At 42.8% G+C, this 288358-nt stretch overlaps 1 protein-coding gene and 1 pseudogene across 8 annotated transcripts; both read left to right on the forward strand.

Moving 5' to 3' along the window:
- Positions 1–2478: 2478 nt before the first annotated feature.
- Positions 2479–241602, forward strand: MCTP2 (multiple C2 and transmembrane domain containing 2). 8 transcript variants are annotated; one of them, XM_047862403.1, is made up of 23 exons: positions 2479–2622; positions 55199–55734; positions 70870–70932; positions 72409–72517; positions 97128–97270; positions 98062–98138; positions 98657–98768; positions 102816–102851; positions 114417–114581; positions 116787–116917; positions 127775–127961; positions 130572–130665; positions 145279–145381; positions 147725–147827; positions 163944–164045; positions 166695–166769; positions 168840–168959; positions 205410–205532; positions 209085–209126; positions 223761–223870; positions 231877–231986; positions 237881–237978; positions 240169–241602. In XM_047862403.1, the coding sequence occupies exons 2-23, from the start codon at positions 55267–55269 to the stop codon at positions 240235–240237; spliced, it is 2640 nt and encodes an 879-aa protein (XP_047718359.1). In that variant the 5' UTR covers positions 2479–2622; positions 55199–55266; the 3' UTR covers positions 240238–241602. The 8 variants fall into 8 exon arrangements, with proteins under 8 accessions (XP_047718359.1, XP_047718362.1, XP_047718360.1 ...); XM_047862404.1 differs by lacking the exon at positions 2479–2622 and adding an exon at positions 14107–14184; XM_047862405.1 differs by lacking the exon at positions 2479–2622 and adding an exon at positions 48853–48944.
- LOC125167431 (60S ribosomal protein L7-like) lies at positions 171056–197707 on the forward strand (annotated as a pseudogene).
- Positions 241603–288358: the final 46756 nt, after the last annotated feature.

A 288358-nucleotide genomic window follows, 5' to 3' on the forward strand; every position in this document is an offset into this window, starting at 1 on the left:
CTTCTCCTGTTTAAGGCTCTTTCCCTGCTTCCTTTATTTTTTCCTTTCCTTTCTACCCTTTATTTTCCCTCCGGAACCTTCCCTCGCTAAGGCTGGTGATGCATCTGCAGGGAGGCCACAGGGGGAAAATCCCAGATTTTCTATAGGTCCCAGGTGACTTTTCTCTGACTCTGCTGGTAACTTGTCTCATACCTTCAGCCCAGGGATTTCATGGTTCTGAGGCTAATTCTCCCCATTTTAAACTAGGGATATTATGAACTGCTTCACAGGTTTGTGAAAATTAAATGTGAACCTGTGTTGTATGCCAAGCCCAGAAAGTGGTGAGTGATTCTGTTCATCACCAGTAGCTGCTACTGTAAGTATTCTTTTTTTTTTTTTAATTTTTATTTATTTAAAAACAATTTTGGGGCACCTAGGTAGCTCAGTCAGTTAAGAATCTGACTCTTGGTTTCGGCTCAGGTCATGATCTCACGTGTGTGAGTTCGAGCCCCGCGTGGGACTTGGTGCTGACAGCACAGAGCCTGCTTGGGATTCTCTCTCTCTCCCTCTCTCTATCTGCCCCTCCCCCACTCATCCCTCCCTTACTCTCTCTGTCTCTCTCTCAAAAATAAATAAACAAAACTTAAAAAAATTCTTTTAAATCTAAAAAAATAAAAACAAATTTTTTAATGTTTATTTTTGAGAGAGAGAGAGAGAGAGAGAGAGAGAGAGAGAGAGCGCACGAGTAGGGAAGGGACAGAGAGAGAGGGAGACAGAATTGGAGACAGGCTCCAGGCTCTGAGCTGTCAGGACAGAGCCCAACTTGGGGCTCAAACTCACGAACTGTGAGATCATGACCTGAGCTGAAGTCAGATGCTTAACCGACTGAGCCACCCAGGCGCCTCAAGTATTCTTTTCATGAAGGGGGTGGCTCTGTTTCTGCCCAAGGGCTCATGCGTTTTAAATATTTTTCTTCCTGGCCCCCTCCATGTCTGACCATACTATTATCATCATTAGCCAACCTTTATTAATTTTTTTACTGTTCATTTATTTATTTGAGAGAGAGAGGAGAGAGAGTGTGTGAGCCCAAGCAGGGAGGGCAGAGAGAGAGAGAGAGAGAGAGAGAGAGAGAGAGAGAGAGAGGATCCCAAGCAGGCTCCAGGATGTCAACACAGAGCCCCAAGCTGGACTCTAACCCACAAACCCTGAGAACGTGACCTGAACGAAATTAAGAGTTGGAAGCTTAATCGACTGAGACACCCAGGCGCCCCTCCTCAGTAGCCAACCTTCGATAAGTGCCTATTAAGGACACTGCGGTAAGTACTTTACGAAAAGCATTTAATTATTTCTCAGAATCTATACAACAGCTATTATTCGAATCCCAGTTTATTAACGAGAAAGTAGACATTCAGAGGCATTAAGTGAACTGGCGGGTTTATAGCATCTGTTGCCAAGACAGGATTTGATGAGGTCTTTTTGCTTAACCACCAATGACACCAATTAAACTCTCCAGCTCACGGCCACCCACTCCCCACAACCACCTGTGGGACGCAGGGTCTGTCCCACACCCAGGTTAGCTCCTAAACCTCTGTTGTAGCTGATTTCTGATACGGGGGCGGGGGGGGGGGGGGGTGGTGGTGGGTGGTGAGGGGTGTGCGGTTCTGGCCTCTCGGGAGGCGGTGGGGGCGGGGGTTCCTATCCTTCCTTATCTCCTCCTCAGCCACGTGCAAGACGGACTCGGTACCCAGTAGACAGGGGCTCCTTAATCGAAGGGGAAAGAAACTGACCAGGCAGACATTAAGAGTAAACAGAAGAAGAGTTTAGCGTGAAGGGGAGAGGAAGGAAGAAAAATAATTCAAGGGAAAGGACCAAAGGGCAAATATTTGCTGAACTCCTTCGCGCCAGTCATCGGACCCAGCCGGCTTAAAGGGTCCCTGCATACGAGTTCTCAGCGCACTGGGCACGGAGATGGGCCTAATGTTTACAGATGAGGAACCAAGGTTCAGAGAACAAAGAGCTCAGCGCATCTGGGTGGCCGCTTTGCACCCACAGTCGCGCCCACGTGGCACGGGCTGGATGTGGTGCCTGGTATCTCCTGCCAGGGTCAGGGTGGTAAACACGGAGGTTGCGCCCTCCCCACCGATCCCTTAGGGAGCGGTGGCACCCTGGGGCACTCCTCTGCGTATCCGCGAAGACACGGTACTCTGCGATGACAAGTTCGCAAGTCACAGCTGTCTCCTTGCCTCACTTCGCACTAAAACGCGGGTGAACTCCGCGCCCAGTCACCGCCACGCTGCTGGGACGCATCTTCGTTTTCTTGGCAGCCGGGCCAGACGAGGCAGCTCAGCGTGATCTCTTCCTCTTCGCCCCGCGGGTGCCCAGAGGCAGCAGCCGCCAGAGCCACCAGGGGCCGCGCCCGCGCTTAGGTGGGAGGTGGCTCCAAGGTGACGCGCGGCCACCTCCGCCCCCTGGAGGCGGGGCTGGCGGGCGGGGGCCAAGGAAGTCGCACGGCCCCGGAGGTGCCCTCGCCCCCGCCGCGTCCCGGCTGCTCTTGCGCCTGCGAGTGGCAGCCGCGGCGGGTCCCGGCAAGCGAGGGGCGCGCCTTGACCCCTCGGCAGCCCCCGGGGACGCAACCTCGGACAGGTGAGGGGCGGTGCGGGGCGCACCTGGCAGCGCGCGCGGGAGGGGCGCGGGGGCGCCGCCTGCTCTCTCCCGGGGTGGGCGTCTGTGCTCCCCACCGAGGTGAGAGGGGCTGGGGACCCTGAGGGCTCAGGATGGGAATCCAGGGAAACTCCTTCCCGGGACCCAGAAGGTGTGGCAAGGACGGGAGGCAGCAATCCGCGGCGGCTAGTCCTGGAGAGCGCACGAGGGGCGGGCAGCCTGCCTCGGGAATTCTTGGCTTCTGAAAAGGCACACCTTTGGCCCCCTTTGGGCGCAGTGGAGTCGGTCACCGCCACCTCCCGGGCTCTTTCTGCAGAGGTCAGCCCCTCATTTGGGTGGGGTTTGACGCGCTCCCTCCGTGGAGACCTGGAGGTTCTGCTTTGGTGCCTAGCGCAGCTGCACGACAGCTGAAAGCTTTAGAAGACTTCTCTGGGTTACAGAGGGGTCTCTCGCACGTTAAAAAAAAAAAATAAAATACGGTGATGGTGAACTTGAGAGGCGATTGCTTCAGCAGTTAGTTCCCCAGCGCTCTGTCCATTTGTTAGGCAAATTGGGGGCGCTGATGGCTTTTAGAGATGGTTGCGTTTCCTTACAGGGGTGAAAACATCTTAACGAACTTGTGTGCGGTGTCTGAGGGTTTCGGCGGCGTGTGGGTCCTTACGTTGAGTGTGCGCTGGAAGTTACCTCGGCAAGGGCCACTTACGGCTACCAGACAGCTTCCAGGTGAACCCTAGAACTTTACAAAACCTGCTTCCCGAGAAGCGGAACTTCAGGCAGACAGGTCTATGGATTATGGTTTCCATTAGCGTTCATTTTTTGTTTGGGTCAGCAGCATTTGAATTCAATAAGTATTTGTTGTCTGCCTGTTAAGGGCGAACCTCTGCGGGAGCCAGGTTGGTGTGCTTTTGCTAGCACGGGTATTGGGACGAAGGGGGCATTTTAGGGCACTCGTTCCTCACAGGTGGGTGTTTAGAAAGGGCAATGGCACAGGGACGCCTCTTTAATCTCTGCTAATAAGCATTTAAGTGCAGGGAGAATGCAAATCTCTGAAGACTGTCATTAGCCTGGCCTGCCACCCACCCGACAGGGACAATCAAACCTGTTCTTTAAAATAAGATTGTTAAGGATGCATTCTGCGCCATGCACCATGCTGGGCACTTTATCTTGCTGCATAAAATACACACCATAGGTATTCTTCCCCCCCCCCCCCCCCCCCCCCAGTACAGGCAGGGAAGAATTCAGCAGTTTGTTTAAGGTTGTTAGAGCACCTGAGAGTGGCAGGTAACTATGTCCGAGGGCAAAACGCCTACTTTTTCAGTACTCCACAGTGCTGTGAGGCCAACAGTGTAAATCTGGCAGATTGAATGGAATGGAAAATAACTCAAATTTATATTCGTAGAACAATCCACATCCTGGGACTGAAGGTCACTGTCGTGTATGAGTGTTGCTTTTATTCTCTTTGTGTGGTTGAACCATGGTCAGTCTGGGACAAGAAGATGAACAGCTTCTTTCTTTTTTTTTTTTTTTTTAATACAGAATTTATTATGTGTCTTCCTTAACATATTTTTAAGGACCCAACATATCCGACTGGGACAAGTCAGTAAAACTTTGTAGGCATTCCTTGTGTATTACGCGTTGAGGTGACAGCCAGTTTTCATATTATTCATAGCTTTTAACATTTTTGCAGCTGGATTTCATATCTTACAGATGAATGGAATCCATCGTCGTCACCTAGAAAGGACTTTGTGTGTATAAATCTATAATCATACATGAATATACATAACATTTACTTTATTTTATTTTATTTTTTTATTAAAAAAAATTTTTTTTTCAACGTTTATTTATTTTTGGGACAGAGAGAGACAGAGCATGAACGGGGGAGGGGCAGAGAGAGAGGGAGACACAGAACCGGAAACAGGCTCCAGGCTCCGAGCCATCAGCCCAGAGCCCGACGCGGGGCTCGAACTCACGGACCGCGAGATCGTGACCTGGCTGAAGTCGGACGCTTAACCGACTGCGCCACCCAGGCGCCCCGACATTTACTTTAAAAGATGTACCCATTTTTCCTTAAATCTCTGTAAGTGTAGAGTACTGCAGTGTGCTTGTTTGGGAAGAAATCCTAATATCCCAAGTTTAGCCTTTGAGTAAGAATGATCCATAACAGCTCATAATTTCTTTAAGTTCCTGTAAACCACAAAAGTGATTTTCAAACTGCAGTTATACTGTAGAGGATGAGAATGACAATAGGCCTTTGAATTTTAAGTAATATTTCAAAACTTGCTTTCTTAAAACCTTCCTTTTGATTGTGAGTAATTACACACAGAAATTGAGGGGTTTCGTGTTTAAATTATCTAAAGGTGTTGAAAATAAAGTAGTGGGTTTTGTTGTTGTTGTTGTTGTTGTTGTTGTTGTTGTTGTTGTGTGGGTATGTGTGTGTGTTTAAGAGAGGCTTTTTGCCTGTGTTGAGACAGTCAGGTGGGATCTTCTGCCTGGGTTGTGCCTGGCACAGTTTTTATTTTCTCTATCTTCATTTGACAGTGAAACTGATAGGCTGACAGCACACCTTGAAGTCCTCTTTAGGAGTATTTGAAATCCTGCCTAGAATGTGTTTGTAGAATTTAGGAGTATTTGAAATCCTGCCTAGAATGTGTGCGTGGCTTGGTGAGATGCTCTAATGAAGAGGCAGAGAGTGTTGAATTAGAGAAATTGCCAGAAAAGCCAAAGAGCCCAGGAGCAGAGTCTGCATGAGATGTGAAATGGGCAGATCTCAATTTTCGATCTGGGGATGCTTTTTAGGAAGAATAATGCAAAACTTGTTAGGAAAGTGGATGCTTATTTAGAATGGAAAAAGAAATGATAACCATTTGCTGGAGGTTCCTGTCTTCGCTGAGATCTCTCCAATTTTCCACTTCCTCTCCAGCTGCTTTTGGGGAGGGGCACTTTTCCCTATTCTCCGCCCCCCCATCCCCAGTCTCCATCCTCTCTCCGCGCACAAAAGCAGATCCCTACCCTCTGTGGCTCCTCGCTCCCCAAATTCACCTCTCCGCGCTGTGTACCTGCTGAATTTTGTGGTTCATATTGTGCAGATTGTTGTATAAATCCTCCAATCAGTGTTCTAGGTGTGTAGGATGGTTTAGTGTTGGTCTGGCTGTATTTCATGGACACGAGACACACAAAAAACTTCCATGCTGTTCCGCCATCTTGGCTCCCATCTCTCTGCTGAGATCTTTTTGGGCAGTTTACCAGAAATACTTATGCAAAAATGCTTCCTGATTGCAACCCTCTCTCCCTGAGAACACTTAGCATCTCCTAGCAGCTCGTAGCCCTCATAGGGGCCAGTAAGAGGCAGGAAGTTGAAACTTCACTACCTTCATAGAGTAAGAGACCAAGTTGTGGTTGGAGGGAGGCAAAGGACTCATGGTTGGCTGAGTGGAGTTGAGGCCGGTGGCTGGGGTGGGAGGGATACTGGGCTTATCGGGGACTCGGCATTTCATACCTAGTGATCAGTCCCAAGAGGAAGGCCCAGAGCTGGACTCCAAGACCTTTCAGTTTGCTTGGCTCTCCCAGTCACCATTTACTGAGGGTTTTCTCTGTCCCAAGCACTGACTCTGGTGAGGTCCTATTTGTCACCGAGCTCCTGGTGTCATGGAGCTGGTTTCATTATGACAGCACAGTGTCGTGGGTGCTGGCCTAGAGCCTGGAGGGCTCCTGATTGCTTGAACTGAGTTTGGAATTGTTGGTGGAGTTAGTGAGATGAAAGGGTCCAGGGTGGAAGGCTGTAGAAGGCCTGGAGGTTTGGACCTACACGCTTCCTCCATGGTTGCCGTGAGGCCCCCTTGGTTAGTGCTTCTCAACGTGTCCTTCCCGACCAGCTGAACGCACCCGCTGGGATTAACTTCTTAGAAATGCATATCCTCAGGCCCCATCCCGGGCCCCCCTGAATCAGAAACTCTATGTCTGGAGCATAGCAGTCTGCCCTCCTGATGATTCTGGTCTATGCCAAAGTTTGAGAACCACCGCTCTTCGTATTTACGAGCACTGTTAGGGCATAGACGGAATAAGGGGAGCATATAAGCTCATATATTAGGATTGGCATAGAGGTATCATTTATAGTATGATCACTGACATTTATTGAGCACCTAGATTGTACTCAGGCGTTGTGCTAAGAAATACGAACTCTTTTAATCCTGAATACAACCCCACAAAGCGGGCCTGTTGACACTTCCATTTAATTTGAGAAAACCGAGGCCCAGAGACACCAGGGTAATGTCCCAGGGCACACAGCTGGAAGGCGGTTCAGCCAGGATTCAGGCGCCTTCCCTCTCTTCCTGCCCGGGAGAGTTTGCATCCGTGTCCTTGCTGTGGGCGGGCATTGTCGGAGAGGCTGGAAGGCTACCTGGAATGGCCCTGTTTAACAACCCACGGTGATTTGCTCATCACTTGGGGTCAACAGGCTTTTCTTTAGGGACACATTGCCGGAGGACAGAGGAAGAATTGTGTCAGTCCCTCCTAGTGTGAATTTCTAAGGTTTCCTAAGCAAGTGGGCACGATTGCATATATACGACGAGTAACACGGAAGATGCCTCTTTCCCTGGCATGATTATGGGCTCATATGGATTTCTCCTGTGGGTGACTGTGGAAGGTGGCCTTGTTTTGGAATGTGAGCTTCATCTATTAGCACGGAGGCCTTTCTTCCAAAGGCCAGTTCCCTGCCCAGGACACAGAGGGCTTAAAGATGATGGTGTGTTTGTCCATCATGTCCTGGAAGGCATCTAGAAAACCTATGCTTGCTTTGCAAGGTCACGGTTGTTTGTTTGGTTGGTTTTTTTCCTGAAAACAATTATTCCCCATAATTTTGTACATTTTTTAAAAAGTTTATTTAATTGGAGAGAGAGAACGAGCGAGCGTGAGCAGGGGAGGGGCAGAGAGAGAGAGAGAGAGAGAGAGGGAGAATCCCAAGCAGGCCCTGCACTGTCAGCACAGAGCCTGATGCAGGGCTTGAACCCATGAACCGAACCGTGAGATCGTGACCCGAGGAGAAATCAAGAGTTGGATGCTTAACTGACTGACCCACCCAGGCGCACCTGCAATTTTGTGCCTCTTATCATGGAATACCTCCATCATTTCAGGCAGCATGAAAAAAACCAAACAAACCACACAGCTATAGATGTGAGTCCATGTGTGAGTGTATCGAACGATGGTTTGCCTTTGGGTGCGGACCTCAGGTTACCGTGTGTTCGGTTCCCGTCCGGAGACAAATGCGTAGACCAATGTTAACTTGAGTCTATGGCAGGCCATCTCAGCCATGCATTCGTTCATTCACATGGTCATTTGCTGCCTGCCTCGTTGCGCTAAGTGTTGATATCAGGCACTGGAAGGAAATACGATGGTCGCTGGACAGGTGTGATCCCCACAGAGGGATAGGGACAAACTCGCTGTGCAGTACCTTGGCTGAATGGAGTCAGCTGCCCTAATTCTGGCAGTGAGTCAGTGCGAATGGAGTTAAGAAGTTATATTAGTTCAGGAGAGAGATTGCAGGGCTTGGCTGAAGGCAATAGGGAAGCAGGGGTGTTTGAAGGCTGGGGAGGTATCTTGGACGTGGCAGAGGTGACCAGGTGGATGTGGGTGATGGGAGAAAGGGAGTATGGGGGCTGAGGTTTGTGCCTTGGGCCCCTAGGTTGGTGCCAGCGTCGCGAGTCAGGACTAGATTGTTTTCAAAGAATAATAATGAGTTTTGTGGACACTGTGAGTTTGAAATGTCTGGCTGACTCCAGGGTAGAGGTTTGAGTGCATTGAATAATGCAGCTGATATAACAACTGAATAATTCAAGGGGCTGAGTAATATCAACAATTGAATAACGCCGTCTCTCCCAAGGAGAGGGCATAAGCGAGAAGCAGGTCGCAAAGGAAACGTGGACATTTCTCCTGGCAAACGCAGGATAGGAACAAATTCCAGTTCCTTGGATGGGAAAGGTGAAAAAGGTTTACTTCCGCTCCTTCTTTAGAGGGTGGAGATAAATTCTCTGCTCACTTTGGCCTTTCACGTGTTTGACAGCCTGGCCCGTGGGAGGAGGGCTGTGGGGTGGAACAGCAAACAAGGGCAGGAGAGTGACAAGGGGCTTGCTGAAAAGCTTGCTTTCAGAATTTGAGTCCATGTAATTGTCATAAGGTAAAATGCTTACCATCTATCCCCTTAGTTATTTTCTCTTGTTAAAAGCACTCATCTATCACATATATATATATATCATGTTTATTACAGATTAACTCATTGTATCATTTGCTAGGTCATACAGGTTGGCCAATGCTGTTTGGTAGATGCTGCTGATGCCAATATTATACGATTAATGTCTGTGCAGAATATCAGGTGGGATTAGGTGGTCAGAGTGGAGCCAAAGGCTTGTTTAAAGCATGTGTTCCAAAGTGGTTGACATGAATAAGTATGTGTTCTTTTTATCCAAAGGCTAGTAGTTGAGCCTATATTACAGGCAGTATGTGCTAAGGTTTTTGTTGTGAATCAGACAACAGGCCAGGTAGCTCCCTGGCCCCTGAGAGTTTACAAAGATGCAAAGTCGGATAGCTTAGCAAGTGACTACAGTAAAGCGTGCTGTTTGCACAAGGTGCTAGCCAAGTACTGAGGGGCGGCCTCCAGAGATAGGGCTGTTTACACTTAGCAGGAATGGTCAGCTGGCGTTAGCCAGTGGCGGGCAGAGATCCCTCTGGGCCGGGGCCCCAGCCTGGAGCCAAGTTTGGAAAGAACAAAGAGGTTGTTTTCAGAAGTTGCTGGATGAATGCTTTTGAGGAACTGCAAGGTTACGAGCAACTGTGTCCATTAAAAGTCAGAAATCTTCACGGGAGGTTGTGACCTGATCAGGAAAACTAGAAAAAGAAAGTATCGAACCTACCTGTGTGACTGTCACCGTGTTGGGATCCAAGATGCGAGCAAGGTGGCGCTACATAAATAAAACAAAAACCAGACCGAACAAAAATAATGATTGCGGTGATAATGTAATAATTTGGGTTTTATTTATTTATTTTTTGGTGGTGGTCGGAAGGGGACTATTTTAGACATTATGAAAGATGTTGGGGTCTAGTCTGAGAACTTAGTATATCAGAAAAGGTCTCTAGGGGCGCCTGAGTGACTCAGTCGGGTAAGTGTCCAACTTTGACTCAGGTCACAATCTCAAGATTCGTGAGTTCGAGCCCCGCATCGGGCTCTCTGCTGTCACCACAGAGCCTGCTTAGGATCCTCTCTCTCCCTCTCTCTGCCCCTCTTCCTCTCTCTCTCTTTTTCTCTCTCTCTCTCTCTCTCTCTCTCTCTCTCTCTCAAAAATAAACATTAAAAAGGAAAAAAGAAAAGAAAAGAAAAGGACTCTATATTACCGAGACCACAGTAACCAACATCATTGCTCTCACTGTCTTGACTAATGTAAAACATTCCATAATTATTGTACATGCGGGTTCCTAGGTTTCTAGTCTGAAAATGGCCTTTGGGATCAGTCTTCCACCTCCTGTTGCTTCCTCCTGAGTAAGGCGGGGCCCAGAGGTCCTGCAGGCTTGCGTACCTTCCCTGTCTGTCTCTCTGGCAGACCTGTCTGTCTTTGTTTGTCATCCCACTGACAGGCTTCACTTGGACAGGGATTCTTGTCTGTTGCTGGAAGAGGCCCTATCGTGAACTGTCTCCATCCTTTCTCGAAGTCTTTGTGCTGCTCTCCATCCGTATTTCCTCTTTGGTATGTTTGCCGTGCACTTTCTTCCAACATAGTTGAGTGTTGGTGATTCTTGGAGGAATCTTGGGAGGAAGTCGCTTTCAGCACTTTCAGGCCTGTCTAAACAGGCAGAATTTCTCTGGTATTTCTTTCATTCTCTTAGGTCTGTTTGAGCTGGCACAGAAACATTTAGCTTTTTTTTTTTTTTTAATTTTATTTATTCATTTTGAGAGACACAGAGACAGTGTGAGTGGGGAGAGGGAAAGAGAGAGAGAGAGAGAGAGAGAGAGGGAGAGGGAATCCCAAGCAGGCTCTGCACTGTCAGTACAGAACCCTGCGAGGGGCTCAAACTCTCAAACTGTGAGATCATGACCTGAGCCACAACCAAGAGTCGGATGCTTAACTGACTGAGCCACCCAGGCGCCCCCAAAACACGTAGCTTTAGGAAGGAAGGAGAAAGAAGGTTCTCAGGAAGTTTCTTCTGTTAATATTTGAACCAGAAGACATGGCAGAACGGAGAAGGTACATGATGAATTGTTTCTAAACATCGTGAACTATTTATGTGATTAAACAAAAAGAGTTTGAACATGTAGGTGCGGCCCTGGTCATTAATAACAGATTGGTATATGGTTGTTTTATTAACTACTTCCTTTCTGACTTTCCGCTTTGTATCAATTTCTGCCTTTATCACCATGAACTTAAGATTATAAGTCAATGCGTGGGGCGCCTGGGTGGCCCAGTCGGTTAGGCATCTGACTCTTGGGTTCGGCCCAGGTCATGATCTCATGGTTTGTGGGATCGAGCCCTGCATCAGGCTCTGTACTATTCGTGTGGAGCCTGCTTGGGATTCTCTCTCTCCCTCTCTCTCTCTTCCTCTCCCCGATTATCTCTGCCCCTCTCCCACTCACACTCTCTCTGTCTCTCTCCAAATAGATACACTTAAGAAAAAAGATTGTAAGTCAATAATTGATGGCTTCGTTTTTGTGTTCATTGCCAATATGTGCCTTTTCATCGATGTTTTCTCTTTTAGTGGAAGTTTTTCGTTTTCCCTGGTTTATAGAACATTCCAACAAGTGCCAGCTACCTGACACGCTGAGCTGCTGGGTGACAGCATCATATCTCATTCTCAGGAACCCTGCTGGCTAGGAGACGTCCCCATTATATAGATGAGAACACTGACAATCAGAGAGTAAGTTGTATAGGGTCACCTCGTTGGTTGGAAATTTAGTTTTTTCCCGCTACTATTCCATCCCAAGAGCCAGGGCTATTTTAACCATTCCACTCTGACTTAGTTTCCGGCGAAATTGTTTCACCCCAAAACTAGAGAGTCTCCAAGACCCAAGACATCTACCATTCCAGGTATTTCTGTGTGTTGTGGGTTTGGAAGCAACTGCTTTGTGCTTTCCCAGGCTGAGTGCAGAGTTGCAATGCTTCGCCCCAGAGGCTGCTTTAAAAGCCACATCGATAAAGCTTTGGAATCCTGCTAAACCCTGTTCTGGAGACGGATTTGGCAGGATCTTGATAAATGAGACACTTTAGAGCAATTTCCTGCCAGGAGATTGTGCATACACGAAGCTAGACACCGTGGAAAGGTCTCTCTCTTTCATCTGACCCAAGTGATGCCTTAAACACATCATTGTTTTAGTAAATTTGTGTAGCAAAGCAAGCAGTCCCTTACGTGTAAACCCTACGGTTAATTCCACATGAGAACAAACCCCTGAGAATGACTTCACTGTGTTTTATGTTTTTGAATTGATGTCAGCTTTTAAATATATACAGATGTTGACATTTTAAAGCCCAGATAAAATTCTTGCGGTGCTGTTGATTGGACCTGGGTGCTTTTCTGCTAGTGGTTCATGTGTCAGCATTAGGCCCCAATGAGATCTTTCAGGGGTCCACGGTGCACAGACGCGGTTGATATTCTGGTTGATGGGGGCTTGCAGGAGCTAGAGTTACTCTTGCTGAATAGTCTGCCTGTCCCCATGGGGACTTCTGAGATACCTCTTAGGAACCTTCCTTTAATCTAGATAGTCTGTGTTCTCTTGGAACACAGAAGGAAGTAGAAAAATAACATATTTCAGGCTCTGTTCATTATACTTCCTTTAGGGCTGTATTTTGCCTTTCCGCTAAAGCTGCAGGGCATAACCAAAGTTGCCCAGCACCTGTACCCTCCTGTCCCACCCACAGCCTCACGCACCTTTGAGTAAAGCACTCATCAGTGTTGTCTGTATCCATTCCAATTCGAAGTCAGTCATTTCATGATATGCAATGCATGATGAGCTGTTTTTGTTGTTGTTAAACTATGTTTTTAATGTTTATTTTTGAGAGAGAGAGAGAGGGACAGAGCATGAGCAGGAGAAGGGCAAAGAAAGAGAGAGGGAGACACAGACTCTGAAGCAGGCTCCAGGCTCTGAACTGTCAGCACAGAGCCCGATGCGGGGCTCGAACCCACGAACCGTGATCGTGACCTGAGCCAAAGCTAGACGCTAACTGACTGAGCCACCCAGGTGCCCCCTAAACTATTTTTTGATATAAATTTTGCTGAGCAGTGCTGGGTGTCTTGTTGGTATGATTTTGGTGGTTTCTCTGGTTTGTAGTAACATCCTGAATCTGGCCAGATAGAAGACCAGCCCCCGGTTATGAAATTTTCTGTTGTTTTGTTGTTGTTGTTTTTTGCTAGTGGCTGTGGGTTAAAGTTAACTGTCTTAGTGCTTATAAATCTTTGGTTTTATTGCTGCTTTTAACATTTCTTGATAAGGCATGTATGAAATACTATAGAGCAAAACTGCTTTTACGTCCATATGTATATTTGCACTATGTGCTGGTCTATGAATATTTTTTTTTTTTCCTGGAAATCAGCATTAGAAACTTACTAGTTGTTCCCTTATGAAGATGGTCTAGTCTAGGCTGGGTCACTTTTCATTGTGTGCCTCTGAACAATTACAGTTTCCTAAAGGCATACCTTGAGACAGATCTTGCCAGGGTTAATTGGATGGTGCAATTACAGGCCTTTTTCTTTGGTCCCTAAAATGTCACTTAAAAAAGCTCATCCTTGGCCATGAGAATACTAAAAATACTTGTAATCGGCTTAACTTGTTAAAGCTTTTAAAAAACTCTTGGTATTTAGTTTCAGGTGTTATGAGCCAAGCATCTTCTCCATTTGGGATCAGAACTAGCCCTACAATGCATGCTGCTTGAAGGGATACCAGAGAAGAGGGGCGCCTGGGTGGCTCGGTTGGTTAAGCGTCTGACTTTGGCCCAGGTCGTGATCTCATGGTTCGTGAGTTCGAGCCCCCATGTCAGGTTCTTTGCTGACAGCTCAGATTCCGTGTCCCCTGCTCTCTCTCTGCCTCTCCCCCTTCTCGCACTCTGTCTCTGTCTCTTTCTCTCAAAAATAAACATTAAAAAAATTAAAAACAAATCAATGATAACCGAGAGGAAAGTGTCCAAGTTCTTCTCTCCACTCAGTAAGCCTCCCTGGAGACCATTGCGGGTGTGGGTAGGCAAGGGGTGGGACCACTTAAGAAGCTCCCACCCCAGTACAGCAATGATGGAGTTTCACACTATGACTCCCTTGACTCACCGTGACTCAGTTATTGGGAAGGGCCCCGATTTTGGACTCAGACACATCCCAGGCTCAGATATCAGCTCTGCCATTTTTAGGACGTCAAGTGTCTCCAGAGCTCTGGTTTCTCACTTGTAAAATGGAGTTGCACGCACGTCAGTGGGGGTGATGTGAGTATGAGTAACGGTCCCTGAAGCGTGCCTTGTATATAACGGATCGTAAATACATTCCTATTCTTCAAGGAAAAGGAGGAGGCTGGCTACTTGGCCATAGGTAAGCCTGCAGCAGACATTTGGATAAGCGAGTGCCTCCAGTGTGACGGCAGCTTTTGCCCAGAGATCAGACCTCTCTGTGCTGTTGCTGTTTGGTTCTATGCTGCCTTCTGTCCAGAAGAATGAGAAAAGATAGGACAGACAGCATGCATAGGAGCTGGTAGTAAATTGCAGCATTTCGGAAATTAACTGGAGACACATTCCAGGGAGCAAGAAAGCTGACCTCTCGGTCCGGTCCGTTTTACTCAACCTGAGGCTGTTATTTTTAGAGTTGAGACGCTACCCCCTCCTTTTTCTTTTTTCTTTTCTTAACTTTAGATTTTTACTTTCACTTTTAAGGCGTTCTTCCCTTTTGCATTTTAAAGTAAATCTTGACGTGAGAAAGCTGGTCTTGGGCATGCACGCATTGATTGCATTTTCTTGGTGATTCCAGTATCATTCGATGAGAGCCCCGCCGCTCCTTGGGGAAACCAGACCGTGTTTCCTAAGTATATGTGGATGAATTAATACCTCGGAAGGTTGACTTTGGAAGGTGACACCTAATCAATGGCTTCGTTGGGTTCATAGCCTACGTTTCTGATTGCTTAAAAAGAGAGGGGAAAAAAAAGTATTGATTAGCCAGGATTTCGTGTTTCGATGGAGCCATAGAGAAAACAAAAGCAGTTCCTGCTTTCAAAAAAGTATAGCTCCGTGGAGAGTCGAGATAGATCTTTCTGAAAAGATTATTAGAGGCTCCCTCTTGGGAGCAGAGAGGGTTTTAAAGTGGGAGGGCGAGTTCTGTTTGGACTGAGAAGCGGAGGGAAAATGTGGCTTGGGTCTGGGGAGGAAGTGACCCTCAAAGTCAGGCTGAGGTCGCTGGGGAGAGAAGGGCACTGTTTATGTCTGTTCCGCCCACACCCCCTGGCCTCCTGGAATTTTGCCGGCAGGCCCTTTACTGTGCTGCCCCTTTTAGGAACGACGTCTGTGAAGCAGGAAGCTGGGTGACAGAGACCGAGGGAGGGACAAGGTGGCATAAAGAATGACAACGTAAAGTTGGGCTGCTAGGCCTGCGCGTGGCTCTGGTACCTGTGAACCGTGTGACGTTGGGCAAGTCACTTAAGCTTCCTGTGCCTCAGTTTGCCCATCTGTGAAATAAAGCTTCTGATAGTATCTACCTGATAGGGTAATGAGGATTCAGCGACAACATACCCGCAGTTTGATAGGTGACGCCCCGCCTGCTGTTGTTTTGGTAAACCTCGATGGCGGGAGGCTCGTGTTAGCTCTAAAGAACTAAGACGTGTCATGTTTGCTGACCCTAACGATTGCCCCGTATTTAAAAACGCACTTGCAGGGGCGCCTGGGTGGCGCAGTCGGTTAAGCGTCCGACTTCAGCCAGGTCACGATCTCGCGGTCCGGGAGTTCGAGCCCCGCGTCGGGCTCTGGGCTGATGGCTCAGAGCCTGGAGCCTGTTTCCGATTCTGTGTCTCCCTCTCTCTCTGACCCTCCCCCGTTCATGCTCTGTCTCTCTCTGTCCCAAAAATAAATAAACGTTGAAAAAAAAAAATTTTTAAAAACGCACTTGCATCATTTTAGCTCCACGGGGAGGTTTGTTTCGGATGTTTCTGATCGCTCCACGCCTTTTTCTGGCTGGTAGTCTATGAAATGAGCTGCCAAGTGCACGCCATGAGAGACCCCAGACCGTTGGGTGAGTTCATTTGGGAGCTATCCATCGAAGCTGTGCTGAGACAGGGTATGCTTCATCGAGCTGGCGCTGACATTGACGGGATCCAAGACGTGGGGGAAAAAGAAATCGATACAACCTTTTTAAAAGATAGATGGTTTTAATATGGATAATAGTGTGCTTTACCTTTTCATTTGAGAGATGCGGCTGTAATGGAATGCCATATAAACGCTAATGCGCGCTGACTACTTCCTGATAGTGGGTAACCCCTTTGGGCATTGAGATAAAAAGTTCAGTGATCTGGGCACATGTCACTTTGATGTGTCATAACAGGTTGAGAGACATCGTCTTCAAATGAACCATTAATGAACCTTTAATCTGTGTTTAAAAAAAAACCAAAACTTTCTTAACACACAGGCTTGGTTGTGTGTATATATACGATTCGTTTTATTTCACTCACGGCAGTTTTCCACATTTGCTTTAGACATTTGAATTAGTTTGCAGGTGATGGAATACACGTAAATCGTTGCTTGTGCATATGTCTTGAAGGTCTCCGCTGTTGTCTTTTCTTCTCTTGGGGACGCTAGCTGTCTCAGGACCAAAAGCGATCTCAGCTTACTGAAATCCAAATGTTGATGGGAGGAGGGAACAGTAGCTGGCCTTGTAGACCTGCAGTCATGCCCAGTTTGGGAGCCCTGGAGCCCTTGGTGGATAGTTTCAGCGATCAGTTTATGCGGGCTCCTTTCTTTGCTGGAGTTGACGGGCTTCGTTGTCAACTTGCCGATCGCAGTTTCGTAAAGGTGATACGAGTCGATCGTTCCATTATGAAATGACTGGGGGAAACCCAGATGGGAGGGTGCAGGCAGATAAAATGTGCCCCATCCTCAGCAGGAGGAGCCTCTAAAGAGGGCCTCTAACAAGGCTGTGTCAGGACTGGCTGCCATTACTGATTTAATGGTCTGTACCCAGTGCCTGGAAGCTGCCCGCACAACTTATCACAGAGCAATAAATACGTTACCCAACATCAGTTGATAATGAAACATTTATTAAAAAGCTTAATACAAGTGGAGCTTTTTGGGTTGATGGAATATACCGGTCTCTGTGCAGGCTTGGAGTTCTGGTAAATATCCTGTCACGAGAGTAGTAGAAGGAATCGCCCTCCGAATGAATTCGTTCATTCCCATTCCCTCCAGACTTAACTGCTGTGTGCCAGGTACTGTTCTAGGCGCTGAAGATGCAGGGCTGAACGAGGCAAACACAGTCTCATCCCCTCAAAGGACTTCATTATTATGGGGGGGGGGTGGGAGTGGATGGGGGAAGACCAAATCAATTAATCAGCTAAGTTGGAGGCCATGATGAATGTCAGGTGTGATAAGAGATTATGGCACAGAAGTGCAGTTTCATACTAGAGGGCCAAGGTCAGGGCAAGGTTGAGGATTCAGGTTAGGGTTAAGGTAAGGCTCCCTAAAGAGGCGATGGTTGGTCTAGACCTGAAAGGGCTAAGTGTTTGATCCCTGGGAGAGCAGATGATGTCACTGACAGGTCTGAACCAACAAAACAACATCCCTAGACTTTTACCCCAAATGTTTGCTGCACCCGTTTCCCCCTCGTTGGGGGCTGCTACTTTCTCCTTCGTGCAGGTGTTACTGTCAGACCCGGTACGACTGAACATCATGGAAAGGATGACCACTCCTGGGCGGGGTCTTCACTGTGGGTTCAGTGAGTTATCCTCCTTGCTCACAGCCCACGGTGACAGAACTTTGCATCCGACAAGAGGTCCTTCTCTTTTTACTTGCCCATCACATGGGCTGGTAGGGTGAGCCCAGGGCTGTGGCGAGGTCTGCTCTAGCTTGCCTTTCATGGCTAAAACATACGTAATTTCACATGATGCTGTTAGCTTTTTGGAAATGACACACTGTCCTATTCTCACTCGGTCAAGATTTTACCCACTTGGGCGGCGCCTGGGCGGCTTAGTCGGTTAAGCGTCCGAGTTTGGCTCAGGCCACGATCTCATGGTTTGTGATTTCGAGCCCCATAGCAGGCTCCGTGCTGGCAGTGCAGAGCCTGGTTGGGATTCTCACTCTCTTCCTCTCTTTCTGCTCCTCCCTCCTCGTGCTTTCTCTCTCTCTCTCTCAAAATAAGTCAATATGAAAAGAAGAAATAAAATAAATACAAAAAAGATTCCGTCAACTGTGTCAAGATATGTGCTGGAAATTAGAGCTTCATCTTCTTTCAGAGTGACTCTTTTCCACTATGGATTATTTGTAGCCTTTTTTCTGTCAATTATGAAACTTTGAATTGTATTGGGTATTTACAGAAAATGAACCAAAGCAGCCAGAGCAGCTTTGCGATGGTGAGTGTCTGACTCAAAATCCTTTATGCTCTGGAAACTCGACCCTGCCACAGGGGCCTCAGTTGGTTCTCTGTTGATTAACTCTAAGTACAGAGCAGTGTATTTTGTCTCCTTCAGGACAGAAAATACTGGTAATACAGAATTAAAACTTTATAGGAAGGCAACAATTTACAAAATATTAAACCCAAACCCAGATGCCATTCAAACACTTGTGTAGATAGATATTTATACAGGTTGTTTTCCCTCTGGAAGTTTCTGTTCTGTATGAGATAGTGAACATGAAAACAGGTAATGGCAAATAAATAGGAACTCTAACAGCCTAATAACAGAACAGATTAGCTAAATGTCTGTCGTAATTCCCTGATGCATCTGCACCAGGTGAATGAAGTGACTGCATTCATTTTTAAGAATTTATTTCTAGAACATTCTAAAGCTGTATGCCTGGATTTTACTCTCTTGCCTGTTGGAGCAGAACTAATTAGCTCTGTCGTGTTTTGAGTTGCCAAGGCCTCTTGAGTTGATCATTCTGAGGAAAGTCTTAGAATACTCTTGATTCTTAGATAGGATTTACGTTTTTGATATTAGTGCCGAGAGACAGATGGCAGTTCACTGGCATAGAGCCACTGCTCCCTTTTCTGAAGCCCGGGGCAGATACTCATGCTGATGACTTTGTGTTTCCCGTTGAGTCTCAGAATCATTTGCCATAATCGTTCATCAGGCCACTACCATCAGTTGATCTGGGTTGGCCATCAGAAATGTGGTTGTCATCTAAGATGATTTTGGACTGAACTTTCCCTTTCTGTTGGAGGAAAGTGCACAAACACAGAGCGTGAGTGGGGGAGGGGCAGAGAGAGAGAGAGAGAGAGAGAGAGAGAGAGGGAGACACAGACTCCGAAGCAGGCTTCAGGGTCCAAGCTGTCAGCACAGAGCCCGACACGGGGCTTGAACTCACAAACCGTGAGATCATGACCTGAGCTAAAGTCAGATGCTCAAGCGACTGAGCCACCCGGGCACTCCAGCATGGATTTTCTTTAATATACTTGAAGTCTAAAAGTACATTAAGGCAAATCACTGGGCTCTCCAAAGAACTAACACCATGGAATAGCCTTGAAAACAAATTTATCTAAGTGGATTTATACCTTACAATGGGGGAACTGAGAGTTGTGTAGTTTTCCTTTTATTAACTCAGTGAGGGTCTGAACTCATGCAGACATGAACTCTGCAAGGTGAAATCACTGAGAGAACAGTCATAAAGTTAAGAGAAAACTGGCCTGAAATAATATATTTTGATTTTTTTTTGCTTATTTATAGAATTCAGCGTGAAGGGACCAAGGTAGCACAATCGACACACAGCATAGCCCAACAACTTTGGTACAGAACTGATCCATTTTGGGGGAAAAGCTGTCTCCATTGTGTTATTTTAAGTTTATTTATTTATTGAGACAGAGAGAGAGAGAGAGAGAGAGAGAGAGAGAGAGAGAGAGAGAATCCCAAGCAGGCTCCAGGCTCTGAGCTATCAATGCAGAGCCCGGGGTGGGGCTCGACCCCACAAACTGTGAGATCATGAACGGAGCTGAAATAAAGAGTCAGACGCTTAACCAACCCAGCCCCCAGGCACCCCTCCATTGTGTTATTAAATGTGCATTGATGTTGAGTGTTTATACAGTGAGAGGCAGTAGAAAATGTCCTCATAGTCAAGTTTTAGGAAATATTTTATCCAAATGAGAAGCAATATGTTGATATTTATATAATGACATAAGAAGCGTGGCTAGGGAAAATGATTTGAAAGCAGTGGCCCTTTGATTGCCAGTGGATAATACGGTGGAAATTTCACGTACATATGTAGGCTAGAAGCGTCTCTTGAAAACATCGGGCCACCTCTAGCCCTGTGCTGTCTCTGTCTTTCCTCGGTCTCCACCACCACTCAGCCTGCATGTATTTTTTTTCCTTTTCGGGCACCCGTGGTCCCCTGGGGTACGGACCCTGCTGTAGGAACATATGTCTTATTATTTCACCTAATGAACCTCTTAAACCTCTTAAACGTACCGCTTTACGGATCTGTGTATTCACTCCGGCCTCATCACTTAAGGGATAAAACTTAATGTAGATTTTGTTTCAAATGCTGGTAAACTAAAGTTTACCATCTTAACCATTTTCTGAGCACACAATTCAGTCCTTAAGTCCATTCACATTCTTGGGCAAGTATCTCTACCCTCCGTCTCCAGAACTGTTTTCATCTTGCAAAACTGAAACTCTGTACCCATGAAACCACCATTTCCCATCTTTCCCTCCCCGCAACCCCCACCCCCCAGCCCCTGGCAACCACCGGTCTGCTTTTTGTCTCCACGAATGTGACTATCATGTGGTAGAGTCCTTAGTGTTTGTCCTTTTGTGACAGCCTTATTTCACTTAGTATAATGTCGTCGCGGTTCATCCATGTTGTAGCAGGTGTCAGAACTGTCTTCCTTATAAGGTAGAATAATACTCTGTTCTATGTATGTACTACCTTTTGCTTCTCCATTCATCCAATGATGGACTTGGGTTTTTTCATCTTTGGCTATTGTGAAGAATGGTGCTATGAAGATGGGGTGGTACAGAGAGCTCATCAAGTCCCTGCTTTCACTTCTTTTGGGAATATAACCAGAAGGAGAATTGCTGGAGCATATTATAAGCCTGTTTCATTTTTGGAGGAGCCAGTATCCTGGTTTCTTTCTTTTTATGTTTTTAATTTACATTCAAGTTGGTTAGCATATATTGCAACAATGATTTCAGGAGTAGATTCCTTAGTGCCCCTGACCCATGTAGCCCATCCCCCTTCACACAACCCCTCCAGTAACCCTCTGTTTGTTCTCCGTATTTAAGAATCTCTTATGTTTTGTCCCCCTCCCTGTTTTTATATTATTTTTGCTTCCCTGCTCTTATGGTCATCTGTTTTGTCTCTGAAAGTCCTCATATGAGCGAAGTCATATGATGTTTGTCTTTCTCTGACTAATTTCACTTAGCATAATACCCTCCAGTTCCATCCACGTAGTTGCAAATGGCAAGATTTCATTCTTTTTGATTGCCGAGTAATACTCCATTATGTATATATACCACATCTTCTTTATCCATTCATCCCTCGAGGGACGTTTGGGCTCTTTCCATACTTTGACTATTGTCGATAGTGCTGCTGTAAACATGGGGGTGCGTGTTATCCCTTCAAAACGGCACACCTGTATCCCTTGGATAAATGCCTAGTAGTGCACTTGCTGGGTCACGGGTAGTTCTATTTCTTAGTTTTTTGAGCAACCTCCATACTGTTTTCCAGAGTGGCTGCCCCAGTTCGCATTCCCACCAGCAGTGCAAGAGAGATCCTCTTTCTCCGCATCCTCGCCAACATCTGTTGTTGCCTGAGTTGTTAACGTGAGCCATTCTGGTATCTCATTGTGGCTTTGATTCATTATCCTGTTTTCTGTAGAGGCTATAGCATTTCACATTCCCACTAATCGTACCTAAGGATTCCAATTTGTCTAGGTCCTCACCAACACTTGTTATTTCTGTTTTTCTTAATAGTAGCCCCCTCGATGGATGTGCGGTGGTATTTTCTTGTGGTGTTGATTTGCATTTCTCTAATGATTAATGATGCTGCATATAACTTCTTTTTAAAAAGTGTACTGAAGGTGCCAGGCATAACCTTTTGAATTGTCATTGAAAGAAAATTACTCGGAGAGTCAAGAGATCTGGATTCTAGCCATATCTCTATGCTAATTAGCCGGTTGACCTTCCGTTCCGCTTAACAAATGTTAATTAGGCCTCTGCCAAGTGCTGATAACCACACTGCAGTGCCAGAGAGAGAAGAAAATTTAACCGTAATTTTTCCATTCATGTCTCTGGTTTATAGTTTTTGTTGTGTGTGAAAATGCAACAGCTTAAGTCTTCTCTAGGTTTTTAACACGCAATTTAGGTTGTAAGTATAACTCAGACTCTCTTTAGAGGAGATAGGGTTGCCTTCCATAAAAATAAGGCACGAAAACTGTAACTTAGAGGCGCCCCTAATTAGCCTTTGTAATTTTCTGTGCTGTTTTCCCACGCCAATGCACCAATAATTATAATGGCCACAGTGTCTCTTTGGATTCCTTAATTCTTTTTAATTTAGATTTATGACTGATTTACCCAGAAGAGAGAGCTGGTGATCCCTAGTTAGGGACGGCAATGCAGTCTGTAGGTACAAGCACGGATTTTGTGGTTAGGGAGAAACTGGTTCTAGTCTTTACATGGCCGAGTATCAGTGGAAAAATTGCTTAATCTTTATAATCCTTGGTCTTTCTCTCATGTTTCATGGAGTAATTTTACCCACCTTTGTTATGGTTGTGAGGATTCAGAAAACTCAGACAAAAAGAGTTCAATTCAGTGCGTGCCTGCAGTCACCACACAACAAAGGGTCCCAAGTTCTCACCTACCAACGAATTACCCACTGGATTTGGAAATTTAACAAATGTGGCCGGTGTGTGATTTCTGGAGGTAATTGATTCATATTTGGGTGACGTTGAGATCAACACAACTCACCTTTGCAAATGTTAAGAAAACAGATTTTTCTATTCTGCTAAGGACTAAGTTACAGATATATTTGTTGAATGGATGAATGAATTTAAGCCGTCATACTTGCCCTTATGAGAGTAAACATTGGTTTGCCATTGGTCACAATCTTAAATGTCGGAAGACTCTTCATTTAGAAATGAAGGACTTTACCAGAGAGAATTTCCAAACTCTGTCATATTGCTGTCACATTAAACAAGCGTTGCTGTACTCTTTCTCTAAAGCTTGAAGTTCTCAGATGGGTTTAACCTGACCTTTTTAAAAAAGGTGTGTTAGGCTTGGGAAGGGCCAATGAATATGCTGTCAGGCTTGGCAAAACTGGGATTTATGTACGTTTTACTTTTTAGAAATTTCTGATTGGGACGTCAGACACATTGTCCCCCTTTTTCCCCCCTAAAGACATTTGGTAGGTCATATTGATCCGTATTTTCCAAAATAGTTCTGAACATTTAAAAACAATTTTTTTTAACGTTTATTTATTATTGAGATACAGAGAGACACAGAGCGTGTGCAGGGGAGGGGCAGAGAGAGAGGAAGACACAGAATCTGAGGCAGGCTCCAAGCTGTCAGCACAGAGCCTGACGTGGGGCTCGAACTCACAAACTGTGAGATCGTGACCTGAGCCGAAGTCGGACACTTAACCGACTGAGCCACCCAGGCGCCCCAATAGTTCCTAACATTTTGACCTTTATAGCTACACACTAATTTTCTTGGTGAGATGATCAGTCTAGTCAGGGCTGTTGACAGAAATGATTTCAAATATACCTTTAGGGAAGATAGCTAAATTTCAAGTTTGGTCAGGCAGGTACTTTGGAGACCTAAGACCGAAACGGGATTAGAAGATCTCTTTAGAACTGGTACCATTTTTAGTAGAGAGCTGGCTTTCTTCTCTCCATCTGAGATCTTTGGTAATAGTATCAATTTAGATATGGAGGGCTAGAAAGTTAATTTTTTTTTTAGCAGTTTTATTTTTGACAAAGCACTCCTCACCATCTGATGTAATAAATATTTTAAAGATTATTTATTTGTACCTGTTTTCACCAAATAGTGATACATCCTATTTAGATAAAGAACTCCAAGCATGGAGTGTTCCCCATGGGGAGTCCTTGGGGTGATTTGGTGGGAAGCAGTGGAGAAGGGCTCTGGGCTTATGCAGGACAGTTTTTTTTTTAAATTTTTTTTTTTTTACGTGTATTTATTTTTGAGAAACAGAGTGAGACAAAGCATGAGCGGGGGAGGGGCAGAGAGAGACAGAGACACAGAATCGGAAGCAGGCTCCAGGTTCTCAGCTGTCAGCACAGAGCCCAACGCGGGGCTCGAACCCACGAACTGTGAGATCATGACCTGAGCTAAAGTCGGATGCTCCCAACCAGCTGAGTCACCCAGACGCCCCTGCATGACATTGTTTAGGGTGGCAGGCTATTATTTATTGAGTCACTGGCAAGGATCAGGAAGGGAAAAACTGTCTCAGGGATTGGGGTCTTTTCTGTGAGTGGGATTCTCAGCAGAGCAAAGGACCTTTTCCAAAGGAAGCGTGACCTTCCCGTTTTCTTATTTCCTGAATGGAGGCAGTGGGCGGTGGGTAATGTAAGCTGTGGTGTAGCCTTTGGCATTTCCAGCCGTGGGATGGATCCACTGTTACGGAATTCTGAATAACCAGAAGGCTAAGAAGGAAAAAGCAAATACCAAACAAAAGACCCTTTGATCCTTCACCTGAGCTGGTCCCCCTCAACTCCTGCCGTGGCTTCTTCGCAGCTCACTTAAAACCTAAAGCCTTGGGGCGCCTGGGTGGCTCAGTCGGCTAAGCGTCCGACTTCGGCTCAGGTCATGATCTCCTAGTTCATGAGTTCGAGCCCCACATCGGGCTCTGGGGTGACAGCTCGGAGCCTGGAGACTGCTTCAAATTCTATGTCTCCCTCTCTCTCTGCTCCTCCCCTGCTCATGCTCGGTCTCTCTCTCCTTCAAAAATAAATAAAAACATTTAAAAAGAAAATTAAAAAAAAAAAAACCTAAAGCCGTTGCTGGCCCCACAACTATCTCTGACATCACCTCCTCCCACCACCTGCTAGATCATGCAGGTCTGACTGTATTGACCACTCTGCTATTCCTACGCTAGAGGGGAGCACGCTTCTGGCTGTGGGGCATTGCGTGGACTCTTCTGTGTGTCTGGAATCATCTTCTCCAAATAGCCAGGTTATTCCTTTCTGTCACTGAAGTGTCTGCTCGTGTGTCACCACTTCTCTGAAATGACTCCCATCTTCCCCTCCACACGTACATGTCCCCCCCAGGAACACAAGCTTCCAGGGAGCCGGTCCCCTGTCTGCCTTCGCTGTTGAACCGTGGAATAAATAAGAGGTCAAGTCAGACTTGGAAAGCTGATCCTGGGAGTTCATTCAAAAGAGGGACTTGCAGAGTTCACAATGGATCAGATCGAATTCAACCTTATCCTGCATACGTGTTGTACCCGCAATAGTGGTGTGTGAATTTACTGCAGTGACCTGGGAGATTACAAAGAAAAGTCATTTTGTTTTGGGGAACTTCACCATTTAAAGGATATTTATGGGGGTGCCTGGGTGACTCGGTCTGTTAAGTGTCCAACTGTTGACATTTCCTTGGGCTCCAGGGTCACGAGGGCTTCTAACTCCTGCATGTTATTACATGAATACTATTACATGAACATAATACATGTTATTACACTGCTAAATCCAGGCTTTAATTGACCAGATTTCTCTAACCCTGCCTTATGGTAAATGGATTTATTTTAATGTTACGAGTTTTACTTTCTGCTCTAATTATGAGCGACTTCTCTCACGGAGGAAATGCATATCTTTTTTTTTTTTTTCCCTACCTCTTCCGCATCACCTGGGTCCACAGAAAGGCACCTGTCTACCTGTGAATATGCAAATGATGTGAATGGTCCGAAGGAAGCAGTGCATAACGTACTTTGTAAATATTACAGTGAACTTGAGACAAATGAGATCATTTGTTGAAACTGATGCTTAATGAGTTTCCCTAGAGAAACTTCCTGTAACAGGTGACAGTGGTATTTATCAAACACCCTGTTTAAATCGCTCTTACCTTTTTCTTTTTTAATGAGCATTTTGCGTGTTTCACCTTGTCTAGTTTATGTTCATTACTTGAGCCTTTTTTTCTGAAAGAAGAGACACTGTTCCAAAAATAGTCATTGCCTAAAGGGGAAAAGCAAATTCTTTTCTTAGTATTGTAGTTTTTGTTTTTTTTTTTTTCAGCAGATTAAAGGATTTGATTGTTCAGGTGCTCTAGAAACGTTCTCTCCATGCTCTTTTGATCATACAGCCTGTGAGCAGATACTTTTCGGCCAGGCACACCCAATATAAGTTTATATATTTGCTTATAAATTATGTACGTATATTGTGGTACTGATATTGCATGTATTATTGAACACTCACAAAAATAGAAATTAAACGGACCTTGGAGATCCGTCTGAATGGAAGTTCCAGTGTTTTCTTTGCATGCCCCAGGTTGTGCTGGACACTTCCTGGGGTGTGCTCAGTCTGCTCTGGCAGATGCCCCTCCCCCCCACCACAGCCTAGAGCACTTCATGGCGTTTGCAGGACCTCAATAAAAATGCAGTGTGAAAAGATGCCCAAAATCTGCATTAGGGAGGCTAGAAGGAGAATAATTTGCTGAAGATTCTGATATAAACTCATTGGACCCTTTTTTTTAAAGTTTATTTACTTATTTTGAGAGAGAGAGAGAGAGAGAGAGAGAGAGCCAGCATGATCAGGGAGAGGAAGAGAGATTTATATAGAGAGAGAATCCCAATCCACACTGTCAGTGTGGAGCCCGATGTGGGGCCCGATCTCAAGAACCACGACATGAGGAACATAGTATGTGCTCAGTAAATGTGGCTGTTTCTTTGCCCCCACCCCACCACTATGAGCTATTTGCGCATGGTCTGACTTTGTGAGATCCAGGCATATGAAGATGATTCTTCTGGAACTCCAAATAGTGTTTCTGTGAATGGATGTGGATAATGTTGGTTAGATCATGTTAATGAAAGGGAATAGTTTTTCTAACCATATCCAACGCTATCCAATAAAATCCTTGCTTGACTGGTAGATCTTTCTGGAATGAATGTATGCCATAGTTTAAAACTAGTGATGTTTATTTCCCATTATAAGCAACTTTGAACGGGACATCCTATCTAAGCCAGTATGGTCAGTGTGAGGTTGCATTTATTGGAAATGATATTTTTTTCAGGACTTTAAAAAAAATATTTATTTTTGAGAGAGAGAGAACCTGTGTGTGCGTGAGCAGGGTAGGGACAGAGGATCCAAAGCGGGCTCTGTGCTGACAGCAGAGAGCCCGGATGTGGGGCTCGAACACACGAACCATGTGATCATGACTTGAGCTGAAGTCAGATGCTCAACCGACCATGCCACCCAGGCACCTTTATTTCAGAACTTTGAAAAATATTATAATGATGTTACGTTATGTCCGTTTCTTGTATATGCCAATTAATCTAATTAGGCACATGTTTAATTACTTTTGGGAAACTTATAAATCAGTGTTTTATTTCCTTCCCCTCTAGTTACGGTCATACATTTAAAAAAATTATTTTGAGAGAGAAAGAATGCTGTGCATGTATTCAGGGGAAGGCCAGAGAGAGGGGGAGAGAATCTCAAGCAGGCTCCACTCAGTGTGGAGCCCAACGTGGGGCTCGATCTCACAACTGTGAGATCATGATCTGGATGAAATCAAGAGTCAGATGCTTAACTGACTGAGCCACATAGGCGCCCCTGTGATTATATATTTTATTTTGCCAATATAATCTATATTCTTTTATTCCAAATAATGTTGCTTATTTTAAAAGTGAAAAAAATAAATTATCCTTAAAAGGCTTTTTAGTTGCAGTGACATAAATAATTACAGTATTATTAAGGACCATTTAGTGAAACTTTGTAATATTCTTATTGTACAATTATCATTAAATACATTAATCCATGGTACCACTTAACATGTATATCTGCTAACTGAGCTTCATTTGAAAAGAATTGTTGGAAAATTACAGTTTTAATTAGTGTGCCTCGTGTGTGTGTGTGTGTGTGTGTGTGTATGTGTGTGTGTGTGTTCCTACTCTTTCAGCAACTTTTCACATGAACTGTTGTTTTGGGAGATCACTAGGAAACTGCTGGATTCATGCTGGCTTATCATCACTTATTAAGACCAATGGTGTCTAAACTCACTCTTAATTTTAACTTTAATTGTGAATGCAAATTCAACAACGACTGTAAGATTTATGGAAGTCCTAGCTGCAGTGTTTATGTGTTTGATTTCGTCTACCCTTAAAATATTTATTGCTCTTCAAAGCATATTATTATTGGGGCACCTGGGTGACTCAGTCGGTTGGGTGCCTGACTTTGCTCAGGTCATGAGCTCATGGTTTGTGGGTTCAAGCCCTGCGTCGGGCTCTGTGCTGACAGCTCGGAGCCTGGAGCCTGCTTCACATTCTGTGTCTCCCTCTGTCTCTGCCCCTCCCCTGCTCATGTTCTGTCTCTCTCTCTCTCTCAAAAATAAATTTAATTTTTTAAAAAAAATTAAAAAAAAAACATATTATTACTTTAGTTGTCAGATGAATTAGGCGTACAACTCCTTGATGGAAAAAAAAATTAGATTATTTCATCTTTATAGTGCAAAATAGACTCTTGACGTAAATCTTTGTGACCAGAACCCTGTTTCTTAAGCAGGGCGGGACCCATGATGCGCTTGGATTTCTGGCTGAATTCTGTCTGGACAAAATGCCTATCAAAAGAGGAACAGAATTGATTGCTCTTGTCCCCAGTAGTTACGTTTCACGAAGTTAGCAGTAGCACTGAACCCGTGCTGCTAAAGGAAATACGGAGTTGGGTTCCGTGAACGTCCGGTCACCTTTTTGTCAACCTATTAATACATAACTTTGTTTTATGTGCGTTTCTGTTTAAAGGCCCCATATTAAATATATATCCCTGGTTCATTGACATCGAACTCACAACCAGTAGCGAACTGTAGCGTCACAACTGTGACGCTTGAATGAAGCTTATGTAACGTAAGTATTTTCTTCCTAACCCACATCACAGCCTTCTTGCACTGAAGGAACATCAGACAGTGCTTCAGCACTGTGTGTGTGTGTGGGGGGGGGGGGGACGGGGGTGCATTTAAAAATTTTTTTTTTTCAACGTTTATTTATTTTTGGGACAGAGAGAGACAGAGCACGAACGGGGAAGGGGCAGAGAGAGAGGGAGACACAGAATCGGAAACAGGCTCCAGGCTCTGAGCCATCAGCCCAGAGCCTGACGCGGGGCTTGAACTCACGGACCGCGAGATCGTGACCTGGCTGAAGTCGGACGCTTAACCGACTGCGCCACCCAGGCGCCCCTCTTTGAAAAGGGGGGTGCATTTTAAACAACAAAATTAACACACACAAAAAAAAACTCCAAAAAAAAAGTGACATCGGATCTCGAGAAAGACGTTGGTTGACAGAATGAGAGGTGAAAAAGAAGGCGGAGCATTGCCCTGTCCACCCTCAGCTGGGAATGTGCACACTGGGCCAGTCACGTTTTTGGCCGCTTTGCGCGCGTTCGTGAGTGACCACAGAAGTGTTGCGGGGGTTGCAGATACGTTTTTGGGAGTAGGCTGATTCACAAACGTGGGCTATGTGAACACACGAGGATTGGCCGTTGGTAGAAGAGAGTCATTTCGAGGCCATGTGTGCCTTGAGTTGTCAGTTCAGCAGTTAACCTCTTCCTTCTCAAGAGCTGAATCTGGGGGGGAGTGATGGTGGGGGGGAGCCCCCTACCTGGAAGGGCTGGATCCTCTTACCTGGTGGCAACACCGGGGACCTCTTAGATGTTTCTGAACTCTTTGAGGTCACGGTCCCTGATTCCACTTGCACAACAAATGTGTCTCCTTTGCCGCCTTCCTACGATCCTGCAGTTAGCGTACCCATCCTGCCTCGTGCTCTGAGTTGGGAGACGTTATAAAGAGAGCGATCACTGAGAAAGCACCCTGTGGAGTCGGTTGGCCTGGGTTCAAATCCCGGCTCTCCTCCTTACTGGCTGTCTGTCCTGGGGTAGGCTGTTCAAACTTGCGCGTTATTAACTCATCTATCAGATGGGTGTAACACCAATGCCTGCCTTGTCGTGTTAGTAATTGATGAGAAAATACGTATTCAAGGTATGTCAGGTACTTAAGACAGGTTGATATTAGTCCTCAGATGAGAGCTCTTCATGAGCTATTAATCCACTCAGTTATCCATACTCAACTTTCCTTTCTGTTTTCCTCAAGGATGTGATTATGCATCACCAACAAAGACAAAACCAAAAAAACTAAGGAAAAGAATTAAGGTGAAAGACACTCCAGTATGCAAAGGTGATGCCGAGATGATGTAAAAAACAAACCATTAAGTTAGGGAGAGAGAAACTTTCAGGTTGGGCCTGTTCTGACCAGTTGCACAGAAGAAAGGGCTTGAGGGGTGCCTGGCTGGTTCAGTGGGTAGAGCCTACGACCTTTGATCTCCAGATTGTGAGTTTGACCTCGCGCTGGGTGTGGAGATTTAAAAATATATATAAAATCTTAAAAAATAAAAAAATAAAAAGACCGAGTCTCACTGTTTTTTAGAGAAAAGCAATCGTTCAGGAAGTGCACAGCTGATTTTGGAATGGAGTAATTTTTTATCGGTTCTTCGCGATACACCTTGATATTCACATGCCTGTTCCGCCGATTTGTAACTCGCGTGTACGCATGTGTGTTTCATTCACGCTGGAATCTTGGAGGTTGGGGGTCAACTTCCTGAACTTTAGGTCTTCAGGCCTAACCTCCAGACACTGTCTGTGCTGAGGATATCCTCCTTCTGATGAAGCGATTGCCAAACTGCTTGTTTGCTCTTCCTGTAATCTTATCATGAGCCGCAGAGACACGACTCTAAGTGCAGAAAAAGGCATTGAGTATTGGAGAAAGATAGGGAAAGCTCAAGAGAGACAGATAAAGGAACCGACTCCAGTGGGGCTTCTACAAGGGGTCACGTAGTCTTGGGGGACATTGTGATGCGGGGCCCTAAAGCCAGAGTCTCCATGCTTTTGGTTCATAACACTTTTATTTTTTTTTTTTTAATTTTTTTTTTCAACGTTTATTTATTTTTGGGACAGAGAGAGACAGAGCATGAACGGGGGAGGGGCAGAGAGAGAGGGAGACACAGAATCGGAAACAGGCTCCAGGCTCTGAGCCATCAGCCCAGAGCCCGACGCGGGGCTCGAACTCATGGACCGCGAGATCGTGACCTGGCTGAAGTCGGACGCTTAACCGACTGTGCCACCCAGGTGCCCCCCTTTTTTTTTTAATTGTTTTTAAAAGGTTCATAACACTTTTAAAAAAAAATTAACGTTTATTCATTTTTGAGAGACAGAGAGAGACAGAGCATGAGAGGGGAAGGGGTGGAGAGAGAGGGAGACACAGAATCTGAAGCAGGCCCCAGGCTCCGAGCCGTCAGCACAGAGCCCGACGCGGGGCTCGATCCCATGAACCGTGAGACCGTGACCTGAGCCAAAGTTGGACACTCAACCCACTGAGCCACCCAGGTGCCCCAGATTATGCCTCTCTTTTAGCAAATAGTTTTAAACACATACCCCATGTATATGCATTTATTTACTTGTAGATTGCGTATACTTAGCTCAGAACTACTCTAATATTTATGTTGTAATTTGCATTAAAAGACATATTGAGGGGTGTCTGGGTGGCTCAGTTGGCTGAGTGTCTAACTCTTGACTTTGGCTCAGGTCATGATCTCATGGTTCACTGCGATTGAGCCCTGTGTGGGATTTTGTGCTGATGGCATAGAACATGCTTGGGATTCTCTTCTCTTCCCCTCCCCTGCTCTCTCTCTCTCTCTTTCTCTTAAAATACATAAATAAACATTAAAAAAAGATCTATTATTTACCCAAGGGTTACAGGTATGCTGTTTTGAAGGAGCACATGCATCCCAATGTTTATAGCAGCACTGTCAACCATAGCCAAAGTATGGAAAGAGCTGAAATGTCCATTGGTGGATGAATGGATAACGAGGATGTACATCATACATACATACATACACATGCATACACATACACCCAATGGAGTATTACTCAGCGATCAAAAAGAATGAAATCATGCCATTTGCAACTACGTGGATGGAACTAGAGGGTATCATGCTAAGCGAAATTAGAGAAAGACAAATATCATGACTTCGCTCTATGAGGACTTTAAGATACAAAACAGATGAACATCAGGGAAGGGAAGCAAAAATAACATAAAAACCGGGACGGGGAAAACATGAGACTCTTAAATATGGAGAACAAACAGAGGGTTTCTGGAGGGGTTGTGGGAGGGGGGATGGGCTAAGTGGGTAAGGGACATTAAGGAATCTACTCCTGAAATCATTGTTGCCCTATATGCTAACTAACTTGGATGCAAATTAAAATAAATACATACATACATAGATACGTACCTATCGTAAATGAAGGATGATTGTCCTAAAAGTAGATTGTGGTGATGGCTGTACAACTCAGAAAGTTTACTAAATATTATTCAATTTACACACATACAGTGGGTAAATTTTATTATATATAAATTATGCCTTTAAAAGTCGTTTAAGAAGGGAAAGATGAGATGAAGACGAAATTAGCAGCATCTAAACATTTAGAACCTATAAGTATAAAAAAGCTTTTATTCTCACCCAACTGATTAGCAATTAAATACTCATTTTTACAAACAGCAATATGATGAAACGTATCATTATTAACAGTTTTAACCACCTCATGGGGTGATTTTTACAAAAAGCTCATTCTTGGAGTGTAATTGGCTGCTCTTTAATACTTTTCCCTGTGCTTCATCATTAGCTTTATCTTTAGCCCTGGGGCACCTGGGTGGCGCAGTTAGTTAAGTGGCCAGCTCTTGATGACGGCTCAGGTCACGATCTCATGGATCATGTGTTCGAGCCCTGCATTGGGCTCTGTGCTGTCAGGGTGGAGCCTACTTGGGATTCTCTCTCTCTCTTTGCCTCTCTTGGCCCCTCCTCCCTTGCTCTCCCTCTCTCTCTCTCAAAGTAAATAAAAAGGATTATTGGGGTGCCTGGGTGGCTCAGTCGGTTAAGCGTCTGACTTTGACTCAGGTCACGATCTCGCGGTCCGTGAGTTCGAGCCCCGCGTCGGGCTCTGGGCTGATGGCTTGGAGCCTGGAGCCTGCTTCCGATTCTGTGTCTCCCTCTCTCTGCCCCTCCCCCGTTCACGCTCTGTCTCTCTCTGTCTCAAAAATAAATAAACGTTAAAAAAAATAAAAAAAGGCTTATCTTCAGTCCATAGTTTCTTTGCAAGGATCTTTTTCAGTAACGAGGTAATAGAGATATAAATCTATATGCACACATGTGGACACACACTTTACAGTCTCTCAAGAGCTCACCGGATGATCCTGGAGCACATGACCTGCGATCCATCTATACAGTGAAACCTACATTTTTCCCTCCGAGCAGCTCTGAATGGCTTGTGATTAGCTGATCTATGGATTAGGTTTCTTCCTGGCTTTATGTTTCTTCATTACCACCTTTCACAGTGGGGATTGCCTGCGTATGTCTTTAAATATGTGCTTTTGGTATTATGGTTTCTTACCTGTCTCCCCTAGGATTTGTGCTGTCCGATGGCAGGGACATTGTTTTTGTTCACTGTGGCATCCCCAGCACATTGACTGATTCTTGGCACGGATTCTTGGCTCAGTAAATATTGTCGAACAGGTATATCGATCTATGTGCTAAATTTTAGCGACAATTTTTCTCAGTTTTAAAGTTAAGATCAATATGTGGAAGTTCTGTTATTCAGTCTCTGCCTACATGGAGGTACGCATACCCCACTGCCTGGTGGTGGGCAGAGTGAGAACTGCAGAGAAGGATTTGGAAAGTGGGGAGGCAAGCTGGTAGAGAATGCGTTTCGCCGCAAGAGACCAGATTCCCTCCTTTGGCATCTGACATTTGGGACAGAGCCGCCTTGCCTGTCTTCCCTTATAAAAGGATAGGAATAAAGTAATTTAATTGGAAAACAAAACAGGGAAGTGTAATACATTTCCAGCACAGTGGAAGGAAGGCATCTTGGAAATAGAGTGCAAAAGCAGTTGCTGGTGATGTTTCAGGGATTTGTAAGATTTGAAGGGTTGCGTTGTGACATGGGACTTTTCCACAGGGGCGGGGCTCACAAGGACCAGGAAGTCCGCAGGTGAATTGCATCATTTTGGTTTGTTTTGAATAACTGCTTTGTAACTTGATTGAAATCCAGTTGGTTCAGTTATTTTTTTTTCCTAAGATCAGATTTCCTTTTTTTTTTAATGTTTATTTATTTATTTTGAGAGAGAGAGAGAGAGCTTATAAGCAGAGGAGGGGCAGAGAGAGAGGAAGAGAGACAGAATCCCAAGCAGGCTCCACACTGTCAATTCAGAACCCCACGTGGGGCTCCATCTCACAAACCATGAGATCATGACCTGAGCCAAAATCAAGAGTCAGACGCTTAATGGACTGAGCCACCCAGGAGCCCCCAAGATCAGGTTTCTTGAGTTATAATTTACGTTCTGTAGAATTTATCTGTGTGGGTATATAGTTGTCTGAATTTGAGACATAGACACGTAACCACCACCATAATCATGATATAGAAGGATTCTTTAAAAAAATTTTTATTGTTAGCATTTATTTATTTTTGAGAGAGAGAGAGAGAGCCTGAGCTGGGGAGGGGCAGGAAGAGAGGGGGACACAGAATCCGAAGCAGGCTCCGGGCTCTGAGCTGTCAGCACAGAGCCCGGCGAGGGGCTCGAACTCACAAACCACGAGATCATGACCTGAGCTGAAGTTGGACGCCTAATCGACCGAGCCACCCAGGCGCCCCTACCGGCAATTATCCAGGAGCGTTCCAGTTGCTCCAAATCTTCGCTGGCACTTTGTGTTGTCAGCTTTTTCGTTTGCATATTTGCTTTTTGTCATTCCAGAGGAGCTCTGGTTTAGTTTGAGGGTGACGGGATGGATATGGTCTTAATTTTAGTTTGCTGTCATTATTCTTTTCCTTGCGGGGGCCTCCCCGCCTTGCCTTTTCCCTTCACTGGCTCCATTTGTGTAGACAGTAGGGTTGAGACCTCATTAAAATAGTCACCAGTTTTACGTCTGCCTCTTCATAGGGTGTGTTATCTTGCTTTGCTCTTCCCTTATCATTAGGTTGTAAACTTCTGGAGGGCAGGTTGATGAGAAGCTGATAAGAACCAGTAGACAAGCACAGAGCACTTCTATATTGATTTTTAGGGGATAAGAAAGCATAGAGTCAACCCTGAAAGACATCATTTTATTTTTAAACCCTCCTCTGTTTATATCCTAAAATTTCCTTTAATGCTTATTTTTGAAAGGAGAGAAAGAGAGACAGACAGACAGAGTACAAGTGGGGGAGGGCCTGAGAGACAGAAAGACACGGAATTTGAAGCAGGCTCCAGGCTGAGCTGTCAGCCCAGAGGCCCGACGCGGGGCTCGATCCACGAACCCTGCGATCATGACCTGAGCCGGGGTTGGACGCTTAACTCACTGAGACACCCCAGGTGCCCCTATGTCTTTTTATATATAAGATGTTACTGGTGGGTTTTTTTTTTTTTTTTTTTTAGGACTTCAGAGAAACATTTGCCAGATTTCCAGTTCTGGACTGAGGCTCAAATTTATTATTAATATTATTGTTTCAGTTAATAGTATAAGGACTTTGTAATTGCTCTGGCTCTAATAGTGGGTCTTCTTCCCTGAGGATCAAGTACTATTTCGAAAGCGCCCATTGAAATGTCTTCTATTGAAGCAATTGGGCTTGGTTGGGCTTGATTTCAAATTCTGCCAATTTTCAAGCTCCCTTCAAATTCAGCTGTAAGCATAGTGAATGTTTTGGACACATAATAATATAGATTTATCCCCGCAACTTTGGTTGTCTGAGTCACATCGTTTCACTGATTGCATTAGGAAGATTTAGGCCTGGTTTCAAATCCTGCTGATGTTCAAGCTCTGATCACATTCATTTGTGAGCGTAATTAATATCTTCGATAATAACATGGATTTATCTCTACAACTTTGAGGACCGTGAGTCGTAGCTTTTTCAATGGCTGCCTTAGGAAGACTTATTGAAACCCGATGTCTCAGCATTAATTTTCAGTGTTTATGTAAGCAATAGCATAGGGATATAGCAGCTCTAAAAGGATGGAATTGATCAGACTCACGCATATGTGATTATGCATCGCTGTAGACAGTTTCCTAGTAGTTCTCACTAATTTTTCCTTTAAACACATTTTAATATACATAGGAAGACAGGTTTCTCACCTGAGTATTTTGCACAGAGCCTGTTATAACCCCAGATCCACAGACAATTGTTTTATTACTCCAATGTCTCTCAAGCCCAACTCCGTACCTCGAGAAGATCATATTCTCTGGCCTGGACGATTGAGTTCTGTGATATTTGACAGTAATATTGTTTCAGAATTTGAAATCGAGGAGGATGTTTATAAGAAGTGGTTTCAACGGAGAAAATAGCCCACCTTTATTATATATATTTTTTAATGTGTATTGGAGAAAGAGAGGCAGAGAGTGGGATACAGAGAATCTCAAGCGGGCTCCGCGCTGTCAGCACAGAGCTCGATGCAGGGCTTGATCCCGTGAACTGTGAGATCATGACCTGAGCCGAAATCAAGAGTCAGATGCTCAACCAACTGAGCCACCCAGGTGCCACGAAAATAGTCCAACTTTAAAATGTTTTATTCATCCACATGTCTTTTTTTTTTTTTTTTTTGAAGTTTTTAACGCATCCATCCGTCTTTCTTACGGGTTTTGTTGCACTTGCTGGTTTTCAGGTAGGAGGATAGCAAAGGCAGGGGGAGCAAGGTGGTGGAGACAGCAGGGGCCGCACAGTGTTTCTAGCTGGTGGCAGTGGTGTTCCTGTTGGAGACTTTTGAGAATGCGTCTGATGTTTTTGAGGGTCACAATGGCAAAGGGCATTGGTGGCATCTGGGAGGTAGAGGCTGGGGGATTGATAACTGTCCTCCCACAACGCACAGGACAGTCCCATACAACAAAGAACTGTTGTACTCCAAAGGCCAGTCATGCCTCCAGTTGAGGAACGCTGAGATCCATCTGGGTTTCAATTCACAGCTCTGTGAACCCGAACACGTTGCGTTTTCCTCATCTGTAAGGTTGGGGTGAAAATACATATTTGCGAGGTCATCGTGAACATTGCTGATGAGGTATGCAAATCAGTGAATACAGGGCCAGATGTGTGGTGGGAGCTCATGAAGAATGATTGGCACACTTTTTACCATCCCCCCCCCCTCCAGTGGCTTCTCAACCCACTCAGTAAAACCCACAGTGGCACCCAAGGACTTGGGTGTCCTCACAGTGGCACCCAAGGACCTGCCTGATCTGACTTCCTGCTTCCCTCTGAACTCATTTCCTATCAGTGTCTCCCCTCCTGTGCTCTAGTCACACCGTCTGCCTTCCTGCTTCTCAGTCTCCCTGAGACATTTGCCCTACTCTTGACCTTCTGTACTTGATCTGTCTTCTGTGTGGAAGGTGCTTCCCCTGAGGGCATGCACTTGGCTGCCCCTCTCATGTCTTTCATTTCCTGCTCACCACGTCCAATGGGGGCTTTCCTGGTGCGTGACACAAACATGGCAGCCGGGCTGTCTGCAGCTACCCCTTCCCGTCCGTTCTTGTCCTTTCCCCTTGCCGTCACCCAACACGTCACATATGCTTTGGCCTGCCGTCTGTCTCTTCCAAGTAAAACAGAAGTTTCTCGAAAGCAAGGACTCCCATTTTGTCACGGATGTATCCCCACGTGACTGTAACACCACCTAGTGCCTCGGTGCCACCAAATATTTATTGACTAAACGACTTATAAAAATAGCAAAGGCAAAGAGTATGTTGGAGTTGGTAATGCCCTGTGTATACATCTGCTGTTTGTGTTTACAACAGTTATATTTTCTGCTAGTTCAGTGGTTTTTAATCCAGATGATGGAATTGATTGTTTCCTGGAATCGCCCTACCTAAACGATTTTGACGGACGTTACAAGAGATAACGGACATCGGGTTGTCTACGAATCCGATTTCTCTATTCTCCTCTGTCACTTTGAATTGAGGAAAGCATGAAACTTTTATTTTTATATAAGATGGGCTTCAGAGCATAATGATATGCTTTCCTTTGAGCAGATATTTTTAAATTGGTTGCAGATCTATAGAAGTCACCGATAAAGTTGTCCGTAGTGTATTAGAATTATCGAGCTGTCTTCTTGGGGGAGGTTTAATTGTTCTCTGGAGAGACAAGAGGGGTTTGCTGCTTCTGTTGATGTAGGCTTGGCTTGGGCCTGGGGAATGCTTTGAAAAGTTATATTATAAAAGAAACTACTGGCTCGGTATTTTACAAGTGGGGGAATGATAAACTGTGCGTGGTGTTGATTTAAAAGGTAAATATTTGCGTGTGAAAGTTTCTTCTTGCTTTTGACAGGTGCAGCCATATTTCTGAAAGACTGTGCTGTGTATTCTGAAAAATTTATATTGATTTGGTGGCTGATGGGTATACACAATTTATTAAACATGCTCTCTTTCAGTCCAGAAATGGCGTAGAAAGATATGTGTAAGGCTTCCTCTGTTCTAAATTACGATCTGTCTTTAGGCTTACCTTTCAGTCACATTTTCTACTCCAAATATTTTTTCAATGTTTATTTATTTTTGAGAGAGAGAGAGAGAGAGAGAGAGAGAGAGAGAGAGAGAGAATCCAAAGCAGGCTGCAGCCTCTGACCTGTCAGCACAGAGCCCGATGCGGGGCTCGAACCCACGAACTGCGAGATCGGGACCTGAGACACAGTCAGAAGCTTAACTGACTCAGTCACCCAGGTGCCCCCACATTTTCTATCCTGAGATGGCTTCTACAATGTGTAGTTTACTCAGGTGGATTACGATTTTAACTGGACATTAATATCTTCCCCTAATTCTCTCCGTCTGCCAGTACTGTCCTAAAGATAACTTCCGGCATTCTGCTTCTGCAGGTAATTTTAAACCCTTAAATGTGATAGTGCTGTTACGCGGCACATTTGAGGTTTGGCAGTTGTTTTGTTATGTAGGTCCTGCATAAGAGATCAGCGTGTGTGGTTTAATGTGAGGCCATCAAGCTCAAGTGCATGAAGAAGTGAATTACTTTCTCTTACGCCCGGTGTGTATTATTCAGACTGTGCACTTGTTTCATGGGCAGTGCTTGATTTTTCACAATTCAGGTCTGTGGCTCCACGGCAGAGAAGAGATATTCTGGTAAGGGAATCAAGAAAATTGTGTGTGTGTGCGTGCCCGCACACACATGCACTGGCAGGTGGTGGGCAGTGGTTTTGTCAAGAGGTGATTGTTGATTGAACACGGTAGCGAGAGAAGCACGTACTTTTAGCCAAGAGTATTCTATCCATCCGTCTCTAACCATGATCAAGGGTCCTCAGCTTGACCCACATCCTAGGCCCTTCAGCCTCATTTTATGAAAGTCATTTCATCTGTTGCCTTTGGCTTTTCCTTTCCTACCCCCTTTGGAACCTTCCCCACTCGGGCTTTCTTTCCCCTCATGCCCCCATGAGTCATACCGAGATTACCGGTAATCTCCATTGCGCCACATGGAGGCTTGTCGGGTTATCTCATCTGCAAGCGGCTCTTGATGCTCCGGACCACTTCCTCTGTACAACACCCTTCCTTTGTCTTCTCTGTTTTAGTTTCTAGTTGTCATAAGGTGACACCACACTTTTTTTCATCCTCTCTGGCTGTATCGTTTTAGTGTCCTTGGCCAAGTTTGTCCTGCTCGAACACTGCTTGGTGCTGGAGTTCCTTAAGGCTCATCCCGTCTTTCCATCTCATGCGCTTCATGGCAAGCCCATCCATCACCAGGCCTGCAGTCACCGTCTGCATGCCGGTCTCCCCAGACTCTGTCTCTAGACCCGATCTCTCAGCTCTGTGGTCATGTATTCCACTGCCAATATGGCTTCTCTGGGTGAACTTGTGAAACACAGAGAAACCAAGTCTGAGCCCCAAATCTGCACTTGGGAGTGAATGGCCTAGGGTTTTTTAATTGGACTGGACTCAGTCCGGATTTCCCCTCCCTCTCATTCCTTTTGTTGGGTCCCATCAACTCCGTGTCATCACTGTTGCTCAGTCCCTCCCCTCTTTACTGAGACAACAAGGAGACAGAAGAATCTTTAGACATTGATCTACAGAACATTGATGTAAGCAACGCAGTCAACCGGTTTCAACCAACTGACATATATAGAACCCAAGAACTGCAGAATTGACCATAAGTTGGGCCATAAAGGAAGCCTCCATTTGCAAAGGATTGAAAAGATATGGATTCTTCTTTTAGACTTAAATCTTAGGAAGTAAGCCAGAAATCAATAACATGAAGATAACCAAACAATCCCAATTCTTTTTCAGAATTAAGCACTATACCTCTAAAACCTCCCTATGTATCATGTAGATGAACTTAAGGTGGAAGTGAGTATTTTGAATAAATGGCCAGGAAGATACGACCTATCAAAACTCATTTGATGCAGCTCACTCAGCACATAGAGGGAAATTTTTAGCATTCAATGCATTAATAGAGAGAATAGTATAGCCTAAAAATTGGTATCTAATTTTCTATGTCAAGAATTAAAAAAAAAAAAAAAAGCAAATCAAACCAAAAGGGTATAGAAAAAAATCCATGGGTAAAAATAAGAACAGGACCCAATAAATAAAATCAACAAAGAAAAGTAAGCTTTAGAAAAGTGAGTAAGCCATTTGATACGGATCAGGTAAAACAGTGTTGGATATATTACCAACATCCTGTTACCTATTGAATTGGAAGCTCTGAAAAATATTTTAGAGAAAGGAAAAGAAAATATTTTAGAAAAGACAAAACAAAATTGTCATTATTTGATCTTTTTAGAAAAAAATTTTACTGTTTATTTTTGAGAGAGACAGAGAGAGAGAGAGAGAGCGCGCGAGGGAGAGCACATGAGCGGGAGAGGGGAAGAGAGGAGGAAACACAGAATCCGAAGCAGACTCCAGGCTCTGAGCCATCAGCACAGACCCTGACGTAGGGCTCAAACTCGTGAACAGCAAGATCCTCACCCGAGCTAAAGTTGGATGCTTAACCAACTGAGCCACCCAGGTGCCCCGAAATTGTCATCATTTGAAAATAATTTAATAGTCTACATTGAAAACCAGAATTAATTGTCATTTACAGACAAATTTTAGCGTTAATAAATGACCTCCACAAGATGGTAGGAATTAGAATCCACGTATAGAAGTCACTTGTTTCCCTCTGTGCACAAATGTTTACAATAACTTTACTCATAATTGCCAAAATTTTGAAGCAACCAAAATGCCCTTCAGCGGGCAAATGGATAAATAAACTGTGATACATCCATACCATGGAATGTTATTTAGTAAAAATAAATGAGCTGTCTATTAAGCCACAAACAGGCATGGAGGAGATGTAAATAAATATTACTAAGTGAAAAAGTAAAAAGTGTGAAAAGTCTGTGTGATGTGTGTTTCCAACTATATGACATTCTGGAAAAGGCAAAACTGTAGAGATGGCAAAAAGATCAGTGTTTGCCAGGGACAGCGAGAAGGGAGGGGGGGTTTGAGTAGGAGGAGCAGAGGAAAGATTTTAAAGCAGCGAAACTCTTCTGTATGATCCTGTAATGGCGGACTCATGGCAGTATACATTTGTCCAACCTCAGAAATGCACAATACAAAGGGTGAGCCCCAGGGTAAATTGTGGACGTTAGTTAATAATAAGGCATCAATAACCCTTCATCACTTGTAACAAATATGGCACCTAATTGTAACAAATAGACCACATTAATGATAGATGGCAAGCTCGGAAAAATTGTGTGTGGGGGCAGGACGAGGGGATATATGGGAACTGTCACACTTTTGTGCAGTTATTCTATATAATACTACTCTAAACAAGCCTATTACAAAAAAGAAAAAAGACATAGAAAGTAGCCATATTCATGACGAGGAAGATAATATCTTGAGGTGGTCCTCAGATTAATTTGTAAAGCAACTGCCAACCAAAATGTTCACCACTTTTATTTTGGGAGTGGGGGTATTAGAGAAATAAATGGGTCTAAAATTTACATGGAAGAGCAGAGAAAAAAAGAAACCCATCTGAAGAACCATGGCAGGGTGTGCCTTACCCGGCTAGATATCAAGAGTTGCTACAAACCTATTGTAATTAATGATGTGATATGGGCACAGGTATCAATAACCAGGTACAGACGTTATATGTGGAAATTATACTTGATAGAGATGGTCTTGTACATCATTGGGAGGTAGGGTTGGTATTTTTTTTTAATTTTTTTTAATGTCTATTTTTGAGAGAGACAGAGTGCGAGTGGGGGGTGGGCAGAAAGAGAGCAGGAGACACAGAATTGGAAGCCGGCTCCAGGCTCTGAGCTGTCAGCAAAGAGCCCGACGCAGGGCTCGAACTCACGGACCGTGAGATCATGACCTGAGCTGAAGTTGGCCACCCAACCGACTGAGCCACCCAGGTGCCCCAGTCTTTTTTTTTTTCTTTTAATGTTTGTATTTATTTTGAGAGACAGTGCAAGTGGAGGAGGGGCAGAGAGAGAGAGAGAGAGAGAGCAGAGCGCAGAGCTGAACACAAGGCTTGATCTCATGACCCATGAAATCATGACCTGAGCTGAAATCAAGAATCAGATGCCCAACTGACTGAGCCACCCAGGTGCCACCGGGAGGGAGGGTAGGTCTTTCTAATTTAAAGGTTCTTTGAACTTTGGTTATGTACGTACATAAAAAATAGTCTCTCTCCCCCATCCCAAACCATAAGTAAACAATGTAACATAGGGCAAATGACCGTGAAAAGCAAAACTTCAGAGCTTTATCAAGAAAAGATATGAAAATATATTTGTGATCCTGAGGATTTAGAAACCACAGCCGCCACTCTCGTGCCATGCACACAAACACAACATGCCAAGAAAAATATTGATAAATTCAACTCATCAAATGTTTTTCAAATGTGAATCTTGGCACCACATACACATTTTTAAGAACTACATTTTGGGTGGAGAGTTTTGCAGCCGAAAGTAGCAAGAAAGCATTATTATAAAAAGGAATTCTTTTATGTTTATTTATTTATTTTGAGAGAGAGAGGCAAGCCTGAGCCTGGGAGGGGCCGAGAGAGAGGAAGAGAGAATCTCAGGCAGGCTCTGTGCTCTGTACTGAGCCCCATGTGGGGCTCAAACTCGCAAACCGTGGAATCATGACTTGAGTCGAAATCAAGAGTCAGTTGCTTAACCGACTGAACCACCCAGATGCCCCGGGTGTCATCATTTTGAAAGTACGTTTCCAAATAAGAAAAAAGAAAGCCATCAACCCAATAATGGGTTGCCTTTCACAATTTCAGATTGGCAAATACTAAAAAAAAAAAAATCTTGTAGCGGTAGGTGCAGGCAAAGACATTGCACGGTAGAAACTGATTGGCTGCTGTTGGGCATATTAATTAATATATCTACTTTGGAAAACGGTTTGGCAATACCTACGTAATCAAGTTTCGGATACACATACCCCACAAGTCAACACTTCAACTCTGAGATAGGGTGTTTCTCAGTGAGGCCTTCTTGGTAATTTGGGCAGGACAAGTCTGTCTTGTTACCTTTCATAACCCTGATCTGTGCCCACTGTGTGTGGGTTATGCCTCCTACCATGGCCGTGAAAACAACCGAACATTCTTGACACATTTCTAACCACTTCTAGTGGGGGCAGTCCAGAGCTGATTGAAAAACCCTGGGAGAGGGGCGCCTGGGTGGCTCAGTCAGTTGGGCGTCCGACTTTGGCTCAGGTCATGATCTCGCGGTTCATGGGTTCGAGCCCCACATCGGGCTCTGTGCTGACAGCTCAGAGCCTGGAGCCTGCTTTGGGTTCTGTCTCTCCCTCTCTCTCTGCCCCTTCCCTGCTCGCGCTCTGTCTCTGTCTTCCAAAGTAAATAAACATTAAAAACATTAAAAAAAAAAAAAGAAAGAAAAACCCTGGGAGAAACTAACATAAACCCCAGAAGACAAGTCTAAGAATATTCTTTAAAGTCTGTTTAATTCTGTTTTTAATAATAAAATAGAGTGAGCATCTTAAGTAGCCAGAAAAATTAATCAATAAATTACAACATCCTCTAAAAACAGAATATTAGGGACGCCTGGGTGGCTCAGTTGGTTAAGCATCCGACTTTAGCTCAGGTATGATCTCACGGTTTGTGGGTTCAAGCCCCAGTTTGGGCTCTGTGCTGACAGCTCGGAGCCTGGAGCCTGCTTTGGATTCTGTGTCTCCCTCTCTCTCTGCCCCTCCTCCACTCACGCTCTGTCTCTCTCAAAAATAAATAAACATTAAAAAATAAATAAATAAAAACAGAATTATATGCTTCTTAAAATGACTTTAACAAAGCTACATTTATCATTGCGGATACAGTTCCTGAAGGTAACGTTGATTGAAAAGCATGGAACAATATACTACTTACATAAAATGTATAATCAGTAAAGTTTATGATCATGATAAATAGTATTATGTTTATCCTTGAATGTTATGGAACAAAATATATGGAAACAATAAATACAGTTTTCAACTACTGATTACTTCCAGCAGGGCATGATGGGAAAGTCACACACAAAATGTACTTAAATTTTTATTCCGTAAGGTATGTCACTAGTACGTTCATGATCTACACTTTTCTATACACCACTGAAGAAATCTAAGTATAAAAGAACAGCAATGAGAGTGGATATGGGAATACATAACTAAGGCTGAGAATGTTTGGATAGAACTAATAGGTCCAGAGATCTGAAAATGATTGGGGACTGAGGTGGATAAAAAATGTCAGGCAGGGGGCGCCTGGGTGGCTCAGTCGGTTAAGCCTCTGACTTCAGCTCAGGTCACGATCTCGCGGTCTGTGAGTTCGAGCCCCGCATCAGGCTCTGGGGTGATGGCTCAGAGCCTGGAGCCTGCTTCCGATTCTGTCCCTCTCTCTCTGCCCCTCCCCCGTTCATGCTCTGTCTCTCTCTGTCTCAAAAATAAATAAACGTTAAAAAAAATTAAAAAAAAATGTCAGGAAGGATGACATGGAAGATCAAAGGCCTTTACAACTATTTAGAACAAGAAAACCCAGGAAAGATTAGAGATCTCCCTTAGGGCAAAATATAGTGATTAAGCGTTGAAGCCCCCTATTTGTTAGTATTTATGTCATGTTTGCAAAGCACTTTCATGGCCATGATCTCCCTGGGTCCTACCAAGTGATATGGCAATAAAACAAGAGATATAAAGTAGGAAAAGAAGTCTATGGTACCTGACATGGGGGTAAGTCACTTCCTAGCTTTTTAAGTTGACATCATTTCTTTAGGTGCAGTTAAAGTGAAATATAGTGTGCTGAAGAAGTTTGCATTTATCATCTCCAAGAGCCAGTGTTTCTACTCTGGGATGGGTGTAGACAATTAGAAAGCTTCTAGAATTCTAGACTGAGATCATTAGCTAAAGAGATACGGTAGAGAGCATTTGGAGGGATAATGGCCCCCCTGGTCTCTATGTTTCCTGATGACATTGAGATGTCCTGCAAAGTGTCCAACACAAAACTGGCTCAGTTTTGCTGCCAGAGCACCACTTTCCCCCAGAAAATTGGGTTATTCCTTCTCTGCTGTTGGGTTTTTTTTTTTTTTTCATTTTTTTTTTTCAACGTTTTTTATTTATTTTTGGGACAGAGAGAGACAGAGCATGAACGGGGGAGGGGCAGAGAGAGAGGGAGACACAGAATCGGAAACAGGCTCCAGGCTCCGAGCCATCAGCCCAGAGCCCGACGCGGGGCTCGAACTCACGGACTGCGAGATCGTGACCTGGCTGAAGTCGGACGCTTAACCGACTGCGCCACCCAGGCGCCCCTGCTGTTGGGTTTTTGGTTCCTCTTGAATGTTTCTGTATGTTGCTCATGGTTAAGCATGGCGCATAGACTCCCACAGATTTGATCAATTGTTTCCCATCTTGCCTTCTTTCTACCTCCCTTGAAGACCCATCAGTTTCTTCTTCTTTTTTAATGTTTATTTATTTTTGAGACAGAGAGAGACAGAGCATGAACGGGGGAGGGTCAGAGAGGGAGGGAGGCACAGAATCCGAAGCAGGCTCCAGGCTCTGAGCTGTCAGCACAGAGCCCGACGTGGGGCCTCGAACTCACGGACCGCAAGATCATGACCTGAGCCGAAGTCGGACGCTCAACCGACTGAGCCACCCAGGCGCCCCTCATCTGTTTATTCTTTAAATTGAGCTTCCTGTCTTCTCTTGCTTGCGTTTGTAAAATTTCAGTGCTGTAATAAGATTTTGCTCTCCTGCTCCTCCTCCTTCCCTGGTTTGTTTTATTTCACTCTTGGTAAGAAAGGAATCAGAACAATTTAGAATATTTCCACGTCTTCCACATCTGTCCATTTTGGCAACTTATGCTAAGGCATTGACGTTCCACTGAATATTTCTGTGTTGGGGGTCCCTAAGGCCACCCCCCAGGTTTGGTGGCTCTTTAGGAGGACTTACAGAACTCAGTATTTGGTCTGAAAGCGATGATTTGCTCTGGGAAAGGATGGATGCAAAACAAAACCAGCAAAGAGAAGAGTGCCCAGGAAGTCTGGAGGAAACCAGGCACAATCTGCCCAGTGGGATCAACTAGGGCATATTTAATTCCTCTGGGAAGGAGTTGCGGCAACATGTATGATACGTTGCCTACCGGGGATGCCCGTTAGAGACAACTTTTTATTGGGTTTTAATCGGGAACCGGTCGCATAGATCCTCTCTGCCTAGCATGTACTAAAATTCCAGACTCTTAGAAGGAAAGCAGGGATTCGGCATAAGCCAAATCGTTTGCACGTACAGTGGGGGCACAATGAGCCACTCTGGTCAGAGTGATTGGAAACCTTGCAAAATCTTAGGTTCCCAGACACCAGCTCAGGACCAACCTGGAGAGCGGGAGTAAGAGGTCAGCAATCTCAGACCTGCTAGTTGTGCTCTTTTGCACTGATTACTTTATTCTTTTGTTGAATGGAATGTTCACTGGTGCAGACTCATTTAAAAAATCACGTGTCCCTTTTGCTAAACTCCTTTCAGGGAGAGGTGCTAATTGTGGGTATGCTGGTAGAGATTGGAATAAGAGTGACAGCACAGGTATCTGAGGGCTGCAGAAACTCCAGCCCCTTCCCCTTTCCTTCAATCCTCTCCAGACAGAGTATGAATTAGGAATGACTGATAAAGAGAGAGGAGTGATTCTGGGACCTTCTTCTACAGGTGAGATTTTAAAGAGAGTAGCGGTGGGGCAGAGTATGGCGTCAGCCAGAGAAGACAGGAACTGCTTTCAGTTAGTGTATTTTGTTTCTTTCCAAGAACATAGGTAGTGGGACTGAAAAAGGCATCCAGTCCTTTTGGTTGGTCTTCCTCTTGGAGGGGATTCTGTCCCCGTGATTAAAAAAAAACATTTTTTTTGTAATGTTTATTTATTTTTGAGAGAGAGGGCATGAGCAGGGGAGGGGAAGAGAGAGAGGGAGACACAGAATCCCAAGCAGGCTCCGGGCTCTGAGCTGCCAGCACAGAGCCCGATGCGGGGCTCGAACCCATGAGCCGTGAGATCATGACCTGAGCTGAAGTCGGGCACTCAACTGACTGAGCCACCCGGGCGCCCCTATCCCCATGATTTTTTAAATAATATATCTAACATGTAGAATGATCTTTTCTACCTCAATTGGATTACAAATTTAGTAGCAATTTGACTGATTGATTGGGAAGCTGCATTTTAGGGGGGGAGGGAAGCCAAATTTATTTTAAAAGCGGTTGCATTTTCTGTTTCTTATATAAGAGTGATTTGCAGGGACTTCTCTATTAAGGATAGTCTCCTTTATTATTTTTCTAAATTTTTTTTTAATGTTTATATATTTTTGAGAGAGAGAGAGAGAGAGAGAGAGAGAGCGAGCACGAGTGGAAGAGGGGCAGAGAGAGAGGGAGACACAGAATCCGAAGCAGGCTCCAGGCTCTGAGCTGTCAGCACATGGCCCGATGCGGGGCTCGAACCCGCTAACTGTGAGATCATGACCTGAGCCAAAGTCGGATGCTTAACTGACTGAGCCACCCAGGCACCCCAAGGATAGTCTCCTTTAGATAGCATTTCTGTGGTGGGGAAGTTGTTTCTTATAACCAGCTCGATTAAATAGAGTCAAATGTAGAGCCTCTTATCCCTGTTTTATCAGAGTTCAAAATAATCCTTTCACAGACTAGAATTTGCCTTTATCCTTTCCCACAGGAGGAAACGGATACCACAGGAGGAGTGTATATCATCAGATTTTCACCTTTATTGAATCTAGTTTAAATTCTGCTTTTTCCTCCCATTTTAACAGGGTGCGATATGAAATTTCCTTTCTGCCGGTGATAAAAATATCTTAATGTTTCTCTAAAAAGCTAGTAATGACACATTCTGACTAGTAATAACTACTTGCGGCTCTGTCATTTGAGTTGATACGTAGATTGTGAAAATAAACCCTTTTCATCATATTTACGCTAAAGGGGAACGTCGAGAAGCACAGTCTGAGCCAGGGTGACTGAATAATGTGCCGAGTAATCAATTATGCTGTTGTCATTCTCGGACCCATCTCTCCTTTGTGTTTCTTGTTCACACCGTGGATGTGGTGCAGGTTCAATCAGATACTTTGGGGCCGGCATTTAAAAGGTTTGTTGTTCTCTTTTTCCATTTGGCCAATTGTTCGCAGCCAGCTGGGGAGGATGTCTGGGTTAAAACCGTAATAAATGAAACTTCCATTAGGCCTCTGGGCTTGGGGCCATTTCCTGCGAAGACCTTATCCTGCCGTTAGTGGTTTGAAGAAGCAGAAGGCTTCTTTCCGTTCAATAAATGAAGGCTGCGTGTTACCAGGTTGGGCACCACAGGTATCTCGTTGGGCGAAGCTTCTAGCGCTGATGGTTTGCAGAGTGCGGGCTACATTGTCACTTGCAGCTCTTTGGATCTTATGATGATAACCTGGGAACTTCTCTCATGCTAGACGATGGAGCCGATATGTTTCAGTTTGTTTGTAAATCTCCTCTGAGGTGAGGAAAGCTGACGATCCAGATAGTTGGATTTGTCTCACCGGCTTTTGTCTTCAAGTCTAACTGTTCCTTGAATTTATTCTTGTGTTAGACTTTCCATCTTCATGCACTGTCGGTTGGAGGGGTAATGTTTTCAGGCGTCGAAGTGACTGCGGTCTAGTGGTATATTCGCTTTATGTACACCTTTAAGAACACCTCTTCTTGGAGGGGCCTGTATTTTAATAGTTATACGTTTGTAGTTCTGGACCTCTGGTTCTGTGCTACTTACACACATGCGGAAATTTTGGTCAGAAGGATTTTGCAAAACTTACTTTTTTTAAAAAAAAATTTAATGTTTATTTTTGAGAGAGAGAGAGAGAGCGAGCGAGTGGGGGAGGGACAGAGAGAGAGGGAGACACAGAATCCGACAGGAGCCAAAACAATGATGAGGGGGATGTCCTTCCTACTTCATGATGCTGTAGTTTTGAGAACAGGGCTAAATCATTGCTTTCTTTCCTTTTCTTTTTCCTCCCTCCCTCCCTCCCTCCCTCCATCTTTCTTTCTTTCCTTTTCTTTCTTTCTTTCTTTCTTTCTTTCTTTCTTTCTTTCTTTCCTTTTCTTTCTTTCTTTCTTTCTTTCTTTCTTTCTTTCTTTCTTTCTTTCTTTTGTTTTAATCTCTATCAATCCTCCCACTACTCTGGTGGGATCACAGTAGTGGGTTGTTTCTGATCAGAGGATTGAAAAGGGGAGGTCCAAGGGTGCCTGGGTGGCTCAGTTGGTCAAGCGTGTGACTCTTGGTTTTGGCTCAGGTCCTGATCTCACGGTTCGTGGGTTCGAGCCCCTCATTGGGCTCTGTGCTGACAGTGTGGAGCCTGCTTGGCATTCTCTCCCTCCTCTGCCCCTCCCCTGTGCACTCTCTCTCTCTCTCTCTCTCTGTCACTTTGAAAATAAATAAGTAAACTTACAAAATTAAAAATAAAATGAAGAAAAGGGGACTTCCAGGGTATCAGAGAGTATCAGGGGAGGCAGCTGAGAAGAGGGGCTCAGGAAATGATTCCATAAAGCTTGTGAATTCCTGAACTGACCACAACCTGCACATTCATGCATCTGATCATGATTAGCATGCCATCTACTTTGAGAATGTAGTTAATGAATAGAGCTCTATGCAAGTCTCACAGTGACCTCTATATGGTGCGTACCCAGGACAGATTGCAATGGCCCTTCATGGCTTTTGAGAACAACACTGACCTCAGCCCACAAAATGTGGGTTGGAATTTGTGGCTGGAAGCTAATCAGATGCCTGTCAAAACAATAACGTCAGCATTCTCCATAGATTTAAATAAGGCTCGAGATTTTATAAGAACATTCAGAATGTCTAGGATATGATCCATGTTGGCCTATGAAGGACTACAAAAATCTCAAATCGCATGGAAAAGACAATGGATGACAAATAAAATATGACTTTAAAGCAGCTATTATAAAAATGCTTAAGTGAATAATCGTGAATTCTGAAGTAAAAGGTAAATTGGAATGTATCCATAATGAAATAGGAGATATGAAGTAGAACCAAATGGAAATTTTAGAACTGAAAAATACAATAGTCTCCCCACCTTGCCCTCTCCTACCCCACCCCCAGATTTCCTCACTATGTACATTCAGTAACAAAATGGAGATGAGAGAGGAAAGAACCAGTAAATCTGAACGTAGATCAATAGAAACTATACAGTATGAACAAAGGAGAGAAAGATTGAAAAATATTGAACAGAGATGCTGAGACTGTTGGACAATAACAACAGGCATAATGTTTGCATTATTGGAGTCCCAGAAGGAAAGGAGAAAGAATGTGGCTAAAAGTATCCCAAGAAATAATGGCTGCAAACTTTCCAAGTTTGACAAAAGACATAACCTTATAGATTCAAGAAGCGAAGCTACCCCAAACAAGATAAACTCAAAGAAACACACACCCACGCATATCATAACTGCTGTAAACTAAAGACAAAATTTTGAAAGCAGTCAGAGAAAAAGTGACACCTTCTCTGTAGGAGAACAGTGATTCAAATGACTCAGATTTCTCAGTGGAAATCATGGAAGCCAGAGGAAAGGTCATACCATTTTTAAAGTGCTGAAAGAAAAGTGTTGAATCTGGGATTCTAAGAAAATATCTTTGAAGATGAAATGAAGATATTCTTATATGAGGTAAAATCTAAAGAATTTGGAGTCGACAGACTTGCAATAAAATAACCAGTTAAGGAAATTTCTTATACTATTGGGAACTGATACCAAAAATTTGAAAATCAGGAATGGAGAAAATGGTAAATATGATAGACTGTTCTTCTCTTCTTGAATTATTCCAAATACCGTTCATGATTGAAATCAAAGTAAAAGCTTGTCTGATAGGAATTTGCAATGTATTTAGATGTAATATAGAAGACAACTTTTCAAGGGGCGAGGAAGAGGATACCTATATCATTATATGGTAGGCAGAATAATCTCCTGCCCTACAGAATCCCACATCCTAATCCTCAGATGCTGTGAATATGTTACATTAAGTGGGAAAAGGATTTTGCAGATGTGATTAAGACTGTAGACCTTGAGATAATGAGAATATGCTGTATTATCCTGGTGGGCCCAACTGAATCACATTGAGTCCTTAAAAGTTGAAGAGGACAACAGAAAGGTGGATCAGAGAGATGATTCTAAGGAGAGTGTGAAAGGTTAATTATGCATGTTGTAACTTCTAGAGCAACCACTAAAATTTTATTAAAAGAAATGTGGTCAAAGTCATAATTGATGTATTAAGTGGAACACTAAAAAATAGTGTTAACCTTGAAAAAAGCAAGGAAGAGAAACAAAAGAATAAAAAACAATGGAAACAAACAAAACACATAGGTTGGGAACCCTTAATACAAACTTATCAATTATTACATTAAATGTAAATGGTCTAAACAAACCAATTAAAAGAGATTGTCAGATTGGATTTAAACAGTAAGAAGATATACCAATTGTAAACATGTATTCAACTAACAGCCCTTCAAAATACAGAAGCAAAACCTGACATAGTGAAAGGAGAAATAGACAAATTCATAATTATAATTGAGTAACCCAGCACACCTCTCTAGGTAAGACTAGTAGACCGAAACTGAGCAAGAGTATAGAAGAACTGAATCATTAACCCACTAGATCTAATAAACATTTATATAACATTCAACCAAATGCTAATTGACTAAAATATTTCTAAATGAAGATAAAAACAATCCTTTTTAGCATATTTGCAAGTTAAATTATGAGTTGTGAAATAAGGTATTTGTGTCTTACTAATGCGAAATAGAAGTTTATATTTAGAGCAACATTTTAAAAAGCAGCAAAAAGTGTAAAATATTTTATGCTTTCAAAGCTAGAATGACTCAGTGTGCAATAATTGAAATTATAATAATTTAAAAACCAGTTAACATTGTCTTAAATATTTACTCTGTGCCAAGCAGTGTTCTAAACACCTTATATAGACTAATTCATTCAGTCTTCACAAGAGGCCAATGAGGTAGTTATGGTTAAGCTCTGTAAAATTGAAATAATAATGAGATCCAGAGATTTTGAATAAATTGAATAAGATACCAAAATTGGAAATTATGACAACAGTATCTATCAAGATTAAAAAAATAGTTTTTCTTCACTGAACACTTTCTTTGCCTTTGACACTGTGCCTTGCACTTTGTGTCATTCTGTTTGTACACCAGATAATATAATCCCCATTGGATAGGTGAGACAATTGAGGCTTAGTACAATGGCTTGCCCCTGATGGTACCTCTAAGTAGGATGTAGCAAAGCAAAATTCCAACCCATGGAGTCTGTCTCTAGAACCCTAGCTTTTCATCTCTGCATTGCTTACTAAAGATACCCATTTCATCCTGGGAGAAGCTCTTGCCTGTACTGGTGGTCGTCTGGCAAAGGCTGTAGACTCTCACAGTCCTGCTCTTCGAAAGGCAATAACTTCTCTATGGCTAAATATCCTGTCTTGGAGTGAGATAGGGCTGAGTACAAACGCTTGGACTCCTTGATTTTAGAAAATGTGTTTTGTTGTGGCTCTTGGCCTCTTTTATCCTCAGCCAAACATGACAGTGGAATAGAGGCAGGTCAGAATGACCTGACCCACTGCTCTTTTTTGTTCTGGAAGGGTCTATTATGAGCTACTTGACACATAGAATAAGGTTTATTTCTCCAAATTTGATTTTTTTGGGTTAAATCTCTAAGTCCTTCAGATAAATATCTTTTTTAAAAACATTATTTTTCATCATGATAAGTATACTCTTTAATTCCCAACTACTCAGTCACCTCCCCTTTGGTAACCATCAGTTTGTTCTCTGTAGTTAAGAGTCTACTTACGGCTTCTCTCTCTCTGTCTCTCTCTCTCTCTCATCATTTGTTTCTTTTTTTTTATTTGAAAAGATTTTTTAATGTTTATTTTTGAGAGAGAGAGTGGCGGGGGAGGGAGACAGTGCACAAGCAGGGGAGGGTCAGAGAGAGAGGGAGACACAGAATCTGAAGCAGGCCTGAGCTGTCAGCACAGAGCCTGACGCGGGGCTTGAACCCACCAACCGTGAGATCATGACCTGAGCTGAAGCTGGACGCTTAACCGACCTGAGCCACCCAGGCACCGCTGATCATTTGTTTCTTAAATTGAACACGTGAGTGAGATCATATGGTACTTGTCTTCCCCCCCCCCCCCCCGTTCAGTTTATTTATTTTGAGAGAGAGAGAGAGAACATGCAGGGGAGGGGCAGAGAGAGAGAGGAGAGAGAGAATCCCAAGCAGGCTCTTGGGATTCTCTGCACTGTCAGCACAGAGCCCGACGCAGGGCTCTATCTCACGAACTGTGAGATCATGATCTGAGCCCAAATCAGGAGTCGGATGTTTAACCGACTGAGCCACTCAAGTGCCCTGGTATTTGTCTTTTTCTGACTTGTTTTGCTTAGCATTGTACTCTCTGTCTCTATCCATGTTTTGCAAATGGCAAGCAAGACTTCCTTTTTTTTTTTTTATGGATGGATAATATTCTATTGTGTATATGTATACACAAATATATCTACCACACCTTCTTTATCCCATTATTTCTTGATGGACACTTGGGATGCTTCCATAGTTTGGCTGTTGTAAATAATGCTGCATTAAACATAGGGGTACATGTATCCCTTGGAATTAGTTTTTTTGTGTTCTTTGGGTACATACCCAGTAGTGCAATTCCTGGATAGTTCTATTTTTAATTTTTTGAGAAACCTCTATGCTGTTTTCTAGAGTGGCTGCCTCAATTTGCATTTCCACCGACAGCGCATAGGGGTTCCTGTTTCTCCACATCCTCTTCAACACTTGTTGTTTCTTATGATTTTGACTTTAGCCATTCTTACAGACTTAAGGTAATATCTCCTTGTAGCTTTGATTTGCATTTTCCTGATGATGAATGATGTTGAACATCTTTTCATGTGTCTTTTGGCCATCTGGATGTCTTCTTTGGAGAAATGTCTGTTCATGTCTTCTGCCCACTTTTAATTGGATTACTTATTTCTTGGGTGTTGAATTATATAAGTTCTTTACATATTTTGGATACTAACCCTTTATCAGATATGTCATTTGAAAATATCTTCTCCCATTCAGCATGTTGCCTGATTGTTGACTGTTGTTGTTTTCTTTGCTGTGCAGAAGCTTTTTATTTTGATGTAGTTCCAATAGTTTGTTTTCCCTCTTATTTCCCTTCTCTCAGGAGATATATCTAAAAAAAAAAAAAAATGGTACGCCAATGTCAGATTACTACCTGTGCTCTCTTCCAGGATTTGTATTGTTTCAGGTCTCTTGTTCAGATCTTTAATCCATTTTGAAGTTATTTTTGTGTTTGGTGAAAGAAAGTGGTCCCGTTTCATTTTCTTGTATCCAAATTTGATTTTGATTTGATCCCTATTGAGTCCAATCTGTAATAACTCAAATTACCCCCTTTCCTGCATCGCATTTACCGGTCTGTGTAATTACATATTTATTTGTGGAGCATTCCTATCACTCACACTCAGATTCTGTGTTTCCCTCTCTCTCTGTCCCTCCCCCCACCCCAAAATAAAAACAAAACATTAAAAAACATTAAAAAAAAATACTTGCAGACATTACTAATCAAATGCTTTAGTCTTGATCCCTTAGTGGAAAATGTGAGACTTTCAAGTCACATTTTAAGCTTTGATGTGCTCGGCTACCGCCACGAAGGCTCATGTTCTGTCTTCTTATATTCTGTTTTCTAGGATCCACTGAAGCTGTTTTCCGTACAGAAACCCTCTGATGGAGTGATTTCCTGGGTCTTCATGCAGTCATGGATATGGATAAACCATCTGTCTGGGGCTCTTTGAAACAGCGGACCAGGCCTTTGTTAATCAACCTGAGCAAGAGAAAGGTGAAGAAGAATGCAAACAAACCCCTAGATCTAAGGGCAAGGCCTCCCCTGGACCGCCGCCTCAGCCTTTCTGTCCCTGACCTCCTGGAGGCCGAGGCCTTGGCCCCAGAGGGGCGGCCTTACTCTGGGCCCCAGTCGTCCTATACCTCAGTGCCCAGCAGCCTGTCGACTGCAGGGATCTTTCCCAAGAGCAGCAGTAGCTCCTTGAAACAGTCTGAAGAAGAATTGGATTGGAGCCAGGAAGAAGCAGGCCACCTCCACGTGGGGGAAACAGACTCCGAGGAGGCCTATGCCTCTCCTGCCGAGGACAGGAGACCTTCCAGCAATGACATCTTGGATCTGCTCCAGAAAACTCCCCTTGAAGAGGATGCACTGGAAGAGCCGGAGGTGAGACCAGGGCTGGGCGCTTTCCTATTCCTTTTTCTTTTCTTTTCTTTCTTTCTTTTTTTTTTTTTTTTTTCCTCTGTTTTAAGTGCACTCGATGCCCTTGGAAAATTTGGTTGGGAGTTATTTTTGTGGTTAGCTTGGAGGGAAAGAATGTCATTTACAAGAATGTAGATTCAGGTGATATTGATTGCACCCACTGTTCCCGTCTGTTTTAGGGTTGACCTCTGTGTATTTTAAAACGATTACAGACAACCTTCCTGGGATACTTTAAGGCATTAAAAGCTCTATTGGATGGGTTTGCCTTTTTCCATCTCCCTGCCAAAGAAATTAAGAGCATAACTTTTCCTCGAACTTTCTGCTTTAAGCGTACACGTGTCTCTCTCTCCACCACTGCTCAGTCCTCCATACGCAAGAATCCATGGGCGTGTGCGCATGTGTATGTGCTAGGGCACACGTGTGGATACTGGTTTGTGGACAGCTTCACTTGCATGCTCTAAAAAACACCAAAAGGAAGAAATCTGAAGGATGCAAATTCTTACAGATTCACTGATTTTACAAAGCTCTGGTATTTCAATAAGATAAAAGAACCAAATCTAATTATGAGACAAATCTTGTACTTCTAGAATGAATTTCATGTAAATTCAGCCACCAGATTACTAAATCATGATTCGGATGATATTAGTATTTTTTTTTTTTTAATTTCCACATTAATGGCACTGAAGTATGTTGTGGTGTCGAGGGAAGTTAAGTTTTTTTTTTTTTTTTTTTTTTATATTCCAGGTTAATGTTATAATTGCATGGGAAGCTGGTTATTTAACTGAGCATTTTGGTTTTACTTTCAGAACCAAAGTCTGTTAATTCTGTCATATCTTTGGGTGTCATTACTGAATGGATCGTGGGTACTCGGAAGGTGTGACCAGATTCCTTTGGAAATATTACAATAAAACACCCTTAGCCATTCAATGACTATCTTTTTCACTGCCCCTTACATTTAGGAAATTCGTTTTGCAATGAGGTTACGGTTTTTACTGTTGTTTATAAATTGAAAGGTTCTATTTCTGTTCATCAAAATATAAATTAGGTGAATTATTAAACATAGCTCATAATTCACAGTTGAGTGGGAAGGGGGTGACATTGAGAATTAGATACTGAAGTTAATCTTTATCTTGGTACTTATAAGTTATCAGAAAAAAAAAATGGGTGGGTTTCTTGGCTTTGACCGGCTAACGCTCTCAGATTAGAATTTTTTTTTTTTTTAAGTTAGTGCTGTGAAACTGTTTTGCGGACTATAAATATTTGCATACCCACTCTGGGGCACCATAAGGGTTACGACTGGAAATAGAAATGGATGGGAGAGTGACCCTGCCTTCAAGTTCTGTTGTATTGAGAGACAGTTTTGTACAGCTCTAAAGGCAGCAGAAAAGGCAAGCAGATACTGAAACTGTGCAAAACATCCAAGCCTTGCCTCTTGGCAGCTTAGGAGGTAGAAGAAATCAGTGCGTGGGTCATAGATGTGTCATGTGAGGCATTGTGCAAGCCGGCGTAGGTTTGATAGGTGAAGAAATATGGTGAACACGGGCCTGTGGGTGGGGTAGGTGGGGGTAGTGAGCATTTTGCTGCACCTGAAACAAAGGCTTGAAGAACTTTCTGGTGCGATGTATGTTGGGAAGGGTGGGCTGGGCTAAGGGGCTGGTTGGTGATGGTGAACGGCCGGTTGGCAGATGGTTGGTTCCCAGTGGTTATTTTTTCTTCTCAGGGCTAACTCCAAAAAATCTTGCAATTCCTAGTCCTTTACCAATAGAATATTTTCATTAATTTTCTCCTTTAGCTCAGCCCTTTGAAAGAAAGCAAATGGGCACCAGGGTGGCTCAGTCGGTTAAGCATCTGACTCTGGATTTGGGCTCGGGTCAGGGTCTCAGGGTTCGTGAGACTGAGCCCCGTGTTGGGCCCTGTGCTGACAGCGCGGAGCCTGCTTGGGATTCTCTCTCTCTCCCCGTCTCTCTCTGCTCCTCCCCGCGATTCTGTCTTGTCCATTGTTCTGCCTACCAGCCCTCCTTCTGTTGCCCCCCCCCCCACCATATTGGGTGGGCTTTTCCCACTACCCGAGGATCTCGAGCTTATTACATAGTATAGAAGTTAGTCACTCCCTCGCTTATCTTCTCCACTAGGCTGTGTAATTTGGTCAGTGGGTATATCCAAGGGAGTTGCATCTAATTTGTCTTTGTTTTCTTAGGGCCTTGCTGTGTGCCTGACACATAGCATCTGCTCACTCCATATTTGTGTAATGAGGAAATCAGTGATAGCAATGTGTACATTCAGGTTAGGACGGTTTTTGTTAGTGTCTTTGTTGTGAGTTCTCGTCAGTTTACGATTTAATTAAAGTCTGATTTTCTTGTTTTTTTGTTTTTTTTTTTAAAGAAACACATCATACTGTAAATGAAATTTCTTTTTGTATGATAGTAACTGAAAAACAGAGATTTAGACAGGGGTAGACTTTACAGCCCAAGTCCGATACTGGCTTTAAATCTGTTCTTCTCTTTTTTTCTTTTTTTTTTTTTCTTCAACTTTTTTTTTTTTTTTTTTTTTTTTTTTATTTTTGGGACAGAGAGAGACAAAGCATGAACGGGGGAGGGGCAGAGAGAGAGGGAGACACAGAATCGGAAACAGGCTCCAGGCTCCGAGCCATCAGCCCAGAGCCTGACGCGGGGCTCGAACTCACGGACCGCGAGATCGTGACCTGGCTGAAGTCGGACGCTTAACCGACTGCGCCACCCAGGCGCCCCTTTTTTTCTTTTTTTTAAAAAAAATTTTTTTTTAATGTTCATTTATTTTTGAGATGGAGAGAGACAGAGCATGAACGGGGGAGGGTCAGAGAGAGGGGGACACAGAATCTGAAACAGGCTCCAGGCTCTGAGCTGTCAGCACAGAGCCCGACGCGGGGCTCGAACTCACGGACCACGAAATCATGACCTGAGCCGAAGTTGGCCGCTTAACCGGCTGAGCCACCCAGGCGCCCCATCTTCTCTTTTTTTTCAGTGAAGGTGGAAGTCCTGGGGAATCCGTGAGTTTTGGGGTTGTGTAATCTGTATGTAGGATGTGGGCCATCTGTTTCCTTCCTAATGAATAGTGGTCAGGTTTCTATCACTTTCATGAAATTGGGGGAAGCAAGGAGCGGGGAGGAAGGGGTTGGCAAGTGACAAACCCAGTGCACCACAGGGACAATCAGATGTTCACCGAGTATCCTTGCTGTGACTTATTTTGTTTGTAACTTTCTAGAGGGGTAAGGAAAGGAACTTCTGTGGTTGGAGGCACCCATTGGGGTTTGTCTTCCATGTTTTTTATGCAGTGGCAACTTGGTACTAGGCTGAGCCCGCAGCCGTGGGATAAGACCCCAAATGATGGTGTCTGAATGTTTTCTAGTTTCTTCTTAGTCCTGCCAGTGTCAGCAGGGAAGCAAGGTGCAGGTTGACAGTTATGGGGAAATGGAATGAGGAAGCAAAGCACAAAATTAAGAAGGAAGAGGAAGAAAGCATGTGAGAACAGAGAAGCCACATGGAGCCTTGGAAGAGTCTCAGTGAAGGTGCTTCAACCAGCCATAAAACCAAAATGGAAGAAAGTAGGTTTAGAATAAAGAATACACTGGTCGAAGAGGATTCTCCAGACTTTTCTTTGGGCCTTCAATTCTGATCGCCGCGGGCATTGCACATAAACCCGATCTCAACTTGTTCTGACAGAATTTGGTGTCCCTCAAGTGCTCTCACACACAGAGACCGTTTTTCTCGGCCACACCCGCCGGGTGGCCCAAGTGAAAAACCCATGAATGCCGTGAGGCTGTCTCACTTTCCTTGCTTTTCACGGACATTTTCGTTTATGCATCTCACCTCTGTCTCCTCCTCACTTCTTCGTCTCGTACTTCTCTTCCGGGAAACCCTCTCACCCATCAGATTCTCCCTCCCTGTGAGGGTTTTCCCGACTGTACAGTCAGTGTTAATCACCCTGCTTTTGTTTGCCCGGCATGCCACTTTTGCTGTTACCGAGTGCTTACCTCATTCTGCTTTCTGTAGACATCTGTAGGCGAAGAAAGGGTTTGGAACAGGTAAGGGAGGTAGCGAAGGGAAAGCAAATTGGTAGTGGGCAAAGGTGTCACTGGGTAAGACCCTGAGAAGGTCACCTGCCTCCTAGGCCTGTATTAACTGTCCAGCGGCCATCTGGCTCTGAGGACCAACTCATGCTAACCCAATGCTCACGAGACAGAGCTATAAATGACAACCTGGACTGTTTGTAATGAGGGTTAAATACCGTATAGACTCTAATATTTATTTTGATAGCAACAGCACGCTGTTTCCTGATTGTCGAGTTACTTGGGAAGTCGAATCGTAATAAACCTCAACTTCATTAATGTGTAGGGAGTGATAATTATCTCAGGGCCTGGAAAAACTTGGGGAATCTGTTAGACGTATGGACTCTTGGAAGTCGGCCTACATGAGAAGTCACATAGAATCGGGAGATTGTTTTACGAACATGAATCCCTGCAAGGAGAATGGGTAGGTTCCACAGTGAATGGTGTCTCGTAAGCCATTCATCTCACGATAGAGATTGAGGTGCAAAGGAGATCTTGACATGCTCACACTTTGTTCGCTTGAGCCAATGACCTCCATATCCACATGGCCAACCTGCCTAGGCCACGAAGCCACGATTCTTAAAGTCCTGTGGCATAGGCTGTCTCTTCCCCCTGTAGGGTTCAAGGACGAGTCCAAACTTTTACCCAGGCTTTCTTGCATGACCTTTCCCTTTTTATTGATTGACACATTAATTTATTAGCTGTCTATTTTCACTTTCAGTCAGGCCGGTAGGTTTTCATGGTTGCCTGGCAACCAGATTGCCTGCTTTCAATGACTTTGTATGTCGGGCCTCTGATGGATGAAAGGTGGTCTTACAGTTTTATTTTCCTTGCTGCCATCACCAAAACTTGGGCATGGGAGGTGGTAAAGGGCACCTTATGTTCCTGTTATTTTGATAGCAACAGCACACTGTTTCATGATTGTCAAATCATAATAAACCTCAACTTCATTAATGTGTACGGAGTGATAATTATATCAGGGCCTGGAAAAACTTGGGGAATCTGTTAGGTATATTGACCCCACCTTGTATTTAGTTGGTTATTTAGAAATTGGCCTCGTGTTAGATTGGAAGCTCCTGAGGAACAGATGATGCCTTCTTTTTCTTCCTGCCCAGCTTTCTGAAAACCTTGTTTATGTGAAATATATTGACTCATGTTTCTCTGACACTGACTTCAAGAAATAATGTTTTTAATGTTTTTATATATTTGAGAGAGAGAGAGAGAGAGAGAGAGAGAATGAGTGGGGAAGGGGCAGAGAGAGAGGGAGACACAGAATCCGAAGCAGGCTCCAGGCTCTGAGCCATCAGTACAGAGCCCGATGTGGGGCACAAACTCGTGAACCGTGGGATCATGACCTGAGCTGAAGTCGGACGCTTAACTGACTGAGCCACCTAGGCATCCCTCTGAAGCTGACTTTTAAGCCACAGGCCATGCTAGGTGCTGTGGAGCCTTAAGAAGTTCAGCTGGTCGAGGAAGGTGGTGATACATGGAGGCCCTGGATGGGGGGGTTGGAGGGGGATATATAGTGAGCACTAATGGACTTCGCAAATGTCAGATTAAATATGGAGAAGCTACAGTTAAGGAGACCCAGAGGGAGAATAGCTTTTCTTTTCTTTTTTTTTTTTTCCTTTGCATTTTCTTCTCACTTCCTTCCCCAGTACTTATTTTTCGAGATGCTCTCTCTTGCCTTGTAAAATCGGGTACTGAGGAAATACAGAAAGTTGCCTCTGGTCCCCGTCCTCTGTGTTGATGATGTAGTTGAGAGTAGGTCCAGATATTGGAAAAAATGACCAAGGATCCGAGGTGGTCTCAGTCCCCGGTCAGTGCTAGATGACCATCTGAGGTCAGTAGAGAGGGTCGCTCTGAGTAGGTGGTCAGGGAGGGCACGTTATGTGTCTAAGACTCAGGTAGGTAGGGAGGAAAGCCTAGTAGTTAAGTTTCATTCAAAATAAAGTTTTAAGCCTAAAAAAAAATAGAGAGAATTCGTGGCCCAAAACTATGTGGCAGGCATGGGCTCACTGCTATGGTTATGTTTGTATTTATTCGTGTTAGTATTGTTATTTTTATCAGTACACTTTCCAGAATGTAATGAGGGCTGAGAAGGTTTAATGGCTTACTTAAGGTCATCTAGGTAGTGTTAGAGCTAGGATCCCAATCTGGGAACTGTCTGAATCCAAAGCCCGTACACAAAACTGTGTGCACAGCATGGAGTTTGGAAATGTGATCCTTTAACCTGGGATACCTCCGAGTCAGTGATCTAAAAAAGTTGGTAATGAAAAGAAGATATTGGTTGTTATTTCTCTGTGTCCACTGTGCTCTTTTATATTTTTTATTTATTTTAATGATTTTACTTTTATTTTTGAGACAGAGAGTGAGCAGGGGAGGGGCAGAGAGAGAGGAAGACACAGAATCCAAAGCCGGCTCCAGGGCTGAAACATACAAACCGAACTGTGATCATGACCTGAGCCGAAGTGGGATGCTTAATGGACTGAGCCACCCAGGCAACCCCCACTGTGCCTTTTGAAATACAGGGGTAATTATAGTGCTTGAATGGGTTTATTATGATGGCCAGCAACTAATAACCCTGAATGGAAGGATTACTGCCCCCCCTCCCTCATTCATGTAATTCCCACCCCCCCCCACCCCCACCGGGATACATCCTTTCCTGACATTTCATTTGGCAGTTGGTATTTTAAATAACTAGCTTTGGTGCCAGCTTATATAGATGAGCTGAGTGGTTTAGAGAAGTACCTGATTGGGATGTTTCTAGAACCGCTACTCGGCAACCACAGAGCTTCAGTTTAGTGACCACAAAGAAGCAAAATGACAAACCGGTGCAGAGGAACGGGCCTCCAGCTGGTGAACAAGTACATTAGTGTCTCTACACTTCAATTTCGGGCCCTTTTACGATTCTTGGTTTATCCCCCAAATCATCACTCAGCCTCATGGTGTCGGCGAGCCAGGCGTGTCCGCCACATTGCAGGGTCTTTCACAGCTTGGGTGCCCCGTTTCTTCTTCCCTCCCTCCTTTCTCACGCGTTGAGCACCTCGCATGTGCTGATGCTGCTCGGGGCGCCAGGAACCCAGCGGTCAAGAAGGCAGACAAAAATCCACTTCCTCCTGGAGAGCCTATCCTGATCTCAACAGTGGCAGGCTACAGATAGGTTCAGAGAGGGGTAGGTGGAAGGGAGAAAAACAAAGCAGAGAAGATGCTTGCTCAGTGCTGGGGTGGTAGTTCTGCCCGGAGTGGCCAGGAAAGACCTCTTCTGAGATGGCGACATTTACCCGGCGGCCTAGAGGAGGCGAGGAAGGAAGGTGTGTGCGCGTCTGGAGGGAAAGCCTCTGCAGGGGAGAGAACACCGGCCGGGTGGCAGGACAGGAGGGGTGGGTGGCAGCAGATGTCAGAGTTATTTCTGAGGCTGGATCATGCAGACTTTCCCATCCTGTCGGGCGGTCCTGCCACACCACGAGGACGATCCGGGATACCCACGAGGGGCATCCATCCAGAGGAGCGGTGGGGGCTCAATACTGTGCTGCTCGCAAGGCAGGGATCTGTAATATACAGGTGGCGTTGCGATACCTGCTCTATAGGTGGCGAATAGCTGAAGGAGAAGCTTTGCCTGGGGAGAGAGCCATGCAGGAAGCCTGCCTAGGCTTATGAGCCCTGTGTGCCAAGGGAGGTCCCACGGGCCCGAGGCGTCATTAGACATCTCTCCAACTGTCATGATACAAGTGTCAGGGGAGCGGAGGGAGGGAATGAAGGGAGGGACTCAGGTTGCTGACCCCCGTCATTGAGTTTTCTTCCTCCGGTCTTCCTAAACATACCCCCTGTCTTAATACGAATCATGATAGCAATATAACAGTCCTAATAGGAAAGCAACCCCGATCTGGTACCACCTTCCGAGAGGTTATGTATCAGGACCCTTGCTGGGTACGGAACATGAGCGTTATCTCCTCGGACCATCCCTCTGGCTCGCTCTGCATACAGGCAGCCTCGTGCGCTGTCCGGCCCCAGAAACACGGTAATGCTCAGTAGACCTCCTTTGAATGAATGCATTTTTCTCCCAACAGTCGGCGAGGTGAGTGTCTTTTTTGCCCCTTTTGGACAGGTTCCCACGTCTTGAATTTTAGGTCGAGTTTTCAAGGACTCGAAGCTAGGAAGTAGAACAAGTCGGGTGGGAACCGGGTCTTTCTGACTCCCGGGCCTCGTCTGCCCCTGCAGGGAGCTGCCGGTCAGTCAACCGGGCGAGGTGTTCTGACTTTGGATTTGGGGCAAGTCGGGGCACGGTGAAAAGAATAGAGGACCCAGGTCAGTCAAGGGAACGCCTAACTCTTTGGTCTCCCTTAGTGAGCGACCATTTATCTCTTCACTTGGACTTCTTCATTTGTAAATTGATGATACTCCTGACAGCCTGTGGGCCCCTCATAATAAGTTAATAGGAGTCTGTGTGTATTTGTATATTATAAAGTGCTAAGCAAACGTAAAGGGGACCATTATTCTTTTAAACTATCTCCAAGTGGGGCGCCTGGGTGGCTCAGTCGGTTGAGCATCCAACTTCGGCTCAGGTCATGATCTCAGGGTTGGTGAGTTCGAGCCCCATGTCCGGTTCTGTGCTGATAGCTCAGAGCCTGGAGCCTGCTTTGGATTCTCTGTCTCCGTTTCTCTCTACCCCTCCCCAACTTGTTCTCTCTCTCTCCCTCTCTGTCCTCTGTCTCTCTCTCAAAAATTAACATTAAAATTTTTTTAAAAAATAAGAAATAAACTATCTACTGGTAACAGCATGGAACAGCGTGTGAAAGGTCAGTGGACAACTGTGACTGAACAGGAAAAGAAAGGTTGAGTATACCAGGGGTTGGCCAACTTTTTCCATGAAGGGCCGGATAATCAGTATGTCTAGCTTTGTGGCCCCTCTGGCCTCTATTGCAACTTCTTAGCCTTGGGATTGTATCCTGAGAGCAGCCATAGACAGTATGCAAATGAGTAGGTGGGGCTGTGTTTCAAAGTTTAAACTTTATCTATAAAAGTAGGCGGTGGATTGTAATTTGCTGGTCACTGATTTTTTTTTTTTTTATTTTTTTAACGTTTATTTATTTTTGAGACAGAGAGAGACAGAGCATGAACGGGGGAGGGGCAGAGAGAGAGGGAGACACAGAATCGGAAACAGACTCCAGGCTCTGAGCCATCAGCACAGAGCCTGACTCGGGGCTTGAACTCACGAACCGCGAGATCGTGACCTGAGCCGAAGTGGGACGCTTAACCGACTGAGCCACCCAGGCGCCCCTGCTGGTCACTGATTAATACTGACATGTGACTGAGTAGGGTATATAGGTACACACATACACGCACACACACACACGACTCATATTTTGCATATTATTATTCCAGGGTGATCACTTACAGAGAAAACACTCTTGGGACTGGGTGGGGGGAACTAAATACGTGTACCTTGATTGTATGATCAATAGCTTCCTGCAAAGCTGTGTCCAAACGCGATATGCACAGACTCAGCCATTTGGTAGACCTGAATTTTTTGAACAGACATTTAGTTTTTAAAAAAAAAAAATGTTTTTTTCATGTTTGTTCATTCTTGAGACAGAGACAGAGACAGAGCATGAGAAGAAGAGGGGCAGAGAGAGAGGGAGGCACAGAGTCCGAAGCAGGCTCCAGGCTCCGAGCTGTCGGCACAGAGCCGGGCGCGGGGCTTGAACTCATGAACGGTGAGATGGTGACCTGAGCCGAAGTCGGACGCTTAACCGACTGAGCCCCCCGCAGGTGCTCCAGACAGCGTAATTTTGTTCTCTAGTTGCCCTGTGGGTCGTTTTGATTCTGTCACTGGATCCGGGCTGTGCTTCAGGGTCTGGCTCGCCATCCCATTCCCTTTGCTCACTTCGCTCCTTCCTTTGTCTTGTTGGGTGTTTGTGTTTGTGACCACTGTCAGCCAGTGTTCGGATTCTCGGTAACCTAGACGTGAGAGGAGTGGTTAAGTCAATACGTCTTACGGGGACTGCTTGCCATACTGACCTGTCCCGAGTATTTTCCAGAGACTGTAGAAACGCTCTCCTGAGCCAGCTTTTTTCCTCATTTAGCTTTCCTGGCTGTGGGTTGATGTCTCCTACTGAAGTTTAACCCCCCCCCCCCCCGCGGTTGTTTACATGGTTTATAATTTGGCTTCCTGTGTGTACTTCATGGTGAGAGCCTTTGGATGAGTGAGCCACATGGGAGGTAGCATTTGTACAAGGTCACGTTTAGCATACACACAAGGAAACTGTTTATTCACATCAGTGTCTTGCTCTTAGGATCTTTGGTGACTTTTCTGTTTTATATGACTGGCTCATCCATGCTCCTATCTCCCCGTATCCTGCTACATTTTAATACATTTGCCTTCCTGCAGCTAGAGGACTCTTCCCTAAAGAGAAGGCAAAGTTTATTACCTTGCCACCCATTTCCGCTCAGGTAGAGTGGAAATACCAATGCAAACTCTCAGTCATTGAAAACCAAAGCAAACCAAAAGCACAAAACCACTTACCCAAAAGGCAGCAGAGAGAGTTATGGGAGAGACGGTTAAACCGGATCCTAATTTTCATGCCACGTTGTTATTGCCGTAATTTTGGAATGTTTCTAAGTAATTAGACCTTTTTTCTTAGTAGCCTTTTTTTTAGCATTATGATATTCAATTTAAAAATTTTTTAATGTTTATTTTCGAAAGAGAGAGAGAGAGCGTGTGTGTGTGAGCAAGGGAGGGGCAGAGAGAGAGGGAGACACAGAATCTGAAGCAGGCTCCAGGCTCCGAGCTGTCCGCATGGAACCCTGATGCGGGGCTTGAACCCACGGACCGCAAAATCATGACCTGAGCTGATGCTGGACACTTAACCAACTGAGCCACCCAGGCGCCCCTAGCATTACGATATTCAAAATTATTCATCTTTCCCTGTGTCCTTAGAAATAATGTGTTTGGCATTTGTGAAACCAGCACCAAATGCATAAATGTAGGATCGAATACTATTCGGCCACCAAAATGGTTTGAATGATTGCAGAGGACGACTTGGATGGGCTTCCAAGGCATTGGGCCGAGTGAACGACGTCAGTGTCAGATGTTGGCATATTGGCTGAGTCCATGTGTATGGTATTCTGGAAGAGATGAAATTACGTGAGGAAGACAGACAGGTGGCTGCCACGGGCTGGGGATGATTTAAACCCCAGTGGGATAGCACGGATGAGTGTTAATGGGGTGACAGATCTGTTCTGTCTTGATTGTTGTGGTGGTCCCTCAAATCTATGTGTGTGTTAAAAACCGTACCATTGGAGGCGCCCGGGTGGCTCAGTTGGTGAAGCAAGTGACTCTTGATTTCCGCTCAGGTCGGGATCTCAGGGTTCGTGGGATTGATCCCCATGTTGGGCTCTGAGCTGACAACATGGAGCCTGCTTGGGATTCATTCTCTCTCTCTCTCTCTCTCCCCCTCTCTCTCTCCCTCTCCTTCTCTCTCTGCTCCTCCCCTGCTTGGCCTCTCTCTCTCTCTCTCAAAATAAACATATAAACAATGTAGCCCTGTACACATATACAGAAAGGCAATTTTACCATTAAGTTTTCAAAAGTAAAATAAAAAAAAAAAGAGGGCTTGATTATGCTTGTTGAGAACATCAAAAATATATTCTAATGATAGTGGGGTATCAGGGACTCCTCTGAGGAAAATCTTAATTGTGCTGTTTTTATGTATTTATTTTGGAGAGAGAGGCAGACAGAGCATGAGCAGGGGAGGGTCAGAGAGAGAGAGAGAGAAAGAGAGAGGGAAACAGAATCCGGAGCAGCTCCAGGCTGAGCTGCGAGCGCAGAACCCGATGCGGGGCTCGAACCCGCGAGCCGTGAGATCATGACCTGAGCCGAAGTCGCGTGCTTAACCGACTGAGCCACCCAGGCGCCCCTTAATTGTGCTGTTTTTAAAGAAAAGCCCCGTTGACGTGGTTACTGGGTTGACAAAGAAGTGAAGTAATGTACCTTCTATTCAGTGGGTAATATCTTAGGCTCTATGCAGAATGTAGGGGAATATTCAAGGTTATGTGTCCCCCAGCAGCTGTAACGTGTCCTCTGGTGCCGATGTAGCATTTCGGTTCTTCTTTACGGTGATCGGTTTCCTTCGTTCGTGTGTATATACGGTGTGTGACAGTTACGGTGGCCGTGGGAACCGTAAGTTTAAGTTGTGTGACTTTTCTGTGAGTAAAACCGGCCATAATGTTGAATTAATGTCATTCTTCACGTTTAATTTCCATGTTGTTCTAAGTGGAAGGCGTATCATATATTTGGATAAAAGCTGTCACTTTTGATAGTGTGGAAGCCACGGAGGGGATGTGGACCAGTGGATACAACGAGGCCAAGTTGGGAGAGCGCGTTTGGGGTGCCCTCTGAGGGTTGACGTTTTCGAGCGCCTGGCTGTCCACCTTCGTATTTGACAGTAGAACATTCTGGACCACCACGATCTTTGGCGAATGACCACGTACTTTAAATGGAAACCCTGATCCCAGCGCTCGGGGCTTTGTCGAGTTGCCTTTGCACAGGATTGGTTAAGTGGAACATCGATTCGTTTCCTAAAACCGGAGACACTGGTGGGTCTTCAGGCCACAGAGCATCAGACGGCACGTGGTGCCTTGTGAGCTCTGGACGTGGCAGTGTGGCTGGGCTCTCTTGGTTTCGTAAATCGGGTGGAAGAGGGGGTTGTTATGGGGCGCCTGGGTGGCTCAGTCGGTTGGGCGTCCAACTTGGGCTCAGGTCACGATCTCGCGGTCCGTGGGTTCGAGCCCCGTGTCGGGCTCTGTGCTGATGGCTCGGAGCCTGGAGCCTGCTTCCGATTCTGTGTCTCCCTCTCTCTCTGCTCCTCCCCCACTCACTCTCTCTCTCTCTCTCTCCATCTCTCAAAAATAAAATAAACATTAAAAAATTTTTTTAGAGGAGGGGTTGTTAAGCTTCCAGGAGATATCGTGTGTGTTGTAATAAAAGGGCAAATCTTTTGAGACTGGGGGAGTTGAGTAAGGTTCTGATTGTCCTCATAAAGCGGTCATCGGATAGTCCTGTCCAACCATCCTGGGTGTCTTTCCCAGAGAACAAAATAGGAGTTTGAAGAGCCGGTGGGGGGGGGGGGGAGGTGACTCGTAGAGGCTGTCCCCTCTTTTCTGGTCTGCTAACAGTCTCCTGCACTGAGGGTTAGGGCTCTCTTCCTGGCTGGGCAGCAGTGGTATGTCCAGGGCCAAGGTCACTCTGGTGACCACAGGGCTGGGAGCCTTCAGGAAAGGTCAAAGTGCCTGAAGTCACCCTTGGTCCTGGTGAATTAATCTGAAGTAAATGAGTTCTGTTTGCAGTCTTAGGGATGCTAGGCCTGGGCCTGGTGGAGAAGGAGGCCGGTGTGAGAATCATGGGTGCAGAAGTCCCAGGGCCTCTGTCCTTCCTGGGAAAGGACTTGTCAGGCTTCAGGCCACCTTGTGATCAGGGCCAATGGTTGCCTGGTTGCAGCATTTTGTAATGGCCCTGCATGCAGAGGGGGTGGACCAGAGAACCCCTGCTTGTTCACGGCCCCTCACCCTCCCGCTGTGCCTCTTAGGGGCTGAAGAGCTGCCCTCGTGCTGGGGAACCCAGGGCCTCTTGCCGCCTGAAGCTCTCTCTGAGAGAGACAGAGACGAAGAATGTGTGTGTATGTGCGTGCGTGCGTGCGTGTGTGTGTGTGTGTGTGTGTGTGTGTGTTTGCGTGTCACTGCCTTGGAAGGCAACCTACCATCCAGGTGGGATGTCTGCCCTGTGTCAGGACCTCTCTGATGGATGCGATGGACGGGAAAGACCAGAGACCATGGTGCCCCTGGTCCCCGCGTCTCCCCTCAGTGGTTCAAGGTCATCGAAGCAGCCTCCGCAGGTCTGCTGCCTGCCTCAGTTTGCCTATGACTTCAGAGTTACCCAGCCTTGTGTGGAGGGAGAGACCCAATGTTTCTCACACAGGAAATCAGCCCTGAATAATGTGCCCGACAGACAGAAACATATCCAAAAATGCTAGAAGATCATTAGCTCCTTTCCCTTCCACTCTGCCTTTGCATACAGGCAGCCATCCTTACATCAGCCCCAGAAACCTTCAAGGAGTCCCCAGATTCTTCCGGAACCTGTGTTGTACGTATAAAACCTGCGTAACGGACAGGTCTACTGTATCCTACACAGACTACTGACTGTTGACTGTTACCCATTTTGTTGCTCTGTGGGATCATTTCCTGGGTATTTTTTTTTTTTTTGAGAGGGAGAGAGAGAAAGAGAATGGGAGGGGTAGAGAGAGAGAGGGAGAGAGAACCCCAAGCAGGTTCTGCACCGTGTAGATCCTGACGCGGGGCTCAATCCCACCGACGAAGAGATCAAGACCAGAGCCAAAACTAAGAGTCAGAAGTGTAACCCACCGAACCACCCGGGCGCCCCTCCTGGGCGTCTTAAATTAGAAAACATAGGCACCTCTCATTCTGAGGTCATTTGCTCAGAATTTGCATTTCTTACCCCTGGGTTGGTGACGGTACAGTCTCACGAAGGTACGGCTTGAGGAAGGTCTTCCGGATCACATTTTGAAACGTCTCCTCCTGCGTGACCAGCCCGGGTCTCCGGCACAGGATCCGTCCATTTCTCTCCGGTGGGCAGGGGGGCCAGGCAGGCCCAGGGAGGGCGCTGGTGGGGTGACTCTCCTGCTCGCATTTCGTTCACTGGAAGAAAGCTGCTTGCACGCCAAGCCCCGGACGGACCAGGGACGATGGAGCAGCCCGGTGGTGTAGGACAATCAGCCTTATCCACACTGATGCTCCGATCGTGACCAAGACGGCCGAGGCTGCAGGCAGGTGAATTCCACCGAATCAAACTTTTGTTGCTAGGACTTGCCACACACGTGCAAAAGCAGCCCGCGCACCCGAAACTGAGCGCGCAGATGGCGCCTTCAAGGGGGTATCCCTGTAGGTTAATGTCATTTTGCTTTCCTGAAGCAGGTTGTTTCTTTCTCTTTTCTTTACAGAAGCTATGCGGCAGTGGTGATCTGAATGCTTCTCTGACATCCCAGCAGTTTGAAGAACGATCTGTGAGTGACAATGCCTTAAAAGCAAACGCTAGAGCAAATACTATAGATATTTCTTACCGGACGTCTGTATTTCTTTGCCTCTTTTATTTTTCAAGAACGCTGAACCATTGCAAAGACCGGCCTGGCGAATTATAGCTGGAAGAGATTAATTCCGAGTCTATTGATTTGTCAGACGGGGACAGATTTTTCTAAAAATACAGAGCAGCTCTCCAGTTGAGTGGGAGAGTAAAGGAGACAAAGCCATTCTGAAGTGCTTTGAAACCTAGACGGGGGAGTTTTCAAAAGAAGGCCGTCAAGGGAGACCTAGCCACAGAATCGATTAATTGAATGTCAAAAAAGTGAACGATAAATTACTTTATCTGTCTCTTGTCTCTGGAAAGACAACAATTTGGACTAGTGCAAAACTCTGGTTCGAAACTTTAGTTGGATTCATTTGATGAATATTCGAAAAGAGACTTGCATTCAACATGGTGGCCTGTGGGAGTCGATGCCTTCCTGGGGAGGGGAGTGAGCTAAGGTGAGGGGAGGAAGACTGAAGGTCAAGTGTAGGAGACTCCACGGGGCAGGGGGGGGGGAGCAGGGAATGGAGGAAAAATATGCCGAGGGGAGAGCATGCAAAGGCATCATATGTGGACACAGGAGGGGCAGGTGCCTTATGCACCTGTGGGCCGCGGAGGCCGGCAGCTGAGCGGTCCTGAACGTGAACTGCAACGTTTTTACTTCACGTCGAGGAGGTGCAGGGGAGTGGAAGGGCTTGGGGGGAAGGGGGAGAAAATGAGGAAGCCACTTTACCTCAGAAGTGTTCACATGTCTGTCGGGGCCAGCCCCACAGCTGCATTTCTGCCTGCCACTTCCTCCCTCGTGTTCCTCCGCGAGTTCTAGAAGAAAGAATCCTGCAGGGGCACCGGGCTGGCCCAGTGGGTTGAGAGGCCGACCCCTGACTTCAGCCCAGGTCATGATCTCGCGGTTCGTGAGTTCGAGCCCCGCATCGGGCTCCGAGCTGGCCGTGCTGGAGCCTGCTTGGGACTCTCTCTCTCTCTCTGCCCCTTTCTCTGCCCCTCCCCTGCTTGCTCTCTCTCAAAATAAACAAAGAAACTGAAAAAAAATTAAAAAAGAAAGAAAGAATCCTACAGGAAATCGCGGAGTTGAAGGGTATTTCAGATACTGATATACTTCCGAGGGCATAATAATACCCCTTGTGTGATTTGGGGGGCGGGGCAAGTTAAATATTGCAACAATCGCATCGTGAATTTGGATACAATCCCACTGGAGACAATTATAGAGGATATGTTAGTGAGACCTAGTAACCCGGTCATCAAGCCGGGTGGGGTGGCAGATGAGGCTTGAAGGTGGCGACCCCCTGCCCCCCACCCTTTTTTTTTTTTTTTTTTTTTGCTCTCAAGTCAAGAGGTGTTCCTGAAATTCTCTTCCTCGGTCCCCAGACACCAGACTTACCTTCCTTCTCCATCTGTGCAGATGTTTGGGGAAGCCGGCGATGGCGTGAGTAACCTGCCCAGTCCTTTTGCCTACCTCCTCACCATACACCTGAAGGAAGGCCGCAACCTGGTCATCCGAGATCGCTGCGGTAAGCCTGGCTCTTCTGGGTGCCTTGTAGCCCGCGCACCTGCTTCTCCACTCTTGTTTCTGTGTTGTTAGTGCACCTTTCTCGTCTCGCGCAGCAGAGCGGAGCTCAGACCTATACCCCGAAGGTATCGAGCATTTGCAGCAAAGTTATTTGAAGACCCTGCATCTTCCTTTCCTTTAGTGTGGTTAAATGAACAACGAGAATGGCAACAGTAAGGACAGTAGTCATCACAATAATGATATGAGTAATCATTCCATGAAATAAGGCCACGGGAATAGCATTATCCTGGCGGCTAGCAGCTGCTCAAGAAAACGCTCCCTCGATTCCACTTTCATTACACATAAGAAAAGATGTGAACGTACGTAAGAAGTACATAATTTCTTGTGTATACGTGAACGTGAGCATGTGTGTGAATATGTGTATATGTGAATAGACGTGAGAATGAGACGTAAGCAAAAGATGTCCGTGCGAGGTCCCCAAATGTACACAGAGCCGAAGATGCCCTTTGAACCCCATCCCCTTCCTGCACTGAAATCCCACGGGGCTTCGCTCCCTCAGGAGAACATTTGTCATCTGCGTATCATTTGATTCGTTCACTTTTCCCCCTGTTTCTGTGCCTTTAAAACACACACATGTACACACGTGTGTTTTTTAAAAGTTTATTTATTTTGAGAGAGAGAGCGCGCACAAGCAGGGAAGGAGCAGAGAGAGAGAGAGAGAGAGAGAGAATCCCAAGCAAGTGCGACACTGTCCGTGCACAGCCCAATGCAGGGCTCGAACTCACGAACTGTGAGATCACAACCCGAGCCAAAATCAAGAATTGGACACTTAACAAACTGAGCCACCCAGGCACCCCCACACGTGTATGTTTTTAATTAACATGATACTGTAATATCCCTATTAGCCCGCAATAAGCTTTCTTTTTGCTTCACGATACGTATTCAAGATCGACGATGGTTTTCCATGCAAGCATGTCTCCATTCTTTTAAATGCTATGCAATATTCCATAGTATGATGTGTGATTTATTCAGTTTCTCTGACAGTTGCTGCTTTTTTTTCAACTCTCTCGGCCGCGTAAATGATACTATAATGAGCACCCCGTGTTTGTTTTTGGCACAAATAAGAATACATCTTTCAAAAAGTAGCATGTGCTTAAGTGTAGATGGTGGGGCCAGACTGCCCGGGCTCAAAGCCTTCCCTTCTCCAGTTGTTGTTTGATTCAAGAAATGTCCCTTGGCCCCTCTGTGAGTTCGTTCCCTCATCTATACAATAGTAACCTTTATTGTAGGCTGTTAAAAGCATGGAAGGTAATAACTCACATAAAGTGCTTACAACTACATCTGGCTTCTAGCACTTCATGGAAGTTAACTGTTGGGGCGCCTGGGTGGCTCAGTTGGTTAAGCGACTAACTCTTGATTTGGGTTCAGGTCAGGATCTCACTGTTCGTGGGATCGAGCCCCATGTTGGGCTTTGTGCTTGACAGTGCAGAGCCTGCTTGGGATTCTCTCTCCTGGTCCCTTCCCTTGCTAGCTTGCTCATTCTCCCTCTCTCTCTCTCTCTCTCTCTGTCTGTCTCGAAATAAATAAACAAACATTAAAAAAAAAAAAGATAACTGTTGTTAGCAACCAGGACAGAACCTAGAAATAGAAGTCAGGATCCAGGGGCTACGTGTTGTTAAAAATTTAAGAAACCCTGGCAAATTGTCCTCCAGAAGGCAGAAAGCATGCCCTCTCTTACAGTATGTTACTATTGTTGAATATCTACTTTTATCACTGTTCGTTTTGGGCAATCTCATAGATTGGGTGTGGACTCTCCTTATTTTTAAATGTACTTTGTCGGGGCGCCTGGGTGGCTCAGTCGGTTGAGCGTCCAACTTTGGCTCAGGTCATGATCTTGCGGTCCGTGAGTTCGAGCCCCGTGTCGGGCTCTGGGCTGACAGCTCGGAGCCTGGAGCCTGTTTCGGATTCTGTGTCTCCCTCTCTCTCTGCCCCTAACCCACTCGCATTCTGTCTCTGTCTCTCTCAAAAATAAATAAACATTAAAAAAAGTTAATTTGTACTTTGTGGATTGTCATGGTAATGAACGTGGGTTTCGTCCTGTTTTCAATTGAGTTTCTTCTCTCTGTAATTCTTTGTAACTTTCAGCATTAATGGTTGTTTATTACAGGTTGCAAGTATTTTTCTCTCATTCTGTTATGTCTTATTTCTATGGCTGATTTTATCCTTTAGAGGTTTTGCATTTCCTTACAGGCAAATATATTTGTGTTTTCTTTATAGTTTATTTATTTTTTTACTTATTTATCTAATTTATTTAAAATGTTTATTTTTGAGAGTGAGAGAGCACGAGTGAGTGGGGGCGGGGCAGAGAGAGAGAGAGAGAGAGAGAGAGAGAGAGAGAGAGAATCCCAAATAGGCTCCACACTGTCGGCACTGAGCCCCACACAGGGCTCGAACTCATGGAGGAACCCTGAGATCCTGACCTGAGCCGAAATCAAGACTCAGATGCTTTATCGACTAAGCCACCCAGGCTCCCCTATAGTTTTTTGTTTTTGTTTTTTTAAATTTTATTCTGTTTAGTAAGAAGGGATTTTTTTTTTTTTTTTAATTCTAAGGAATTGAGTGTCTTTCTTCCTGTTGCTTCGTTTCTACTCTGTTCTGGAATATGAAAAGGACAAAGTCCCTCCTAGACCCTTCTTTCAGTGCTCTGAGTCCGTTAGCTTGTCTTTCTCATTCTTCCCATGGTTTTTTTTTTTTCCTTTCAGGGAGAATGCCTCAACTTGGCCTTCCAGCTTACTCATTTTCTTGTCACTTGTGGCCATTGTGCAGTCAGGTCATGTGTTGAGTTGCCATTTAATTTTATATCAGCCTGTGATTATTTCACAAGTGAGATGATACCATCGTATTTCTGAGAATATTAAGTCCCCACTTAAAATCTCGTGCTTCATCCCTTGGATGTCAGCATCGTGTGTTCGCCACTCACGTTTCTGTGTGTCCCTCTGTCCTTGCCCCTCCATCTGCGGGCGCTGTTTTTGTTTACGGGGTCCTCCCTTCCCTGATAGCGAGCAGGGCTAGGATATGCGAATGGACAGCCTGCATCAGAAGTTCAGGCAGCTCCTTCCTGTTCCCCCCCAGTTATCACCAGTTCCCAGTTATCACCTCTCACCCAAAGCCTTCCTTTCTGGCTTACTGTTCATGCTCCCTGTTCCAGCTTGCAGTCCAAGTCTGTTGCTGGTCACTGGTTGGCCCCAAGGGGAGAGGACGGTGCTGGCCCAGCTGTTACAGGCTATGCTAGTCGGTTGGCCTAGAAACCGACGGTTTCTCAGGCCACCAGCTGCCTCCCCTACCTGCTGCCTGCAAGTTAAGAGCATCCCGGGTTTACCCACCACACACCCTCACATGCTCCCACCCAGCCCTGCTTCTGAAACCTTTTTGCTATAACTTTCTCCTGCTCACGTTTTGGATTGTGGACTCTTTGCCGATCTGATCTCACCTGACTTCCATCTTTCAGGATCCGTGAAATATGTTCATTTAAAAAAAATTTTTTTTAAAGTTTATGTATTTCGAGGAAGGGACAGCATGAGTGGAGGGGGCGCTGAGAGAGAGGGAGCGAGACGATCCCAAGCAGGCTCCGGGCTGCCAGCACAGAGCCAGATGCGGGGCTTGAACTCACGAACCGCGAGAGCATGACCTGAGCTGAAGTCAGACGCTTAACCGACTGAGTCACTCGGGCGGCCCTGCTCACTTTTTTTAAAAACAAAATTGCTATCCCTGCCTGTTTGTATCTTTGTACTTCCTCAGATATAGGACTTCAAAATGGTGGGGGAAAAAATCTCATTTTTTACTTGTTGGTAAAATGGGTTTTCTATGAAAATCATAATTTCTCATCTATCGATCGTGTGACTTCTTATGTTCTGTCGTTGGGCACTATGGTCGTAAACATATGCCTTTTTTTTTTTTTTTAATTTTTTTTTTCAACGTTTATTTATTTTTTGGACAGAGAGAGACAAAGCATGAACGGGGAGGGACAGAGAGAGAGGGAGACACAGAATCGGAAACAGGCTCCAGGCTCTGAGCCATCAGCCCAGAGCCCGACGCGGGGCTCGAACTCCCGGACCGCGAGATCGTGACCTGGCTGAAGTCGGATGCCTAACCGACTGAGCCACCCAGGTGCCCCAACATATGCCTTTTAATAGATGCATCCCTTATGTTATTTTTAATGATTTGAGCGGGTAGCATTTCATACCTGAAATAACCCCTAGGGAATAATCATAAACCGGTGTAGAGTTAACTCCCACGAAAACACCAACTCTGGCTTTGAATTGGCACGGTGTCCCATGGGGGCTTCTGTCAAATGAGGATCATTATCGAGCTTGTCTTATGACAGCTTCTCTGGAGCTGGAGAAGAATGTTCCATGGAGAGCATATTTAACTTGACTAGGAAGAGGGTGTTCCAAACCTTTAAACACCATGTTTTGTTTTAAATTCTTGGAATTCCTCTAAGAGTTTGTCACTTTGGGGAGGGAGCGCAGGCCCTGGAGTACCCCCGCACACCAGCTGTCCCCTTTCCAGTTTACCCGTTCTCTCTGGATCTTTCTCCCAGAGTGAGTTCTCTGGCCCTACCACCATTGACGTGTCATAATGATAGATTCCAAGTAGCAGGTTCCTAGTAGGGGGTCAGTAACCTCAGTGGATGATGGAGAAGACGTCGCACCTGGTAGAAAACAACCAAAATAATGCGGTGTGGGTACGCTTGCTCAATGTCATGGCCGTTTGGCGACAAAGGAGAGACCATAGCTTGTGCTATGATCCCGGCCACTGTCATCTCTGTCTGAATAGTTTCATCAGAGTTAAAACGTCTTATGACTTTGGCTTTATCTTGTGTAAACCTAACACGATCCAAATATAAATACCTACTAAGGCGTCTAGGTCATAAACCGCGTTGTTCCAGAACCTGTATCTTTTGTAGCCATTAGTGACTGTTCTTGTCTGTCTTCTTTTATTTATTGGGCAAGTTAATCATTATTGACAAAATATCCCTCTCCCAGCCAATTCTTTTTCCATGATTTGAGGTGCGCTGTGCCTCCTACACTGTGACTCTATTGATTTTCTGCTTGATTTTCATAAGCATCATATTAGCGATCAGGAAAATGTTCCAGAGCCCTCTCAAGGTGGGGCCGCATTTGAGGGAGCACGGTTGGTTTAGACAGGGATCCGAAGTACTAGGATGCATGCTCCCGCTCCTGCCTCCTTTGCCTGAGACTCGTTGTTTATCGGTACAACATTCCTTTCTTTTTTATTTTTTTAAATGTTTATTTAGTTTTGAGGGAGAGACAGAACATGAGCAGGGGAGAGGCAGAGAGACAGAGGGAGACACAGAATCCAAAGCAGGCTCCAGGCTCGGGGCTGTCCGCATAGAGCCTGACATGGGGCTCGAGCCCTTGAACTGCGAGATCATGACCTGAGCCCAAGTGGTTGGACGCTCAACCGACTGAGTCACCTGAGCGCCCCTACAACGTTATTTTCTATGGGACCCAACCCGGCCTCAGGATTTTGTCCACCACAGTCCTTTCCACCAGTAGTTTTCAAACTTGAATGAGCATCAGGGCAGGCTGGAGGGCTGATGAAAACACATGTTGCCCACCCCCCAGAGTCTCTGATTCAGCAGGTCCTGCGTGGGGCCTGCGGATTTGCATTTCTAGCAAGTTCCCAGGTGATGCTGATGTAGGTGGTCCGGAAGCACACTTAGGAACCATTGTTCTGCGCAGCCTCTGTCCACCAGTGTGCATGGACAACGTGAGAAGAAATATTTGCTTCTCCTGATAGTAGGTAGAGCTTCAGTTCTCTACTAGGCACAACATTTTCTTTCCCTCATTACGTATTTGCTCTCCAGCATTATTCTCCAGCTTCCTTTTTTTTTTTTTTTAAGTGTTTAATTTTTTTTTAAATTGATTTTCACTTATGACGGAGAGGCCTTTGGCGTGGTGTTGAAATGTATGACGCCCTCGGCTCTTAAGGGGGACACCTCTGGGCTATGGAAGTCAGTCGCACGGTTTCGTTTCTGAATGTTTAGGGAGGAAAACCGTTTTGATGAATCATTCTCTGAGGAAAGAGTTTGGTATTTCTTTAGGTTGTTGCATAAGCAGTGCTTACGCTTATGTAACTTTCTGTCTCGGACGTGGGGTGGGAACTTTTTCTGTCCAGGGCCACAAAGTAAATATTTTAGGATTTATGGGTCATAAGGGCTCAGGGACAGCTACTCATCTCTGCTGGTGTCATGCCCAAACAGCCATTACCTTTAGATCCATTTTAACGATTCACTTCCTTTTTGGTCATATCACCGCATAACTGAAGAGAGAGGAAGAAGTAACTGAAAAAAAATGTGACTTTTCGGTGCCAATAATACATTGCACGAAACTGACAGAAGTTATCCAGAGTACTGGATCACATCTGGTTTATTATTTAATTTTTTCTAAAGTGAAAAATGTTAGTGGTTTTCCAAACAGCCAAAGAGAAATCGTTCTTGGTTAGGGTTAGTATCTGACGAGAACATGTAAACACATGGTCATGACTGTGTTCTAATAAAACTTTATTTACAAAAACAAGCAGTGGCCTGGGTTTGAACCATGGGCCAACGTTTGCCAACCTCTGTCTAGAATATCGTGACCTGCTTTTTGAGTTTTACTCTAAGAAACTGCTTTCTGGTGTAGCAAAGTAAAAACCTTGCTTATTTGTGAGCATATCAGTAATATGACCTTGAATAATGAAAAAAAATTCTGGAGATATTAGGTGGCAAAAAGTCGTTTTCTTTTTCCTTATATTTTAATGGGAAGTAAAGTGAAAAGTCACGGTATCCCCCTCAGGAAAAGGCATCTCTGACATGCTTCGAGAAGAGGCGCTAAAAGGCTCTTCCAAGGTTCGTGCCGGAGGATTGGAAGCTTTCGGTCACTTGACCCATCCAGAAGCAAACTCGGGGGAAGCGTCTCAGAAACGAGAGAACCCGTCTCAGTTTTGGTGCCGTCAGCCAGGCCTGGACAGTGGACTTCCTTCGTGAAAGAGTTCTGTGGACCTTTTATGTAAATCTCTTCCTTCTCCGCCTCAGACACAGTGCTGATTTGTTATGCAGACTATCAAGGTGGAATTGGGATATTTTCTGGGGCTTGGGGGGAAGGCTTGTGAAACCCTAAAGCTGGCTAATTGTTCTTTGGGCAGAATTAGGAGGGAGCTCCGGCTTCAGCACGATGGCTAGGTTTAGCAATGGTGTGGAGATCATAGTGTTATATAGTTGTTACCCAGAGCATCACAGGGTCTTTAAAAAAATTTTTTGTGTGTTTATTCGTTTTTGAAAGACAGAGAGAGACAGAGCACAAGCGGGGGAGGGGGCGGAGAGAGAGGGGGAACACAGAATCCAAAGATGGCTCCGGGCTCCAAGCTGTCAGCCCAGAGCCCGACACGGGGCTCGAACTCACGAACCGCGAGAGCATGCCCTGAGCCGAAGTCAGACGCTCAGCCGACTGAGCCACCCAGGCGCCCCCACGCGGGGTCTTTAACTGTTAACTTGTCTATCCCTTGTATAGAATACATAGGTGTTTTGTGTGTGTGTGTGTGTGTGTGTGTGTGTGCATTGAATAAACCCAGCAAAATCTATGGGTCATTCAAAAGAACTGAAAATAGCGGGTAACTGGTAACTCACTGTCACGAACAGGTCTGTCCATCCGTGAGTCATCATGGATATAAGAATAACACCTGGGAGGCCGACAGCCTCTGTGACAGCGGGGCCACATTTAGAAGATTGCCTTTCACAGATCATTCTCTAGTTGGTTAGGAATTGCCTTCAATTCTTTGACACCCGGTCTTTCAGCCTTGCCCGGACTCAGTCCGGTATGGGCGAGCTCAGTACTAATTAAGCAGCCCCATTCTTTCTGCTGAACAACCTGCCGTGCTGTAGGTGGTCTTTCTAAAAATGAGCCTTACTTGAACGCTGGTAACGTCTAGCCATTGCCTTGAGTTCATCTTCTTGAGCAATCTACAGGAGGGAAGACCCAGCATCCCCCCACCTCCCTGCTCTATCCCAGTAATTGCCTGTTGCCTGTGGGTAGATCTTTGTCTCTGTCTACACCCCGCCTCCTGCCCTCCTATCTTACTATTTTTTTTTCCTCAGTGTTTCTACTTCCCTTTTCCACATCCTCACTTCTTCCTTTTACGCCTTTATACCTCCATTTCCTTCCCATTTTTTTTTTCCTCTCAGGGAGGCTCTACATGCAGTGATGTTTTGGACCAAACGAGACACATAACCTGTTTTGGGTTCTTGATCTGAGTCTGGGGGTCTTTATAGATTGGTCAAACAGAAGGAACATGATATGACCAATCAAATTTAAGTCCTTCTAACTTCGTAATGAAGTTGACGCATAGAGAGAGTTGAACCTTGGACTCAGTTTCCCTTGGGAGGGAATGTGGTCAAGAAATATTTTGGGGTGTTAAAGCTGGTGGTGTTTATGCCAACGGCCCTTTTCTAGGCTGCGTAGGAGCACTGCTCTGTGACATGGGAAGGCCTCTTGTCCTAGGAAGAAGGCTCAGATCAAATCCCATTAAAACGTAGAGCGTTAGCCTGGGTGGCTCAGTTGGTTGAAGATCCGACTCTTGATTTTTGGCTCAGGTCATGATCCTACGGTTGTGGGATCGAGCCCTGAGTCAGGCTCCATGTTGAGCCTGCTTGAGATTTACTCTCTCTGTCTCTGTCTCTTGCTCTCTCTCCCCACCCTGCTCACGCTCTCTTTCTCTAAAACAAAATAAAATAAAAAACAAACAAACAAAAAGCCCCTAAAGCATTAATTCCTGGAAAACAGGAGCCCTTGCCTTGAAGCCCTGTTTGCCCTTGGTGTGAAGGTGGCTATGGGACTGTCCTGCTGTGCCCTGGAAGAATACTGTGTTGCTGCTGCCCTCTGGTGGCCACTTTTCAGTGTTGCAAAAAGGAAAGAAAAGCCCTTTGAGGGACTTTGTGCGACATTATCAGGGCCAAAAAAAATTATTTGGGCTGGAGGCCGGAGGGTTGAGGATTGATGGCTTTTCTTCCTATTTTTTTAATGTTTATTTATTTATTTTGAGAGAGAGAGAGAGAGAGAGAGAAAGGAAGGAAGGAAGAAAGAGAGAGAGAGAGAAAAAAAGAAAGAAAGAGAAAGAAAGAAAGAAAGAAAGAAAGAAAGAAAAGAAAGAAAGGAGGAAGGAAGGAAGGAAGGAAGGAAGGAAGGAAGGAAGGAAGGAAGAAAGGAAAGAAAGAGAGAAAGAGAATCCCAGGCAGGCTTCATGCTGCCAGCGTAGAGCCTGATGCGGCCTCAAACTCCGGAACCTTGAAATCATGACCTGAGCTGAAATCAAGTTGGACTTTAATGGACTGACCCCACCCCCCCACCCCCGGGTGCCCCATGGTTCTTCTCATGTGCGTTTTATGTAATGAAGATTCATGACCCATTCCTCTAGCAGACCGCTCTCCTTCTCCAGCACAGGTAGATGGTTGACCTTTGTTTTCAGAGCAGCGACAGCTTCAGTTGCACACCCTGGGAAGAACATGCTGGATAAGTCATTTTCCGGTTTGGAAAGAATGGCTTAACGACACCCGCCCTAGTGTGAAAAGTTTGCCAGGTAATAGGTGTTTAGCAAATTCCTGCTCTGCCACCAAAATGTTCAAATGTCCAATATCTCTGATTTCAGACTTCTTTTCCTTTTGCCATTTAATAGGCTAACTTTCATACCTGTTCTTTTAGATTTTTTTTTTTTTTAGTGTTTATTTATTTGCGATTGAGAGACAGAGAGAGAGCAGGGGAGGGACAGGGGATCAGAAGCCGGGCTCTGTGCCGATGGCAGAGAGCGCAACATGGGGCTTGAACTCACAAACCATGAGAACCTGACCCGAGCTGAAGTCTGACACCTAACCAACTAAGCGACCCAGGTGCCCCTATAACTGTAAATTTTTTAATGATTGTAATCTCTTTCTTTCTTCTTTCTTTCTTTCTTTCTTTCTTTCTTTCTTTCTCTCCTTCCTTCCTTCCTTCCTTCCTTCCTTCCTTCCTTCTTTTTCTTTCCTTCTTTCTTTCTAAGTTTACTCATTTTGAGAAAGACAGAGACATTACAAGTGGAGGAGGGGCAAAGAGAGGGAGAGAGAGGATCCCAAGCAGTCTGTGTGCTGTCATCGAAGAGCCCAACATGGGGCTCGAACCCATGAAGCTGCGAGATCATGACGTGAGCCGAAACCAGGAGCTGGATGCGTAGCCGACTGAACCACCCAGTGACCCTTGAATCCTTTCTTTTTAAAGAGGAAATGCATACGGGGCACCTGGGTGGCTCAGTCGGGGAAGCATCCGACCCTTGATTTGGGCTCAGGTCATGATCTCACAGTTGGTGAGATCGAACCCCACGTCAGGCTCTGTGCTGACAGCGTGGAGCCTGCTTGGGATTCTTTCCCCCTCTCTCTGCCCCTCCCCCACTCAGGCACTCCCCCCCCCCCCCTCCTCAAAATAAATAAATAAAAAGAATAAAAAGAAAAGATACCCTTGTATCAGAGCTAGAGAGAAACCCGCTGTTCTCATTACATCTGTAATTGCGGGACAGATAGGGAGTTTCCAGAACTCTGTTCTCAGTGTTGTGCACTGAGGAACAGCCACGCGGCTTCCGGACAGGTGCGTTCTGAGCGGTGTTCTAGGGTATCCGTCCCTTCAGCCTTCCCGACAGCTCTGTGGAGCCCGGGCCAGCCCCTCAGCAGTCTCCCCCATTTACGCTACCGTGTCCAACAACAGCCATGGTTTTCGTTTGTGCCACGGTGCAAAGTTTTGGGGAGCACCGCTGCGTGTGAACCCTGGACCCTGGGGTGCAGACCATGCGAGCTTGAACGCGAAGTCAGATACCATCTAGCAGCAGTTGTGAGGATTCACCTGGTGTGCATGCTCGAGGGGACGTGTGGTGGTATGGGTGGGGTTGGAGGAGACAGTAGTTAGGATTATTACTGTGTTTGTTGTCTTTTTTGGTCGGGTTTGATTTTTGCAGTTTCTCTCTGGAAAGGGAAGGGCTCGTGATTTCTACCCGTCTTACGATGGCTTTTCTTCCCAGTTTCTTGGCAGTTTGTTTGACTCTTTACTTATCTCTCGCTTTTCTCTCTTTTTGCCCTAGACTCCTCCCCCTAGCTTCCCTGCCCCCCGGGGGGGGGGGGGGGTGGAGGGCAGAGGGTGGTTTGTGGTGGTGAAGGGTGTTTTCTGAGCCCGGTTCCTACCTCGTGTTTGCGCGTCAGCAAAAATGAAGGAGAGGCTAGTTTTTAGTGATGGGAATAAGGACTCTATTACGGGTTGATGGTTTAATTTTCCCCATCTTATGTTTGACTCAGAAAAATGTGCCTCGACTCTCATAGTGGCCACCCTGGGAAGACACGGCAGTGTGGACAAGCATCATCCTCAGTCACTCTGTCACTTTTACTGAATGTGCCATACTGACGTGATATGTAAAGAATCAATTTTCTTTGTTTCTTTTTAAAAAGTTTTGTTCATGTTTATTTATTTATTCTGAGAGAGAGAGAGAACATGAGCAGGGGAGGGGCAGAGAGACAGAGGGAGAGAGAGAATCCCAAGCAGGCTTTGCACTGTCAGCACAGAGTCCAGTGTGGGGCTCAAAGTCACGAACTGTGAGGTCCTGACCTGAGCCGAAACCAAGAGTCGGACGCTTAACTGACTGAGCCACCCAGGCGCCCCAGAATCGATCTGACTTTTCAAACTACAGCCGGATCTGACTTTAAACGGCTTGATCACTGCTTTTGTTCACCACACATGTGCTCCCCGTATTACAAAAATTCTATTTTGAGAAGAAAAAATGAATATAGCGCATCGTTCTTTGTTTACTCAGTGTTCTGGTTCCGGGTCTCTCAGAATTCTTATTCCCAGCACTAATCCTGCAGCAAACATTCTTGTGCCTAAATCCGGACGTACAACTTTCTTCTTGACTTCTTTGCGGATGCTTTGTGTTTCCTGATCGGAGCAGGTCGAGGTTCTCTTTCCAGAATTGCCAGCTCACCCTTGGGAACTATCTCCCTCTACTGCTGACCTAGCAAAAACATCTCTGGGGTCTGCTTTCCTTTTCTTCCCTGCATGGTGTGCACCTTATCTTTGTCAGTTTGATGGAGAAGAAGTGTTACATTTGTTTCAATTTGTATTAATAAATTTGATTCTTTAGGTGTGTTTGGCTATGAGCTATTTACTACTTCTCTTTTGTGCAAAGCCTGTTCTGTATATTATCACTGCTCTTTCTTCTGCTCCCTAGATACGTTCACATAGAGTTTTATTATTATTATTATTTTAGCAGTTTTTTTTTTAATTTTTGTTTTTTTGAGACAGAGAGAGACAGAGCATGAGCAGGGGAGGGGCAGAGAGAGAGAGAGGGAGACACAGAATCCGAAGCAGGCTCCAGGCTCCGAGCTGTCAGCACAGAGCCCGACGCGGGGCTCGAACTCACAGACTAAGAGATCATGACCCGAGCTGAAGTCGGACGCTTAACCGACTGAGCCACCTGGGCGCCCCTAGAGTTTTCTGATTTGTTATTTGCTTTTTAGTTTTGTTTATAGAGTTTTGTGGCAGAGATCTTTTCAAGTCTTATAGTCCTATTCTAGAGAATTTCTTCTTTTGTTTTTATAGCAAGGAAGGCCTTTCTCTCTCGAAAGGGAATACGCATCCACCTATATTCATTCTCTTTGCTATTCGTTTTGCCTTTTTCCTTTATGTCTTTGATCTGTCTCGAGTTTATTTCGGTTTCTGGCTCAGAGTAGGAACTTAGATTTACTTTTGGCCAAATGGCTATTTAATTAGTTGGGACGAAATAGCCCTTTCCCTGCTGATCTGATTGCCACATTCTAATCGTCTGTTAGAAACAGACACAGTGCCTATCAGGGCTGCTTCTTGGATTTCCCTTTGAATCTTGCGGATGTGGTTTTTGTTGTTGTTCGGATGCCAGCACCACACCAGGTTTACTGTAGCCAAAGGTCACCATCAGTACTTTTTTTGCAAGAAATGGGGCTTGCTTCACATTGGAGTACCTTCTCCGAACACCAGATGGCATGAGATCACTGGTATGTTGTGTGGGAGCCACGGAAACACAGCTGGCCGGTGTGGGAGCATGTCCTTCAAGCGCAAACTTGAGACGTTCGGCGATGCAGCCACCCATCCCAGGTCCCAGGTAGCGGGTGGGTTTTCTCCACTTGTTGCGTGCTGATAGCCTGCCAGGCTCCCACAGCCAGTAAGTGGAACTGATTTTTGAAACCTGTTTCTGTTGGTTCCTTTCCCACTTGGATGCGGGTCCTCCTTGGGCAGCCATGTTTGTCCTTACAGCTTTTAATGTGTTCCCACAACGGAGCCCTTTCCTCTGGGGATTTTTGTGGTATTTTGTTTTGGGAAACTGTGCGTCCTCAGCAGTTTATTAGAAGGCCCTGTGGCTCTCCCGTTTTTTTTTTTTTTTTTTTTTTTAATTTTTTTTTCAACGTTTATTTATTTTTGGGACAGAGAGAGACAGAGCATGAATGGGGGAGGGGCAGAGAGAGAGTGAGACACAGAATCAGAAACAGGCTCCAGGCTCTGAGCCATCAGCCCAGAGCCTGACGCGGGGCTCGAACTCACGGACCGCGAGATCGTGACCTGGCTGAAGTCGGACGCTTAACCGACTGCGCCACCCAGGCGCCCCTCTCCCGTTTTATAGAGTCAGTTAAGCCCTTCTTTCAGTGGGATCCCATCCCAATTCATACGAAGGGCCTCGGAGCAATACGGCCTGTTTTCTGCATCTGCTGCATGTAACCAACCACTTACATTCAACTGAAGATCGTTGACTTGAACTTAAGGTAGCACATCTTCCATCCGGTTGAATGGGGCTTCTCCATTGCCAGTGGTTTTTACCAGGGGTTCGTTTCTGTACCAAGATATCACGTGCCCCACTGCATGCTGTGTTTATTTATTTATTTTTTTAAATTTTTTGAAGCTTATTTATTGAGAGAAACAGAAAGGAAGAGAGAGAGAGCACTCCCAGAGAGAGAGGGAGAGAGAGAGAATCCCAAGCAGGCTCTGCCCTGTCCGCACGGAGCCTGATGGGGGCCTGAACCTTGAGATTGTGACCTGAGCCGAAATCAACGGTCAGAGGCTTCGTGGACCGAGCCACCCAGCTGCCTCTAAAGGGTTCTTTTTACTTACCCTGTTTCGTTGTGATGTTGGTACGGTGCCCTCTGTCCCGGGGGGTGTGGGTGTTGTAAACAGAGGGCGAAATACAGAGGGCGTATCAGTACGTTTCTGTATGTCCTGTGATTTCCTTGCGACATAATCTTGATGGGGTCGTTCGTTCTGTCTTGCCATCCGAACCCCAAAGCTTGACAACGTGCTGAATTTGGGGCAGCGGGCACGGCAGGCAACGTGATGAAGGGACCACCACCCTGTGATGACAAGTTACCCCACTCCGTAGCAACCCCAACCCACCGCACGCTCAGGAACGCTGGGAAGGGGGATTTCAAGAGGGCACGCTGTGCGTCGCTTCCCTTTGCCGCACGCTGTCTGCAGCCTCCAGTGGAACGACTTGAAGGTTGAGTGTGACCTGATTTTGGGGACTGGCCACCCGGAGGCCCACAGGCCAGTTTGTACCAATGGTGGCAACCTGGGACGAGGTGCGGGAGACAAGTGCTGGTCCACACGAGACCTCCCCATGAAGCATGGTGCCTCACGCTGGTCGCAGGAGCTCAGGGCTTCTGCCTTGAGGCTCCTGGACGCCAGGCAAGAGCTGTATCAGCTTGCGTGGCACGGCTTTGGAAGGAAAACGTGTGACTTCCTCCACTCTGTCTGGCTTGAAGCAGGTGCCCAGATTCAGAGGAGTGGGACGGGTTATGCCTTAAAATTGCTCTAGTTATGGGGCACCTGGTTGGCTCCGTCGGTTGAGCGTCCGACTTCGGCTCAGGTCATGATCTCACAGTCCGTGAGTTCGAGCCCCACGTCGGGCTCCATGCTGACAGCTCGGAGCCTGGAGCCTGCTTCCGATTCTGGGTCTCCCTCTCTCTCTGCCCCTCCCCTGCTCATGCTCTGTCTTCGTGTCTCAAAAATAAATAAATATAAAAAAATAAATAAATAAAATTGCTCTGGTTATGAAAGCTTTACACTGAAACGGGTCTGTGGCTTGAGGCTTGGCTCTGGGAACTCACTAACTTCACTCATCCTTTTCTTAAACAGATACTAATTTTTTTAATTTTAATTTTTATTTTTTGAGAGAGAGAAAGCAAGAGAGAACACTTACGTGCAGGGAAGGAGCAGGAGGGGGGTGCTGAAGATCCGAATCGGGCTCCGTGCTCCCTCACAGCAGAGAGCCTGACGTGGGGCTCAGACTCACGAACTGTGAAATCATGACCTGAGGTGAAGTCGGACGCTTAACGGACTGAACCACCCAGGCATCCCTACCTTTATCCATCCTTAAGACGACAGTATACATAGTCTTATCCCTGACAGTCCTCGGAGGATTAAATGGGAGCACGCCCAGTGTTAATGTCATTACTAAGCTTCAGTCCTTTGTCTCTTCTCCAGGGAGGTTGCTGCCTGTTTCATTAGGTTTGAATTTATGCTCAAATAATAGCCTGGGCTGAGGACACTTTTAGTATTCTTATTAATAGAAGGGACAGCGTTAGGGTATTAATAGCTATGTGTGCTTTGGCAGTGTGGATTTCTGGAACACCCCGAGCTGACCAGACTACAGACCTTGAAGTCTGTACCCTCTGCAGAAACTCGGGGAAGCTACATCCTTTGGCTGTGTGGCTTACTCTTCCTTTTTTTCTCTGACCCTCTTTCTAGTCTCTTTACATGGCTGCATCCTGGCTGCTGCCTTCCCTTCTCCTTTTTTTTTCTGTGTTGTTAGGCCTTTTTCTATCTTTGTCTGGGCCCTTCTTTGTTTGATCGGTACGGGGACAATCATGCATGATGTTCACGCCCCTGTATGCTTTGGATCAAGATCAGGATCTTTGTACCTGATCAAGAACAGGTGTACAAAAGTCTTCTCTTAATGATCACTTCACCAAAAGTCAATGTGCCCAATAATCTATTCACCAGATGGCCTATTTACTGATTTACTGAATTCCTCAGTATATTGGCAGTGTTTTCCTTTAATCTATAGTGATACGTCTGTACGTATAAAGTTATTGGATGAGAACTTTTAAAAGCAGCTGAAGGTCTCCGGGTCGTATCAGCCAATTGGTTTATGAAGACAGAATGAAAACAGCATTTTAAGTATTTAATTTGCCTGAGGCCAAACAAAAAAGGAGTGACTGGACATGCCATAGCCTAGGCTTCAGAGTCCAGTAACGGGATGACTGGGAGCACAAAAGGAGAAGATATTAGGGGGAAGACAGATGGGGAGGGAAACTGGATGGGGTAGGTGGGACTGAAGGAAGTTTAGGATGGCAATGGTGCAGGGGAGGAATCCGAAGGTCCCAGGAAGACCTTGCTTCTGACAGCTCTAGAATGTCCCATTACTTACCCCATACAAGCTTCCAAATAGTCAAAATAAGCAAGTTTTGGTCAAATTTTATAAAGAGTTAAAATAAACAAGTTTTCGCGAAACTGGGAATTTCAGATCACGGATCCCACTGTAAGTTGGTCAGTGGAAATTCTTTCACATGCTAGATTTTGGCGAGTTGCACGGAGCCATTACACCCACAGGGTCTACCCATGGGCAGGCCTTGACCAAGGTGCCATTGGGGTCATTGCGCACGACAGACTCCTTTAGAGGAAATGAGTCCATCACATTCAGGAGAAAACTTCAGGAGTTCACAGACAGCAAGGCCTGAAGGTGGTTGGGGCGGAAAACTATTGTTCTGTGGTTGGTAACAGGAGACCAGCTCCTGGAAGCGTAGAGCCGCCATTTGCAGCCTGATGGGCTAGGGAGATCCTGGGAATAAGCATGTTCCTTCATTCAATTGTAGTCGATAAAACCTGGCCTAGAATTCCGCTGGACCTGAACCTACTGCTACCTTAAGTAATACAGATTTCGCTCTACATAGGGAAAGTTGTTTCTTCTTTCCCATGTGATGGAGGAAAAGTGCCCTCTGAATGTCCATAATGCCCATAATGGTTTCTGAAGGTGGGTCAAGAATGTGGCACCTGGACACTTGATGTAGAAATCTCAGCTTAACTGCCAGGGGGCAGCAGCAGCCGCTCAAAAATCATCACTGGCTGTTTTTCTGGAAATCATTTATGCTGCTTATTTAGCCAGCCTCAGAGAAAGTCAGAACTTATGGATCCCGTATAAAAACAGCTCAGGCTTGGTTATTTTTCTGACAAGAAGAAAAAATTCAAAATATGCATAATATTGAGAAGATTCTAATTTTTTTTTTTCACATTTATTACTGAGAGACAGAGCATGAGCAGGGGAGGGGCAGACACAGAATCGGAAGCAGGCTCCAGGCTCTGAGCTGTCAGCACAGAGCCCGACGCGGGGCTCGAACTCACGGACTGTGACATGACCTGAGCTGAAGTCGGAAGCTCAACCGACTGAGCCACCCAGGCGCCCCTTATTGTGAAGATTCTAAACGTATTTGATAAGGAGATTGAATAGCCCCTTATCACTCTTAAGCCAGAGGATAAGAAAAACATCAAATTGATACTTTTCCGTGTTTCCAAATACTGTTCATGCAGGATGAATTCATCGTTTTGTACCTGAGCTTCCCTAAAGACTTGACAAGTAAGTGTTGACTTGAATCAGAACTCCTAAGATCTCCTAACAAAAGTTATCAGATATTACAAAGTGTGAACTTCATGTAAAAACGTGGAGATAATTCCCTTTCACAAACTGCTACTCTGAGAAATGCATTCAATTAGGAGAGCTTTCTAGCTTGACAACCTTTCCTTTGAAGAAACCGTATGGCTGAAGTGTTTTAACTTGGCAAATGAGCTTTACTGATAGCAAATAAGTGAGTTTTGCCTACAAATATTGCTTTTGCATGGATTTTTATTTTCAAATTAGGAGCGCTAGTTTTTCAAACCTATGCTATATATACGTATGCCCCAATATACACATAAATGACCATTAAGCCGATTTGTATAAATATATTGATGGGGACAGAAGGAGACTGATGTATTATTGGCTGAAGAAAGCAGGTAAAACATACAATATGAAGGCTGGCTTCTTTTTTGAAAAGTCAGAGTGTGCATGTAAAATCTAGGTACATATCAATATATTAAGCTTTTCTAGATGGTAGTAATTCTTTCTTTCCTTCTTTCTTCCTCCCTTCCTCCCTCCCTCCTCCATTCTTTTCTTTCTTTTTTTTAATGTTTATTTTTGAGAGAGAGAGAACAGAGGAGGGGCAGACAGAGGCAGGCAGAGGATCTGAAGCGGGCTCTGTGCTGACAGCAGAGAACCCTACGCGAGGCTCAAACTCAAAAATGATGAGAGCATGACCCGAGCTGAAGTCGGATGCTTAATCAACTGAGCCACCCGGGCGCCCCATCTTTTCTTTCTCTTTAGTGCATCTTTCTGCTTTTTCCCACATGGCCGTGAGTTCTATTACAAAAAGCAAAGACAAGGTGTTTGTAATTAGTGCTTCATTACAGATTTATTTTATTTGCAGATTCTTTATTTGATCTTGAGCCAGTGAACAGAATATTTGTTCCATGTATCACTTCCTCTGTTGTTTCTGACCATTTTTTCTTGTAATTCTCTCAAGATAGTAGATACAAGTAATATGATTCATGATGACTGTCTCCTTGATAGACCTCAGTTATCTGGTGTCCTTCTCACCAAGCTATCTGTCATTTTCATCAGGATATATTTGCAGAGTGATCCAAAATCGTCAGTGAATAACATTAGGACTAGAGATAGGGCAGTAGCCAATACTCATGGATAGTTAGTGCTTTTTAATTTTTGCTACAGCCCTTTCTTTCCAGGATAGCTCAGATCATTTCATGGAGATTTTCCCCAACCACATGGGATCTCGAAAGAAGTATGTAAGATAAGGAATTTTCTCTTCGACGTCTGCAGAGAAAAGGTGATACAAATTTCATACCTTTAGAGATGGCAATAGAAGGGTCAGTAGAGAAACAGACGAGAAACAAACGGTACATGTTATGTTGGATAGGTAAAAAAAAAGTGAATATTTAATACCGCATACTTTGTTATAGACACCCCTTTTTAAATTAATCGAGTAGTAATACTTACTAACAAAGTAGCAATTGTTATGGGACTTGGTCAGTTAATGGCTAGAGTCTGCTATTAATGAAGTATATTAGTTCATTCAGTTCTCAAGATAAGAGGTTGGTATATTTTTTATATACAGCTAAAGATAGCTGGAAGGAAAGATAGCACAAGGAAACAGAGTAAAAGTGCCCAAGGAAGGGAGATTTTACTAAAAGGCGGTTAGGCAAAGGAAGGTACGGGCTTGTCATCGACACACCATTTTATTTCAAATGAGATTCATTCACTGATCGCATATTTATTCTCCCAAGACTGTGCACATTAGGCCATTTGGGGCATGCATCTTATCTTCTGCAGCTTTGATTTGGAGGAATTTAATATTATTTTTAGTTTGCTCCTAGTGAAATATTTTCTATGTTTAAATAACTTGATGAAATACAGAGTAGAAAAGTTTTGAGCTGTTCGTATAGTTGTCTGTCTTAATGTAGCTCCTGGCAGAGTTCAGTTTTGTATTCTACACTGTGAAATTCCAAGGCAGGAAATAAACAGCTTCTCCCAGTGGTTTTGACTACCTAACCCTTTCAGTCCAGGGAGCCTCCGTGCAGGTGAGGTTCTGTGGATCACGGTTTGTGAAACCCTGGGTTACTTCTTCGGGGTACAGCTTTCTCCTGGGCCCTCAACTCCCTGGTGCTGCATTATCTCAACCACCAGGTTTTCCGGCTTAGCCTGTGTCTTCTGCCTTCGACATTATAAGCTCCTGCCGGGTTTATATTTCCAAAGCTTGGCTCTGATCGTTTTACTCTCCTGTTCATACATAAACCTGAATTTCTTTCCCTCTTCACACTGAAATAATTCCAGATGGGCGAAGGATGTATGTGGAATGAATGAAAAACTACAAAATCTTACTGTGCGAAAATTTTCTTCTAAGCAGAATGTTCAACTACAAAGCCATAAATAAAACTTCGGTACATTCGACTAAATAAAAGCAAAGAAACAAACAAGAAAAACTTATCACAAGAAATAGCTTGACTATAAATAAATTATGACAAGATTTATGGCCAATGGCTGATATCCATAATTAAACACTCATTGAGATCCTGAAGCAAATGACAAACCGTGAGACCTTAGAAAAATGGACAAATGGAATGAATGGGAATTGCTCTGACAAATACAAATGTAGGTCACTAAAATATGAAAGATTCTAAACTTTGTTCAAAATGTCACCGAGAAAAATAGAGGTATCATTTTCCACCTGCTGTTCTTTTAAAATAAAGGCACAGAGCACCCAGTATTGGTGATCGTGCAGAGAAACAAGTACAAAACATATAGTCTTGGTGGGAATGTAAATTTGACAGACTTTGGAAGAACAATTTGACAGTATCTGTCAGAACCAGCTGTCCCAATGTTAGAAGTTCCCTCTGAATATACACACCAAGACAGTCGTATAAGGATGTTTATTATACTATTGTTTGCACTGAAACAAACAAACAAAAATGAAATGATGTAAGTATCCACTATTTGGTGGCTAGTTATGTAAGTAGTCAATAACACAATGAAAGTTTCTGCAGTCGATGACAAGAAATCCGGTAAATCTGTGTGAACAGAACTGCGGGTGCTTTCATTGTGAAAGCGTGACGTCCAGTGCACGTAATATGATTACTCTCGAGTTTAAATCAATTCTTGTATGTTTTTCCTGTAGTAAATCCACAAAAGCAGCCCGTGAGAGGAAGGGGCATGAGGAAGGTGTGAGAGAGTGCAGATGTGTCTTTTTCATTTCGTATCTTTCTGAGACCTGTGCCTTGTCTTGTTAAAAAAATTAAAAAAAAAAAAAAAAAAGAACAAGATAAAGCAAACCATCCTCTCTTTCTCACCGAACAAAGACTAAGCTCCGGATTTTGTCATTTTATTTTTTATTTTTTTTTACATGTTTTTTTTTTTTTTAATTTATTTTTGAGACAGAGAGACAGAGCAGGAACAGGGGAGGGGCGGAGAGAGAGGGAGACACAGAATCCGAAGCAGGCTCCAGGCTCTGAGCCATCAGCACAGAGCCCGATGCGGGGCTCAAACTCATGGACTATGAGATCATGACCTGAGCTGAAGTCAGACGCTTAACCAACTGAGCCACCCAGGCGCCCCTGGATTTTGTCATTTTCAAGCACTTTGGCCTCTGGCTCCAACCTGCCCGTTCAGCTTTATTTCTCATTACATTTTTTTCCACTTGATTTCCAGATCGGTGGAAATGCTGGTTTGGGCACCACACAGATCTTGTCATCTTGGTCTCCTCCCTGCTCCCCGGCTTCAAAGCCAGTTCTTTCTGCTAACATGACTTCGGTCCTTCTCCTCGTGTTCGCGCCCACCCACATTTCAACCAGTATCTTTCTTTCTGCCTCCGCTGACACCCGGGCTAGAGCTAATCTCTCCCACCTGGGAAGTTCAGTTCTGTTTTGACACTTAACCTCTTGTTATAGTTACGGCACGCCTGCTGCCCGCCAGGTGCACAACCCTGGACCGGGGCAGGATCTGGGACCGATTTACCTTCGTGACCACCCCCCCCACCCACCATCGTGCCTAGCACCAACCCAGGCTCTGAAGTCAGCCATTAGGGTTTGTAGCACGTGGACAGTGTTAGCAGGCCTGACAGATACAGAGTCACGGGAAGCTTGACAGGATGTAATGTCCTTGAGTACAGGCGGAAGGAAGGACTGTCCCACATGTGCTCAGGGGTGTGCCTTGGTGCAGCCCTTTTGCAGGACCGATGAATGGCTGTTAGTCGCTCTGGGCACGCATCGAACCCCGGGGTGTCTGGGGTGCGGCAGGAGACTCAGGCCATTGATGCTTAACACCCGGATATTCTAAATTGGAGGGGGTGCGTGTGACCCCATAGGGTCCACATAGCCGAATTGGTGGCCACACCAGGATGGAGGTGCCCGTCTGCGCCCCCCCCAGCTTTATTCTCCTCCCAGAGTACCACACCACCTCTTTCTTCCAAAGAGCCTCATTGTTTCTGAAGCTCCCCGTAAAAAAAAAAAAAAAAAGGTTGAAGTCCACCCATTCAAGGTGCTGTCTCATCATTTGTCTAATCGGGAGTTGCATTCCTGAGCCGCAAACCTCTTTTCAGAATTTGCCTAGTTGAGATGTCACTTCCCTGACAGTGAGGCTCTTAGGCTCAGCGAGAAAATCACCATGTGCTCCCAGCGCCCCCCCTCCCCCCCCCCCGCCCCTTTCTCAAATTTTCCCTAACAATTAACGCCACACTAACTTGACACCCTTTTTCCTTGTTTGGCTTTGTAAACCCTGGTCCCTTTTTCTATTAATTCCAGACATTAATATTTTCTTTCACGCAACTGACGCCATTCACCCGTGAAACCGTTTGAACATTATGTAGCTGTCAGGATGCCTGGGGATTACCCAGTATGCTTTGCCTGTGAGAAAGTGACACCGCCGAGGCCTAGTTTTGAGATGTTTATTTTGAGAGTGCGCTGACAGGCATGAAGGCCCGATCCCAGAGTGGCAATTTCATTTAATTAAAGGCCTCTTTTTATTAGAGTCCCTCCCCACCCCCACCCCGCCCCCCACACACTTTTTTTTTATATATATATATCAGAATGATTGTTAAAGTCTGACTTGCCGGAGGTGTCCTCTTGTACCGTGAGAGGGAGTGGGGGCAGGCGGCTCGCTCACTAGTCAGTGTGCCACTAAATGGCTGTGAATGCCTTCCTGTTTTACTGTCCTGTCCGGAGCTGCCAACTAACATGACTTGTGTGTGTGTGTGTGTGTGTGTGTGTGTGTGTGTGTGTGTGTCCGAGATTAAAATAAAGACCGATGGACTTCTGCCCCCGTGTCGGCAAACGTAAAATGTGAGAGTCGAGTGCGTACGTCGGCATATTTGCGGTTGAATTTCTCGGTCTTCCGGTTCGAAGTCTTGCAAAACTGGAAGGCTCCCCCACCGCCCAGATCATTCTACCTCGGTTCCTCTGTTGAGACTTCTAAACAAGGTAGATGACCTTGCTGGATAGTGATGCCTGTTTCTGTTAAAGAAGGAAGTTGGGGAAGATCGTGTGTTCAGTCATTGCTAATAATACTGCTGGTAAATAGAAACCCAGAAGAGGAGCTTGAGAGAATAAAAGCTTAATGATCGGTAGTCACGACCTGGTAAATGTTTGCAACAGAGTAGCCGAATTAATTTTTGACCTAATGGTTTTAGACTCTGTAGGCTTGACTTTCCATCAGGAATTCATGATCGATAAATGTTTGGGGGGCCTGTGTTGGGCACCGTCCACGGCACCTGGGACACATCGGTGGATGAACCGGACTGTGGGTCTTTCGCACTTACTCATGGGTGTCTGTTTCGCAGTTAATTATACTATCCTCACTCTTCCAATCAGATTTTTTTTTTTTTGTCTTTCTTTGTGGCATTATCGGCTGGCCTTCAGTTATGCCCTCACTGCTTCTGCATTCATTCGTGGCTTCTTTATTCATCATTCATGAGGTCTTGATGCACAAGTGTGTCCCAGATATGACCGTCTACTGGCAGGCATGCAAGAGACATGCACAGAATTCATGGTTTATGTTGACCTGCTATTTTCTTTCTTTCTTTTTTTTTTTTTTTTTCTTTTCCTCCCCTCCACTGTTCTGAAAGTGTGGAGGAAGGTTTGTCACAGCCCTTCCTTCTGCTTTGGGTAGAGTGGCTGGAGGGACATTATTCATTCTTTCTGGCGTCTGTTTCAAAGCCCCCCCGGGCGGGTCAGGGGTATCTGCCCTGAGGCCAGCTGAGGGCCTGGCTGGTGTGGCATTCAGCAAGGCCAGGGTGAGACAATGTCCCCGGCTTCACTGCAGGTGCAGGAGGCAGCAAAGAATGGCAACTTTGTCGATTTAATCTCCACGCCCCCCAGTGCCCCCCGTCTTCATTCCCGTTGCCCCATCTTTTGAGCCCGTGGTTCCCGAGATTGATTGATTTATTATGATTATATTCTAAAGTACAGCGTTCTGTCGAGTCAGCCATCTGGCCGGACGTTTGAAAATGGTTTCTTTCCCTTTTCACCGACTCCCTGCCATTCTTGGGAGGGGCGGGTTTCTCCCCAGGACTCCTGACACCGTGGGCTGGAACGGGTGGATTTTGTCTCTTGCATTTTTGTGGGTAGCATTGAGATGCCACACCCGGGATGAAACGAAACAGAAAAAGCTCGAGGAACCCATTGGTGTTCCACCACTAAGAGCAAAGAAGAATCAGTCATTTACCCCAGATGGTTTCATTTTTTTTTTTTTTTCCCCCTCTCGTCTCCACCCCTGGGGCCTTCAATCTCTGCATAGGGAGACATTTGTTCTGGGCGTGCTCAGGAAAACGCTTGCAACCAGGGGAGTGTAGAAAGAACCTTTACTTAAGGGAGATCTTAGGCGTTGACGTGCATTTTTAAAAACTGTCTCACTCTTTCTTTTTAAAGGCACCAGCGATCCCTATGTGAAATTTAAGCTGAATGGGAAGACGCTGTACAAAAGTAAAGTCATATATAAGAACTTGAATCCAGTGTGGGATGAGGTAGTTGTACTTCCTATTCAAAGCCTTGATCAAAAGCTCCGTGTGAAGGTAATCCCAGATGGCTTTCAAGTCTGCTCTTTTATTAAAAACGCTGATGTCTCAGCAATCCTTGCCCCCTTAAAACGTCCACGTCCCCAAATTCTTTTATCATCGTTCGGCTCTGGGCGGAAAAACATTCGTGTGCAAGGGATTATTTGTACACTTCGTTGAAAGTGTGTGTTTTGTTTTCTCGGATCAATGGTGTATACGCCACAGAAAATCAGAGTGAAAATAACATCTCCATTGATTGTATTTAAGCTTACTGCACGTGGAAGAATTATGACTGTCGGTGCAGTGGCGAAAAGTAGGAAAGCCGTTCTCATTAGGAATAACTTTATACTTAATAGAGCTTTCAGCTACCGGTTGGAAGCACCAATTGCTCAAACATCTGGGTTACAACTGCATGAGTTGAGTGCAGGATAGGGTTGCTAGAGAATATTTAGCAAATTTCTATTTAATTGGCAGATCTGCTCACCGTGGAAAATACTAAATTTTAATGAGAGACCATTTAAACTACAGAGAGTGGTCCATTGTGCATAACATTGGAATGCATATGAGTACTGCCTTAAGAGTATTTTGTGCTATTGTTTTGGCTGTGGTAGGCAAAGTGGTCAAGTTTGAATAATTTCGATCTCTCCATCAACTTGGCTACATTCCTCGTTAACGGTACTCTGCAGATTAGTTTTTAGATCTAGAAGATTGAATTCAAAATTCCCAGACTATTGCATTTATTGATAATTCGGCAAACTCAGTTGGCTTGCCATATTAATGTGCATTACTGGCCTCTTCCCTCTTTGTAGGTATATGATCGGGATTTAACCACATCCGATTTCATGGGTTCGGCCTTTGTCATTCTCAGAGATCTTGAGCTTAACAGGTATTGTATTTTTACCTTCTAATTGTTATTATGAATTGTAGAGGGAGCTCAACATAAGGTTAAATGGCATCTGTTTAGATCAAATGACAAAAAAAAAAAATCTGAATAAATGAAAGGGTGCTTTAAAATGTGAATTTTCTTATTTTAGCTTTTAGCTCCCAAACCTAGGAGTCAGACGTTAAATCGTCCACAGTGTGTTCTGGAATGTGTGTTGGAGTTTGAACTGTTAACATTCAGGTTCATTAACCTGCCTAACTTAAAAATAAAACAAGTATTTAAAATTTATTTGGGCAGTAAGGGGAAAGAAGCCATTAACCAACTGTTGAACAAGGCAATGCCAAACAATTCCCCTGCTCTGAAGATGGCTGTGTTATTTTTACTGAATCGGGTGCTTTGTAAAACTCGTGTCTCACCCTTAGGCAGAGGTAGGAGAGGTTTGCCCTAAGCTCCCCATGCAGTTTGAAACTATCTGGTACTGCCCCTAAGCGCTAATGTCATTTGTTGCCTTTTGCTTGTAGGACGACTGAACATATTTTAAAATTGGAAGACCCCAACAGTTTAGAAGAAGACATGGGGGTCATTGTGTTAAATTTGAACCTAGGAGTAAAACAGTGCGATTTCAAGAGACATGTGAGTGTAACCCTTTTGTTCATTTCAAAATTCTTCACCGCAATTGTCCTTTGATAACTGGGTTACCAGATGGCTGGCATTTTTTTTGGCGGGGGTAATTATTTTGGGGGGGGGAAACAAATCATTGTATTGAGATGTAAAGTTCCTATTTGTGGTTATGCACATCCTTTCCCTTGGAACCCTGGAAAGAAAATCCTTTAAGGAATAATCTGTTTTGGCTAGGGATGTGGATAGTGTGGCTGTTATTAAAATGCATATCCTGCTTATGGTTCCCTTGTAACAGATCATCCAAAATATTTTTACTAAGTGGTAAGGTTTCCATTTACTATTTTCTTAGGTACCGGATGGCACAGGTATTATTCAGCAATGCAAAGCAGTTCCCGGGATTTAATTATTACATTGTACGTTATTAGGGTGATCAAGTACATATTCGCAGCATTGCAATTTCTTCTGGTGCTTTTTTTGTTTGTTTTGTTTGTTTTTAGCTGCACGTTTTCTGTTGGGAGTAGTTTCGGGAAGATATAAATTTTAATATCCTTCAATCTGTTATTTTCTGTACGTTTCTAGTTAATGCATCGCTTATTGGAGACCTCTCTAACACCAACAAAGCATTGGATTTTATGACGACATGACTGGGGCTCTGTTCTTATGAGCAAATAATGTGAATCCAAATCGTAATCTTATTTTATTTTATATTTGGGGATCAGACCTTATAATTCCAAGAATTAAAAGAAGAACAAAAAGCATCTTTGATCGTGACTTATTTGAAAGGCGTTTTTTAAAGCCAGCTAAAACACCTGCTTGGAAAAGGACTGAAATGCGTTCAAACTGAAGCCTGTTTAGAATCTGATATGGAAATCTGAAGCCTGTTTATAAATTAGGCTTCTACAAGTGCTTCTTGAATTGAGTCAGTAGGGTCGATGTCTTCATTTTGACACCACCTTTGCTTATAGATGGAATTTATTTTCATGGTGAAAATCACGACTGATTTTCAAGGAAACTCACAGAAGAGAGCACAAAGCAGTAGTGAAGCTGAACAGTGATTTTTCAGTTGCCAGAGAGCCCGCAAAATAGTTGCTGTTTTTAATTTGGATTCTTAGGAGAGTTTACTCGACAGTACCTGGGGGAACAGAACCTTCCCATGTATGATTATTTTTTAAAAGAAGTGGTACTTTTAAAACTCGAATCTTACGTTGATGTTGAAAATAAACTTTTTTTTTTTTCAACTCAACATAATACAGCTTCTCTTAGCCTAGACAGTATCGCTGCTGGATTCATTGTCACGTGCTAGTAGGTGACTGGTTCCTTGAGCTGGATGCCCTCAAAAAGAACACACGATCTAAGTAAGCATCATCTGCCACAGGAGTGAGCTATTCCTGGCTGCTATGTTCTGAAACTTCTCTTACATATTTAAGTGGGGTTTGCAAAGTTGGATAGCTTCTCATGAAAATAGCTGCCGATTCCCCTATTCCTTCTGTGAAATTTTCCTGTAGTATATCGGATTAGGGTTAGCAGTCCTACCGGCCCTTAAAATATATTTAAATATGGCCCAAATTTGCAGTTTCAAAGTAATGCCGTTTCAGTTGAAATTAATTTCCAATGACGGAGCTACTCATCCTCGATGCTGCCTGAAGTTTCTTTCGTAAAACCTCTCGAAGGGTATGTTTTCAGAGTCGTAAATGTAGCCACACTCGTCATCTTACTGAGTTTGGTCCTTTTTTCCTTAGACCCACCACGTCCTGTCTTCAAGAGTTCGCCAGCCTGCCTGCTCATGTGCTTTCTCATCTTCTTTATTCTTTGCTTATCTGGCAGAGGTGTAGGGTAAAATATATTTTTTGTCTATGTATTTTATGGGATATTATAATATAGAAAGCCCTGCCCACTCTCATTTGTTCTGATCAGTAGTTTCATTTTTTTCTGTTTTGTGTACTTGATCAAAATACACCCAAGAAAGGAATAATCCTTCCTGGGCCCTGGGTGGTTACTTGGCTTATGCAGTTTATATCGGGGGGGCCCCTTTGGATAGAATAGGTATCAGAAAACGTTCGTTCTTTTCATTCAGTGAAAACCCATTTTTATATTGGGTTTTTATTATTAAAAAAAATTTTTTTTACATTTATTTATTTTTGATAGAGACAGAGCACAAGTGGGGGAGGGGCGGGCTCCAGGCTCTGAGCTGTCAGCACAGAGCCTGACGGGGGACCCGAACCCACAAACTGCGAGATCGTGACCCAAGCTGAAGTCGGACGCCTGACCGACTGAGCCACCCAGGCGCCCCTGTATTGGGTTTTTAAATGGGAATAACTAACACTGAAGCCTGGAAAGACAATAGATCATTTGATTGGGAATCAGTTTGTAAATTTCCATCACGACTGTCTTTGTTACTTTGGATCCCAGGCTGACAACAATCTGAACTTGAGCAAAGTGCCTACAAACCGACCCTCACGTCCAGAGATGTAAGGATTGTATGCAGGCATGGTACAGTTGGAAGGCTGATGAACCTGCTGTCTGCTTCTTTTTCTTGGCAAAAATAGGATTCTAGTTCGAATTGTGGGCTCAGTCAGCAGACTTGCCTGGGTTTGAATCCCAGCTCCGCTCCTTTCTAGCTTCGAGAAATTAAGCGAAAAGTATCTCACAGGACTGTGAAGTTGGAGATTATCAAATGTAGTGTTTGGCATGGGGTCAATTGTCAATACTTGGTAGTTCTTCGGACTGTAGTAAGCAGACAGGCATACTCACTTTCCGTTAATTTCCTCATCTCTTTTGTTGATCTTTTATGATCATTAACGCATCCAATGAATGCTAGGTCAGAGGGTCCTAAATAGCCATGCATACCTAGAAGACAGGAATTGATTTTGGTGCTTGTTTTGGTGCTTTGATTTTGTACTGATCATGTTTTTCAGTACAGTGCTGGGAAAATAGTAAAAGAACTGATTTTAATACCCGTACGGCAGCATCTGTGACCCTGCATCATGAGCTAGATGTTGAACTCCCAGTTTCACTAGGGGAAGTGTTTTTTTAATAAAGAATATTTTCAAGTTGTTTCTGGACCCCTGTTTCTGGTTGCTGGTCACCAGAATGTAAGAGGATTTCCCCCCAAAGACCATTTATTTTCTGGTTTCTAACTTATGGGGAAGATGTATTGTCAAAGTGGATAGGTCATTCGCCTAAAGGTATTTTTTTCCTTAAGCATAATAGCAAACGTGGTCTGCTCGATTAGATTCATAATTGCATTGTAATCTCCCAAATTTATCCAAGTTTTAACATCCAGTTAGCTGGTTAACCAGCCAGAGTAGAGCCTCACAGTACTGGACGGTGACGGGGGTAATGAGAGGATTTTGCTAGGAAAGAATTTTAATTGTAGATGAAATTCAGCAACCTTAGCATGACAAATGAGAGATCAAAAGAGAACAGTGGTGATGTTACTTGCTGTTCAGAAAATTTGTTCTTCCCTCCCTCGGTGCTGTATTAGCCTGTTTTTGTTTTTTGTTTTTTTTTTTAATTGTGCAGCAGCGGCTTAGATTTTTTTTCCTATTATTTTGAATATTGAGGCTTGATCGGGGGGATAAATGGAATGATTGTTTTTAATATCAAAAAGTATGGAAACCTAAATATTCATGAACACTGTCCATGAACTTCTTAAACATTTTCCTAATACTATGAGAATATTTCAAGTAGGGGAAATCTGCTTTCCGATTTGCGTTTAGAGGTGAAATTACAGCGTTTTGAGGCAATTAAAAACATTCTAAGGATGGAGATCCTTCTCACACGAAGAACTGATACTTCTAAAGATTGAGCAGTATTTGTACGTCCTTGTCTTTTCATTACTGAACACTGTGGGAAAATGCTGTAACACGACCACAGAAGTGTGAGTTTTCTGTTTCTGTTTTGTTGCTCCAACGTGTTTTCTCTGTGACCTCGGAACGTGGGTGTTAGTTGTTTGAATATAGTCCGCGCCATCTAACTAATCACAGAATCGTCACTAACGATTCTATTTCTCTCTTTCATTTTGCCATTTTTTCACCATCCAATGGACTCAATCCCTAGCGTTGGTCAAACCGGAAGCGGCTGAGTGCCAGCAAGGTAAATATAGTTGTTTTCTTTTTTATGTCATTTGGCGAAACGTTCATCTTTGTTGCAAGCACAGAGGTATACATGATTGGTATTAACCAACTTGTACGTATCACAGCATTCTCTTCCTCTCACTGTGGCTACGAATAAGAAGGAAGCAACCTCCCTTTTACGTTTCGTTTAATAAGGGCATAGCCAGATGTTTGAACTTATATACTTGTTTTAGTGGTGACATTTTATAGGTGCCAGCCACGTTAGAATGTTCCACTTCATTAAGCCTGGATTATTTGGAGTGTAGCACAGTTAGGGTCAGTCCTTTAGGAAGTTATATACCATCAGATGGAAACTAGCTTTGGTGTTGTAGGGGCAATGGAAAGATTAATTGAGAGAGACAGGTGGTATCTTTTATAAATCTCTTTTATATTACTCTTATTTTACTGTTTATTACCTTTGCTGCTGAGAGTTTCTTGAAAGATTTCTTCATGATGTACTGGTGATTTTTTTTTTTTACATTGTTAGTATCGTTTTAAGCAATTATAAACGGCCGTCCAATTTGTAAAAGGTCTACGTGTAGCAAGGTAGGAATGCATTATTCATTTATCTGGTTATTAAATTAATACATTGCAATCCAGTGATTAAATGTCAAAATTGGTGTAAGCATAAACAAAACCAAAAAGGTATTTGTAACTTAATTTAGCTCCTCTGCTACTTTCTTTAAGTTTATTTATTATTTATTTATTTATTAAAGTTTATTTTATGTTGAGAGAGACAGAGATAGCGTGAGTACAGGGGGGCAGAGAGAGAAAGAGGAGAGAGAGAGAGAGAGAGAATCGTAAACAGACTCCGAGCTGCCAGCATGGAGCCTGATGCAGGGCTCAAACTCACCGAACCATTAGATCATGACCTTGGACAAAACCAAGAGTCAGATGCCTAAGGGACTGAGACACCCAGACGCCCCTCCTCTGCTCCTTTTAAAGAGAAATAACCAACAAGGAGGTGGCTGTGATGTGTGTGTGAGTGTGTGTGTGTGTGTGTGTGTATTTGGCGGATACACCGACCATCTCTGTGTACACGTTTATTTACACACACACATAAGTGCACGAATCGTATACCAGCTCGAATTTCTCATCTCACCGTACCTGAGTTGTTCAGTGCTGCGTCCAACAAGGCAAATGAAACAGAGATTTTGAGTGTTGGTAAGAGTGTGTCTGTGGGGGAGAGAGAGCGAAAGAATTGTCACCTGACCGGCACTGGTCATTTAGGAGGAATAGCAAACTTTCCAAACCTTGCTTTTTAAAACCCAAAGGAACCAAAGCCTGCCTCTTCTGCGACGCAGACAGACCCTTTGCATTTTGAACATTTTAAGTATAACTACGATAAGTTTTGTTAACCAGTTCACTTGGTGTATAAGACTCTCTCTCTCTCTCTCTCTTTTTTTCTTTTGAAGTAAAATTAAGAGACGATAAATAATAATGTGAAACGGTCTCAGAAAATCCTCCAACTTTTGTCTTCTTCCTTTATAGTCACTAGAGTGTAGAAGATGATCATTTCTTGCCACAGAGGGGAGCCCAGCTCCCGCTCTCCCATATTAAGAGCTTCTGTGACCATCCGAAGCAGTAAAGTTTCCCGGCATGCTTTGGGGAAGCCTGACAAAGCAGTATTTTCTCGTTTATTGATTCTGCTGCTGCACTAAAATACTGGTACTGTACATCAATAACCATCTTTAGTTAGGGAGCTCCGGTCTGTGGAAGAAAACTGGCAGTTTGTGGAAGAACATAAAGGCTAGAAAGAAAAATTGTGAGCTTGGGGAATATTGGAGTCTAGGGAGGACAGGAGAGGTTATGGAAGAATGGCCAAAGGAATGAGGAAGGAGAGAAAAAATGTTGACGGCCTGGATAAAGATATCAAAAATATGAAAGGAACAGTGGATCCTGGAGAGCAGTATTTATATCTGTACTGCAGAGTTGTGTCTGACCACAGCTGCTGTATTCTTTTTTTCTTTCTTTCTTTTTTTTTTTTTATCCCTATCATGGTCGTTTCTAGAATTTTGACTTCAGTTCGCCGGGCTCAGAGACTTAATAATAAATGCCCAGACCCTCCGTGCCTGTTTAATAAAACCTTTGATGAATAGAGCTCGTTGAATGCTACTCATGATCTTACAGGAGAGATGCGGTTTATATCTTGGTGGAGAATTTCAATTGGCAGGTTAACTTTTCACAGCTTAGAGTTTGCAGGTTTTGGAGAGGAAAGTGAGAGAGCTTCTAATTTCGCTTATGAAATTGAGTCACGTGGAAAATCTGGAGGTCCTGTGATTAACCTTCTGGAAAAGTAGTTAAAATGCCCTGATCAACCTATCTTGGTATTTTTAAACTGTCAGCTGCTTTTTTTAGGATTTCTATATTATATTTAAAAATTAGGTAACAGAAGTTTGACATAGAGAAGATTACTCAGCTATGACTATCTAAAATGTTACCAGTCCTAAGTAATATATTATCTGTAAAATGTTGTTGACTTTTTCACCTCAATCTTATTCTTTTAATGGCTTAACTTTATTTAGATGATTGCTTCTAAAGCCCCGTAAGTTTATAATTTTGCATCCATCCATAGAGGCCAAGGGCGGCAGACTCTCTTGTAAAGTGTTTTCTTACTACGTTGACCTTGACCGTAACGTAGTAAATTTGTAGAGATCGCCTTTAAAAGTAGGTTCAGATTTCTCCCAAAGCCTCTGTTTACCTTCTGATGAGCCTTTTTCACATGAGAATTGAGAATTTGATTTCATAGGGCCTGAATCAGATAACTAGCTCTTTTTAGACATTTATTCTACACAATCTTGGCTGTGAACAGATTTCCAAACCTTCCTCTCTCTTTCTAATGCATGTAACACTTAACAGAGATAGAAAATTAACAGCAGTGACTTCTCTAATATCTGATAGCTTAATGAGGGGGGGGGGAGCCCTGCAAATCACTAACTGTATTCAGAAATCTGTGTACGTACATCCACACCCACCTGCTTCCCCTGCACTTTCATTTGGGTCTTTGTAGGTCCTGTGGCTGACCACAGTTCTTTATTTACACTTTCTTTTACTTTAGATGCATTTCCCCTGTGATGAGAACCTTGCGGGGTGGGGGTGGAGGGTTTTCGTGCGATTCCGTTTTCAGAAACAGAAAAAAAAATGTTTTCCCCACAAAAATGTATGCAGGCTCACATAAGCAGATTCTGTGTCAGTTTTAGCCAGTTTGATTTTATCCTCAGTGCACAGGACCCCCGTGCAGGGCTTAGCCCACTTGTAGGGAGAAGCCACCTGGCGGCATGTTAGAGAATGAAGAAGGCACAGGAAGGGCCAGTGGCATCCGTGGTGTCAGGTCAACGCCATCATACCCGCCTGCTCCATGAAACACAAAACCCAGATGGGTGAGGGCTTTAAGAGGGCCACTGCCTGCCAATGTCACCGGGCTGTCCCCTGGCTGTCAGCATCCCAACTTGAAGCACCTGCTGCTTATGTCCCCTCCCACACCTCCTACAAGAAGAAAAAAAAAAGGGGGGGGGGACTATTTTGCATAGCCCTTCTTTTGACCACTGTTTCATGCAGTTGTGGGTCCGCGATCGGAGGGAAGAGACACGACCTGGGCCAGTGTGGCTTTTTTTTTCTTCCGCATGAAATTAGTTGGCCAGTGGTGCCATTTTGGGGGCTGTTCAGCGTCCTCTTCTTCTGTCTTTGTTCCTGTCTGTTATTCCAGGGGCTGATAACCACAGGATACGTTTTCTAGGTTCCCCTGCCAGGTGGCTTCCAGCTGGAATTGGTAGGAGACTACAGGGTGGGAGAATTTCCACGGTCATCTCTCCTTTTGCCTTCTGTTTCACGTGGGGTCTTCGGCACGGGCTGCATTTTTTCATTTGCCTTTAGACCTGCTATGGCTTCAGGGTGAGCCTGATCCTGGTATTGACTCTTCTTGCCTGGCCAGCCCCGGGTTTGCAGAAGTTCAGCCCTGACGGCGGAAGCCAGCCCTGTGTCTGTTTTCGCAAGCCATGCTGTAACAGCGGTGTGCACCTGTGTAGGCGTCGTCTCTAACTGGCAGCGACAGAGTATTGTAGTTGGGACAGAGACCTAGCGGCCTGAAGCCTAAATTCTTACTCTCTGGACCTTGGCAGGGAAAGTTTGTCTTCCTCCCACTCCAGCCCGAGGAGGGTTAGGCTGTCCTTTTTTGCTGCTTACCTTAGGTATATTCTCAGCGTTGCCTCTTTGGTCTCTCGGCCGTCCCGCACCTGTTCTCTGCACGATATTCCCTCCACCTTCAGTCCCAGGAATGGTTTTCTTTTTCTGGTGGATTCGGATACAGCCTATCAGGCAAAGCCTTTGCTTTTGGCTTTTTTGGGTACTTTTAGAATGGTCACTACTTTGTAAATATCATGAATCACATGATGATGGTTCTGCGTGAATTTAGGTTTTATCCTCTCTGCCTTCTTTCCCTTTTTCTGCTTTCCTTTTTTTCTCCTTTTTGCTCGATCTGTCCCTCTGTTTATTGAAAAAAATTTTTTTGAGTGTTTATTCATTTTTGAGTGATACAGAGCATGAGCGGGGGAGGGGCAGAGAGCCAGAGAGGGAGAGACAGAATCCGAAGCAGGCTCCAGGCCCTGAGCTGTCAGCACAGAACCCGATGTGGGGCTTGAATTCATGAGCTGTGAGATCATGAAGTGAGCCGAAGTTGGACGCTTAACCGACTGAGCCACCCAGGTGCCCCTCTCCTTCTGTTTACGTCTGACATCTAGGACTTCTGGAAGGCAGTCTCTAAATTTAGGTAACTATCTCTACCTATCTATCTTTCTAATCGAATCTGTCTAATATATCTATATCTCTTTAACCTAATTTACTTGTCTGAATGTCTGTGTCTGTCTGCTTGTCTGTCTATCTATCTATCATCTATTGGGCATGGGCCCAATGCTGAATATCTTAACCCTGATGCCTCTGCTGCCTTGCTGTGAAGTCAAGGTCAGCATTACCCTGGGCAGAATGATCTCTAGGGATCGTCCTCATTTCTGGGGGCCTCGGTCGTGGCTCAGGTAAGGCCCCGGATCTGTTGGCACTCTCAAACCTTGTGTGTGCTCTAGACCAGAAAAACAGAGCCACTGCCTTCCTAAACTTTTCACGTGAGAATCCACTTCAGCCGAAACCTTCTCACTGAGCACGTCCTGAGGATTCACAGATGAACGGGACTTAGCCGTGGTGACTGCCCAGTCAGCGGGAGACTTGAGAGAAGGGAGGGAGGGGTATTCAGAGGGCACGGTCAGACCTTTTCCTAGCCTCCAAGGTGGGCTGAGTGCTGGAGACAGAGCAAGCTTTCAGAGGAGGACTGCAGGGAATCTTAACCAAATGAGAGGGAGGAAGAAGTGAATGCAGATAGGATAGTATAAAATAGTGTGGTCCACGGCAAGTGCTCTGATGTATTTATTATCAGGCTTCAACCAGTTGAGGTTTCAAAATGGAGCAGCATCGGTATCACCTGGAAATTGTTAGAAATGAGAATTTGTGACCCACCCCCCCATGCGTACCCCGCCAACATTTCAGACCTCTTGAATCAGAATCTCTGGGGATGGGGCCCCCCGCAATCTTTCTGTAATCCTTCCAGGGGATTCTGAAGCACGTTTGATTGAGAACCGCGAGGTACGGCCGTCCTGGATAGGGGTGCCCTTGAGGTATTTTATTTTTTATTTGTTTTATTTACTTTATTTGTTTATGTTTTAATTTTTTAAATGTTTGTTTATTATTGAAAGAGATGGAGCACAAGTGGGGGAGGGGCAGAGGGAGAGAGAGAGAGAGAGAGAGAGAGAGACAGAATCTGTATCAAGCTCCAGGCTCTGAGCTCCAATCTGTCAGCCCAGGGCCCAGCGCAGGGCTTGAATTCATGAACCATGAGATCCTGACCTGAGCCAAAGTTCGGTACTGAGCCACCCAGGTGCCCCGCCCTTGAAGTATTTTAAGTGAAGGAGAGACACAGAAATATGGAACAGAAAAGGGAAGGCCAGCAGGGTGACACATGTGAATCCAGAAATACTAGATAATGGGTGTTACTACATATGAGCACAACATTTAACTTTGAGCTTCTTAGAGGTTAGGGTGAAAAAGAAAATCTTGTTGAATCACTTTATTTTATTGTATTGTATTTGATTTTATTTATTTTAGAGACAGAACACATGAGTGGGGAGAGGGTCAAGAGGGGGAGAGAGAGAGAGAGAGAGAGAGAGAGAGAGAGAGAGAGAAAGAGGCAGGCGCGGGGGGAGTATCCCAAGCAGGCTCCGCCTTTAGCATGGAACCCAACATGGGACTCAATCCCATGACCCTGGGATCATGACCTGAGCTGAAACCAAGAGCCGGGCACTCAGCCAACTGCTCACCCAGGCTTCCCTTTTCTTTTCTTTTTCAGTGATAGGAAGAAATGCATTAGAAACATTTTCCTGGTCCTAAGCCCTAAGAAGTGGGTATTTATAGACTTGATCGTTTTGTTGTTTTTAATCTTAATCTAATTCTTATTTTTAAGTGCAAAAACAGAGCAATGATACTTTGCAATGAAAAAAAAATGTTAAATCTCCTATAAAACTTTTACAGCTAATATGTCTGTACAACCTACAGATTATTCATTATCCTCGGGACTATAATCTAGTTTTCCCATACAAATATAAATCTCATGGTCCGTGTCCACGTGGGAGATTTAAAAGGCTTTCTTTATATCCTTAGGCAAAGATTTTTGTGTAGTTCTAGGAGAATTTATGCCCACAGCATCCTCTCCGGATGATATAAGAAGCCGCCAAGAAGGAGCTTCTCTGGGAGCCTGCTGGATGCATGTATGGACCTTCTCACGTCATGCTATAAAAGCTGTTGACAATGAACAGTTGTTTTACATGTTAAAAACGCTTGGAAGGAAGATTTCAGGGGAACCTTTTGTAGACTGAATGTTCTCCCTTAGCTTTTCTTAAGCAGTGCCTAGCAGAGTCGAATTCTGTTGTGTTGTTCATTTTGCTTACAAAGTTAGCGACTTTTTTCCCCCCCTGTGCATTTGTTTCCACTGCCACCTCCTTTCTCACAGTGACTTAGGGAAACGAATCAATGAGGGTCGAAATAGGACCCCTCGGCAGCGTTGGAACACGCGTTTCTAGACTCCAGTAACTGAGACAGTTAGAAAAGTTACCCACGCGATATTTGGCACCTAGTTAGGTATGCCTTCCTAGAACAATCTTGAGAAAATATTTTTGCCCTGCCCTTCTTTTTCATTTCTGGCTCTTCAAAAAAAAATGTTTTTGGTGGTTTGTCATACCCAGGGGAGTTCTTCAGATAATGACTTTGCGGTATCCGTCAGCATGGTGTGTCCCAGAGAGGGGCACAGCTAGCTGTAATGTTGCTTTTGATGACTACAGGCTGTGGCCCCGGCTCCCGGACGGCATGCTACTCCCTTCAAGCTCTTTCTTAACTCTTAACCTCCTTGCCGTTCTTCCTGGCCCACGACAGACAGGAGGCACTTGGCTGACAGGCCTGTCATTTCTGGGTTTTCTTTCGCAGCCATGCCAAGAGACCAGAGCCCATATCTCCATCTTCCCAGCATGCCACTTGGCCCAAATCCTTAAATAATGCATGCGGCTAAGCTGGAATCCATTTTCTGTGTCCCCAGGAATGACAATCCATTCTCTGTTTTGAGAGCTTATTCCTAGATCAGAAACGTGTGAAGATTCTCTGCCTGTTGGGAGTGGAAGGTCCACAGCTCTTACCTTCAGGCCTCTTCTCTTTTTTCCCCCCTTCCTTCCTTGTCCCCGGGATTGTCATGACCCGGAAGTGAATTGTTTCTGCAGCTTTTCATTTTTTCTGAAAGTCAGTCTGTTTCAAAGTTAAATACTGAACCTCAGGGGCACCTTGGTGGCTCCTTTGGTTGAGTGTTCGACTCTTGATTTCAGTTCAAGTCATGGTCCCAAGGTCGTCGGATGGAGCTCTGAGTCGTGCTTTACATGGAGCATGGAGCCTGCCTGAGATTCTCTCTCTCTCTCTCTCTCTCTCTCTCTCTTTCTCTCTCTCTCTCTCTCTCCCTGTCCTTCCTTCCCTCTCCACCACTCTCGTGCACACACTCTCTCTCTAAAATTAAAACATAAATAAATAAAAAAATAAGTATCATACCTCGTATTCACCAGTAATAACGAACGTGTATGCTTCAGATGGAAGTTATGATTTCTGTCCAGAAGAAGGGTGTGGATTTGGTGGGGTGGGGGGGCCAAGGAAGAGAGAGAGAGCCTATGAATGAAACAACATAGAAATAGTAAAAGGTTCTGATCCCTTTGGGAGGAAGGAGAAAAATAGCAAAACCCTGATGTACTATATTTTATCCTTTATGTCGGCTGAGAAATTAGGGTCAGGACCCAGAAACTTTGCTCTATCTCCTGGTGTTTGTTTCAGCTCAGGTGGGGTGGGCTTCTCCTTTGATGGGTCATTTCCTTGTCTCCCTTCACATTCCAGGCTGCATTAAGATGACAAATTTCACTTATGGGCTCAGGCACAGACGTGAAAACCTGAGCTATGGAGCTAACAGGGTGAGTGCAGAGGAGTGGATTTATTGGGGGGAGAAAGGGATTGTTCCAAGAGCACAGCAGATTTGGGGAGCCCGGCCCTGCATCAGAGAGTACGCAGGGTGGCCCGGACAGTACCCGCCTCTCCCCCATCAGCCCTGGTCTGAGGCCTCATCACTTGCCCCAAGGCTGAAGACACATGTTAAAGTAATTACGAGACTTCTTTAAAGCACACACACACACACACACACACACACACACACACACTCCAGAATATGTTGTTCATAGATGTGCAACTTTATTTGGACATCACCTGAAAGCAGGTTTTGCAGAAAAGATTGAGGGCGAAATACGTAGAATAAAGGCCTTGTGTTCTTTTCTATCTGTGAACTCCGCAATAAATAGCTCACGTCTCCTACCCTGCCTTTAGTGAGGAGGAAAAAAAAAAAATCTTGGACAGCAAAGAGCAAGTCCGTCACGTCAAACATGCCTGCGCTAAATACTAAAATGTTCAAAGTCCAACTGAGATAGATAAAGGCTTTGATGGAAAGTGGATATTTCCCAGGGACATTACAAGCAATAATCCAGATGTTCTGCTGTAATGCTACGAGTGTCGTGGATAGATCAGGAGATCCAGCCAGGCCGCGCCTGATGTAGGCCTTAGCCTTGCCCTCCCATGCTGTTCCGCCATATGGAACCTATCTCTCGGCCCCCTTAATAACCAGCTTTGGATTCCATTTTCACAGAGCTCATAGAGCTAAGTGGGGCTGTTTTATGGACAAGTTAGATAGAAGCCTTTCCAAGATAAACATCCAATTTGGAATTAGGACATACCAAGCCACAAAATTATTTTAGGGCATATTTCATGGAAGCCCTGCCATTTTTCTTAGGCAATTGCCAGACTGGAGGATGCCCTTTGATCCCGTGTGGACATTACTCCCTTCTTTATAAAAAGGATTTTGAAATAGTTGCAGTGTTTAGGGAGGAATATATCTGTCGGAACTTTGAAGCATGGCCATGGGACAGGTCATGCTTTAGCTTGTTGGTTGGCAAGTCAAACTTAAAGAAGAAAAAAGAAAAAAAAAGGGGGGGAATTGTAGCCGGATATATGAATCAAAATCTCATTTTCTTTTTAAAGGTAGAAGTTTTCAGCCCGTGTGCTTAAGAAGCTATAAAATGTACTCAGTGTATCCACATCTATATGCTCAAATATAAATTTATAAACACATACGCATATATGTTTGCATATGTGTCTGTTGGGGTACTGTGTCGGCGTGTGTTGTGTTTAATTAACATGAAATCGCTTGACTTTAATACTTTCATAAAGCTTTTTTTATTGAATATATTCTCTCCACAACCAAACTGGAAAGAGAAGTTCAGAAAGAATCGTTCATGTTCTCCAGAGGAGAGGGATTTTTTTTTTCTTTTTAAAATGAATTATTTTCCCTTGCCCCCTCCCTGCTCTGTCTCAGCACCTCCAAAACTCGTGCGTGCGTGCGTGTGTGTGTGTGTGTGTGTGTGTGTGCATTTTAAGAGAAGAGCAGCGCAGATGTGAAGTTTGAGAGTGTGGACTTCCTTGAATGTGCTTTGCTTAAGGTCGTCATAAAATGATCAAATGCTTGGTGGCTTGTTGCCGCTCCATTTATTAAGAGTGGTGGAGTAACATGTGTTGGATGAGGTAAGCTGGTATATAATTAATACGATACTGACATACCATTTGTTGTGATAAATTGTGACTAACTGGTGTCCGAGCGAATTGGTGTCTGAATGATCTCGAAGATATATTGAGTAGATGACAGGAACGAATATATAGTGTTAGAAATTCATGGCTTTACTATGGTACTTTATGCCATTTACATTCTCCAGTCCATTTATTTCTCCTTCAAATACGCCCGCCTCTGCTCGTACCATTTCACGTATCGAGCGGCGAACGTAGATCAACTCCACCAACTCAGTGCAGCGTGCGGATCGGGTGGGGATCCTCATTCAGACAAACTAACCATAAAAAAAAGACACGGTGGAGACCTTCAGGGAAATGTGACTCTGTGCTGGGTGTCTAACGATATTAAGGGAATTAGGGTTATTTGTGTTGAATGTGGTCACGGCAGGGTGCTTCTGTAAAAACACATATGGGTTTTGCTTTCACTCTTTCAGCCCGAGAAAAAGAGTGAAGGGCTAGATGAAGTCAGATGGGCAAAAGGTGGAATCAGATGGATCAGCACGTGGAGATTTATATGCCATGCTCTCTGCCTTCGTGCGTGTTTGGAAATTTCCATAGTGGAAATTAAAAATAAAGTGTGCGTGTCCTCTTTATAATTTAATAATCGGGGATGTTTGCTCTCCTCTACATTCTGTTTAAGGTGTGTGTGAGTGTGCATGAGTAATATAATTTAGAAAAGGGAAAAAAAACAAACAAACAAGTAAAGAGTTACCCAATCTCTACTGGATCCCAGGCGCCGTGCTAAGGACGTTATACATCCTTCCCCTCCCTGCAGATCTGCAAATCGCATTTGCCTGGCTGGTTGCTTCCAGGTTGTATCTGGAGTTGTGAATCTCACTGTGGTGTTGGGCATTTTAGGAGCAGCCCAAGGAATAAAGGGAAGTGTGGACAGATTTGAGTGTGAAGGATAAATTCAAAACCATTATTGCTAAATGCCCAGAGGTATTTTGTTTGCCTGCAGAGCAATGCCTCGCTCCTGTCTCTCTGTTCCCAGAATGCCTTTCTTCCCTTCCTTCTATTAAAATAGCTGAAGGATTCCTACCCCGGAGCGCATCTGGGTGGGAGGATAGGCCAGAGCCAAATCCAAGCGTTGTTCCTAATCATCCTTCACTATACTTTAGAAGTCCAGGGCTGGAGAAGGAAACCACATAACTGTGCCTGCAGGTTGGCCAAATCCTGAAGACGGGTAACACTTTCAGCAGCTAGGGAGTGCTATTCCTGATCCCCATACTGAGAGCTGGAATTTCTGTGATCACCAAAGTCACACTCAGGAATTATCAGCACGTTGATCTGTCCTTTTCTTTCTTTGCTTTAGTCCTCTTTGATACGCAACTTGCGACTCTCAGAGTCCTTGAAAAAGAACCAACTCTGGAATGGGATTATAAGCATAACCTTGTTGGAAGGGAAGAATGTATCAGGAGGAAGCATGACAGATATGTTTGTCCAGTTAAAACTGGGAGACCAGAGGTATAAAAGTAAGGTAAGTTCTGTCAATTCCTTAAGAAGAACCATACCTTTTGTAATAAAAGCACTGAAAAAAAAAATGTTTCCCACTCAAAATTTCACGAGAAGACGAGAATTGTATTTTTCGCCCTCGTAACAGTGTTAGGAGCATCCCAGGCCACAGAATAATCTATAACTGAAGCCAATTGGTATACCTGTTTGGTTGCTTAGCATAATTTATTTTAATGTAGTTAACTGGAGCTAGAGAAAGCTTATGAAATAATAGATTTGGATGCATTGATTTATTTTTGTTTTGAAAATAAGCAAGCTGTTGTTTCATAGATTGCAGGAACGGGATGACCAAATATTTTCAAAATCCTGAAAAAATAATAGTGTAATATATTTATATGAAAACATTTGAGAAAAGTAAAACGTTCTCAAAACCATCTACTTTTTGCTTTCTCTTACTTGTAGGTATTAACACCCAAAATAGACAGACATTTGTTGTGGGTTTTTTTGTGATTTTGTTTTTAAAGTATTAGTGATTTTTTTTTTTTGAACGAAAGTAATGGCGTTTGTAGCCGCCTTTAAAAATCAATCATCTTCTTCTCCCGAAACAAATTCCACTTAATTTTTAATCTTAGTAATTTGGCGTGGTTTTTATTTCAAAAACCATAGTCTCCACACCATGGTAATTAATTCGTTTTACATAACTGTCAGACAGGAATATTTCCTAAGTTTTATGGATTGGGGGAACGAGGGTACTTGAAAGTTAAGTCACTTGCCAAAAGCTACATGGAAAAAAAAATGCAAACCAAACAAAACATTGGTAGAAGATTTTGAAAATAGACCCGAGGATATTTGCAATTCGGGCTTTCCAGCGTAGAGTCCGTAACAGATGAAGATATGTGCAATTGGAAAATGATTTAGGGAGCAGAAGTTGGTCTCTGCTGTATACTTTTAAATGCAAAATCAAACATTAAACATCATTTACCCCACCACAAGGAGTAAAGAATTAAAGCTCACACTGGAGAATCATTTTTGAAAAATATGAAAAATCAGGGGCGGGTTAACAGCCGAAATATGCAGACATTTATTTTAACCAGCTAGTTTCAGGCTGTACCTTACAGTGAACGTAGCCAGAGTGAACGCATCTCTCCACGAAGGTCCCTGTAGCCAGCCAGGGTCAGGCTAAGGATTTATAAGAAAAATTATTCATCGCTAAGTACGCTCAGCCCCCCCGGGGTAAGGTGAAGTGCAGAATTAGCCCACCATTTGCTACCTGCCCCCTTGAGGAATATCACATTTAATTTGTGTGGTTGAGTTTCTTTTCTTCCGTGGTTTCTAAATTCTGTGAGCTGATATATTAAGCTCAATGTAAAAAACAGCTGAAATGATAATACGTGATGCGGGCTACAGCCGACATCCGAGTTATCCCTGATTCCCCTGGCGGTAATAGTTTGGCGCTAGGATTTCTAGGATTTCATAGTTGACTCTAGAGCCTGATAAGTCAGTGCCCGGCATTCCTGCTGATTTTTAGTCACGGATCGAATCTCGACGTAAATGAAACAAAAGCAAAAATGCTGCTAACTGATCAAACACACACGATCGGAGAACACAGAAACACTTGTGGAATTTTGACACCACCCTGCTTCATCTCGCGGTGTGGCAGCCGTGAGGCTTCTTAGTCTTTCACACTCGAGTGACCGGATTCAGGAAACTCGGACTGAAATGTGCAAGTTACGGGTTTCTCACGCAATGCATCGGACAGATGTTAATTAACACCACAAACTGCTAACTTATATACTCCTTAGGCCAGCACTGAGTGGATGCGCTGATAAAAATGTTACTTGCATCCGGTTCACCAATCCGTAGTCTCTTTTGTGAGAGGGAGCAACTGTAAATGTCTACTGAGATGTGTTTTCCGTGTATATAATGCCTATATAATTTATGGTTCCTGGTGGGGTAATTCCTTGTGGGGTTACTCTTTTTTAACTTGCTGGAGAAATTGTTGAATCTGGGGGGGGTGAGCTAAGAGGGTAGCGATGTTTTGCCAATTCCAGAACCCTCAAAGTCCCTTTCGTTCCCAAACAGAAAGTTTAGCTTTCTCGGGGGGGGGGGGGGGGGGGAGGCCCATCGCCATGACTTCCTGCCGTTTAGCAATGACATGTATGTGTATGTAGCTGCTTTAGCGACGAATGGCATTTTGAGAAAGTAAATATCATAACCGCATGTTTTCTAGACACTGTGTAAGAGTGCAAATCCGCAGTGGCGGGAACAGTTTGACTTTCACTACTTCTCTGACAGGATGGGCATTTTGGACATTGAAGTGTGGGGAAAGGACAGCAGAAAGCACGAGGAACGTCTGGGCACGTGAGTCTGCTCTGCTTTCTAACTCGTGGGAGACGCGTGGGCAGCTCGCGTCTGCATGGAGCTGCTCAGAGACAGTGTCTTGATCTGTGTGGGCTTAGAGTCAAAACCTCATAGCCCCACCCTGGGAGTCATAAGTCAGCTGGACCCTAACCTGGGGAAAAGGTTTTGTGTTTGTTTTTGTTTTAACTGGTAAATGCCATTTAGTATTGATTAAAACAGAGGAAAATCGTTATGTGTTGGAAATTCTCTAAAAAAAGAAAAAAAAAAGACACCGGGCCATTTCGGACAATCTGCGAAATGGTTATGCATATGGCCCTCGAACAGCATGCATTGAACTGCGTGGGTCCACTTACATGCATTTTTTTTTTTCCAATAAATACAGTATACTAAGCATCTTTTCTCTTCCTTAGGATTTTTTACAAGAACGTTTTCCTTTTCTCTAGCTAACTTTATTGTGGGAATACCGTGTCTGACACCGATAATATACAAAGTTATGTGTTAATTGTTTGTACTGTCGGTAAGGCTGCTGGGCAACAGGGGGCCGATTTAGTAGTTGAGTTTGGGGGGAAGTGAAAAGCTATTTTTGACTGTGCGGGGTCATCAGCGCACGTGACCCCTGCACTGTTCAGTAACCAACTGTGTAAATTTCCAGTGTGCCCTCTAATTTTGGTTTCGATACTTAGTAAAATACCCTACAATTTAGTAAGAATATCAGCCGCGGTGTCTCAAATGATAGGAGATCTTTCAGTGTCCTTCATGAGCTGTGTGGCAAACCGTCATGAAATCTGTTGAGCCGACTTTCTGTATTCTACGTCTCTTTACTTTGCACCGTCCCAACTCCATTGGGGCTCTCACCCTCCCGTAACCAGCGATGCTATGACTGTTACGGCTTTCTTCTGGCTTATAGTAATGCCATGAAATGAGACTGTGCCTGCACTGTGGCTGGCCCGTGGTAAGTACGGTGGACATCGCGGTGGAAGCATACGTCATCTCTGATCTTTCAAATAGCCCTGCAGGTTGGCAGCATTATTCTCCTTTCGGAGATGAGGGGACAGAATGCAAGAGGTTTACAAATGACTTGGTCGTGGACTTCAGAGCAGCAGGTGCCAGGGCTAGGAGTCTGTGTTTTCCAAGACCGATTTCTTTCCACCAAATCCCTGCCTTGTGTTCATCCCGTATCCAATTTTTCATCCCGATTCTTCACCCCGGTACAATGTGTACACAGACCTTAAATCTCGAATGTAAGCATGCAGAGGGCTCTCAACAGCTGTTGGTCATCTTTTCCAAACCAAGGACTCCGGAACCTTGGGTTCAGAGAGGTGCCTGGGGCTCGGCCCTTGGAGAACGGAGAGTCTGCTAAAACCTCTGTCGTGAAGCCAGAGCAGCTCAGCCCTTGCCTGTCGTCTGCACTGGGGTTCAGACTGAGGGAAAGTCCTCTTGCTGAGATCTAAACATTGAGGACAGCTCCTCTAATGGGACCCCTGATTTTCACCGACGAGGAAAGGCGGAGGCCCAGAGAAGTGCGTGTTTTTCTGTCAGCAGGGAACTTAGAGGCGGAGATGGGACGAGACCCAGCGAACCCAGTCCCTTGTACGCTGCTTTTTCTGCGTAAAATACTGAGCACAGTGACTGGCACACAGAGCGTTGGCTCTTCCTGCCGTCGCCCCGTCCCTCCTCAGCAGCTCTCCTGAGGTAGACGGGTGGCGAGTTTGGTACCCACGGAACATTCCTCTGGTGTTTTCTCAGTGGAGGTACCGTGTCCCGGGGGACTGTCCGGCATGTTGCAGGAGGTTTAGGAAATCTGGCTCTCACCCACCTGATTCCGGATACTCGTCTCTCTCCCCAGTGGTTGTGTGGGAGATATACACACGGCACATCCACATTCCATCCCACGTATCCAGACACCCCCCCCCCCCCCAGGGGAACAGCATGTCACCAGTTGAGACCTCAGCTCTTCCAGCCTATCTGGGGCACAGCCCGGGTTGCAGGGCTTCACTTGGCCCTCTTGTCCCCAACACTCTGCTGAGCCCACAGCTGGCCGCCATTGCTTTATTGCCAACCTCGTGGTTTCGGTTGGTGCTTTTGGATAGCAGACTAGGTCCTGTCACCCTCCGGCTCCCGCAGGAGGTCTCCCCCTGGTCATTTTGCAGATATAACCCGTCAGATGACTTTAGCCTGCTCTTGTCTCTCCCTCCTGCACCCACACAGGGTAACTGAGGCACTTCTGACGCTCCCCACTACTTCTGACACTTGTCACCGCTGTGACATTGCCAGTGCCCTCCCAACGCTCACGGTTAGGAGCCCCAGAAACTTCGTGCTGGCCCAGGGAGCAAGGATTGGTTACGTCAGTGCCGGGATACAGAGGATCCCTTGTCCCAAAGCGCCACCTGAGTGGCGGGAATTTGGGTTTCCAGGGATGAATGGCAAACGTGTTATTTTAGGAGGTGCCAGGACTAATGCCCTCTCGCCTCACACATCGCTGTGCTGCCACCTTTCCTTCACACAACAGGAAGTGCTTTGCCAAATGAGTGTTGAGTTTCTTCGTGGCCACGAAAAACCATGTAGAATGTCCAATTTAGTCTATGTTTTGTCATTTGAGCATCCATTTATTTTAGCGATTTCCTGTTTGCAACTTAGCCATGTACCTGGCCTGGGGGTCATGACGTCCTTCCTCTTCATGGCTTTTAAAGGCTTCTTTTGGTATCCTTTCCCTTTTCCCTCTGCTGAGGTACAAACGATAGCAAAGGTATCTCTTGGGAGCTGACTACGCAGCATTACCCTGAAGCCAACTTCCAGGTGGGGTGACAGACCTCCCCTAAGATATCTCCTGCTCCTCAGAGTTAAACAGGAGGCGGAGCCGGCATGGGCACACCCCAGACCTGTTACATCCGGGTCCTCCTTCCTTTCAATTTCACGCTTCTTTCCTTCTCGTTTCATTTTGTTGTCGTTGTTGTCATTGGAAGGCTCAGTTGTTTCATCTCCCAGGGCTGGGGAAATACCTTTTTGCATGAAGAAGCTCTCTGACAGTGTGAATGAGTCATGAACGTCTGTTAAGACCTCTCGCGTAATTTGTTTTTGGATCACACCTTGATGCTAGTACTCGAAAGCCCCACGTGGCCTCTCTGCGGAAATTCTTTTCGAGATTAATTTTGAGATTTTCCTCAAACGTTCCCCGCAACGTTCGCAACTGAACTTATGCAATTTAAGAAAAAGAAATATGGATAGTAAAAGTCATGTATATATGAATATATATATCGTATATATATATATATGTATACATATATATATATATGAGATATATATATATATCTCAAAAACAGTATAGACAGTTTTTGAAACTTTGTAGAAGTCTGCAGGGAATAGGGGCTATCTTCAAGGACTTGATGTAAAGGACATCTGTTGACCGAAGGATTGAGCCATGGCATTGGCCTTGGCCTTGGTGGGTTGCTAGCTTGATCGTGGTTCAGACATGGGCCTGCCTGATGGCCAGCCACCGCCAGGATCTCCTAAGTCACCTGGAGCTTTCTGAAATCCTCTTGTACGAGGCTCCCTCTGCAGTCTTCTGAGACTCTTCTCAGAGTCTTCTCAGTCTAACTGAGCCACAAGTTAACCCAAGGGGAGGTTCAAGGCTGGTGAGATAAAGGTGTTTGAACAGATCCAATGCCCTCTGGACCATCGTACCTACTAACTCCACTGTTTGTCCAAGAGCACAAATAAAACAAAACAAAATGGGAAAAAAAAGCAAACAAAAACACCAAAAAAAGCAACACGACACGACACAAAACAACAGTCTCTGATTTTAAAGGCCATCAATGGTCCAGAGACAGCGAACTTTTCAGGGGAGTAAGAAATAAAGTTGAACTTTATTTCTAAGTTGAACCTGCTCCAACTTGTAACCAAGATGGCAAGAGTATAGATATAGGTTATCCCATTGCAAACCGGGGCCATTTCAAAATAATCCTTTTGTTTTCTGAAAGTGTATTTTACAGTTCAAGGCGGTTTTAGACATTCACTCATTATTATAGAATATTCTAGGCTTCACTGGGTTTTGAAAAGTTAAGAAGGAGAATGTGCAAGTCCATTTCAACGGGGCTGCCTCAGAGGCAGCCCTCGGCCCCGCATGGTGCCTTGGAAAAGTGGTGCTAACATTGTACTGGTTTATTAGTGACGCTGATGCCATAGAGAACCGGGGCTGGAATATTTCTCCGGACAAATTGCACCACGTGTCATTGATCTGCTTTTACAGTCAGGCTTGACACGTTCACCATTTTCTTCCTGTTCACCCCCTTCCTTAGCCTCTGAGATTTACAGCTTTTAAAACTACAGCACTCTTTTCTGCCCCTTGCATTTAAGTTAAAAGCTGACCAGTCTGTAATATAAAACAAGGAATTGTGGTAATGAATAAGAGGTTAAAAGCTATCATGGCAAGTGAAACTTGAGCAGGTTCGACTGACTGATATGGCAAAATGATGTGTTGAATTAAAACATTAAAATGCTGTGGGATTAATGGAGAAAGACAGGAACAGGAGGTCAGAAACAGTGCTAAATCAGCACATTATACGCCTGTGGGCTAGAGGAAAGCTTTACTACACAGGCCTGTTGCAGAAGGAAAAAAATAGTAATTGAGTCGTCATTTTCTTCAGGTGAGGAGAAACATAGACTTTTCAATCTGAGAAGCACCTAGGAAATATATTGATTGCCGTCCCTTTCTCATGTAGAGGAGGAATTAAACAATGCACAGGATTTCATTACAACAGCAACAACAAAAAAAACCACTGCCTTGGTCATTTGGGTTTTTTGACTTTGAGTTTCCTTGTGCCACTGGCCTTCGTTTGTTTGTTCGTTCGCTCTATTCAACAGAGAGCCCGTCATGTACCAGATGGCCTACAAAGTGCTGAGGATTCAGTGGAAGATGATACAGTGACGGATATAGTGCTGTCCTCAGAGTCTATAAAGTTCTGGGGCGGCTGCATGTGAGCAGGCAGTGACTTGGGGGAGGGAGGGAGCAGCTCCCTGGAAGGACAGAGGGCTAAGCTGGAAGCCTCTAAAGATGGCGGGTTGGCCTGACCAGGAGATTGGAGGAAGAACACTGTCCTAACACAGGCACTGCTCTTGTGTGTGAGGTCACACATGACGCCACAGGGACAGAAATTTGCCAGTGCTCATTAATCACGTAGATGCTCTGAGTATGTGTTTTCCACATCGTTCCCAACAGACAGCAATTTTATAAGCTTTATTGCTGGGTCAGATTTATTAACAAGTGTGTCATTGGATATGTTTGGCCACAGTTTCTTGGGCTGTGGTGAGTTAAACGCAAGGCTTTACAAATTATTTTTAGGTCAGTTTCCCTGATGACTTTGTCAGCGTGTCTGGATCGTCAGCAACCAACCTGGTAAAATTTTAAAATACTAACATTGGTGTAATTCACCATAGGCCAAATTATTAACATTTCTGTAGATCACTGGTCAGCAAACTAGGGCCCATGGGCCAAATCCAGATGGCTACCTGTTTTCGAATAAAGTTTTATCAACTACCAGCCTTGTTCGTTTGTTTACATTGTCTATTACTGCTTTCACGCTGCAAGGGGAGTTGAGTAGGTTCAGCAAAGACCACATGGCCCGTAGACTTCAAATATTTACTTTTTGGCCCTTTATAGAAAAAAATAGTTTAGGTGCCTATTATTTATTACCTATTAGTTGGTGTGACAATTGAGCCAATTCATTCTACGAGAGCCATTTTAGACCATCTATCTGCAAACTGAGTTTATTTTTCAAAGAAAATTTGCGTATATCCTAGGAAGCTAGGCTTTCATAAATGCTCTGAAAATGTTGCCATTTGTGTAGTTGGGGAAGAAATTTAGAGGCTACAAAATGGAAGGGAAACCAATACATAACAGTCCTTGTAAAATTCTGGAATTAGACAGTGAGTCTGCAGTGTTTATAAGAATGAGAAAGAAGGGAGGAGTGGATGGTATTTTAATTTGCCCAGAAAGCTGGGCTGAATTTATTCCCTAGCATTCCTGGAGGCTCCTGGTAACAGGGAGTTACACAGATAAAGAAAGCCTGGGGACAGAACACCAGATTCTGGAAAGCTTCAGTAGCACCAAGAGAGAATTAAGAGACCAACTAAACATTATGGTATTTTCTCAGGGCAAAATCGGAAACCCTTTAGAAAATAGAAGACACGACCTAAATGCTCCTTTCAAGGTTTTTTATGTTAAAAATGTCTTCGATGAAAGTATGTCAGATTTTTTTCTGTCTTAATGATTTTAGATTTCAGAGTACTTATCTTCACTTGAACCTAAAAAAAAAAAAAAAGTGTTCACCCAATCCTACAAAAAAAAAAAAAAAAAAGATATTTTGTTCACACAGTAACTTCCCTTTCTTCAGGAGGCTCAGAGAGTATTGTGATAATATCTGCAATTCGGAAAGACAAATCCTTTTTATTTTGTACTTATTTTTTTTTGAAGTCTTTGTTTGAATTCCAGGGAGTTAACATCGAGTGCTATGGTAGTTTCACGTGTCCACTACAGTAATTCAGCACTTCTGTACATCACCCAGTGTTCATCGGGATAAGGTCCCTCCTCAATCCCCATCACCTCATTCACCGATTCCCCCCCCCACCCCACCTCTCCTCTGGTAACCATCAGTTTATCCTGTATTATTAAGGGTATATATTGATTTGTCTCTCTTTTCCTTTGCTAGTTTATTTTGTGTTTCTTAAGGTCCACATATGAGTGAAACCATATGGTATTTGACTTATTTCACTTAGCATGATACATCCATCCATGTCATTGCAAATGGCAAGATTTCATTCCTCTTTATGGCTGATATATATGTGTGTGTGTATATATAAACATAAATATATATATAACATATATATCACATATATAACACATGTATAACACATATATTATATATAACATATATATCACATATATAACATATATCACACATATATAACATACATAATATATACATAACATATATCATATATATCATATATCACATATATAACATATATGTGTTACATATATATAACATATATACGTAACATATAATACACACACACACACATATATATATATAACATACATATTTCACATCATCTTTATTCATCAGTTGATGGACACTTGCATTGCTTCCATATCTTGGCTTATTATAAATAATGCTGCTACAAACATAGGCTTGCAGGTATCCCTTTGCATTAGTTTTCTTGTATTCTTTGGAAAAATCTACAGTAGTCCCATTGCTGGACCATAAGGTAGCTCTCTTTGTAACTTTCTGAGGAACATCCATAGTTTTCCACAGTGGCTGCACCAGTTTGCATAAGACAAGTCTCCTTTATAATTTTTTTTTTTATCCTGCTTTTGCTGATAATACAGTAACTCCTTCCTGGCTTGGCGTTAATATAAATAATTCTTCCAGCCTCTGGCTAATCTCCAGAGCTTCTGATTCTCCTTCAGACATGAGGATCAGCTGGAACAATGTGGGCTAAGGTTGGAATAGAGTAAAACAGAGGACAAGTTCTTGTATGGAATTCATTTCTTCTTACCCCCAGCTTTCCTCCTTTCTTCCAGAATGTGGAAATAAATGTGAAAGCCAGGTGGGTAGAAGAGAGAAGAGGGCAATTCAGTTGCAGAAAGTTTATAGAAAGTCCTCTTTAGATGGGGTGCCTGGCTAGCTCAGTGGGTAGAGCACATGACCCTTGATCTCAGGGTTTGATTTCAGGCCCCATGTTGGGTGTGGAACCTACTTTAAAAAATTTAAAAAGTCATGTTTTTTTTTATTTTTTGTAATTTTTAAAAAATGTTTATTTATTTTTGAGAGAGGCAGAATATGAGCAGGGGAGGGACAGAGATAGAGGGAGACACGGAATCCGAAGCAGCCTCTGAGCTGTCAGCACAGAGCCCGACGCGGGCCTCGAACCCACGAACCACAAGATCATGACCTAGGCTAAAGTCGGATGCCTATCCAACTGAGCCACCCAGACGCCTCTCCCTCCCCCTCACCCCGGCCCCAAACGTCATCTTTATATGGGAGCTAGTTGTTCACACTAGAGAGAGGGTAGATGTAAATTCATTCTTAATTCTTAAGATATCAATTTGCATAATGGGGCAGGGACCCTAAGAGGCTGGGTCATAACCCCGGTGCAGAAGGATTAGTGTTTAATTATGATTGACATGATGGTGATCTATCAATTTAATTTGTTCTTTTAAATCACTATGGAAATAAAAGTAAGTATTTGGCTAACCCCACTCATTAGCTAACGGGGCATGTAGACTGTAGGACCCTTTTATCTAAAATAGGCGGGGCTTGGGGTGCCTGGGTGGCGCAGTCGGTTAAGCGTCCGACTTCAGCCAGGTCACGATCTCGCGGTCCGTGAGTTCGAGCCCCACGTCGGGCTCTGGGATGATGGCTCGGAGCCTGGAGCCTGCTTCCGATTCTGTGTCTCCCTCTCTCTCTGCCCCTCCTCCATTCATGGTCTGTCTCTCTCTGTCTCAAAAATAAATTAAAAAAACGTTAAAAAAAAATAAAATAGGCGGGGCTGTCTTCATGTATGTGTTCTTTCTTCACCATCCAAAGAATGTTTCGAAATGGGGTAGGTGCAGAAGTTTCACAGGGGACAGAAATGCCTAAAAAGTTTGTGGAGATGTGTAATTTCTAAGAAGAAACCCAGTGTCTACTTTGCATTTTGCCTGATACGTGATTCAACATTTGTTTAATAAACTGCTCTATTCCAATGAGTTGTGCCTTGCAACAGGCAGTGTGAGAGTTTGCAGAGTTATTATAAACATGCTAACGCTGCTCACAGTCTTTGTAGATGACTTTTTAGAATTAACGTAAGGTTCGGTTTGGAATTATCGAAGAGAAATTTTCTCGTTGCCTAATGATGCATCATTTTTGGCCCCTAATTTGCCTCTTGTCTCCAAGTAACTTCTGGTTGTTCAAAAAACAAAGCCACCGCTATTAACAGGAAGGTAAAATTCAAAGGATGAAAATAAATTGTCATCAGTAATGATATTAAGATGAATGTTCCATAAATAGGTTATTGCTAATTTGGACTAATGAAAGCGACCACCAGAAAAAACTCTTCCAAATTTGGGTCATTTCTCTTTCCACAAGAAAGAGCTTTATTCAATGGAAATGCAAAAAAAAAAAAAAAAAAAAAAAAGTGAAATAATGCTTTGCAAAGTACTCCTAAGCAGATGTGCAACTGCTACATTGGGTAAAAATTTGTGGGTAGTTTTGTAGAAAAGGCTTCGTTATAAAGCACTTGACATTTCTTTCCTTCCAAGCCAAATTAATTCTCCATTTACATACTTGCTTATGAAAGACAAATATTTAGTAACCCCCATTTTCACGGCAGCAAACTTTAAAAGGTTCTTTATTGCCACACACAAAAAAGTTTTGATTCAGAGCAGAGAGGATTATTTAAAAAGACATTTTTCTCTAATGTGTCTCTGGGAGATACACGTGAATTTATTACACGCAAAAGCTCTAATTGCCATCCCTTCTCAAAACTGGAATCGCGTTTGGAAATTAGGAAATAAATTACCCACACCTATTTAATTTTAGGTACGTATCAGTATTAACATATATATTTTATTCTGTAGTGAGACCTGGTATAGAATTTTAATATTACTGATATTTTTCTCTTTACTTGGGAAGAGATTGCAAGGTTTCCAATTTATTTAACCGGCGCTCATTATATGTCATGTGGCTCAAAATTGTCATTGCTTTATGTGTTGGGTAAGTTTACCTATTTCGAACCATCTGCAAACATGCAAAGTCCATTCAAGATTTAGGCTAAGAATCAATCGATTTATCGTTGTGCCACGTTGTGAGAGGCAGGGATTCCTTTATACAGTCTTGAATATTCATCTCACTCAATAACTATGGAGGGAAAATGAGAATTAACACACGCGGGCGCACACACACGTATTAGAAGTGGGAACTACCACTGCGTACCCTTCCTCCCTCGACTCGACCCTACCTTTTTCATCCACCTGTGCGTAAACAAAGCAGGTGTGGCCCAGCCAAACCCAGAGTTGTCAGTGTTAAAGCAAATAAATGGCTTAGCACCTCAGCCCTCCTTTTTGGTGTTTGTTTCTGTATATAAATGTGTTTGAGGTTTCCAGCATCCCCAGAACATTGGCTGTTGAGAGACGGAAAACATGCAATTCATAGCAGATGGGTGAAGCCTTTTCCTGGCAGTGTTGCCGAAATGGGATCAGTCAACAGCATTTCATGCTCCATTTGTCCAAGAGCAGTCCACCTGGGGAAACCCTGTGGAACCGTGCCTATTAGGAAAACACCTTAACACGTTGCTTTAAATAAAAACTCACCAGTTGGCACTTCTCGGGAAGCAAATAGTTTCTCCAGTGAGCCCTCTGCCACTTTCACTTCTTTGGTCTTTTCTCCCTTTTTTTCAACCGCGACCATTTATTTTCTTTGCTGGCGAAAGACGCGAGGCAGAGAAGCCGTCTAGAGCCCTCCCCCGCAATGCTTGACCTTGGAACTTTTTTCTGCCTACTTCTTGAGCTCATTGTCTTCCGGCAGACCTCATGTGGCATAGATCTGCCTCTTTTTTTCACCTGCCATCCCCTCTGTGTTGCCTTCTCTTTGGTTTCATTAGTGTGTCCCCCCCCCCCCGCCCCCCTTAATCTTAGGGTGTGTTAGGCTGGGAGTGAGAATTATGAGCCAGGGAGCCCCTGTGACCTTCACCGCTCAAGAAACGCATGCCGAGAGGGAGTGGGGTTTGGGGGATGATGAAATAAAAATCGGGTGCTTTGGGGGGCCAGCAGCGGCCAGGAGGTAATCCCTTTTCGTTCTCTGGTTCCTACAACTTTTCCAGGTGCAAAGTGGATATCGCAGCGCTGCCTCTGAAGCAAGCCAACTGCTTGGAGCTGCCCCTGGAGAGCTGCCTGGGGGCCCTCCTGATGCTGATCACGCTCACTCCCTGTGCTGGCGTCTCCGTCTCTGATCTGTGCGTGTGCCCCTTAGCAGACCCCGGCGAGAGAAAGCAGATTGCCCAGCGATATGTGAGTGCTCTGCCTCGCCACCCCGCTGCTCCCCACCACCTCCGCTTTGGAGTTGAAACAACGTCTATGAATTAAGAAAAAAAAAATGCATGAAAAGAGATCTTTGTCCACAGTTTAATGGCATGTCTCATAAAACAAGACATCAGATCGAGAGGTTAATGCATTAGCGAGAAGGTGAAAGTCGATTAGGCTTTGCTGTTTTGAAAGCCGAAAATGGTGTTTTGGATTTTCAGCGTTCAGAAACTCTTCGGAGAACGTTGAAATCCACAAGGAGGCAAACTTGTTTAGCATGCCTGCATATGTAAAAATGAATTTTAATAGAAGTTCACAGAGATAGCCTTTTTTTTTTTTCTTTTTCAACCAGCCATCAGGTTGGCTATGTTACACCCACCTTTCCAGAACCTCTGAGAATCGAGTGAGAAAGTGCTTCTGTCTCATAAAGCAACGCAAAGCCCCGGACAGGCACAGAATGGTGTTCTGTACTACCCTGGATAATAAAGGCAGTGTGTGATTTTTGCCTGAGTAGTTGCAATGCGCTTACAAGTCCACTCAGCATTTTTAAATCCAATGGCTTCGTTGCTCTTCATTTATTTTCTGTACTCGGGCTTTCTAGGTCTCCTTATTTGCATTCTGTTTTTATCCCGTCTTCTTTGTAAATCGATACGTTTATCTTATGGCTGCACACGAAAGGCATGTTTTAGAAGAACAACACGAAAATGAAGCAAAGAAGAATCCCTATTTAATGGGAATATTATTCTCAGCGTTAACTGTAGGGCCTCCAAAATCCTTCACTGTGAGGTGTATTGATTAATTGAATAGTTCTTTATCTTCGGGAGTACAAAACCCAACCACACATCTTATTGTCAACGCGGACTTTGTGCCAGGTTGGCCTGTTCTAGAGGCGTTTCTACAAAATCCACTATTAATATTCTTTGATGACTTCAGTCAAGCGTATGAAAATTTGATGATAAAACTTAAAACTTTCCCCTGGACTTTCCCATGGAGAAATTACCAAACTTACCAAATTCACGAGGAGGGTCATGTATTTACAAAGTGATTTTAAGTAAGATCATCCTGGCTGCTTTGAATAATGCCTCAGGAATTGAGGAGTACTACTGGAAAATGGGTTTTAAGAGGCTCATCAAAACAGAAATTTTTTTTGTGTTTTCAGCTAAAGAGCTGGGCAGCGTGTTAGAGGGACAGAAGGCCATGTCAGAAACACAAGTTCCAGACTTCTTGAGTTTTAGCTTGTGAGACTAGATCATACTGAAGGCATTTTCACATTTAAACAGTAAAAGTATTTATTTCAAATGTTTTCATTTAGATTAAAATATTTTAAACTAGCTTTATTAAAAACTGCAGGTTTTGTTTTGTTTTTTGGGTTTTTGTGTTGTGTTTTTTTTTTTTTTCTTTAGGTTGGAAATACACAGCAGAAACAACTTTCAAAAGTGTGTAGAAATGATGCATAGTAAGTTAGGCACACCTGAACTATTATTAAGTTATTGTTACTCTATCCTGAAATGTCTAAATAACAAGGATTTTACTATCCTCCCATAAATCCCCAAGGCCTGCTTATCACAGGTTTTTAGCAAATGATACAACGATAGCGGAAATATTATATCCAAAAGTTTTAAAGCAGCGTCTTTTCAGCAACTGTATTCTGGAGGCATGCAGAGATACTTTATCCGCTTATCTCTTTCATGCACCATTTCGGAAGGATGCCGTGTACAGAGATACCGAAATATTGCTATCCATGCAATATACATAATTCTTTTTTTTTTTTTTAGTTTTTTTTAAACATTTATTCATTTTTGAGAGACAGAGAGACAGAGCATGAGTAGGGGAGGGGCAGAGAGAGAGGGAGACACAGAATCCGAAGCCGGCTCCAGGTTCTGAGCTGTCGGCAGAGCCCGACACGGGGCTCGAACTCACGGACTGTGAGATCATGACCTGAGCCAAAGTCGGAAGCTTAACTGACTGAGCCCCCCAGGCCCCCCTGCGATATGCATAATTCTTAAGGATTTTCAGGATGTACACTCAAGCATTGGCTCATGCAAACTGAAAAATAAAATAGGTGTGAATACAGGGTGATACTACATGCTCAGTGTTGAATTTAATGAGGTGGCTAAAACGTGAACCAGAAAACGCACACTCTTTCCATCCCAGCTCTCTTTCCAGTAGTAATAAGTATCTGCGAAGTGTCCAAGTTGGGTCCTCTGGTATCCATAAATTTTGTACTAACAAGGTCAGAATAATGTTGCCTTTTCGAGTGATTTAAAACTTTTAATCAAGAGAAAGAAGGGGAAGAAGAGAATGAAAAATGAAAAAAGAAAGAGAGATGTACCACATTTTGGGATACCCGTGCCATCAGTGGGGGCGATGTTAAGAGTAGATTGTGTGTGTGTTATAATTGGTTTATTCTGAAGTCCCTTTTAATCGGTTGCTATGAATGCCTACCTGCCCCATTGACATAATGCACTTTGGAACTTTTCTAAGCTTTGCACGAGAAAGGTGATGATAAATCTAGAATGTACTTCTGTAGGACTTGATGGCATTAAATAGTATACTAGAAAGTCATTCTCATGCATAATCTACTTTGCTCCCCCTTAGTGCTTACAGAATTCCCTGAAAGATATGAAGGACGTCGGCATTTTACAAGTGAAGGTCTTAAAGGCAGTAGATCTCTTAGCAGCGGATTTCTCAGGTATAAACATTTTTAATTCATTTTCATTTTTGTTTATTTCCCGCTCTGAAGTGATCCGATGACAAAGCAAAATGTCTTCATGGGGCGCCTGGGTGGCTCAGTTGGTTAAGCGTCCGACTGCGGCTCAGGTCATGATCTGCTGGTCTCGGGAGTTCAGGCCCCGCGTCGGGCTCTGTGATGAGAGCTCAGAGCCCGGCGCCTGCTTCGGATTCTGTGTCTCCGTCTCTGCCCCTCCCCCACTCATGCTGTCTATCTCGCATCAATAAATCAACTTAAAAACTAAAGAAAAAAAATAATGATAAAACTAAATGTCTTCATGAGCGAAAGCGTATACACACAGCCATTATGCTCTTTCGTATATTAAGGAGGGCACTTGCTGTGATGAGCACTGAGTGTTGTATGGAAGGGATGAATCACGGGATTCTACTCCTGAAATCAAGGTAACACTCTGCGGTCCCTAACTAGACCTTAAATAAAACATTTGAAAACAAACAAACAAAAAACCCAAATAGAGTAATAGAAGAAAAAAAAAGATGCATTTAAGCAGGTTTTTTTCCACTTAACCTTTTTCACAAAATCGTTTTTTTTTCAAATAATTGTCTTTCTTTAAAAAAAATTTTTTTTAATGTTTATTTTTGAGACAGAGGGAGACAGAGCGCACGTGGGGGAGGGGCAGAGAGAGAGGGAGACACAGAATCTGAAACAGGCTCCAGGCTCTGAGCTGTCAGCACAGAGCCCGACGCGGGGCTCGAACTCACGAACAGTGAGATCATGACCGGAGCCGAAGTCGGATGCTTAATCGACTGAGCCACCCAGGCACCCCTCAAATAATTTTCTTATGGTTAGGTAACATACCAGTCCATTTATTTGGCTTTCAAATATTTTCGTGGATGATTAGTGCCATTGCTTTATTTATTAAATTTCTGAGAAATTTTGACTAGAGTACCTCAGAAGACAGATCCGACCCCCTGCCTTCACTCCTTGCCGTGCTCTGTTCTGGAAGCATTTTGTCCTTCACAATGTAAGAGGATGTGGTGGTTGGTAAACTTAAACCTGGTTGTGCGTCTAGCTGGTGCTTCTCAGAAACAGTAGCCAAAGTCTCGGCCATGGGACCACGTTGCAGTTGACGTGGTCTTATACGCAATTTCTCTTGGTACTTCTTGAACTTGAACTTTTAACTTTTTTTTTTTAATGTTTGTTTATATTTGAGAGCAAGAGAGAGAGAGACAGAGCATGAGCAGGGGAGGGGCAGAGAGAGAGGGAGACACAGAACCTAAAGCAGGCTCCAGGCTCCGAGCTGTCAGCACAGAGCCCAACATGGGGCCTGAACTCACAGATCATGACCTGAGCTGAAGTCAGGCACCCAACTGACTGAGCCACCCATGTGCCCCACGAACTTGAACTTTTATTTATTTATTTATTTATTTATTTATTTATTTATTTATTATTTTTTTCATTTATTTTATTTTTTTATTTTTTTTTCAACGTTTATTTATTTTTGGGACAGAGAGAGACAGAGCATGAACGGGGAGGGGCAGAGAGAGAGGGAGACACAGAATCGGAAACAGGCTCCAGGCTCCGAGCCATCAGCCCAGAGCCTGACATGGGGCTCGAACTCACGAGCCACGAGGTCGTGACCTGAGCTGAAGTCCTACACTTAACCGAGCCACCCAGGCACCTCTATTTTTTTTTTTTAATTAATGTTTGTTTATATTTGAAAGAGAGAGAGACAGAGACAGAGCACAAGCGGGGGAGGGGCAGAGAGAGAGGAGACACAGAGTCCAAAGCAGGCTCCAGGCTCTGAGCCGTCAGCACAGAGCCCGACGTGAGAGTTCAGACTCATGAACTGTGAGATCATGACCTGAGCCGAAGTCGGACGCTTAACCAACTGAGCCATCCAGGCGCCCCAAACTTTCCTTTCTTTAAAACTTTTCCAGTTTATGAAAACACTCAATTCACCCATTTCACATGTGCCTTTGACATTAGTCGTTTAATGATCACTACATTTAGAGCATCACTACATTTAGAGCATCTACTAGTTTTCCGGAGCCGATTATTTTCCCTTCAGTCTGAATGTTTCAATATAGTACTTTCTGAATCTATGATTGCTGATGTCTCAGGAAATGTTGTTGCAAACACAAGAACTCATTCGTGCCTTAGAACAATATTTTCAGAAATTCTGTCTGTAGTTGTGTGTTTTTGAATCTGTAGGAACTAACGGCAATGCATTAAAAGTTTTTCTTTTAAAAAAAGGTTTTTTTTTTTTAAAGTCTTGTTTACAACCGCAGCCGTATGTGGAAACACATTTTTAAAACCTCCTTAATTTCACCCGTCCTGACAGGTACCCTTTCTGCATCCCCCCAAACTAGTATTTACGGAGGTGTTTCAAGTCAATGTCGCTTTTCCAAACAGTATTTTGACTATTAAAGTGAATAAGAGAGGAACCTAAAAAAAAAAAAAAAAAAAAAAAAAAAAAAAAAGCCAGGAGACAAAGCAAAACTCTCTTTTCAGAAGAATAATTTTGGGGAGAAATGTTGTCATTTTGTCATTTTCTTTATAGTCAGGATTCTCGTAGATAGTTTTGGAGTGGCTGAAGACAAGTACCAGAAGATTCCAGTCACAAAAAGCGGTGGTTACAAATCCAGTCATGCTGTGTGGTTTGACTAAATGCCCTGATGTTTCACTGTCTCTGTATTATTTATGGGAAAATTATCACTCGGAATTGAAGCAAAGTTCCTTGTCATTAGCTAAACATGTCTTTAGACCATATTGATCTTTATTTTTAGAACCAAATTTCACAGTCTGTGTTCTTTATTGGCTGGCAGGCTCCTGAGTGAATCCTCTGGTCTATTCTCAACCAGGATGTTGCTTTAGGGCAACAAAGTGGACCTAATGCAGAGAGTTGTAAAGCAAATTTTCTATATGAAGAAAAGAAATGAATTCAGACTGCAGGGAGGTAGCAATAGCGATGTCATTAATACCTGCAAGAGGTTAGCGTCTGTATCATATGGTGGGGACTCACACATTATCTGTTATTATTGTTACCAATTCAATTGCTATGCGGTGAAAAACGCTGTCTGCTGGTGAATCAGAAGAGGTATGTATACCCAAGATTGTCAGTACCAGAAACATTTAAGAAATAGGTAACCAATTATACCCCATGCCCAGCCTTTTCCAGCCTGCTGTACTTTATAAATGAGCAGTTCTATGGCAGTGGCTCCGGAAACAAAGCATTCACTCCTGCAAATAAAAAAAGAAATGTATTTACTCTGAATAACCAGGGGCGTTCTCATTTTAGACAGTACAAAAGGGAACTTTCCTACCTTCCTACTTCTGTTCCCTACTTTTTGATCATTCTTTTTTTCTTACAAACAATACTGAATAACCACAATAACGGATGCTTTAAGTTTGTTTTACAGAAGATTCCGGGAGAACATTGATAAAGCTAACGTTCAGGGAGAGATCTTGGTAGTATTGTGTATGGAGGTTATTGTTAAGAGTCCGCAGAGTACAGAGTACATGTCCTAGAAGGGCGATGAAGGCACTTGGTAAGCCTTCTTGTCAACGGTTTGCCCATTTGGAAGTGATCTCTGTCTTAGCAAGGAGGACTTCAAAAAAGAAAATATTAACCGCGCATTGCCACTGCGATCAAAGTATGATAGTCTCTTTTAGTGGTTATTGGTGTTGTGATTATCTAATCAGAAAAATACAGCCTAATATAATTATGGAGTCATGAGAAGAAATTAAACTTTGGAGACATTAAATCCCCATTACTTTGCTAATATTTTAGAACATTGAAATAGTAGATGTATATATGATATACATAATATATATATACTTTATATAACTTTGTATATATACGTATATGTATATACATATGTGTGTATACTATCTACACACAAGCCTAATCACTAAAGTGAATTTTTTTCCAAATGAGAAGTAAAAATGTGCTTTTTAAATGAAGAAAAAAAAAAGTGTACCTTTCCAAATGTGTTAGAAGATATTAATAATGTAAACTTACGTATATCACCAGTATTAAGATATTTACAAAAGATAAAGGCTTCAGTGCTCTAATGGATAAAAAAGATATTTATTAGTTTTGAATTCACACATTCTTTTATAAATATGCCATTCTGTTGTGTGATGGAACCGATTCAACGCTCATATGTTTGAATTTATAGGTAGCTTGGTATTTTTTTTTTTTTTATGTCTGGCGTTTGTTTGTATATAAGTGAGACGACGCTTAAAAAATCCGGAGTAATGTATCTTCTCTTGCAGTCGGTCCGTCTAAAATTGGTGAAAGACATTTTAATGTTCTCTACAGCCAATATTAGATGTGGATGGCCATAAGCAGTCATTCTAATAGAAGAGCCTGTCAGATATTTTTATTAAAGAGTTTGTCTCACAAACCCCTTGAGTCCAACGTAACCTAACATTTTTAAGTAATAGGTTGTCCATTCTGATGCTATTACTTCTGTAGTAAAGCAGGCCATAGCCTTGATTCACGAAACAGATGATAAATTGTACTTTGAGACTCAAGGTGAGGCTAGCTGTCGGTAATGCTTAATGAGACCCACATATGCCACTCAGCTGCTGCCAGTCTTAAAACTCAGCTGTTTTGAGAAGAAAGTAACCCACATTCTAATGAAGTGAGAGGAAGATTTTGTTCAGGACAGAGCTGAGAAATGATGTGTGCAACAGGTTCCCTCTATGGTAAAGCCCTCAGAGAGGGCTTTGCCCGGGGCTACAACAGATTCATGAGTTAATACCGTGGGGAAAAAAAACAGAGTTTGTATCATGAAGGATAATGATGTAGGCGACAGACAAATAGAAAAATTGTTAAAGAACTGAGCCTTTTCTCATCAGGTTTGTATTTCGGTACAAACGACAATGCTTAACCTACCTATTGAGAGAGCAACCACTGAAAAGTGGGAAACTGTTTACTATATGTTCAGCACACATCGGGAGGATTGTTCTGGAGAGCCTTATAATTGGTAGACTATGGTGGGAAACCTGCTAGATTTTAACATTAAGGGGTTGCTTCCATGTTTCTGTATTGAAGCCATCATAACTACCATGCACATAAAGAAGGTACCTGCCAAATTCAACACCTAGTCGATGACTCTTATATTCTCCGAATCAAGATGTGGGTTTCACACGTCTTCCTTCCTGTTAATTAAGCCTCCTCTTTATTCTTTACAATAATTCTTATATGTTGACATCCTTTCCCCCAGGGAATCTTCTAGCGGTAAGACTGGCTATTGTTCGGTCTCCCTCTGCTTCATTCTTCTACCCTGTTACCACTGCCAAGGTGCCCCTACCCATTAAGAATTCTGGGCATAAAATGGGGGTTGTAGAAACGTAGGAGAGTTTTCTTTACCTCACCAAGCCAACGGTAGCAAAAGATCATGCGGAGCAGCGTGGCAAGCCCACCTCCTTGTAGAATGACAATAAATAATGTGACAATGTAATGGAATACAGATCTCAGTATCTCTCCTCTTTGTGGCACAATCCTATCTTAAGTCTTCGCGTTCCTGTCATGGTAATGATCTGTCCGCCATGATGAGAACCTGGGGAGGTGTCTATCGAGAGACGACGAAGGAACAAACCGGAAATACCATCTTGGCTCACACCCTAGAGTTACTTGTTCTCCGGGGACTTTTCTTGCATCCTTGCAACTTCTTTGGCACATTTTGCCCTACAAAACCCACCCATCAGAGGCAAACAGCTTTCAAATATGTCTGGATCTTCGTGACTTCTTGGCAGTAGGGTTGCCACGTGGACCCTTTCTCTGTTGCCAGTGGTGATAAGACAACTGCCATATATATATATATATATATATATATATATATATATATATTTGTTATTGTGAAGTAGCTTCATTTGATAAATAAGCAGGATAGGGTCCCCAGTAGCACCTGATCCAGGAGAACAAAGATACATGTAATTCCCAAATCCCCACCTTCTTTCCAAGGAGCCCAGTATAGCTTCCCAGTTGCTTTCAAGACTTGTGTCAACTAAGTCAGCTTGGTGGCGGATCTAGTGACCTTCAAGAAATATTCATTGAGTACCTACTGTACCTCAGACACACCCTTAAGGAACTTGGTGGCTCAGCCTTTCTCAGAGTTGCCTGTAGGGGGCAGCAGGTATCATGGAAGTGAATGAAGACCTTGCTCAAAATCTGGGTGGTGTTTCCAGTTCCCAGTGCCATTAGGAGGAGCTCTTGGTCTGTTGTTCCACACACAGGGATCATCTCTCCTGCCTGGGGTAGAGTTCTCCATTCATTCAGTGAATGAGCCTTAAGAGATCGTGACTCAGGGGTTAAGTCAATCGGTGTTCAATGCAATGACTTACTCGTCAAAGATGGAACTCAGTCCCCATTTTTTTACTCTTTATTTTTATGGTAGCTGCTTTCATTCTAATCCATATCTATGATGGTGTAAGACAGACGCAGAAATGGAGAACTATTTTAAATCTTGGTTCTACCACATACTGGCCTTAGGTCCCCTTCCCCGCGGATATTTTGAGGGTTAATGAAAACCTACATGAACGTGCCTGACACATATTGCATGTTCAATAAATACTATTTCCATTTTTCATTAAATCTATTTGAGTAGATTATCATTGATGTGGAGAAGTCCAAAGATTATTGTCTTAATATTTTGTTTATAATTTTCTATCAAATAACGTCAGAAATACCAGGATTTCTCATTGCACTTGGCTTTTCAGCGAACACTTTGAGAAATCTAGTTACCGGTCTAAAATGTTTTTTCTTTTGGTTCTGTTTCTGCTGCCTGATAAAAGTAAAGAAAAAAAAAAAAGTGTTTCCTGGTAGGAAAATTCTTAATACTGGTTTAATACTTAAGCCACTTTAGTGCTCGCCTTCACATTTTGATAATCTGAATAACAGTTTTATCAATATAAAATACTTTTGCGGGGCTCATCAGTTTTTTTTGTTACATACAAGAGCGCTATTCTGAAAAACTATTGACCAAAACACTTCATTTAGATCCCACACTGTAGAGTAGAAATATTCCAGCCATATGCTGCAATCATGACTTTTGAGTAGTTTCTATAAATTATTACATTGACTATGAATTTTTTTGATTGTTTTTTGTTTTCTTCAAAACATGACTGCTTGTATCGGAGGAAAAGAGTCTTACAGTTACCGTTCACTGGGAATTTTAAGTCACCTGTCCATTTTCTGGTTTGTTTTCATTGTCTGTTTGAAGTTGTATCCATAGCAATACCTCTCCTCTGAAAGATGCCCTATTTTCAAAGGGACGACTGTAATTGCAATTTCTAAAAGCCTTAACAATAGTGATTGAATGCTTTTAATTTCCTTGAGAACTATTGGATAGCTGGGCTCAAATCAAGACCAACTTTTTAAAAACACATCAAAAACTATATAAATCTGTCTTTGGCTCGCCATCTGCTTTAATAGTCTGCCAAAGAACATGGGACTCTCGTCGGCGCAGCGTTTGGAAGTATGTGTAATATTTAGCAGTGTTTAAATTAGTAGGACCTTGAGAGCGAATGAACTCAGTGCGCTTTTGGCCTGCGAATTAACAAAGGAGTCACTTGGATCTTATTAGTTGGGTTCTTAGTAATTAATGAATTTTTTCAGCAAACATACCTGCTCTATGGGAGAGGCTGTGGTAGGCTCTGGGGATGTCTCAGGGAATAGGCATTGACCCTCGCTCCCACGTGAAGCGGCTAATTAAACCAGCAGGATCCACAGTTGATACTTGAACAGTAAGGGGCGGGGGTAGGAGCATTGAGAGTCTATATGGTCAAAATGGGCAAAAATTGGAATTTAACTCTTAATTTTTTAATGTTTGTTTATTTTTTGAGAGAGAACATGAAGCAGGGAGGGTCAGAGAGAGAGGGAGACAGGATCTGAAGCAGGCTCTGTGCTGAGAGCAGAGAGCCCAATGTGGGATGGGGTGGCGGGAGGGGGGGGGGGGCTTGAACTCCCAAACCGTGAGATCATGACCTGAGCTGAAGTCGGACGCTTAAGAGACTGAGCCACCCAAGCGTCCCGGCATGTAACTTTTAAGCACTCATAGCCTACTGTTGACCTGAAGCCTTTTTGATAACACAAAGAGCTGAGTAACACATACGTGTATGTTATATGTATTATATACTGTATTTTTCCAATAGAAAATGTTATTAAGAAAACCATGGAAGAGAAAATTCATTTGCAGTATGATACTGTATTATCTATTTAAAAAAAAAAAATCCACCTAGGAGTGTACCTGCACGTTTCAAACGTGTGTTGTTCACGGGTCAGTTGTAATGACAGTTGTACTCCTAAGGTCAAGAACAGGATGCCAAGGTTCATTAAAAGGACACCTGCCTGGTGTTCCTGCGATGTTTTAGCAAGGATGTCAGAGATGAGTTAGCACGGCAGAGGTAAAAGGAAAGCGTTTTCAAACCAGGGAACAGCATGTTCCAGAGCCTCCAGCGTTTTCCCCAGACCTGCAAGAAATCACGTGCCTGGAGGATTTTCAGGGTGCAACAGTGGAAAGAGGGAGATGTTAGGCAAATGGAGTAGACGGTGCTGGTGGGTTTTTTTTTTTCAAACTTGACTAGTGACAGGGGAATGGAGTCAGAAGAAGGAAAAATTCTTACGTCACTATTTCTTGTATGTTTTCTGTGTTTGTGCTAGAATAGTAGAAACGTGCAAATTTAGTTAAATAACATTTCAGCAAAATTGAGTCCTTCTCTTCCTCTGCGGATCTCGCAGCCCTAATATAGACCCGTCTGTGCCATGCTCTGGATGTCCGCAGCAGTGACGTAAGGACGTGGTCACCTGTGTGACTCCACCGAGGCCTTTCTTTGGATTCGAAAAGCTTGCAACCCACTCAGGGAGGCAGGACGTACTTGGAAAGTTAGACCCAGCACCAACAGAGATCAGCGTTTCTTCTTTGAAAACCCCTCTCGGCTCGTAGCACAGTGTTGTTTACGTTGCCGGGATCATAGAGTATTTGTCGGATAAAGGAGCAGGTGCACCATGCAGTGAAGCGTCATAATTTTCAAGTTAATCATCATAGGGGTTGGGGGGAAAGGGGAGGCGCCGTGGAGCCTCAGGTTGCAGAGAAAGTTCTATGAAGATGATGCATCTTGAACTAGGTCTTGGAGGTGAGTTGGCCTTCGTGTTTTGGTTAGGACCAAGGGTTGGGAGAGCATTGCAGGGAAAGGTCATTCCACATGCAGAATAGGAAGCATATCCGAGCCCCACATCTCTGTGCGCTGGTCAGGGGTGGGGGGAAAGACACATCAACCTCGATAATAGGGTTTGGGAATAGAGGGTAGATCCGGATGGATCGTGTGGGGTAAATTGTCAGAGAAGAAGTTTTTAAGATGAGCGCTTTGTACCAGTATGCAGTGGTAAGGTTTATATGCATATGTTTGGAAACAAGGCGTGAAGGGAGGGTTTATGGCAATTTACTCTGGCATGGCTCTGTGGGCTTCCCCTTCTGAGCCATGATGCTTTACCCTTAACTTCAGGAAGGATCGTCCTCTAGAAACCCTTCCTTCTAATCCTGTCCCTTGTACTGATGAGTCTGTGGTGGCTCCTGGCTGCTAGATGAGAAACAAGAAATGAATTTAAGTGAAAAGTACTAGTCATGGCCTTCAAGGCTTCAAGTTAATCTCTGCATTTATCCACCCACATCTTACATATCCTGATTGCCACCATTTATATTTATTTACTAATATTATTAATTAATATTGTTAATATTTATTTATTATCTGTATCTGTGTGTCTATCTTGTTAATAAATTTAAGGCTCTCATCTGTTTCTTTCTCAAGATTAACCTATCCATTTCTTTTTTTTTCAATTTTTTTAATGTTTATTTATTTTTGAGAGAGAGAAAGAGAGAGAGAGAGAGAGAGAGGGAGAGAGACAGAGCATGAGTGGGGGAGGGGCAGAGAGAGAGGGAGACGCAGAATCCAAAGCAGGCTCCAGGCTCTGAGCTGTCATCACAGAGCCCGATGTGGGGCTCGAACTCACGAGCCGCAATGTCATGACCTGAGCTGAAGTCAGATGCCTAACCGACTGAGCCACCCCGGCACCCAACCTATGCATTTCTGCCAGCCAAATTAAGCCTCCTCCTAAATGTTGGCTTCAAGATTCATTCCCACTCTGGAGCGCCTGGGTGGCTCAGGTGGTTAAGCATCCGACTCTTGATTTTGGCTCAGGGCCTGATCGCACGGTCATGAGATGGAGCCCCGCGTCGGGCTCCATGCTGAGCCTAGAGGCTGCTTGGAATGCTCTCTCTCCCTTTCTCTCTGCACCCCGCCCCCTGCCCCAACAAATAAATAAACATTTCAAAGGAGATTCATTTCCACTATGAAATCTTTCTGGACTTTGACCAACCACGTTAAATTTCTCTGAACTTGCGGTTCCTCTTCTGCACAAATGGCACCAGTTCCGCACCTCTTGATGTGAGGACTGAATGCGGACCTGCCTAAAGCACGGTTATTTGCCCAGAGCGGAAGGAGCCTGGTGGCTCCCTCCATCTAACACCTGCCACCAGGAGCCAGGAATCCCTGCATCTGTCCCTGCATCGGGACATTCCTCGCAGGGGATGGCAGGGACTGCGTGCCTTGGGTGTGCCTGCATCAGCCCCGTTCAGTGAAACACAAGACTAAATACGGAACAGGAATGCACAGACGTGGAATGTGAGACGTGTAAGGAAAATACACAGTCGCAGATCAGAAACTGGACAAGTCTATCTCCTGGCAGGGAGCAGGAGGGAAGCTTTCACGGAAAGGGTGACATTTGCTGAAAAGCAGAGATTATTCTGAGAGTCCCTTAAAGGTAAGGACTTGGCGGTCTCTGGTGCATCGGGGCCTGGTTCCCAAGTGCCAGGAGCAGAGTGGGGGCTTAGTAAATGTCACGTGAACGATGGGACCTCTAAAACACATTTATTACTTGCCGTTCAACTTCCGCACCCGATAGAAAGGTGAAGTTATTTAAATGAGAACCCCCTGCTTGCCATTCCAGGGCTATAAATGGATTGCCGAGTGGTGTTGAAAACTTTTGAGCGCAGGGTTCTAGAGGAGTACCATGCAACTGAGTCGTCAGTGGCGGGACCGTGTCGAGGTGACGTGTGTCTGGATGTAGAAGAGGTCATCTAGGTGTTTTACCTGTGCAGCCAGGTGGAGCAAAAAGCAAGAAGCGCTGTCGCAAGTGTGTGTACGTCAGTTTGCCTGGTGTGTGTGCCCAGTGCCATTGGGAGAACATCTGGAAGTTTCACGTATTACGGGAGATCACTTTTTTCTCCCCGATAAATACATTCATGATGGAAATTTCACCGAAAGCCCCCAGATATCCGGAAACTTGTTAGGGAAGGAAAGCAACCCAGAAAGGATAGATGAACTACTCCATAAATGTGTTTATGTCCTTGTTTCTTCTTCCTCCTCTCTGCCTGTTTATACTGTAATATTTAAAAAAATTTTTTTTTCAACGTTTTTAATTTATTTTTGGGACAGAGAGAGACAGAGCATGAACGGGGGAGGGGCAGAGAGAGCGGGAGACACAGAGTCGGAAGCAGGCTCCAGGCTCTGAGCCATCAGCCCGGAGCCCGATGCAGGGCTCGAACTCCCGGACCGCGAGATCGTGACCTGGCTGAAGTCGGACGCTTGACCGACTGCGCCACCCAGGCGCCCCTGTTTATACTGTAATATTAACAAATGCAGCGTTTTAATGAGCTTTGACGGAATTACCTTCGGAGGGTTGGTGCGGTATGTTCCTTGGAGACGCATAACTGAAGTTCCCAGTTTCTGGAAGGAAGTCTGTTCCTCATTAGCTGGGACAGCTAAGAGTGTGCTGGCTCAAGAGAGAGGGGGCCACAGCTCCAGCCCACCTGTGCCTGCACAGGACCGGCCGTGTCTCTGCCCTGCTGTGGAGTCACCCCAGGGCTTTCATTAAAAGTGTCAGGTGGTTTCCCTGGAGGGACTGCTGATGCAATGTCATGTGGGTGTCTCTGGAGGAGCAGTCCTGACACCTACTAACAGTCTGACAAACGGTTAAGTAGCTGTTTTGAGCCCAGGTTGAGAGCTCCAGCGTCGTCTACCTGAGCGCTAAGCGGGAAGCTCGGGTTCTCTTTCAAGTTCATGGTTGTTAAAGAGGCAGTCTGGAGTCCCTCCCCACCCAAAACCTACCCGCTGCCCTGACAAACACACTCCCCGAGTAAAACTGCCTGGAAATAAGCAAGACTTTACTATTATTGTTATTATTATTATTATTTTGCAAGATGTAGATGGGTTTTTGTATTGGTTTGATTTCGGAACCCAACCCCCTGGAAATTTGGGGAGTTTCCCAGGGCACGTTTGGGAGAAGAGGTCAGAGCCTCCTTGCGTTGACAGGAAGTGAAAAGCCATCACCTCTTTTCTGAGCTCTGGCATTTAGGACCCCGGTACTTGGCTACGCGGGAGCAATCTGATGCTTCCTCCGAATCAGAAAGCACTTCTTGTGTCAAGTGCCACAAAGGAGCAGGAGTAGAGAATTCATATTAGAGGCAGCCACACCAGGGGCCGGTAATAGGAGCATCTGGGAGGCTAGTTTTCCCCGGGAAGCGGAGGCCCCACCAGACTTTTCCTGGGGTGAGATACTGACTGAGGGTCTTGTGCCTGAGTATGTCGAAACACCCTTTGGTTTCTAGTGATTTTCAAGCCGCAATTTTCCCATCTTTGTGGTGATTCTGAGAGCTAATATTAGTTTAGTCAATTCCTTCTCTGTTAAATTTAGACAGGGGCCGTTTCCATGTTATAATTGACAACCCCGACTCATCCGTTTATGTCTCCATGGCTTGGCCATTGTCTACTGGCCACTGAGATCATGGCATTGACTTAGAAGCTTTGGCCAGGCATCCAAGTGTCCAGACCACTAGTCCGTTGAATGGAATCTCCTGTTTAATAATGACTTTTGGGGCGCCTGGGTGGCGCAGTCGGTTAAGCGTCCGACTTCAGCCAGGTCACCATCTCGCGGTCCGTGAGTTCGAGCCCCGCGTCGGGCTCTGGGCTGATGGCTCAGAGCCTGGAGCCTGTTTCTGATTCTGTGTCTCCCTCTCTCTCTGCCCCTCCCCCGTTCATGCTCTGTCTCTCTCTGTCCCAAAAATAAATAAAAACATTGAAAAAAAAATTTAAAAAAAAATAATGACTTTTAGCATGCATCTTCTTTTTTTTTTTTAATATAATATTCATGCAGACTCCTTCACATGATGCACAGTACCTCAGAGCTCCTGGTTATTAAGTTAATTAGATGTAGGTTCAGTGACCTAAATGGTAGGCCAGTAGGTCAAGAGGCCTGAGTACTCTCTGCATTAGACCCTGGCCTGGTATTCCTCGACCATTTGTTGGAGAGCATCTGTTCTTATGCCCCCAATTAATTTAGCACGCACCGCTTTGTAGAGTGTCACTGCTGCAGAGGCCGGCGATGTGTTCATGTTGTATGGACATTATAGAGCCATCCATTCTGTCCCTGACAGTTCCGATTCTAGATCCCTCTGCCAAACCTAACAAAAGGGGAGAGCATTTCTTTTCTTCTTTCTTTCTTTCTTTCTTTCTTCTTTCTTTCCTTTGACAGTAGCTTTCTGGGTTCAGCTTTGGATTTGGGATTTTCTAACCTTTTATTTGTTTATTTATATTGTCTTTTGGAGGATATGTGAGGTGGGGTGGAAAAAGAAGAGGTGAGATGAGAGAAGTAAGGGTCAGGCTTCGTTCCTTTTAAGATAAAAACTTTGAACTTGCTTTATGGAATTCTTTCGCATGTTTTCGAGCAGCAAAAATGCAGCATATGTGTTCTCATAATGTACTAAATGTATAAGATCATAAGTGTTCTTGGCCACTCCCCGCAGAGAAGTTTTACCTCCTAAATAGCCCTGTTTATACTTTTTCTCCCTTCTCTCACGATCATTAAAAGCCTATAGGTTATCCTAGGCTTTCAGCTATCTTATCTATCTATAGGTAATTATCTATTACTATCTATCTATCTATCTATCTATCTATCTATATTTTAAATGTGTATTTATTTTTGAGAGAGCCTTAATGGGGGAGGGACAGAGAGAGGGAGACAGAGGATCCAAAGCAGGCTCTGCGCTGACAGCGGTGAGCCCACTGTGGGGCTCGCACTCATGAACCATGAGATCATGACTCTAGCCGATGTCGGATGCTCAACCGACTGAGCCACCCAGGCACCTGTAAAACAGAAGCTCCTCTCTGTTTGCTGCCTACATTCTCCTTGAGTCGAGAAGAGCTTCTGTTTTAAAACAAATACAAAACTGGACTCCCTCACCTGCCAGATTGACACCTGCTCCTATGTGACCTGTGTGGCCACTGGATGTCAGTCCTGCATCTGGGTTGCATATGAGTCCCTGTCTATTAGGTTCTCCTCTTCCGGCGCGTGTAGATTCTGTCGGTGTCCTGAATTCCCACACAAGACATGCTGGAAAGAGATGCTCACTTTTGCCCTTTCAGCGAGCAGTCTTACTGGTATAAAGTGCATGACTTTTATTCACTTGTCCTCTGTTACTTTTGCGATTCATTTATCTCTGACCAAGGAAAATTCTTGGCCTTGACCAATGTCTTGTGTTCTCTTTCCAGGGAAGAGCGATCCTTTTTGCTTGTTGGAGTTAGGCAATGACCGACTTCAGACACACACCATTTACAAAAACCTCAACCCTGAGTGGAACAAAGTTTTTACATTGTAAGTGCTTTAGCCTCCAGAATATCAAGGAGCAGTTTTAACTTAGAGACCAGTTAGCCGTGATATGTTTGGGGCAGGCTGGGGCTCCTGAGTGGAACGTTCTGTCCATTTTTATGAGCGAAGGATGAATCTTATTATTTTTTTCCTTCTAAACACCTTTTATCCTTTCATTTTATAGAGTGTTAATAATAGATAAGGCCATTTGGAACTGCAAGGGAGTGTTATAGGAGACATTTGTAAGGTAGATCTTTCAGTAACTCAATCTGTTAGTAGGTGGAAGCTTCCATATATCCAGACAAATTCATTCCTGAGTTAAAGCAAATTACACATGTAGATCTGCCTTAAATTCAAGTTTATGTGTGACAACATTATTATAAGGCCTAAAGACTTGTATTATGCCAGAGTCTTTTTGAAAATACAAGTTTTCTGTGATTTCTCAAAGAGTCCCAAAGTCTCCTTGAATTCCAGTTTGTCTGAATGACCCCTGCTCCACAGGGATGCCCTGTCTACTCTTTCAAATTCAGGCATTTAGAAAGATGGATTTATTTCTTGGTTTGCTTTAGATTCTGAGGTGCCTGGGCTTCAAGGGGAAGCACCTGTTGAATTGGGGTCAAATGATAGTTCACTGCCCTTACAATACTGAAGAAATGTTGGGCTTATAACCAAAAGAATACCGTTTGAATGGAGTTGATGATTTCCAAGTAGAAAGTTCTCAAGGGTTGAAACTGAATTCACAATCAACAAACTCCCAACATACAAAAAAGTCCGACACTTTTTTGTTGCACAGGTAAATCCTACCAAACAATTAAAGAAGAGTTAACACCCATTTTTCTCAAACTTTTGCAAAAAATAGGAGAGAAGGAAAACTCCTAAATTCATTCTATGAGACCAACATTACCCTGATTCCAAGACCAGATAAAGACACCACAGAAAAAGAGAACTAACTATAAGCTAATACCTCTGATGAACAGAGATGCAAAAATCCTCAATAATATATTAGCAGGCAGAATCCAACAATACATTTAAAAAAAAAAAACATTCACCACAATCAAGTGCGGTTTATTCCTAGGATGCAAGGATGGCTCAATATTTACAAATCAGTTAACATGCTATATCACATAAATAAGAGGATAAAAACCATACGGTTATTTCAATAGATGCAGAAAAAGCATTTGACAAGGTACAACATCCATTCATGATAAAAATCCTCAATGAAGTAGGTTTACTCACAGCATCATACTTAATAGGAAAAAAGAGCTTTCCCCAAAGGTCAAGAATAAAACAAGGATGTCCTGTCTCACCGCTTTTATTTAACATCTTCCTGGAAGTCCTAGCCACAGCAATCAGACAAGAAAAAGAAATAAAAGGCATCCAAATTAGTAAGCAGGAAGTAAAACGTTCACTATTTGCAGATGACATGATACTCTATATAGAAAACCCTAAAGATTCTACCAAAAACCTACTGGAAGTGATACATGAATTCAGTAAGGTTGTAGGATAAAAATCAATATACAGAAATCTGTTGCATTTCTATATGCTAATAATGGAGCAGCAGAAACAGAAATTAATAAGACAATCCCATTTATAATTATACCAAAAATCATAAAATACCTAGGAATAAACTTAACTAAAGAGGTGAAAGATCTGTACTCTGAAAACTATAAAACATTAGTGAAAGTTCCCAAGGATCTGTGAAAAGTGGATTAACTCTCCTAAGCCAGTTTGCACATTGTCATACGAAAGATTTTCTTGTTTGCTCAACACATTGCTAATGACCATGGCTCCATTTTTCATCAGGGGTGATGTCTGGTTTCTGGTCAACGTAAAAAATGTTTCTAAATATGCATGGGGATTTTTAGTATTTTGCGTTTCAACACTAGGAAATTTTCTATAAATCTCAGCAAAAGTGATTTTCACCGCCCTTTTATTTTTAAGGGAATTCTTCATTAATTTATTTTTTTCCTCATTAATTTAAAGACAGTCTTATTGCCTATTTGGAAGCTACTTTGAAATCACTGTCCTTTTACTCTCCTCATTCTGTCTCTGATTCTTTATCCTCCTGTTTCTTTAATAGTCCTACCCTCGAGTGCGCATATGCATGGAAAATGTCAGAGTAAAAAAGTTGACTTTTTTTTTTTTTTCACAGGGATGTCTGAATCTTCCATGATGGAAGGTTTGGGAATAGAGTTCAGTTTGATTTAATTTTTGGAATTTAATTAAATGGTAGTTTTATACTCTAAGGGCATACAGGCTTAATTAGTGAAACCGTGTGTTCAGATCTTCATGGAACAGACTCCACTTATGTGTTTTTGTATATAATAGGTGGTACATTTCTTGTTTCAGTCCTATTAAAGATATCCACGATGTTTTGGAAGTGACAGTGTTTGACGAAGATGGAGATAAACCTCCTGATTTTCTTGGAAAAGTTGCCATTCCCTTGCTGTCTGTAAGTTACCGTTGTTAATATACAGTTCGTAAGTCATTTTACGGTTGACGGGTTTCTATGGTCTAGGGTTGTTTTATCTTTGTCAGTCTGAGGGGGGGGGAATCCCCCCTGCTATAGCAGGAAACAACTATTTTATTCCTCATCCTTTTCCAGTATTTTCAGTAGTTTCAGATATAAACTAACATAATCTTCTCTGTGTCAGTCAAATATTGCTTTGACCGACAAAAACCTTTCGACTAGTCTTCCAATTTGTTCTCAGTCTTTCCGTCCTAAGGCGGGAGTTTCTGTTTGGTTTCCGGGAATACAGATCCGTGACTGATTTTCCATTCGTTAATGAAAAACATACACGTATTTCTATATTACCTCCTCACTGCCCATTTCGTCAAAGATTAGTTGCTGGTAACTGCCAAGTGGTTCTCAGCTCTACTGAAGACCATTTTCTCAAAAGTTCTCTTTGCCTTCATAGTAGTTAGGTTTGCTCTCAGTCTCAAAAGATGCTTTGCGGAAGAAAGTAGAGAGCTTCTTTTGGAAAAAGTGCCATTTCAGTTAAAAGGCAACATAACAGAAAAAGCAAAGAGATGAATGAAAAAATACCCTAAAAAAGTCAGAGGAGAAAGCACCAAATAATGCCTTTACGTGGACAAAGGAGGGAAGCTGTGCAAAGACTGCATCTGACTTCACCTATTAATTGGACATTAATGTTTATACCAAATGTATTCTTCCAGAAGAGAGAATTTTAGTTTTTCATCCAACCATAAATATGTTTTCTTATAGAGATGTTATGGTCTTATTAGTCCATAAGGCCTTATTTATTTCTTCCCGAAGACTTATTTCTTCAAACTGTTAGTGCATGTTTTAGGAGGAGAGGTCTTTAACCGTGATATCAGACTAGCTCCCATGATGCCTACAGGGGGAAGGAACGCTGCATCCCTCAGTATCTTTTCTGGTTAATTTACCTGGTGTTGAGCGCCTGGTTAATTTCTCGCCAAATTCTCTTCTCCCCAGTGTTCCTCTAGGAAAAGGGGTGAAGCCGCTGTCCTCTTGTAGATTTGGCTCCTGCCAAATGCTCAGACCCATCAGTAGTAGAACACACTGACTCTCAGGGACGAGAGGGCAATTTGGAACTTTTCTCTCTTTTTATTACAACTTTGTCAGTTACTCCTGAAGGAATACATGTAACGAGAGCTTAGGACCCAATTTTAGAGGGACCTAAAGGGACAGGAATCAGAGACCCTTCTTTACAATTCAGTTCCTTTTCTTCTCAATTATTTTGGGCAGGACAGAGACGTTTCTTTTCTTGTTTTTTATTTATTTTTGTTTTTTTAATGTTTATTTATTTTTGAGAGAGAGAGAGTACAAGCAGGGGGAGGGGCAGAGAGAGAGGGAGACACAGAATATGAAGCAGGCTCCCAGCTCTGAGCTGTCAGCACAGAGCCCGACGCGAACCTACGAATCACGAGATCATGACCTGAGCGAAGCCGGACGCTTAACTGAGCGAGCCACCCGGGCACCCCTCTTTTCTTGTTTTTAGAGATAAATCCACAGTAACACGTGTCATTCCTTGCTGGGTAAACACTACATGGTGTCATTTTTAACCTCCCTCTATTTTACACGTGAAAGTTTTGTGTCATTGGTCGTTCTCTGATACCAACAAATTGACCCACTTTCTTCCCTCCCGTCCTCCCTTGTAATGTACAGTGTCTCCATGCCGTTGGGTTAGATCTAAGAAGTTACCTCTGCCTAAATCAGGTTTGCGGTTTCTCAGCCTTAAGTGCCATTGACATTTTGGGATGGGTCGTGGTCTGTTGCAGGGGGCTGTCCTGTGCATTGTAGAATCCCTGACCTCTACCCCCTAGATGCCAGGAGCACCCATCCACTCCTCACTGTTGTGACAATCAAAGATGTCTACAGACATTGCCAACCGTTCCGAAGAGGGGCAAAGAGAACCACTGACCTAACTTAATGCAGTTTTCAAACTGCATCCTTCAAGATGCAAAGTAGAGTGATTTATGAAAGACTTTGTTTAAATGCAAGGAGCCCCCTCACCCTCTTAATTTTTTTCTGGTTGCCGATAAGCTGCCCACGGTCTATTCATTTGTTTGAGGGATAGTTATCAAATGTTCAGCTTGTGCCAGGCATTGTGTCAGGGGGCAATGCTCTAAGAAGGACCGCAGTGAAGGTATCTTCTCCCCCGGAACTTGTATTTGGTTGCAGGAGTCCATAAACAGAACAAACAAATGAGCAAAAGGCAAGACAACGTGTTAGGTGGTTAAAAGGTGCCATGTAGAAAGCAAAGCAGGATACGTTCCGAGGATATGTTCGGGGAAGGGGCACAGTTTTCCATGGACCGACCAGGGAGGGCCTCGCTTCGGGGGGACATTTGAATGAGAACTTTAAGGAGGTGAGAAAGAAAGCCGTGTGAATATCTGGGGGAACTCTTCCAGGCAGGAAATCTTCCAAATCCAAAGGCTCTAAGGCAGTGCCCTGACTGTCCAATTCCAGAAAGATCACAGTGGACAGTGTGGATGGAGTGGAGTAGGCTGGGGGGAGAATCACAAATGTGGAGCAAGACAGGACACAGGGGCAGAGTGACGCGGGAAAGGGGTAAGACTCTGACAGTCTAAAAGTTTGAAGGGCTTTGGCTCTTTCCTAGTGTCGATGGGAAACCACAGGGAAGGTTCAAGCCGGGGGGGGGGGGGTGCTTGCTGTGGTTTACACTCTCTAATTCTGATATTAAAGGACTCTGGCACCCCGAGAAATAAGCCCAGATCTGACAGTTCTCTGCCACGTAAAGTGTAAAGGCAGTGTGGCCTGGGCCACGTTCTCATGAGGGACTTCAGGGCCCGGGAGCGTTGAGTTGAATACGCTTCAGAAGCTGCCCTTTGGAGTGGCTGTTTCAGTTCAGACTCATTTCCGATTGTCTGACTGACGAATCGGGCGAGTGATCAGATCTTACGGTGGATCTGTTTTGGCTCCTCCTGATATGCGGTGGCCCACCTGTTCCATGCGCTCTCCAAACAAATTCATGCTCTACCTAAACTGTAGAGGTAGATATGATAGAAAAAAATGCCATAACCCTCAGTATCTGTAACAGGCAAATTTTAAGTTGTTCATTAATTCAGCAAACATTCAGTTTTTGAGTAATTCTAACTTGTGTTTTGGAGAATATATATATATATATTATATATATATTATATACATGTATATACATATATATTGTATATATGTGTGTGTGTGTATATATATAATATATATATGTTTATTTATTTTTGAGAGAGAGAGAGAGACAGAGCCTGAGTGAGGGGAGGGGGGACAGAGAGAGAGAGAGAGGGACACACAGAATCTAAAGCAGGCTCCAGGCTCTGAGCTGTCAGCACAGACCCCGATGCGGGGCTCGAACCCGCGAACCGTGAGATTATGACCTGAGCCGAAGTCGGACGCTCAACCAACTGAGCCACCCAGGCGCCCCAGAGAATGTATTTTAACATTTATTTAGATCTGTGTTTTTCCCTTTATTTAATATCTACTGAATAATGCTTAATTAACACGTCTTGGGCTGTGCATTTATAATACATTAAATCATTAATTCTCTGAAAACCTCATGTGGCAGGCTTGATTATTATTATTATTATTATCATCATTATTATTACTGCTATGGACAAATGAGGAAACGGAGGTACAGGAAGGATCCTGTTGCTGGTAATTAGTCGGGGCTGGATTTGAATGAGGCAGTCTGATGTCAGAGCCTGGGGTCCTGAGAGGAAGTTATACTTCCATAGTGCGTACCTGTTACGTAGACATCATGCCGAAAGCAATGACCAGGATGTGTTTTGTGCAGCCACTGGTCTCAGTGCCATAGGATGTGGACGGGTGAGACGCAGAGTTGAAGACTGGCCCATCTTGGCTGATGCCTGTGGAATGAATGCACACGACCCCAAACACCTTTTTTTCTTTATCGAGGTATATTTGGCACAGAATGTTGTATTAGTGTGCAGGGTGGTGATGCGACCAGCCTGTATGGGATGCCACCCTCCGTCACCGTACAATGCTATCACAATAGCATTGGCTGTATTCCCTATGCCGTACCCTTCATCCCCAGGACTTCCTGGTTCTACCCCTGGAAGCCGCGACCTCACGCTCCCCTTTACCCATGTTGCCCATCCCCCACGCCCCCCCCCTCTGGCAGCCACCGGGTTGACCTCTGTGCTCACACAAGCCCTGAAACACGAAGTGCTGAAAAGAAGGAAAAGAAAACGCAGAGCGGGAGGGATGGACTTAAGTTTAGGAAGACTTTAGGAAGTGGGGCGTTTGAGCTGGCCTTACAAGGAGGCTGGTGTCGATAATGTGCTAAGTGCATTTCAACCTGTTAAATAAAAAGCCTGTTCTGAAGTCACTGTTTCTTTGAATCAGGGTGAATGGGCCGACTGACTATGGGCTCATTTAAAAAAAACCCACGTTCTAAAATCAGTATATCTGTTAATGGTGGCAGAATTGTGCAAATCATGTACATATGTTTAGATACACAGAATCCAGGCCAGCGGGTCACTCTTCCATATTTTTCATTTTTGTTCAGGTCCTCAAATCAGATAGTTGCTTTTTGAATGGCTATATAGATAGGGAAAACTTTTTACTCATTAAAAACAGAAAATTGCCATTAGCATGGATTATAATCTGAAGACTTCTAATCTGTGCCCATTTTTACATTATTCCAAGCATCTTCTAATCAATAACATAGTAAATATGCATTAGAAAACAAAGCACATTTTAGAGTTTTAAAATATTTCCAGCATAGACACTATCTGCTCATCATTATCCGATTCAGTTAGAGTTGTTTAACATTTCCATCCATAATCAAGTGATTCTCATTGGGTCCTGAAAATCAAGCTGGGTTCTTCTCCTCCAGGAGCATTTCTTTTTCTTCAGACCTATGGTTAGCATTTCAGAATAATGGAACGGGCCCATGTAGGAAGGAAGACTTAGAAAATCCACTTCCTGCAAAATAGGAAAAGCATCTATCTATTTATTGTTAATTCCTAATATCTAAGAGAAGATCGTCTGTCATTTGAGGAGGGTCCTACGTTTTGATACAAATTTGAGACCTCTTGGGCGAGCCATCCCAACAGATGCAGTGGAATTCATGATCAGGAAACATAGGCTTTGTGCAGCCCGTGACAGTCTCTGTGAATCCATGTGCACGAGAACAAGCTGCACCAGCAACGGCTTCACTTAATTAGCTTTATGGGACAAATTTTCTGTAATTGCTTGTACCAAATAAATGCCCATACACATCTTCATTTGCATTTCCAATTAAGTATTTGCCTGTTTCACCTATGATGGGTTTTGTGGATTGTAATGGACACAGTTACACAATCATATTTTTTTTCAAGTTAATGCTGAAATGTTGGCCGTTAAGATAAAGAATATTTATTTTTTAGAGTTTATTTATTAATTTTGAGAGAGAGAGAGAAAGAGAGTGAGTGCAAGTGTAGGAGGACAGAGAGAGAAGGGGGAAAGAGAGAGAGAGAGAGAGAGGGAGAATCCCAGGCAGGCTCTGCAGTGTCAGTGTAGGGGCTCAAACTCATGAACCATGAGACCATGACCTGGGCCGAAGTCGGATGCTTAACTGACTGAGCCACCAGGCACCCCAATAGTATTTATATTTTACTTTACATTAATGTATATGGATGTCTAGCCCGCCTGAAAATTTTAGCGGGGCTAAAATGGCTGAAACACAAACACTCAACTCTCCACCCTGATATGTCCTTTGAAATAAGTTTTTCAAAAGATAAAATAAGGCAAGTTTGTCTTATTGCCCCCGGAAACTAGGAAAGGATACCTTTAATGTGCTGGAATCCTCGTGAACCATTATGTAGTATAGAAGGTGGGTGGTATTTGATGAGGACGGACAACCTAAGGGAGAAAGAATAATGCCTTGTGGGATTCCTCTGATGTCTTGGAACAAGAGTATAGCAAGTATAAATCTGAGCATGCTATACGTGATGGTAAGTGCTGAATGGGTTAAACTTTTCTTTAGATGGAAAAACCTGTTACAATGAGTAGATGCATACAGTTTAGCTACTGCGTCTTTGAGACGGGCCACATGCCGTAACACAGAAGTGAGTGAGCAAAAGTGTAACACGTACATGTAAACAAGGGGTAACTCAGAAACATACAGAGGAGATGATTTTATGGGTCCCCGAACGATTTCATTACCAATGAACATAAGGCAGACATGAATCGTTATGTGAATAATTTCCCACAGAAGTATGTATGTATGTTAAAAAGTATTTGAACTGTAAGAAAAAAAAATTGCCAACTGAGAAACACAAAATGATTATATCATCTGTGCAGTTTTAAAAATATCAGACACACAAAAATAAATAAGGCTGTAATGTGATGTGTTTTGAAGGCCCAGATGTTTGAAATTCCAAGTTCCACAAAGCCAATGCTAATAGCTAAAGCTCCTGCACACCATCCCAAAGCTACTAAATTTCTAGGGCTGAGACCCTGGAATCTATTTTTTTTTTTTTTTTTTAGCAAGTTCTTAGATGAGTTTTAGGCATCCTGAAACAGTGATTCTCAAATTTTAGGGAATAAGCAATAAGCTTAATCTAATATATATGCAGAGACACACACATAAATATATAAATATTCTGCTCAAATACCTATTTATTGTGTTTAAATATTGGTCATGTTGTGGGCTCACGACTGCCTCAGTAGATTCCAAAAAGAAAGAAACGATATTGTGGTCACAGTGTTGGGCAGATATATTAATAGCAAAAATGAAACAAGCAATCAGAACATTTGGTGGGAAAAAAAAAATCCCAAGTAGCTAAGGTAGATAACCAAAAGTACAGGTTACAGACTTTTTAGAAATTAGCAATGAAATACTCTACATACAAACTGTGGATAAAGGCCAAAAGTATTACTCAGAGGAAATCCTTACCATAAATGTTTTCGTAATTAAACAACAAAGGTTGAAAATCAATTAAGCATCATAACAAAAGGTAAACTAAAATAAATAAAATTAAATAGGAGTTTGGGAAGATGAGAAAAAAGAGCAGTAATGTAGAAAATATATAAACAGTATATTTGATAGATCCAAATGTTCGTTTCTTCAAAATCCAATGAAATGGAGAAGCTGCTTACGAACCTAATGAAAAAAAGGAAAGCATATATTACTAAGACTAAGGAAACGAGAGATATAGGGATTGCTATGAAGAGCATAACTAAATTTTACAGAAGAGTACGGAAGAAAACTTGAATAAATATACATACGGACATATCTTGAGAGAATTTGGATGTTGTAGAGGTGTGAGATCTCCCCAGATTACTATAAGTATTTTTTTAAAGGTTGGTTTTGCTGGTTTTTAAATTTTTTTTACCGTCTTATTTTATTTTTTAAGAGACAGAGAAGGACAGAGCACGAGCAGGGGAGGGGCAGAGAGAGAGGGAGACACAGAATCCGAAGCAGTCTCCGGGCTCCGAGCTGTCAGCACAGAGCCTGATGCGAGGCTTGAACTCGTGAACTGCGAGATCATGGCCTGAGCCAAAGTCGGATGCTCAAGTGACTGAGCCACCCAGGCAGCCCGATTACTATAAATATAATACAGCTCCCCATTTGGAAAAATTAAGTGCAAAAAAATAGAGTGAAAAATTATGTTTAAAATATAATTAGAGAAACCTGAATATCAGGTATTGAACGCATTGTACAGTGAAACAATTTAATTATGGAAATATTGGGAAGAAAATCATCAAAGAATTCTACTCTTTTCTCCCTGTGTCCTCCAGTCTTCTCCTCCCAATAAGAAAATAACAGATTCGGGGCGCCTGGGTGGCGCAGTCGGTTAAGCGTCCGACTTCAGCCAGGTCACGATCTCGCAGTCCCGGAGTTCGAGCCCCGCGTCAGGCTCTGGGCTGATGGCTCAGAGCCTGGAGCCTGTTTCCGATTCTGTGTCTCCCTCTCTCTCTGCCCCTCCCCCATTCATGCTCTGTCTCTCTCTGTCCCAAAAATAAATAAACGTTGAAAAAAAAAATTAAAAAAAAAAAAGAAAAGAACAGATTCATATTGTTTAAAGAGCAATTTTTTTCCTTTAAACTGTAAGGGCACTGGCATTCTTACATTACTGAAATGTACTAGGGACATAAAGGAAAATGGAAAATTTGTGAATTTATTCCTTGAGACTAGAAGAATTCTGATATTAAAAAAACACAGAGTTAACAACAGTAGCAAAAAAGAAATCCTACGCCTTTCATGGAAGACCAGTGAGACTTAGCACATTAGGAAACATAATTGTGTAATTTATATTATTCATATATTAACGGAGAAAAAAAAAACTTCAATAGATGCCAAAGGTGCACTTGATAAAATTTAACATCTGTTCTTGATTTATGAAAAAAAAAGTTTAATAAATAAGTAATTGATTTGATGTATCAGAAGTATCACAAACATCAGACTTATTATTGAGAGACCAGAGATATTCTGAATTAATGAACTTCTATACTGACAAAATTAACATTAAGTTTTTTACGTCAGATCCAGCCAATGTAAAAATAAGAAAAATTATATTTTAATGAAGGAAACCATAGTATCTATCTGATAATATCACATTATATATAAATAAGTATAAAGAAAATTAGTAAGTAGCATTTTGGAATAAACAAAGGTCAGTAAAGGTATAACCAGGATCAAAATTAAGAAAAAAAAAAAAAAAGAGTAGCTTTACCCAGTAGGAAAACATTTTAAAAACTTAAAGCACCAAAGGGTTTAATAGCAGGAAACAAACAAACAAACAAAAAACAATTATAATGCTTAAGACCTATGTGAGAAAGTTCTAGAACTGTACTAAAAGACATGAAAAAAGACAAAACAATTGGAGATCACTGTATATATAATAAACCTGAGAGATGAAGTCACTGAGGAAAGGGATAAACGAAGTGATCACCATATAATTGATTCTGGGAAAGTCAGTTGCTTACTCATCAGGGAAAAATGCATCCGTGTGTTACACTGAACACAATAACTATTTTACCATGAATTAAAGGTCAAATACTTGGAATAAACTCCGTAAATAAAACGGCTAATAAAACGGGGAAGTCTTCTGTAAGAAAACCAGGAACGCTAGAGGAAAACAAATCCTAGGAGGTCAATATGGTGAAACAAATGTTGCCATTGTAAATGAAAACACAAAGTAAAAACTGCTTGCCGCATAGAAACAGATGGATAATGTCACTAACATAGAACGCGATCGTTTTTTTCATCTATGAGGAAGGGACGGTCAGTCTAGGGGAAAAGTTGATTCAAACAGGTGTAAATCCAAACAGCTGATAGGCACCCTGGGTTGGCACCCAGTCTTGTCCCCCTAACTGGCTGCGTGATCTTTGACAAGGCACTTAACCTCTCCGTCTCCATGTTTTCCGAGATGACATGAAGGTAATTCTGCCTGCCTCGGAGGTCTGTGGTGAGGATTTCAGTGGTTTGGTGAATATATAGTGAGTACAGGAGCACACTGTATGTGCTTCCAAGTATAATCAATCATCTTCATCGCCCTTGTTTTAGTAATGTAAATGATCAAATTAGGTTAGCAGTGGGATTAACAAATACGGTAAAGATTTTTCATTTCCAGGGGTTCTTAAGAGTAGAAAAAGGACTCTCTCAAACGCTGTGGGACAGAACCATCACTTCGTACAAGCCTGGTAGAAGGCACTTAGACAAAATGGATTAAAATTTAATATACACAACCTCTGAGCATCTATATTCTAGGTATTTATACCCATGGCCACACAGATGCTAAATGCCAGAAGGGGGAATTGAATCTAAATCTAGCTTCACAGCCCTAGCACTGTCCACTGTTAATAAACATATGAAAGAAAATGTTCAGGCTCATTAGTTGTTAAAAAAAAGAAAAAAAACACCCACATATTAAAACAACCTGAGGACATTTTATTCCTCTGAAATTGCTGTATATTAAATAAAAATTCCTGCAGTTGGCCACGTTGCAAGGAAATAGAGATAGGCTTATTCACTGAGGCTAGGAGTATAAATTAATACAGAATCTGAGAAGGGCTAATTGACAATACTTGGCCAAACCCACAAAAAATAGGTATGTGCTATGACTCAGCGGTTCCACTTCTAGGAATTTGTTTTTGGGAATGCATCATGGATGCACAAAGGTGGCTATGTGTAAAATCATCACGGTGTTTAAAGTGAAAAATTGGAAACGGTCTGGGGCGCCTCGGTGGCTCAGTCGGTTGCGTGTCCGACTTCAGCCCAAGTCATGATCTCACGGTTGGTGGGTTCAAGCCCCGCATGGGGCTCTGTGCTGACAGCTCAGAGCCTGGAGCTGCTTCGGATTCTGTGTCTCCCTCTTTCTCTGCCCCTCCCCCACTCGCACTCTGTCTCTCTGTCTCTCAAAAATAAATAAACATTAAAAAAAAATTGGAAAGTCTTTGCAATTAACGATGAACGGTTGGTTAAGTTAATTATAGATGATCCATAAGGTGCAATACCATCCTAAATTATGTAGAAGAATTGACTATTACACCAGGGAATGATTCCCATACCTTTTTTCTTTTTTTTCTTATTTAAGAGACAAGTGATTTAGGGGCGCCTGGGTGGCTTGATCGGTTAAGTGTCCAACTTCGGCTCAGGTCATGATCTCACAGTCCGTGGGTTCGAGCCCCGCATCGGGCTCTGTGCTGACAGCTCAGAGCCTGGAGCCTGTTTCCGATTCTGTGTCTCCCTCTCTCTCTGCCCCTCCCCTGTTCATGCTCTGTCTCTCTCTGTCTCAAAAATAAATAAACGTTGAAAAAAATTTTAAAAAAGAGACAAGTGATTTAAAAATATACAAATTAATATAAGACAAAAAAATAGATGAAAATTTTTATTTTTTATTTTTTATTTTATTTTTTCAACGTTTATTTATTTTGGGACAGAGAGAGACAGAGCATGAACGGGGGAGGGGCAGAGAGAGAGGGAGACACGGAATCGGAAACAGGCTCCAGGCTCCGAGCCGTCAGCCCAGAGCCCGACGCAGGGCTCGAACTCCCGGACCGCGAGATCGTGACCTGGCTGAAGTCGGACGCTTAACCGACTGCGCCACCCAGGCGCCCCATATGATGATGAAAATTTTTAATAAGCAGTTTCTATGTCCTTGTCCTTGTTCTTCATTGCCTTCTGCCCATTATTTCATAACAACCTCTGAGATCTGGATCATTTTGCATTCCCAGTTTACAGATTAGGAAACTTGAAAACAGAGGAGTTTTGTAACTTGTCCAGAGTTATTCAGCCAATCGGAGGCAAGGTCAGAATTTAATCTCCATACATCTGCCTCTGAAGTTCTACATTTTACCCAATACACTAAGATCCTGTTTTCATAAGACGAGTAAATACAACTGTCTAGTGAAAACTAGAGATGTTAAAAAAAAAATAAATATAAACGTGATGTTTTCTTCTTTTAAACCATTTTTATAAATTTTACACAATTCTTATAATTAATGTGTGTTACTTTTATAAGATAGCTTCTATTTTATTTTTTGAAATGCTTATTTATTTATTTTGAGAGAGAGAGAGAGAGAGAGGAGGAGTAGGAGGAGGGGCAGAGGGAGAGGGAGAGAGAGAATCCCAAGCAGGCTCCATGCTGTTAGCACAGAGCCCCACACGGGGCTCAATCCCACGAACCAGGAGAGCGTGACCTGAGTCGAAATCCAGAGTGAGACGCTCAACCAACTGAGCCACCCAGGTGCCCCTGTACCGTTCCTTTTCTTAAACCAACTGTTAGTTTTATTCATGCATATTGATTACGACTAACTTTTCTATTGAATTCGTTGGTAACTGGTCACATCAAGGAAGTTTATAGTAAAGCATAATTCTTTAAAGAGAGTTCCAGGTGAGAAAAAGATTTCGGTCCCTGTTCCACATACCAACTTCTGTTATATGCTGGTTAAAAAAATGTTTTCTAAAAAATGAATGTAGTATCTTTTTGACTAAAAATTTGGTTTTGTCACCCAACTTTTAAAGAGTTACTCGTATTTACTATGCTAATGCTTGTTCAAGAAGATTTAATTTAACTCTTTTAAATAAAAAAATATATATATATTGAATAGTTTAAAGATGATTTCAGGTCAGATTAAAATCGAAACCAGACTGGGGGAGCCTGGGTGGCTCAGTCGGTTAAGCGTCCGACTTCGGCTCAGGTCGTGATCTCACGGTTCGTGGGTTCGAGCCCCGCGTCGGCCTCTGTGCTGACAGCTCAGAGCCTGGAGCCTGCTTTGGATTCTGTCTCTTTCTCTCTCTGCCCCTTCCCACTTGTACTGTCTCGCTGTCCCTCAAAAATAAATTAATGTAAAAAAAAAAAATCTAAACCAGACTATGTTCTCTGTAACTTGTCCTCTGGCTCCAAAATCCTGAGTCATTACTCAGAAACACACTTCCTGTACTCTTATATTCACTGGCTAATTTAACCAGGAATTAACTCTTAGCATGATCTTTTTTTCTTTTTATTTATTTTTTAATATTTTTATTTCTTTTTGAGACAGAGAGAGAGCACGTGAGCAGGGGAGGTGCAGAGAGAGAGGGAGACACAAAATCCAAAGCACGCTCCAGGCTCTGGGCTGTCAGCACAGAGCCCGATGCAGGGCTTGAACCCACGGACCGCGAGATCATGACCCAAGCCAAAGTTGGACGCTCAACCGACTGAGCCACCCAGGCACCCCAGCATGAGCTTGATAAAACCTTTCTGATAGATCATGTTTTTTTTTCTTTTCTTTTCTTTTTTTTTTTTTTTTTTTTAATAAAAGGACATGAACATGCCCATTTCCCTGATTGTTGAAGTCATATTTCTAATTATATTAAATCCATATTGGGAAGCCTGGGCGGCTCAGTCAGTTAAGCGTCCGACTTTGGCTCAGGTCATGATCTCATGGTTCGTAGGTTCAGGCCCCATGTTGGGCTCTGTGCTGACACCTCGGAGCCTGGAACCTGCTTCAGATTCTGTGTCTCCCTCTCTCTCTGCCCCTCCCTTGCTCCCACCCTCTCTCTCTCTCTCTCTCTCTCTCTCTCTCTCTCTCTCAAAAGTAAATAAACATAAAAAAAAAAGATTAAATCCATATTACTGTTCTGTAGAGATGCCTTCCCCAAATTATTGCGTAATATCTGTGCTTTTTACCTACGAAAAGGTGAGTATGCAAAATGTGTATAAGTCATTTGGAAGAATTGTCTCATAACAGGTTAAAGACACGATCTGTTATTTTACCCAAAGACCCTTATCTTCCAGTGACATTAAATCATCTCAGATGTCAACCCAGGAAGACTCTCCACATGAATTTAGAGACCTCCTTTTGTCATATAACGAAAACTGTATCATCCTTTTTTGCCTTGATAGACAGACATCTAAAAATTAAGTTTAGATCTTAATTTAAGTGACTATCTCATACCTAGAGACAAAAGCATATACAGATTCTCTGCTCTAAGTTTTCTTTTGGCTGCGTTTTAATTGTTCTACCATTTAATAAAGGTCTTAGAATTATAAACTGACAGAAATGATTTTCTGAGTTCTAAGTATAAATGATAAACATAATTCTCGACAGGAAAAATATGGCTAGCTTCCCTTTCCTGTTGTAAAGATGCTTTCATACAGCAGTTTGGCAAGTTGAGATGTTCTAGAACTTTTTGTCCTGTGTTCTTGTGTTGGAGGTTAAATTATATATTAAGACTGTCAAAAATCAAAATATTTAAAAAATAGTCCCTTTGGTTACTATTTCAGTGTTTATTTATAATACTAAGTATTCAACTACATTGCCCTGCTGTTAACTTAAAACATATCCCAATTCAAAATAGGATATTTCCTCTTTCCCTTAGTCTTTCTCTTTTCCCAAAAGATACTCCTTATAGCAGACAGACTGAAAAATTGGAATCAACCAAGTGTTCATCAGTAGGAGAATTAATAGGTTCATATCCGAATATTATATAGCAGTTTAAAGAAATGAGGCAGATCTGTATATGTACAAATTATCAAGTCATATTGTAGATGCACAGTGAAGTTGAAAAATGCTGTTTCCCACAGGCAAAAAAATTTACTGACTTTTTTAAAGGATGTATTTATGAATAATAAATCCTCAATACAAATTTAGGAAGGCTACATGCCAAATTCCTATCTAATTTCCATCCGGGGAAAGGAATTGTGGTATTTGTAGAAATTCAAAGGGGCTTTTTTTTCTGTAATTTTTCAAACGTTTTACAAATGTATAAACTTGCAATTGACATATTGTAAGATAATATTATGTGAAAGTGCCCAACATGAATAGCTTTAATTATATCTCTAGCTTTTAATAACTGATTTAATGTCCCGGGGTGGATTCTGTGTTTTTGCTGACACAATACTAGGACATTGAAAAAGAGGAAAAGATCATTTACCAAAAAACCAAAACCAAATAAAATTACTATAATATATATATATATATTTTTTCTACTGATACCTCAAGTTCTTCTGTTGACCTTTCCTAACCCTTAAGAAATCATGGAAATTTTAAGATAACAGTACAATGACGGTGGGTTGAGGGACAGCTAAATTGGACTGAAGTCAGGTTGGCAAGTTGTCATGCTGTTTTTGTATTTATTTCTTTCAACTTTAACACCCACAATTTATTAAGTGAGACTGTGGATAAAAGAGGAAGCTCAGAATCCTGTTTGGACACCGTTTAGGAAGGAAATCAGGTCTTTATGGGGCACCCCCTTCCTCTTAGCCACTGGCCAGGAAAACCATCTTTCTGTTTAAAACCTATTCAATCCGAGAGGTGGAGTGACTTTGGGAAGGAAGGTGACCTCTCCCTTGTAAAGTGGAATGGCTGTGTTTCCCCCCATGACTTATTCATCTCATTTCCACCACTGTTTATAAGAACACTTGTGCTGAATGCTTATAGTGACAGCAATAGTCAGTTAAAATATGGCTCAAATTCCATGCCCTCAAATTCCCTACGTTAATTCGAATCTTTGCTCATTACAATCGCAAATGGAGCTTTTGGGTAGTTCGAGCTTTACTAATGTCCTTTTGGGGTGAACAGGTATGCTTCTTACAAGCCAAGAGTTTAATCAGTGCCCATACTGCTGTGTATAACAAAAGCATGGCTGGCCCCAAATCTGGAAAGATCTGGTCTTGAAGGGTCGGAGGTCATTTCCAAAATGGAGGTATTTCTCTTAGATGCCTTACATGCCGGGGTCCAGTGGCAGATTAGGGTATAAAGGTGACGTGACCTGCTGACTGAGGGAGGAGATCAGAGGAACTCGTGTATTTTGAAAACTTTTCAGCGTTTTGTGTGTTGTAAATATTTGTGGATTTTGACCTCAGCTTCAGTGATGCTCACGTATTTAATTTGCATTGCTTCACGGCTGTGAAACACCGATCATCTTATTAAAATCAGTCCCTTTATTCATTTCTCAAAAAAGATTTTAATAACTGCTTTGTTCGGAGAGAATTTTAGACTTACAGAAAAGTTGCAAAGATGATCCAGAGTTCCTATATACCCCTCACCTCGTTTCCCTTGAAGTTAAACTTTTCACATTGCCATGGTACATTTGTCAAAACTAAAAAAAGAAACCAGACATTGTGTTTGACTGTTAGCTAAACTCTGGTCTTTATTTGGATTTTACCAGTGTTTCCACTAAGGTCCTTTTTCTGTGCTGGGATCCAACCCAGGGTACCACATTGCATTTAATCATCTTATCTCCTTCTGTCCTCTCATTTGTGACAGTTTCTGAGTCTTCCTTTTTCCCATGACCTTGGCAATCTTGAGAAGTACTGGCCAGGAATTTTGTAGAATACTTATCATTTTTAATAAATAAAAATGTATAACTGCTGGGAGTTTTGAAAGAAAGCCCACATCGACCTATGAATAATTTGTACGACTGAGTCTTCCACTAATAACCCAGTTTCAGCCTGGTGGTTGTTACTTTATCTTCTTATCAGTTGTAACAGCACTCTCGAATTTAAAGTTGATGCATGATGAATTTCAGATTTGTTGCCTGTCTGCTTCATGTGTGGGTGCCTTGTACAGTCTCAACTTTACCAGTTCAGTTTAACCCCCCTAGAAAGTTTGTATTTTATCTATTGTTTGTGACAGATTCGAGATGGACGACCAAATTGCTACATATTGAAGAATAAAGATTTAGAACAAGCCTTTAAAGGAGCTATTTACTTGGAGATGGACCTCATATATAATCCGGTAAGCCAAGCTGGGCCATACATCCCGGCTTCTCTGTACCTAGCCTGGCGAGACTCAAATCTGCGTAAAATGTTTCTGAAATGTTGCAGCTAGAGAGAGAGAGAGAGAGAACAGGGTTTTAAAACTCAGCTATAAAATCAGTTCGGGACAATCCGGTTTTCAGCTCGTATTAATCCTGTTGAGCCAGTAGAATTGATGGTGTTTAATTCTCAATACATCTAAATGTCAAAGAAAAAGAAAAAAGCAAAAATTGAAGGGGAAATTCGTGTTTTATCTTTATCACCTGTAATGTTCTCTAAGACAACGATTGGGGGTCAGACAGGTATTTTCAAGCCTCTGACATGTTATTTAGTTGTTAAAGTAGATGTCCTGTGAGCCAACACTATCAAGACAAGTAATTACCCATTTGGAAAGTACAGTTAAGGGAGGAATTTTTAAAGCATACCTTAAACCTTTAGTTCAATATAAAATATGTAAATATTCCTTTGCCAATCTTTAGGTGTGGGCATAAACATCTGTTTAAAAAAATTTTTTTTAATGTTTATTTATTTTTTTGAGAGAGAGAGAGACAGAGTGTGAGTAGGGGAGGGGCAGAGAGAGGGGGAGACACAGAATCGGAAGCAGGCTCCAGGCTGTGAGCTGTAGCCCAGAGTCTGATGCGGGGCTCGAACTCACAGACCCTGAGATCATGACCTGAGCCGAAGTTGGATGCTTCACCAACTGAGCCACCCAGGCGCCCCCAAAATCTGTTTTTTTTTTTATAGCATGGATCATGTTTAGTTCTATAACATATTCCTTGCAGCAATATACTCATAACATCTATAATAATACCTAGTTTCTGGTTTTTTGCAAGTGGAGATCTACTTGAAAGATACTCAAACAATCTGAATATAGAATTTTCCAGACTGTTTTTTTCCCATCAAACCATTACCTCAATAACAATATCTTTTTAGTGACTGACCTCGTTATCAAGGCTTTCTAGAGCAACATACATTTCAAGTCTTCGGGTCCATGCTTGGATTTCAATGGTTTCTATGATAATTGATTAAAAATATGGAATTATGATAATGGGCAGAACTGGCATAAACAAGTTCAGAAGTCAGCGCAGTTGATTCTTCGTAGACCTACAATTCGATGGTTGTGAGCAGATTCCTAAGCACGCAGAGAAATGGCCTACTTAGCTGTGACCATGCATATGCCATGGTGTCAGCAGTAGGTTCTAGAAAGGAAAAGGAGAGCACAGGTTAATCCAGTTAGTGGTATACACGAAGGTAGGATAATGGAGCTTTTACAGTAATTATAAGAATGGCGGCCATTTAGTGGCCACCTACAAGGGCCCAGGCTCTGACATTATTTCATTTAATCCTCGCACTAAACCTGGTAAATAGGTATCATTAATGCCATTTTATGATGAGCAAATGGAATTAAATAAGAGAGCTGATTTACTAGTAAATGAGTGAGTCAGCATCCAGCTCCAGATCTTTCTGTCTCTGCAATTATTCCCGTGCTGTCCTGTTTCTTGTTTAGTGTAGCTCAGAAATTATTCATAAAATCAAGGACGGAGACATTTTTATGTTTTTATTCTCCACAATGCTAGAACTCTGGGTACAGTCTTCAGTCTGGAAGTGGTTGGTGTTACTTCCTCTTTTCCCCCGTTGATTTGCCTTCAAGGAAACTCCTAAGTGCATCTTGTGCCACAGATGACCCTTCATTTCCTGTTTTCTTCTGACAAGCACTTGAGTATAGACTACGCACAGGGGCGCCTGGGTGGCTCAGTGAGTGCAGCATCCGACGGTGGCTCAGGGTCGTGATCTCACAGTTTGTGAGTTCGAGCCCCTCTTCGGGCTCTGTGCTGACAGCTCAGAGCCTGGAGCCTGCTTCCGATTCTGTGTCGCCCTCTCTCTCTGCCCCTCCCCTGTTTGCACTCTGTTTCTCTCTGTCTCTCAAAAATAAATGAAACATAAAAAAAAATTTTTTTTTAAATGTCTAGATTATGCACAAAGGTGAAACCTGAGTTTTAGGGAGGAAAGCTTTACGAAAAATACATGCCAGTTATGTGATTTTCCAGTTGTCCATCTGATGAAGAAGGACTTGAATTTTATTCCTTGAGACTTCCCTAGAAGTATGGTGATTGGGACAAACCGCTTCACCTCTCTCAGCCTCAGTTTATTCCCCATAAGATGGGTCTCAGAGGATACATCTCCTTATTTTTCCAAATGAGATTCTCGGTGGAAAGATGTTTCTATAAGCTGGAGACCGGTTTTCACAGACCAAGTATTCCTGGTAAAAATACAGTTTTAAAACCCTGAGAAGGAAGTCTTGCTTTTTAGAGACCAGTCCAAGAACTTCATGAACCCACTCTGGGCTGTGGTTAAAAGACCCCTGGTGATTTTCACAGTGGATACAGCTCACTCCGGAGTCTCCTGGATCCTGTCTCACCTGCCCAAGTGACTAGCTGGTGAAATGAGATCCCCGGAAACACTTGCGGAGCCCAGAGATTAGTCTCCATTTCTCTGCTCCCTGCCGGGGACCTTGGGATCAGAAGATACTGGTTTCCACGTTCTTCCCAGTCATTAACGAGAAAAAGAAGAGAATGAAGTCCATTTAAATGCTGCCCTTTCCTCTTTCTCAACAATGATGTCTTTCTAGGTCAAGGCGAGTATTAGGACCTTTACTCCCAGAGAAAAGCGCTTTGTTGAAGATAGCCGCAAGCTGTCCAAGAAGGTAGGTGGGTACAGTCAACTGGCTTGTGAGTACACTTAGCACAGGAAGTGCTTATTAGTCATTACTTAGCGGCTCGCCCCACCTCCCTCCTCCCCTCCCTTCCGTCCTTCCTTCCTCCCACCCTCCTCTTCCTCCCTTTCCTCCTCTTCCTCCCCTTCCTCCTCCTCCTTCTCCATGTCTCCCTCTTCTCTCTCTGTCTCTCTCTCTCTCTTCCTCCACCCCAGCATCTCTCTCCAGCCCCGCTCCTTCCTTGTCCTCCCATCTGTCCCAAAGCAAGTCAGCACAACAAGAAGGGAAAGACTGGAAACCTATGTTGGATGAAGGAGAAGGAGTCAGCCGCCCATTGATCTCCTGGATCATTCTGTAACCTAGTGTCAGCCTCTGTAGACGTTCTCCCGAATTTACTGGACGTGCCTAGCCTCCTTCAGGTAGAGCCAGTTCCCTGTCTGCCCTTCCAAGGCTTCCGGGAGGTGCTGTGCCCAGAGAGTCCTTCAGTGGAGCAGCCCAGCGGATCTTAGGGGCGTCTAGCCTGGAGGTCACCCACGGCCTGCTGCTGCCACGTTCTTATTGTCTAAATATTTGGAATGTGTTGGCATTTTACCTCCTTATGAGTTAACTGCCCCCGCCCCCCTCCACCGCCGCCTGTTTCCCTTAATTCCTCTCTCATCAGTTTAACAAAAAGTGAAGATCGTGGCCCAGTAGGGAAAGTTTTGAATTTTTTTTTTTTTTTACCGTGACCTTTATGTTTCTTCTCAGAGTCCCTCCCTGTCTTATTCCGATGACACAGTTCAGAATTTCACTCGGTACCTATTGTCCCTCTTCAGTTGTGTAACAAAGAACAAAGTGTCCCTTTTTTAAAGCGTTTATTACTTCCACCATTTCCTGAGGGGTGAGCAGCTGTGGATTACATAAAGCGGTTAAATATAAATGCATCTCCTCAGCCTTTCGTTTCCCATGAACTTGTGGGCACACTTGGGAAGGGCCTGGAATGTCTTTCGAAGGGAGCATCCCAATGTTTTCTTTCGGCCTGCCATACCATGGAGTGTAATATGTGTTGGGTGTAATCTGAGTAAATGTCATTTCTTCTTCTTCTTCTTCTTCTTCTTCTTCTTCTTCTTCTTCTTCTTCCTCTTCATCTCCTCCTCCTCCTCTTCTCCTCCTCCTCCTCCTCCTCCTTCACTACCAATGCCTCGTGCCCTATTTACTTGCAAGTTAAAACCCAAGTGGAGGTAGGTGGGGTAGCTGCTTGGCAAACAAGTTGAAATGAATCTGGGTACCACTGGGAGAAAAGACGTGTCCTTTGCCAAACAGGACCTGCACGTGGGGTGGCTTTGAGCTCTGAGAGCATCAGGGGACTGGGGGGCTGAGAGCCTGGGGTATGTTAGGATCCTCCCCACGTGCCTCTCGCCACTGTGTCGCCATGTTTTTACACAGTTGAAGCTTGTGTTTATGATCCGAGTGCTTGAGATCACTTACCATGTGACAGCCACAGAGCCCCTAAATTTTCTTCACAGTCTGCAAGGTTAATACCAAGATGGACCCCATTGTAGAAGACAAGAGATGTTAGGAGGTAGGAGAGCTGGGTTATCCTCCCAGAATTATATTTTCCTATAGGCTTTGTTTTTTCCTGGACTATGTGAGCTAGAATACTTGTACATTTAGTTTCCAAAGCAAAACCATCCATTTACTTCCAAACTAAAATAGATATTCACTCCCATGCTCTCTACCTATCCCTCCCTCTCCCTGCCTCCCCCACCACACACAAATTCACGCACACACGAAATGCCAGGCTGCTGTAGCTTTTACCAGCTCAGTTTTGTCCCGACCACTATTAAAACAGGCTCTTCTCCATCAAAAGAGCTGTAAAATGCATTGTATGTTTTTCCCTCTCTGGATGATCGTGTTAAAAAAAAATTTTTTTTAGAAGAGGTGTTAGGACTTTTGCTTTCTATTATTATTTTTTTAATTGGCAGCTATACACAATATAATTTAAATGCCCAAGCTGCCTGATCTAAAGAGAATATTTGGAGTATTTAAATCTAGTTCCCTGTTTTCCATTTTTTTTATTAGATCTTATCAAGAGATGTAGACCGTGTGAAAAGAATCACCATGGCAATGTGGAATACAATACAGTTCCTTAAAAGCTGCTTCCAGTGGGAATCCACGTTAAGAAGTGCAGTAGCGTTTGTGGTAAGCTTCCTTTTTTATGTTCAGATGACTTGCCTCTGAGTCCCAAATCCAAATGCAGATGGGTTTTATTTTACGGACGTGAAGCAGAATAACACGCGTTCAACATAGCTGAAGTTCACACCTGTAAGGAAACCGTAAATGGTATCCGTTCATCTTTCCGAAATACACCCTAGCATGGGTGATTATACTGGAGATGTCTTTGTAAGACTGTACTTACATCAGATTTGCCATTGGAAATCCTTTAAATTACCCAAATCTTACTCCTATGCTATCCAGTAAATTTAAGAGATCCAACGTTTAGACATTTTTAAATGGTTTTTATTCTCTTAAGAATGTGTCTCTGTACATGGTGGTGATTATTATATTAGCATTAACTGTGTCTGTATCAGTCCCTCCGTGGTATACATTTCTCTCCCCCTGTCCCAGTGAATGCCAGTGTTTTTTTTGAAAAAGGACAGGTGAAAAATCACATGACTACATTGCTCTAATTTATGTGTTGAGTAAGTATTCACCAATTTGATCCCAAAATTTATTCATATCAAACCACTTGAGTCATAATTGATGACCTCCCATTACACGGTGACCCAGCACCACAAAAGAGAGTGACTGATGTGTGTGAGATGCACTCTTCTCTCTGATGATGCTGGCCCGTCCTTATGAGGTATAATAAAATCACAGAATCTCAGCAGAGCAGCAAGAGATCTTAAAATCACCCAAGTTAACCACTGAGAGTCCAGGAATCTGACGAGGCCTTGAAAGTTGGTGCAGTGCCCCTCACATTACATCTCCGGACATTCTCCGCCATTTGCAAAAGGACTTATTCTTGATGAGATTGGTCTTGTCAGACGTGGGAGGAGAAACCAAATCTCTCCACTGCTAATCTGGTGCCTTTTATATCACGCCATTAATCTGTGTAAGGTGCAAAAATCACAATAGGGCCTAATAGGGATGTGTGAGTGATTCTGAGTCATGATCATTGGTAAATCATGATCCATCTTGTCTCTGGTTTTTGTTGTTGTTGTTTGTTTGTTTGAATTGTCATTGGTCTCTCCTACCCCACAGGCATATCCTCATTAAAACACACACACACCCACACACACACACACACAACGACAACAAAAAAAACCTAAGATGTCTGTGGCTTCAAGGTCACTCCCACTGTTTTTCCATAAGCAAGTGTACCAGCTCCACAAGAGGCTTTTTCTTTGCCATGGAGAACATTCTGTTAGGTCTAATTAATTTTAGATTTTCATGGCTTCAAGATGTAGCAGGCCTCTCATGGCTGCGACCTTGACCTTTAATATACTTTTTCTTTGGTCTGAACTCGCTGAAAATAATCGGCCGTAGTAAAAACATGAGTAAGAATGTTATTAATCCGTATCTGTCTTTGTCTTGGCATTTATTCATCTTCTTCCCTTTCTTACGTTCTCCTCAGCTGGGGGCTTCATGCGTTGGCTTCCTCTTCAGCCTCCCCCCCCTTCACTCCCCACGTGAATTCTCTTCAAAAACTTTCCACGGAATGTTCTCTTGTGATTCTGGGCAAAAGAGGAAAGTCAACACAATTGGTGGCTTCTTCCAGTCAGCACCCCAGCCAGCCCCTGTGAGGAGGAGAGGATTTCCTCCTTCTTGAGCTTGATTTCTGGCAGTGTGATTTTTAGAAAAACAGAGCTCCATTGCACTGGCTCATGTAGGGGTGTGACAGAAATGATTAATGGGCTGCCGGCCTGATCTGAGGAAAGATTAGAACAAATGAATAGAAATAGGTTGTCTGCTGGGGGGGGGGGGGACTTCTAAACGGGAAGGGAGCTTTGGCGGTGGGGCCCCCTGTGCCCCGTCCGGTGTGAGGGTCGTCCCTGTGGCCACCGCACCGGGGAGCACACGGCCAGGCTGGCAGCCGCAGGCGGCCACATCATCCTTTCAAGGCCCCGTGGCCCACAAAACGGAAGATAAAGGGGGCTCTCTTCTTGCTGGCTCGCCACAATGTGACTTCGCAAGAATACCTGGGTTTGGAAGACGCTGGGAGTCTCCACTGTCGGTGTGTGGCAGGGGACATTTGCCACTGGGCATCGGTGAAACCGTGCAATCATTTAGGAACGATGCGCATGCGCCTTTACTCTGAAGGTCCTGGCACGGAGGGTGCTGCCTTAAAAGCAGGCAGTCTTCAGTTTTAATTTGAAATTCCGTGTTGGAATGTTCATCCCAGGCTTGCTTGGGCCAGCCGTGGCGGATGTCAGCGATACGACAGATCCGGAGAGGTGGTATCTCCCCTCCCTAAGCCGATGAAGTGTAATCTTATTAGAGAATGTCTCGGCCGGCCCTACCGTCATGGTCATTCCAAGACTATTTCTGCTCCTAAGGCAAGAGCGTGCAAAGACAATATTTTTAGGATAGAATTAAAATATATATATATATATATATATATATATATATCCATCGCTGCCTCCAGATGGAGAGCACCGGACTTGTCCCTGGTGGTGCACATTGCTTCCCTCCTGTGACCTACGGAGGACAGACCTGAACCGAGGTCTCAGGCCAAGGTTTTACTGAACAATAGGATGGCGTTTGAAGGCCTTTCTGTATCCGAAACGAGGATGAGTGGTACCTGAGGGTTCGCTGCACAGGTGTGAAAGGAACCATTTTTGCCGAGCCTGTTCCTAGTGGGGCTTTTCCTTCCCCTAGAGGTCCAGGAAGTGACTCGAGCGTTGTAAGCTAAGGGCAGGACTCAAGGCATTTTTTTTTCTAACTTCTGTTCTGTCAGATGACGTAAAATAGCCTGTTGACATCACGTCAGAGTTTCTGTTTTCAGATGATACAGAGCATGGGCATTGTAGGATCGTGTTCAGTGTATTCTGGCTATTAATATTAAGACTCTGTGAAAGCAGGGGTACCTGGGGGGCTCCGTCAGTTAAGCGTCCCACTTCAGCTCAGGTCATGATCTCAGGGTTTGTGGGTTCGAGCCCCGCATCCGGCGCCGTGCTGACAGCGCAGAGCCTGGAGCCTGCTTCAGATTCTGTTGTCTGCCTCTCCCTCTCTGCCCCTCCCCGGCTCGCACTCTGTCTCTGTCTCTCAAAAATGAACATTAAACAAATTTTTTAAGACTTTGTGAAAGCAACGCATGCCTTTTCTAAAGGTTCCTATGGGTGTGTATATGGATATATCATATCTTGTTGAAAGCAGGGTGAAAGACAAGCAGCCTATCAAGCTACAAGTCCGCATGGTGTTTGGTCACGAGTGGGTGGACAAATATTGAAGGATTTATCTTATTAGACTGTCCAGGCGTAAACCTCTCCACCATGGGATTCATCCCCTGTCCACTTACATGGGTGGCCGTCTTCTCAATACTCCGAGAGGAAAGTTGTCTTTAATTCGCTGACACCTGCCAAGCAAATGCGACTATGTAATGTTTAATTCATTGTTATCGTCAGAAATTAAATTGGGGTTTTTTTCAGGGCAAACCATTCCACACCATGCGTCTGCAGGCTCAGTTTTCTTTATTTGCTGGAATGACTGCGGAAAATCTTGCTCATTATGTCTTTTGAGTCTTTCTCTTTCTTCCAGGTTTTCTAGATGTGTTACTGCATTGCGTTTCCTGAGCTTTACTCGTTATCAATTAAGTATTCGTTTATTTGCTTTTCTTCTGCTCAGAACGTCATATTCTCAGCTTTTTCCAATTGCAAAACAAATTCATATGAGATGTCAACTATTGACAGGGGACAAAGGTAACTAAAAATCATGCCTCGAAGAAGCACATCTGTGTGTTTCCCTATGACTGGATTTGTAATTACATGTGGTATTTCATAGACCTGCGTGTGGTCATTCTCGGACATAGACTTTGACCTCTCGGGGTCGTTAATAGCTCATGTTTCAGAGCTTACCGTGTGTTAGGCACAGTCCGAAGCATCTTACAAGTGTTACCACTTAGAGGTCTCACCAATACCTGCTGATGTCGATATCGGTTATTACCTTCTTTATACGGATGACAAAAATGAGCCCAAAGAGGTAAAATAGAGTATCAGAACTCACAGGCTTTTAAGAAGCATGGGCTGGGATATTAACCCAAATCACCAGGCTATAGAGTCCATGTGTTTGTTTAACCATTGGGCTATACTACCTCTCACTGATGTTCAAGATGCAGTGATTATGGTCCTTGTATTTAGATAGATGATAATGACTGTAGGGACATCTATATCGGTCATTTCAGATATGTATTTAGATGTTATGAGTGGGTGTTAAGCCTTTTCCAAGATGCCTTGTGTGGGGGGGGAAGAAAACCCTCATCATTTGAGTGGGAATAATTCTCAGTCATGATCATCGTAATCACAAGAGATAGAGCCAGAATTAAAGAGGCACAAGGTGCAAATGTCTGTACTATCTCCGGGAACAGCCCAGACCCTGGGAATCATGTGTGTTAAGACATCCTTGGAATAGCTTGATAGTCTGGAAAATCTCAGTGCCTGGTTCCAGACTGAGCCCCATGTGGGAGACTGAGTTATTTTTACCCACTTTGTAGGGGAAGCTCTTGGATGATGGAGAAGGATTTTCAAGAGAGCGTGAAGGCTGAAAACCACTCCATGAAAGGGTCATGGATGGAATCTACACTTTTGCCAGATTCTTTTTGAGAATTCCAGGTTGTTCAAAATAAGGGATGGGTAGAGCCAAGCACATTCATCTACGTATCTACATTAATGCATTCCTTCCAGATGTCTTAAAACAGCAGCTATCAGAGAAATAGACCATATTTCTAGTGTGTGGGGGCGGAGAATGGGTGCTCTATTGTCTATCCCTGTGTTTCAGTACAAATATGTGATTTAAAGATAGTTAAGATGAATTGAATTTGTTCTCAAAAGATAATTCTGCATTGTGATGTTTATATTGTGAAACCAACCATCCGTGTGGGGTTTTTGTTTGTTTGTTTTGTTTTTCTATTGGGAACTTGAATGTAACAAACCCCAATATTGTCTATAAAGAGACCTAAAGTTGCATTGTGGTCTAAGTGAATTATTTTTTTTTTCATATGAACAAAAAAAAAAAAGAAAAAAAAACATTTACTTGACAGATGGCATCATCAGAAGATTATTTTAAATAACCAAGGCCTCCTAATGCTGTAAAAAAAGATTGCATTTTTTTTTTCATTTTTCCACTAGTGTTTCAGGCACACACCTATTGCATCAAGCAAGGGAGGCAAGTCTGTGGGGCATTGATGGATTCCTTATTTTATTAAATTTTTACTTGGACGTTTGATGTTAAAAAGCAATCTAAATCTACCATATATCAATGGGTCTCTTCATAAAGCTATGATTTTAACATCTGTGACTTTTTCCCTCAATTTTTTGAGTGTCAGAAAAATGAAGAATTTCTTCTTCAGGGTCGACAGGGCCTGCAAAATGATACATAATTTAAAGCATCAATCAACCTGCCCGGCCCCTCCCTGTAAGGTTAAAAAATACCATTCCCCACTTTCTTAGTGATGTCCCGTATTTAACATACACAAATCCTTCACTTTTAGAGATCCTGGGATGTTGAGAAATATGAAATGATTTCACATTGAACTCAAAAACAACAGCAGCAGTAACAGAATGGACCCTTTCAACCCACACGCGCACATGTGCTTAAACATACGCACACACACATGCGCACACACACACACACACACACACACACACAGACTAAGAGAAGCAAAGGTATTCGGGGAATACAAAGTTTCCCCATGGAAGATTTTGTGAGAACGGTTTAGCTAGCATTTCATAGGAGATCCTGAGGATTGCTTCTGTCCATGATCCATTCCGTGGCCTGAAGAACGTTCAGATTGAATTTACTTTGCTACGCACAACCACTATCATGTGGAATTTTGTTTCACATAGGACTATTAAAATAGTGCTGGTCCGTATCTTTTTGATGCTTCTGATATTTATGTGTTCACTGTGTCTAAAAGATTTACCTCTTCTTTAAGTTCTATCATCAATTTATTTACAACTAGATGCACCTGCATTTGATCAAACATTTGGTGGTGGTTTCATATCCACCAGAAGTCAGTTGTCTGTGCAAAACAGACATCCCTGCATGTTTGGTAGGTGTTCTTGCACTTTGCAGCTCAAGGTTAACAGTATTTCTCTAAAACCGAAAAAAAATCCAGTTATAATAACCATTTTGTCTGGAGGAGAAGGTATTTTTTGACATTCTAAATGTATACATCCATACATATGCTCAAAATGTACATAAATATATTGTATAAAATGCTGAAGATATTTGACAGTTTATTGTTTTCTTAACATTTATTTTTTTTTTAATTTTTTTCAACGTTTTTTATTTATTTTTTGGGACAGAGAGAGACAGAGCATGAACGGGGGAGGGGCAGAGAGAGAGGGAGACACAGAATCGGAAACAGGCTCCAGGCTCCGAGCCATCAGCCCAGAGCCCGACGCGGGGCTCGAACTCACGGACCGCGAGATCGTGACCTGGCTGAAGTCGGACGCTTAACCGACTGCGCCACCCAGGCGCCCCATGTTTTCTTAACATTTATAAGATGATTTCCCAAATCTCCGTTTTCACAGAAGACTACATAGTATACCTTCAAAAATATTTTAAGGGTTTTTTTTTTCCAGCACTTTTTCATAAGAACAATCCATCAGTTGCCCATTGTGATTATAATTTTTACAACATAATTGTACCTTCTATTGACAACTTCTCAGGCATTAACTAATTATGCCATTTAATAAAATTATAGTAATTGCATTAAAAGATTATCTGTTGAAAATTTAAAAGGACACTCTTCACTATTCTCGCGTATTTTCATGTTTATATTTTCAACTCTACAATTGAATTGCACTTTCAGACAGAATCATAGCTATGCGGACTGAAATCAGGTGGCATTTGGAGCGTCCCAATTTTGACTAGTAAGCGTGAGATCTATTTTTTTTTTTTTTTCAGATCTTCTTCTTCTTCTTCTTTTTTTTTTAATTCTTGGAAGAGCATACATGGCCAGTCTTCACATGGCCCCATTCGATAGCAAGTGAACGGTTAACTCTCACTTTTGTATTATAGGTCCAGGCTCTGTATGGGAGTGCTTCTGTCATTATCTACTGCTTCCCCTACGCTTTCTATCGGGATGCGCTCAGACACACACATTTTCTGCCTTCTGTGATTTTTCAGGCTGGGGGCCGTGATCTTTGGCAGATTCCAGTGAATTCAGGCTAGGTCTAGGTCTCTCTACTGTCCAGAGATACCCACACTGTTCATTTAAACTTGGTCCTGAGCGTAGGGTCTTAAATCTTTGCGAAAGAAAAGCCTCTAGAGACGATGTCACTCCTTGACCTAGCCAATGCCTTCTTCAGGCTTGCCCCTTTCATTCCCTTCCTCGCTTTCCACAATCATTGCATGTCTCGTGTCCCATGTACTGTTAGATACTGAGATACAAAAATGAAACTGTCACGCTAAGTCCTTACTGGTCTCTTATCCAGCATCCCCTCTCTTTCCCCATCTCCCTCCATTCATCCCTCTCTCTTCCTCTTTGTCATCCATCTGCCCCTCCTTCCAGCTGCTCCCCAGCACCTCTCCCCATTTCTCTTGCCACCCGCCTGCTTCTCTCCCCTACCCTCTTACATCTGAAACCACAGAGGTGCCACACAATGATTAAAGCACTCCATGAGAAAAATCAAATTTGTCCTTTGGAGATCAACTTAGATACTATTCATGAGGATAATTTAAAAATATTCAATGGGCTACACATGTGGGTAGGGATTATCTGATATAACGATCGGTACGCACGGTGTTGTTCTAACTCAGAGGCCTCTCTAAAGCAGGCGCACGCACACGCGTGGGCACATAGTTGCTGCTTCCTTGCAAAGGATGTTATGTGAGGACTTGTGGAGGACCTGTTCCAGGACAGGGCAGAAGTGCAAATCATAGTATTATATGCCATACAATTAGCGTTCAAGAGTCACCTCTTTTTAACGCTGATTCACATGCTTGGAACCACCAAATGCAAAGCATGTGGTTCTATCTTTAAAGCTATAGAGTACTAAAAAAAAAAAAAAAAAAAAAAAAAGCTATGAGCTGTGAGAATATTCTTCATGTTTGACCTAACCTAATTAATTCTTCACATCAAAGGTGAAGAAATTGTATTTCTATGCCCTAATAGTTCAGGTTAATGTCAAACACTAAAGGCACATTCAGTGTAACGTGGCTGTATGATAGAAGGGTCGTATTAGGACCCTGGGAGCTCCTGAATGAAAAAGGCCCTGTGTACCTGTTAGGTACACAGTAGGCTTCTAATGAGTGCTTCTTGGAAGGGTGCTAGAATCAGTGAAGACCATCTTTTACCAGATAATGCTTTCTTTTATTATTTATTTTTTATTTTTTTTAATTAACGTTTATTTATTTTTGAGACAGAGAGAGACAGAGCATGAACGGGGGAGGGGCAGAGAGAGAGGGAGACACAGAATCGGAAGCAGGCTCCAGGCTCTGAGCCATCAGCCCAGAGCCCGACGTGGGGCTCGAACTCACGGACTGTGAGATCATGACCTGAGCTGATGTCGGACGCTTAACCGACTGAGCCCCCCAGGCGCCCCGATAATGATTTCTTTTTATTCTAACTTCTCTTCTGACTGTAACAGCTTAGGTCCCCATCAGAGGGTACAGTCCATAGACCGCCTTCCTCATAACCTCGTTTAAGGTGCCTTTTCCTACCTTTTTCTCAAGGCTGCCTATCCAGAGTCGGAGCTAATCTACAGCAAAAGGGCCACAAGACAGCCAGCGGTAGGGGAAATGAAGGGAAGTAACAAGTCTCTAACCCGGGTCAATAGCCCCTGAATGTCCGGGGGATTTTATTTGTGATTCTTATAGAGATGAGTACTTCTCCATCTCTCCCTCTGTTTCTATATGCGACGCCTGGATGATGCAAGCATCTCGCACGATGCCAAAATGGAAAAGAATATCTAGAAATAGAAGCAGAGGAAGAAAGAGCCCCAGAGTGTGTGAAAACAGTCCTAAGTGATTCCCTGCGTTGGGCTGGACCTGTTGAAGAGTGTTGCTCAGTCCTTGTATTTCTGGCTAATTTGATACAGTCTTTTTTTTTTTTTTTCTTTTGTGGTCTGAGCTTCGTCGTTTGTTTCTAAGCTGTCATTTTTATTAGTCTCTCTGGCTGATCTTTGGGGCTCCCCATCAGGTGGCGTGTGTTCTCCGTTGTCTGGCTGGGCTTGGCAAGCCGATGGCCCTTTTATTGCCGTGTGCAATGCGGGCATGCCTGCCTTAGCCTGTAGCCTGTAATTAGACCCACCACAGGTGACAGTTACAGGAGAGCCTGGTAATCATTCTAGCTGCCTGATCTGATGTTTATGGAGAGAAACCTTCTTTGTGGTCTGGTTAGGGTTTACTCTGCTATATTGTACTTTTGCCCTTTGATTTATGATTTAGGAAGGCGCGTTTGGCTACTTCTTTTCCTCCCTTGGTGTTGTGTCGTTGGCTCTTTAGATAACAGCTCATTTTTTGGCGATTTTCAGCGGCCGATATTCCAGCCCTGACGTTCACTAAAAAAGATGCGAAGACCATTAAAATCCAGTTCAATCTTTTATCATCTAAGCCATATTTCTGCACGGTGTTCATTGACTTCTAATGTCACTGGGATTTTTTTAGAACTCGACGCCATATCTTTTTCGCTGGCCCTTTACTTTTTTATTTCTGAGCAGGCTTTAAAAATTTTTTGCTTTAAGTCATTGAAGAGGCTTGATTCAAAATCAAAGAAGTGCTTCAACTTGTCAAAAAAAAAAAACAGGGAGTGGGGAGAGGAAAGAAATACACTTCTTAGCTCACTTGGTGTTGAAAACAAGACCCTCGTGGCTTCCGTTCGAACTCTGGAGAAGCATGGAGCTATAGAATGTTAAATCGGAGGACCTTTCACATTCGTCCGCATGAGAAGAAACTGAAGCCTTCGGGAAAGGGATTTTTCCCAAGGCCTCCTGGTTTGTGAGAACACAGGATGCTTAGCCCCTGTACCGCCTGTGTGATATGTGATGTGTGCTATCATAAACTTTGCAGTTACGGTTTTAGTTCATGAGTATGAACTACATCTACACGGTAGCCGAGAATTATGTTATTGAAAATGAAAGCAGCCTTTTCCCCATGTCTTACATTTGAGAAATATTCTATAAGTCCGCAGACCTGCTTCTCAGAAGGGTAATATGCCCCGGAGGAACAAAAATCTGTATCATTACTCTGTGTGCATCTGGGTAACCCGTTGCTTTCAGGGGACGGGGCTTTCTAATCCAGACTTTAGGGTGACAGTGACGAAGATAACATGATGATCGTGATGGTGGTGATAGTCTGTGCTTTCGTGTGTTTTAAGTTTTGACCTCTGCTCTTAAAACCTGTTCTTTATTGGGCTACAGTAAAATGCGTAGTCTCACCTTTGTCTTTTGTTTAAAAGCAACAGAACACTAAGTATGAATTTGCTAATGTATTTTTTTTCCTCTGGAAGAAGTCAGGCATGTGCAATTAAAAACTTTTTTGGAAGCTATTCGCTGGCAAAAACTGCCTTCCTTAGGAACCATTGAAGTTCTCACAATTTTTGTAAGGAAATTTCCATGGGCTAACTTTCCATCAGAAGTTGCAAAATTAGAAAATGTGATGTGTGTTTTGCTGTTAAAAAAAAAATGGCTGCCTGTGGCCACAGTCACCTACACCTCTTTCATAAATTTAATTTTGCATTTCATTGGTGATTTTTATGTATTTAGTAATGTGTATTTTTTCAGAAGATAGATGATCGATAGCCCCAAAATTTGGTCCACCCCAATACGCACATACAGACACAAAAGAGAGGACGAGGAGGAAGAAGAAGAGAAGAAAGGAAAAAAAAAAAAAAAAAAAAGAATGGCAAATAGCCTATTGCTTGAGTTTACTTAAAGATAATCCTGCAGGTGGCGATAGAAACTCATAAATGATAAAAGTCCAAGGTAAATTTCTGTGGATTGCTTCTTGGGGATTTTAATTTCAGCAATTTATTTTTAATTTAATACAATCATCTACAAGCAGAAATCATTATGTGAGTTTAAGGAAAAAACTTGGGGTGTTGTATAATCTCTGAGTTTATAATCACTTACTCAGATATTCTATGGCGTTCATCTTTAGGCACAAGGGATGAGATCTGGATTATTGTCAAGTTGGTATAGATTTCATAGGACAGCCCATTTTTTCCACTCTTAATCTTAGTTTTCTTAACCAAAATCTTATGCCTATGCCATTGGTCAGGTTTATAAAGTCCTCTGCTATTGAGTACGAAGCTGCTTAGGTGCAGTGCTTGCTTGCTGTGTGTGTGTGCATGCGTGCGTATGTGTGTGTTTACGTGTGTGTACATAGACCTTCACATCAGAGTATTAAATCCAGTTTTTTCAGGAGGGCATTTTCTTCCTCAGCTAATTGTTCATGGTTAGTTTTAATCTGAGTAGGATCACGAATTGCTTGAAAGCTATTTTACCCGTGGATTAAAAACATAACATAAGCACTTTCTTTAAAACATTAGAAGAGGCATAGTGGATATGGTAACGTTCTTTCCATATATTTTCATGATTTCATTTTGGACCTTAGGCATTGTCAAAGTAAAGTGAAAGCATTCAGTCGATCTTTCTTCACTGCGTGTTAAGGTTTGAACGTTCTTAAATTGCTTTTTGTGAGTATGTATTTTCATTTGCCATTTCTTCCCTTAGATTTGGGTTTGAAGATGCTAACTCTGAAACGATTTGCTTAAACATAAAGCTAATGAGCAGCTTTCCTTTTTCCTTGCAGTCTCATTCAAAAATCCTTCGCAGTACACATTTCTTGATTCTAAGAAAATGTAATTATTTTGGTTTAAATGCTTTAGACTATTTAGATCTTGAGTGTCTTTAACGGACAGCTGTGATGGTCTTGAGCAAATTATGTGAATTTTGGCCTTTGTCTCTCTTCTGAACATTTCACTAGGTCTTGTGATAAAGTTCAGAACAATAAGGTCTTGTATACCATAAGCTCGGATACAGAATTTCCTATAATGGAAGAGGGAGGAAAAGAAAAAAAAAAGAGCAGAAAAGAAACCTTCTAGCCTTCTTACATTCTGTTTCAATTGCTATTCCAATTACTCATGAGGGAGAAAAGTGGAAAGTAAGTCAGACTCTCAGAAAACCTATTTTGCTGTCTTCCTATAAAGAATATTCAGTTCTCTGCTCTGTTAGCAGCTGACCAAAATCTAATCCATTAAAAAATATATCGCAGTAAGCAGTTCTTGAAAATGTTTATAATAAATGGTAAAAGCCAAGCTTCCACTGTGAGATTAGCAGTTGGAACAGGATGTGTTCATCAGGAAATAGGTTATTGCCTGACCAGTGTGCCCTGTCCCGTAACCCGCAGGACAGATGAAGATTTAAAAGCTTGCAGTGCAAGGAGTTTGTTTGATTTCCCCTCTTTGCTTTCTTTTGCATATTCCAGCGCGGCTGATCACACAGGGCATTTTTCTCCATGAATCCATTATGAAGTTCATCTTGTTGACAAAAAAAACATCAGATGTTTTAGAGGTTGCCCCCCCCCCCCCGGCCCCCCTGCGGCCCATACTCATCGAATGACCTATGCATATTAACGCCACTGTAGTTGTCTCCCCTTATCCGTGGTTTTGTTTTCCATGGTTTTAGTGGCTGGGTGTTAACCGTGGTCTAGGAGCAGATGATCTTCTCTGATGTTATGTCAGAAGGTCACCGTAGCCTAATACTCCGTCACCGCGCCCACGTCATTCACCGCCCTTCATCTCTCTGCATAGGCATTTTATTCTCTCACATCATCACAGGAAGAAGGGCATGTATAGTAAGATATTTTAAGGGAGAGAGAGAGAGAGAGAGAGAGAGAGAGCATATACACATAACTTTCGTTATAGGATGTTGTAATTGTTCTGTTTTGTTATCATCCGTCTCTGTTGTGAATCTCTTACCGTGCCTAAATTTATGCATTAAGTTTTATCCCAGATATGTAGTGTAGGAAGAACAGTATATAAAAGGGCTCGGTACTATTTGTGGTTTCAGACAATCCACTGGGGGGGGTCTTGGGAGGCACCCCCCGCAGATGAAAAGGGCCTACTGTAATTCACTTTTACAGAACAGACTCTGTAGCTTTAAAAAATAATAAGAGAATCGTGAAAGACTCTTTTCCGGAAGTCTAGACTCACTCTCTCCCTCCCTCCCCCCCACCCCCCCACTCGGCCCATCTTAAAGATACAGGAAATAGAGCAGAGGATTAAGGTGATTTTCCTGCTTTTGCTTGATCGCAGTCCAGTCTCAGACCTAGTGGGCAGTGGTGCTCATGAATAATGCCTTCTCTGTGGATGATACCTATAGTAACACACACGGAGTGACTAAAAGATCAAATATGCTGGCTAAAAAGCCTTAGGGAAGCATTATGTGTCTGAGGTCTGATCTATTGTCTAGGAGGTCGGAGAGTGTTAATGCACTCTGCAAAGATTACACTCCCACTCTAATTGCTACGGCACTTCCTTAAAGGATTTAAACAGTCAGGAAAGGTGACGCTCCTTGTCAGTTTTTGTCTTCTGCCTGCAGTTGAAGTCTATCTGTCTTTCCACCGAGACCACTAGATCAAGTAACCTAGCCATCGGGAAAGGCGCAAACTCTGAATGAAGAGGGAAAGCAATGAGAGGGGTTATTTACAGCTCCATTATGACTTGCTCTTTAAATGCTTTGCATTCCACTTCTGGTGTTTACGTTGTGAAAATGACAGCACATCTGTGTTCCTGGGGGGTGGGGCTGAAAAGAGTCTAAGGCTTCACCTTGAGTTTTGATCAGATTTGTTTTCATAATCTTTTCTCCATGCCGTGAGGCCCAGTGTGGCATCTTGGATTTGGATTATTTCGGTTCAAGACCCGGAGGACAGTGGACTTAAGCGTTTCCTCTGTGCCGTCCCTCCCCAACACACACACACACACACACACACACACACCCATGCTGAAATGTTTATCCTGAATTAGGCATTTACAAGACTGACCCACCCGGAGGACCTGATGACTTTGTCCAGACCATCACTGTAAATTTCAAATGTTGTGCAAACACGTTCTTAAAAAGCTCCCTTCTGCCTTAGAGAATGCTTCTGAAATCCTGCGTGTCCAGGAGCTGACAGAGTAATGTTATCAGACCCTGTATCTCTTACGTTGCTTGGATTATAACTCAGTATTTTCTAAATGCCGCTGCAAAGCTTCAAGGAAGGTTTTCCAGTTCTTCTATGACAGGAGTTTAGGAAATATTGGGGATCTGTATGTTTGAGCCAGAATATTGAATCCTTAAATTCATAATGTGCATTGCTGCAGGAGTGGGGAGGACATGCTTGCCTTTCGCCCTGAGCATTTTCTACGCGCTCTGCACGGTTGCATTGTTGCGAGGTAAGAATTCCTCTTAGATCAGTTCAAATCGCTAATATATGTGGCTTAGAGCCTGCAGTATAATATTTATGCAGCTTCCAAAAGAGACTTGGGAGGATTCCCTGTAATTCAAGATGGTAGTCTGAATGATGGGTGTAGGATTTTTTTTTTTTTTAAGAAATCCTTGTTTGTCCCGTGGGATTTTCACACTTTTCGCCTGACGGCACTGTATTTTACTCATACTGTATAAAGCTGTCAGTGTGTTCGTTATATGTGTCTCCTGAACACTCTGAGCAGATGACAAGAACAATGGCTGGAGGGGAAGAAACACATTTGAATCAACATCTTCAGAGCAGAATTGCTCTAGCGTCTCCTGTTCCCGCTCCTACGCGGACTGTCCCTCACACTTTGCCTTGTTGCACGTTCCCTCGCGCTGTTGGTAGATTACACCGAATGTTTCATCTGTATATAAAAATTAAAAATTCAAACAAAAATCTGGCCCACATAAGAACAGGCCCTTTGGGCATATGGTTCATTATGCAATATTCGTTTAATTACTAAAACACTTGGGATGGCTTTCCTGCCCTTACTTTCAACTTGCAAAGTTGGATCTCTTCTGTTGCACAGAAAATGTAGCACAGAATTCTGAAGGAGCAGAAAAAGGAAAAGCAAAGAAAAAAAAAAAGAGCCTTTGAAGAAATTACTGGAATTCACCAAAAGGAAGTAGGATTCTCAGGATGAAGCCAGTGGAAATAAGGATTTCTCTCCCCCCCCCCCCACACCTCTCTTTTTGGTCTCTATCTCCCTCCCATTAGGCTAGTTTTACTGTGGTTAGTTTATATAAATGCAAACAGGGCGGGAACACAAAGACTCAGGATTCAGGTTTCAAGTACATTCCCTCTGAGGGACTCAAGTGTCTCCATGAAGCTGGCTAAGTTTTATTGGTTCGAAGGGGAGTACTCTGAAAGTGTGCCTTTAATTGATTTTTCAGGGCAAACAGGTGGTGATGGTTTAGACATGTCCTAGCCTCACTGCCACTCCTAATTTGAGGCTGCACGTATAATAGCTTTATTAAAATATACAATCTCCTGGCTTTGCTTTTACCTGAACATCTGCCTCTTGGTCTTTAAAGGGCCTTTTAAAATATTTTCATTCTGTGCTTAAATGGATCACATCCTAGAAAGGCTGGAGGAAGTCTTTATTTTCTACTCATGGCATCAGACATTATTTTTGGTTTGAGATGAACGATGTTACAATGCAGGCGGCATCTTTAAATAGGATCATTGTTGTTTTAGAAATTTTTGTGGTTGTCATTGTTGCGGGCACATTTGTTTACGTGATGTGACAGTGATTTGACCATTAAGAGGCCAAAAGCTGATGTTTACGTGATGTTTACGTGATTTGAACATAAGAGGCCCAAAACTGAGTTTGTCAATCCTGGGTTTTGATTTGAACTTTTATTTTTGGTGAGCAAAAGATTGAGTGAGCAGCTGCGTGTGAGTGTATATGAGTGTGTGTGTGTGTGTGTGTGTGTGTGTGTGTGTGTACGTACTTAGATACCCCATCTTGGGTTTCTTCCTGGTTTATAGTGATGTCTCAGTGTTGTAGGAAAGCTCTTCAGATTCCGCCTGATCGAAATAAACGTGGGATTCCTAAAAGCATGTTTAAGGAAAGGAGGCTCCAAACCTTGGCCTCATGTTTGTTTTTAGAGGCGAGTATGTGTGGCCCGAATATAAGCAGTTCTCTTTTTGATGAAGCAAATAGATAGTTTATCCAAGTAATGGGAGACCATCTAAGGCATGCTCGATAGGATTCCTAAAGGAATCGCTCTTTGCTATAAATAGCATCTCTCTGTCATCACTATTGGAGGGTTCCTGAAGGAAAGCACCTTAGTCGGGTTTAAGCGCATTGAATATGTACAGAGCTATTGCAGACTTCATGTGAACGGGTTGCAAGCCTACTTCTTTTAGTGCCAGAAATAAAGCTACAAGCAGAGTAACTTAATACAGTGAACTGTTTTACTTGATCACTGCACTAATGCTAATTAGATACACTTGCTTTATTACCCAGAGCGATTTCTTCTGTATTCATTCTGATCTAATCTTTCTGGGAACATGAAGGAGTCAGTCGTAAGTGTGAAGTTTAAGCTTTCTGTCGCCACTGTGGCCTGATGTTCACGTGACCAAAGTCAGAGAACACTTTTCGAGAATGTTTTGTCCACGTGGAGTACAATTCCAGCCCCAGTGGATTTCTACCACGGAGGGTGCCCACAGTGCCAACGGTTGCACATCTGAAAGAAGTGAGATACTTATCTGTACATTTAATGGGATTTTTCCTTGACCCCTTCCAGATACCCAGCTTTATGGGGAATAAATAAATGTGTGAGGATTTGTCCTCCATTCCTTTAATCAGAGCAGAGAATTTGCCGATGGCTTTGAAAGATACATTTACCGAGATCAGACGTTCTACGGCTCCATTACCAGTTTCTACGAAAACGCGTGATGAGACATTTATTATCTGGTTGTGGACCTGAAATGATAATCCTTCCAGGAGGTAAAAGCTGATAGTGGGAGCCCATTAGTTGCTTTCTTTCATTTAGTTCCGAGCGTTTCTACTTTGTGAACTAGTTGTTCTGCCTTTATGCGTAATGTGGGACTTTTATTTTGTTTTATTTATTTATTTTGAGAGAGAGAGAGAGAGAGAGAGAGAGAGAGAGAGAGAATGAGCAGGGGAGGGGCAGAGAGAGAGGGAGAGAGAGAATCCCAAGGAGGCTCCGTGCCGTCAGTACAGAACTCGACGAGGGGCTCGAGCTCACGAGCCCTGAGATCCTGACCTGGACTGAAATCAAGAGTTAGATGCTTAATCGACTGAGCCACCCAGGCACCTCAGATGGGGGCTTTTATTGGGCCATGGGCGATCGTTGGACTTTGTCCCATTTATATAATGTCACCAAGAAATGGAAAGTATACAGTGGCCAATAGCCTGATACAAACATGAAAGTGATGGGATTTTAATAAACGCTTTGTACTTAAAGGAGGGAAAAGATCATGCATTTAGTATTGAGCTTATATAAATACAAGTTAGAAGCATTCTTTTCTGTTTTTAGAAAGTCACAAGGTATGTTCAGAAGGGGAAACTAAGTTAACAAAACCTGCATGTCTAGAAGAATACAGTGTAAAAGTCTCCAGCCTATAGTTAATTTTAAGATTATATGGACTTATGTATAGGCTTCTTCTAAAATCAGAATGGAATTAGCTATATCTGTAGAAACATCCGCATTTTCCTTTTACACAGAAAAGTGTTCTTGTGAAATGGGAAGTTTGCAAATTACATAAATTTTTTACTCCAGCAGTCACGGAAGACACTAAAAGTAGGAAACACCTAATTCAGGTGTCTTTCTGCAAAAGTACTGGGAGAAGACTCCCCGCACAAAACCAGAGCTAGCTGGCAGAGTTTTGTCCTTAAGGGATAAGGCAAGAGGCCCAGTTTGACTTTTTGCCCCCAGTGAACTGACCAGACGACTATGTCATGTAGAAACAGTCAAAGACAATGCCAAATGAACACCAGAAATGGCATGTTTTGATGCTCCAGAGAACAAATGGCTAATGAGCCTTGATTTGGTAAACTTTTCCTCTCTCTGTATATGGCATGATGTAGAGGTGCAGGTAGGTAGGAACTTTTTACTGGAGGACAAGGGAGAAAAGTGAGGGTCAGGCCAGCGAAGGGCATTTCGGTTTGGAGCCCAAGCCAAGTTGACGTTTGCCAAAGCCTTTCTTCCATGATGGGGGCCTCTGTTCCCTTTACCTCTTTCTAGGTGGAGACTGGACCAGGAGGAGCACATCCCTTTCTAGACCCTGGCTCCTGCCAAAAGTGTAGAATTCACTTTCTGGCCAGTCTACACAGCCCTTCCCAGCTTCCCTAGGGAAATCCTTTGACATTATACCACTTGACTCGCTTTCTGTTGCTCGTCTAACAAATTCCCATACATGAAGTGGCATTAGACAGCACAGATTTATCATCTTACAGCTCTGGAGGACAAGAGTCTACCCCAGATCTCACTGGATCGAAAATCACGATGTTAGAAGGGCTGTGTTCTATTCTGGTGGCTCTAAGGGAGGATCTATTTGCTTTCCTTTTCCAACGTATAGAGGCTGTCCAAGTTCCCTGGCTCATGATCCCCTCTCCATCTTCACATTCCAGCAAAGGCACGTTGTTGAGTCCTCACATGGCGTCACTCTGACCTTGCTGTGCCCTCACATCTTTTCCTTTCTTCTTCTGTCTCTGCCCTCCACGTTGAAGGACTAACCCTCATGATTACATTCGACTCCACCAGGTAATCCGTGATGAACTCCCAAGGTGAACGTTAGAGGATTAGCAGCCCTAACTCCTAACTCCATAAGGGAAACCTTAGTTTCCCCTTGAACTGTAACATAGTCATTTTTCTGCCTACCCCAGCTAGGCCCTTCATCGCCTAATTGTGGTGTTTCGTTCATGTGGCATTCTGATGAATGAAGATTTATGAAACAAGCATTGGCCCCTTGCGTAAGTTCATAGGAAGTAATTCAGTGAGGCGTTCATTTGGGAGGAGGGAAGAGGTCACGGACCGTGGGCATTTCAGTCAAGAGTGGCTGGGAGAACTGCAATTACAAATATACCAAAGTCACATGTTATCGGCAACGTGGAAAGATTTCTGGTATTTGGTCAGCTCGGTGGGCTTCTCTCATGGCGGCTGGTATATGGAGGGCTTTATGCCTAGGAGGAAGCAGTGTGCCTGCTCACATAGCGGATCTTGGGTGTGAGAACCTCAACAAGGAGAGGAATAGGTGGGGCTAGTTTCAGAGGCCAACTAAAAGGGATGAGGAGACCAGGAATGAGTCCAAGGGTTGTCCAGGACTCAGAAATAATTCCTGGTGAGCGGAGGAGTATAACTGGGCATCAAATGTATGGTGGTGGTTCCCCACGCAACTCCCCACAGTTCATCCAAATCCAAACCATGTTTAAAGAACCTACAACAGCCCGTGTGCTCTGTAGAACACCCCTGAGCATCCCAGACAGAGGTGATCTTGTTCTTTCTCCTGGGCTATTGCATTTCCTTCCTGAATTTTTTTCTTCGGTTTCTCACTGCATTACTCCGTTCCCGTGAGTAAGAGCGCTTTGCTGCAAAAATTATCTAGTTGAATATCTGATCCTGGTTTTTTTTTGTTTTTTTTTTTTTTTTGGTGTGTGTTTCATTTACAGTCACATCTTCAAGTTGTTACTGTGACCTGTGGGTCTTTCCACTAACTGACCCCCGATTAGTACTCCAACCTTCTCTCCAGTCTCGTTTCTCTATGATCCATCCCAATGAGTTGTCTTACCATCTTTAAAGATGTGAAGCCTTTATTGATTGATTGATTGATTGATTGATTTTTACCTCTGTTGTGTCTTTTGCTCACGCTATCCTTCTCTTACTAAAGAGAAAGTTAGTTGAAACAAAGCACTGCCACTCTCTAGCATTGGGCAAACACAAAGAAATAACTTACTAAATATCTTATCTTTGGCCTGCGTGCTTTTCTAGAGAAATAATTAGTGACATTGAGACCAACCAACCCTATCTTCCAGGTGGCTTTCTTCATGCTTTTATTACTGCCCCTTGACTTGGGTCCAGTCATTCATCCGCTTTAAGAATCATGCCAGTGATGATGCCTCCTCCCTTCTGTCATCGCCTTGAGTCCTTCCGACAATGCTTGGGGAAGATATTACTGTTCTCATTTTCAAATGAAAAAAAGGCTATGTAGCGTTTCCACGAGCTGCGAGTATCCGCTGCGAGGATAGACCCACGATTTAGAGCCAATCAAAATGAATACGTCCTAAGCACCATTAAATACATGCTTCATGTTAAAAAATGTAATTGCCTCACAACTGTTGGAGATGACACAACAGGAAAGCGTGTAGCATAGTAGTTAAGGGCACTCAGCTCCATAGTCAAACTCACTACAAATCAAATTGTTAATAATTTTATTTTCTCATTTAAAATGTTCTTTTGATGACTATGCAATCATATATAATGATGTGCTCTGCTATTTTTATTTACAACCATATGTGAATAAGACACCATGAGAAACTCTAATTTTGGGGTGTGTGTGTGTGTGTGTGTGTGTGTGCACGCAGAGATAGTTTATACTGGTAGATGCTGGATGATGGAAACTGTCATTCTGTTCCTGTTTTCTTTTTTTCTTTTTGTTTTAAATAACAGCAAGTGCCCCGTACATGCATAATAAACACTCCATGAAGGTTCGTTGAATGGATGTTTGAATTGATTAATCAGTTCCTCAGTTTTCATTGATTTGGAACCCATGGTATATTTGACTGCCTTGACTTTCTGGGCATTGATGTAGATGGAAATAAACCTCTAACCAGAACTTTCTCCTGCTCCCCCTTTTCAAGCCACACACAAATGTTCACATGCTGGGGGGCTGCGGGGTATTGCAGCGGGGGAATATTTGTAATTCATGTATCTGGAGTATCTCAGGTTCTGTTCTCTTGAACTTGTATAAAGCCATAGTTTAGATTCTGATTTAGGGCTTCCTGGTCTACCCTCCAGACCACTACAAGCAGCCTTGTGTTGTGACATCATCCAACTGCAGTGTTGGGTAACAAGTTGTTGAAATGCAAAGGATACAGTTAGACTTTTAATGCTCATCTTGACTGTAGTTTCAGTTCAATAAATCTTTGAGTATCTATTACGTACAAGACACTGTCCTATGTTTTATGTAACTTATGCAAATTATATATGCTTCAGGATTTCAAAGAGTAAAACTTGAACAAAATGACCATGATGCCAGGCAAATGTATTTTGAGCCAGTTATAAGGTATCATGAAACACCAAGTAACATAATGGCTTATCCCAGTCAGGGGAACCAATGAGAAAGAAAAAAAATAAAATTAAATTAAAAAAAGAACATTCCTAGAGGCACTTAGACTAAGAGGCACTGAGAAATAAAACATAGGCAGTTTTTAAGAAAGGTAAATTTTTGTGTGCCTAGAATTTAGAAAATATGGTAGGAGAGAGTCAGTAAAAACAATAGGTGTAAGTTTGGGCCATATTTGGATTTGATCCCCTTGGATCTCATATTAATAGTTGTAGACTCTGTCTCTAGAGAGCAGGCAGACACAAAAGGCTTTGAGCGGGAGTGCACCATGATGAGAACTAAGCTTTGGGTTATTACTTTGGCCTTGATGTGAAAAGTTAGGAAATAGAGAAAAGTATTATGATAATACATGAATTTGAAGTTTATTAGAGTAATCTGGGCCAGAGATTGTCAACTTGCAAACAATAGGGACCATATTTGGTTCAGTGTGTGTGTGTGTGTGTGTGTGTGTGTGTGTGTGTGTTAGTTATTTGGTTTCTGTATTTTCTCCTTTTCTTCTTTATTTTTAGATAAATTTTGTAAATGTTTATTTTTGAAAGAGAGAGAGAGAGACAGAGACAGAGCATGAGCAGGGGAGGAACAGAGAGAGAGGGAGACACAGAATCTGAAGCAGGCTCTGAGCTGTCAGCACAGAGCCTGATGTGGGGGTTTAAACCACAAACCGTGAGATCATGACGTGAGCCTTAACTGGACGCTTAACCAACTGAGGCACCCAGGCACCCCTCTTTTCTTCTTCATTCCCCACCCTGGACTTCCTTACTTTCCAGATCAGTTCTTTGTCCGTATCATTTATAAACCAATATATGGCTGCTTGGGAGCCCTCAATTGCATGGCCTTTGAAAGCATTCCTAAGTCGGTGCAAAATCATACCCATTGTGTCTAGTGGTATGTTACCTGCCATAAAAAAAAATTAATGTAAAATATAGTGTATATATAAGGGAGTTTATAAAACTATGCGTATGTGTGTACAAGTTAAGGAATAACCATTAAGAAATACTTGTGTGCCTATCACCCAACTTGAAAATTAAAAATCTCCATTATTTTCGAAGCCCTTTTCCTTTTGCCTCTTTGTGATCGAATCCTTCTTCATTCCTCTTCACCAGAAGTAATGGCGACACTGAATATTGTGTCATTCTCTCACTGTCCATTGTAGTTTCGTCATTCTCTCCCTGTCCATCGTGTCTGTCTCTGAACAGTGTAATTCAATTTTGTCTGTTTTTTGGAGAGTGGATAAAAGCAATCACAATACTTTAATGCCTTACTCTGCGGGTTGCAAATTCACTCAAAATAGTATTTTTGACGTTCATCCGTGTGGCTTATCTTCATTCTGTACATTTAACTTTACAAGTGAATTATTTGATGTATCCATTCTACTTTAGATAGACATTGGATTGATTCCACGTTTGTTGTTTTGTTTTATTATTTTTTTTTTAATTTTTATTTTTGGCTGTTATGAAGAGTGTTCTTGATAATAGTGATACGTGTTTCGTCTGGGGGGCACGTGCAGTTTAGCGTCATGACTCCTAATGTGTGGTGCCGGGTCATCAGCGTCAGCATCACCTAGGAACTTGGTAGAAATGTAATTTCCCCGTCCCTACCCATTGCCTTCAGGGATGAGACCCAGCAATCTTGTTTAAAGCAGCCAGCCCCCTGGTATTTCTGATGCACACCAAAGTCTGAAACCCATTCCTCCCAAATTTATACCTAGGATTAGAGTTACTTGGTTATCTGATCATTCTCTTTAGTTAATGCCAACCATTTCCCAAGTGACTGAGCCATCAGGCATCAAATGAAAGTTAATCATTGCTCTGCATCTTGGAAAACTCTCGGGATTAGCTGGCTTTTTCAATTTTGTCCATCTGACGTGTGAAGCGGCACCTTGGAGTGGTTTGAATTTGCACTTGCCTCATTACAGATGAGATTCAATGCGTGGGGGCCTTTATGTGCTTCTTTGTTCTTCGTTAGGTAACCCCTACCTTTTTATTGAAAAAAAAATTCTTGGGTTTCATGTCAGATGTATCAATAATTTTTCCTGTGGTCTGTGGATTTTGTGTCATTGTTGAGGAACCATTCCCGGGCCCACGGACATAAAGATACCCTTTACATTTTCTGTGGCTTTGCTTTTTATACTAAAAATTTAAAGCTCTTTTCGATTTGATTTCATCATTGTGCTCTGGCTCTCCAGGTAATCGGTCTCGTACCAGTTCTTATCCTCTACTTTTTCCCAGGGGCCTGCAGTTTTCACAAGGTCATGGATCAAGTTGTGTTGTCCCATTGGTCTCTTGTCTACACCTCTCTCAATGTGACACCAATATTTGGCTTTAGCGTGGTTCCAATTTGTTTGACCTTTTCAGGAATGACTTGGCTGTTCCTGGCTTTTTGCTTTTCCACGACAGAGTTGGAATTGGTGTGTTGTATTCCACAAAACCAGGGCAAGACACAACCAATATTGAAAATGAGGCAGACTCAGAATTACTGAGTGAACTGTCAAAATCGAGACATTGAAACATCACGGCAAAACGAAGCCAAATGAATTGGAAATATAAATGAGAGCCAAATCGATGCAGTAGCGTACGTGTGTAAAATACAACGGAAAATAAAGTGGGAAGTGGTCTCTTTGAAAAACTAGTAAGATTGACTATTCTCTTCTGAGAGCTTTCAGTGGACAGGGTAAAGGCACGAGCATCAGGTATTAAAAGGGGGAAATTACCCAGATAAGGCGGAGATTGAACATAAAAGGATATTATGAAAGCGTATGCTTAAAATGTTAAAAAATGTATGAAATAGGTAAAACTTGTAGAAAGGTGTCTCAACGTGACTGAAACAGTATGGGAAATTTAATGGCCCTAAACCCATTATATAATTGAATCAGTAATTTAGTATCTGTCCAGAAAATAAAACCTAAGGCCCAGATAACGTTAGAAGTAAATTTTACCAAACATTCAAGGAACATATAAAACAAATCTTATATAAAGTCTTTCCAGTTATCTTCTGGCTATTATCGTCGTCTTCTTCTTCTTTTTTTTTCTTTTTAAGTCAGTTGTCAGTTTAATTTTTATTCATGGAGAGGAAATACTTTTCTTCTTCTTTTTTCCTTTCCCCCCCACCCAGTGTCTGCCTTCCGACCTTTATTTTGGTCATTAGTTACGGGCCTGCGCGTGGTTTTTCTTTCTTTTCATCGTATTTGAGTTTCTTTAAATCTGTAACTTCACATCTTTGGTAAATTTGGGGAAATTCTCAGCCAGTATCATTCATAGCTTTTGCTCTATTCTCTCTTTCCTCTGTCTTCCTGGATTCCACATTTTTTTTTAAATTTTTTTTTTCAACATTTATTTTATTTTTGGGACAGAGAGACAGAGCATGAACGGGGGAGGGACAGAGAGAGAGGGAGACACAGAATCGGAAACAGGCTCCAGGCTCCGAGCCATCAGCCCAGAGCCCGACGCGGGGCTCGAACTCACGGACCGCGAGATTGTGACCTGGCTGAAATCGGACGCTTAACCGACTGCGCCACCCAGACGCCCCAGGATTCCACGTTTTTATGTGTAAATTAAACTTTTCTCAGTGTGCCGTATAGCTTTTTTTTCTGTTTTATTTTCTTAGTGTATTTATCTCTGCATAAAGTATAGATATTTTTACACAAATACACCAAATCGTGAATGTTCTCTTTTCTGTTATGCTAGTAAATTATTTCATGAGCTCTTCATTTTACTCACCCCTTTAAAAAATTTTTTTCTAGCTTTCCATTAGATCTTATTCTAGATATACCAGTTCTCTGCTGATATTCTCCATGCTTTTATCCATTTTCATGTATATACATATATATATATATATATATATATGTATATATATATATATAAATCATAACTGCTTTAAAATTCATATCTGGTGACTCTAACATCGAAATCATCTACTTGTTCTGGTAGTCTTTTTTTCTCTTGGTTATTGGCCATTCTTTTTTATCCTAACTAGGACGAGTTATTTTTATTAAATGCTGGATAAGATTTATTAGAGTGTCATAGGGGATATGGACTGTGTTATCTTCCAGCAGAGAGGATATAGAGGAGGTGGGAAGAGGTGAACAAGTCCCTGTGATACAGTCAAGGCTGAAACGATCCAAGGAAGGATTTCAAACGTTTTGAGGATTTGGCTGTTTCTCGTTTGCCCCTGTAGTTAGTGCATAGCCCTTCAGGTGTCTTAATAAAAGCATGACCCTTTTCTCTTGTCTCTCAAGTCTTAGCTGTCATAGTTTCTATGCACTCCAATTTTTAGCACCCTAGATTATTACATTAGAAACAAGCTCTATGCTGCTAATCTGTGCCCCATCACCATTTTGTTGCACATAGTGAATTTTGGTCCTAAATTGCGAATTGGCAAAAGAAAACAAAAAAAAAATCCCTGAAGGAGGTAAAGGGGGTAACCTAAGCTTCGCCTCATTGCATCTGTCTTCGATTCTTTTTTCTATAAGTTTTAACATTTATTTTGAGAGGGAGGGAAGGGCAGAAAGAGAGGGTGAGAGGATTCCAAGCAGGCTCCTTGCTGTCAGCACAAAGCCCGACACGGGGCTCGATCCCATGAACCGCGAGATCACGACCTGAGCCTGAATGAAGAGTCAGATGCTCCACCGCCCGAGCCACGCAGGCATTTTGTTTGCTTTTGTGTGGGTTTTGTTTTCTGTGGGAAGATGGAGGTGCAAAGCTTCCGCTTCATACCGCAAAGTTCAAGTTTATGTTTCTACTTCACACACCGGCTTAACACAAGAGTGTCTTAGAATTCCTTGAATCAAGCCGTACTTCTCCCAATTTACGGGTTCTACTGACCCCTATTTTAGTTCTAGATTGCCTCATTACGCACAAATTAGCGTGGTTTTTTGTAAGTCCACGTCTGTGGAGGTTCGTGTACACATCTGTCATTGCTCTGAGCACATACATGCTTGCATTCAGCCTTTAGACCAGGGACAATTTTCCATCTCTTTGAAGTCTTCTTATGCATACTTTCATGAAGGTCTTTTGGTGATAAGAACGGATGGCTTTTGTGTTTCTGAAGTGTCTTTGTTTTACTCTTAAGGCAATTTGTTAGATTCAGTATTCTAAATGGAAAGATGGAGATTGTATATATTCCATTTTCTTGCTTTTCTTGTTGCACTGAGAGGTGAAGTTACTCAAATTGCTTTTCTCTTTATAACCGAGCCATCTTTTCTCTTTAGCTGCTTTTAAGTGTTTCTTTTTTGTTCCCAGGTGGTTTTTTTTTCCTTCAGTTCTATGGCATTTTGTACGCATGTATTTATTTACTCGGGGGTAAATAAATTTATTCATTCGGGGTTGGGGGGGGGGGGAAGAGTGAGCAAGAGAGAGGAAGAGAGCGAGGGAGAGAGAAAATCTTAAGCCAGACTTGGAGCCTAACACAGAGCTCCTGTCTCCTGACGGTGAGATCATGACCCGAGCCAAAATCAAGAGGCGGATGCTTAACCAACTGAGCCACCCAGATACCCCTCTAGTATGGCGTTTTTAGGCCTAAATTCCTTATTTACCCTGGTAAGGATTTTTTTTTTTTTTTTTTACTTCCTATATGGGTCTCTTTCAACAATTTTGGAAAACTCTCATTTTATCTTCCTATATGACCTCTTCCTCTTTCTTTCATTAATCCCCTGCCCCCACCCTGACCGTCTTCTCTTCTCTATCATCCGTGTCTCTTCGCTTCTCTTGGATATCCGTATCTTTGTCTCTCTTGTCTACATCCGGAAGTAATTTCCTTGGCGCCATTTCTCTGTTCACTGATTTTCTCTGCAGCTGCTTCTCGTCTGTGGATCACTATACCCCTCGCGTTGAAGTTGCATCCTGACTGCTTTCTGTTGCTCCTCACCGATAATCCAGCTCAGGCTCCATGGTCCACCTTTGAAGTGATTTCCTTTCCTTCTCTACCTTCATTGTACTCAGTGCAACACCTTAGGTGAGCACGGCTATAGAGAGGCGCGCTTAGGGCCTCTTGACGCACATATTGCGTTTCTGTAATCCACCCTCCTTTCCCCTCTTCTAGATGCCAGCACCGTCCTCAAGCTCTAATACGTACTCCGCATCCTCTCTCAGGTCGTGACTGTGGTTGGCACGGGTGCCCTTCTGCTCACAGGCCCCCAGCGGCCCAGCTTCTCCCTTCGAATAGACATCAGAGACCTTACAGCTGTGGTCCCAGCCCCTCAGGACTGACTCCCGGGCCTCTCCCGGTTCTTCGCTTCTTTTCTAGAGGTCTTACTCACGCTGCTTCAGCCACAGAGGTACTGCCTATTCCTTGCACGTACCTGTTGTGCTCCCACTTTTGGACCTTTGGATCCACTCTTCCTTCTGACCAGAAACCCTGCTCACCCGGATTTCCATACTTCCTCCAAGGGCTCTGCTCATAGGTTGCCCTCTTGGCAAGGCCTTCCCTGGCCACCCCCACTTAAAACTGCACCCCCAGCCCTGTTGCCTGGTATTCCCTTCTTTTCATTACTGTTCGTTGTGTTGTGGTTTTTTTTTCCCCACGTAGCGGTTTTTATCGATATTTAATATATACTTGGCTTATTTATTTTATCTGTCTCATCCTTCATCCCCAAATACAATGGGAGTTCTGTCGAGGCTGTTTTGTTATTGCTGGTGTTATTGTTAGGAGCAGTGGTTGGTTTGCTGGTTTCCTTCACTCTTGCTTCAAAGTCAGCATGGTTCGGCTCTTTTCCGGCTGGAACCGTAGAGGGTGCGGAAGAAAAGGAAAAGAAGGCTCCCGCTGTGCCGGAAACCCGTAAGGAAAAGCAAAAGTATTTTGCAGAGTTGAAGGTCAAGCATCTGGGGGAGAAGTTTTCCCAAAAGGTGCTTCGAAAGGCAAGGAAGAAGCTTACTGACAAAAAAGCTAAGCATCACTTAGCTAAGTAGTATAGGCAGAGTTACGGCACTGAGATTTGCGTAGCTAGTATGGCAAGAAGACCTGGAAACTTCCGCGTACCTGTAGAACCCAAATTGGCATTTGTCATCAGGATCAGAGGTGTCGATGGCGTGATCCCAAAGGTTCAAGGACCGTGGGACCATGTATACCATGGGGGTACCCAAACCTGCAGTCGGTGGACGAATTGATCTATAAGCATGGTTATGGCAAAACCAACGAGAAGCAAATTGCCCGGACAGGTAACACATTGATTGCTTGATCTCTTGGTAAATATGGCAGCATCTAGGCAGAGGATCTGATTCACAGGCTCTGTACTGTTGGAGAAATGTTTCAAAGGAGCAAACAACTTTTGATGGCCCTTGAAATTATCTTCTCCATGAGGGAGCAGGAAGAAAAAAAGCTCACCCATTTTGTGGAAGGTAGAGATGGTGGCAACAGGGAAGACGAGATCGACAGGCTTATTAGAAGGATGAACCAAGGTATCTCCCCCGATGAGTTGTGTGATCTGGTCAGTTAATACATGCCTACTTTCACATTGAAAAAAAATTAAAATAAATCAACAGAGTTCACAGTAAGTGTTCAACAAATGTTTCATGAAGGGACAATGAGCAACGAGTTTATACATGAAGTAAAGCAGTGACAGGAAATGGGGTTAAGGTATGGTGCTCTGGAATGGGTTGAGGAGGAAACATTTCAGAGGTGAGGAAATGCTCAAGGAGTAGCTCTCGAAGTGAGAGCTTTTGAGCTTTTTCTCAAAAGCAAAATCCCGAACACCATTTCACGTGTTGGGATCTGCAAATAGTGTACTGTGATTGGGAATCTAGAAGTTGTGGTAGATATTGGCTTAGGGTTGACAGTCCAGTAGGAGCCAGTTAAAGGAACTTCTTAAATCTTAAATTACGATGCCTAAGTGTCATCACGTAGGCCAGGAAGCTATAACCAATTTTCATCAGGTTCATGGGCACGAGAAGACCTGGAGGTGTTTTTCGGTGTATACTATTGTTTTGCTTTATGATAGTGGGACGTGTGACACTTTTTTTCTCTTTTAACCACAACAAAGGCATTTGCACTTTCTCGAGAAGGAGTTGCTTACTGATTTGTTAGAGCAGTGAATGTATACTTGGTCAAATTGAAAACAGATTCTTGTATTATTTCCCTTTTGTTTAACCTTGGAGTTCTTTGGAAGAGAAGTAGCACAGCTTTGTTTCATCTTTACCCAGTACCTTTATTCTAAAATAACGTGAATGAGAATCTCTTCCCCCGAGTATGCCCTGTGCTTACAGGATAGTTATTCATGAAGACTGTATGATTATTTCAGGAGACACTGGTTTTCCAAGTCTAGATTTAATGTGTATTGTAACCTATGAACCGATTCTCACAATATTGGGGAAGACATGCATGTGCATTTTTAAAAAATTTTTCTAATTATTTTTGGTCATAAGGCAAGGACCACTCTGGTGGTTTTCACTGGAAGCTAATCCCCTCTTCGGTATTTTGCAGATAAAACACCTTCCAACTCCCTTGAGTACTCAGTCAAAGTTATTGAACTTTGAAACAGTAGTACCTTAGCCAAAAGGAATCAACTTGCCCTTCCTTCATGCATCTTGGGATATTGCTTCTCAACATGACTTTAACTCAGTGGTCTAGTACGTTCGTAGTTTGGGATAAAGATATTTGATGGCCATTGGATTGATTGATTGCTTAATTATTTCCAGGTCACTTCCTAATGAAACCTGAGAAAAACGGAGCCCAATGGGGTCTGTAAAACTTTTTGTGATACGAGATAACATCCTTCTCATGTCATACCTAATCAAATTATACCTGGAAGATTTGTTCAAGTGTCTATGGCAGGATCTGTGATGAAGTTCTTCAGTCACAGCTACCTTGGAACCACAGGCATCACATATTTCTATCTTTAGCATTATCCTTAGCAAAACACGAAGTCTCTTTATGCATCACTTTTTTCTCGTCCGAGATTTGGCACGTATATATTTTTGTATCTGTTTTTGTAAAAATGATTACAAACAGATTTGGGGGCAAAAGGTGAAATCATGTTTGTAGCTAAAGGTTTAAGGTACTTTCTTAGAGTTGCTTTTTGGGGGAAGGTAAGACTGGGTCACCTTAGCATCCGCATGTGGAATCCGCATTGTGGAGGGAAGAAACCCACTCTTATGTGGATCCTGAGAAACTTAACAGAAGACCATGGGGGAGGGGAAGGGGGAAAAAAAAAAGTTAGAGAGGGAGGGAGGCAAACCATAAGAGACTCTTAAAAACTGAGAATAAACTGAGGGTTGATGGGGGGTGGGAGAGAGCGGAAAGTGGGTGATGGGCATTGAGGAAGGGCACCTGTTGGGATGAGCACTGGGTGTTGTATGGAAACCAATTTGACAATAAATTTCATACTAAAAAAATTTAAAAAAAAACTTAAATACTGTATTTTTTTAGATGGACAGTTTTCACTTTTATTATTTTTTATGTTTCCTGCTCATATGTACTAGTTATCGTTCAGTGTATGAGTTTATTTTCCTTCACCTCATTGAGCATATTTTTAATAGGTGGTTTAAAGTTCTTGTCTTACAATTTTAACATATAATTCACCTTGAACTTGGCATCTGGTGATCACCTCTTCCTTGAAAATGATTTACATTTTCCTGACTCTATGTGTGTTGAGTCATTTTTAATTATATCTTAGATGTTAGGAATGCTATGCAGTAAAGACCTTAGATTTTCTTAAATTCTTTCAAATAAGGTTGATTTTTTTTTTTTTTTTGCTGAATTTATTTATTTATTTTGAGGGAGAGAATCCCAAGCAAGCTCTGTACCATTAGTGGGGCTTGAACTCATGAACTGTGAAACCATGACCTGAGTTGAAATCAAGAGTCAGACGCTTAACTGACTGAGCCACCCAGATGCCCCCACATAAGGTTGATTTTACTTTTTTAAGAAGACTTTTAGCTTCATGAAGCTCTAATTGCCAATTCTGTCACACCTCCTGTGGGTGGTGGCTCTGATCCCAGTTAAGCCTTTGAGTTTGCCCCACATCTATGGCAGAGACCTGTAGTGGAGTTCACATACAGAATTTCGGGTTTTCATTTGCTTGTGCTCTCCTTCAGTCCACTTCTGTGCTCTCTGGTGGCCCTGATTGTCCCCAACTTCTTTCCATGTTTCTTCCCCTCAGAAAGAGGGCAAATTTTTCTTTTGAGTTTTAATCAGCTGGTATTATCACTGCGAGCACAGCTGTTCTTGAGGTAAAGGTGCAGAAACATTACAGATCTGATTTCTTCTGCTAAGCTTTGAATTCCCCTGCAAATGACCTTGGGGCAAAGTCTCCTATCTACCTACCAACTATCAGTCTACTAATTATCCTTGGTCTTTTTTGCAAACTTATTTTCAGGGTATTATTATTATTATTTTGCTGAAAAGTGTGTATTTAGGAAATTAACTCTTCATCACAGATATAAGGAATATCCATTGATTTTTAAAATGTTTTGGGGCGCCTGGGTGGCTCAGTCGGTTAAGCGTCCGACTTCGGCTCAGGTCACGATCTCGCGGTCCGTGAGTTCCAGCCCCGCGTCAGGCTCTGGGCTGATGGCTCAGAGCCTGGAGCCTGCTTCCGATTCTGTGTCTCCCTCTCTCTCTGCCCCTCCCCCGTTCATGCTCTGTCTCTCTCTGTTCCAAAAATAAAATAAACGTTAAAAAAAAATTAAAAAAAAAATAAAATGTTTCTGTTCTTTTTGTAAAGTAAGCTCTACGCTCAACGTGGGGTTTGAACTCACGACTCTGAGATCCAGAGTTGCGTGTCCTACTGACTAAGCAACCAGGGGCCCCTTGAAAAGGTTTCTAAAGGCACTAGTGTCTCACGCTGAAAGAGTTTTGAGCCCTCTGAATTTTTAAATGTGGCTCCCTTTTTGTTGTAAAGCACTTTCCGGTATTACTTAACTATACTTGATAGAGGCAAATCTTACAGCAAATGAGGTGTTTACCTAGCACAACAGCCCTCTAATAGTAGTTGATGCGCAAGTCATTTTGTTAAAGACATTTTATAAATAGCTTTATGATGAAGCAAAGAAACTTAAAATATGCTATTTCCTAATTTTTCCCAATAGTTTCATATCAGCCTCTTTTCACTTGAAGTTATATTTTGCAATATAAGAAAAACAATAAAATTCCACTTATCCAGTAGACATTAAGAACTAGTAACCATTTAGCGTACAGTTAAAACTCCTAATCCTGAAAGAACTTTAAGAACAAGGAAAGGGAAATAGGTAACAATTTGGAAAATTTGTGGCTTTCCCTAGTAATCATTCTACTATTTTTCTCTGCTTTTCTCTATGTTGTTCATATTAAAGCAAAACAAGACATGAAAGTAAAAGAAAGAAACCTTTAAAAAGAAACTGATAGGAATATGTAAATTATAAAACAGTAAATAAAGCTGCTAAAGCACACCAGATTAATAGACTAGAGAAAATCAACAAGATAAAAATACACATTGATTCAAACATTGTTTTTAAAATTCTACACTTACTTATTTTTTAAAGTAGATTTTTTTTAACGTTTATTTATTTTTGAGACAGAGAGAGACAGAGCATGAACGGGGGAGGGGCAGAGAGAGAGGGAGACACAGAATCTGAAACAGGCTCCAGGCTCTGAGCTGTCAGCACAGAGCCCGACGCGGGGCTCGAACTCACGGACCGTGAGATCATGACCTGAGCCGAAGTCGGACGCTTAACCCACCAAGCCACCCAGGCGCCCCTACACTTACTTAAAGAAGTATAGAGATTCAGCACTAAAAGAACATCTAAGTAACACATAGATTGGAAGGCAAAAAAAAAAAAAAAAATTGCCATGATTTTCAGTGTATATGATTTTCCACATCAGGTCTCCATGAGGATAGATTTGAGATCTCCTGGGATGTCTGGATGGCGGGCTCAGTCAGTTAAGCCTCTGACTCTTGGTTTCAGCTCAGGTCATGATCTCATGGCTTTGTGGACTCGAGCCCCGTAACTGACTCTGTGCTGGTAGTACAGAGCCTTCTTGGGATTCTCTTTTTCCCTCTCTTTCTTCCCCTCCCCCACTTGCGCTGACTCTGCGTCTCTCAAAATAAATAAACAAACTTTAAAAAGAAAAGAAATCTCCTACAACTAATAAGAGGGGTCAGGAATAATGTGAACAACATATAAAAATCAGTACTCCTGTGCCCAAAAGTAACTAAAGTATATAAATTTAAAATGCCCCCATTCATAATAGTATCAAAAGTCTTAAGTTACTTAGCAAAATAGTAAAAAAACATATGCAAAGTCAGTATGATGAAAGTAATAAAATATTTTGAGATATTATATAAAAGTCATGAATATATGGAGATATAATCCATATGTTATGGATTATATCCTTATGATTCAGAAAGCCAATATCAAGATATCACTTCTCTCCAAACAAACATACATTCAAGGCTATCCCAATGAAACTGTCACCAAGAATTTTATGGACTGTTACAAGTTGACTCTAAAATACATGTGGAAGGGTAAAGTACGAAGAACTACCCAAGATAAATTTGAAAGTGAGCTAATAGAGACTTGTTCACTCATATGTCATCTGGTTACTAAACTACAGTTAAAGATGTGGTCTTGTAAAGTAGAAATATGTATCAATGGACAGGATTATCGTGTACATAAGTAAACACTCTCCTATGGGAACTTGGTATGGAGCAGAAATGGCAATGGAAAACAGTGAAAACATAGGGACCGGTACCACAATCTGATTGTAAAAGTTGACTATAAGGGAAAAGTTCAAACTGGAAGCTCGTTTCCAATTATAAACCAAAAGACACTTGAGACAAAATAAGAAACACACACATACAATTGTCTTTTGGGAGAAAACATGATGAGATAACTTTATCATGTCAGAGTAGAATGTGATTCCTTAAGTAGAACATTGAACATGAAAGGTACAAAATCTGAGATTGCAGATGAATATGTTTGACTACATTAAAAAATAAAACTGCTGTTTCTGCTTAAATTTTCAATGATAAGAGAGTATAATGGATAAATTACAAAACATTCATTTGAACAGGGTACCATATATCAGTTAAAATGAATATAGTGGATTTATACCTACACCATCAACAATCTATGAAACATGCTATTGAATAAAACATTTTAGAATGATCCGAACATTTTGATGTTGTTTATGTTATTTCTAATATAAACCTTCAATGTCCTTAGGCAAAGATTCACATCCATTTTTGGTTGGCTTCTGGAAATGGGAGGAATAGGTTGAGGGAGCAGGTGAAGATCGACAATGGGAAACAATTATCTAACATGTTTTACTTAAAAAAAAAAAGGAAGAATAATACATAAATTGGAAAGAAAAGTGACAGTACGTTGACAAGACTTCATAGGTGTGGGTGCATGGGGATTAGTTATGTTACTCTATGTAAGTTTTTTTCATTCTTAGAATATTTAGTAATATGACATGAAAAAATTATCCTAGGCATAAAGAATGGAGTATACCAAAATAACGGCATCAAAATAATCCTGTTGCCAGAACCTGAAAATAATATAAAAAGGTTAAATAGATAGCACATGTAACACATGGGCATCTATGCAAAAACATCTTCAAGTGTTAGCAAATACCATACAAATGTACATTAAAGGACAATTACAGTCCAGTTAAAAAGAGGTTTCTTCCAGAAATACAAGTTTACTTCAATATTAGGCAATTATAAATATAATACACCGTGTTGAGGTTGTAAAATGAAAAGGAAAAAAACCTTCCTTGTTTTAAAAGATAGTAAACCCTCCTCCTTTCCTGATTTTAAAAATAATAAGAAATAAGCCCTCGTTGAAATTGATGTAAGTATTCTTATTTCAAAAATATTTTCCTTTTTCAAATGTTTTCATGGAGGATTCCTGAAATATTTTTAAAATATTAAGAATAATAAGATGAATGCCCGTATGTCAACTTTCTAGTTTAAAAATGATTTATTATATGTGTATTCTTAATGTGAAATGATTTATATAGCTCAGACTAAAGGTCAGCCTCATGCTTGATGATAGAAAAATAGAAGCATTTTCATTAATTTCAAGAGACCATGTTGTCCCTTTCAACAGTTTTATTTAAAATTGTTTAGTTAGTAATAATAAAAGTCCCTTTCAACAGTTTTATTTAAAATTGTTTAGTTAGTAATAATAAAAGTAAGTACACATATTAGAAGGTTACAGATATTAGACAAGAGGAAACAGAAGCAGGTCATTTGTAGATTGTGTGACTATATTCTTAGAACTCCCACCCCCCCAAAAAAAATGAAATGAAAAGCTATTTGAAAGAGTATGAAAATTTAGTCATGTTACTAATTTAAAAATTGGTATGTACAAATTATTAGCTTTTAAAGCAAATAATTATCTTCTTGAAACATATAATAGAACACATGATTAAATTCAGAATAGCAACCAAAATATAAGAAGGAAATCTATAATATCTGCAAAAATAAAACTCTAGCATGGTAGAAAATGTTTTCAGTAATTAGTGAAACAATACTGCTTTGGGAGTGGAAGATTTAATATTTAAGATGCAATAATTTGCCTCTTCTAAGTTGATATGTTACGAGAGTGACTTTTTCTATGAAATGGTCACAAACTCAGAGGCCGATAGAAACTGGGCAGGTATAGCACAGTTCTAGCCCATCATTTCCTTGTGACCAGCCAGCCTCCAGATTAGAAAATTTCAAGATTTTTAAAGAGACTTTGGCTATCTGAAGTTTTCCTCTGGCATATTTGGATTTTTAAACATTGGCAGCCAGTTTCAAAAGTCGTCACACTCTGTAGTTCAAGTAAACCTTACTGTTGGCAAAATTTGGTCTGTGGCCGGACTCTGTGAGACCTTGGGTTTTTCCATACTGCTTTACTAAATTCTGGTAAATCTAGGAGCAAAACACTGACTGTGGTTGACAGGGTCACGGGATTTCCAGGTATGGGGCTACTGTATTGTCCATTTCGGAGTGCGACTGGCCAACTTATCTCTATACCTTCCCCACTTTACTTTCGGTTCTAAAACTGTGTTAATTGCGTGCGTGTGTGTGTGTGTGTGTGTGTGTGCGCGCGCGCACGCGTGTGTCCCTGTCTGTAACTGTTCTTCAAAGCTACCATGGACAGAGTGTGCTGGATTTAATTTCCTTAAGTCAATGAGAAGGATTTTAAAATGATTCCCATCCTGATTTCTCAAGCAGTGATTTTTGTCTTGTCCTCCAATCAGGTATTTTTGGTCGCCGTCTGGAATTTTGAACTGTACATGATCCCCCTGGCCTTATTACTCCTCTTCATCTACAATTTCATCATTCTCACAAAAGGGAAGACGGGCAGCATCCAGGACAGCCAGGTGAGCAGAGATTCCAGTAACTGTGACATTTGTCTAGAGAAAGACGTGTGAACGACAGCAAACCACCACCACCAAATCATGGCCCAAGTGCTCTTGGTTTGAGAGACGAGGAGAAACTTGGCACTCACGTTCATGTTCTAGTGGAGGACTTTTATTGGGTGTAACCTGGAGCGTTTCTTCTAGGGTATGTTCCTGAGTCTTGACCTACCTTCTTAGCATGAGGAGGGCCCCCGGGTGCTTGGTCATCATTACCATGCCGGCCGAGGATTTCAATGTGTGCCCATCTGGTTCATTGCAAGGTTACTGTGAATTACCTTCCCATCCACTGAAAAGACGCCTTTGAGGTCTCCTTGAGCTCCTTCAAGACACAGAAGGCATTTGGGAGGCTAACTCAGGCCTTTCCACCCTAACACCCTTTGCAGTTTTTGCCTCTGGCTGAAGTCTTCAGAGCTTTGCCAACTGCCGCGGAAATCAGAGGGCGAGTGGCCGTGGGCACCTCTATTTTGCGGTGTCCAGGACTTATAAATCTCAAGCTTCCCATGGTGTTGAAGGAAGCACCCGCAAGGCCTCTTCTCAAAGACCTACCCCAGCGTCTGCTTGTCATACTTATTCTCTGACTCGGCTTCCCTTATTCCACGTATCCCAGCCCAAAGAATCTTTTCCTGCTCTGGGTTGGCAGGAACTTGTATTTATAGACTTGCTTCCTGGTATTATCTTGGCATCCCAGATTCAAGAACCAAATTTTTAAAACAAATCTAAGAGGGACGCCTGGGTAGCTCATTCAGCTAAGCGTCCGACTTCGGCTCAGGCCATGATCTCACGGTCCATGAGTTCGAGCCCCGCGTCAGGCTCTCTGCTGACAGCTCAGAACCATGACCTCGCTTCAGATTCTGTGTCCCCCTCTCTCTCTGCCCCATCCCCTGCTTTCACTCTGCCTCCCTCTTTCTCTCTCTCAAAAATAAACATTAAAAAAATAAACAGAAATCTAAGATCCTGAGACATGATAATAAAATATCTTCACATTGGGTTTTTCCAGACTCAAAAGCTGACCAACTTCGCCCACTTTTCCTCACAATGCTATTATTTTTTTTTAAATGTCTGAAATAATGGATAGTAAAAGGATGTTTTGCTGTCATTTGGGATAGAAGGGAAGTAGACAAAAGAGTGTTTAGGCAGGGAGCAGAAACATCAAGCAAATTCAGAATTCTATTCTGTTTGATATTTGATTGTTTAATGCAATAGCCACGGGCATGTATCAATAATGAGGGGCCTAAAGAGGCTAGAAAAAACTAATAAGTAAATAGCTTTAAAGTACAGGATTGCTTAAGGACTAAGCTTCACAGAGGTGCAGATGAAGGGAATTTTCAGAGAAACATCTTTAGTGAAAAGTGCTGTCAACTAACATTTTTACAATTTCTTTTTTATTTAATTGAATTAAATTAAATAATTAATTTGTTAAGGTTTATTCATTTTTTATACTTCCAGAAGTGTTCTTTTTTTTAAATTTACATCCAAGTTAGTTGGCATATAACACTTTTACAATTTCTGTAAATGTAGATTTACTTTTCAGCTACATCTATGGTATGTGTGTTTATAGCTTGTGTGTGCGTGTGTGCGCACGCGTGCGTGCAGAAATGTGTATGTATTCGTAGGCAGGTGTCTATGTACGTACATATGGGTACATAAGTATACATAAGTGCATGTGCATATAAATGTGTGTGTATATAAAATCTTTTTAATTTACAGAACATTTTCAAATTTGTTACCTATTTTTTTAAGTTTATTTTGAGAGAGAGAGAGAGTACGTGTGTGTGTGCGTGTGTGTGTGTGTGTGTGTGTGTGTGAGCGGGGAAGGGGAAGGGGAAGGCAAGAGAAGGGAAAAGAGAATCCCAAGCATGTTCCATGCTGTCAGCACAGAACCCGACATGGGGCGCGACCTCACGAACCATGGGATCATAACCTGAGCTGAAATCAAGAGTTGGACGCTTAACCGACCGCACCACCGAGGCACTACAAATTTGTTGCCTATTTGAATCGTGATAACATAACCACGGAGGAGGCAAGGATTACTATTTTTACTCTATACTTGAGGGAACTAAACCCCAGAGTGGCAAAGTGATTTGCTCAAGGTCACACGGCAGAAAGTGCTGGAACAGTGTCTTAAGCTGAAGACTTTGTCCCAGGCTGAAGACTTCTAACTCCTAATCACAATGTTTTTCCTCCCACAATGTGTTTTTATTGCATGTGTTTTTACCCATTTGCTTTCACGAAATGTGTACCACCGACGGTGAACAGGTGAGTTCTCCAGCCATCAGCGGACTGTCACACATTTCGAGCTGCCGCTCAGGGGAATTCTGGGGGTAATACAGTACCAGTCCTGGAGAAATTGTCTGGTAACTGCTCAGCGGTTTTATGGCGGCTAGCAGAGGACTCTGGATACTTCAGAGTTACTCTTTTTTTTTTAAGAACGTGAGAGTGACAATTCTGTTTCCTACTGGAACAGTGGCATCTAAACAGCACGCCTGACCTTTGCAAGGTGGTTGAGCAGAAAGGTAAGCGTTCAAGCTCAAAAGCCTGGTTTTCTACTCCCCAGCGTTTTGTCTGAGCTGCCGAACCCGCTGGACGGGGTATCAACATATGTTGACTTTTAAATATTGCAGTGTTGGGATTACAACTTATCTACTAAATAGCCAAGATTTTTTTTAAGTTTATTTATTTTGAGAGAGACAGAACGAGCACGCGAGAGAGAGGGAGGAGAGGGAATCCCAGGGAAGCTCCACACCATCAGTGCAGAGGCCCACGTGAGGCTCAAACTCCAGAACCGTGAGATCATGACCTGAGCCGAAATCAAGAGTTGGACTCTTAACCAACTTAAGCCACCCAGGCGCCCCAAGCCGAGATGGCTAGACCAATCTGAACAAGCCTGTTCCCGGCACCTGGTGCTTCGGCCCCCGAACAAAAGCCAGGTGCCTGTTAGTCCCAGTCAGAGCCTAAGTGTCCTCCCCTCACCTGCCCTCAACCCCCCTCCCCAAATCACAAGGAAAACAATAATAATGCACAGAAACCTGTAACTTATTCTTGAGATTGATTATATTCAGACTAATGCATTTCCTACTGTCTAATGTTTCAGTAATGGCCCCAAAGGAAAAGAGCAGTCATTACAACAATGAGCCTAGCACAAACCGAGTACGGTGTTCTCAGCCTTAACGTAGCAGTTGGCTCATTTGTCAGAATAAGAACCAACTGTTTACAGAAAGTACAGCTTGGCAATGCAGTTTGAAAGCTGGGTGCCTTCAAAGGGCACTCGCCTAATAGCTTTATTTAGAGTTAAGTTTTACGTAGATTATGCATCCTGTTTTATAGTCTTGCCACAGTGTCCCTGAACTTTCAAACCACTATTTTTTCCAAGAGGTTATAACGTATTCAAAAAAAAAACAAAACACTAGCGCGTCAATTATGTAGAAAACCTTACAAAGTGTGTACGGGTTTAACTTGCATTTGATCGTTTCAGTGGATGTCATATTAACAAATTGTGTTTTTTTTTCCTTTCAGGACAGCACAGACGTAGACGAAGAGGAGTATGACGATGACAAGGTACGTGTGCTCAGGAAAGCTCGCGAAAGGAAACGTTCGTGTCGTCCGCAGATGGCATTTTACCTGGTTGAGTGAAACCCTGTTTGAAAAATTTATTTATCTGTTTGTTTGTTTGTTTGTTTGTTGGCATTATGGAGTTTCCGGGATAGGAATGTTTTTGTAATTTATAAAGGATATCGGTTTTTAAAGATCTTAGTAAGGGAGGATATAAAACGGGTAAAATATAAGGGAAAACGGAGATATTATACAAAGCGTACCTATAGGAGGCTTGTCATTTGATGCGAGTGAAGGTGAGCCTTCCCCTGGTGTATAAAAGGTACATAAAAGGTAGTCTAGAAAGTCCAAAGTAAATCAAGTGAAACTGCTGTTCCTTTAGCCTCCTGTCTGTGCTCCGTGGGGTGGTCACCCACTTTGGAGCCTGTCACTTTCCCAGCTGTTGCTGGCAGTGTTTTCAGCTATATGTCTGTGTACATCTGTCCTTTTCCTTCTCCTGGGAGAATCTCTCAAATCGGCTGCTTTTGTTGTCATTACGCTTTCAGACAAACCTTCTGGAATATAATGAAAAAAAAAAAAAAGTGAAATGCCAAATGAGATGCGACCGGCTTAATCGACTTCCAGCCCCCTAGAACCTGTGGGTGTATGGGGTTTGCGAGGGGAGCACCTGGGAGGCTTGCGGGAGGGGAGAAGGGGGCAAACGGGGGAATCTTAAGAGTTAAGTATCCAGTATAAAATGCCCAGAAGATAGCAGCGAATTAAACCCTGGCTTCGTGACACAAACAGCCTTAAAATTAATTGGGCAAGCCAGATGGTTTTGCCCATTTGAAACAACTTGGGTGGATTACAAAGCAAATCTTGTTTGTTGTGCTAAAATGATCGCTAATAGCAAAATGATAAAATACAGTAGAATGTGTTTTAAACGGAAGTGACTCTTTCCAGAACAGGGTCACGCAGACGCAACTTTCTTCTCGACGGATTGATGTGAGTTGCTTCCGACTGATGTGACTCCTTGAGCGCGAAAAAGTTGTAGCCAGGCTAACATGCGTGCTGGTGGGATGTTTCGTCAAACACAAACACAAGCACTAATGAAATTGTTTTAAACCTTTACTAAGCAGAATTCTAAAATTTGATTTACCAAGGCTGGGAAGTGGGGAAGATGTCCTTCTGTTTGGCTCTGTTGAAATGAGCCCTCCGTAGAAGAGGGAGTCATCTACCCTTTAGAGATAATCGTGACCATGTGTCTGTGGCCCATCTGCGGAGGGCATCCAACAAGAAGGCAATGAATGAGAAAGTGGGGTTCAGTATACTGGCAGGCAACATATCCAGGCCGTGGTTGTCACAATGCACCCGTCTACTCAGGTGCCCCAAGGATTGTCTGCGGGGGTCTGGGAGTCTGGAGGTAGAGCCAGTTGGGCTGTCCTTCAGGCCTTTCTGGGCAAGGACAACTGAGTTGGAACCATTGCATCTACATGGAAGAGCCTTGGAGCTCTTGCAATTTACCCAGGCATGGCCCTCCCCACGGCAGATGGGCCAAACCCGATCCGCACAGAGGGTGTTGGCATCACGACGTTCCCCATTTCCTTCGGGGCGAGTCTGTTCTGGAGATACGTTGATTGTCGTATTTTCACAGGACCTTTAAGAGCCATAGCACGGCCATGCGTGTTTGCTTCCTCAATTTTATATGTCTATGATATCATCCAGAGGAATAAATCTAAAATGAAGTTTTGACTTCTCTCTATGCCTCCTTCTGCTTAACACAACCCTTCACCTGTTAGGGAGACTGGCGAGCTTTGCGGTCCTTATCAGTATCTTTCCACTCGCACTTTGCTACGAGAGCTGTAAAGTACGGAGGGATTTTCAGCTTCAAGACTTCTGGAGCCCGCATCATCCACATATATTACAGTCCATCATTTCTTCGCCTACAGCAAGCTTCCACAACTGAGATGTGCTCCTCAGAGACCTGCCCACACAGGCACCGGGCTGTTGCCCTCCACAGTGTGCTGTTTCCAGGGGCTTGTCCACAGAGCCCTTCTGGCTTCTGTTGCATGTTAGACGTGACAGACCAGGCTTCTGGGAACTGTAACACACCCAGTGAGCGATGAGCTGTTTACAAATTATAAACACACAGCCGTTTCCTTCCAAACCAGAAGAACAGAGGAAACTCCTTTCTATCCAAACTATCCATCTTGAAAGTGACACTCCTTAATTGCCAGCGCCCCTTCCCACCAAATACCATCACGGGCGACTGTGGAAGATGAAAGCATGTCAGGGCCCCTCGGCAGAGTTTCCTCAGGAGATGGGCACATTCCCGTCTTCTGCCTGTCTCTGATGCACCGACCAGGATGTGGTCTGGGGTCTGTCATACGTTTATTGTCTGGAGGGGGGATTGTTGTAAAATGACATCACTATAGCCTCTTGTTCCTTCTAGTTGTCAGACGTCCGTGGGGGTGACCCGTATTAGAAGCCAAATGAGACTGCACGATTTTGTCTCCCTTTGTGTGGGGGGGAGGAGAGGGGGGGCTTTCAGAAATAACCTAGAACCTTCAGGTGACTAGTTTTTTGGCTTTTAGGAAACTAAAGGTACAGACTAAACTTTGAAGAGAGGAAATCTTTCTTATTCCTGATGGCCCACGCGAGAAATTGCTTGTTACAAGTATAGTTTGCTGGGGACCCCTGAACAAACAGAGAATGGCTAAGTTCAGCCAACAGCAATCAGCTGACATTTCTGATTTCTATTAGATTCCATATGTGGAATTCTTCTATGTGGACCTTATTTGTACGGATGGATTACAATGAAAATTGCATTAATTTTCTGCACGGTAAAGGTCAGTAATTGAAGCATGAACCAAGAAACTATTGTGTAAAATGCTGTATCCCATACTTAGGAAAGGTCACGCAAAGCAATAATATCTTGTTTTCATTGCGGAAGGTATAAATACTTGCATTAGAGTTTCTTTCTTTTTCCAGCCCAACAAATGCTTACATAGAATATTCAGCAGTTACTAATAACATCAGCAAGAAGAAATCATAAGGGCACGTAACAGTAAGAAAACCCAAAAACACAAAAAACAACAACAAAAAAAACCAACCAAAACCCTGTCTGTTGCTATCATAAAGAATCTGTGCTGTGATGTCTGCACTGTGAGTTGGTGTGCTTTTAACTCGGCTGTCAGAAATAGGACTTGAATGATTTGTTCTAGAATTATCGATGAGTGAACAATTGTCTTACAGTGTTTGGCGGGGAGGGGGGGGACGTCACCGCTGCGTGTCAGTAACAGGTGAAAAACAGATACGGATGTTTTTAAGAAAATAAACATCTAGGGGCACCTGGGTGGCTCAGTCGGTTAAGTGTCTGACTTTGGCTCAGGTCATGATCTCACAGCTCATGAGTTCGAGCCCCACATCGGGCTCTGTGCTGACAAGCTCAGAGCCTGGAGCCTGCTTCCGATTCTGTGTCTCCCTCCCTCTCTCCCTCCTGCTCACACTCTGTCGCTCTCAAAAATAAACATTAAAAAACTTTTTTCAAAAAAAATATAACTATAGGGGTGCCTGGGTCAGTTGGTTGAGTGTCCAACTCTTGATTTCAGCTCAGGTCATGATCCCAGGGTCATGGAATTGAGCCCTGCATTGGGCTCCACATGACCATGGAACCAGCTTGGGAGTCTCTCTCCCTCTGCCCCTCTCCCCTGCTCTCTCTCTCTCTCTCTCTCCCTCTCTCTCTAAAATAAAAATAAAATTAAAAAAACTAAAAAGTAAACATCTAATACATTTTTATGGATCCGTTGTGGACCATTTTACCATGTAAGGATGCAAATGAATATGATATCTCTACCCTTTATTCACAAATTAGGATGTCGTCGTTAAAATTTAAGTCCATTTTAAACCATCAGTTTCGGTGTTTAACATGGTTTCCATTCTCCAAACTGATTAGTCCACTCATCCCAGGCAGAGCCTTCTTTTTATTATTATTATTATTTTTTAATGTGTATTTATTTTTGAGAGAGATAGAGACAGAGTGTGAGCAGGGGAGGGGCAGAGAGGGAAGGAGGCACAGAATCAGAAGCAGGCTCCAGGCTCCCCGCTGTCAGCACAGAGCCCGATGCGGGGCTCGAACTCAGAAGCTGTGAGATCATGACCTGAGCCCAAGTCGGACACTTAACCAACTGAGCCACCCAGGCACCCCCCAGGCAGAACCTTCTTAAGTAGAGGAGCATGTGGCATACATATTTCACAGCAGTTCTTGCTGGCATTGAACCTGCACAGTCCTTCGGATGAGTGGGCTAGGCCCACTATGCCCCATTCATTATGTTTTCTTATTCTAGACAGAAAAATAAAGATCTATCTCATCCCAACTATAGTACTTCCTAAAGGGGAGACCGTCATGCTTGGAGGAAGTTTATTTTACAGTCTCACAGCGAGAGTAGTTTTGCTTGGGATTCCTTTGCGCCTTCTTATGAATGCTCCAAACACAGCAAATTAGTTTGATTAGTGATTATTTTTTATCCTAGTGACAGAACAGTGGTACTATGAAATGATAAAGTATGGCATTTTTAAGAAAACCCAAAGCCAGACAGTATCTTTGAAAGGTTAGCAACAGTTTAATACACACACATACCCACCCTTTCAGGGCATATGCGATTTATATGCGGGGCAAATTGCAGAGGACCTGTTTAAGGATGATTTTCAGGGAAATAAAGTCAATGGTTGCTCTAATTTAAGTCCTTTTAATTTGATTTAATGTGATTTTTAGTGATGAAGTGATTTAATTGCTACCATTTCTACCAGACCATCTTACTTTCAAGACTTTAATATTAAAATGGATTCCAGCCAAATCTTAATGATCAGTTTACGCATGTTTTGAATGAGAAAGGATTGGCTTCCCTATTTCCAGCAGTCTTTTCCCCGACACGCTGACTTGCTCGGATTTTTCTTTTAAAAATCAAACCCCCCATTCTTCATTACTTTTTGAGGTCATCCAAAAATCGGATCTTTTTTCTTAAAAAAAATTAATGTTTATTTTTGAGAGAGAGAGAGACAGAGTGTGAGCGGGGGAGGGGCAGAGAGAGAGGGAGACACAGAATCGGAAGCAGGCTCCACGCTCTGAGCGGTCAGCCCAGAGCCCGACGCGGGGCTCGAACTCACAGACCGCGAGATCGTGACCTGGCTGAAGTCGGACGCTTAACCGACTGAGCCGCCCAGGCGCCCCTGATCTGACCTTTTGAAGCATTACTCGTCACACTACTATCAGTCTCACTAATATTCCTAGTGCTTATGTATTTTCTATGTGATTTCTACTGTAAGGATTATACTTGCTCAGGATGTTATTCCCAATATTGTGAAATATAATAGACTGTAAATTAGATGGATTGTCTATCCATCTATTACCTTACGTGCTCTAACAGAATGAAGTCAGAGACTCTGTCTTTATGGACTACTGTGTCTGGATATTTAATTTCTCATTGCCTAAAATTATTACATCATGCTAATTAGAGTACATTGGACATTGTATCTCAGTCATCCACCAGTCATTGTTTTTCTGAGGATAGTAGCTGTTCCTCGGCTTTCCTAATGAAACCCCATCTGTTTTTGTGGTTTGCCCTAAATCCGGACTATCCAGTGAGTTTACAAGATAATTGATAGCAAGGCGAATATATCTCTCTTTTCCTCAAGGGAAAAAGTAATAATTTCTAGGAAGTAATAAATGACACAAAAGTAATAATATTATTTCGAGTAAGTATTAGTTAAATAATTATATTTATACAAATATGAATAGGGGCACCTGGATGGCTCAGGTTAAGCGTCCAACTCTTGATTTCAGCTCAGGTCATGCTCTCATGGTCCGTGGGTTCAAGCCCTGCATCGGGCTCTGTGCTGACAGCTTGGAGCCTGGAACCTGCTTGCGATTCTGTCTCTCCCTCTCTCTCTGCCCCTCCCCTGTTCACACACACTCGTGTGCTCTCTCTCTCTCTCTCTCAAAATAAATAAGTAAACTTTAAAAGATAATATTGGTAGAGTGTTTACAATGTACAGACTGTGTTTATATATTTGAGCCCATTCAGTACTCAGACCATTACATTTGGTATTAATTCCCCCATCTACAAATTAAGAGAAATTTTAACTAGATAGGATAGTAACACAAATCCAGTGCTTCTGACCTAAATCAGGTTTATTTTTGACCCTGCCACACGGTCAGGCAGGAAACCTGTCATTAATGTATCGGTTCATTTTTCTGCATTGTTTTAAATTTGTGGAGTGTTTTCTCCCATGTCGAGCCCCTATCGGTACAAAGATTGAAACTATAAACATGGTGCTCTAAGTAAATAATCAGTATAGTGCGATGGCTTCTTTCATTAACGTTGGCACGTTATGTCGGGCAGTGAAGCAAAATGGAAGGCACCCACACAAGCAAAATCAACAACTGCCAAGCATTGTGTGTTTACCTACAGTAGCGACAGAAGGCTGCCTCAGTACTTCTAGAAAACCACTAGCCCTGTTTGCCTTGGGATGGTATTTGTGGCGTCCGTCCGTTGGCTCGGAGAAGCTTCATGAAATAAATCTTCCTGAGCTCCACATTCCAAATCGTCATTTTAGACTGTTGCCGACTGTTCCTTTGTGTCTTATCACCACCTTCCTCTTGATGATGCTCATCCTTTTCCTTTTTCCAGCAGTGGGGTTCTTTTCACACGCCAAAGAAACGTGCTGGTAGATCCCAGTCAGCGTGGAAGCACTTTGTGTAATGAATAGACATCTCCCCAGTGAAACAGCATACACCTTGGAGTTGACTGTGTGCGTGCGCGAGTTCACACACGTTTGTGCACGTGCACGCACACGCACTCGACATCTCATGGGAAGAAATCCTAAAGACAGTTCCCAGTGCAGTAAGCCAGACTTCCCAAAGAATAATTTTTAATCTCATGTATCAGAAATATTGCTTCTTATTCTTTGTTATGACAGATGCTGAGGGTTTTTTTTTTTCTTTTTCATGCTAAATGCCACTCAGTCTGTTTCTGGTGTTTATAATTCTCCAAGCTTTCAAATTACAGGCTTTTAATATTCCATAGGATAAAACAGACCAAATACACTCCCATGGAAAGTTCAAAGTTATATTTTTGTGTCTCTGCTCTAGATGGCTGCAATTATTGGAAAGATCTTGAGATGGAATTTTGCATTGGTCGCTTTTGGGAATGCTTCCCATCCTGTGACACATACTACTCAGTTTTCAAACATGTCAGAGGATTTTTTTTCTGACATGGTCAATTTTCAGGACTATCTCCCTGGTTTGGCTTAGGTAATTAATAGAGAAGTGAGGATTTTTTTTTTCCCAACATCAGAACATGTGGGAGAGAGTTAACGTAACACACTGATTATATAATTAATTCTGAGTTGTAAATTCATTTTGATGGTGTGAATTCTCTCCCAGAGGCTCAAAGCTAGTTTATTGCACCTACAGGGCCATAGTCATTGGAGATGTGGGGGGAGACGACAAGGCCTGAAGAGGGATGAATTTGCCTCCTGATTTGTTTTTGGTTTTGCTTTGAAAGGAAGCACATGATTTGTCCTGAATTCAACTGATGACAGAACTTAGCCAAAGGACTTCGGTTTTGCTTTTTCACCGTGGAAAAATGGCAATCTTACATTCATCTCCATATGATAATACACATTTTTAGGTCACACGCTTGGCATTTTTCTTACCATGAGCGCTGCTCTTTCTTTCTTTTTTTTTTTTAATTTTTTTTTCCAACGTTTATTTATTTTTGGGACAGAGAGAGACAGAGCATGAACGGGGGAGGGGCAGAGAGAGAGGGAGACACAGAATTGGAAACAGGCTCCAGGCTCCGAGCCATTAGCCCAGAGCCCGACGCGGGGCTCGAACTCACGGACTGCGAGATCGTGACCTGGCTGAAGTCGGACGCTTAACCGACTGCGCCACCCAGGCGCCCCGCGCCGCTCTTTCTTTATAGGGCATAAGAAAACAGAGGAACCTTATGAAATTTGAATTCTGTGTCTGGAAAGTTCCATGCTCTCATCTCTTCCATCATATTGTGACACGGGCTTTGTCATAGAGGAGACCCTAAATCATACGAGTTGACTTATGCCTCCCTGATTTTTCAAGTTTGTAGTAAGAAATACAATCCGTTCTTTCTCAGATGTAGGGATGGCAGAGTCAAGTGCGTGTGGAGACACAGTTATTTGGTGCATTTGCTTAACGACACTAGTGGCCACTGCTGGTTTTATTACGCATTTCCCTCTATAAATCAGAAGCCTCCGCTGTTAGGGGAACATACAAGCACACGCGGTAACCGTTCTGTCTTTCTGAATGAGTCTCTGTTACTCTTCCCAGGCGATTTGGTAGCAGCAGCAGCTGTAATGTTGTGTTTGCTAAACTGTTATCACCGCATTCCGTGGTTCAATCTGAGACGTGTAAATAAAGCCAGCATGACGCGGATAAAACCACCAGATGATCTTTCGTACGACGCAGGGCAACGTGAGCAGACTTATCTTGGAAGACCACTGCTTTCGAAACTCTAAATCACCCTCGTATTCTTTCAACCAGACCAGAGGTTTCACATTCTATTCTCTCTTTGCATTCTTGAAGGGAAGGGGCTTCGGTTTAGGACGTACCTGGAGTGCACCACGTGCTTTACATACTTTATGATGTGAATGACACTTAATTCTTCAAACACTCAATCAGGAAAGGATGAGCCTTTCCCTTTTTCCAGACAGCAAAGTCGGGACTCAGGAGGAGTGAGGAGTTCGCCGTGATGGCAAACCGAGTAGATGACAAGACAGAGTTAAACCCAGTTCGTTCTGACCAGAGCCTGTTAGTTTACATAAGGTGCAGGTCTGGGTCGAGCTGGGAAGTCTCATGGTTTGTTTGTTTTTTCTTCCGACTTGACTTTTCACCGGTTGGCACCAACAGCCCCTGGGTACCTGAGCTCTTAAATACAAGAATGGAAAGAAATATTTTCAAAAGGCATTATTTAACATACACTCGCGTGAGTATTGAGCAAAATCGTGCTGGAAAGGAAGAGTAGGTGGAGATACGTAACGGAACAAGGTGTCTCCAAATTATATATTCTACAGTAAGGAAAGAGAACAGGCAGCCATAGACATCATAGAAACAAATGTCAAAGAGAACAAATGCGTGCCGAATGCCTACCTTGCGAAACGTCTGCCAGTCACTTAAGGGGCTTCTTGTGATGGGGACACACTTGCTCTGGAGTGAAGTTCTGGACTGGAATCATTCCTCTGCCACGTGTCCTTTCCTTGCCCAGAAAATTTCCATTTACCGTTTCCCCCCCATCTGCGCAGGCGTTGACCAGAGAGCTCACAGACACCGCGTTAAATCCAGCAACTAACCGGGCATAAACCCATCTATTTTCCTGACGCTTTTCAGGGCCTGCCTCACTAACACCTAGCTTTAAGGGAAGGCTTTTGGATGGCCACTGAAAACACAAGATGCTCTCAGATGGGTCCATCCCTTCTTATCTCAAGCAGTGGAGGAGAAGCATCTGATGCTTCTGCTCGAATCGGCCACCTGGCATAGCAGCCTGTCGCGGCATGGCGATTGCCAAATCTGTTAAGGTGCGTAAAGCCTCCACCCTGCCAGTTCAGAGTGGTGAGTGGGAAAGAGGACAGATTACAGGGTGAGTGTATGTTAAATATATGCAGAATTTAAACAGTTCTGTGGATAAGAGAATAAAAAATAGTCTGAACACATTGTTCATAGTGTTTTGTTTTGCTCATTCCAATGAGTAAATCTGCGCTTAAAGCTTTTGTTTTTAACTGTTGGGTAAAGCCCTTTGAATGAGTGAATAATAAATTCAGAGTACACGTTTAGGAAATAGTCAAGTAATGATCCCCGCTTTGTCGAGATACTTGTTGATGTGCTAACTAAATAGATGTGTGTTTACATTTCTTGTCTATCCTCTGGGGCCATGACCATATCTCTTAAGTTTACAAGTAGGTAAACTTAAGTTACAAACCTGCTAAAGAGGCCTCAACAGTAGTTACTTCATGAAGACCGTTTCTGGAAACATGCTTTTATTCAGGCAGCTGAAAACTTGTATTTATATACCTCTCTGTGGAGTATGACTTTTCTTTTAGATCAGATGACTGTTCCACATTTATTGATTTTCCATCCCAAGGTTTCACTGAACACATATGAAAAATGGCAAGCTGGCTGTTCATATGTTGACTCGGGTAGCACCAACACATAAAAAACCTTGTGCAGCGTCAAATAATGGTGGTCTTTTCTGGATGACATCAAATGACTCAGAATATCAAATAAGTTCATTCTAAAATTGTTTTTATTTTTTTATCCAATATATGGAGCCAAAATAAAGCTTTTGCTACTTAGTTTTACCAATGACGAAATCTCTGACATCAGGAACGCCATTGTAAACTTAGTTGAAACACTGAGCATCGGGGCTTATTGAATTTGGTAGCGACAATATGAATGCAAACTTTGATGAAGGGCAGCATCGTGGCCAATAAGATATTCTTACAAAATGAGGGAATCTATGAGACAGAAATGTACTTGGGATCGGCCGCAGTGCCCTGATTTTCCATGATTGTGTACAGACAAGTGATAATGTGCCATCGATTGAATTAGAAGCTGTAGTGTCCACGTTTATCAATATTAATTTTTAAAAAAATTTTTTTTTCAACGTTTATTTATTTTTGGGACAGAGAGAGAGACAGAGCATGAACGGGGGAGGGGCAGAGAGAGAGGGAGACACAGAATCGGAAACAGGCTCCAGGCTCCGAGCCATCAGCCCAGAGCCCGACGCGGGGCTCGAACTCACGGACCGCGAGATCGTGACCTGGCTGAAGTCGGACGCTTAACCGACTGCGCCACCCAGGCGCCCCTATATTATTAATTTTTTTAAATGTTTACTCTTGAGAGAGAGAGAGAGACAGAGCATGAGCGGGGGAAGGGCGGAGCTAGAGACAGAGAGACATAGAACCTGAAGCAGGCTCCAGGTTCCAATCCGTCAGCACAGATCCCCAGGCAGAGCTCGAACTCACAAGCCATGAGATCATGACCTGAGCCGAAGTCAGATGCTTAACCAACTGAGCCACCCAGGCGCCCCTATAAACATTTTTATATATACGGTGTTGAGTAGCAACAACAGAGTTTTTCATGACAAGGATATGTCAGATATAAAAAATGTACTTCAGTGTGGCAATGTGCACTCTGTTTTTGCTATTGATCATCAATCTGACTTTAGGAATCCTTGAACCTTTAAAGAGCTCTTAGTCAACCTTCACATTTTCCAGAGCTATTGAACTCTTGTGCAAAAAGAAATCTCTACAGTTTTTGTTGAATCTGGGTCATAATCAGTTGGCAATTTTTAATCGAAATCTTCAATGATTGAATGGCAAGTCACTTCATCTCTGAAAGCTGCTAGTGAGTGGAAGTGAATTTTTTAAAAAGCTAGCAAAAAAGACACTGCCATTTTTTTTTAAATTTTTTTTACAAGAACAAGGAATAGTTGCCAGAAAGTAATCGATGAGGTCAAATGCTTTGTGCTATTCAGTGTTTAAATTCTGAAGTTTTCCTTTGAGATGTCTCAATTTGTGGGAAAAAAAAATCTTTTGATGTTTAATAGAATAAATATGTATCTTACCAAAGAATGGAGGGAAATTGGGAAACCACTTATTTTTCAGTATGCGTTTTGTTAAACATTGAGAAGAATCATGGAGACAATTTACTTGAAGTTTTATCTTGAAAAGATGTTTGACAGAGAATGTTCATACGAACGGATATAAAATATTTGGGCTGAAATATATGCAGATCTCAATACTTAAAAATTAAAATTGATAATGATGTTCTCCATGTAACACATTTTTTGGTGTGAGATTTCAAGGTACCTCAGCGCCTGTAGAGAGAGTATTGTTGTAATTAAAATTATGATCCACAGTAGAGTCAATTAAAGGTGTCAATTTAATGGCTGTTAAGTGCAACTCTGAAGATGATTAAGAACAATTTTACGAAATATATAAAAAGATGGCATTAAAAAGTACATTCTTTTGACAAGTACCCTGACCTGGGACTATAAATAGATATAACCAGGAAACCAGTTACATATATGAATGTGTAGCACAAATAATCATTTTTTATGTATCATTTAAAAATGTTCAGATAACATAAATACATTGCTTTTAATATACAAAATACGCTTTTTAAAATATTTGAAGGACTATATTTATAAGAATAAAATGGAATAGTTATGTGGGTCCATCAATATGATAAAACCAAGTCGACGGTTGATAAGTATTTCAAAGATGATATAATTCTGATTACTTTTAAAAGTATACAGATTTGGTTGATAAATTACTCTCCTTTTAGCTGAGACATGGTGGGACTCTTTAACCTTGTCTTCGAATATTAAATAGGCAAACTAAAACATCGAATTCGTGAAAACGTAAAAGGACATTGTGACAATCATTTGTTATTTGGGTTTACTAACTTCTACTTTCTTCACAACCAGAATCTCATCATTTAGGTTTTTCGGAGGGAGGGGAGAAACAAAAAACAGTCAACTGAACTTAGGACACTTTTATGAAGTTGAGCTGCATGGAAATTTGAATCCTTTTCCAAGAAATTGTTTTGACCCAAAGCCTATGCTGCTGAAAAGAGGAAGCTACTTTTGCCCTTTGGGTCAGATTCCCTGGTGCTTTCAAATCCTTCTTTGTAAACACGAATACTTGTGTAGCAGACAGAGATGGGTTTTCACCATTGTGCCCGTTAATAGATGTTGTGGATTGCTGAGCATAAATTAGGTTGCTCTGGCAACATATCTAATTTTTAATGCCAGCTGCTTGAAGAATTAGAGAGTAAGGGAAATAAGGAATTTAAAGAGGGGATGAAAAAAGGAAAAATGTCTTGCAAGTTTGATGTACCAAGAGGACACGAGCCCACCTTCTTCTTCTATACAGAATTCTCGGATTAAGGAGGTCAGCCCGGATGGTAAGAGATTCTTCAAACCATCCCGGCACCACCCCCTTTACCATAGAGGGGCTGACAGTGGTACATTCTCACTTCTACCCTCTGTGTGGTCTGTTTTGGCCACACGTGGCTTCAGAAACCAGGACAGGTGCAAGAAGGGAAGTGCTTTTTGACATTTCTGCCATATTGGTGCTTTCACCCGCCATCTCTAACTGGGTGTTGGGTTCTCTCTTCCCACCCAAATTGTGTCCAGTTTGATGGAAAAGAGAATACAAGAGGAGAGCGAAATATTTTCTTTCACTTCAGAGAAGGTTATTCTTAAAATGGTCTCTTCAATTTAGAAGGTTTTGCTCCATAATTTCGCAGAATTCTAACTCCAGTAGAATTCTAGATAGAGAGGAATGAAAAGCTTTGTTAGATTTCTTTGAGGTTTTGCGTTAGATGTAGTGGCTGCAGTGACCCTGATAGGCAAAAGCCAAGAGGATACGCGCTAAATCCCGGTCACGATAGAGTTCCCAGGAAGCTAGATTCTAATATCAGAAAATAAGAAATTGTGTAAAAATACCACTGTTTAGAGACTAGTCTTTTCTCCACCATTTGAGTAATTTCCAAATTCTTTTTGTAAGCATTAACTGCCTAACATGGTAAAACACATTTGAGATTTTCTTTTTTTTTTATTTAAAAAATTTTTTTAACGTTTATTTATTTTTGACGGAGAGAAAGAAAGAGAGAGCGTGAGTGGGGGAGGGGCAGAGAAAGAGAGAGACACAGAATCTGAAATGGGCTCCAAGCTCTGAGCTGTCAGCACAAAGCCCGAAGCGGGGCCCAAACTCCCAAACTTCGAGATCATGGCCTGAGCCCAAGTCTGACACTTAACTGAAGTCTGACCTGAGGCACCCAGGTCTTGAGATTTTTCTAGAAGCAAAGTAAGGATACTATTCTTAGAAGGCTGAATTCTGTTTCATGTGAAGAACGGGAGACTGGGGAAGATGAACTTGTATTTGCGTCTAATTCTATAAAGGAAAAGCCAGTCGATCATTGGGCAGCCTCCACAGGGATAACCTGTGTAGGACGCAGTCTCTGGCAGTGACTTTGTCTGCCTCCAGCGGCCTATTGTGTTTCTGAGGCGGTTGCCAAAGGATGACTGAAATGTTCATCGGATTTACAGTGGGTTTAAAACACAACAAAAAATGTAATAGAGTTTGACAAAGAAGCCGCAGGAGTAGGAGACGCATCATCGTCTGGAGTTCTCATATACCATGTTGTCACCTGCTGAAAATGTTTCTGAAGGATTGTGAGGGGACATGGGGAAGGGGAGCCGGCAGGTGAGCTTGTGAAGCCAGACAGGACGTCGGGCTCAGCCAAATGGAAGGAGCCGCGAGTTCTCTGGCAGAAACAGCAGCTTCCACAGAGAAATGAAGCTCTTGGTTCTGTGGAGTTTCCACACAACCTGGCCTCATACTGAGGTAGCAACTGAGGCACGCTGTGAATGGTTGTATCTGAATGAGTGGGCCGTAGTTCCTTGGAGTCAATAAATATTTAAGTTGTGAACGGTAGGATTCCTCCCTTGGAGTCACTCTGTGGATGAGTACCTTGTTATTGTAACACGGCATAGAGATTTCTGTTGTGGGACAATAAAAATAAAACGTGACCAAGTTAAGTCTTGCCTTTATGTTTCCTAGGAATCCGAGAAAAAGGGGTTAATTGAAAGAATCTATATGGTACAGGATATTGTTTCAACTGTTCAAAACATCTTGGAGGAAATAGCTTCTTTTGGAGAAAGAATTAAAAAGTAAGTTCTACGTCTGTGCTGTGTTTGAAATGGAGCTGCCATCCATAAGGACGGTGGGGGTAAGAGGGCGGGGGGGTGGGCGGGAGGGATCAATAAATGCAAAAAACAAAAAACAAAAGGTAACAGTGTTGGGAGCAAGTCCTATTTATGTTTGTTGGTTTGTTCTTTGGGCCTGTCCGCTTTACAGTTGGGCAGTGCCTCAGAACCGGGGTGACGATATGGCCAATTCACACCAATTGCCCTGCCATGATTATCTCCCTCTCAAAATATCTTGGTTTGGGTGATAAATTAAAGATTTTTTTTTTTTTTATTAAAAAAAAATTTTTTTTTTAATGTTTATTTATTTTTGAGACAGAGACAGAGCATGAATGGGGGAGGGTCAGAGAGAGAGGGAGACACAGAATCCGAAGCAGGCTCCAGGCTCCGAGCCATCAGCACAGAGCCCGACGCAGGGCTCAAACCCATGGACCATGAGATCATGACCTGAGCCGAAGTCGGACGCTTAACCGACTGAGCCACCCAGGCGCCCCAAGATTTTTTTTTTAAAGAAGAGTATCCTGGGGCGCCTGGGTGGCGCAGTCGGTTAAGCGTCCAACTTCAGCCAGGTCACGATCTCGCGGTCCGTGAGTTCGAGCCCCGCGTCAGGCTCTGGGCTGATGGCTCAGAGCCTGGAGCCTGTTTCCGATTCTGTGTCTCCCTCTCTCTCTCTGCCCCTTCCCCGTTCATGCTCTGTCTCTCTCTGTCCCAAAAATAAATAAACGTTGAAAAAAAATTTTTTTTAAAAAAGAAGAGTATCCTAATCAGAAATTAAAAAGGAAGGAAATATGCTCTAAAGTTACCTTTTTCAACGAAAACATAGACCACAGTGAATGCCTCGAGTCATTTTTTTCTCAACGTATCAAAGGGTGGTACATAGCTAACAGACTTTCTTTATAAGGGGCAATGAGTAAATATTTTCATCTTGGTGGACCGTAACTACGCAATTCTGCTAAGTATGAAATCAGGCATCATTGATGCCTAAATGAATGGGTATGAAATGTGTTCTAACAAAACTTTATTTACAAACACAGGTGGCAGGCCAGAGTTGACTGATATCCAACCCTTAGCTGTCACTTCCTACCTTAGGGCACAAGGACTAAATATCTAATAGAGTCTCAGTTGAGAAAGACTCCTTCTGTGATTCTTGTTTGCTTTGTTTTAAGCATCATGAACTCTGTATAACCGGGTCTTCATTTGGGACCAATGAACAGAGCAATTTTTAATTTTCTTGGCTTTTAAACTGTAAACTTATTTCCTCTTTTAAATCCAGAATTATGTCAACTGTGTTGTTCTTTCTGAAGATTAATACTTTTTTCTTATTTTGTTGGCCATTCTAGTTTCTGTAAGCAATGAAGATAATACTTTAGAAATTTCATGGGTAAAGAAGAGATTAAAATTAGTGCTGAAAGCCAAGGGAAAGTTTTATATACCAAGATGCAAGGAAATCAGTAAGTTATAATTAGCAGCAGGAAATATAAATAGTTAATATGGAACTCTCTACGGATACTGAACTTTCTCAGTTCCTTGTCCAATTCAGTCGGTCTTGTGTGGCCATTTACTATTGGCACAGTAAGACGTGTTCGTTTTGTTTATAAAATAGGTTATAAATCATCTTTAAACAAGTTTGGTAAGTTTTACTGAATTTACATGTTGCTATTCCCATTATCAATGTCTTAGAAGAAAAATTAAAGAGCAGGAAGATTTTTGCTTATATATGTCGGTGCCTACCTGCTTTTTTCCTCTTGATTTTATATAAATTGACAAAAGGTTTCTTAAATTACCCTCAAAGTTGTTTAACAGAAACGTGACAATAGAAAATAGTCAAATGATGAGGAGGGCCTAGTAGTTCTCCCTTCATTCACTTGTTAACTCTCAGTTCTAAGTTTCAGGCACTGACCTGGTCTAAGAATGAGAAATATTCCATAAAACCATGATAATAGCAACATCAGCTCACATCATGTGCTGGCCAGACACTGTTGTAAACTCTTCACACATACTAATTTATTTAAGAAGTTACTGAGAGGAATCAGATTACAGGATTCCAGAAAGCCTATGGATTAAGGATTGTTAATCTACCCATTTTACAGATGAGGAAATGGAATCAGAGAGTGATTAACTCTGTAGCCCAAGGTCACAGAACTAGTAAGTGAAGAAGCTTAAATTTTAAAAAAAAAATTTTTTTTTTGATATTTATTTACTTTGGGAGTGGGGGGCGGGGGCGGTGAGCAGGGGAGGGGCAGAAAGAGAGGGAGATACAGAATCCTAAGCAGGCTCCAGGCTCTGAGCTGTCAGCACAGGGCCCGACCGAGGGCTCGAACTCACAAACTGTGAGATCATGACCTGAGCTGAAGTCGGACGCTCAACTGACTGAGCCACCCAGGTGCCCTGAAGAAGCTTAGATGTTAACCCGCCCGCCTCACTACTACCCTAGAATGTCATTTTCCTCTAAGGAGCTATTTCCCAGTGAGGGAGAATAGTAATGACAATTAGAATTCAGTTGCACTGATGTGACGTAGCGGTAAGGCAGGCTGTTAGGAGAGATCTGACCAGCCCAGAAAGGGATGTAGGAGAGAGAAAGACCGACAGAGGGTAGTTCTGAAGAAACAATACCTTATCAGCATGTCTGATAATGGAAAGAGACAGTTGAGGAAAGAGTGGAAGAATCAAGAAGTCAGTAAGTGGGAGACTTTGTGCGAAGGTTCAAAGCCCGAGACTATACTAGATACAGGGAGTGTGTGGGGGCTTAGTATGTCTGTGTGACAGCACAGTGATGGCGGTGCATGGAGGTGAGGCAGATCGTACAGGGCCTTGAGTGGGTGGAAAAAAAAAATTGAGTGAGGAACATTCTGGAAGCAAGGAGGATAAGAGGATGTGGAGTGGGGGCAAGACCGAGGAAGGAAGACCGTGTCGTTTGGTAAAATTGTCTCCATGCTCAAAGGTCTCTAACAGACAAATGTGGCTGTTGTGCAGCTGATAATGGTCAAGGAAGTGTGTCTGACGAGAGAAGAAGGCAGGGCGATTTAGACAGGCCCCCATCTCTGCAGTGCGTCTGAGGGGCAGCTGTGCCCAGCACAGCTGTGGCGGCCATGTCTGAGATGTATTTTCAGCCATGAACAGAGTACTGTTCTGCCCAGCTGCAGCACAGGAAGGAAGGCTCATGAGGCTCTACTCCTATTAATTCTTTGGCCATTCATTACTACTGTGACCTTAAAGGTCCTACTGGGCATTCAAGTGGGACGGCATGTGTAACTCTGCTGGAATATTCCATTGTAATTCAGTGTTTAAGGACCAAGAAAACTTTTACCCAACTTCTGGCAACTAGTAAATAAATAAGCTTACATAAAACTCTTAGAGCAAGGCTTCCCCATTCCTGACTGGGAAGACCCCATTCATATTTTCTTTTTCTAACTCTTCTCTACTTTCTCTAATTATCTTCCCTAATATTGTACTTGTTTCCAACGTTAGCATGTAACAGGCTAACACAGTCACTGAACATGTAGCATCTAGACAGCAGGCTGGATGGGTCAGAAGAGTGCTGTATTTTATTTGTCCTGTCATGATGGAGTGTTGGCTTTAACACTTGTATCTTCGCACGGGCAGGGAAATCTCCACAGAGGAGACGATGAGAAACACGTAGGACAGGGAAGCCATCTCTGCAAATGGTCCAGAGTCAGGTTTGGAAGGCACATCCGTAGGAAGTAGAACTTCTGTTAGAAAATGGCGTCGAGAAATACTAAGCAGTGAAGATGAGGAAGGAGGTTAAGGGCAGTTTGAATCAAAGCGAGGGCATGGGGAGTGATAGTCTGATTCAGCCGTTGTTTACTCTGAGAGTGATGTGCTGAAAGGAACAAAGAATGAAGTCAGAAAGACCAAGGAATGGGCCAGAGGCTAGGTGTGAGGAAAAAGTTCACAAGGGAGGATGAAAACCATGCCTCGTGAATGAAAGCATCGTGTGGGGTACATTACAAAAGAGTAATCTATAGAATTATATGACCAGTCGGTCGTGTTTCCATGCATAGTCAAGTCAGAAGAATTCATTTGTCCTAGCCTGGGAAATGAGAGAAATAATGGTTCCATGGGCATAAAGGTCAACTATTGGGACACCCAACTGGGGGAAGAAGTACAGGATGGGGCTGGACCCCCCCTTACCAGATGTAGTCAGTCATTTTTGTTTAGTGCTTTGGAACTGGGAAAATGATATTCTTAAGACATATTAGTAAGCCTGAATGATCGAATGAACGAAGAAGAGTCACTGATTTTTTTTTTTTTTCCCACTAACTGAAGGGTGTGGCTCATTTGTCTCATGACTGCCCGAGTCAGGGATTGCTTTCTTAGGAATTTAGGGAACTCTCAAGTCAGGAAAACTAGAGAAGTCTGTGAAAATGTTTCACCCAGTGTTTGATTTTGAGATGGAAAGCTTAGATTTATCAGGGTTTATCCACCTTGGGTGTTCTTGGAAACTAGCATAAGATATTCCATGATAACAAAGGGAAGGTCTAGTAAGTTCTTGAGTGTTAGAGGTATCACAGTATAATGTCTTTGAATTAAGTCCTCAGTATGAACAGGAGTATTGAATCAATTAAATGAGGAAAATACACCTTTTTACGTGTTCTAAAGTGCCTACTGTAGAGGGCAGTGAGAGGGCTCTTGAGCTGACTTTCTGAATTCAGATCCCAATTCTGCCACTTGTGTGGAAGGTACGTGATCTGGGGCCAATTATTTAACTTTTATGACTCAGTCCTCATTTATAGAATGGGAGTAGTAATTATTCCTGCTTCATAACATTTTTTTTTGTAAGAATTAAAGGAATTAGTACATGAAAAGAGCTCAGACCAGTAGACAGATGCATTACTAGCTTAAAAACATGGACTGTTATGAATATTATTTTTGAAAAACTGCCTTGACTTTCTTTTTCTGTGTCTTAAATTTAAAAAAAAATGTAAACAGTGAATGTCCCCTTCTTTTTTGAAAACGTTAAAATGCTCTCCGCTAACATTGTGAGTTGCTCAGGGGAAGACGCAAGAGTTAACTGACTTTGCTGTTGGGAGAGCAAATCTGACAGTGTGTTTGTGACAGTGTCTGATACACGTCTTCATTTTTAACACCCAGTGCTGATACACACGACACACGACTTGTTTGTACACACACAGACAACTATTGAGATTTTGATAAGGATTGCATTAATTGGGAAGTAATTGACATCTTGATAAACTTTTAAGTTTTCTAATGTACTCTTCTGTCTATTCAGGCCATCTTGAATTTCTTCCAGTATTATTTTAGAGTTGTATGTGTAGAAGTGTGATGCATTTTTGTGAGATATATTCCTAAGTCCTTGATTTGTTTCATGGTATTTTAAATGGTATCTTTTTTTTCAGATTGCATTTTTACTTATTTGTTCCTGGGATATAGAAGTGAAATGAATTTCCCCACACTGACTTTGTATTTCTAAATTTTGGTAAACCTAGTTATCTTAATTTTTATCTGAAGATTATTATCCTTAATTTTCTACTGCGGAAACATATTTTTTAGGAATAATTGTTTATTCCTTATTTTCCAATCCTCCTACGTTTTTCTATGTTTTCTTACTTTATGGTAGAACAGAATTGGCATGGCTGAACACTCTTCTCCTATGTGATATCAGAGAAAAAAATCTTTCCACATTTCATTCTAAGGATGATGTTTGCTATAGGGTTTGTAAAGATGTTGTATCAAATTGGGGAAGTTCCTTTTATTCTTAATTTACTAGGAGTTTTTATCGTGAATGTGAGTTGAGTTTTATCAAACTTTTCTTCCGCATTCACTAACATGATGTTTGTTTGTTTGTTTTTTCTCCTTTATTTTTGTTAATGTGGTCTATTATTGTGATTGGCTTTCAAATGTTAAGCCAGTGTTCCACTGTATGGAATAAACCCACCTTCATCATGCTATATAATCTCTCCTTTTGTATTTTGCTGTATTTTATTTACTATTACTTTGCATAGGATTATTGCAGCTGTCATCACTAACGAGATTTGATCTCTAATTTTCTGTTCTTGAAAATTCCTTATGGAGTGAAGATTATTCTAGACTCCTACAACAGGTGAAAGCGTTCTCTCTATCATCATCTGGAAGAGTTTGCATACGCCTGGTGTCATTGCTTCCTTTAAGATTGGCTAGAATTTGCTGGGGAAGCATCTGGGCCTGGAGTTTTCTTTTAGGACAGGTTTTCACTGAATATTCGATTTTGGTAAAATAGATGTGTTTGGCCATTCTGTTTCTTCTCACGTCTGTTTTTATAAGTGGTCATTTTCTGGGTTTTCCCCATTTTGTTTAAATTTTCTACTTTTTGGAATAAATTTGTTAATAAAATCCTCTTATTGGATAAAATCCTATCTTGAATGTCAGTAGGCTCTGTAGCTTTGTCCACTTTTTTATGCTTGATATTAATTGCGTTTAACCTTCTTTCTTGGTGGGGATTTATCAATTAAGTTAGTCTTTAGAAAGAGCTATCACTGGCCTTTGTTAATCCTACCTGTTAACCTGCTTTCTTTTTCATTAATTAGTAGTACCCTTATTTTAATTCCTTTCTTCCTTTTATTTTCCTTGGGATGAATTCAGTATTTTTTTTCTAACTCTTTTCCCATCTTTCTAATCTTCCTAACATTTAAAGAGCATTTAAAGTTCTACAATTGTCTCTAAGCACAGCTTTAGCTCCAGGCCAGACATTTTGGTGTTGATATTTTCATTATCATTCAAATTTAATAAAAACTTTTTTTTTCTCCCTGTTTTTATTTCTTCTTTGGCCAAGAAGCATATTGCTTAATTTCCAAGTATTTGAAGATTTCCTGGTTATCTTTTTGTTCCTGGTTTCTAGCTTAATTGCTTTATGGTCAGAAAATATTCATTGAGAAAATGGCCTACTTTTGTAAATTTTCCATGTGTGCTTGAAAAGGTTATCTAGGATATTGTTCTGGATATATATTCATTGATTAAATTTGTTGATTGCATTCAATATATATATATTTTAATGTTTTTATTTATTTTTGAGACAGAGAGAGACGGAGACACAGAATCTGAAGCAAGCAAGCTCCAAGCTCTGAGCTGTCAGCACAGAGCCCGACGCGGGGCTTGAACTCACAGAGTGTGAGATCATGACCTGAGCCGAAGTCAGGATGCTTCAGCTTCACCGACTGAGTCACCCAGGCGCCCCACATTCAATCTTTTATATTCTGATTTTCATTTTCGGTTGGGCTTCTTGTATCAATTACTTAGAGATGTATGTCAAAACTTTCCACTGTGGATTTGTCTATTTCTCCTTGTAGCTTGGTCAGTTTTTGCTTTCTGTGTTCCAAAGCTATGTTAATTGGGTTGTACGTATTAAAATTGCTATAGTTTCCTGGTGAATTAGATCATTAATCAGTTGGAAGTGATGTATTTATCTCTAAACAATAAATGAAATTTTGCCTTAGTATCTTATATTAATATGGCCACACCACCTCCCACTTATTGGTTTCTTCATAATATATCCTTTCCTATTATTTTCTGTTTATATTTTAGGTATCTTTCTTCTTTCTGACCATCGCTAGCTTTTCATTATAGCTTGTAGTCCTTCATTTTTTTTTTTTTTTTTAGTCCCTTCAAATTTAATGTGGTTACTGATATGTTTAGATTCAAATCTGTGGTTTTTAGGGGCGCCTGGGTGACTCAGTTGGTTAAGCATCCAACTTCGGCTCAGGTCATGATCTTACCGTTCGTGGGTTGAGCCCTGCGTGGGGCTCTAACAGGTCAGAGCCTGGAGCCTGCTTCGGATTCTGTCTCTCTCTCTCTCTCTCTCTCTCTCTCTCTGCCCCTCCCCCGCTCGTGTTCTGTCCCTCCCTGTGTCTTAAAAAATAAAATAAGACCTTAAAAAAATAAACAATGGCACGATGAACGTAGCACAGCTGTGCCCGAGCATGCAAGAAAATGACATCTTTGTGGTTTGTCTACAGCACGTTTAACTGGACGGTCCCATTCCTTTCCTTCCTGGCCTGCCTGATCCTGGCAGTGGCCACCGTCACTTTGTATTTTATTCCACTCCGGTACATCGTTTTAATCTGGGGTAAGTTGGGCATGGTTTTTCTCCTAGCAGTCGATTTCAGGTAAGAATCAGTTACTCATTTGTAAAGTGGGACTATAAACTTTAAGTGTGCTCTTGTTGGCAATTAAACACGAGATTAAGGAAGGCGTTTGGGGAACAAAAAAACTTCCAGGACCTCCCTGAAAAGGCCAATTGCGTGAACAGTCAGCACAGATATGTACAGGCCTCCTGCATAATTGCAATCCAATAAAAATGTGGTGGTGCATGTGATTTCCCTTTGGGCTTTCGCAGTCATAAATACTCTTGAATAATATATTGCCATGGCCCGGTTAACTTTGAGGAAACAGTTATTCAAACAGTGAGCAACCACCTGCATCTCGCCCTTTACATTATGTAGAAGTAGATCTGGCCGCCGCCGGGCTGCTTCTGACACTTCCTCTCTCCTGGAGGAAAAATAACCTAAACCCCATACTTAAATCCAGAAGCAGTAGAGAGGAAGGTGGGTAGCTACTCCCTAACCAGTGCCTGATGGAAGAGGAGGCTATTATTTAGCAGGGTAAACCGGGTGCCTGTATAAAGTTGAGCTGCTCTACAAAAGCAGAAACAAATTCACAAACTCGAAATAAATGTCACGGCTTGATTTACTACGCAAGCTAGCAGCTGGACAAAATACAAGCAGCTTTGTGAATATTTGTGTCTGTTGCTGGGTGGGCTCTGGGTTGATAGAAGGAGGGTGCATTACAGTCGGTTAATTGTTGGAGAAGCAATCAACCCTTTTCCGTAAGAGTCTGCCCGTCGTAGTGTTACTTGGCTCCTATGACTACTGCTGACTTCTCAATCACAGCCACCCCCTTCCAGGGATCCTCAGATGTTAAGATGTTCCGAGAACTTACAAACACAAGTGACTGCATTGAGATGCATTCATCTTTAAGCAAAAGCTGAGACGCTGCAAATATCAGATAAAAAGCTACAACCTTTCTAAAACCATTAAATGTAGACCTTTTCAAAGAGAACCCATAGGAGTAGAGTCCTGCCGATGAGGAAAGCCAAGTGTAGACATTCTGAACTGGGAAAAGCCTTCGAAAAAATAGAATAACTCATAAAACTTCAGAGGTGGAATGATTTTAAGGGAGCATAATCCACTGGTTCTCTGTTTCCTCGAGGAAGTGAAAATCCCGTGTGAAGAAAGATCTCTCTTTTATCGCCAAGCCTGAGAAAAGAAAAAGATATTCTCATTTCCCTCCTTAGGGGTCTGTTTTGAGCCTTGATGACCTTCACTCTTGGGGAAAGTCTTCTAGACATGCTTAGTTTTTGTTTATTTGTTTCTGTGTTTTGCAACAGTGCTAGCACATGGGTCTATGGACCCTTCGAAAGAGAGCGTGGAGCTCTTCAGATCCATTGATCAAGAAGGAACATTTTGTGAGAGTATTTCCCAGCATACCTTCTGTACTAAATGTTATCTATTTAGACCGAACAGTCTCACTCTTTCTTAATTGTTTTCCATTAAGAATGAGTTTCCGAATCCACTCAACTGGCCGCCTTTAGAACGCAGATCTTAAAACTATTGTCTGCCCCTAACCAAAACATGATTCAAAATCACGAGGATTATTTGGCCAATATTCTGTTCATTTTTAAGCTAGTGTGAGTTGAATGCATGGTCAGCTTATCAAACCCCGTTTCTCATGATTTCCTAATCATTCTAGTGCACGCTTGATTTGCTTTTCTGCATCTTGCCCCCCACAAAGAAGACTATGCTATATCTCCTCCTGTGATCGTCAGTTTTTGAATTCCAGTCCCTCTTTCTGTTTATCCAGAATTGCTTTGACGTCTGATCTCATCCTCCAAGATCTTGGCAGCTCTCCAACACCAAAGTTTGGCATCTAATTAATAAGATATTGCTGTTGTTTTAATTTAGCTTATGGATGAAATTATTGAATAGAGTGGACTTTATTATGTTCTCCCGAGCTGACAGTAACCCTGTGAGCTTCGTCTTTTGCGTCTGGTCCTTTAGTTTTGCATTCTAGATGGGGGCTTATAGTTTATTGATGAGTTCACCATATATGATGTAGTCAAAAGCTTTGACAGTCAACACATGATCTGTTGGCTCATTGAATAAAATCTGCCATGCCATCACGGAATATACGGTACAATTCTCTTTTCTTTTCCAAGACAAATTAGTTATTAGGTAACATGGACCCAGGACATTCCTTTAGACATCTCCTGTATGACTGTATCCTTGGTAGAGACTTTCTTTTTTTTTTTTTATTTTATTTTATTTTTTTTTGGTAGAGACTTTCTCATGTGGAAGATCACTTCATACGTCTTAAATTTCTAGTGTTCCTTTTCACTTTATTAAGGATCGGAAGATTATTTATTATTCTAAGTTATTTATTCATTTCCAGTGAGTCCTAAAAGTGGTAAGATCCTGAGTTTTGGTTTTTTTGTTTTTGTCTTTTTTTGGTCCAATATTTTTAACCCTTTGGAACAAAGCTATTTGGCTGTATGTTCTCTATTTCCGTATTCTACCCACCAAAGGATGTTTTTGTAGAACTCATGATGAAGTACTAGAATTACTTAACATACGCCTCAGAAAGCAGCCTAATTTCATAATGGCCATAAGCAATGATCCTTGACTCACCAACTCCATTGTAAGGTTTTGAAGGGTAGGACACTTTTCTTTCCTCTTTAGCCTATAGTTCCTGGTGGAGCTACATAAAGGTAGTAGATCTTTAACAAGTACTTGACGGATATTTAACGAGTGGAGGAGTCCTGCAAGTTTCATAGCTGTGGTCTACATGAATGGCATTTCTTTTGAGCCCACCACCCACCTCTCTAGTGTGGGAGTGTAGATTTGGAAAATTATGTGAGATGCGGTTTGAGAGGGATAGATGAAATTGTCTTAAGGAAACCAGATGTACTGAAGTTTGATCACTTATTTGATGTATTTCTAGGAGGCAAGGCCTTTCTTAGGGTTAGCTCCCAAGCGGGTTTTCTGTCCCCTTGGAAAGGTGTTTCATATGCCTTCCATTCTATTTACATCATAGATACTGGAGCTCTGCTCTGAGGTACTTCTGTTGTTCCAAGGTGGAGATGAACTCCCCAAGCTAGATTTTGAGCTTCTTGAAAGAAGGACCCATGACTTATTCAACATTATATCTCCATTTGTCATACCACAATGTCTTTTCGGTGGCAAGCACTTAGCGTTGGATACATGTGCAAGCAAGGACCCTCAGCCCCATCTCACCCACCCCTATTGATGTATCGAGGTCAAGGTACATCCCAAGTCACTCATAAAAGTACCTGAAAAATAGTGTTATAATTCTCTTTCAGGTACTTACTCACCTGTGGCCATATGTGCAAAGCAGTCATCCAATTTTTCCAGCTTTCTTCAAGAGACTTTTTTATTTATTTATTTTTTATTTAATATTTATTTATTTATTTATTTATTTATTTATTTATTTATTTTTTGCTGGGGATCTCATTACACTCTAATGATCTGTTCAGTTTGTGATCCGGGACCATTAAATGATAGTGTCTTTGCCAAACGTTACCCCTCAGTATTTGGATTCCCACGGTTTTCGTGTGCTACAAAATTAACATTCACAGCAGAGGTGCCCTTTGCCTCTCTGTATTCAGGGGAAAAAAATCGAAAGGCGTGTCTATCATGCTACCGAAAAAGGTACAGCTTCCAAATTTGGCTGTGTGCGATCACATGCCTAACAGTGTAATGATTCTTCTCCTATCCCCGCCCTTTGGTTTGGGACTTGTTGACATCTGGAGTGATGACGGTAGCCCCCTTCATTGTTACAGAATTTCAGAGTGCAGAATCTTCTAGCTTACGTTGTGCAACGTAATTCTGCCATGAACCTACGACACTATATATATAATAGGGCAGATCTTTTTTTGCTCAGATTTTAACGTAAGTAGTCTGAGGCACAGAAAGGTTAAGTGGTTTGCCTGAAACCACACAGCTACCACACGGGGATGCCAGAGCTGGGGCCAAGATATGGCTGTTCCATAACGCTTGTTCCTTGCTTCATCGTCCCTTAATGATGACCCAGGAGTACCTGATCCCCTGTTGACACTTGGGCTCATGCAGTAAGTAATGACGCCATTTGATGGCTTTACAAAATAAGGTGGGCTTTTGCAGCACGCCATCTGAGCGCCTTGTAATTTTTATCCTAAGTTGTTCAAACAGACAGTCTCAGTGCATTATGGGGCTCCTTCTGCCCTTGGTGCGTTTGAGCTACTGTGCAGGTTTATAATCTTCTCAGTGACTAAGAATGCAGTGTTTTGATCGGCCGCGATATTATCCCTGCCTTGCTGCTCATTGTAAAGGCTCCAGATGCGCACACTATATATAATTAACAATAGAAGATATATCTTTTCTCAATACGTCTTTGTCTCCCTTCATCATTTCGCCTTGTCTGTTTTCTCTTGCCAAAAAAGCCCATGCTACAATTAAGTGTCTTTAGAATAACACAGCGAGAGTATTTCAGTTTAAAGGAACTTGGGGCAATTTCAGCTAGAAACACGAAGCTTGCCGTGGGGGGAGAGGGAAGAAAGGCCTAGTGCAGTTTGGACTTGAGAGAAAAAGGGTCGTCCGCAAGAAGCCCTCCCCAGCCCTACGGCCAAGCCACCAGTTACTCATGAACAGTGGCTGGCTCCCATTTGCAAAGCAGATGTAAATCCGACCCTCTAAGGAAATGACGGAGGTTGGCATTGTGTCAGCTATCATGTCACTCGGGAAGCTCAGTTGTTAGAGGAAAGCAAAATGCTGTTTAATGAAGAGAAACATCAAAGCTTTTGTGTGTCGGGGTCGGCTTTGGGGTAAAAGGGCTCATCGGAGGTGAGAATTCTTTCAGCATCATTGGGATGGCCAGGTAATAAACAAACACTGATCTTTGCTAATAAACAAGCACTGATCTTTGCTAATAAACAAACACTCCGTGGCAAGGCTTCGGAAGCCCACCACCCGGTCTCTGGGCTTTTGAAAACTCAGCATGGAAAAGAGTTGACCTTTGGTGAAAAGACAGTGGCTGATGCGCTCTTAGCAGCAGCTCCGAGGAGCAGAGTAGGAAACAGAGGTGGCCGACAGGTACATCCCTCTGGAGAGAAAACCGCAGGCGGAACGTCCCCCCGGACATGCCCACGCACCCAAGGTGCACCCTTCAAAGACACCTTCCACGTTGAACCTCCTCTAATTACTACGGTCCCCGTCCTGAATTAGCAGGGACTCCATGGACGAGACAAACCCACGCACCGCCTTGCGGTCCGTAAATTCAGTTAGCAACCAGAGCAGGCTAATTTCCAGTGATAGCTTTTCACGGTTTCCTGTAGCATCGAAGTTACAGTCAACATGTCAGGTTCTGTTCTGCCGGGAGAGGAGAGAAACCGGTGCAAATGAGTTGGGGTAGGGGAGAGAGATTTCTGCAGTTTCTTTTTAACAACAAAAAAGGCAACGCCCGCCCCTCCACCTCCCACTGCTACGTGTGGCCCAGAGCCCCCAGGCAGAGACTTGTTTGGGCTAATGAAGGCCTTTTCCCATCTGGGACATTGGTTTTCTTAGCAGAGGAGGCTGTTAATCAGCCTAGTCCAAAAAAGCCGATGAGCTACTCTGTTTTCATGTGTGTTTCTGCCGCCCTGCTGCTGAGATCGTAATGGGATTTTCACAGTCCAAGAAGGCAGAGCTCCTGTCCGACAGAACCCCCACCCTGCCTTCGTTCAAGACCAGGCATTTGTGAATGATTTCACATGACAGCAACGTGTGCGTGACATGAGGTCTAGTAATTGTTTTACACTAATTTTGACTTGTGAATGCCCCTCTCCCCCAGTCAGGAGAGTTTTTAAAGAGACAGACAGACAGATGGATACACAGACAGACAAAGAGATCTCTTGGTGTTTCTATTTTTCAGGCATAAATAAATTTACTAAGAAGCTTCGAAATCCCTATGCCATCGACAATAATGAGCTGTTAGACTTCCTCTCCAGGGTACCGTCTGATGTTCAAAAGGTACGTAATGAACGGCCGCCACCAGCAGGGACCCCAACCCTGAAGTCTGGCCAGCCCCAGAGTCAGAGGAGCGCAGGGCTGTGCTTGGGTAATTGAGATAACGAATCAGAAAATCCTTAAAGCGGCCTGGCTTGCAGGGAGGTGGCAAGGAAACCTTTGTCCCGAGCCTGAGACGATTACGGAAAATTACCCGGAAAAAGAGCTACTTAAGAATGATCTGGAACCCCTACTGTGTGGGTATAGTGTGATGGTGTTCGTCCGTTTTATGATCGCTTGCCTCCCCCAGGAGGATAAGATGAGCTCAGTGAATGGGAGATCCCAAGCTGGGGGGAATCTTATTTTCCCCCTCTGCCGCGTGGCAGGCATTTTAGGGGAAGTAGTGGACAGGAGGATTATTATTATTTGTTTGAATTCTTCCTTGCCCTTATCACCTCCTAGGCTTCCCTTCTATCTTTTCCCCTCTGAAGACTGAGGGATGCTGAGGGCAAAGCCCCCACGCACTCTCACACATAAAGGCAGAGATAGCGTGACATAATTGGAGATCGATTGGAAGTATTATTCACAGGTACTTCGTCCAGCGGCATCTGGTTTCTGTGGATGCGTTGAGATTAAACGAGGCAACAATACCAGAAAGTCTCATAGAATAGCTGATCCAGGCCCCTGCAGATCAGGCTGCCATAAATCCAGAGGAAGGAGGGTAGGCAATGATTTCTCTAAAGGAGCATCGAGATCACAGAATAGGTAGATGGGGAGACCGTGGTGGGACGTACCAACGCGATGATCAAAGCCACAGCCCTTTATTATCTGAGAGCATCCAAATCAAGTTTCGATTTTCGTCTCTGGGCCACGGTCGCATCGCTGGTTCCCAGGTAGCTTTGTGCGGATTACAGTGACTTGGAGGTGAAAAGCCCTAGCATTTCTTTCCCCTTCATTCTGAGGTCTAGAGATTAAAACAGACTCCGTGATGCTATTTCTTTCACCTCCATTTTATAATATAATTAACTAATAACTGCGCTCTATGAATATGAAGTTACTCGTTAACATTTGCATTAGATGATCATAAAACAGTAACCCGGCCCTGTTTGTTTTGCATTGAAGATTGGAGGGTATGTCGCCCCTGCTCCCCTGGGGGACCCTCACAAAACACTCTAAGGAAAGGGTGCTTTTTTCATGTATCTGCTCTCGGCAAAGTGTAGCTCAACATATGTGATGGGACACGATGTCCTTGGGGAGTTTGGCACAAATGCTAAAAAACAGTGAGCACATGTGGTCTGTAATACAATACTTCAAATAAAGCCATTCTGCCGTCAGCCAATCAAAACCCACACACCAAAGCAATGTGATCGCAATGTGCAGTCACTTCAGTCGTAACATGAGGTTGTCCCTGCCTCCTTGAAGAAAGGAAATCACCATCAAGCACGCCCCACCGCAAGGATTGTCTCTACACGGTCGACACGGCGGCCCCTCAGAGCGGCCATCCAGTTGGGAGGTGACGTGATTACAGAGGGACACAACAAAAGAGCGTTCGAGGGGGATCTACAATATGCTAGTGAGATCCTCCCATGTGTCACCAAGAGTGCTTTCTAAAAACACAATAGACAGTTTGCCACTGGGGACACCCTGAGCACTCGTGTTTATCACACATGGTTTAGCCATTACATCGCGAAGGAAATTCATTTTTAAGAGAAATGTATTTAACTTTGTGGCCAGTATCAATTTCAACATTTTTTTTTGGGGGGGGGGGCTTCTCTCTGGCCAAATAAATGTATATAATTTGCAGAGACATTTTTTTTGCCTCCAAGGTTGTAGATAGTTTGAAATGACTCTTTCTTAGTAAGTCGCTGCATCGGGTACTAAGGGAAACACTCGCAAGAGGCAGTTACTAAGTGTACTTGTGGCTGAAAACGGGCACGCGCAAAACTGGAATTATCTGGCCGCGCCGAGAGCAGGTAGAAACCCAGGCATCTCATTAGAAAAATCTGCTTTTAATATTTTGGTTTCAAGAAATGATGCATGACTTCTCAAATCCTTCCTGCAATTAATCCCTTCATGTTCCTGTGTTTAGAAAATGATTCATTACCTTTGAACCTTCCTTCCTTTGCCTCGGTTTGTCCTTGGGGAGCCATTAACACGCACTGTGGCGAGCTAGGGTTACCTAACCGCCGGCGTCCCGTCTGTTTGTTTTCACAGGTGCAGTACGCCGAACTGAGACCCTGCAGCAGCCACAGCCCTCTTCGGAAGAAGCGCAGTGCCGTCTAGGACACGCGCCAACTCTGGCCACCGGCACCCGATTCCCTGTGGGGTCGATGAGACCCGTGATGTCTCTGTTCCACCGGTGGTCCCCACGGTGTCTTTCCAAAACACGTGCTGTGTGGAGCCCTCCCCCTCTTCTCCCCGCTTCTCCACGGGCACCGATTGCACACGTGTGCGCACGTCCACGCACACGGGTGTGCCGGTTGCGTAGCAGGTCGGCCCCTCGCAAGGAAACAAGCCAGAGACCGTGAAAGACTGAGGTCCCTTCTCCCGTAGAAGGTAACGTAAGGCTGTCAGGGGTCTCAACAGCCTCCTTGAAAACAGCCGGGAGTCCACCTGGATTCAAGAGGGACTTTGAACTTGTTATGGTACCTCCACCAGATTCTCCTGAAGATCCGGTCATGTCCACTCCCGTCTGCACACTGCTTTCAGATTGTTGTTCACGTGAGGCAGTCGGTTTCTCCGAGTTAGCAAATCCCTGGTAGCCATCGTCTCCCCACATAATGTATATCATGCATAGATTTTTAAATAATGACCCAGATCAGCTCAAGTCTTTGGGAGTCTTTCAGCCGTGATTACTGAAGACCCGTATGGAAAATTGTGGTCAACACCTCGGCGCTGGATGACAGCCTCTTTCACCGTCCATTGCTGGCGATGGAAGGCCCCGGAAAGTCCAAAGGGACCACTCGTCCAAAAAGCGAAGGTTTCAGTGAGAGTATTTGGTTGCCTTAAAAACGCCATTTCTTCTGACTTGACTTTGCTTTATTTCCAAAATAAAATGTCAATATTATAGCTGCAGGACGTGGGGGATGAATGAATGAATTCTGAAAGTATTTAGAAAGAAAGGTAAAGGCTGGGGAGCAAGGGACTAATGAATGAAGGTGGACCGCTCACCTGATTGTCCTAATCCCTTCATTCGCCCGCATTTGGGGGCAGAAAGTAAAAATAAGGCAGCAGTCCAAAATGATCTTTCGTTCCTGAGCAAAATAATCTGCATGTAATACATCTATATCTCAGAACCGCGTTCCTAGAAAAGCATCATCCCCAAATCCTGAATAGTATCTGATGCCTACAGCCCCCATTTCATAGTACCCCCCAGGTAAAAACCCCGATTTTGTGCATATATAAAATGTATGCCAATATCTTTATGTTCAAATGATATTTAAGTTGTAAAGACCGTATTTTGTTGACACATACTTTATGCAGTTTTATATATATATATTATATATATATATGTATTGTAAAGAAAAGTCGAGGTAAAAAAAAACAGATTTAATAGTGAGTTTTGCTATTTTTTTTTCCTCTCTGGGTTGTAATTTAATAATCTTCAAACAAAATGTTTATGAAAAATGCCAAAGATTCTAAACCTTATCATCCCGTGTCTGTTTTTCTTCATATTATATCTTCCTGGGTTTCTTTCTGGCTGAGCCAGATTTCTGCATGATTTGATTTGCTTCAAGTTAATGAAGCTGGCTGGAAAAGAGCCTTGCAGAAATTATAAAAGCTCCAGTAAATCTCTTAGTTGTACATACAATAGATATCCAAGAACCTCTTTTGTGAAACCAGTTACTCAATCTTCTGTGTAAACAATGCCTCATTGTCTCACGCCCGACTATCATGTAGTTTATCATAGTCTGTCATTTTGTAACGACCTAAGTCAGACATTTTTAAACAGACATGTGAGATCCGATCAGTCATTGGAATGAAAACTTTCAGCAAGCAAAATAACCCCTTATTTATTTTTAAAAGTAGCACTGATACTTTATTGTTGTTCTTCGGCTATACAATTTCAAAATGAAATAATTTGTCCAACAAGGAGCCATCATTAGCGACTCTTACTCCCTCTGTCACCCAACAGGAATTTGGAGCGTTAAGTTTAGGATGCAGACAGCAGCTGGGATTCGGGACCGAATCAACCTTTAATAAACTATCAATGGAAAACAAGTGTTAATGGATTAAGGAGGCTTTGAAGGTTAAAAATGTTAGTTGTAAGGGGAATGTGAAGACTGGTACAAGTAATCAAACTCGGATGAAAGATTCCAGAATGCTTTATATAAAATTTATGGATTGTGGATTCACAGTACGATCATTAAAGGTAATTTAGTAGGAATGTTGAAGTTTAGCCAAGCTCTCCTGGTTCTCTTCTCAGACCTCATGCTCCCGTTTCCAGCCCTGCCTGGCTATCTTAAAGGCGTCTATCCCTCGGTGGGTCAGAAACTCCATTATTGCTCCCTTGATGTGTTCAGGACTCCTAATGTCATAGTCTCCCTCTCGTTTCCTTATTTCCCTTACTGGCACTGGCATCTTCTGGGCTGGGAGACCCTGGGCATCCCATTTGTTGTTACTTATGTTATTTCCCACACTTCCCAACCCACAAATTTGTAGAGCCAGTGTTGGCTGTCGTGTGATCTTGTCCATTTCTGATCACCACCCCCTAAGCCAAGGCCTCCATAACCTCTCACGAGTCACGGCGATTACATTATGCCAGATTAAACCTCATTCCGACTGTTCTTTTCACCAGGAATACTTTCAGGTTTCTGAAATTCTACCTTCCTTTATGTTTTTTTAAATGCTTGTTGGGGCGCCTGGGTGGCTCAGTCGGTTAAGCGGCCGACTTCGGCTCAGGTCATGATCTCGCGGTCCGTGAGCTCGAGCCCCGCGTCGGGCTCTGTGCTGACAGCTCAGAGCATGGAGCCTGTTTCGGATTCTGTGTCTCCCTCTCTCTGACCCTCCCCGATTCATGCTCTGTCTCTCTCTGTCTCAAAAATAAATAAACGTAATAAAAATAAATAAATAAATGCTTGTTTATTTTGAAAGAGAGCATGAGCGGGGAAGAAGGGGGGGTGCAGGGTAGGTAGAGGATCCCAAGCAGGCTCTATGCTCAGTGAGGAGCCCGACACAAGGCCTGATGTCACAACTGTGAGATTGTGACCTGAATCGTTATCAAGAGTCACCAACTGAGACACCCAGGTGCCTGAATTCTACCCTTCTTTAAAAGTTTCAAAAGTTTCCTGCCCCAAATAGACTTTCTCTAACATCCTTGTCTGAATTACATTCCACCCTTCTTTCTCTCTTGTTCCCTCACATCTTCTATATCTTTCTGGCATTTGCCGTATTCTGCTATAGCTCGTAGTTACCAGAGGCTTTTGACCCCAGCTGTCCTCCACTGATGGAGCACCCTGTCTGGCACCTAATAGACACTCAGGAAATACATGATTAATTGATTGAGTCATAGTCGACTTTTCTTCTCTGCCCTTTTCATGTATACAGAGGGCTGATCTGGGTAGATTAGCATGGTCGATCAGAGGAAGTAATTTCTTGCATTTAGTGCATAGCTTATATTGTGTGATATTATTTATAAGCTCTGGCATGCCCACTATAAACATTTAAATGATGTCTTATATTGGTGAAGTCATTATTACCTATAGATCACAGGAAAATATATTTGTGCATGGTAAAAAAAAAAACCAAAAAAACCAAAAAAACCCAAAAACTTTCTGATTCTTTTTCTTGTCATTTATCACTTAATGAACATATACTGAATACTGATGACCTACCTGAACAAAACAGACTACATTCCCTTGGTAAAAGCAGACATGAAACAGATACCTTTCAAAAGGGGCATGATGTTTGTAGATTCAAGTTTGAGAAAGAATATTCTGGCTGCAGTGGGTAGACTAGCAATTATGAATGTTCACGGAAGAGCCAACTTGAAGTCTTGATAAATTGATGGGCCTTCAAATAGTATCAATGGGAAAAAATACAAGTGAAATTCTGAAATTGTGACATGGGTAGGAGAAAAAATGAGCAGAGCTTATCAGTTGCTTGACTACGGGGTGAGGGAAAGAGTAGAACAAAGATGGCGCTCAGTCTGGTCATTGTTGGGTCTGGGAAGGTGGTATGTGCTAAGAGAGAATTATAGGAGCAGCCATGAAAGGAACAGCATGAACCTGGTTTTAGAAGATGTTGAATTTGATGTAGCTGATGAGGCTTCAAAAGGGGATCTCAAAGAGGTGCCAATATATATGCTTAAGGGTCAACATTCATAGAAATGATTGAAGTCCCATGCTTTGAGAAAGTGACTCAATACTCAAAAAGTCCTATCAAGATGAGTCCACCTAGACTAAGTAGAAATATTAAACAAGAGAAAAAGCAGTAAGCATACACTGTCATAGAATTCAACTGGTGGAGTGTATTCCAAGAAAACAGGTGTTTTTTAGACCAAGAAAACAGGTCTATAGTGCTAACTACCACTGAGATCACATCAGTTAAGGACAGAAGAATGACCTTTAGTTAACAGCATGGCAACTTGTGGAGACCGTGGTGATGAGTCATTTCAGTTGAATGGTAAAAAAAGGAAACCAGATTTGGGCTGAGAAATGAGTAGCCCTAGGAAAATGGCGGCAGCCTGGCGGTAACCCTTGAAAAATTCCACTAGAAGGAGAGCAGGGAGAGAGCACAGCGACTCATAATGAAAGAAGGGGCATGGAATTATTAAGGGAAAAAAAATTAGATGTCATGAACTCAGTGTATACCTATTCACAACAAAAAAACTCTTCATTAGTACAAGATGGGATGATCTGTATCATTTGAAACTACTCTTGTCAAAACCCACCTCTCTTTTGTGTAGTATTAGTCTAACTTTTATGGTAGTAAAATGGTTAGGAAATCAAAATAGAGTATCTTCTGAAAATGTTACGAGTATCAATGGATAATTGGATCAATGTTGACAGGTTCCACTTAAGGAATGGCATAAAGCACATTGCTTCTTTATGGAGGTCTCTTTGTATAAAGCCTGCTCTTCTGGCATTTTCATGTGGTGATTTACCCCGGGGAAAATGGATAGTCAGCATTTTATACCGTTTATTAATTGCCAGGTACTTCCTATATGCTTTAGATGTAATAAATCATGTAATTAACAACAAAAACAGTGTTATGAAATTCCTTTAAAAACTTATGGAAAGAATAATCTCATGCAAACTCTCCCAGAAAATAGTAAAAAAAAATAAAAAATAAAAAAATAACACTTTTCTACATATTTTATGAAGCCAATATAATCCTCACTCCAATATCCAGCAAGGTGATACAAGGATAGAAAATGACTTACCAAAATCCCTTATGAATATAAATACAAAATTATGAAAGATGTGTAAGCTTCTACATTGAAAACATGATTGAGAGAAAGAAGATAAATAAATGTAGGGCTTCGCGCATTAGAAGATTCAGTATATTAAGATGTCAAGAGATTAAATGTAAGCCCAATAAAAATCATAACTTTTGCAGAAATTAATCAGCTGATTCTATAATTACATGGAAATGCAACAATCCAAGAATACTCAAAGCAATCTTGCAGATGATTAACACTGGCAGATAACAAAATGTATTATAAAGTTATTGTAACTAGACAATGTGCTATAGGCACAAGTGTAGACAAATAGATTAAAGAAGTAGAAAAGATCAGGACACCCACACATATTTGGTTAACCTCTCACCCAAGTTATGTCAAAGGTAACGTATTTTCGGTGTGGGAACAGCCTGCAGCGTAGGGAAAAAACCTTTTTGAAAAATGACACCGGGTCACTTTAGTATCCACACGGATAAAATAAATATTGACTCCTGCTTTATTCTCACGAAAATCAATCCTGCATGAATTGCAAATCCTAAAAGCGGAAGGCAAAATAGATTTCAGACATAGAGATATGAAAACGTTTTCATGTCTATGTGAAAAGCAAAGATGTCTTAAATGGAAAACAAAAGGCTAATCATAATGAGAAAATACTGATACATTGGAGATCATTAAAATTAACTTTTTCCTCAAGAAGTATGGTTAAGAGAGTAAAAGGATTAAGCCACAGAGTGAAAGGCAATCCATAATCTCTGTATATAATCTGGCAAAGAATTCTATCCAGAATACAAAAAGATTTTCCACAATGACAAGGCTGAAAACACAATACAAAAATGGGCAAAAGACTTGAACAGTCACTTCACCAAAGAGCCTATCCAAATGGCCACTAAACATATAAAAAGGTGCTCGACATCAGTAGTCATCAGGCAAATGCAAATTGGAACCTCTGGAAAATGATATTACCCATAACCAAAATGGCTAACATGAAAAGTCAAGTGTTTTTAAGGATATGGAAAAACAAATTCCTATATACTGCTGGTGAGTGAGAACATAAATTGGTAAAAGCAATTTGGAAAAGAAGTATCTATTAATGTTAACCATATGCATGCCCTATGACCCTTCCCCCAGTGTCACTCTTAAGTATATAACCAACAGAGGTGTGCATGCATTGGATAAAAGATGGGCCCGAGACTATTTATAGCAGCACTCCTCGCATAATTCCAAAAACAGAAACAGTATATATTCATCAATACCTGGGACAATCAATTGCTTGTGACTCTACAATGAAATACCATACAGAAATGAAATGAAAAACGAATGTTGCATGCAACAACATAGGTACCTTTCACAAATAAGGCTCAACAAAAGAAACAAGACACAGCACAAATAAGTGCCATGAAAGATTTCATTTGTGTAGAGTTCAAAAACAGGAAAATACAATCCATGGTGTTAAAACTCAGAAGGCTGGGGGTGTAGTGGGTAAAAGGAGCCATAAGTGGAATTCTTGGGTTCTGCCATTTTGGTCTGGATTCTTCTTACGTGAACCTGTTAACTTTGTGACATTCATTGAGCTGTAAACTTATGACTTGTGTAATTGTCTGCATGTTTACTAAGAGGAAAGAAAAATTATGAAGCATGACAATTTTATTCCTCATTTACCATTAAAGAAACTGAAGCTGATCATGGTTAGTATTTTCAACATGAAACAAGAGCACCAATCCAAATAAACATTTTAAGTTGTCGGGACTCATTTTAAACAAACCCAAAGCAGACAGTTCCTCCATAATCTCATTACCCTTAAGTATTCAATTACATGTGAACACAAATCCATCACCCTTTTTTAGAGATCTTCATTATTAGGAATACAAAAAACGACTTTCTCTAACTGATCATCTCCTGAAGCATTAAACATTGCTTTACATGCACAAATTGGCCCATGAAACTTCAGGATCTGAAGTGTTCCAGAAAGCTTTCTTTTTTTACTGGTTATGCATATTTTCATTGAGGCTGGCATCATAAGTAGGAAAGTTTTGGAGGAATCAAAAGTTATACCTGGCTTTTCCACTGCATAGAGGGTCGGCACTCCTGACCCCCACATTGTTCAAGGGTAAACTCTCCACACGTACACATATATTCCTAAATCTCTGTGAAATTTCACGTATTTCCAAGCATTGATCCATAGACTCCAATTAAGAACCAGAGAACCTGTGTTTTCAGGCAAAACCTTCAGAGTTTGCTTCTTGCTGCCTTTGAAACCTTAGGGTGGAGGATGTGTTTTTCTAGAAGCCCAGTGTCAGCTGTCTGCTCTCCAGAATTTGATTCATTCATTATTCAATCCAGCTTTGTTTTTTTCTTCTGTTTTTCTGGGAAATGTTTTATTAGGCGAGTCTTCATAGCTGAGAAATCCTGAGATTTCAATTTGCTTTCCATTCCTTTAATTCATTACAGTAATACATGCAAGCTTCTCTTCTCCATGTATTTTCATTATTAGATCAAAGCAACTGGTTGGAAAAGCAAAAACACATGAAATCATTTGTTTAACTGGATAATGAACAGCTGGCATTATGATGTAGTATGCATTTACCAGAACCGTTGTGATCTACGTAGTGGTAAATGCCATGATTGTGTTTTTGCTTTTATCTCAAAAGGCCTGCACAAGCTGGAGAAGTTATCCAGCAGAGAAAAGCGAACAGGGACAAGTAGAATGTTCCTTGCACAATGAAAGGAAACATTTTCCTCCCCTGAGGTATGAATCGCCTGTACGCCTCACTGCACGTTGGGCTGAGCCCAGGTAGAAGACCGAGGATTCCGAATGAGAATCTGAACAAGTGGGAGACAGAGTCTCTGACTTTGTGAAAGGGTCAGACAGCAAGGTCTGGTTGTACAGAGAGCCATCGTCCTGGGCAGAACTGAGCTCACAGAGTGAGGGGCCCAGGCGTGTGTTATCTCCAACTCTGAAAGTTTTACCCTTGATTATGTTTATTGTCAGCCTCAGGTTCAGCAACTTTTGTCCCGGGAAACTTATCACATGACTGATTAGAGACAAAGCCTCTTATCAACTAAGAAGAGAATTTCTTCTTTTCAGATTGTCTGTTATTTATCTAGCTAGCTAGCTAGCTATCATCTATCTATCTCATATTCTATTTTAAAATTACCTAAAATGTTTGTGCTATATCTCTTTCTCTCTTCTAAATCATTAATAAAGATGCTAAAACATGGGTAACCTGGGTGGCTTAGTTGGTTAAGCATCCGACTTCAGCTCAGGTCAAGATCTCGAGGTTTGTGTGTTTGAGCCCCACGTCGGGCTCCTCACTGACAGTGTGGAGCCTGCTTGAGATTCTCTCTCTCCCTCTCTCTCTCTGCCCCTCCTCCACTTGCTCTCTCTCTCTCTCTCTCTCAAAATAAACTAAAAAAAAGATGCTAAAACAGCACATAACCTTGATTCCTTTGACCCACTGACCAGACGCCTCTCTTTAACCAGATCCAACAGCATTGACCTCTATGACCACCTTAAAAAAATATCAGTAGTTTTCAACCTACCAGCCTGCATTTTTTCGGCAAATTCAACTTAAAATCGGAGCCTTGTGAGATCCTGCCGAATCTTCTACTGCTTATTTTAAATAGCAAACAGATCTTAGGATTACTTCTAGATAACCACCCCCTACTCACTATTGTCAGGTTTAACCTTCATAATTTATGGCAATGTATTTGCTTATAAGACTCTGGACCCAGTTATGACCATACAAGTAGCTACCATGTATTGATGGTCATTCATGGTCAAGGCACTTTAAGATCGTAGTTTTAGTCAACTACGAAGATAGTTTGCATAATTCACATGGTATGTCTGGGCTTATGGTTTTGATCTGTGCTCCAATTCTTGATTTTACACGAACCACTTCAAAAACAGTCATGGTCGGGGCAGTGGGGCGGGGGTGGGGGCTTGGGGAGTAGGGAATACGCTGAAATCTGAGCAATTTTAGAACTATTGACTTTTGAATGATGAGGTTTCCTGACATTCTTTTCCCTTGCTTCTGATAAATGGTTACTTGCTCATGCTGTCCATTTCTACTGAGCATTCATATTGGCTGTTCCTGTGAAAGATTTCCAAATGAATAGTGTCACAGCTATTTAATAATTAATGCCTCCTTTTCTCCTAACCCTTGGTTTTTAGCCTGGATTTCGATTATTCATAGTCCTGTGGGAGTGTGCACGAATTCAATTCACATGTGGTCCTAAAACTTCCCAGTTAGTGTTACACTTTAGTAGTTTCAAACTTGTCTCCCAATGCCTTGATAACCTATAAAATTGCTACTTTATTTGAGCTGTGTTTCACCCACTTTCTCTTTTGTATAGCTGTCCATTCCCTCATTCAGAGGCAACAAAAATCTTACGTGTCCTAAAATAGACAATTTAAAAAGGGAGAAAATTCAGAGGACTGGTTGACCCCAACTTTGGGCTATACCAAAATAAAAAGCCAGGTTTTTTGTTTGTTTGTTTTTGTTTTTTTCAACTGCCTGTCATTAGCATTTGATTGCTGCTAGCTTAGAGTTGGATGAGGTCAATGACCTAGAGCCAGAAAGATAAGGGTTCAAATCCAAGGTTTGGTCCTAAGGCACCAATTTACTGGCTGTGTTTGGGCAACCCGGTTATCTCCCTGGAGCCCAATTTCCTCATCATTACAATAGAAATAATAGCGCTCAAATTATGAAGGTTTTGCATAGGAAAATAAATGCTCAGCACATAGTGTTCACTTTTATTGAATTAGGAAAAGGGCACAAGAAAGTGCACGGAAAAGCACACAAAACATAGGTATGCAGCTTCCTAAGTTTTCACAAATTGACTGTTCTCATGAAACTAATACCCAGATCAAGAAACTTAACGTGGCCAGCCTCCCAGAAGCCTCTTTTGTGCCCCTTTCGATTACCACCCCTTAAGGGTACACGTAAAGTTTCTCAAACTGGGCCCTATTGACCGTTGGAGCCAGATAATTCTTTGCCGTGGAGTGATAGGATACTCAGCTCGGTAAGAACATTTAGCAGCATCCCTGATCTGTACCGATTAGAGGCCAGTAGGATCTCCCCGGGTCTGGCAGGATGTGAGAGTCAAAATGTGTCCGGATATTGCCAAACGCTCAGGGGCGTGTGAGAATTCAAAATCTCCCTATGTTGAGAACCACTAGGATATACAGTTCTTTTTGCTGCCAGGACACGAGCTGTCCTCTGTTCTCAAGTCTTCTCCACTCTGTGGAGACCCAACCTTACCAGCTGCAGCCAAGAGGAATTTCTGAGTCACTGGCAGGTAGGTTCATCACCTATCAGTTCTGTAAGGAGGTAGTCCCTGGGTCTGGGGCCTCCGAATGTCTTGCATGTTTTCCCCTTTCTCCGCAGCTTTTATCACCCCTGGCCAGTGGAAGTGTAAATTGGCTCGACCACTTTTGGGGCACCTGGGTGGCTCAGTTATTTAAACATCTGACTTCAGCTCCGGTCATGTTCGTGTGGTTCGTGCATCAGAGCCGCATGAGGAGCTCTGCCCTGGCAGTGAGGAGCTTGCTTGGGATTCTCTCTCTTACCCTCTCTCTCTGCCCCTCCCTGACTCCCTTTCTCTCTCTCTCTCTCAAAATAAATAAATAAAAACCTTTAAAATTTTTAAAAAATAATTTGAAGGAAGTTAGGAAGGAAGGAAAGAAGGAAGGAAAGGGAGGAAGGAAGGGAGGAAGGAAGGAAGGAAGCAAGGAAGGATGGAAAGGGAGGAAGAAAGGAAGGAAGGAAGGAAGGTAGGAAGGAAGCAAGGAAGGAAGGAAAGGGAGGAAGGAAAGAGAAAGAAAGAAGTTGGTTCAACCACTTTGGAAAACTGATGGCAGTATTTATTAAGCATTTACTAAACTAAGCATACGCTTACCCTGACGATTCCCTTTTCAGTATCTATTCAATTGAAAGGGCGGGCCTACGCCGGCCGACTCCATCTTGTTCTGTGTCCTTCACCTAGACCACGTCTCCTCCCCTTGAGTAACCTCCCGCTCACCCATTCAAACTTCCTGATCAAAACATGCCCAGCGACCTGCGTAACAGGACTCTGACCCTTCCCCAGCCAATCGGCCGAGGCCACGCCCCTTCCCCAGCCAATCGGCTGCCCCTAGACCCCTATAAAACCTTTGTGCTCTCTCTCCCTGGTATCTCACCACTGTGTCGGTGCAGGTAGGGGATTGAGCTCGAGCTAGCTAGCTCGAATAAAGGCTCTTTTGCTTTTGCATCGGACTCGGCTCCCTGGTGGTCTTTGGGGATCACGAATTCTGGGCATAACACAATCACTTACATCTAACCTTTCCCAGAAATAACTGAAATAACTTGCAACCCACCATGTTGATATGTTCATTAGCCTTCCTTCCTATTTTAGTGGAATCTCACAGGTGAAAATAAGATACACTATTTCCATGATATAAGCTATAGCAAATTGAGGACCTCAGGATTAGTATTAATCGTTTTGTAACAAATTATCTTATTTATAATTTGAATCAAATTCTGAATAAGTCTACATATTGTGACTATTCTGATACGTCTATGCCTGTTTTGAAATCTCTTTAAGTTATTCTGTTTCTACTCTGTTCTTTTTTCTTGCAATTTATTAGTTGAAGGAACTGGTGTTTTGTCCTATAGAGCTTCTGACCATATGAAGTTTTTTTTTAATGTTTATTTTTGAGAGGGGGGAGCGGCAAAGAGAGAGGGGGAGGGGGCAGACAGAGGATTCAAATCATGCTTGGTGTTGTCGGTGCAGAGCCCAATGTGAGGCTCCAACCCACATACCGTGAGATCATGACCTGAGCCGAAGTTGAACACTAACCGACTGAGACACCCAGGTGCCCCCAAGAAATATTTTTAAAATAATATACATCATAGGGGCAACTGGGTGACTCGGTTAAGCATCCAACTTCAGCTCAGGCCATGATCTCACCATTCATGAGTTTGAGCCCCACATCGGGCTCTGGGCTGACAGCTCAGGGCCTGGAGCCTGCTTGCGATTCTGTGTCTCCCTCTCTCTCTCTGCCCCTCCCCCACTCACACTTTGTCTCTCTCAAAAAGTAAATAAACATTAAAAAAGTAATATACAGGGCGCCTGGGTGGCGCAGTCGGTTAAGTGTCCGACTTCAGCCAGGTCACGAACTCGCGGTCCGTGAGTTCGAGCCCCGCGTCAGGCTCTGGGCTGATGGCTCAGAGCCTGGAGCCTGTTTCTGATTCTGTGTCTCCCTCTCTCTCTGCCCCTCCCCCGTTCATGCTCTGTCTCTCTCTGTCCCAAAAATAAATAAACGTTGAAAAAAAAAAAAGTAATATACAGCATAAATTCATGCTGATACTTCAAACTACAGTTTTCACTTAAATTCTTTAATCTTATTTGTGTGTCTTACCCCAAATGGAGAATCCTAGTTCTCAATAACCTTCCTAATGACATAATTAGAATATTACATAATAAAACATGTCGTTTATCCCAGAACACAGTCACGATAGCCTGAGAATAGCACTACCACTCATAACGTCACAGAAATTTGTTCATTTATTTATGTAGTTCTTCAATTTATTGTTTTTGAGTTACTTAGCATAGATTCTCTCTGGCACTGTGCTACCAACTGCCGACATATGTAGGCTCATTTGTTTTAACTTATTTTCATTTTTAGGGATGGCCTTTTTAATATTTAATTTTTTAAATGATAGGTAAAAAGGTCACTCCCTTCCAAAGTCACATCTACAACACAAAATATAATCAAGTAAGTCTGATTTCTATCGCTGCCTCGTCCGTATCATTCTCTCCTGCTCCCATAAGTAACCGTTTAGAACAAATTCTATGGCTTTCCCTGCCGTTATGTTTTTTTCAGTTTCCTAGCATACACACATACAGACACACATATATTTCTCCCCCACCCCCTTAAAGAATAAGTAATCTACTAAAACATTTCCATGAAACTTAATCTTTTATGGAACAACCAGTTCTGGAGAGCACCCCACCGCAGTATTAAAAGGTGATCACATTCTGTTTGGCACCTTGAATGTAACAAGCAATAGATATTTGGGTTTTTTTCCATCTAGTGCTTTACAAATGACCCTGCCACGAACTATTTGGCACGTACATACGTTTATAGTTTTACCAGTGATTCCTTTGGATAGATCTTGAGAAGTTGGATTTATTGGTCAATATATATGTAATTGCGGTAAATATTGCTAAATTCTTCTTTACAGTGCTCTTACAATTTGTATTCTCCGGTGGTGTTTGGGATTGCCTGTCTCCTCCAGCCTCGCCAACCTCGTAGGTTGACCAACTTCTGGATTTTTCCAATCTGGCAAGTGAGGAATAGGATTTTAGCATAGGTTTGAGTTTCTCTTATTGTGAGAAGTGCTTTTCATATGCTGAACATCCATTTTGCATTTCTTTTGCTTTGAGCTGTCTGATGACTTATCTAGCCCATTTTTTTGTGGAGGAATTTTGGCATTTTTTTCTATCTTTAGAACCTAATTATATAGGAATATTAGCTATCTGTGATATAAGTTACAAATATTTTTTCCAAGTTTGTCATTTTTTGAACTGTAAAAAAAACCTCTAATTAAAAGAAGAAAGTTTTAGTTTATGTATATATATTTTTGGTTGTCCTATAAAATCACTTAATCTATATTTTTCCATATTGTTCCTGGATTCTGATTAATCATTAATGAACTTTTCCTCATTCACAGGCGACAGGAGAACTCACCCTTGTTTTTTACTTGTTTTATTTTTAAATACTTGAGTTTTTTTTTTTCCTGTTTGTACCTTGAAATCCATTTGATTTTCTTCTGTCATAGAGGCTGCTGTCAAAAAGTCTAATGTCTGTCTGATTTTTCTATTACTTAAAAGCAACTTATGGGGCGCCTGGGTGGCGCAGTCAGTTAAGCGTCCGACTTCAGCCAGGTCACGATCTCGCGGTCCCTGAGTTCGAGCCCAGCGTCAGGCTCTGGGCTGATGGCTCGGAGCCTGTTTCCGATTCTGTGTCTCCCTCTCTCTCTGCCCCTCCCCCGTTCATGCTCTGTCTCTCTCTGTCCCAAAAATAAATAAATAAAAAAAAAAGCAACTTACTATTCTTCCTTGGAAGTTCAATAGTTTTACTAGAAAAATGCCTCAGTTTGGACCTTTGTTATCCAGCGTTGTCCACTTTTCCCAGGTAGACGGTGTGCCTATTCAAAATGGAATTTCAGTCAACATTCAAGGTCTGCTGAGTAAGTACATCGGAGGAGTAGACTTACGGAGTCATAGGGTATGCACATCAAGCTTTAGTAAATACCCTCAGTTTTCCCAAGTGGTTGAACCTATCTGCATTTCAACCGGTGCTGTGGGAGAGTTCCGATGGCCCCACCTCCTCCCCAACACTACGTATCTCCACCTGGTCCATTCTACCTCTGGGGATGCCTGCGCAGCCGTATCTCGTGGTCTGAATCTGCATTTCCCTGATGACTAAAGAATCCGGGCACATCTTCATACCTTTCTTTCACTATTTGGATACAGCCCTGTCCCCTACCCCCCCCCCCCCCCCCCGTGATGTAAGTTACAAATATTCTCCTAAGTTTGTCATCTTTAAACTCTAATTATTGATAAAGTTTTGGGGTGATGGTGGGGTGGTCCGAAGCTGATGGCCACGAAAGGATTCTTGAAGACGTCTTTGGTGCAACAAAAGGTGATTTTATTAAAGCAGGAAGGGCTGCACTGGGGTTGTGGACAGTGACCAGTTATGAAGGTGGGAAAGGTAAAGTCAAAAGATAGGCCTCCAGAAGGACTTTGATATGTGAAAGAGGACTCCTAAGCTACTTGAAGCCTTGCTATTGTCAACCTAAGGTTGTTCTCCCTCTAGTAAGGCTTTCACATTAGGACGGTAAGGGGTCCCTGGAGAAATGTTCTACTCTGTATTCGCCTCAAGTATTTGTCCGTGGGCTGCGGGTGATAAGGAAATTTAATTTTACCTGCCATTTTTTTTCTTGCCTTTGTTCCCCATATCACTGTAGAGGGGTGATGTTGGGGCTCCGGGAAACCAAGTCTATGGGTTTCTGGAGATTAGGCTATTGATAAGATGCCTTTTTCTTGTAATTTAGGAAGATATTTGTAAACTGATAGAGACTCACATCCTTTATGACTGTGGTGTCTATCAGTTAACCATTGGTTTTCTCTCCTTTCCTTTGTCCTAGGGCAGCCAGGAGTGCCTGGGGAATATCACACACATCCCATCCCACCCTGGGGGTGGGGTTGGGGGTTGGGGGTTGGGGGGGTTGCTAGCTTGTATTTTTGCCCTCAGCCTGCCTCATGCTCCCTTATCAATTATGATGGCTTTTGTAAAAAAAAAAAAAAAAAAAAAAAAAAAAAGAGAAAAAAGCAAAAAGGGAAAGTTTTAGTTTTTATATATATTTTTGCTTTTTACAAATTTATTTGGTGGTTTTGCTCTCTGTAGTTTCAGTCACCTGTGGTCAATCATGGTCCAGAAACAGATGATCCTCTTTCTGGTGAATGGTGAGAAAGTCTGTAATAGCCTAAAATTACATCACAGCGTCTGCATTTTTCACCTCCTTTCATTTTATCATCTCACATCATCACGAGAAGGATGAGGTACAGCGTAATATGAGATATTGAGAGAGAGAGACCACATTCACATAACTTTTATTGCAGTATGTTGTTATAATTATTCTATGTTATTATTAGGTGGTGGTGTTCATCTCTTACTGACCTAATTTATAAATTATCCAAGGTATGTATGGGATAAACGTGATATACATAGGGTTCGGTGTTATCTGAGGTTTGAGACATCAACTAGGAATCTTAGCGTGTTCCCCTGTGGACAAGGAGAGCCACCTGTAATTCTCCTTTGTGAAGTGTTTATTCAACTTTTTGCCATTTTTTTCCCTATGTGAATTACCCTGGCTTTCTTTCATTGCATTATAGAACGTCCTTACGCATAATCTGCATATGAATCACCTGTCAGAGATATGGATGGCAAGCATCTTTCCCATGTTATGGCTTGCCTTTTTACTTCTTATGACTTGCCAATGATGTCTTTCAATGAAAAGAAACTCTAAATTTTAACGCAGTGCAATTTATTGCTTTTCTACTTGTTTTAGGATGGAGACGTGGGTCAGAATAGCTTCACAGCTATTGTTCTTGCAAAGCGATTAACAAACACGGCTTTGCATTTTGAATGCTTTGTATTCTCCTTTTTAACACTGGTGTCTAAACCTTCTGCCTCCTTCACCCTTTTCTCCATGCTGCATTCGATTTCATTTCCAGTCATAGCAGTTTTTAACTTATGGGGAGGCGGAGGGGGGGGACTTTGTCCTAAAAGGAAGCTTCGGTCTATTGGTTTTGAGATTTGAGTGTTCATAGTACCGAGATGGCTCCAGCTCGCTCAGACCTCACCAGGCACTCGCCTAAAAATTGAAATGTGCAAAAGTCCCTGCTAGTCTCAAGGACTGCCATACCTCTGAGTACTTTTTGGAAATTTGAGTTGAGTTGTTTGGTTCGTTAGGTTTTTTTGTTCTTTTTTTTTTTTTTTTATCTCAGATCCATCCGATGTCCCATGCCTACTTTGCTGATATCATGTAGGTCTTGAAACTGTCAAGTGTGTCCTCACCCGTTTATATGTTGAAGTTCATGGGGATGTCATGTTACCTACTTTGGGTGACTTCTGTTATAGATAGGATTTGGTTATGCTTGCCTTCATGAAATGATTTGGAAAGATTATATATGTGTATAATATATATAGTCTTCATCATCTTCCCTGAATTTCTCTCACTACAGTTATTATCCTCATCGGGCAGAGGCGGAGCCAAGCCCTTAGAGAATCTTGGTCAAAGCCAAATAATGGAAACATGTGGATTAAGAATCAAGCCTATCTCTACGAACTCTAAGGTTTTAATACCTTTGTTTCAGAAAGTATATAATATTTTAATAATCTTGTATAAACATATAATTTATAAATAAATAAAACGAAATTATTGGAAGCTGTTCAAAATACCTTAACTGCTCAGTATTCACAGGGTTTGTTGTTTTTTTTTTAATGTAAAGATCTAGTAACTTGATCAGGGTGTATTAAACTATGTAACAGGAAGTTTGAGTACTTGCTATCATGAAGAAAATAAGAATCCTGACAACAAAGATTCATTTTCATCTTCCTTATAATAGCCAGTTGTTATAATGTGAGGAAAGACAATGAGAATACATGAGAAATTATAAACAAGTGTTTTCATATTGTGGATTCTGATGCTGTAGATATCCAAATTCCGTATGCAACCGAAAATACAAATTACTGAAGTTTCGTATCACATTAGCTGAATTGGGAAAACAACATCTATTTGGAGAGAGAAACATTTGATGGAAATTGGCTCAACACTACACACCAGCCTATTTTTTCCCTTCTTTCACTGTTGCTTAAAAGTATAATAAAGGGAAGTACAGTGAGAATGCCTGGAAGAATAAAGTCTCCCAGAATCATTAAACAACACCAGTTGGATCATAAGCAGAAATATTCAGTGAGGTTTAATTTGGAGGCAGGGTTTCCTTTTTAGGTCAAAAATGATAGGATGCATTAAAGAGACTCCTCTGTGTTGGTTGCTATGGCTGTTATAACAAATTACCAGAAATTTATCATCTTGTTTAGACATATTTGGGGGCACCTGGGTGGCTCTCTCGGTTGAGCATCCGACTCTTGATTTCAGCTCACGTCATGATCCCAGGGTCCTGGGATCGAGCCCTGCATCGGGCTCCATGCTGAGTGTGGAACCTGCTTAAGGTTCTCTCCCTCTCTCCCTCTGCCCCTCTTCCCCGCTTGCATTTTCTCTCTCTCTTAAGTTAAAAAAATATAATAAAACATTTGGGGGCACCTGGATGGCTCAGTGGGTTAAGCGTCTGACTTTAGCTCAGGTCACAATCTCACAGTTCATGAGTTCAAGCCCCGCGTCGGGCTCTGTGCTGACAGCTCAGAGCCTGGAGCCTTCTTCAGATTCTGTGTCTCCCTCTCTCTCTGCCCCTCTCTGGCTCATGCTCTGTCTCTTTCTCTCAAAAATAAATAAACGTTAAAAATATATGTATAATAATATTTTTAAAAAAGCAGGACAAATTTGCCTTATAGTTCTAGAAATCAGAAGTCCCGAATGATCCCACTTGGCTAAAACCAAGTTATCAACAGGACTACATTTTTTTTAGAAGCTCCGGGGCAAAATTGGTTTTCTTGCATTTCCCAGCTTCTAGAGGCCACTCTGACACCCTGGCTCCCGACCCCTCCTCTATCTTCAAAGCCAGCAATGTTGTGCAGAGTCTTTCTCATTCTACCTTCCTCTGGTTTTTTCCAATTCCCTATTCCACGTGCAAGGACTTTAAAACACTCTGTGTGTGTGTGTGTGTGTGTGTGTGTGTATTCCTATGAACAGCAACCTTGACTCCCCTTTGCCATGTAGCCTAACATAGTCACAGGTCCAGGAATTAGGATGTGGACCTCCATAATGGGTCATTATTCTGCCTACCACACTTCCTAAGGTTTTCTAACCTAAATTGACAAATTCTGATAGAAGCACATTTCTCTCTTGTTTTTTGAGGGGATTCTGTCATCCATATTTATTTTCAAAGCAGAATATCTTTTTCTTTTTTAAATTTTGTTAATGTTTTATTTATTTTTGAGAGAGAGAAAGAGAGAGAGAGAGAGAGAGCGGGGGAGGGGCAGAGAGACAGAGGGAGGCACAGAATCTGAAGCAGGTTCCAGGCTCTGAGCTGTCGACACAGAGCCGGACGCGGGGCTCGGACCCACACACCACAAGGTCATGACCCAAAGCCGAAGTTGGTCCCTTAACCGACTGAGCCACCCAGGCACCCCAAAGCAGAATTTCTTATGCTCGTGTCGATTAAGCCCATGCCTTCACATGGGCAAGTGCATGCACACATATATACATACACACAGGCCTGCTTTATTTAGATCACTGAAAAAACAATAGTACATGAAAAAAAAACCACATCCTATTTATAACGAGAACGTGTCTTAATCGAGTCTCGAATGCAGTGTGGGAGGATATCAAGAGAATCAAACTAAGAATCAGAAAATCGATGTTCTCCACCCGATTCTGCCCTTTTGTAAACTTTAACGTGAAAGGTTCGTAGTAGCAGCACTTGAAAGAGCTGTGTAGACAGTCATGGGCATTTAGTTATCTTAGAGGTATTCCCCATCATTAAAACTCCATTAAGGAGGCTCCCAGCCAACTAACGGTCAGGTCCCGAGGTAAAGAACTGAAGGAAGATAATCCTGTTGTAAATTGAACCGAGAAGGAAATGCTTTCCTATGGCAAAGCCAGGATGGGAACCAAATAAAAGCCAGAACTCTAAAACTCTAATTCTTGATGTCATGGCTAATACTAACTCTTGAACTGTTGAGTACGAAGGTGCAGTACGTAGTACCTAAGTTTCTCCACTAGGGTAATAGGATGAGATACTTAGGAATAGCACCCTACAGACTGGCTTTGTGCGTGAAACGTGTCCAGTTTTCAAGATCCTGGCATTAGATTAGCCTATTTTGTTGTGCAACAACGCTGCCTCAATGTTCAGCCAAAGCGCATGTTGAAACTCGTCATTAGATAGAGTTTCGGCTTCTATTTCCCCAATTTTCGATTTCACACACCCATGTTATGCTTGTCTCCTATCATTTCAGAAAATCCCAAATTGCCAATCGTAATTGCATAATTCTTTTTGAACACGCTGTCAAAACTAGAGGCTTAAATCTAAAAATTCAAGGCCTTTCAATTGATTCGTTTGGGGAATTTGTTCGCTGGATTTGGCCCAAGATTGGATTGAAGTCGTTGATTATCTTAATAGTATACTTAAATTTGAACCACACAGCTTCATTACTTTTGATTCACGCTAGGAAATGATTATGTCGGAACTGGAAACCGTAAAGCTAGAAATTGTACAATAATAGAAATACCACTTAAGCTGTGAGTGGCAGAGGCAGACTTGAACCTTGCTGAAACCTCAAGCCAACAACCAGCGGCATTTCTTTTGTCCCCAAATCTCTTTTCTCTTAAAAAATCAGTGAGCTTCACGGAACTCCGTCCGCCAAAGAGATATCAGGTGCGCGCATTCGGAAGTGCCCGGATGCTTTTCCGCAAACAGACAACAGGTCAGGCTAATGAGAAGTGTTCGCCTGAGGAATTCATCACGTTTTAATAGGTTTGTCATCTTGACGTGAGGGATCACGTTAGTCATCATTTCCCACACAGGTGAATCCCTGCACTGGACAGCGGTTTTGCATTCTAATGCTTGATGAATGAAAATTCCACCGCTGGCGTCTACTCATGCCTCCTACTATCATTTAGGACATACATTTGGCCGGGCTCAATTTTGCAGATAATTTTTTTTTTTTTTTTTTAATGCGAAGACCAGGAGAAAAGTTAACTTCTAGCTGTGTGAACTGAAGCCAGTTCGTGCCACTGGGTCTTGCTTTTCTGATTTGTCAAATGGGGGCTTGGTGTGGAGAAAGTCTGGCAATTTCATGCAGATAGAAAGCGATGAGAGAAGAGAGCTAGACCAGCTGTTGAAGCAATTTGGAAAAGCGCGAGGTATTTTCTCTCATTATTGGAAATGAGACATTTTTGTGTCGGATTAGGATAATCCATACTGTTTAATGTATAGATTTCTATATTGTGAAGTAAGTCCAGGTTACATTTGAATTTTCTTTTTCTTTAAGCCTAAAGACCACATGCCTTTATTTTTTTTTGTTCTGTTGATTTTAGTCCGTGTTTCAACTCCTCCGGGTTTGAGCTCAGGATGCCAGTGCCCCATGGGCACCCACCTCATTTCCCGCCCACCTGCTACTTCTTCTCTTGGGTCCTATCTACAGCATCCGGGGCCACATGCCCTTCTCTTCCTTGATTTTCTCTCTGATTATGCTGAAGTATGTCTAGAAACAAACTTCTAAGACAGACTATATAGAAAGTTAAGTATTGGAGCCTTTTACTGTCTCAAAATGTACTTATTTGGTACTCACCCTTGTCTTAGGTCAAAGGTTCAGTGTTGATTTCACGATACTCCCTTGTTGTAATCTCTGGGAAACTTCTCTGAGTTTCTGTTTCAATCTTTCAATTAATTGTCTAACTTGAGGGGCGCCTGGGTGGCTCAGTCGGTTAAGCAGCCGACTTTGGCTCAGGTCGTGATCTCGCGGTCCGTGAGTTCGAGCCCCGCGTCGGGCTCTGTGCTGACAGCTCAGAGCCTGGAGCCTGTCTCAGGTTCTGTGTCTCCCTCTCTCTGACCCTCCCTCGTTCATGCTCTGTCTCTCTCTGTCTCAAAAATAAATAAACGTTAATTGTCTAATTTGACCAATCATAGTTTAAATTTGTTATTTTTCCCATAGCGTATATTTCTGTTGTTGTTGCTGTTGTCGTTGTTGTTGTTGTTGTTGTTTTTCTTCTTTTTCTTCTTCTTCTTCCTATATTCTCAAATCTGAAGGTAATAGAATGTTTTCCGTTTTCAGTTTGTGCTTTTTTTTAACTTGATTTATTTTGAGAGAAAATAGATGAGCGGGGGGAGGGGCAGGGAGAGAGGGAGCGAGAGAGGGAGAGAGAGATGGAGAGAGAATGAGAATCCCAAGCAGGCCCCACGCTGTCAGCACCGAGCCCGATGCAGGGCTCAATCACACGAGCCATGAGATCGTGACCTGAGCGGAAATCAAGAGTCGGATGCTTAACCGACTGGGCCACCCGGGCACCCCTCTGTTTGTGTTTTTATATGTCTTCCTGAGTCATCTTTTTCTTTCATGTTGGTTCTTCTTTCACATTACTTTTTTCCTCACAGGTCTGTGGATCCATTGGTGATTCGTTTTATTTTGGACCAAAGAACTCGATTGGCCGTTCTAGGCGAGAGCTGCAGTTTTCTCTGCTCAAGGACAAGTAGGTCCTTCTCAGGATAAGTCTGCCTTTGGAAGAAGATCTCTGTCTGGGAAGACTGTGCCCACCGGCAGCATGGGCTTCCGTTCGGGTAGGTAGCGAGTCTGGTCCAGCCGATGGGTCCTTCCAAACGCTGGAGTAAGAAAGACTTTGTTCTGAGCTTGCCGTCACCGCGCTCTGAATGTTGATGTTACTAACAGATGACACTCAGGCTGTTCTAAGTATTTCAAACAGAATAATTATTTAATTCTCAAAACAACTGTGTGAGCTAGTGCTATAATTATCCCCCGTCTTACAGATGAAGACAGTGAAGCACAGATAGTTAAGGAAATCGTTCAAGGTCGGAAGCAGTAGACCTGAGCTTTAAATCCAGCCAGGCTGTCTCTGGAGCCTGTGCCCTTGACTGTTACATCTCCTGCCTTAAGAAAAATCCGTTGGTATTCTCACAAGAAGAAATCTTGAGTTTTATGGGTCAAGACCATGCTGGCTTGCTGCGAATCCTCCTTCTCCCAGAACCTCTTCTCCTTCATGCCCCTTTGACACCTTGCCAACTTAAAGCTGAGCTTTCTGAGTATCGCCAAGGGCGGAATCTCTCCCTTCTCCAATCCACCTGTGTGGGGACGCCACTGGTGCCATCTCCTATTGGGCATCACCTCTACCCTGCTCTCAGCATGTTCCATTCACCCCCACACTGTTCCCTAGCTCTCGTCTGTGATGACTCCTCCACTCTCTCAGCTCTTTTGCGTTTATTCTCTCTTGCACGATGCTCTAATTTTATTAGCTTCCCGTTAAAGACGAGCCATCCCACCACGTTCAGTTAACCAGGTTTGATGAAACCAACTTAAACCCAACGTTTGGCCCTTACTTACATATTTATCCCTTCACATGATTTAAAAACAACCTGTGTCAATTAACACCACGACATTATTATTCTAAACTAGTAATTAGCTTTGATTAACCCGTGCTAGTCTAGTGATAAAGACAGGAATGTAGTTTATTGTTTCCAACACACCTAGACTTCAAGATGTGCTTTGATACGTCTAGAAGCCTAGGCATAATAACATGTCTGAAGACACTTGTAATTTTATTTGGAAAGGGTCATACTGTAAAATCGTATTCAATTTCGACTCGTTCCTTCCATAATTTTTGAATACCGACTGTGGACCTAAACACTGCGAGAGTCTTAGGATCTCACACGGGAGAAATTCTCTGCCTTTTAAAGCCCCATAATTTTTTGTCACAAAGCTTCATGATAGGTCTATTTCTCAGGTGTTAGAGAGAAGTCCTACAAATATAATAAAAGCTAATATTTTAAAGTTTAAACTTTCTTATTATTACTTAAAAATGAACCAGTGAAGTCAGTCCTTAGACATTTCAAGTCACTGAGTATTATTTTCTCCTAAGAGGGAAGGATCAGTAGAACCGTAGCCAGAAACTTTACTGAAAGTCAATGGCACCTCTTTGCACTTATCAGGGCCAATCTTGCTCTGCATATTTTTGTGGTATTCGCCATGCATTGTTAACGGTGATTGTCATGTAATTAAATCACTGCTCATCACAAGAGCCTGTTTTTATGCTGAGATAAGCATCAGAAGCCTGCTGCAGGACCCCCAGATCAATAAAGATGTTCCCAGTAGGATTACAAAGAGGCTGGGGTTGAGCAGGGCAGCAGAATTAATTAGGAATGATTTCTCTTTTTCTTTCTACTTTCAATATATTTTTTAATTGTTTTTCCATGTTCAATGGACTATGCCCCCCTCTTTTTTTTTTTTTTTTTTAATTCTACACTGATGCTCAGACACTTCTGTCCTGAGATCTGTGAAGGCTGAGCTCTTAATCTTTCTCACTTTTGAGTCATATCTGCAACTGACTTTAGTCCCATTTATCTCTGAGTTTCATCGTTTGGAAAGAAACTTTGGAAGAGAGGTGGCCATCCAGTTTCAGAAAGCTCTTTGAACATTAAAATACAAGCTTTGAACTGCAGGTGGATTTCTTGTTTTAGTTGGCATGCTCTTGAGAAAATGTGACATCAAGTTTTTAGAAGTATTAATGTATTCTACAATGAGACACAACTCAAATCAAATGTGAATTTTGTTTATTTATTTTTAATTAAAAAAAATCTTTATTTATTTTTGAGACAGAGACAGCGTGTGAGCAGGGGAGGAGCAGAAAGAGGGGGAGACACAGAATTCAAAGCGGGCTCCAGACCCTGGGCTGTCAGCACAGAGCCTGACACGGGGCTGGAACTCATGAACCGCGAGATCATGACCTGAACCGAAGTCGGACACTCAGCCGACTGAGCCACCTGGGCGCCCCTCAAATGTGAATTTTTTTAAAAAAGAAAACTCCCTGGTCTTCCATTCGCTGCGTGGGACACCTCCTTGGCGAGTGACATGTGAAAGTACCAGGAACGTGAAGGCTCATTTTTTTTTTTTTTTTTTAGACGGGAAACGTTGTCTTCTAGCAATAGGTATGTCCCAGTGTAGACGGGGTTGCCGTAACAATGAGAGCTCCTGTATTCCTAATTTCAAGGATTATTAAAATTCCTGGCTGCAGCAAGGGAGACCAGAAAATCAGCAACGCCGCAGCTGCAGGGGGTAGGATTAGTGGGGAAAGAGAGGCGATGGTTTCCAAAGGGTGAAAGGTGATGGGAATATTTCCAGGAATTGAGAAATCTATTACACAGAAGAGGAGAAAAGAAGGAAATAATCAGATATTTCAGAACACGGGAGAGAAAGTGATCAATTAATGTTGACCCCCCAATGCCCTGATGGTAAGATTCTATTGTCAGGTGGACATGGTCACAGATGGGCCTTGACAGAGCAATAGATGGGTCGAGTGGGGACTTTGATGCTTCTTGTATATCCTCTGGTCTTCAATAATTAAATCATGCGTACATTCTTCCAATCAACCCACACTGAGTGCCCACTCGCAGGGGTTGATAGCATTTAAGGGGGCTATAGCACCCCCTTTGCCATCTGAGGTCAGACCAAGGGATAGATGCAGGAGTCAAACAAATGGAGGTGAAAATGTTTTTGTATTACTGCTGCTGAACAATTGAGGCTAAGTTTCTGAATACTGAACCCCAGAATTAAATAGTCAGACCCAGGGGCGCCCGGGTGGCTCAGTCGGTTGAGCATCCGACTTCGGCTCAGGTCACGATCTCGCGGTTCATGGGTTCGAGCCCCGCGTCGGGCTCTGTGCTGACAGCTCGGAGCCTGGAGCCTGCTTCTGGTTCTGTGTCTCCCTCTCTGCTCCTCCCCTGCTCACACGCTGTCTCTCTCTCAAAAATAAAGATTAAAAGAGTGTTGGATGCCAGAGCCCTCCCCACATGGGGGTATTGTCTGATCCTGTAAGACTCAGGGCAGAAAGGAGCAGAGCCAAAGGCTCACTCGGTGTAGACAGGCAGATCCCAAAGAGAAAGAGGAAGTAGATCCGAGTGGCTAGATCTCCTTCTTCGTCCCTGGGGAGGCATGTTGATAAAGGTGCTGGAGGGAAGTCAGGAGGGCTACTCCAACAGAGCTCTCCTCAGGGCAGTCTCTTGAATAGTGGACTGGGGCAAAGGAGCGTTCCCATTGACTAGGCCAGATACACACCTAGATACCTGCCAGGCCGGAACCGGGTATATAGTTCATGCCTTCCAAGAGCTTTCAGTCCAGTATGGCAAAAGGAGAAGTGTGCAAACAATAGTAACACATGTGAGCAATTTTCTTTTCCAACACGCAGGGTGTGTTGGACAACGTGGACAATAGCTGGCCCCAACCTAGCTTTTATTTATTTATTAAAAAAAATTTTTTTTTAACGTTTATTTATTTTTGAGACACAGAGAGACAGAGCATGAACGGGGGAGGGTCAGAGAGAGAGAGAGGGAGACACAGAATCCGAAAGAGGCTCCAGGCTCTGAGCTGTCAGCCCAGAGCCCGACGCGGGGCTCGAACTCACGGACCGCGAGATCATGACCTGAGCCGAAGTCGGACGCTTAACCGACTGAGCCACCCAGGCGCCCCCCCCAACCTAGCTCTTAGAAGTATATAATAATACTGTTCCAGAAATACGGTCAATTGCACTCAAAATGTACTACCCTGGAATCCTTAATACGCACACTTGCTTTGATCTGAAATCGCCTTTTCTCCTCTCTCTTGTCCTCTCTCTCCCAGTGACAACCATTCATTTTCAGTGCTTTCCCCACATTGCACCTCTCTAAGGAACATTTTTTGAGCCTCGCAACGATGCGTTACCTTTCCTGCTTTTTTTCTTTATTAAAACTTTTTCTTTAATGTTGATTTATTTATTTTGAGAGATAGAGAGCGAGCAGGGGCGGGGGGCGGCGCAGAGAGAGAGGGAGACAGAATCCCCAGCAGGCTCCGTGCCGTCAGCACAGAGCCCGATGTGGGGCTCGAACCCATGAACCATGAGATCATGGCCTGAGCTGAAACCAAGAGTTGGATGCTTAACCAACTGAGCCACCCAGGCGCCCCTACCTTTCCTGCTTTGACGCCTACACGGCCTTGGTTCCTCTTCAATGACTCCATATTGTATCAGAAGAATGCATAGGCTCAGCTCAGCTCTTCTTGAATCGAGACATCCTCATCCCCAAATGTCTGGGGCACCCGGGTGGCTCAGATGGTTAAGCATCCAAGTCTTGATTTCGGCTCAGGTCATGATCTTAGGATTGTGAGATTGGGTCCCATGCTGGGCATGGAGTGTGCTGAAGGCTCTCTCTCTCTCTCTCTGTCTCTCTCTGTCTTGGTCTCTGCACCTTCCTCTAAAATAAAATAAAATAAAATAAAATAATAAAATAAAATAAAAATAAATGTCTTCTAACATCTAACACGGAGGCTTTGCAGGTGGACATATAGAAGGGATGTTAAGTTAAATGGAGAGAAGCTAAGCACCCCTCCATTGATGACCGGTCAGGCTTTTACTATCTTCTCAATTCGCGCTGGGTGCTGAGATATCCCTACACCCAAAGAAGGAAGCATCGAACCACACACTTGTGCAACTTCCCCAAGCCCTATGGCTATAGTGCCTTCATTTCTCCACACAGACCTGCAAGGGCCATTTACCATTTCAAGGTATGTAAATCTAGAAGGTGGCAGATGTGTTGTCCAAGGGAATTCGGGTTTTCTGAAAAGTTCCAGAAGAATAAGGAATGCCATTATTTGCTCCCTACCGTCGTCACGCCATCCCTACATTTTGTATTTTTCATAAAACAAAACCTTTTCCCTTCGCAGTAGAAGCTCTGAGTGACCTTCGTGCTGTTTATTGCCTTCCTGGCTGTATTAAAACTCCAAGCTGTGCTGTGGGATTTCTAAAGGACATGGGCCTCAAACCTGCCAACCTATCAATTTAGCGGGGAGAAAAAAAATAAACATGAGTGTGCCTCTCACATGCCTGAGATTGTGTTTGTGACTAACCTTCAGCACAGACCACACTGTTCTCTAACAGGGACCTATTCTCGGAGAGTTTAGATCAACTTTCCCCCGCCCCTAGCCATCTTAGACCTTACCCCCGCTTGCTTTCGTCCCTCAAGGTGGAATTGTCCCTTCTCTGTCCACAAGTAGCTCTTCTCTCCAAGGACGGTGATATAATGTCTAAAGCAAACCACACCAGCCCACGAGTCCCCAGTAGTGGCTTGGGAGGTGACTTTCAGTGTAATGAGGTCCCGAAGAAAATTATGCGACAGAGTATACCCTTGGCAACCCTCCAATTTCATATCTGATGCTCTCCACGGGCAATCAGTTTCTTGGTTTGTGTTTGTTTGTTTGTTTATGAGGATTTGGGGCTTTTAAAATTTGATGAATCGAAAAAATACCCTCCCTGGTTCTTTCTTCTGCTTATGGAGTGTTACTCTCTATTGACCGTAGGCAAGAGACCCAAGCAGGACCGGAAGTTTCCTAGGTTTCAGATATAGGCATTGAAGAGAGCTGTTAGATTTTAATCTCAATTTGCCAGGCTGAAAGGGGCTCCTGGCAGCTATCTTGTCTGCCAAGTGGACAAAATCAGCCTGCAGAATCAAATCCAATAGACATGACACTAGGAGATGAGAGGGAGCTATTAGGACCCCCTGGGACCAAAGCAAGGCTCATCCCCAGATATCCCCGTTATCCGATTCAATCATTTCCCCCTCTGCATAATGTACATCGTGTTGGGATTCTGTCACTATGACATGAATCTTGACTAATGCAGATGATAATGCAAAAGTGCTTTCTCCTGCTAATTTACAGATCTTTGACTACATATAAGACTGAGCATTAATTCGTGCTTTCTGGATATTTCTATTTCTTCCTTAATAATTTCTGCATGGTCTTCGCCCATATTTGACAATTTTCTTTTTTGTTTTGTAATAGCTTTGTATATACTTAGAGTATTAGTCTCTTTTCTGTCGTATGTGTAGCAAATATTTTTTTCCCCAATTGTCATGTTTTTTGACTTTGATAGGTTTTCTTGGCGAATAAATGTTTCTTTTTTTCTCTTCTGCATTCTGCCTTTGGCATTATGCTTTAAAAAGTCCTTCCTAATTCAACATTGTTTTTCAAGTGAGTGGGCCAAATAAAATTTGAAAATCAATAGCATTCGTCCATACTTGGAGTAAGCATTCAGAAAAGGAAATAAAAATTATGATACCTTTTAAAATAGCAACCAAAGCTCTAAAGTGCCTGGGTTTTACCTAATAAAGAATAAGCAAGCTTGTATGAAGAAAACCCTAACAGAATTGGAGGACACACAAAAAAAATAAAGGTTAAAGAAAGAGGTATTCTTTGATGGGAAAATTTAATAAGAAACTTACGATGAGTTCATATCTACTTAAGGGGTATAAATGGTAGGTGTTTTCTTTTTGGTTTCTAAGTTCATTTTGAGGGGGAAGAGGCAGAGAGAGAGGGAGAGAGAGAATCCCAAGCAGGCTCCATGCTGTCGGCACAGAGGCTGATGCGGGGATCAATCTCAGGAATCATGAGATCATGACCTGAACTGAAACTGAGTCAGATGCTTAAACAACTGAGCCACCCAGCTGATCCTTTCTTCTTTTTTTTTTAAGTTTATTTTGAGAGAGAGAGAGAGAAAGAGAGAGAAGGAAATGGTAGGTGTTTTTTGTTGTTATTCTTTTAACATTTATTCATTCTTGAGAGACAGAGAGACAGAGCATGAGTCGGGGAGGGGCAGACAGAGAAGGAGACACAGAACCTGAAGCAGGCACCAGGCTCTGAGCTGTCAGCACAGTCACCACAGACTGCAAGATCATGACCTGAGTAGAAGTCAGACGCTTAGCCAACTGAGCCACCCAGGCGCCCCTAAGTGGTAGGTGTTTTTGAAAGGGCTTCTCACCGTGTTAGCATTTCAGATGCTCACTAACCCTAAGGGGGAATGCTATTAACAACATCAGAGTGGATGCTGGGTGGGGTTGGAGTGTATGAAGCCAGAGAAGTAGAATGGGAATGAAGACAGGGAGAAAAATAAAAAAAAAAAGATGGGAGAATGTGTTTTTACAGACTGATGGATGATAGTCATGAACTAAGGAGTATTTTTTTTAATTTTTTTAAAAAAAAAATTTTTTTTTTTCCAACGTTTTATTTATTTTTGGGACAGAGAGAGACAGAGCATGAACAGGGGAGGGGTAGAGAGAGAGGGAGACACAGAATCGGAAACAGGCTCCAGGCTCTGAGCCATCAGCCCAGAGCCCGACGCGGGGCTCGAACTCACGGACCGCGAGATCGTGACCTGGCTGAAGTCGGACGCTTAACCGACTGCGCCACCCAGGCGCCCCTAAATTTTTTTTTTTTAACGTTTATTTATTTTTGGGACAGAGAGAGACAGAGCATGAATGGGGGAGGGGCAGAGAGAGAGGGAGACACAGAATCGGAAGCAGGCTCCAGGCTCCAAGCCATCAGCCCAGAGCCCGACGCGGGGCTCGAACTCACAGACCGTGAGATCGTGACCTGAGCCGAAGTCGGATGCCCAACCGACTGCGCCACCCAGGCGCCCCTATCAATCTTCATTTTAAACAGTTCCAGGCTATCTGTCCCAGCTTCTTCTACCTAAACGTTCAGAAGATTTTTTGTTTCCATGCTCGAAAATATCCTACTGCGATTTCATTATATTCGTAAACTATTTGTGGATGATTTACAATCTTTGCGATACTAATCTGTCAATATGTGAACATGACATAATATTTTACAGCTTTAACATTTTTTTTTTACTGTTTATTTACTTTTGAGAGACAGAGAGAGACAGAGCACGAGTGGGGGAGGGACAGAGAGAGAGGGAGACACAGAATCCGAAGCAGGCTCCAGGCTGAGCTGTCAGCACAGAGCCCAGTGTGGGGCTCGAACCCATGAACTATGAAATCATGAGCTGAGCCGAGGTTGGATGCTTAACCGATTGAGCCACCCAGGTGCCCCTATAGTATTGTTTTTTACCTCATACGAATTCTACTCAGTTCCTATGAGGATTATTTACCCTTTATTTTATATTTTTGGTTGCAACTGGGTGCAATCTTTTTGGAAAGGAGGGATCCTTTTCTTATTCTGTTTTCAAAGTAGGTACATATCTTGCTGGTATTTTCTATGTTTTTAGAATGTATTTAAATCAAGCGTTTGTTCTAATTACTTTAATAGATCTCACTAACTTTTCTAGGTAGGCAGTCATGTAATCTATGGACAACTTATTCTTTTAATTTTTTTTAATATTTATTTCTTTTTGGGAGAGAGACAGAGACAGAGAGTGAGCAGGGGAGGGGCAGAGAGAGAAGGAGACACAGAATCCGAAGCAGGCCCCAGGCCCTGAGCTGTCAGCACAGAGCCCCATGTGGGGCCTGAACTCACAAACCACGAGACCATGACCTGAGGGGAAGTCGGACACCTGACTGAGCCACCCAGGCGCCCCCGGGGCAACTTATTCTTTATCCCTTTCATTATTAGAACTATTATTGCATTTTCATATTTTATCTCATCAGTTATTATTTACACAATAATTTTAAATAATAATAATCAAATGAGATAATTTCATTATGTTTGTCGTCCCAAAGATAATTTATTTGTTCATCATTAAGCATGATGCAGTTACTACTGTGGCATAGATTCATTTTCATGCTAAAAAGCAATTTTTAGAGGCGCCTGGGTGGCTCAGTCAGTTAAGCATCGGATTCTTTATTTCAGCTTAGGCCCCACAACCGGGTGGAACCTACATGGGATTCTCTGTGTCTCTCTCTCTCTGTCCCTCTGCACCTCTCCCCTTCTCTCTCTCTCTATATAAATAAATAAACATTGAAAAAGCAATTTGTATCCCTTTTACAAAGAAATTTTGTATAAAAAAATGGTATTCAATTTTATTAAAGGTGCTTGAATCCTCAATACAAGAATTAGAAAGAACATGATTTGGGGGCCACAGTCTTGAGCGTTCCAATCTGAGCGACCTCATGGACACCTTTTCTCTGATGACGATGTCGGGATCCACACAAAACACCACTGGCTATTAGCTTCGCTGACTTTTCCTGGCCTGCAAACCAAGTTCACTGGTTCATCGGACGCTTTGCCGCATGCTGGTCTCTTCATTATGTTTTTCCTCTGATTTGGCTACGATTTAGGAAAGGGCCGCACCTCAGATGTTCGTTTTGCAAATAAGGTGGCTGAAGGAAAAAAAAAAAAAGTGATGTTAAGTCTCACATTTCGGAGATACTTGGGCTTCTTCTTCACTCTGAGATAGAAATGTATCTTCCAATTTGCTCGGCCCTCTAAGCTCCTGCAACATTAAATGTGAACGTTTCCGTGAAAAGTGAGTGATTTTTTTTTTTTTTTTTTTTGCTGGCTTTGTGTTCCTCTTTGTTAATCTGCTCATGTGGCCAAAAATTACACAGAAAATTATTGCGAGAGCTACAGCTCTTGGAGCATTTTTGTCCCAGGGAATGGATTCCCTTTTCTTCCTTATTATGAAGAGTATTGAGTGTGTGTATGTGTGTGTGTGTGTGTGTGTGTGTGTGTGTGAGTGTGCGCGTGTCTGTAGATGCAGTTTGAAGCAAAAACTAAATCACAAGAGCCATCCCACAAAGGCCATCCTGCCAGGGCCCACAGTTGCATGGACCCATCTCTCTCTCCTCCCCCCACCCCACCTCTCTCTCCTCCCCCCACCCCACCTCATCTCCACCTCCCAACCCTGCAAGTAACTGGCAGTGCTCTCCTCCTCCTCCCTGGGCCTCTGTTATCCCAGCAGCTGCCGCAAACTCATTCCTCACTTTCACCCAACTGATTTCTGTTTGCCGAGGAGCTGGCAGGAGCTTTCCGAGGCCAGGCGCTGCCTGAGAAGCAAGCCTGCTTCCTTCCACGGTCAGGGGGCTTTTAGAAATAACACCCTCCTCGGAGGAAGTCAGAACAGCAACAGGAAAATAAGTAAAACCTATTATAAAACAGTTGTCCCAGAACTTGGGCACGGCGCTGGGTGGAGATCGATATACTTGTGAAGGTTAAATCTATTTTCACACTGTGTTCTATTTCACAGTTTAATGGTGTTTTAATGTGTCTGTCACCGAGCCCCTTCATGTTATGCAGGTAGGGCCTTTACAAAGGAGAAAGAACCCGGCTTTTCAAGCTTCGCTGTAACATCTTATTTACCAGCTGCGATCTGACATTTTCTTTTCCCTTCCAGAGCGACGGCGGGGTCTGGCTCTCCCTCTCAACCCCTCTGGCTCCCCTTCCAATCCTCATTTGTACTCCTAATTTTGCAAGGAGGCAGAGTTGAGACCCTGAGAGAGACTCTTAGGTATCTCTCTGAAAAGCTCTCCGGCATAGTTAGCCGTATTTAAGAAGAAGGTAACTAAGACCTTTCTGATTCGTCCTCCCCGTGTCCTCAGTTGGCTTCCTACATTGTGTGGGGGATCCCAGCTCCTTCTGGCCAAGCTCACTGCCCTCCGTCTCCCGCTGGGGTTTCCTGCTCAGCCCCCAACTTTGTCTCTCTCTCTCCACCTTACCCGTCAGTGAGCACGTGGTCAGGGGTCTCGCTTTGCTTCCCCACCCTCATGAGAGAAATCCTGACTATCCTTGCCCCCGAAGAGATCTTTCCTTCCACCTTGACACAAGTCAGCCATGGGAACTGTGTTAGTTTTTCCCAGGGCTGTTGTAACTAAGTGCTGTAAACTTGGTGGCGTAAAGGTAACAGAAATGTGTCCCCTCGCAGATGTGGAGGCTGGAAGTCTGAAACCGAGAGCAGGCAGGGCCACGGTCTCTCTGAAGGCTCTACGGGAGCCTTTCAATTAACTTCTAGTGTTACGGGAAATCCTTGGCTCTCCTTGGTTTGTGGACACCTCCCTCCCACCTCTGTCTTTCTCATTATACGGTGTTCTCCCAATGCATTCTCTTCTTATGAGGATACCACTCATGTTGTATGAAGGGCCAGCCTACTCTACCATGACCCCATCTTACCTAATTGCATCTGCGATGGTCTTATTTCCAAAACGTGGTCACAGGCTGAGATCCTAGGAAGGATGTGAACTTGGGGAAACGCTATATGTGATGGTTAATTTTATGCATCAACTTGACTGGGCCTCGGAGCCCACCTTTCTGGTCAAATATCGTTCTGAATGTTCCTGCGAGAGTGTTTTTGATGAGATTACCAGTTAAATCTGTGGACTTTGAGTAAAACTGATTGCCATCCATAATGTGGGTAGGCCACATCTAATCAGTTGAAGGCCCAAATGGAACAAAGGCCTGCTCTCCTCCAGGCAAGAGCAAATCCTGCTAGCTGACTGACTTCAGACTTAAACTGCATGATTAGCTCTTCCTGAGTCTCCAGCCTTCAAATCACCCTGCAGATTTGGGACTTGACAACCTCCATAACTGCATGAGCCAATTCCCTAAATCTTTCTCCCTATTTATACACACACACACACACACACACACACACACACACACTGGCACACTGGTTCTGTTTCTCTGGAGAACCCTGGCTAATATATTATCTAACCCAGTACAGCCCTGTAGATAAAGTATATAGAAAGTGTCCTGTGGGAAAACACATATTATTTAATTATGCTCGATAAGGAACTGACAGAATTTAGGCACTCAGATTTCTGGGTTAGAGTAATGGAACCAGCATGACATCTCCCTGTTTGTCATGAATTCCAAATGGCTGGGTTTTCAGTGGAATTCAAATTATAGGGAGGGGAGGGCACCTTGACAAGGTATAGCTTATAGCAGAAATTTCTAAAGGATGGTCCTTGGGGATATCTGAGACTGTTGCAGAGGATCCACAGAATTAAAACTATTGTCATAATGATAGTTTTTTTTTGCTTATTTTAATTGAAATTGACCTTTAAAAATTTTTTTAAATATTTATTTACTTGTGAGAGAGAGAGACAGAACATGAGCGGGGGAGCGGCAGAGAGAGGGAGACACAGATCTAAAGCAAGCTCCAGGCTCTGAGGTGTCAGCATAGAACCCGATGCAGGACTTGAACTCTCGAACTGCAAGATCATGACCTGAGCTGAAGTTGGACGCTTAACCAACTGAGCCACCTAGGCGCCCCTTGAATTGACCTTTAAACTGATGAAACCGACGTGTAATGTGTCTGAGCATGAGTCAATGCATTCCCCCCTGCCCCCAGGCATTGTTTCTTTACTAAAGTGGACTTTCAGGGCAATAAAAGCCAGTTTTATTTGAGAATGCCATTAGGAGAGCAATGAAAATTAATAATTGCGTTAATTCTGACATTTTTTGTTGTGGCAGAATCAGAAGTTTACCCAAAGCAGTTTTGTGTCTTATCAGGTATGATGGTTACCTGGAAGAAAAGGCCTTGTGTGATTGAGTTGCTAGCTGAACTAGCCACTTTTTTCATGGAACAGTATTTTTACTTGACAGAACAATTAACAAAGTGTACTTACTCAGACTTAGGCACTTGGCAAACATTTTCTTGAAAGTGAATGACGTGAGTCTGTCACTTAAAGGTAAATGAGAGTATTTGTTACAAATGATGAAAGGCAGACTTTCAAAAGAAAATTAGAATTTTAGGGGTGCCTGGGTGACTCAGTCAGTTAAGCCTTCAGTTCAGGTCATGATCTTTCAGTCTGTGAGTTCGAGCCCCACGTCAGGCTCTGTGCTGACAGCTCAGAGCGTGGAGCCTGCTTCCCATTCTGTGTCTCCCTCTCTCTCTGCCCCTCCCCTGCTCACACTATGTCTCCCTCTTCCTCTCTCAAAAATAAACAAACATTTAAAAACATTAAAAAAAAAGAAAATTAGAATTTTAGAGAACTTGTGTCTGCCATTATGAGCTTAACAGCTCTCTTATGAGGCTCACAGTGATGTTGATTGTTGATGAACATGATTATTACTGTATCATGAAACATATCAAGATTTAGAATGTTTGCCTAACACAGTGAACTATTGTTTTCCAAATGACAAAGGCAAGATATTACAAAAATCACATGTGAGTAATAGATCCATTCAAACAAAAAGACGAACTAATGTATGTTAATGTTCATTCATATAATTTCAGATTCCACATTGCAACTCACCTTTAAAAATTATTACTTGTCAAGTTTTGGTGTAATATGATAAAAGAATACCTATAATTATCAAACAGGCTATTACAATACTCTTTCCTTTTCTAACCAGACAGATGGTGAGACCAAACATTCATCATATTCTTGAACCAAAACAATATATTGTAATAGGCTGAATACAGATGGAGGTGGAAGCCCCAGTTGTCTTCTATTAAACCAGACACTAAAGAGTTTAGCAAAAAATGTAAAACAGTGCTACACTCCTCATTAATTATTTGAAAATACAAATATGCTATTTATTTTAACATGTAGTAGATTTGTTATTATTTTAGATGGAGACATAACTACTCATAAAAATTCCCAATTTTAATTTCCAATACAGCAAATATTGATATAACCCATATAAACAAAAGCTCTTTGGAATCCCCCCCCCTCAAATTTTAGGGTGCCTGGGGGCTCAGTTGGTTAAGAGTCCAACTCGTGACTTCAGCTCATGTCATGATCTCATGGTTCATGGGTTCCAGCCACACCAGGGCTCCATGCTAATAGTGCAGAGCTTGCTTGGGAATGGTAAGGACTTTCAAATAATTGAATCAGGCCCACCAAGATTATCTATTACAGCTCAAAGACAGATTTTCTAGGATTATCTCCTTTGCTTCAAGTGAACAGATTATGGGATTTAATGACATTGACAAAATAACTTCATGGCAACACAGATTTTAGTATAAACAAATAAATGAAAGCTATTGTCTAATCAAATTGACACATAGAAAAAGACCATCACAGTCCACCCCTTATCAACCTGGCGTCCATACACATCTCTTTAAACCATACTTAAAATCCAAACATTCATTCCTGAAGGGGTTGAGCTATTTGCAATCCTACCTCACTGGGTTGTGGTACTTTTCCACTGACTTCAATCATAGAATGTGGTAGTAATAAGAGATAACCCTAAGGGATCTCCCTTACTCCAGACATATTCTTACATCCATTTTGTAACTCATTTACACTTGTAATCAGGAACAATCCTGCTAGCCAGTACAGTAGCCTCCTTATTTGTCTATTGATCCAGACCCTTGAATTGCCCAGTGGCTGGGTGACATCTTGATTATACTGGACTGCTTATATCATAGATGGAACAGCACTATGTTCTTATTGGCAATAGATAATTAACTCTACATATAGATCTGTCTTTCCTGTGTGCCTTACTCTTGCCAAACTACCATCTGTGGGCTTGCAGAATACGTATTGTCCTTTGTTTTACTTGGCATCCTTACTCTTGGGATTAAGACCCAAGCAATGGTCACTCACTGAGACAGCAAAGACTCGGAGAGGAATACTTCGCAATCAGTTGTTGGACAAATGAGTTGCATGTTACTTGGATAGGTCAAAAGATGTGCAGAGAATCAATATATAGAATGTTTGAATCATGGGACTAGATGACAGAGAGAGAGAGAGAAAAGTAATAGAGAGCTCCCCCCGCCCCCTCCCCCACAACCCTTGAGGGGAGATATAACAGAGAGAAAAGAAACAACCAGAAAGATTAAGAAGTAGTTACCACTGACCTGAGGGGCTAAAAATATGTATCTTTCTGAAGACTAACTCACTTTAAGTATTTTGAATTTTGTAGTGTTTCACAAAGAGAATCATGCCTTCTGCTGGTCTGCCATGCAAACAAATGTGGGAATCATGGTAGAAAATTTTGTGCTACAAACCAAATATTTATTGATCTCTGCTACAGAGAAATGAAAGAATAATGAGGGCTTAGGATAACTCATTCATTCATTCAATAAGAGGTTTTTCAGAAAATAATACATAAGTCACATTAGTTTAGGCATGACAAATACAAAATTTAATAAAATTTGCTTCCTCGCTAAAGGTAATTAAGAAACGTTTTGGTGAAAATATAAGACCTGACTCAGCATTTTATTTCGATGGGGATCCAGGAGAAGACTGAGAAACCTCAGATTTGGATTTAAACATCTCATCACAGGGTTTAACCATGCTCAGTGAATATGAATTTGGGAGAATTAAGGGAAAAAATGACCAGCTCAGTTAACTCCTGGGACATTTTGAAACATTTCACTTCTAGAATTGAGACACTTTTTTTTTTATCACCATTTTGCACTTTCCCAGGGAGGGTATGAACCAGCTGCCTATTGAGCAAAAATATTACCATCCAATTAATATTTTGGAAGCAATGACAGACTATTCTAACCTCCCGGCTCAGCAGTCTGTTCTGAGAGTCTGATCATACAGGAAGCGAGATAAACGTGGGGCCAGTCAGTTCATCAGGCCCTCACCACAAAGAGCAGAGGCCACGTACTGAAGTCTGTGAATCACAGAAGGCTGCAGCAGGGGATTTTGCATTTGAATTATGAATATTTAAATAGGCTTATTAAAACTGTGTCCACAGAGAGCAAAAATGCATTTGCTTTTAAAACAGTTAAAAATATAAGATGTAGTGCAGAACAGTTTCTAACTCATGGAATTTGGAGGCAGAAGACACAGAGTGGATCCCTATCTCCAGCACCTCCCAGCTATGTGGCATGGGGAAATGAATTTGACCTCTATAGGTTTTACCCAACACACCACTTCACTTATTCTCCTTGATTTAGTAACAACAGCAGCAGCAGCAACAACAACAAAAGGAGCATGGTCTTTAGAGCCACTCTGTCTAGATTTGAATCCTGGCTCCATGATTTCATAACTGTGCATGTTACTTAATCTCTCCGTGCCTCGGTTTACCTATCCATAAATGGTAATGATGCCAGCAGCTATGGCAAGGCCTTTTTGTAAGATTACATAAGTTAATTCATATAATATGTTTAGAACAGTGTCAAGCACATAATAAGCAAAAAACAAATGTCAGCTCTGACCGGAAATACTGTGTCATTAGTGTATGCTAGGTCTGTGCTTGGTGATCAGACGAATTAGTGAACACGATGGACAGTCTTTGCCCCCGTAGAGACAATTAGACACACAATGACAAAAGAGGGGCTATGAACATTTAGTATGGAGACTGCAATGTTAAAGAGCCTCCTAAATTAGTGTTAAGGGGTCATGGAATGCATCCAAAGAGAAGTGAAGTTTAAGCTGAGGCATAATAGATAGATAGGAATTAGCCAAGAACAAAAAGGGGAAGGATATTAGAGAGAAAGAAAATATGAATATGGGTGGGAAGTATGGAGGATGGGCAGAGAGAGAGAGGAAGGAAGGAAGGAAGGAAGGAAGGAAGGAGGAAAGGAAGGAAGGAAGGAAAGAAAGAGGAGAGAAAAAAAGAAAGAAATGAGAAAGAAAGAGAAAGAAACAAGGGAAAAAGAAAGGAAGAAAGAAAAGAAAAGTCACATGTCAAGTTGTAACATGGAAAGGCTTAGAATGAAGTTTGAAAGGCCAGGTCACAATTCACCTCGAAAAACGTATTAAGGAGTTTGAACTTTATTTTAAAGACATCAGAGAGCTCAGGAAGGAATGATGATATTCCATTTTTTTGAGTTTATTTATTTATTTTGAGAGAGAAAGACAGAGAGAGAGAGACAGAGAGAGCGAATCGATAGCAGGCCATGTGCTGTCAGTGCAGAGCCTGATGCAGGGCTCAGTCTCACAACCCTAGGATCATGGCCTCAGCTGAAATCAAGAGTTGGATGCTCAACCGACTAAGCCACCCATGTGCCCCAATATTTCTGTTTTGGAAGTACTCTGGACTGACAGGGATTAATGGGAAGCATGACTTGGAGTGGTCAAGCAAAAGCAGGGATACCACTAAGGTGGTTGTTACAGCCAACCAGGCAAGGGATGATAGTGTCTTGAGGCATGATAATTCAAAGATATATTCGAATCATTTTTAAGAAAGAGAAACACAAGTCTTTGGTGATTGACTGGATATGGGGACTAAGAAAGGGAATACTCAAGGCTGCCTCCAGACTGATGGTTTGTGCAAGAGGTGCCTAGTGATGACCTTCACTGGCATAGGTGGGGGGACATCAAATGTAGGCTAGGTTTGGCTTGGATGGAATAAGAAAAGAAAATGTGTCTTATTTGGGATCTATTGATTAAGGATATCAAGGGCAACAACCAACTAGAATTCTCCAATGGGCAAGGGAAAGGTCTGGGCTGGAGACACAGGGGATCTGTCCATATGGAGGTCTCTTACGGGTAATACAGAGAATGAGAGAAGAAGAAGGCCTTCCTGGTGGGGAACCCTGGAAGGTACCATCCTCAAGGGTGGACCTAGGAAGAAAATTCTGGAGAGAAACTGAAGTGTTATTGCAGAGAAGTAAGAAAAGTGAGAACGTTAAATGCCATGTAGGTCAAGAGTTGAAAGCGTTCTTTAAAGTGGGAAGGAGGAGTAGTCAAAAATGAAGAGGGTTCTACAGCTTGGAGGCCATTGACAACTCTGGGTAGGGCAGTAGTAGTGAGGTGAGGAGGTTCGTGTTGTTGTTATTGCTGTTGTTATCATTATTTTGCTACTAACTTATATGAGTTCTTTATATCTTTTGAATATTAACTTCTTATCAGACACATGGTTTGAAAATATCTTTTCCCGTTTCATAGGCCGTCTTTCCATTTTGTTGGTGGTTTCTTTGGCTGTGCAGAAGTTTGAGTTTGTTGTAGTTCCAAAGGTCTATTTATTTATTTTTTAATTTTGTTTCTTGTGCTTTAGGTGTCACGTCCAAAAACCCAGCATCAAGGCCCACATCAAGTTGCTTTATTCCTGTGTTTACTTCTGGGACCTCCATGGCTCCGGGTCTTACATTTAAATCTATCATACATGTTGAGTTAATTTTTTGTGAGAGGGGTAGGACATGGGTCCAGTTTCACTCTTTTAATTTTTTTTTTTTAAATTTTATTTATTCTTGAGAGAGACAGTGAGACAGAGTGTGAGCAGGGATACAGAATCGGAAGCAGGCTCCAGGCTCCAAGCTGTCAGCACAGAGCCTGACGTGGGGCTCGAACTCACGAGCCATGAGATCATGACCTGAGCTGAAGTCAGACGCTTAGCCGACTAAGCCACCCCGGCGCCCCCAGTTCAATTCTTTTAAATGTGAACAATCGATTATCAGAGCCCCATTTATTGCAAAGACACTCTTTTCTCCATTAAGCGTTCTTGGCCCCCTTGCCAAATACTAGTTGACCGTTTATGCTTGCGTTTCTTTCTGGGCTCTCAGTCGTGTTCCATCTCAATTCTGTTTTACACCACCACAGTAGTGTTTGATAACCTTAGCTTAAAATCAGAAAGTGTGATGCCTCCTGCTTCGTTCTTTCTCAGGATTGCTTTGGCTATTTAGAGTCCTTTGTGGTTTCCTGTAACTTTTAGGAATGTTTTTTTCTACTTCTGTAAAAAATGCCATTGGAATCTTGGTAGAGGTTGCATTGAATCTTTTGGTAATATTGACACTGTAACAATGTTAATTCTTTCAATCCATGACCATGTAATACCTTCCGTTTATCGGTGTCTTCTTTGTTTTTTTTTTTAATTTTTTTTTTAAACGTTTATTTATTTTTGGGACAGAGAGAGACAGAGCATGAACGGGGGAGGGGCAGAGAGAGAGGGAGTCACAGACTTGGAAACAGGCGCCAGGCTCTGAGCCATCAGCCCAGAGCCCAACGCGGGGCTCGAACTCATGGACCGCGAGATCGTGACCTGGCTGAAGTCGGACGCTTAACCGACTGCGCCACCCAGGCGCCCCTATCTGTGTCTTCTTTGATTTCTTCCATCAGCATCTTGTAATTTTCAGGTTAGAGATTTTTGCTCTCCTTAGTGAAGTTTTTTCCTATGTATTTTATTGGGGTTTTGTTTTGTTTTGTTTTGTTTTGAAGTAGGCTCCAGGCCCAGCATGGAGCCCAACATGGGGCTTGAACTCACAAACTGGGAGATTGTGACGTGAGCTGAAATCAAAAGTCAGTTACTTAACCAACTGAGCCACCCAGGCACCCCTCTTAGTTTTTGCCTTGTATGTTGGATACTCTAATGTGAGGCATTATCTATGTCTCTTTTTATCATTTTTAGTTTAAAATCTATTTTGTCTCATATAAATATAGCTACCCCTGCATATTTTTGTTACCATTTCCTTGAAATGTTTTTTTCTCCCATGTTTTCACTCTTAGTCTATGTGTGCCTATAAAACTAAAGTGGGTCTCTTGTAGGGAGTTTATTTTTGGATCATTAGAAAAAATGATTCAGCCATTCTATATCTCTTAATTGGAGAATTTAATCCATTATGTTTAAAATAATTATGAATAGGTAAAGACTTACTATCGCAATTTTATTAATTGTTTTCTGATTATTTTTTAGGTTCATTGTTCCTTGTTTCTAATCCTTTTGTCTTGTTTTGTCTTTTGATGTATTTTGATATCAGTATGCTTTGAATTATTTATCACGTTCTTTTGTGAAATCACTACAGGACTTTTCCTTGTGGTTATGGTGAAGCTTACATAACATATCTTCTTTTTTTGATAAAACTTTCTTTTTTCTGTTTTTAAGAGAGTAGGGGGAGAAGGAGAGGGAGAGAAAGGATCTTAAGCAGGCTCCACACCCTGCACGGAGCCCTAGGCGGGGCTCGATCTCATGACCGTGAAAACATCACCTGAGCTGAAATCAAGGGTCAGACACTTAACTGACTGAGCCACCCAAGTGTCCCAACTTACATAAAATATCTTAAACTTATAACCCTACTCTAGTCTGATAAACAGAATTTGTAAACTGTATGCTTTTACTTCACCTCTTCACATTTTAGGTTATTGCTATTATAATTTACATGTTTTTTTTATATTCTGTAACAAATAGATTATAGTAGCTATGGTTATTTTTACTATTTAAATTAAAAAAACAACAACTGGGGTTGTAAGCGAATTATGCACCATTATCATATTCCAGAATCTAACAGTGACTATATATTTACCATTACCAGTGAAATTTATACTACCTTTTTATGTTTTTATGATGTCAATTAGCATTCTTTTACTTCCATTCAATTCCTTTTAGCATTTCTTATAAGGAGATTCCTTTAGTGTCTTGTAATAAACTCCCTCAGTTTTTGTTTGTTTGGGTAAGTCTTTATCCTTCCTTTATTTCTGAAAGATATCTTCACCAGTTATAGAATTCTTGGTTGACAGTTTCCCCCCCCCCGCCCCAATATTTGAATATATTATTCCATTTTCTCCGGGGCTAAAAAGTTTTTGTTGAGAAACCTGTCATTAATCTTCTCGAAATTTTCCTGAATATAATTTCTCTCTTTTTTCTTTCTGCTCTTAAAATTATTTGTCTTTCAGTTTTGCCTATTTAATTATAGTATATATTGATGTATCGGGTTCAGGTTCAACTTATTTGGTGTTTTTTAGGCTTCATGGGTCTGGATGTCCATTTTTGTTCCCAGGTTTAGGAAGTTTTCAGCCATTATTGCTTTAAATATACTTTCTCTCCCTCCCTCCCTCCCTCCCTTCATCCCTCTCTTCCTCCCTCCCTCCTTCCTTTCCTCCCTTCCTTCCTTCCTTCCTTCCTTCCTTCTTTCCTCCTTCTGGAATTCCTAAAATGTGACTATTGTTTCTTTGCATTGTGTCCTATAATTCCCATAGGTTTTCTTCACTCTTTTTCATTATTAATTTTTTTTTTCTCTTCTGACTGGGTAATTTACAGTGGTCTATCCTCAAGTTCTCTGATTCTTTCTTCTACATGGTTACTTGAAACTTTCAATTAAATTCAATTAAATTTTCAGTTATTGTATGTTTCAACTCTAGAATTTTTTTTTATGGTTGCCATTTCTTTGTCAAACTTCTCATTTGTTCATTCATTGTTTTCCTAATTAACTTTACCTATCTTTCTATTTTTTGTTTTTTCGTTCATTTGTTTGTTTGTTTGAGTTTACTAAACTTCCTTAACGGGTTATTCTAAATTCTTTGTCTGGCGGTTCATAGATCTCCATTGTATTTAGGGTCGGTTATCGGAGCTTTATTAGTTTTTTGTAGTAAGGTCATCTTTGCCTGAGTTTTTATGATTCTTGATTCCTTTCATTGTTTTCAATGCATTTGGATAACTGGGCTCTTTTTCTGAACTTTACAGGTTTGCTTTGGCAGAGACAGTTCTTAACCAATCAGCTCAGTTTGGGTTTCTGGATGTGTCAGCTAGTAATGTCTTTGGGCAGGTGGGGTTTGCTATTACCGTCTATTTTGGGGTGAAGTAACTGTTTGCGCTCTGAGGATGGGGATGAACGGAACATGCCGTGGGCTGAATACAGTTGGCTAGAATTGGCTGCCTCTGTTCCATACCCAAGTGAGGCTGTAGGACAGGCTCTGTATTTGTCTGCATTCATGGTCAGGCTTACCAGATGGTTGACACCACGTACTATATTCAGTATTTGAAGGGACGACGAATTAGCGTCCCTGCCCTGGCAATGCAATAGCACAGGACCCAAGGCCTTTACAGGTCTTGTTTGAGGATCCAAATCAGGCCAGAGTTTGCACTGAATTCCCCGGCCAGGTGAAGCCATTGTTTTTTCCCTGCGGATGGGGAAACTACAAGCTCTACACTCTGTCAGGTTTCCTGGATGGACAGGGTGAAGGTTGTATTCAGTGATGAGTCGAGCTATAAATTAGATTTCCTGCCCAGGTACAGCAGAAACAGCTCTAAAGCTGGTAAACTCTCTCTCTCTCTCTCTCTCTCTCTCTCTCTCTCTCTTTTATTTTTTAACTCAATCCAACTCACACCCAAATTCTCTGGCTGAACAGGGCCACTGGCTTTTATCTGCAAAGTATTGGCTCTGCCCCTCTGCTTCTGGTCCGATGGAGTTGAAAGACACTCTCCACAGCAGGTGGGCTCTCAAGCAGCTTCCTTTCCTGAGTGGGAGAGGCAGGGGCTGCTCCAGCCTACTCTCCATTTCCCAAGTGGGCTTTCTTGTTGGGAGGGGGCGGGAGCTACCCTCAGCCTTGGCTGTGAACTAATCCCCCTGCCTGTGGGTACCACAGGAATGCTCAGTGCCAGGTACTGGCTTGTTCTGGGGGCGATCGGCTCTGCCCCCTGCCTCTTGGCTCAAGTGCAATGGAATCTCACCACTTTCAGGAGTTTTCACTGGCCCTTCCGGTCAAATGGAGCTAGAAGACATGCCCTGTAGTGGGTGAGGCTGTAAGTCAGCTCCTTGGCTGGTTGTGGGCAAACTAGGCTATAGGGCCAGCAAAACTCATTTGGGGATCTGAATTAGGCAGATCAGCACACCCTCGAGTTCCCTGGTCAGAGAGCACCCCCTGCTTGGTCCAGTCAGTGAGCAAAACTGCTGGCTGAGCCGAATAGTTCAGCACGAAAGGTATGAACTTTGTGCCAAGATCTGTGTACTGGTGGCCACAAGACCACCCTGCCTTCTGGGTCACAGTCAGATTCCCAGTGGTTGGGCCCCACAGATTCCGCCGCGGTCCCTGTGATGTGAGATCAGAGTAGGGGCTCTCACGAAGCAACCCACAATGTTGGAGTGGCTGGTTGTCCTCCCTGGGTTCTCTTTTCCCACTGGAGGAGCTGGGGCCCAGGGGACATCTCTCTGCATGGTGCTGCACTCGTCTTGGGGAGAGACAATGTGGTCAAAGTGCAGCCGTTCCTCTTACCCTTCTAATGCAGCCCATTTTGGTGTCTATCATACTGGGAGGTGTTCAGCCTCACCCCTGCAATTTTCCGATCCTCCCGGTAGCAGACTTGCTCTTGAAAAGTTGGTAGTTGTTCTTGTGAAGGGGAGTGACGTCAGGAACAACGTATGTCACCATGTTGGTGATCCCCCCCTTTCTTATAAATTTGATTTTGTCTTACATCCTCTGTCCCCTTTCCCTTTTAAGGCTACTGGCAAGGATGAACACAAGTAATTGCTGTTTAATAGCAGGTGCTTAGACGGGAAATGGATTCCATCACATGGTTTCAGGCACAGCACTGAAATTTTCTTTGTGAGAAATACAATAAGGAGTGAAAATTGAAGACGGTTGAAGATTACAATTATGAATGTTATTTTTAAAACTGTGAGACAATTAGATATGATGAGATGTGGATGTTCTCTGATGTGTTAGAAGCCTCAAAATATTAGCATTGTAGCATTAGCAAAATATTAGCTAGCATAAGCTTTGAAAATGTTTTCTAGAGACAATATTTTATCCGGAAATACAAACGGCATTGACCAATTATCACCGTTTAAATTTGTCTAGCTCTTGCATCCAAAAGCCACAAAGGCAGTGTCAGTATACGAGTTAGAAGAAAATAGGGACACCTGGGTGGCTCAGTCGGTTAAGTGTCCGACTTCAGCTCAGGTCACGATCTCGCGGTCCATGAGTTCAAGCCCCGAGTCGGGCTCTGGGCTGATGGCTCAGAGCCTGGAGCCTGCTTCCGATTCTGTGTCTCCCTTTCTCTCTGCCCCTCCCCCGTTCATGCTCTGTCTCTCTCTCTCTCTCAAAAATAAATAAACATTAAAAAAAATTAAAAAAAAAGAGTTAGAAGAAAATACGAAAAAGATTTCGATGTTGACATTAACGGTGCCCTGTGGGCAAAAGCCCATGAAGTGGCATAGTTATCAGGGACAGTTCTTTAGTCCTTATGTGTGCTCTTGGTGAAGGGAGGGATTAGAGACTTGGGGAAGCAGATCCCGTTTTGCTTTATTTAATTGTTCAGGTTTTTTTGGAGGGGGGGAGGGCAAGCGGTAGGAAAACAAGTATTTTGCTTCGACACTGACTCTTGACCAGGGAGTTGACAAAGTTTGAGGAAGAAGAGCCTCTTTCTATGCATGTTTTAGGAAAATTACTCGTATGGCCATTTAGCATACTTTCTGGTAAAGTATGGCCCTTTAGCAATTGTGTAGTGGCCTGAGTAATAACCTGTCTTTTTTGCACGTTTCCATGGAAGGAAGAAGCTATAGTGACCCATAGCCCCGGGGACCAGTGTCTGTCCCTAATGTTGGATGCCTGTCCAGCTTAAAGAGCAATCATATGATTTAGTGTAGGACGAGAGAAAACAGACTAGCTTCTTAATACTTTATAGGTTTGGGGCAAGTTTATATAACCGGGGGTGGGTAGTGATTATTAATGAGATTCGGTGCTTTAAACATAAGATTAGGTGGCCTTTGCTCCCTGAGATTTAATTTCCTTCCATCAAATTTAGCAGCACCTTGCTTTCTGTGGAATCCATCCAGCCACCAAATATTACTGAATTCTCTTCAACATCAGGATCTGGTGTTGCCTACAGAATGGTTTCTTCCTTCATGGACTTTATGTCCAGTTTTAAATGGAAACAGGTAAAAACATGAATGATACGGGTGTGAAGAAAGAGGGAGAGGGGGTGGAAGGAATCAAGGAATGATATGCAATGCCATGGGTTCAAAACACTCACAGATAGGGGCGCCTGGGTGGCTCAGTCGGTTAAGCAACCGACTTTGGCTCAGGTCATGATCTCACGGTCCGTGGGTTCGAGCCCCACGTCGGGCTCTGTGCTGACAGCTCAGAGCCTGGAGCCTGTTTCAGATTCTTTGTCTCCCTCTTTCTCTGACCCTCCCCTGTTCATGCTCTCTCTCTCTGTTTGAAAAATAAATAAATGTTAAAAAAAATAATAATAAAAAACACTCACAGATATTTCTCTAAAGAATCCCTTCACCTCTGTTCAGGGTTGCCTACCATGGGCCAGGGCAGATCAGGGTTCTGATGTCTGCTGACACGAATATCCACATTCGAGCTCCTTCCTCCCCAAACTAATAAGAAGTTGGGTCTAAGCCCACGGTGTTTCAACTCAACTCTCTTCCGGTTTCCCCAGCCATCACTACTGTTGTAAAACCTACTCACCCTCACTACTTGTTTCTAGCTCTCATCCCCCTCACTGATGATCATTACCCAGAAGTAACAACGGATCAATGTGTTGTTCAACCCAAAAGCCAGACCGCCAAAGTACATTGGTCATGGAAGTGGAAACTGGTAGTGACTTTTCAAAGATATATGTGTGAGTAGTCCCAACACGCAGTCTCCCCTACATAGTTTGGTTCATCCAAGGAAGTCCCTCAATAGAACATCCTTTAGACATTGTCTTTATAAAACACTCTTACCCATTTAACCATATGACAAACTTGTTGCTCAGGAAATGATTGCATTTCCTTTCATCCCCGCAGAAATAAATCATTAGTTATTCAAGTGTTCAGTGGCTTCAAATGAAGACAACATTTGTAACCAAAGATACCGGGAATATGGTAGAGAACAAGAGAGACCTGTTTCTTCTCTAAGGGAGCCTATATTTTGATGAGAAAGATAGACGTCGTAGAAAAACTTCATTAATGACTAATTACAGTGCTGTTAGGAAAAAGCACCAAGATTTGTAGAAAATTACAAACGACAATCTGAGATTCTGGGAACCCAGTATTTTTCATCCAACTCATAAATATCGCCTCTCCCGGCTTTCAACTTACTGCTTCTGGAATCAGAAGGGACTTAGCATTGTTCATCTTTTTCAGGTTCTTTGACTTTATTCTTGAAAAAGAAAAAGATTATTAGTTTCTCCCCTTCAGAAAATTAGGGAGAAATTTTTAATACATTTTGGAAGTAGGAGGACACAGGAGAAGTTTGTGCTACTTAAAGCTCTTTTCTCAGGAAAACCCTCAA

Source organism: Prionailurus viverrinus, chromosome B3 (assembly GCF_022837055.1).
Source record: "Prionailurus viverrinus isolate Anna chromosome B3, UM_Priviv_1.0, whole genome shotgun sequence".
Lineage (NCBI taxonomy): Eukaryota > Metazoa > Chordata > Mammalia > Carnivora > Felidae > Prionailurus > Prionailurus viverrinus.

Bases quoted from the DNA above. Each gene is read 5' to 3' on its own strand.
- MCTP2 (XM_047862403.1), top strand. From the start codon at position 55,267: ATGGATATGGATAAACCATCTGTCTGGGGCTCTTTGAAACAGCGGACC. The intron at 70,933-72,408 runs GTGAGTGACAAT...CCATCTGTGCAG, and splicing joins AGCAGTTTGAAGAACGATCT to ATGTTTGGGGAAGCCGGCGA. The intron at 147,828-163,943 runs GTAAGTTACCGT...TGTTTGTGACAG, and splicing joins TTGCCATTCCCTTGCTGTCT to ATTCGAGATGGACGACCAAA.